Raw genomic sequence first — 288,358 nt, 5'->3', positions numbered from 1 at the left:
GAATGGGGCGTGGAGACTATAGTGTAGAAGTCACAGTCATAGCAGTATAGGCACCTGCTTTGCTGATTGGGATGAAGGGAGTTTTCTTCTTTAATTATAAATTTTCTTCAGGTTTACAAAAAATTCTTAGAAAAAGCCAGGGACGTGCAGGAACCAAGGCTTTATAATGTGAATCTGTACCTAAAAGCCCCTAGTTTAAATCTCTTCACCACTACTCAGAATTTGTTCTTTGATTATTATATATACTGGACCAGCTAGAATCAGCAAAGAATACATTGAATTCTAAAAGTTTTGAAATTTTTATTGTCAAATTCTCCTTCTCTCCCCTTACTCACCTGTGATTTCTAAGTTCGTAATTTTTTTAATAATCTATTCAACCATGCATTTTTAATCTTCCAGGGGAAAAAAGTACTCTCTTCCCACCTCTTTCTGATTTGGTTGATTTGTTTTGGTCAAAAAAAGATCAAGTTGCTTTGGCTAAAGAAGGATTTGTTAAGTGTATGGGGTTCACCCAAAATAAATTAGTACAATAAACCCTCAACCAAGTAACTTAGGACTGTGAAGTATAAGAAAATTGAGTCACAAGCACCTTTTTCCATTGGAAAAAAAATACTTTCAACCTTCTACATTAGAAGTATACATTGGACACAGTATTAGGATGAAAAAGTTTTGGTGAAAATATGATTTTATTGTAAACAAATCTAGGTGCTGTGATGAATTGTTTAAACCCTGAGGCTTATTTACCCCCCTGGGGCTAAAAGTACAGGCACAGGTAATTTAACAGTAACATTTAGAGAGTCATCTGCTGACTAAATAGGCTTCTCAATGTGGAAAGATTTCTCTTCATTTTTTTCTACTGGTACATGTTGGCTCATTCGAGAGAACCTGAATGATCAAATAAATTCTGGGGGTTTTCTCCTTATCTTGAATTTTATGATTTCATATTCTAAATAACTGGGACTTTCTCTTGAAGTGGGGAAAAAATATTTTCTATTGTCTTCAGCTGTTTTCTGAAATATTGCCTCGTGAATTAACACACTTTTGTATTAACTTTCCAATGTAGGTCCCTAAAAGTTTAACACTATCAAGTTTGGTAAGAGATTCTTTTGTCTTTCAGGTATTGAGTTTGAGCAAATGGAATGGAATGTGCTGGAACTGGTCCTTGCAGCATCCTCCTGACACCTTGGGTCTATTTGCATAGTGCAGGTGGCTGAGATGTCACTAGGCTCTTGAGAGACTTCAGGAACAAGTTGAGGGTTCTGCCTGTCATCTGAGTTTATGTACCATGTACAAGACAACCTCACACTGTTTCTAACATGAAATGTTAAAAATTGTTATATCTTTTTCAAAAGGGAGAACCCTTTCTGATTAGTAAGAAGAATCGGCCAGGCGCAGTGGCTCACACCTGTAATCCCAGCACTTTGGGAGGCCGAGGTGGGTGGATCACTTGAGGTCAGGAGTCCAAGACCAGCCTGGCTAACATGATGAAACCCCGTCTCTACTAAAAATACAAAAATTAACCGGGAGTGGTGGCAGGTGCCTGTAATCCCAGCCACTAGGGAAGATGAGGCACACGAATCTCTTGAATCCCGGAGTTGGAGATTGTAGTGAGCCAAGATCGCGCCACTGCAGTCCAGCCTGGGTCACAGAGTGAGACTCTCTCAAAAAATAAAAATAAATTTAAAAAAATAAAAAGAATCTTAATTTTTAAAGTTAGTTGAAAATGTGAATCCTTTTTAGGTTAAAATGGGCCTTGCTCTTTTGTTTACTCAGGGCAAAGTGGAAAGGAGGAGACAATCACTGGTAGGTCTCTGGTATGCGTGTTCTAGAGTGGGTACAAATGACCATTTGATGAGTTGTTTCTAGGAACTTTATACATACCATGAGAACTGATGAAAAATCTCATTAATTCCTTAGGAACATTACCTCCCTTAATGAAAGGAAAACAGCCTATTGGCTCTCTAATAGTAATCAAGTGAAGTGTGGATAATTCTAGACTTTTATTTTTAATCACCACTTATAGGAAGCTGTACTTTTTACCACTAGGGTGTAACCAGAAACTATTACAAGCAATTTAATTGCAATGTGGATCCCCCTTTTCTGTAAAGATTTCATTCTAACTTGGGATTACCTTCTTGATCAAGGAGGCTTTATCAGATAATCCTGACATCTCAGTTACAGAGCAAGCAAAACTTTGCCTCCATGCTCTTAGGTCCTCTGGTTGGGCCTGAGAATTAAATTGGCATAAAATATATTAACAGGAGAAAAATACACAGACTTTTTACATGTACATGGGAGCTGCCATAGGAAAATAAAGACCCTAAGAAGTGGTAAAAACCCAAATGCTTATATAGCAGATTGAATAAAGAGTGACAATTGTGGAAAAGTAACTAAAATGTGTGGGGAGGCTCAAGGAAGATAAGAGTTATTTTAACAAGGTCTGTTTGTACAGGTTTTTTTTTAGTCTCAACTCCTCATCTCCGGTGACAAGAATGTTTCTTCTCTTCTGGTACAGGGAGCGCATCTTTCACATGGGAGTTTTTGTCTCCTGTTTGCAGGAAGAAAAGAGGAGATTGGAATGCCCTTCTTGCATTTGCTGTTTTTCAAGGGCCTTTAGCTCAAAATAATCTTTACACCAAACTAGCATATTTTGGGGTGACATATTCTGCCACCCTTCACAGTCTGTGATGGTTAATTTTATGTGTCAGCTTCTCTAGGGTAAGGGAAGTCCATATAACTGGTAAAACATTATTTCTGGGTGTGTCTTTGAGGATGTTGCTGGAAAAGATTAGCATTTGAGTCAGTGGACTAAGTAAGAAAATCACTAACATGGGCAGGCATCGTCCTATCCATTGAGGGTCAGAATAGAACAAAAAGGCAGAGAAAGAATGAATTCTCTTTTTTTGAGCTGGGGCATCTATCTTCTCCTGACTTCAGGTATCAGAGTTTCTGGTTCTCAGGTCTTTGGACTTGGCCTGAATTTCACTGCCTGCTTTCCTGTTTCTCCAGTTTGCAGAAGGCAGATCATGAGACTGCTAACCCTCTATTAGCACATTAGTCCATTCCCATAATTGATGGGGGGTGTGTGTGTGTGTGTGTGTGTGTGTGTGTGTGTGTGTGTGTTGGGAGCTATCTCCTCTTTTGTTTTTTTTTTTCTCTGAAGAACACTAACATACAGCTTCTTATACAAATAAACTGATGTTTAAAAACTTCTATGTTCATTTAAATGATTTTAAATTATGTATTAAACCTCTATGTTCAATAAATAAACTACCACGCTTAAATTTTTACTCAATTTGAATTGTCTCCTTCTTTTTTTGTGAGAAATTTCCCCAATGTGAGTAGAAGCACTCAAGTTTGTCTACTGATCTTAAAGCTAGGTTCATATATGGAATCATTTTTTTTAAATAACAATTAATAACAATTACTGCCACATTGAAACACTGAACTCACTCCCTTCCTAACAAAATAAAACAAAACAAAACGTTTGGGTGAGGGAGCTCTAGTTAAAGAGTTTGGAGGGAAAGACATTGCTACTGAATACATTGTTTCTGTTCACCTTTATTTTTTTACTCCCTGAAATGAATCTCTTCCTAGAAAAGGAACAAGAATTTTCTGAAGGGCAGTCTGAGGTTGTGTTGTGGAACTGAGGAAGGGAGTATACCTCTCCGACAGTTTCTGCAAAATAACCCTTGGATCCTGTATTTGAATAACCAAGCCACAGTGGTTTCATTCTCACTACTCCATGGTCTCTCCAATGTCCACAATGCAGGGTTCTAAAGTTGATCTTTTATATTGGCCATCACTGGACAGAGTAAAAATGGCTAGAAAGGTTTATGTGACAGGATCACAAAACATTGAAATACAGAAAATATAAACGTAATGTGATGAATCCCTTATATCCATTGGTGCCCTAGAAAAGTTTAATGATCAGCTTTCTGAAAAAAAGCATGCATGTATATGTATAACTTTATTATAAAATGTTCTGATATAAAATATGTGTAACATACAATTTACAAATAAAATACACAGTACCCTGTATTGCACAATGAACATAACTAAATTTTTGTCGATTGTGGTTGACTTCTTATACGCAGCTAAACTAGCCTATGATGAATGAATGAGAGTCATTCTGACATGAATGTGTGTTGATATTTTTGTAATATTTGTTGAATTTCCATGCTGTAAATGGTTCACAATGGGTGATTTCAACTACCAGCTTGATGTTACTGGATGTAGAATAGGAAAAACCCATAATTATGTCATTTGCACCATACAGATACAATAGACCTAAATAGCCCCAAGAACGTAGATAACAGAAAAACGTAAAATAATTAGAAAGTGATGGATTTTGAATCTGTATTACCATTTTTATGATGTAATTCATTTAATTATAAGTTTATATCTTTTTTTAATGATGATTGTTTAGAAACTGGTTTGTAAAACTTTTCTAAATTTAACTATTGCTCTCATAAGCCTGTAGAAGCCAGTTCTAGGAGACCACTACTTCACCTTTTGAAAGCATTCACTGTCAATTTCAAACATTTCTTTTATGATAAGAATACTTGTATGGATGGATGGCCTTATGTACTAGATAACTCTCTAGTTATATTAAAAGCAATCCCAGCCTTAAAACCTTGAAAAATTATGTACAAGCATAACTTATTATATTGCACTTTGCAGATATTGAAGTTTTGGAGCAACCATGTGTAGAGAGTTTGTAGCAACTCTTGTCACTTCTATATATTTCACTTAAAATAATAAATTTTCAGGGAACTTATTGGACTTCTGCTACAACTGAAGTATCAAATATAAGATTAGATATTCTTTATTTCTACTTTCTTCATTCCACACTCAATATTGTTTCTCTTTTTTATTCCTCTCCATGTATGTTAAATAACAATAGTTACGTATTCTCCAGAAAAAACTAATAGGATATCTATAGATAAATAGAGATGTAAAAAAGGAGATGTATTATTAGAATTGACTTACGTGATTATGGAGGCCAAAGAGTCCCATGATATACAGGCTGGAGAACGAGGAAATCTGGTAGTATAATTCACTCTGAGTCTGAAGGCCTAAGAACAGAGTGGCCCACTTCTGTAAGTCCCTGGAGTCTAAAAGTTCAAGAACCAGGACTTCTGATGTGTGAGGGCAGGAGAAAATAGATGCCCCAGCTCAAGAACAGAGCAAATTTGTTGTATTTTCCCATTTGTTCACTTTGGGCCCTCAACAGATTAGATGGTTCCTATCCACATTGGTGAAGGTGACCTTCTATACTCCGTCTACCTATTTAAATGCTAATATCTTCCAGAAGCATTCTCACAGACACACCAAGAAATACAGCTAATCCTTGAACAACACTGGTTTGCACTGTGCAGGTCCATTTATACATGGATTTTTTTCAACCAAATGCAGATCAAAAACAGTGTTTGTCAGGCCCATATATGTGGGTTCTTCAGCACTGACTGTGGAACTTGAGTATATGCAAATTTTGGAATATGTAGCAGGTCCTGGAACCAATCCCTCCTATACATCTAGGAAGAACTGTAATGTTTTTCCAGTTATTTGAACATCTTTTAGTCCAATCAAGTCATCACATAAAATTAACCATCACAAGCATCGTTTTTCTTCCCAATACAAAGTTCTCAGTTTTGCAAAATGTAATCATATTGAAGTTGAGACTTGTTTTCACTCATTTCTCAAAAAACCAAAATGGGAAGTCACCTTAAATAAAATGCCAGCCTTCTTAAAACCTTGAAACACTACATATAGACATGCCTTATTGTATTGCACTTTGCTTTTTTGCACTTTGCAGATATTGCATCTTTTACAAATTGAAGGTTTCCAGCAACCCTGTTGTACAGCAAGTCTATTGGTGCCATTTTTACAATAGCATATGCTCACTTTGTGTCTCTTGTCACATTTTAGTAATTCTTGCAGTATTTCAAACATTTTTATTATTACTATTTTATCTTCCATGGTGATCTTTTATGTTACTATTATAATTGTTTTAGGGCACCATCAACTGCATCCATATAAGATAGTGTATGTAATCAATAAATATGTGTCTTCTGACTACTCCACCATCTGGCCATTCTCCCATCTCTCTTCCTCTCCTAGGGCCTCACTATTCCCCAAGACATAAAAATATTAAAATTAGGCCAATAATAATGGCCTCTAAGTGTTCAAGTGAAAGGAAGAGTCACACATCTCTCACTTTAAATAAGCTAGAAATGATTAAGCTTAGTGAAGAAATAATGTCAAAAGCTGAGATAGACTGAAAGCTAGGCTTCTTGTGCCTAAGAGTTAGCCAAGTTATGAATACAAAGGAAGAATTCTTAAAGGACATTGAAAATGCTACTTTAGTGAACACATGAATAATAAGAAAGGGACAGAGACTTACTGCTGATATGGAGGAAGTTTGAATGGTCTGGATAGATCAAGCCAGCCATGACATTCCTTTAAGTCAAAGCTTAATCCACAGGCATTACCTCTCTTCAGTTATCTGAAGGCTGAGAGAAGTGAGGAAGTTGCAGAAGAAAAGTTTAAAGCTACCAGATGCTGGTTCATGAGGTTTAATGAAAGAAGCCATCTTAAACATAAAAGTGTAATGTGAAGCAACAAGCACTGATGTAGAGGTTGCAGGAAGTTACCCAGAAGATATAGCTAAGATCATTGATAAAGATGGCTACACTAAACAACAGATTCTCAATGTAGACAAAACATCCTGCTATTGGCAGAAGATGTCATCTAGAACTTTTATAGCATGAGAGAAGTCAATGCCTGGCTTCAGAGCTTCAAAAAATAGGGTGCCTTTCTTGTGGAGAGCTAATGAAGCTGGTGAATTTAAATTGAAGCCAATGCCCATTTACCATTCTGAAAATTCTAAGGCCCTTAAGAATTTTGATGAATCTACTCTACTCATGCTCTGTAAATGGAATAACAAAGCCTGGATGACAGTACATCTGTTTACAGCATTGTTTACTGAATATTTTAAGCCCACTATTGAGACCTACAGCTCAGAAAATAAGATTTCTTGACAATATACCTGTTTACCCTAAAGGTCTGATGGAGATATCCAAGAAGATGAATGCTGTTTTTAAGCCTGCTAACACAACACCTATTCCACCCATTCTGTAGCTCATTGATCAAGGAGTAATTTTGACTTTCAAATCTTATTATTTAAGACATACATTTTGTAAGGTTCTAACTGCCAGAGACACTGATTCCTATGATGGATCTGGGTAAAGTGAATCGAAAACATTCTGGAAAGAATTCATGATTCTAGATGCCATTAAGAACATTTGGGATTCATGAGAGGAGGTCAAATTATCAACATGAACAGGAGTTTGGGGGAAGTTGACTCCAACCTTCGTGGATGACCTGGAGGAGTTTATGACTTCAGAGGAGGAAGTAACTGCAGATGTGGTCGAAGTAGAAAGAGAAATAGAACTGGAAGTGGAATCTGAAGATGTGACCAAATTGCTGCAATTGTGTGATAAAACTTAAAGAAGTAGCTTTTTACGGATGAGATGACGCCTACTCCATGTGAAGATGCTATGAACATTGCTGAAATGACAACAAAGGATTGAGAACATTACATAAACTTAGTTGATAAAGCAGTGGCAGGCCCGGCACAGGGGCTCAAGCCTGTAATCCCAGCACTTTGGGAGGCCTAGGGGGGCGGATCACAAGGTCAGGAGATTGAGACCATCCTGGCTAACATGGTGAAACCCCATCTCTACTAAAAATACAAAAAATTAGCCAGGTGTGGTGGTGGGTGCCTGTAGTCCCAGCTACTCGGGAGGCTGAGGCAGGAGAATGGCATGAACCCGGGAGGCGGAGCTTGCAGTGAGCCGAGACTGCGCCACTGCACTCCAGCATGGGCGACAGAGCAAGACTCCGTCTAAAAAAAAAAAAAAAAAAAGCAGCGGCAGGCTTTGAGAGGACTGATTCCAATTTTGAAAGAAGATCTACTGGGAGTAAACTACTATCAAACAGCATCACATGCCACAGAAAAATATTTCATGAAAGAGTCAATGAATGCAGCAGACTTCCTTGTTGTCTTATTTTAAAAAATCACCACAGCCATCCCAACCTTCGGCTACCACCACCCTAATCAGTCAGTACCATCAACTTGGAGGAAAGACCCCTCCACAACCAAAACGACTGTGACTCACTGAAGGCTCAGATGATTGTTAGTATTTTTTAGCAATAAAGTATTTTTAAATAAAGGTGTGTACATTGTTTGTTTAGACGTAACACTATAGCATACTTAATAGTATACTACATACTGTAAACACAACTTTCATATGCACTGGAAAGCTAAAAAGAAAAATGTGACTCACTTTACTGCAATATTTGCTTTACTGCAGTGGTCTGAAATTAAACCCACAATATCTCGGAGCTATGCATGTATATTTTTAATACGAATGTTTTTAAGCCACAATACATCAGGATAAAGAGTTTGTAATTTACCGTCTGTGTCCAACTGATCCTTTTTATTTTTTGTCACTATATGAATAATTTACCAAAGTAAGCATAGAGGAATAGTGAACAATGACTTTTACTACACATTTTGATAAGAATTTAAATAAAACAAAACTTACTTTTTATATCAAGTAAGTTTTGTCAAACATCATAACTGATGAAATAATATTAGAATGGATCTTTTTAGCTAAAAATGATAATTCATTCTCATTGTCCTATAGTGTTCCATTGCAGAAATACACCACAATTGATCATATGTTTGTATTATTTCACCTTGTTTGGAGGCTGTAATGAATAGACCTGCTGTGAAGGCTTTTGTACATGTCTTTGGTGCAGATATGTATACATTTTCTGAGTATACAACTAGGAGATAGAATTGCTGGGTCATTGAGAAGAATAATCACTGGACCTTAGGTATAAATATGTGCATTTTTGGGAAGCATCACCAATCAGTGGTTGTACCATTTTGACTCCCAGCAGTCAACTTTGAGAAAGATCTTTACCTTTTTAGAAGTTATCACAGGATCAAAGGGAACTATAACTACTAAACTGGAATTCTGGCACCAAAAACAGTTATGTATTGCCTCTGCCTTGTCCCTTAATGCTTTTTTTTTTTTGTATGGTTTATCTCTCCAATTCCATTTTGAGATATTAAAATAAAACAAAATACCTTTGCTTGTGTTGTCCCAAATCTCATAGATAGCCTGGAATCCTCAAATCTGTGGTACAGTACAAATTTAGAAACTTCTGGTTAGCATTGGGGGAAGGCCTCAAGTAGCTGATCCAAATTATGTTATATAGAAAAATATGGAATTCCAAATTCCAGCATTTTTCCCTTATGTGTATATTTTTACTAACATCTTGAGCCAACCAATTTACTAGAAAATTGTGTTTCAAAATCACACCTGTCTGTGATGTTCTAGATGTCTCCCAGAAATTACAACCAAAGGAACAAATTCTGACCAGGATCTTTTTCTTCCACTTGTTTGTTATTTCCAGGAGTAAGAAAGCAGGGCCAACCTATCCATTGTTGGTCTCTTGGAACAAGATGTTAATTAAAATTAACATATAAAATTTTATGTCATATAAAATTCCATCATAGGAAAAAAGATAAAAATCAGAGACATAACACTTTACATTTGGAATTCCTGCAGCACTTTTACAAGGTCTATATCATTTTGCTTACCACTTTATGATAAACCAATTTGTTTTATTGTCAAGAAAAATCTTTACTTTCTCCGGTATATTTCATTTAGTAGACATGTGTTAAGTTTGAATCTAAAGTTGCAGATTTATTGAAATATTTGAGATTACCTATTTAAACTTAAAAAATTTGCAAACAAAAGGAAACATTTTTTTCCCCATGTGAAAAAGTGAGGGCTTTAAAAACATTTCACATTGGTCTACATTCATTAGTCCTGTATTGCGTTTTATTATTCTATTTTTTCTTTTTAAATAATTGTCTAAGATTTTAAACCTTACTATTCTATATTTCCATCTTTTAACTGGACAACATGGGTGTACTTCCTTTAAAAACATAATTACCAATTACTCTGCCAACCATAGCTTTTGCTGTCTTGTGCTATAAGATAATTCAATATGTAAGCAATTGCTTTGGAGTTCTCAGGTCAACTACCTGCTATTAAAATGGCTCCATGTCAACCTATGGCGGTATAATTCACTTTAAATCTAGTGTATTAGGTTAGAGAAAGTTCCAAGTTATTGTCAAAAATGTTTCCGACTTTCAGGCAGACATATGCCATAATTTTTGAAAAGCACATTGAAAGGAAAATGAGGAGAAATGGTGCCTGGGCTTGAGTTATATCAACATAAACATTTTTTAAGCTACTCTGGCAGAGGCAATCTCATCTGAAGTCAATGCAAACCATTATAAAGTTGGGCGAAACCTTTGCTCGGCCATGAATGAAACCAGCACATGGCGTTTATATCAGGAAAGCAAAGAGTTTTGAAAGAATTGAGAGCCAAGGCTGGGCAAGATTGCATGTTGGAAAATTCAGTAATTCATGGATCGTTTTCTTTTAAGCATATGCATGTTAACGTGTCTTTAAAACTTCAGAGAAGAACTTCTACTTTTTGATGCAAGTTACATGAGGTGCAGACAAAGAGTCTTATGATTTGTACAGGCACAAGATGCACAGCATTTTGAAAATCCCAAGATAGCTTATGCACTTTTTTTTTTTCTTCACAGTAGGAGTAGAACTTGAAGTTCTGAATCAGGAGTGTAAATGCATTGCAGTGTAACAAAAATTTGAGAAATAGTAAAGGAAGTACAGATTAATTACCTAGGATTCTATTATCACATCCCACTCAAGTTACCATTAACCATTACACTGCAGGTAGTTTTTTAGGGTCTAGATACCTGCTGGTTTAGAAAACTGAAAGAGGTATAAACCATCTCAAAATGTTAGAGGGAACAATATAATGAGGTTCTATCTTTACTGAATCATTTTCAATCCAGAATCAAACGTACACAAACACAACAGAGCGTTCAGTAGTAGTAGTATCTTCTATATTTCTGGAAGCAGAGATCCAAATAGACTAATTTGATCATTCTTTTTTTCAACAAATATTGAGTATACGCTATCAAAATTCAATGCAACAATAGATGCATTTGTGAGGTGGTCCTACCAAACAGGAGATATTAAGTGTCTGGGTTAATGTCATAGTTAAGTGATTTACTAACTCTCCCAGGGCCACAGTTCATGACTCCTAACTCCTTATCATACTCTCTTTCTGCTCTACCATATGCCTTCATTTTTAGATTAGAACATGGAAGTTGTATTCTATATTGCTAGAAATTATGATTTTACTAGAATAAAACATGTCCTTTAAGGGGCACTAGCTTAATCTTACTGTGGATTACTAAACCTGACCACTCTTCATTATAAATGTCTCTAGAAGAATACTTTTGAAATTCTGGTTTTCAATACCACTAGCTAACAATGGTCTACTGGCATTATATGATGTCTTCTTTAATAAATTCAAAGAAGACAAAAGGAAAACATTTGCAATGTGTAAATATAGGTTTAGTGAAATTAGGTGTGGTGTGGCTTATGTATTCTGGAATGTATTTCAATGTTAAGTTTCATAGGAAAGAGAAAAATGTGTAAATGTAAAGGTAAAGTATATTTTAACTTCAGAACCATGCATATCATTCATATCTTAATACCATCTTATCTTTATTCTTTTATGTATAAATTTCTATTTTTAAAACCACCAAACAAAACTGTTTCAACATATTTTTCTATTGACATGGTGTTCATCAAATAAAGTTGTCAAAACAGCACTTTTCAGTTTATTACAGTTCTTAGGCCTGGGCGAATGCAGCACTAGCCCTAAATTTTAGAAGCCCCTAAGGTTTATAGACACACCACACACACACACACACACACACACACACACACACGTACACACAATTTATTAAGGAACACAGGCACATCAGCTGTTGGGGTCAAACATTCAGTACTGAGACAGCACAACTCACATCTGCTCTCCTATTAAACACATTTTAGGACCCAAAAAATGCTCTTTTGCCTTAAAAAAATATAAAAAGTAACTATCCAAATGACATGAAAGTTTGTGAGTGGTAGCTGACAGTCAAACATTCCTTCAGAATGTGGAAGGATATGAGTGACGGTTACCTAGGGTAAGAAGAAAAAATAAAGTTCTTGCATGACAAATTATTGTCTCCCAGTTGAAACAAGCATTCATTTTTTTTTTTTTTTTTTGCTTCTCTTTGTATTTTCAAATCACAAATTGAATTACAATTTCTGAAGGGACCATGAATTAGCAAATGTGGACAAATTTGCAATATTGGATAATTATTTAAAAGATAGGAGAATAGATAATACAACACTTAAGAGTTTTTAGCTTTATTTTACAGGTTTTATTTATACTCTTGCCTCACACCCCACAAGTGTTAGGGGCTTGGCTCCTTCCATTTAGATTCTATTCTGCCAAAAAAAAAAAAAGCCAATTTCCAAATCATGCCAAATATCTAGAAGAAAACAAGAAATTTCAGTGAGAAACCTTAGTCCCTTAGTCTGTCATTCAGGACATTCCATAGCATAATCCTGAATATCTTTGAAGTTTTATTCCTAGAACTGACCCCGAGAGAAGGATTTGTCAGCATGGAATGTGCTAAGGAAGAGCACAAAGAAGAATCCAGTAAAAGAGTCAGAGAGCAAGACAGGGAAGGGAAAGAATCAAAGCAAAGGTACAATATCAGGTTGTGAAAGTCTCAGTCTGATTCCAAGGGGGAGCACTAGAGTGCAAATTATACTTTGCATTTGGTGCTACTGTCAGCAAGGGAGCATAACTCTCATACTCTGGCACCAGTCAGTCATTGGTGTGAGTGTGGGGTGATGGGGATGTGTGTGTGTCGGGGGGATCTCCTTCTTTTTCTTTACTGGCAAAGCAAATCCAATCACTCAAGATCAGTTCTCCAAAGGGAAACATGGAATTGGGGTGGTTCACCAATAGTGTACCCCACTCCTAGTACTTTCCCTTACTATTTTATGCCATTGTGTGAAAGGATGAATCTTTTTTTCCTCTTAGAGTTTTGCTATACATGAGTATATCAAGTGCTCTGAGAAGGCCGCTGTAAATAAAAATGTTTAACCCCAAAGTTACATAAGCCAACATATCTAGGAAGCATTTTGCCATGTATCTGTCAGCATCCTTAGAACACAGTTTGAGAATCACTTCTGTAGGATTTTATGATTTGTTTCTCCAATGTACCACGTGTTGTCCTTCCTTTGTGACTTAATGTATGCTAGCCCTTTTGCCTAGCATCTAATTTTCTATTAGAAGGAATGCTGAAGGAAGTTGTTTCTAATTCTTTATAACGCATGTCACAAAACACAGAAGTTACTGTTGTTCTTTTTTTCTAGTTGTCTATTAATGTGTCACCTCCTTGCTTTTCTGTTCCCTAGTAACACCCATAAGTATTTAGGCTCCTAAGTACAGTGTTTAGAACTACAACAAGGCACAGAGGAAGGTAACTACTAATTACACATTAAGTTGAATCAATAAGACATTAGTTAGGATTTTATACCTAATTTTCTCCCAAATTTTTACCTGGATATCTGGGAAAGAAAATGTTGAGGTTTATGCTGTTTCCCAAGCCAAGAAGAAATGTAGTCTAACACTGCTGAGATTCTTCAGTAGGTAATATGCTAAACCAAAGTGGCAATCTAATTCTGAGGAAGTTATCAACATGGAATGTAGGACAATGGTGCCAAGGAGGTAAATGTGTAAACAGATTTCTCACTAGCTTTGAGGATTACCTATAGTACACAATGAGATAAGAACGATTTAAATAAATATTGACGCTAAAAGAACATTACATATTTTTAAAATCTGAAATGCTTTTATTTTCTAAAGGAAAAATATATAACTCGGTAATGAAAGTTCATAAAAAGCAGTGCTTTTACATGCTGAATTCTATGATGACATATATAAGCACAATTTTCAGGAGATAAAATGGAACCAAATTGCTAAGGGGAAAGTTCTACCTTCTATTTTTATTCTCTTTATCGATGTGAACTTCATTAGGAGCTGAATGCTTTTATGAAAGACTTTGTGTCACACAATGTGCAGGGATTTGCCTGAGAAATGAAAGGAGAAGTCAGCCATAGCCTGAGGAGACGGGCACATCAAGGCCTGCCAGGGAGCATTGGCCTGACTGCAGTGGGTGGGAACCAGCCACTCCTTAGCCTGGCCTACAGCTGTTGATTTCCTCCACCCCTCCTCTGGGGGTCTCATTCACTCCCTTGTTTTCACTGTCACTTAGGTTTGTGACCCTCAAATCTAAATCTCCAACTCCAAATTCACTCATCAGTACAAAACCAATACAGAATTACGATTGTCACAAGTTTTCTGCCTCAGGTCTCTCAAATTCAAGATATCTCAAACCAAACACATTAACTTCTCATACAATTCCTACATTAGCCCTTTGGGTTAATATCATTGCTACTATGGTTGCCCATGCTGTAAACCTTTTTTTTTTTTTTAATTTCTGAGTGTTTTCTTTTCCTCCAATCCCACATCCTATTAGTTACAAAGTTTCTTTACTTTCAAATTTTGTCTTTTTCTTTATTTACATAATTCCTCTAGTGCAGAATATAGTAAAACTCATTTTTCCAGACTCAATGTCTCTCCCCTCAAATTTATTTTTTTCATTACTATCAAGGTTATTTTCTCAATACCCAGATGGATTACATATGTAGCACCTTTTCTTAAAACAAACAGATGAGTATAGAAGTAAACACCCTTGTAGCTCCTCTCTGTGTCAGAATAAAATAAAAGCTCCTCACTGTTGTTTAGCCAATTTTTCTGGTTTCTCATCCACATTATCTCCCTATGTCATGTGAGAAATCACTTGCATTTTCTAAGTATTTCCAAATATGCTGTGCACTTTCACACCTTCATATTCTTATTACTGCTTTAAATGACCTTCCACATCTACTATCTCCACCTGGGGAAGCCACATTTCTTTTAAAGACACAGTCAAAATCTTGTTTTTCATATGAAAACTTTCCTGATCATTCCATCATCTTTGATCTCAAGATATTTTGCTTATATTCCTAAATAGCACTTGATCTTTATTAAAGTAAGCTGTACACACATCTTGATCTTATTAATCTTTGTGTCACTAGAGCTTAGTAGGTGCTCAAGAAATTTTTGCCAAACTAAGTTATTGAAATTAAATCAGGAAGATTCTTATTTATAGAGAATATACTTGCAGAACTGTCTGAGTTTTACAAATAGGTGAGTAAATGGTGAAGCTTATGTTTAGACTAAGGAAAAACTCAGACGATAGCTTGTATTTACCCAAGCCATAAGGTCTATTTCTGTGTTCCTACTGATGTCAATGAAACTCAGACTTTAGATTTGTCTCAGATAATTTCAACAAGCATTTATTTTTAGAGGTTACAGTTTATTGTGGTTCCACCATCCATAAAATAAAATTAATAACTCTTGTCCTCTGTACTCCAGAGGCTCTTGTTAGGGTTCTTGTTAGAGATTTAATTTCTGCAGGAAAAAAAAAAAAAAGAAGTTTCTATGTGTGCTTTGTTAAAATAGCCCTCATCTAAAATAGCTTGTATTTACATGCACAACTTTGCATATAACTCAGGAGGAAAAAACAAGCAACTAGCCAATCAAACATATGAAAACAATAACAACCACAACTACTAAAAAATCTCCCCTGCCCAATTGCCCTTTTCTGAATCACACAAATATCAGATGGAAAAGAATTCAGATGTTCCCTAAATATCTTAGATATAGTTATATCCTTCTACAGTATGTAACTCCCAATTGTGAGTACTGGATCTTTTGATGAGATAGCAGGGTCAAGCCTTTTGCCACATTTAAAAGACTGATGCAATTCTCTTTGGCAGGTTTTGACCACAATGTAAAATCTCCCCACAGTTTGACAATTGACATTCTCTAGCACAGAAGAAGCCATTACCATCTGTCATGTGACTGCTCTGAGGATAATGAGAATGCCTTGGACATGTGGGTTGGAAAGAAATGACTTTATTCCAAGTAAAATAAATCTAAATAATACAAATGCAGTGGGAGTGTTGCTAAATATTTCTGGAGACTCTTGAGGCACTTTAGAAGAAAATGAATCATTTTAGTAATCATTTTTGCTTCTCTTTCTCCTAACTCTGACAATTTAAAAATATCATACAGGCAGAACCTGTGTTTTAAACTCTGCCTGTACTTCCAGAGGGTGTCCGTAGGGCTTTGCCTGCAGGGAGGTCACCAGGAGTCAATGCAAATCAGGCCAGTTGCCTCAGGTTTCCTCCAGGACCCTTGCAGCACAGGCAGGTTTTAGAACAGCAACTGTGTAGAAAAAGGAACACTACCAATGTATTGAAACAAAACAAAAATAAGGTTGTTTATTCTCCTGTTTGACATAGGGCAAGATTTTTTTTAGGTCTTTAACCCTCTGCTCCTGCCCAACAGAGGTGATCGCTGCGCTAGCAGGCTATGTTTGCTCAGGGCTCCTCAGGTAGCTGCAATGGCTGGTGTTCAAGGGAGGATGAAGTCTCAACCCTGAAGTTCTGCCTTCTGTCAGACCTTTTAATGTAATCTTCACATTCATTCTGTTTAATAACCTTTTGTCCAATAGACATAAGTTAAGCATAGATATGTGTCTGACTGCAATGAATTAGTTTCCTAACAGGTGAAGGAATCCTTGCCAAGATTCTGCAGAGACCTGGTCAATGTAGATAATGTGGTACATTAGAGCACAGGCTGGCAGTTCATCGTTCTATGAATAGATATAGATTTAGCACTTATGAGAGCCTTTGAATAGGAGAAAACAGAGCAATGAGTAGCAGACAGTCCTTCCTGGGTTTGATTTTAGTTAGCACTTTCACATCAGGTCAATGAATCTCTTGTTAGTACTAAAAAAAAACGTGTACTCAAATATCAAAAGGTACTACGACTTTTTTTTACAAGTGAGTTTTTGCCTAAAACATTATTAATCCTATATATAAATAACTTAAAAATAATTGAAAGCCCATTTTCACCCTTTCTATTAATTTAGTTTTTCCCAGTGGAGGAAAATGTTTGCTTTGTATTTCTCCTAGTAAAGTTAAATAACCTGATTGAAAATGGGCATGGAGAAGGCGGATAGGGAGAGATTTGTTAAAGCATACAAAATTACAGCTAGATAGAAGGAATAAGTTCTAGGGTTCTATGGCACTGGATGACTATAGTTAACAATAATATACCGTTTCAAATAGCTAGAAGGAGGATATTAAATATTCCTAACACAAAGAAATAATACATGTTTCAGATGGTGGATACGCACTAGATACGAATGAAGACATCACTATGTACCCCATAAATAGGTACAATTATTATATGTCAATTAAAAATAAAATTTAAAAACGTAAAGAAATGCACTGACATTGAGACTTGTGTTCTGGTCTGGTGTAGCCACCAGCTTCCTCTACTTTGGACAAGTCACTTGATCTGTCTAGTTTATAGTTACATCCTCCGTAGTTGAAGAGCTGGAGTCCCATGACTAGAACTCTGGGCTTATGAAGAGTTGGGGTCCCATGATTCCTTTTAGCTCTTAGAATTTTATGAAAAACCATCAAGATAATGATGGTATCCTTTTCCATCTCAAATTAATTATGCAAGGTCTTCAGACCTGTTTAAATAATATTGTGGCTTATATTTATTAGAGATTCTTTTATGGTACTTGCTTTGAGTTAAGTTTTAAAAATTATTTTTGTTAAGGTTCACTTGTGTTTTCTTGTTTGAATTTAATACCTGATTTGAATTGTCCCTGTCTCCTAAGTGATTGTTCACTTTCCTCTTTTCTCTGGGTCTTCTTTTCAAGGCCACAGCTTGAATATCAGTGACACAAATGTCTGAATAGCTCCTAGAGTACTTAGGGGCAGTACACTCTACAGCTATTTGAAATGCTTAGTTCTTCCTGCTGCCCATTCTGCTCTACTATTTCCTCTTTTCGTTTCCATCTCTCTTTCTCTGCACTCTGATGCTCAAAGCCTTCCTGATTTCCAGAAGTGTTAAGAGCACTGCTCAACAGCAAAGCCAGTATTCCAGAGCAGAAGGATGCTGTCTCCTGCTCTAAAGGTAATATACGGGAAGTGCTGGAGCCAGTGCTCAGCCCAGTACTTGTCACAGAACTGGCAGTTATCAAATGGAGCTCCTTTTCCCTAAGGGTAGACATTTCCTATTCTACTGCTCTAAATCTTGTTCACTGATCATGGCTTTTCCTAGGTTTATAATAAGATTACAGGTTTAGTCAGCACTAACGAGTGGAGTGGGTGGATGAATCAGACATATCTGGGATCTGTAGTTCTTACATGTCTCTGTTACCTTGTCCTGTCCCAGAGCAGCTGACGTGGCCAGTTCTGTTTGAGCTCCAACATATTTCACAAAGACAATCTGACCATGCCCACTTACTGCCCGGGGGCTTCCTTGCTGATACTGACATATAAGACCCCAAAGGAGCTGCTGAGCATTTATGTGAGTACAATCCGGAAGTCCAGATGCAGGGAGAGGAGGAACAGAAGACTGGGAGCTAGAAATTTCCGCTCTGAAGAACAAATCTATGACCAATGGAGGCTAGATCAAGTGGGTAAATTTTTCCCCTTTCCTAGACCTAGAGAGAATTACCACTTTGGTAGTGAACATGTGGGATCTTTTTCACTTGATAAAGTGAGTTGCATTTGATACCAGCTCTGTAAAACATCCAATTATTAGTTCTTCTGTTCCTCTCTGGCTCACTCCTCTCTCTCTCACTTGTATTTGCCTGGGTTTGCACTCTAATAAAATATTCAGACTGAAGTTTTTGTTTCAGGCTCTGCTTCCTGGGGAAATCAGACTAAGATATTGGTCAATTTAGACAATATTCATGAACACATAGAATCATTTATGATCTGGTGAGTTGTAATAAAATGCAATATATTTTGCACTATGAGATATTTAAGATAGTGGAAGATTATGGAGGTCAGATGTATTAACTAGTTATCAGTTCCTGCTCTAGGCCCACCATAATTTTCTTAAATTTAATGCTCTATGGCACGGTAGAAATACATTAAGATAGAAAAAGCAGTACACATAAATTCACAAGGATTTTCTCTTTTCAGTTTTGTAGATAAGAAAGAATGTTTCCCAAATGTGAAGGGCAAAAATATTGCTGAAACCAAATCTGTTTTTTATACTTATTTTTAAAGATATGCTCACATTAAAATGCTTCTTGCTATTTCTACAGAGATAGGTAGAAAGATTTTGGAAATGTTGCTTATGAAAAATGTTTCTAAGTTAATACTGGTAAAAACAATCCAGTCTTTTGTCTATACAACAGTTTGAATTTCACATTTGCCATCCTTATCTAAACAGATTTTTAGAGAAAACAATAGATATTCATGTATTCAACAAATACTTGTTTTGTATCTGTTCTGTGCTATGAACTGCTTTATGTGCTGAAAATTCAGCAGTGAACAAGATAAGCCAGGTCCTTGCTTTCATGGAGCTTATGTTCTAGGAAAAGGAAATAGACAAAACAAAAGAGCACACAGGTAAATGAACAAGATAATTTTTAAAGGTGACAGTGCCGTGAAGACAATGAAAGAGAGGTGGTGTGTAAGAATTGAGGGAATCTGTTTTAGATTAGGTAGTCAGGAGAGATCACTGTGGATGTGATTTGAGCAGTGAATAATTCCTAGAAGCTGACTGTGCGAAGCCTGGGGTAAAGATTTCCAAATGATGGGCAAAACAAGTGCAAAGGCCCAACAAGGGAAATGAGTTGGTACAGACCAGGAGAAGAAGGAACCTGCTATGGTTTGAGGGTAGTGCTAGGAGCTACTGTGCTAATAAATGATATCAGAGAGGTTAGAAATGGCCAGAATCTCATTTTAGGTCAGATTAAGGAGTTTGAGTTTATTCAAAATGCAATGGAAATCCATTGAAGGGTGAATGACAAAGAGCCAGTTTCATAGTACTCTTGCAGCAGTTGGAATATTAAAATAAAAAAATCTGATGATTACTTTTTAAGATATCAGAATTAAGAAGTTTGATCAAGAAAGTGATATAATCTGATTTATATTTTGATCACACTCTGCTAGGGGCATTTTCCCACTTCAAGTAAAGAGTAGAAGACTTATCTGGATATAGGTCCCTTTACCCACTCTTCTTTATATCATTGTTGCTTAAATATTTCCTCTACTTACATTGAGAACCACATCAGACAATGTAATTTTTCTTGAACTGTCTCAATATAATTTAGAAAACTCAGAAGAAGAAAGATAGTTTGTTTTAGTGATCCATTTTTTGGCTCTTTTCATAGTTATTTCTTCATTCTTAATGTTACAATTTCCTTCTTAATTCATTTCATTTATGTTGGAAGAACATTCTTTTAGAGTCGGTCTGTTGATGACAAATTGTCTTAGTTTTCCTTCATCTGAAGATGTCTTGATTTTATCTTCATTCCTAAAAAAGGAATGCTGGGTGTAAACTTCAGGATTGACTGTTTTTTTGCATTTCAAAAACATTATGTCCCTTCCTTGTGGCTCCTGTAGTTCAGGATGATAAACCTACTGTCATTCAAATAATGACTCCTCTGTAAGTAATGTGTCATTTCTTTCACTGTTTTCAAGGTTCTTTTTTTTCTTTAGTTCTTTGAGGATGGTGTATGATATATCTTGGCATGGATTTCTTTGGGTTTATCCTGTTTGTGGTTTACTCTTGGATATATAAGTTTATGTCTTTCACCAAATTTGAAAATTTTTAGCCATTATTTCATCAAATACTTTTTCAGCTACACACTGCTTATTGACTTCTCAATAATATGCAAGTTAGATCTTTTTTTATTGTCCCTCAGCTTCCTGATATTTGTTTATTTCTCTTCAGTCTAATTTCTCTCTGTTTTTTGGATCCAGAAATTTCCATTATTCCACCTTTAAAGTTATTGATTCTTTTCTCTGTATATTTATTTCACTATTGAGTCAACCAATGAGTTTTAACATTTTGATTACTGTATTTTCTAGTTTTAAACTTTTCACTTCTCTTTGCATTTTCTATTTATTTGCTGAGATTTTTCTATGTTTTTCATTTGTTTTAGTTTGTATGCTATAATTAATTGAAGCATTTTTATGATACCTGCTTTAAAAATCAGCTATCATAATTACAACATTTGTATCATCTTAGCATTGCCATCAATTGATTGTCTTTTCCCATCCCAGTTGAGATTTCCTTTGTTTTAGGTTTAGTGAATGATTTGCAATTGTATCCTGGACATTTTGGGCATTATGTTTGTGAGGTTCTGAATGTTACTGAATGTTCTTTAATTCATAGGAAATCACCATGCTCAGGTGTAACATGCAGGTTCAATTGGGAGTGGAGAGTTAGCTCCCTGCTTGAGATCTGCTGTCCCAACTCTGGCATAAACAAGGTATTAATTTTCATCACCTTACTCTGCCTCATTGTGGAGGGTGGGTGTGAAAACTTTGCTGCCTGCTGGTCTCTACTGACACCTCCCTGGTGAAAGCAGAGCTTGCACTGCCTCATTGCTTCCTGCTGAGGGTGAAAGTTTTGCTCCTTGTTGAGTCCTGCTGACACTGGCAGGGCTGGGGAGAAGTGAGGTGCCAACTAATCTTGCTAGTTTCACCACATTGCTGCTGGGTGGGGTGGGAATTCAGCTCCACAGTGAGCCTGCTAACATCAGAGAAGTGATTTGTGTTTTTAAAAATCACACTGGTTCTGTGTTGAGTATGGATTGTCTTGAGACATGCAATAATGCAGGAAAATACAGGGAAAGGTGGCTGTCAGTCAAAGTGAGAGACTGGTTTCCATGTAGATCCACTTTAAACTTCTAGGAAACTAAATGCAATAATTCTTATCATTTCAAATAAGGCTCATGTCATGATGCCTTTTATGATGGGGAGCATCTTTATTTGTATTTAGATGGAGATAATTATTCGGTTTGAAGTTCATATAGTATAGAATTATTTTCTTCATTCCATGCAAGAATTAAGGGGTGTCACATTATTTTTCTGGGAACAGACTGAATCAGTGAATTAACATGTTCTGTGGCTCATTCATGGTTACATCAGATTTCACTTAAATAAAATTTACCACAAGTAAGTAAAAATATTATAAAAGATTATAGAATGACAGTTAAAAGTTTGGGCTTTGGAATATGGCATACCTGGATATAAGTCCCAGCTTCCTGATTTATAGATATGTGACTTCAGAATATGCATTTAACGTCCTTAAACCTCACATTCCACATCTGTTATATGGGTTTGAAAATACCCATTTATCATAGTGTTGTGAAGGCTAAGATGTAGAGAAAAAGGCTGTATTGTTATATTTCATTCTTGGAAGTAATTATAGAATGATTTTTTTTCTTCTGAGGACATTTTTATGATTCATGATTTAAATAATTTCCTCAAAGAGAAGAAAGATTATTCAAATCAGTAGTGCATTTGTGTAAGATGTCATACTGCCGATATATGTGTATACAAACAAATAGAAGGCACCTAATGATTTTATATTGCACTGTTTAAACTTGTAGAATTATAATTTTTGGAGAAATTAAATACATGATTTTTTTTTTAACCAAGTTCAGTGGGATTGATGCTCAAAGAATCGTGAATAGAACTAAAGGCAAACTTAACCAAGTTGGGCTAAGCTGGTCTTGGTTACACAAGACTCTTGGAGTTTATGTCTATCACTAGAATAATTCTAATTAGGCCTATGATTTCTAAAAGCCACAAAGCCTTTCTGTGTCTCTTTTTTTTCTGTCTCTGGGATGGCAGTGAGGGCAGTTATTGGTTTTCTGTTTGCCACACTTGATTAGTAAGCCAGTGTCTTGGGTTCATTTGTGTGCTGATCCTTTGCTTGTCTGTTGATGAATGGAGTTTAAAGAGGATGAATTTGATTCTCTTTCTCTTACTTGACTAAAAATAACAAATATTTAATAAATTCATGCTATAATCAAGGCACTTTAGAAGCATCCTTTAGGATAGTGAGTTATCACATAACTGTCCCTGAGACAGACTATTTGACAGTCTCTTCAAAATCTATTCCCTCCCTCTTAATATTGTCCAGATGTTCATCTTCCTCTAGGCAGCCATGTGCTCAGGAAAGGCTGGTTCTGCTCTCCTTTTGGTCAAAAAGAGGCTTTTAATTTGTCTAACCAATTTGATGCCCCCCTTCCTTTGCCAATGATGGCTTAGACATCAGCCTGTGAGACAATTTTAGTTATTAAATAGTCTGCTGCTAGGTTCCTGGGAAGGGCTTATTTATTCGTAAAAGGAGGAACAAAAAATGAATGTCCTCCCTCTTCTTCTGGACATAGTCCTGTTTAGATGTGAAGCTCACAACTATTGCAATCATCTTGTAGACATGGGAGGAGAAGGTCCAAGAACAGCCAAGAGTCTTCTGATGATGGAGCAGAGGTGAGCCACTCTCTGAACCAACCCAGCATCACACTTTGTCTAGGTTTCCTGTATTTTTTAAGTACATCTTCTTGTTGTGTAAGCCAGCTGTCAAGGTTTCCTGTTACTTCCAGCTGGAGGTAAATTGAGAAAGTCCCCACATTCAAAACGAACTAATAAACCACAGATGGAATGCAAGCAAAGTGAAAATAAAATTCCATAGTGCACTATATGAAAAGTAACATGAGGGGAAACTGAACTCAAGAAATACTTTAGGATTTTCTGCTAAAATGACATCTATTGCCTCTGTCTAAATCAAGTTTTTTTCCCCTGATGCTTTATAGCACTCTGTTTACCCTTTACCTATACCATTTACATTATCACTTATAGTATAGTTGCATGTGATTGCCTTAATTTTCTAGCATGTAACCTGGAAGGCCTATATTTTTGCTGCTTATACAAGTGTGTACTGTTGTACAAGTAGGAACTGAGGAAGCACTTTTTGAATGAATAAATAAATATTATACAGGATTATAGAACTTCAAAAGAAGGTGAGGCCAGACTTATCCAGGTGAAGAGAGCAAATTCTACTTTTTAAATACAGTTGAGTTTAATGGGAAAGGCATTTCAGAAGCATTTGAAATGTGCCTTGAAAGATTAATGAGGTTTGAATAAATAAAAAGAAAAGCCTGGGGAGGGTGTTCTAGGGGGAAAATAAAGAGACAAAAGGGATATCTAAAGCAAAGTTGTAAAATTGTCTAGTTTTTATGAGAAGTAGAAGTAAAACTGGAAAAGTAGTTCAGAGTCAAACTGGAAAGATCTTGAATTCCAGAATGAAAAGCTTGTCATTGCCCTCTAAGAATTATAGAAGAACTAAAGATTGAAACAGAAGTATTAAGTTATACAAAAGTGACGTTTTATAGAAATATTAATCTAAAATTCCTCCTTGCCTACCCTTTGCTATATGAATCTAAGGGCCTCTTTACAAATTTCCCTTATGACTGGGTACCTTCTAGTTTCATACATCAAACCATACCATGATGGGGCACATTTTCTGAATATAGAGTGTTGCTGATGAATATGCGTGATCATTGAATACAATAGAACAGAATTCAAGTAAGAATATTCTCTCTGACCCTTCTCCTCCCCTTTGCTTATTTCTTTCCTCCTTCAGATCTCTCCTCATTCCAGGCCACTTTTTACTGTTCTTGCTGGGTGAGTGAAGATATGACCCTCTGCAGTGTAAATAGAGCTAGCATTGCCATCAGATACCTGTAGTTCAACATTGGGCATGGAGATATAATATCAATGGAATGCTAATGGAAGAACGAGCAGAACTTTCAGAAAACTAAAAAAAGCAGCAATATCATAGAAGATATGGACAGTGAGAATTTTTAACGTTGCTACTAAGTTTAATATGGAATTTTGGGGAAAAAAAATCAGGACTCTGTGGAGAGTGTATCAAATGTGGACTTTTGCACAGTATAGGTCTTGTGGCATTGAATGATATTAAAACATGTTAAGTGATGGCTGGTAGGCTAAGCAATGTAGTCTGGTTACAAGCCCAAGAATACCTAGGCATAGTCCCAAGAGAAGTTTGTAATCAAATGCAGCTTGCAGAGAGAGTTTCAAATCTTACATGATTTTCATAATGAATGTTTTGGATTATCACAATATGTTTTCCTATGCTCATTTTCATCTAGATGGAGGGGGGATTTCAAGAATCCATGCCTTATACTTTTTATTTCAGTTCCTTAAGGTACTCAGAATTTCCTTGCCAGAAGGATCCATGTAAAAATTAGAATCCATCTTGAAATTCAACTAAAGACTGCATCCCTAAGTTGTTTCAAAAAATTGAGAGCTGAACATATTGTAATCCTCAGAGCTGTCCCTAGACAGACAATATTGCAGAAGTTTTTGCCCATGTGTCTTTGTTTTGCAAATGAATATGCAACATTACATTAGAGCAACAAAAAATTAATCTTGGAATCGAAGAACCTAACAAATGTTGAATTGAAAAACAAGTAAGTTAACCTTAGAGAAAAGGAAAAGAAACATTTAGTAATTTATTAATGCCTCAAATTTTATAGTGATTTTTCCGTTGACAGTCAAGGGAAAGGGGAAAGAACTAGAGACTGTGTATAGAATTAAATGCTGTTTTAAATGAATATCTACTGTTGTTCCTGTAAATACTATATAATAAAGCTAAATTATTCAGATATTACTGAGAAATGTATTCTTATAAAAAGCACCAGGCACATAGCCAATCTCATTTCAAAACAACAAGGCAAAAAATAAAATAAAATTGTACCATTTACAGAAACCATGGCTTAGAACACCTCTCATGACCAGAATTGTTAGAATTCTAGTATAAAAATGGGTGGAATTATTCTTTACAGTCTCATGGAAATATTACTATGAAAATACCTTCTTGTTTCATGTGGTATTGTGGATAATCTGGAAAACTTTATTTATTTATTTATTTTGGTGAATCTATTTTTGTCTCTTTAAACTATATTTATAACAGCATCTAGTTTTCTTCCTAATCATCTAAAATACATGGTCTACCCTTGGTTTAAATGCTAAAAACACATGACTTTGAATTTTCTACAAAGTTTAAGAGTAACAGTGTTTGAAAAGAGACTTATAAATCAAACTAAAACTTTTTTTACTTAATAATTTAGTTTAAAATGTTCACACTGTTTCTATTTGGATGGCATTACTGAGAAAGAGATCTATTAATAAATAGTTCTTTCTATGAAATATCCAAATGGAACACGGTTGATAAATTACTAGCTTTGCCTTCATAGTCTTGGAAAAGAAAACCTTTTGCATTCTGCCTTGTGATACCTGCTGGCTGATGGTAGAAATGGTTGGACTAAGAAATTACCTTCATCATTTTCCACACTCCATAAATGAGGTCAAATGGCTCTAAGGTTTGTCTCTTGCCCCTTCTCTTTATTGCCTTTTCACTGATCTAATTTCTATCACTGCCAGCCTCCTTTAGTATTACTACTTCCGGTTATGACATTGCAGGCAATGAAGCGTGCTACTGAAATTTATTCTCTTGTTTAATAGATGTTTCCTCTATAATTCCTTCAACTTTCTAAATTGATTTGACCATAACCCATTACAAATGAGAAAACTGGCATACAGAGAAGTTCAGTGTTGTAGTCCTGTATCTTTAGTGGCCAAGATATAACCAGAATTTACTTCTCTTACTTTTTTTTTTTTTTTTCCTTTTTTCTTTTTTAAGACAGGGGATCTGCTGTATTCCTGAGGCTGGAGTGCAGTGGTACAATCTCAACTCACTGCAGCTTTTGTCTCCCAGGCTCAAGTGATCTTTCCATCTCAGCCTCCCTAGTAGCTGGGATTACAGGTATGTGCCACCATGCTCAGCTAATTTTTAAAAATTTTTTGTAGAGATGCGGTCTCACTCTATCGCCCAGGCTAATTCTCTCACTTTCTAACATGGCTCTCTTCCCATAGTGCTGCTCAGCCTTCAATCAAATGAAGTAAATGGATTTTGCTGGAAACACAGTTCTTGTGAGAGGATGTCTTACATTCAGCTCTATATGCTGACCAGCATGTTCACTCTTCACTCTTTTCCTGTCGTTCCCACTACTCTTTGAGGCAAAACAGCATTTACTGTTGCACCGAAGACATATCCTGCGGACTCAAGTTTGAGGCTATTTCTCCCAGGCCTGAAAAAACCTATCACTAGCATAGGCATTGTAGAGATCCTTTCAACTTTTAACAATAATTTTCTTCTGAGTAATCAAATTCTGAGTTAAAGTTGGTAGAGAATTTCAAAGAGCAGAGAGCTGGCAGGTTATATTGTTTTAAATATTGTATTTATATATCTGATATACATATAGATAGGCTCAAGAATTGCCTGTCTCCAAATCATGTATATTATTATTGCTTATTATAGATTTAATGCAAAGGTGTTTAGTAAAACATTTTTTCGTGTTTATCTAAATTTGGAATATTAAACAGCTTTAGAATATTTTCATTTTCATTAATTTTATTGGTTATTATGGAAATAAATCTAAGTTCAGCTGAACAAACATAAGATATATTTTTTAATTCCTATTATAAACATTACTTCAAAGTTTAAAAATTTCTCATGTAATACCTATTAGCTTTTTGGGATTTCCTGAGTTGTACTTGTAAGTCTATTCGTATCTACTGTGCCTATGACTCAAAGAGAAGTCAAATAAGGAAGAAGCTCCAAAAATAAGTATGTGTTAGTGGAGGATAACACACACCATCCTAACTTTGTTTCTCCTGCATAATTTTCTGACTTTTCGGTATTTTTTCATTCTTTTAAACTTTTGATAACCTAGTTTGTTCAGTTTTGAATCACATATACATACATGGTTCTTTGTATGCTTGTGAATGATTTTTAATTCTGAAGCTCTTGGATTTAAACATGTTTTTCTTTTAAAAAATAAGGTTCATCCCCAGTTTTTATTTATTAGGTATAATATCTAGTAATTTTATTTACAAAACTTTTACTTAAAAATGTTTATTAAACTAATTATTAATTTTGGGGAATTTAAGCTTTGTTGCATTTGAGAACTTACTCTTACAGAAAGAATAGAAGATCATCTGAAACCAATTATCTATAGTGCTTATATGACCACTCCTTCGTTTACTGCTTATTTTTCTTTCTTAGCTGGCTAACATGCTAAAGATCTGTGGCAAATTGCCTTTATGAATAAAACTGTGGATTGATCTTTCTATCACCTATCTTATGAAGAGCCTGCAAATGCTAGATATTAATTGAGTCATGAAAAATAGTCTATTGCTAATGGGGTTTTCATCTTTCTAACTTTAAACACGCACAAAACACTTTGGAAAAAGTACAAATCTCATTTGGTCTGAAAATAACATGCTGTGGGTCAAAATTTTCTACTTTCTTTATCTGAGAAACTATTTGGGGGCTAGAAAACTGATTTCTCTTTAAATTCTTTATCTATATATCTTTGAATGCCAAATTGAATTTCCTGCATAGTCTACCTATCTCATTAGCTCAAAATTACCAAAAGCTGGTCTTTTACACTAGCTTCTAATTACTTTTTCCCCTTGTCATGGTCCTTGTTCAGGGTGGAAATAACTTTTTTTCCAAATAGGACTTCCATGATTATAGATTGAGAAAGTTAGATGTTGCAATAGCCATAGAGATTACTTTCCATTGCATAAATGAAATAGAAATTTTTGTCAAATATTACAGCAGATTATAATTTTCTTTAATTATTAAAAGCTTGTTTTTATTGGCTTATTAATTTTTTCCACTGAATTTTCAAATTTATCAGTGTAGTTGCTACATTATATGCTTGTTATCTTTTTCTTCATATATAAAATGGAGTTTAAATATCAGAAGCCATATGTTTTCCATCTTAAAATGCAATTAGGAACTGAGAAACACAAAGGATGTGATTATTTTGTAAATATTGATAGATGACCAAATATTATAATGTTAATTGCTAACATGAAATACAGGAAGTGTAACAAAATAATCAGAAAAAAAAACAGAGGAGAAAGAAGAACATTTTAAAAAGGAAGAAGAAATATTGTAACCATAAAACAAGAACAGGGTACTATAAAAATGGACATAAAGAAAGCCAAAAAAATAAAGCAACTAGAAATTTAAAATTTAATGAGAGAAAAAAATATGTAAAGAGATAGTTGGAAGAAGTTGAGAAAATCTTCCAGAAAATAGAGCAAAAATGTCAACAACATTGAAAACAGGAGAAAAAAAATGAGAAATTTACAGGACCAGTCTAGTAGGTCTAATACCTGAAAAATAGAAATTCTATAAAAAATAGAAAAAATGAGAAGTAAAACATTAATTATTTTCTTGTAATAAAACAATTTCTTTTTTCAGATTGAAATGGTTCCTGAGGTTTTATATAAATGTTGGAATCACCACACACCAAAACAATCATCACAAAATTTCATAATCAAGGATTCAAAGGAAGAAATAGTATATATAGTTTCAGGGAGAAGAAAGAAACAAAATAAAGCAAATCTACTAAAAGTAATCAGAATAACTCTGGACTTTTCAAGGTAACATTGAACCTAAAAGTCAATGAAGAACTATCTTCAAAAATTTTCTAAAGAAAAAGAATGCCCAATTAGAAGTCTACGTAGCCAGGTATCAATCATCGGAGACTCAAGACTATTTTCAACCATTCACATTCTCAAATAACACATTTCTTTACCTAATAAGATATTGGAGAATGTGTTCCACCAATCAAATGAATAAAACAAGAATAGTGAACACATGAGATTTGGGCAGCACGAGATCCAGCACAGAAAAGCAGTGAAAGGAAGACTCCAGACTAAAAGCTGTGCACTACTTGTACAAGGAAATTAGCTCTGAAGGGTAAATCTAGAGGCTCCTGGAAAAAAATCCTCTTTAAGCAGTTGAAACTGAATGCCTGACACATCTGAACATCTAAAGAGGAGATTTAGTAATTGATAGAGTTTGGAGCTCAATTAGTAATGAGTGTAAAAAGAACCAAGCAAATGAATAAGATATATGCAATAACTAGGGAAAACAACAGAAATATGCAATAACTAGGGAAAACTAATTGTATTAATCTGTTCTCACACTGCTATAAAGAATACTACCTGAGACTGGGTAATTACAAACGAAAGAGGTTTAATTGACTCACAGTCCTGCAGGCTTAACAGAAAGAGGTTTAATTGACTCACAGTCCTGCAGGCTTAACACGAAGAATGGCTAGGAGGCCTCAGGAAACTTACAATCAAGGCAGAAGGTGAAGGGGAAGCAGGCACCTTCCTCACAAGGCGGCAGGAGGAAGTGTGTGGGAGAATGAGTGAGTATCACACTTTAAAACCATCAGCTCTCATGAGAACTCACTCACTATCATGAGAACAGCATGGGGAAACTGCCACCATCATCCAATCACCTCCCACAGGGTTCCTTCCTCCACACATGGGAAGTATGGGGATCAAAATTTGAGATGAGATTTGGGTGCGGACACAGAGCCAAACCGTATCACTGATTATAGTCTATTACACAGCTCAGCTTAAAGAAAAAATTTATTATTGTAATAATGTATACTCTGAATATTAATCTAAAGAAGTTACAATGTAACTTCCACGGAATATGGTGAAATTGTTCTAAATATTAGGGGGTGAGCGGTTGAGAGGAGAGAATGCTAAATGCTTGTGATCTGCAGTGGAAGTATATAAACAATACTTAAAACTGAGAACTCAAACTCAAGAAGCAGCAAAAAAGATTATGTTCTTTAGAAATATGGTAAGTTATGCCAAAATAATCAGGTGAAAAGTAGAAACATGGTGATATATACCAACATAATTGGCTAAGAGAGATAAAAATTGTGGCTATGGAGGGGGAAAATTGGAAAGTAGAAGTGGGGATTTACTAATTTTCATAATAAAATTTCTGGGCCAGGTGCAGTGGCTCACACCTGTAATCCCAGCACTTTGGGAGGCCAAGGCAGGGATAACTTGAGGTCAGGAGTTTGAGACGAGCCTGGCCAAAATGGTGAAACCCTGTCTCTACTAAATACAAAAAAATTAGCCTGGTGTGGTGGTACGTGCCTGTAATCCCAGCTACTTGGGGGGCTGAGGCAGGAGAATTGCTTGAACCTGGGAGGCAGAGGGTGCAGTGAGCCAAGATTGCGCCATTGCACTCCAGCCTGGACAATAAGAACGAAACTCCGACTCAAAAAAAAAAAAAAAAATTCTGGGACTATTTGGCTCTTTTAAACTCTTTTGAATTAAAGATTTTATAAAATTAAAACTAAGGAAAAATAGAAATATGGAAACTAATCAATACAAAAATCCCAACAAACCAACCACATAAAATGCAATATTTTTAACATGTTTTATTATACTAGAGAGATGGTCACACTATGTTGTCAAGGATGGTCTTGAACTTCTAGCCTTTTAAGAACCTTCCAACTTGGCCTCCCCAAGTGCTGGGGTTACAGACATGAGCCATCAAGCCCAGCCTGGAAGATATTTTTAAGGCTCATGGTTAAAGCAAGGAAAGATAATTGGATACACGTGGATCTCTCAGCCAGTTGAAAAACTTAACATAGTGCTTATCTGTTTATTAAAAGGCTTTGTTTTGAAGTCACCTAGGGCATATTTGAATGTGGATAACAGATTACATTCTTTTAATTTTTTTTTTCTTATTTCCTACCAATGAGTAATACAAGATAAACATGTGTTCTTGTAAACCACCTTGAATTTTGGGGGCAATAAATCGGGGTATAAATGAACAGTACTGACATAAGACCTATTAAGTATTCAAAACAAAACTTGCAAATATAAAACAAATGGAGGGAAATGAGATGTCTGGTACCAACAATTACAATATGGATTTAGGAAATGAAAAAATAATTATTAGATCCAATAGCAGAGAATCTAAAATTATTTAATTAATACTTCAAATGACCATTATGTGGTAACTTTTGTGCTTTGAGTTATATCGGCACAAAATATAACATGCTCTTTTTTATGAAGGCAATTGAATTTATGTATGAGAGAATTTATTTCATTTAATAATTACAAAATACAGGACAAAAACCAAAATTGTAGAATAAATGAAAATGACAGCAGAAAGAACACTTTGTGCAGTTTGTGAAGAAAGTGAATATTTTTGGAAGAGCTATATTTGGAATGGGACTTAAGGAGGGGAGGGATTTCTGGATGAAGAGGAGGCAGAGGAATTTACAGATGAGGTGGGAAACATAGGTGAAACTCATCAAACTGGAGTAAAAGGCACACATTGGCAAGTCACGGAAAGTGATACAGTTGGGAAAAAATGATACAGGTGGGACCAGATTATTAAGGACTACAGGTTTTACTATACTAGATACCAGAAGTTATTTTAGGTTCTGTAAATGCACAATTAATAAGATTTTTAAGAAGTTAGCTTGGCAAATAGGTATAAGGAAAACAGAGAGGAGAGAGTCTGGTGGCAATAAGATCAGGTAGAGATTGTATGTATGAATTGATGCAAGTCTTCATTATAGTGGAACTGCAGAGATAAGTGTAATGAAACATTGAGAATTGGTAATACAATTTACATTTATATCTATGAAATTGGTTCAGAGAGAAAGGATTATATCATTAACTAAAATGGGTAACTTCAGATGGAGAGTTTGATGAAAGGTGTTTGTAAAGAAATTATAACTCATGTAGCCAGTTAATATCAACATATTTAGAAGACTGCTTCTCACCCTCCGTTTCTCTGGAGTGCTAAAGATATCTGATTGATCACTTTTTAAAAACATATTTAATGAGAACGACTGTATAGATAGAGGCTGGGAAGTTATACCAGGTTTTCTGTGTGAAGAGGATGATCTACAGAAAGATAAAGCTGGGGAACTGCCCTACCTATCCAGAAAAATCATATCCAGTCTCAAGCAAACGGTTACTGAAAGTATTGTCATTGTAGCATTTAACTTTAGTTGTGCAGATAGTAATGTTAGGTTGTATATCTGTTTAGCTGGCTTAGACATGGCCAGTTTTTCCATTGGTAGGGGTTTGCAAATAAATTGTACCTTTATTTAGTCTTGTTTCATCTCCATGGATTTGTGGTCACGATGATACCTATACAATTAAATGCAACCAAGCGCTTTGTATGCATATAGTTGATTGCCCTTGTTTAAAAATGTTAGGACTCTGAGATCCTTGTGATAAGCTGGACCCAGAGGTTAATTAGGTAGACAGTAATTTGATCACATTACTGCAATTGAAGTTGATGGCAAGCATGTGGCCACAATTCTATTTAAGATTTAAAATATGTATATTGCAATCAAGAAGACTAAACCCTGCTCATATCGTGCTACCTGTACTGGAAGAAGAAAGAGGTAGAGTGAAGATGATGTTGGGTTATGGGGAGGGTGAAGAAAGAGCGAGGAAAAGGCACTTCTCCACCCAGCCTCTGGGGCATCTTGTAAACTGCAAGGATAGGGAGCTTTTTTTGTCTTAGAGGTACAAAATTTTAACTTACAACATTGTGTTTCTTTTTATTTGGATGGTTTGTCTAAATTTGGTTTATTCAGTATAGCCCCAGACTATTTTGTCTCTTTGAACTAGATGAAATAATTATAGCTTTTTCCCCCCGAACAATAAATAACAAATCAAGCAAACCTGAAAGACTTGTGTTTTTCTATTTATTTCTTTTGTGTATTTCTAAAAAGTATGAAACCAACTGCTGCTTTCTTCTAGTGGTATCACATATTCATAAGATTCATATCAAAAGAGTTACTAAAGTTTGACTTGTCTTCCACTTCACATTCTAGTTTGATGAGAAATATTCCTGAAGACCATTAATCAGGGATACATGCTGCTGTGTGGTGAGTATGGAAACTTATAACACTATTTATTATGGCCCATGACGGGATGGAGCATGTTTACTTTTTGGTGTGTACAGTGGACACCCTACCAAGGAACTGTTTCTCAGCTGGGAATTTTAGCGTCCCTAACTCTGACGTGCCCTTTAGTACCAGGTCTGAGCAAACTACCTTGAGGAAGATTAATTCCATGTCTGCCTGTGATATAGACATGGAGAAACTCATTTTTCACAGCTATAAGCATCCATCCAGAGGAGTCAGAATAAGAAAAGACAAAATGGAGCTATCACTGTGGAATGAGTGCAATGGGTAGACCTGAGATAACTCTTTGAGCTCCCGTAAGCAAATACTGTCAGGAAAAAGGGTTCTGAGGCCCTGGAATTTTGCATACATTAATTTATTCCATAATTTATAGTCAATGACTATTCATCAAGTGCCCACAATATACCTTGTGATATAGCAGTGAATAAGACAAGCTTCGTCTTTAGGGAAGAAGACCAAGTGTGGGTGCTGAGTTACTGGAATGCTGGTTCTAACATTTACTTTGTTGATACGGCAGGCAGTTAGAAACAGGATATACTTTATCTACTACATATTCAAAGAAAAAAAAACCTGGAAGTAAACACAGAAAATGTTAACATTGGTTATTTTGAAATAATGGGATTATGTGTGATGTTTATTTTCTCCATTATTTCCTTCCAAATTTCTAAATTTTTTATAACATATATTATTTTTATATTCAAAAAATTGAAAGCTCCAGTAAATGTTTTCCCTTACAGTGTGGAATCCAAATGTTCGAGCTAAAGTTACCAGTAGGGCTCACAGGCCAAAGTGAGTTTAGTCTGGGACTCAGAGTTTTTCCCCAGAGTCCATCTGGGCAGAGCAAGGACAGAGGCATGGTCTCCATGTAAATCATGAATTAATGTCAAGCTGGAAAGAGTAGTGGGAGAGAGCGAGGAAGGCAGGACAATTCACAGCCTGAGTCCGGGCTGGGTCAGGGCTCAGGAAGGTGTCAACTCAAAGTTCCATCCTGAGCTTTCCCAAGCCCATGGCCCCTGATTGGCAACTCTGAAATCCAAAAGCTCTGCAACTTTTCAGAGCTTTCTTTTCATTCATTTGACAGTAAAATCTAATCTGACTTCTACTCATTTGGTGGTAAAATTTTACCTTAACTTACATCATGCTGTTTATAGGCCACTTATAATTGTGTTTAATTTTTAGATGCTGCCTCAGGCATGCTGGAGTTGTTAGATAATATGTATTTTATGTTCCATGTGACCTTTCTAAAACCTACAAACATCTGATTCTGAAACATAAATGATCCCAGGGCTTTAGAGAAGTTATTGTAGATGTACCTGTCTATTTGACATTTCTCTATATATACACTGAAGTCACTTCCAATTCACGTTTCCTAAAACAGAACTCAGCTTGCCCTTCAAACCTGCTTTTTTAGATGTTCTATCTCTGTTCATTTTGTGGCTATACTCCCAGATACAGAAACATAAAACTAATATCTTAGTGAGACACTTAACTGTTAGAAATATTTACAGCTGTTAAGTCTTCCAACAGGACGTACTATCCCCAAACTTTTATTACTCCAATATCTCATTTGCATTCCTGACAGACTGATCATCCTGAAACGTGGTTACCAAACCTTAAGTAGCATCCAGCTTTCTACCAAATTAATAAAGCACCTCACCCTGGAATTAAGGACCTCACCCCACCATATGCTCCCAACCTCACCTCTCTAATAACCCTCTAGGGGATTATTTTTTTTTCCTAGAGCATCTTAGTCTATTCTCCTTCCCTAAACATATTTAGATTTTCATATTTTAGTGACTGCTTATACCATCTCTGTCTCCTGGAGTAATCTTTAATTACATCAATTAATATCTTATATTTTCCAAGTGAAAACAGCACCTCCTCCATGAAGCCTTCTATAGTCAGCCACAAGTGACTTGCAATCCTTTGAACTCATACTATATATTAACTACCTATTCCATGTGAAAAGTATATCCAGCCTTGTTTCGTCTATATTCGCGTATTAGCGAATACCTGCTTAATCCAATAGCAGAGCATATAGTTGGCCTTCAATATGTGAATTTCCGTCTACCTAAAGATGTAGTATTGTTAATATCTAGTATCTCCATATTCCCTATAGTGCTTATAGTACATGCTCAGTGTCAAACACTGGGATGAAACTACTATAAAAGTGCAAAAAGTGGACTCCTATACCAAGAAGTAAAATCTTCCCCTAAGATGTATATGATATTCTGCATTAACTTATGAAAGCCCCACAACCACAATATGTGAGTATAATCCTTTGCCTAGAGATGTTATTTTGGTTAAGAAGTCTGGAAATTTCATGAGCTCCAAGAAGGCTTTCTGAAGAGCATTCTGTAAAGCCCCTGCAAAAGTTATCTTAGCAAAATTTCCCACACCAATTAAATGTGCAAAAATGGCTTACATGGAGATTAACCTCTGGGTTTAAGGGTAAGTTGACTTCCTCATTTTATTTAAAATAAGTTACTTCCCACTGGATTGAAAAGCCAAATAAGGTCAAAAATTGAATTCACTAGAGGCTGCATGTTAAGAAAAGTATGTGGCAAAAGCATTTATTCTGTAAAGACAAATTTAATCCAATGATATACAATCACTTAAAAATTAAAATGGGCATTTGGAAGATAAATAAAGGGCAGGAATAAATTATCAAGCATGGAGAATGAATAATGATAATTTTATAACGGATGTTTATCCTTTTTATTATTTACATTTTATTAGTGATTGTATTGAAAAATTATTGTTAAAAAATACGTTTTATCCAGCAGGTCTTCAGTGATGAGGGAAACAAGGTATTTTCCAGCAATTACTTTTGTTAGTTACCAGTTTGAAGCTTTTTATTATGTTCCATGCACAGAGAAAATGATTTCTCTAGAGGAATCTGATCCCACAGACACAGTTCAGAATACTGAAGTCTTTGGGCTTTCTATACTAGGCCATTGAGTTATGCCTCGAATCCTTTGGGAGATGCCAACAAAATGTCTAGGTTTAAAGTTCTTCTGTTCCAGCTTCCATGGGTCTGTTGATAGTACTCTTATTATGCAATAGAATTGAGCAGTTTTAATAATGTCTCTTCTTTTTTGAAATTTTATCTTCCCTTGGATTTCTGATCTTTCCATTCTTCTGGGTCTTCAACCTTTTAAGGCTGCTCTTCCACAGGGCTCTTTCTTCTCAAACCAATGAAATCCCTTCTATGTACCTACTCCTCTCCTTTGGGAAACCTCACACACTTTAATGATTCTTAAATGTGTGTCCTTAACCTTATCTCCCTTTCCTAAGAAGTCACATGACCGGTAAATGGTGAAACTGGGATTCGAACCCAGACTTGTATACACTAAAGTCCAATTTCTCAATCATAACACTAACCCTGTAGGTTATGTTTCACTATCATCATTGCTGGCATTTACTGAGTGCCATGTTTTGGTGATACTATGTGCCAGGCACTGGGTTTAGATCCTTTACATATGCTATGCTAATCTTCATAATAGGCCTTTGGTATTGTTCCAATTTCCCAGGTGAAATTTTATGCTGTGGGTGTGGTCCATCAGAATTTAAGGACTTGCCATTTGCATTTTCAGTAAGACCTCAAAGGCAGGCATAGTTATGGAGCACAGTTACATGCTGCTTTAAAACATTAACACGCAAACTCAAATGTCTACATCAATAGAGTAGGTAGCATAAATAAGCAAATCAAGCTTTAAGACAATAGGGACTAGTGAGGACTGTGGAAAATTAAGAGGTTATCCCCCACCTGAAGTCATTCAGGTTCAATTTGTAATGACACTGTGCAAGTGAGCATGTAAGCCAGCCCACAGGTGCACACACATACACACATACACACACACACACAAACACGTAGGCATGCACACTCCGATGGAGAGTTTGCAGTCCCTTCAACTATCACTTTCCCTTTTCTTTCACAAGCAAAAGTTATTAGGTAGAATACATAGATCAACAAATACATACTTCCATTTGGGGGATGAATGTGAAGTAATCGGTTCGCATGTGTTCATATTTAGACTCTTAAGACTAGTCTGATAAATGTCTGATGATCACTTTTCAGGAGTGTCTGCTTCATTTGAATTGTTTCATTTAGGTGGTAATGAAAAAACAAGCTTTAGTACTTTCTCAAAGAAGAAAAAACAGATCATGAATTTCTTTCTTCTTTTATCAGATGATCATAATACATAGCTTGAGAGCACAGCAGTTATCTCTCCACCTGAGGACTGACCCGAGGCTCCACTTTGAGAGTGCAGCCTGGTGCTCACTGCGGCATGGACAGTCAGCAGGCCAGGCAGAGCCCGCCCACCCGCACTGCAGAATGCCATGGGTGACTCCCTTGCTGCTTGGTTTTTTAGCACTGGCAGATGGGACCTCATTGTTTCAAAGTTTCGCTTTGGAAAATTCAGACATTAAGGGTTAATCTACATTTTAAAGTAGTCGTCTTTGAAGGAAATTATGCTATAAATGAGAAACCTGTGTGGAGTTCTGGGTTCTTTATGTTAGCTTTGGCAGGGCCAGGAGACTGTTTTGATGATAGAGCCAGCATTGGAAACCTGTATTTTATCTCGCAGGAAAACGAAGCAAATTTAAAACATTCCGCATTTGCCTTTTGACACCCCATAACCAAAAGATGAACTTTAATTTCTGGGAGGCCTCCCAGTGATTAATGCCTTTACGTTTATGACGTGAGAAGAATGAGCCGTATGTTACAGTTGGTCTTCTGTCCGTTTCTGAGGAGAGCCTGTGCCAGGATTTTGATGTGCACTCGCGTTCTGGCACCAGGCTGCACACTTCTCACCCAGCACAGAGCCAGCTCACAGATCCTGTTCGGCACAGCGACTCCAGACATACAGCATGAATTTGAAGGCGGCCTCCTCAAATGTGGCAGGCACAGTCTCCCTCTTCCTATTTGGAGCCTGTCTGTGGGGCTAGGACCTCTCTCAGCTGCCTGTAAAGCGGCCTTGGAGAGCTGTTTTTGCTAGCTACTTACTGCGACAGTCTCCGGGAAGGTGGGGCGTGGCCCTCCAGGGCAGCTTCACGATTGTTTTCTGTTTCCTACCTTTACTGGTAAAAGGGAACTGTTACTTTTCTCTTTTCATATGTGGAAATCGCATGTTCCGCTGTCTTGGAGGGGACAGTATTGGAGTGAAGACCTTTGGGGCCTTCTTTAATTCCTGCATCTCCTGTGGGAGACGAATGACATTCACTAAGCCCACGTGTGGTAGCTGTGAATGCTGTCTACCAAAGATTTTTGATTCTCCTTCACTTTATGGCTTCTGTTACGATGGTACTTCCTCTTTCGTGTGTAGCCACACAACTTGCTTTGTTCAATAAATATGGATCAAAAGTGGCATGTGTTACTTAGGACTGTAAACATTAAGAGCTGGTGAATAAGTTTCCACTCTCCCTTCTTGCTGCTGCCGTGACTGAAGAAGTCCCAGGTTGAGATGAGGCGTCTGTCAGCCTGGGTCCCTGTGAGAGTCTGAAGAACAGAGCATCCTTGCCCACCAGTGTCAGACAGATGCCATGAGGAAAAAATATATGTGTTTTTGTTAACCACTGCGACTTGGGGATTGTTTGCTACTGCATCATAAGTAAAGCCACTGCCCTGAAGCTCAAACAGTACAGAGACAGGCCCATCTCCTTCTTGTTTCACTCTTCCTTTTTAGGTATCAATAACATAGGTGAGTTTCTTCCATGTGGAAAAGAGACAAACAAAGTTGGCTTTAGCAGGTCCACCATCTTCCAGCTTTTCTCTCTGTGACAAGCTAGAGAGACCAAAATCTAAATCAAGAAGGGAAATAGGCAAACCTGCTATGTTCTTTAATTAGCTTTACCGTGAACACATTTACTACATTTTCATCCCCCTTGGTTCTTGTTCATTACTTCTCACTTTGGTTAGGAGTACACAGGTAGGAAAAGTGCTGACGACTGTTTTCCAAAACCTCCAACACCTTATATAGCACACCACTTAGTCCTCTATGTAGACAACAGGTATAGCATAGCATGCTATTTGTGTTGTTTCTTAAAGTCCTGAAATGACAGCAGCCTAATGGCTTATAGAAGTGGTAGGCAGGCTGGGCGCGATGGCTCACGCCTGTAATCCCAGCACTTTGGGAGGCCTAGGTGGGTGGATCACGAGGTCAGGAGTTCGCGACCAGCATGGCCAACAAGGTGAAACCCCGTCTCTACTAAAACTATAAAAATTAGCCGGGCACAGTGGCAGGCACCTGTAATCTCAGCTGCTCGGGAGGCTGAGGCAGGAGAATTGCTTGAACCTGGATGGCAGAGATTGCAGTGAGCTGAGATGGCACCACTGCACTCCAGCCTCGGTGACAGAGTGAGACTCCATCTCAAAAAAAAAGAAAAAAAAAGTAGTAGTCAGAATTCTAAGATGGGCCCTAAATTTCCAACCCAGGTGTGCATATTCTGTATATTCCCCTTCCCTTTGGTGTATGAATTAAAATATCATTTGTGAGCCGGGAGCAGTGGCTCATATCTGTAATCCCAGAACTTTGGGAAGCTGAACCCAGCAGATCACTTGAGGTCAGGAGTTCAAGATCAGCCTGGCCAACATGGCGAAACCCTGTCTCTACTAAAAATACAAAAATAGCCAGGCACGGTTGTGTGCCTGTAATCCCAGCTACTTGGGAGGCTAAGGCAGGAGAATTGCTTGAACCTAGTAGGTGGAAGTTGCAGTGAGCCAAGATCATGCCATTGCACTCCAGCCTGGGCGACTCCATCTCAAAAAAAAAAAAGAAAGAAAGAAAGAAAGAAAAAAGAAAATATCATTTGTGCACAAATACACTGTATAGCAAAGGTGAAAAGATTTTGCCAGTGTAATTATGGCCACTTATCAGTTGAGCTTGAGTTACCCAAAAAGGGATTACCCTGGTTGAGCCTAACTGAGACAGGTGAGCTTTCTTCTTTTTCTTTTTGTTTTGTTTTGTTTTGTTTTGTTTTGTTTTGTTTTGTTTCTTTGAGATGGAGTCCTGCTCTGTTGCCCAGACTGGAGTTCAGTGGCATGATCTCGCCTCACTGCAACTTCCGCTTCCTGGGCTCAAGTGATTTTCTTGCCTCAGCCTCCCGAGTAGCTGGGATTACAGGTGCCCACCACCACCCCCAGCTAATTTTTTTGTATTTTTAGTAGAGACAGGGTTTTGCCATGTTGGCCAGGCTGGTCTTGAACTCCTGATCTCAGGTGATCTGCCTGCCTTGGTCTCCCAAAGTGCTGGGTTTACAGGCGGAGCCACTGCACCTGGCCTCAGGTGAGCTTTTCAAACTGTTGAATAATAAATTTATTATTGTTTGAATCTACCAAATTGTGGTAATTTGTTATTCAGCAACAGAAAACTAATACAAAAGGAACATGATTGGACGGGTTTTTTTTTTTTTTGGTTTTTGGTTTTTGTTTTGTTTTTTTTTTTTAATATAACTGGAACTGGGGGTGTTGTCTTCTCATGTGGCCAAGAAAGAACTGGTGGTGAGGACCTCTGAGCCCCACGCTTCTCCCCTTGAACAATTCAGAAGGGTGATGGAGACAGAGCACAGTCTCTGTGACAATGGACAACCTTGTCCTTCAGCCCAGTGCTGGCTGTGAGAGGAAATGGAGATCTCCCTGAAGACTGTTGAGTTTCAGTGGTTACTAAATGTGACAGAAACTCAAGTATCCAGTATCAGTTAGGAGATCTTCTTTCTTCAAGATGACAAGTCTGAGTTCCAGCACCAGCATAAGGATGCTATACTTACTATCAACAGTAAGAATCCATGGAATGAATCCCTTAGGTCATAGTAAGAACACTGATTATTTTAAAATTTATCACCAAGAAGCTTCTCGAAGAGAGTGATGCTGTTCTGCTTGATAAAATATAAACTCAATTACATTAAATATTAAATAATATGTTTATTAGTTACAAATAGAATGTATTTGTGGGGCCTGATAATAAAAGCCTTTTCATAGATTTGTGTTCATTCACTTCAGTCTTTCTTCTGACAATGGATTGCCAGTTGTGTTTCAGGCATTTCTACCCTTGCCTCTCATCTGCAATTTTATTCTGGAGACAAGAAAAAAGATCGCTTCATCTTTCTTTCATTGCACTCTTCTGCACCTTTTGGGGCAAGTATGAATCTCAAAGAGACTGAGTCATAAATGGGGAGTCATGGCTGCAATGATTCCTCATGCCTGATGCTCTGTCCTGGAGGCAGGAGAAATGTGTTCAGCTGGGAGAATGAGTGTGTGGGGTGAATTCAGAAGCCACTGCCCTTGACCCTTTTCTACAAGTATCCAGGGAAGTCTTGGAGTGGCTGATGGTGGTGGTGGTAAAGAGGTGAAAAGGGGTAGGTAACTCATGTCCTCTGAGTCTTCAGAAGATCACATCAGTGTAGGATGAACAGGGGTAACATTCGTGTTATCTTCTGAGCACTCAGAAGACATGAGTTACCCCTGTTCATCTCTTAAAAAACAAAATGTAGCTGTTGATGTTTTTGATATCCTCAGAAATAATTTTTCTTCTCTAAGAAAGAAGAAATGAATCTAAGGGAAATTCTATTCTTCATGAACTGCTAAGGTCTTTGTGCTCTTCTACATTCAAATCAGTCAGTGATCTCTACGGTTTTATCAATAAATTCTTACTGGTTTTATCACACGAGGAATGACTATATACATTCTAAATCCAGCTCAGGTGATTTTAGGCAGATTTAATAAGTGATCACGAAACAAATATGGTAGTTTCACATTTTTACTTGTAGAATTTCCTTTAAAACATTTTAAGATTCAAAATCTTTCCGAATTTGCCCTTCCTTCTTCATATTTTCTCATTTTCCATAGAAAGATGCAATAGAAAAACCAGAAAATGTAAATGTAGGACAATAGCTAGATAAAACCCATTAAGAAAACTGACTATAAATGGTTTACGATATAGTACTATCAAAACAAACATTCCCATCACCAAACCATGTGTAAATTAAATTTTCATGACAGTAGATCTGAAGGCGTTCATCCTTCCTTGCTCCCTTTTCCAGTTTCTGCCTTTCATATGTAAATGGCCATGAGGCCCAGCAACTCTGCCATTCTTTCTCATTTGTCTCCTACCATTCAAGGCTAGGCCCTCAAGACCTCAAATGTACCCTTTTTTATTTCCTAACAAAGCATGGAACTTTCAGCTGCTTGAGCCCAGGGCTCCATTTTCAGTTTGGACTCATCTCATGACACACAATCCTCTCTGTAGGAGGCTCTGGGGCCCAGTGGCCCTGGCATCCCTCCATGCCTCACTTTCCTTTGGTAGTTGTCATCATGTAATTGTCTTAGTCTGTTTGGGCTGTTATAACAAAACACCATAAACGGAGTGGCTGATAAATAACAGACATTTATTTCCCATGGTTCTGGAAGCTGGGAAGTCTGAGATTAAATCACTGGCAGACTCAGTGTCTGGTGAGGGCCCACTTCTTGGTTCTTAAACAGCCATATTCTCACTGTGTCTTCACATGGTAGAAGGGGCAAGAAAACTTTGAAATTTCTTTCATAAGAGCACCAAAAGGCTTTGCCCTCATGACCTAATCTCCTACCAAAGGTCTCACTTTGAGTATGTGATAGTATTTGGGTATGTGATGGTATTAGGAATACCATCATATTGGATGTCAGGAATTCAACATATGAAATTTGAGTAGATGCATACATTCAGTTTATACCAGGAATATATCACAGGGGTTCTCCTCTGAGTCTTGCTGCTCAACAGCCCATATTTTTGAAAGCCTTACATTGTAAGCATATCAGACCTTTTACTTTCGGTTGTATAGTCATAGATAGGTTATAAGAACAAAAATGTTTAAAGGTGCGAAGAACCAATATAGTTGCTGTATCCTATCTGAGATGTTACCTAAAAGATATTTTTGGCTTTGTTCCTTCATGTTTATTTTAGAAGACGGGTTTTACCAATTCTATCTAGGTTTCCATATTTTACCTTAGTAAAGGCCAATTTAAAGTGAGCCTCACAAAATCTGGAAACATTTCCCTTGAGAACTGGAAAAACAGAAGGATGCCCACTCTCACCACTCCTATTCAACATAGTCCTGGAAGTCCTAGACATAGCAATCAGGCAAGAGAAATAAATAAATAAAAGACATAAAAATAGGAAAAGCAGTCAAACTATCTCTTTTAGCTGACAATATGATTCCATACCTAAAAAGCTCTAAAGACTGCCAAAACCTTCTGGAACTGGAAAATTACTTTAGGAAAGTGTCAGGATATAAAATTAATGTGCAGAAATCAGTAGCGTTTCTATACACCAATAGTATTCAAGCTGAGAATAAAATCAAGAACACAATCTCATTCACAAAAGCCCACAAAAAAAATGGAAATACCTAGGAATACAGCTCACCAAGGAGATGAAAGATATCTACAAGAAGAACTATAAAACACTGCTGAAGGAAATCAGAGATGACATAAATAAATGGGAAAATATTCTATGCTCATGGATTGAAACAATCAATGTCATTAAAATGGTCTTACTGCCCAAAGCAATTTACAGATTCACCACTATTCCTATCAAAACTACCAACATCATTTTGCACAGAATTAGAAACAACTATTCTAAAATTCAGATGGAATCAAAAAGGAGCCTGAATTGCCAAGGCAATTCTAAGCAAAAAGAACAAAGCCAGAAAAAATCACATTACCTGACTCCAAACTATACTGCAAGGCTGCAGTAACCAAATCAGCATGGTGCTGGTAGAAAAACAGGCACATAGATTAAGGGAACAGAATAGAAAACTGAGACATAAATCCTCCTATCTACAACTATCTGGTCTTCGACAAAGCGGACAAAAACAATCAATGGAGAAAGGAGTCCCTATTCAATAGATGGTGCAGGAATAACTGGTTAACCATATACAGGAGAGTAAAACTGGACCCCTTCCTTTCACCATATAAAAAGAAAAACTCAAGGTAAATTAAAGATTTAAAACTAAGACCTCAAACTATAAAAGTCCTAGACAAAAACCTAGGAAATACCCTTCTCAACATTGGCATTGGCAAAAAATTTTTGGCTAATTCTCCAAAAGCAACTGCAGCAAAAACAAAAATGAACTAGTGGGACCTAATTAAATTAAGAAACTTATGCACAGCAAAAGAAACTATCAACAGAGTAATTACTCTAATGATCAATAAGGCTAGAATAACTTTGATCCTCTGAGATCGATGGATAATAGATTCTGGAATTCCTAGAGGCTAGAGAGATGGGCAGCCAACAAAGGTACTGCCCAACTAATCAAAATGATCATCAGCAGATGAGCATAAGGTTAATGTTAGCCTCCACAATGGAAACCTTCTTAATCAGCCTATTAAAACAGAAACCCACTCTTCCTACAGAAATAGCATACCTTGCCACTCTCCTTCTTACCAATTCTAATGATGTCTCTTTATGTTTTTCACTTTTTAACACTATAATTTTCCCCATTTTTATGCTTCTGTTTTATTATCTACTGCCCCCCAGTCCCCTGCCAAGAATGTAAATTTCCCAAGAGCATTTCTGGGAGTCTATTCTGTGTATTGACATATTCCAAGCACCTAGAATAGTAACTGGGAAATAGTAGGTGCTCAATGAACTTTGGTTAATGAACAAAGTAGTCTCCCTCACTGTTAACAGATTTTTTTTTTCTAAGTAGTACCATGGTGGAGTATAAATGGTTTGTATCAAGCAATGTTTTAAGAAAAAAACTTAATGAATTTTGTGGCATTATCATGATATTGTCCATTCCTTTGTATGAAGCCTTTATGAATATTCTCAGGAAGCATTCTTGGAAGGCTGGGGGTCCAAAATAGTTAAAACATTTTTCCTTTACAATTTGTTTACACTTGTTTTGTGGACCTAGGACTTGGGTTTTGTTTTTCTGAAGCAATTTTTTCCGAAGCAATTTTTTCCCTCTTTATTATCATCCTCTTGGACATGATTCATTCTACTTCTATATTATGTGTTATCACAGTAACCAGAAATAATGTAAGGGAAAAGATGGGTTGTATTACAGAAGTATTAATTAATTATCTTTTAAAAATAAACAGTTCTCAAGGGACCTAGAGTTTGGAAGGAGTTAATGCACCATCCAACAAGCCTAATATACTCTGAAGAGGGATATGTGTACTCCAAAGACCTGAGTAATGATGCCATTAACCTTTCGTAGCCTAGTTCTATAAGGCACTTCACCATTGGTTCAAGTGACTCTTCTTCCTTTCATTGTGACTAGCTAGAATTTTTATTAAGTATCATTAATCAAAGGTGAAAAATTCTCTGAGCAGGAAAATTGTCAGTAAAACTGGCTGCTGTAGGTGGAAAAAATAAATAAAGGGGTTTGTTAATTACATATTAACTTAAACATTAATCGTCTTTTCAAATCATCACAGGTTGCAAGTCCTTTTTGATTTCAGAGGTCTAATTTTGGGGAAGATCTATTAATCTTTTTTTTCATTTCTTTGCCTTTCTTATTCAGTAATTGAACTACTCAGGTGTTATTGATTAATGCAGCTTTCTTAAATGACAGGTTGTATGGCAGCCATAACTATTTTCTCTGGTGTTCTTACTTCTGAAATGACTCACAAGATAATTTGAAATTTAGAGAAAAAATAGGAATTTCAAGTTTTCTTATAAAAATAGGTAGACTTAAGCACCACTAACGGGGGGAAACTCAGATTTTCCTTGGATCACTGGTGTTGGGGCTAACCGAAATGAACTTTAATTTGTATCAAGATTAACAGCTAGCAGATTATAAATAAAACAGATTTGGGAAGAAAATGGACCTCAGGAGCATTTTTTATCAATATGCCCCATCTGCCTTTCGCTGAAGTGACTGAAGGAAGAAATTCTATTCCAGATGTAGCATATTGAGGCTTATGCTAGTTGTAAGTAGATGAATAAAGCTCTTCGTATTTTTAATAAGCTCACATCACAGAGAGAAAAAAGAAAACAATCTTGAAAACTTGGGAAAAAGCAGGATCAATAGAAAGTAGGTATTTAGAAAGGCAGACCCCATAGGATTATCTCGTAGCCCAAGACTGCCAATATCATTTATTTTGTAGAATAAACATCTGTGCTTTGCAATATAATTGGAGGCTACAAGTGCAATGTAAGTTCTGTTTAGTTTGCAACTCTAGTTGTTTCTTATGCCACACTGTTTGTGTTAATTGCCCCTTGTGGTTGGGCTGCAAAGTCTCTAATCCTCATAGTGTGCAAGTGAATTTGTGCTGTGCTTCTCTCAAACACACCTGCAAGAAATTTTAATAGCTTTACAAAGTGAAGATGTTTCTCTAACTCTCTGTTGCATAACAGTCATGACTACCTGAGGTATCATCACAAAAGATAATTTAATAATAGCTGTGATGATGTAGGCACCTGAAATTCCATCTGGCAATATATACTGTAGTATGATATATATATACACACACAGAGTGATATATATATATATATATATATATATATATATATATATATATATATATAGAGAGAGAGAGAGAGAGAGAGAGAGAGAGAGAGAGATTTTTATAAACTTGGCTAATGTATTTCCATATATATATATGTATATATATTTCATGCTCTTGCTTGGACATCCAAAAGAAAATTTCAGCAATAGTTATAACAGTGAATCCATACTGAATTACAAGTTGGTGATGCTTTGACAAATTATGACCTGTTTCATATCACCCCCTGAAATTTTCTCTTAACGTTTAAATTTAGGTTAGAATAAAATTACATAAATATAGAATGAGAAAAATAATCTACTTCACTAGCTTAGTCTTGTTGGAGCTGTGGTTTCAGAAAAGCAAAAAAAATGCTACTTTTACTAAAATGTGCAGCAGAGTTTAAAGATTTTCTAAGCTTTCAAAATTATTTATTTAATATACCTTAAAAAATGAATAATCATTTTTTAGGGAGAGGAATAATTTAAACAGGGCTACAGTACTTTTCATGAAGAGATCAGTTCCTCTGCTGAATTAATAAATGAATGATTATATGGGTATACAAATGAATGAATTAAATGAATGTGTATTTTCACTAAGACTAAAATTTATATTTATTTATATGTTTTTTCAATTCAATCTGTGCTGAAAACACATTTTTAAGGGGGCAATATTTCAGAAAAATAAGCATCTTCCAAAAATACATGTTATTGGTTTTTGGTCATCACTACATGGCTGTACATCTTACGTGTCATTAATCAAATAGTTTGAAATTTGGACACATGAGAGTTAGAGGAACAATGTGTATACTATGGCTGTGAACCATCTGCTTTCTATCTGTTCTCTGTTCATGTTGCTCTTCACTGCCTCCAAATACACAATAAAGAACACCTCGGATTTTCCTAGCATTGGAAAGTATTTATAGAGTTAACAAGATCTCATTATGGCTGATTGGATTTCCGGTGTTGGTGCAGGAGAAGGGTGGGAAGGAGCAGAGGTTAAGTCTTGCCAATAGAAGAGTGTGTGCTAGAGAATTCTCTAGATTGTGTTCAGTTTCCTGTATTGGGTGCTCTCAGCTTACTGCTAGTTAATTAATTTTCTTTCATATTGGATACGTGTTAAAACGGTTTTAACTCTTACTACTGTAATATATTGCTTAATACATCATATCAACTTTATCAAAGGCAAAAAGGAGAAAAATGTCTACCTTCAACTTAGATGATTTTTATGCCATTGAAGTCCTACTGCTGAATGTTTGTTTGTTCTATAGTCTTCCTTCAGAATTTATATGTAACATTTTGAAAATTGGGCGTGAAACTGTAATCAAGTTCAGCTAGTCATCAAAAAGCACATATTGTCAATATTTTTCTCAAGGGAAATGATCCTAGTGAGGCTGCAAACCTCAAAAGCTACCTTGAGATGTTAAAATGTCCCAACAAAATTGAGTTTTAAAATGCCAAATAATACCTCAGGGGAAAAAAAATCTGTCTCAATTGAATTTTTAAAACTTCAAAAATGTTGATTTGTAATTTGGCTGGAATTTTAGGTATATTCAGTTATTTTTGTTTTTTAACCTGGGATTTTACCCATTTTATTGAAACACAGGGTTTTTGTCAAAGAAAGAATTAAGGGCATGAAATGCAATATATGGCATACATTGTCTTTATCACATACAATGTTTTTGGCAAACAAAATAATCTCCAAAAGGAAATAGAGTTCATTTGATTAATATAAAATAACAATACCGTACATTCTTTGCAGATTATAAATCATTATGTGTCAGACAAGAATATATTCACCTGCGAGAAACAGAAAATCCTATTAACAGTGGCCTAAACAATAATGGCATTTAATTATAGTAAACAAGAGGCAGTATGGCAATAGGAGGACAAAGCTCATGCTGCATTTCCACTCTGCCAAATAAGCTTCTGCTGCTTCTGTCTTTTCACTCTACTAGGCTCATCACCCCATTGCAAATTGATAGTTCAGACTCCAATTGTAGTGACGAGAAGAGGTAGTGCTGGTAGGATCTGTCACTCTTTCTCATTAGTGAAATGCTTTCTAAAATACACCATCCCAAGGGACTTTTAATTACATCTCATTGGCCAGAACGGCATCACCTGGCCACCTCTAGCTGCAAGGGAAGCTCAAATTCTAAGCATTTAGCTTTTTCAAGATAATGGTAAAGCAAGTATTTAGCAATTCTAGCCTATATAGTAGGATTTAGCAAGAGTAGAGGGTAGAGAATTATGTCCCTAGTGTCTACGATGATTTCCAAGCTCTATCTGATGTCCAATAGAATTCTAGCAATTTGAATATGAAGTAAATTATGTGAAAACAATGGAACAAAAATATCTTTTGAAAGATTATTGCAGAGGATCTTACTGAGGGATAAATGCCATTATTTTGTATGACTGATGTATATTATAATTTCAAACAAAAAATGTCACTAGCTGTTTTAGAAATAAGAACATCAGTTGTATTGTGTCTACCTTAAAAAAAGGGATAAAAAATAGATTTTCTTTTTAAACAGCTGTCTAATACAAGCCCTTTTGAATAACTCATGTCAGCAGACTAGTGTGATGATTAGATAAAGATTTTTTTTGGTGACGATTTAGTTAAATGAACACTAGTATCACTACTCAAATGAGTATTCATAACCACTACTTGTTTAATTCTAGAGCAGCAACAAAATGGCAGAGAGGACAGCTGCCACATCATGTACATACACACACTCCTTCCTACACACGCTATGCTTTGTACATCAGATGCAGCATAAATACCATGGCATGTGGCAGTTGCTATGGCAACACTTTTTTTTAATGAAGAGCAGATGGAATAGGCATATAAAACTTGCATAAGTTTTTAGTAATCTGTGAGTTACTGTAGACTAGTTGCTGAAGGAAACTTTAAAATTCTAGCTTTTCTAATTCTTTCATATAACATGTTCAACTAGCTCTTTTCTCCTTGCCTGGGTCAGTCCATTTTGGTGTCCAAATGGCAGTGGAAAGTTGTTAACTGGTTTTTCTGTACCACAAAAATAGTGTGTAATTGTAAATTGTAAAATTTTGTATTCTGTCTTTGCTTTTCCAAATAAATTTCTATTATAGAGTTTTAAACTTTTGTCTTTCATTGAATACATATGTATTTCCAGTGGCCCCATATTAGGCTCATTTGTTTAAATTAAATTCATACAATATACATGATGATTTTGACAATAGTTTTAATTTATAAAATATACATAATAGTTTTGAGGATAGTTCCATGTGTGAAATGGATACTACATTCTATATGGCTTGTCACACAGTACAAAGTGCTATACAACCTGTAAGTGCTATAAGGTGTATAATTAGTATTTTGGGCTAGTTTTTGTTCTGTTTTTCTAATCGTTCATTCTAAGTGGCCTTGTTCTGAAATGTGCTAATCATGTATACTTCCTAGCTACTATACAGAAATGGGCAGGGAAAAATAAAAATAAAAGAATGAGTTTTGATTATACTCTCATAACCAATGATTTTTAAAATAGTACATGGCTTTCTATATTTATTTGGAAAACCAAACAGTAAAGGAGATTGCAACATAATTCAGCTACTACTTAGTGTGCACCCAGCATAAGACAACATAGTCCAATAACACATTTGGGGGTAAGTACAAGAACCACCTTCGGGGACAACAGAATCATGGGGAAATAAGACAAACACATGTCTCTAATATGAAATAGACACTAAAGGCCATTAGGAGGGAGCTGTTTAGGATCCAAGCAGGAAGAGATCATATTTGGTAATGGCTCTCTTCAATGTCTCCTTATCATTTGGCACTATTGGTTTTATGCAAATCTTTCATAGATCTCTCCATGAATCTGTAATCTGAACTTTCCTGGTTCCTTAATCTTGTTTGATGGCAAATTCTCTATCAGAAAGACTAGAAATATTCCAGGAAAATGGATTCACATGGAAAGATAATAAAATTACATTAAATCAACTTTTATTTATTCCTTGGGCTCTTTCTTGAGAATTTCCTCAAAGATGAGTCAGGCTTGAAGTTAGCCTATGTATTTTCCATTTTATGTGAAGACAGAACTGAGTAGAGAGATTCATGATCAGTAGTTCTTTTATATTCTCAGCATGTAAAGATATTCTTTGGATTGCACCCCAGGCTGCCATTTTAGATCCTATGATGGCTTGTGCTTCTGCTTCAACTGGTAACAAGCTTCATGATATGATAGTGCATTATTTTCCAGCCAGTCTCTGATGTGCGTTTAATGAATGATGTACCTCTGCCCTTATTGCCCAGGTGCTCTCAGACATGCCTTATGGTAGAAGCTGATCAGTAGAATTCCAGAAGTGACAGATTCTTATTTTTACAGAATATTCATTACAGGCTCCACAGTTGCTACTTCTGTAGACCGATGGCTGATTGCAAAAGCTGGGCCCACAAACCTTTATTCATTAATTTGTTAGTTTATCCATTCAGCATGTATTTACTAAAAAGTACCATACAGCATGCCTATATACGACACTAGAAATACAGAGGTGGGTATGACAGATTTCTGGTGTTTATATTCTAGAGGGAGCATCAGATAATAAACATGAGCATACTTTTTTTTTAAGTAATGATTGCAAATTTTATCCTGCCATAAGCCTATGGCCTGGGTTGATGAGCCCAAGCATAACTGGAAAGGATAATGGAAATAGGGTAGTCCAAGGCAGCTTCTCCAAAAAGGAGCATTTGAGGAAAGGGTACATAGGCTTCTAAATTAAAGTTCAAATTAAACTGATAGTAATTTCTGTTGGGGACATAGGTTGTCTATGATTTGTGTGTTCTGCAGCATTTTTTAATCAGTATACATGATCCAAGATTTTAAAAAATTTTTTGGGGTGGGGAGGTTGTGTTATCAAGATAGCACTTACTGTATTATCAAGCTTGTAGCTGATTAATTACTCCATGCACTGAAATAAGCAAGGTAATAATAGCATTTAAATTTTTATTGAATTTTGTTATTATATGTATTACAGTAAGGCTAAAATAATTATATGACAGTGAGGGGAAAATAGTCGCTCCTAAGGATTAATATTCTGAATCCAAAATACATTTATTGTTTCTTAGTGATAAATTAAGACTACCTAATTTAATTATTTAAAAAGACTATTAGTTAAAGTTAAGTGTATCCACAGCATTTTAGTGCATGAGACAAAAATGTACCTTCTCAACCCCTAAGAAAATTACAAAGAGGTATACCCCTGCTGAAGTTAAAACTCAAGAAAGTTATTCCCCCTTATCAAGAACCAATATACAATAATTACAGTAATCATACTGCATTCCTTAATAAATTAACCCTTCACTCCAGGAGAAGCTAAGGGGAATTAAGCATGCTTTGAAATCCAGAGAGTTACATGTATTTTTATATTTCTAATTCATTACAAAAATAATTGTGGATTCTAATTTTGTTTGAGCTCCTTATAATTGCAAAATAGCTGTTAAACAATCGCTGCAAAGGCTTTGCTTTGTAAGACATTAATGACTGTGCAACCTCTAGTAAGACACTTAATATGGAAGGACGTGAGAGATTTATAATTGACACAATCTTCTCAACTGTTTGCTCCGAAAACAAACAGCTCGGCTTTACCTTGGCACTAGTAATTGACAATTAATTGACAGCATTATTGATGGTGCATTGGGCTATGCCTTGACACTTGTTAGAAATAGGATTTACATCCATAATATTATCACAGGTCTTGTGATATTAACCAAAACTTACTAGCAAGATACAAATATAATTGAACACTATTCTTATCAGTGTCATTAGAGAGTGTTAATCACTGCAATAGAGAAAGTTGTTTCTAGTTGTGATCATTTTATATTTCCATAAACAGTGTTAGATGAACAGATGTGGAAAAATAGAGTCCACATAAAGAAGAACATTAATGGTTAAGTTCTAGAATAGCTCTGTGAATTTTTTTTCCAAGACATTTTTATCAAATGAAAGTAGACTAATCGTCACGAATAAAAGTGGTCTAATGTTCTTATTCTTTTATATGCAAATATAGATCCAAAGCAGCAGATCGTGTAGATTTTCTCTTCACAAGCGGGGCAAAAGTTTTGTTTTCTAATATTTAGGTACACAAATGTTGTTGGTGTGTTAGTCTTGTAGACTAGTCATCACTGGAGCTGATCTTTGGAGAATTAAGAGGCAGGTTGATTGATTTTTGTGTTCCTTATTAGCACCTTCTCTGTACTCTTCTTCCCTGCCAACCCAGCCTCACATATCTGTCCCACTGCAGACAAACAAGCTCTGTATTTCAAGAGAAGACATGAGCTTGACACCTAATACTGTCGCTCGGTGTCATGGCCAATGGCAAGCTGGAAACACTCTGAGCCTCAGTTATCTTATCTATAAAATAGGTAAACTAATAATACCCACTCAACCTACCTCACGGAATTCTCCTGAAAACACAATAAAAATTTTTACATGAAGATGCTATGTGTATATAATTTGTTGATGATTCCAAAACCAGTTTCTAATTCACATTAAGATAAACAATATTGTTAGTCATTTACCATTAATCATTTCCCATCGAGTAATTATAGTCATTTCCCATTTGTGTTTTAATTTTGATAGAAGACTTAAATCAAAGTTCTTATCAGAGTGAACAGGCAACCTACAAAATGGGAGAAAATTTTTGCAACCTACTTATGTGACAAAGGGCTAATATCCAGAATGTACAATGAACTCAAAACAAATTTACAAGAAAAAAAAAAAACCCATCAAAAAGTGGACAAAGGATATGAACAGACGCTTCTCAAAAGAAGACATTTATGCAGCCAAAAGACACATGAAAAAATGCTCATCATCACTGGCCATCAGAGAAATGCAAATCAAAAGCACAATGAGATACCATCTCACACCAGTTAGAATGGCAATCATTAAAAAGTCAGGAAACAACAGGTGCTGGAGAGGATGTGGAGAAATAGGAACACTTTTACACTGTTGGTGGGACTGTAAACTAGTTCAACCATTGTGGAAATCAGTGTGGCAATTCCTCAGGGATCTAGAACTAGAAATACCATTTGACCCAGCCATCCCATTACTGGGTATATACCCAAAGGGCTATAAATCATGCTGCTATAAAGACACATGCACACGTATGTTTATTGCGGCACTATTCACAATAGCAAAGACTTGGAACCAACCCAAATGTCCAACAATGATAGACTGGATTAAGAAAATGTGGCACATATACACCACGGAATAGTATGCAGCCATAAAAAATGATGAGTTCATGTCCTTTGTAGGGACATGGATGAAATTGGAAATCATCATTCTCAGTAAACTATCACAAGGACAAAAAACCAAACACCGCATGTTCTCACTCATAGGTGGGAATTGAACAATGAGAACACATGGACACAGGAAGGGGAACATCACACTCTGGGGACTGTTGTGCAGTGGGGGGAGGGAGGAGGGATAGCATTAAGAGATATACCTAATGCTAAATGACGAGTTAATGGGTGCAGCACACCAGCATGTCACATGTATACATATGTAACTAACCGGCACATTGTGCACATGTACCCTAAAACTTAAAGTATAATAATAATTTTTTAAAAAAGTTCTTATAGTGTTATTATTGACAATGTGAACAAAAAAGTAGTGCAACAGAAAGATCAATAATTTGGAATGTAACAGATTGAATTTGATTCTTGAGTATTTTTTATCAACATGTGTATCTTCAAACAAATTACTAAACCCTGTAAGCCTCAGCTTTCTAATCTGCAAAATGGGATTTTAAAAAGCTAAGTTGCAGAGATTTTAGAAGATTAAATAAAATAGCCTAAGATTATTGTACATTGTAGGTGCTCAGTAACTGCTAATGATTGCAAATGAGAACATCTAAGAAATTTAGGACTTTGGAATATTATTTTTTCCTTGAAATTACACTTAGTAGGCTACTAACCACAGCCCTTGCTATGTTGCCCTTGCTATAACACTGACAAAAAAGAAGAAATAATAATCTTATATTGTTTTCTTGTATAAAAGACAGGTATTTCTTAGTCCATGGTTGTATTTCACGGTTGTACATTATTTCCCCAATTTATCATTTAATAATAAAAGCCAATATATTATCTACTGTGTATCTATATGATATAGGCTTACTTACTATATTAGTTTTCTATTGTTGCCAAAACAAATTACCATGAATTTAGCAGCTGAAACAACACAAATGTATTATCTCACAGTTCTGAAGGTCAGAAATCAAGGTATTGGTGAGAGCTACCATTGTTTCTGAGACTTACAGTCCACATCCTAGATCACTGGTTGTTGGCAAAATTTAGTTCCCTGCACCTGTGGAACTCAAGTCACTGCTTTCTTGTTGGCTGCCAACTGAGGATAGAAGCCACCAGCCATCCCCTGCCATGTGGCCCTCTCCACAGCTTTGCAGTTTGCCTCATCAACATCAGCAGAATTTCTCTCTTCAGTCAGCTAAGATAGAATCTTCTATAACCTGTGAAAGTTCACAGAAGTGATACTTCTATAACTCAACCTCACCAAGGAAGAAACTATTCAATTATATTCACAGGTCAAGTGAAAAGGGTTATACAGGGCATGAATCTAGAAGTGAGAATTCTGGGGAAAGAATTTTTTTTCCAAGACAATTTTTAACAAATGAAAGTAGACTAGTCTTCACAAATAAAAGTGGTCTAATATGTTTATTGTTTTATAGGCAAATATAGATCCAAAGCAGAAGGTCATGTAGATTTTTCTTCACACGCAGGGCAAAAGTTTTGTTTTCTAACATTTAGGTACATAAATGTTGTTGTTATGTTAGTCTACTAAGCTACCTAACATAGAGACAAACATTGTGACCCTCCAGTATTTTTTCTTAAATTGTTGCAATGCTGCTCATCATTTTGTTGTTTTTCAGAAAGTTTCCCTCACTTCCCCAACCACCCTCCCACCCCCATCCAGGGTCACAGCTTTTAGCTGTGAACGTAATGCAGGGAATAACTGTAGGTGACAGTATTGCTGGCAGAAATGAAGGGCATTTTGTTAGCATTTTAGATTTTCATATTTGTATATTTATTGAAACACTTTTTGGCTAAATAGAAGAAAAGAGTCTCAAGAAAGGGGTGCTTTGGAAAAAGATGTCTATGGCAGGGACTGCTGGTGCTCACCGTGCTGACCTATATTCGTGTTTCTTTCTAGAAGGCACACAAATCCATTTTCCATGCTCAGTGAAGGTAGGTATGGCTGTGTTCCAGCCAAGAGAGTGTGTGTGAAATTCAAGCATTCCACCTTAGTTTCAGGTCCCAGACATAAGCCATGTGAGGTCCTCCCTCTTTCACACACTCTCTCTCTTCCCATGTTCACTGACTGACTGAAAAAGACTCTGGGAAGCTAGAAGAGTACAGAGCCACAAACGTAAGGCGCAAAGGTCTCAGAATGATTGTGGATTACCCATCTCCCTCTCTCACTGCCCCCTATATTGGACTGTGACATGGATGAAAAATAAGCTTATATTGTCTTAAGTCACTGAGATTTCTAGATATGTTTATCACAGCAACAAATATTATTGCTGCCATAAGCACAAATTTTTAAGTTTTGTGGGACTGGCTTAACAGTAGGTAGGCAAACTGTAAGAAAACATACCAAGAGGCTATGAGGTAGGAGAGTCCTTTCTGTTGTGGTAAAACATTTGGTTAAACTGCTACCAGAGATCACCTGGAAGGCTGACCACATACCCCTAAGCCTATAACTCAAAGGAAGTGATTGGAAATTCTCAGAATGTTAGTATGGATATAACATTATTGGCTGCCTTTTGGTAAGTTGTTATAAGAGGGACGCTCAAACAATAATTGCCTAGTTTGCTAGAAGCAATGAAAGAAAATAGAAAGACTCCAGAACTTTGCAGTTTTGAATGGTTAGAAAAGATGACTGGTTCTAGACCTCAAACAATAGGAAATATGATTAAAAAGTCTTTGGGAGACAATAACTCATTAAGACTCAGCCACGAAGCAATGCTCAGACTGAACACGATGACATCAAGGGAGTCATCATTAAGTTAGGGGGAGCACAGGACTATTGGGAAGGAAGCAAAAAAAAAAAATTAATGATTATTAGGGAAGAATTTTGCATGCAGCTTCTGGCCATGATATTTACACCAGCAGAAAGTGCTGGCCTATGTTTATGGGAAAGGCAAAAAATCTCTAAAGATTCAAGAAGGGCAGTGTTGGTCAGGCCCAATTTAGATGTTATCAGACAGTGGGAAAAAAAAGACAGGGTTAGAAGTGACATAAAGCAATATATAAAGAAGTCCTTCCCGGAGAATGGAATTAGAATCCAATCAAGAAACTTATCCATCCTTGGGGTAAATCCCATCCAGTGGGATTTTAGAATTAGTATGGAGGGTGACTGATGAGTTTCACATTCTACCTTTTTCTAAGCAGATGTTTCTACTGTACTTATCCCTTTCAAGGTCCATCATAATATATTGGAGGTAGCAAGAGACAGACAACTTGTCTTTTCAGTGGGTAGGTCACCAGACAGTGAGGAATCACATCGTACCTGAAACAAAGAGTGTGCATCACCCAGAGAGGCTGAACTTTGAGTCAAATTCAGTGCCTGCTTGAGACTTGAGTTGTCTGACAAGCAGTATTTGGAGCAAACTGTGGCAGAGACTGCTATTGCTTATAAACATCCATGTTCTCCTCTTCCTCTTAGGCACACATTAAAGTACATTTTCAGCCTCTGTTGTAGTTAGTTGTGGCCATGAACAGAGGTCTAACCAATAGAATATGAGTGAGAGTGATGTGTTCACTTCTAGTCCTAGAGCAGAAACACCCCATGTGACCCCTTTCTTTATTCTCTATATGCTGGCTGAAATAAGAGAACTCTGGGAGCTTGTAAGAGGGTGGAATCATGAGACATAGAGGGAGGAGGGCTGGGTTTTTGAATGATTACATGGAGCAGAATGTCATGCAGCACCCTCTCCTCAATCCACTATTCCCCAAAATGCTACTTCACTTAGCCCCTGATGTGAGTGAGAAATAAACCTTTATTATGTTGAATCAATGAGACTGTGGAGTTACTAAAGCAGTTTGTAAATTGGTTTTGCTTTAACAGCAAAAATGCCCTACAGGTTAAGAGATGAAGAACACTATCTTTCTCTGTCTTCTCTTCACTTCTCCCTCTCCCTTCTTCCCCCCCACCTCTCTCTCTGTCACACACACACACACACACACACACACACACACACACCACAAATACTAGAAGCAGAGAAGAGCACTGAGAGAAAAAGAAAAAAAAGAAGGGAGTAATAAGTACAGATGATCCATTATTTAACTATAATTACCCAGTTGGAATACAAATATTCTCAGTATGAACAACAAGACTTACTGTTTTTGGTTTTTTGTTTTGTTTTGTTTTTTTGTTGTTTTTTTTTGTTGTTGTTGTTTGGTGAAGAAACCTTACAATCTATTTTCTGCTATATGATTAAATGAGTAAAATTGACTTTTAGGATCCCATGAACTTGTGCAATTGCTATGCAAGAATCATGTGACTGAGATGGTCTATGGAGGCTACTCCACCAAGTCTCTGTTTAAGGTTGACATGCACCAAAATGACTAGCCGATGAAAACAGATGCATTTGCACAGCAGTTCTTCATTAATCTCTTAGCAGACATGTCTGTCTTGGAATGGATGCTCGAGTTTTATTGTTGGTTTTCCAACAGTTAAGAAGGAATCCTTTCCACTGCTCAGCCCTGAAATTTCAATAAATGTGGGAGAGTGAGGAGAAATCTTTAAGAATCTGAAGTGAAATGGCAGGATTGTCGTCATTTCTGGCAACAAGACTCAATCTAGATCTGATGCTCATATACTAGGCTGACTCTACATTTACACAAAATGGGTGGACTATTTTTTCTTCTACCAGCTAGTCATTATTTTTATGTATTTATTTATTTTGTACTTTAAGTTCTAGGGTACATGTGCACAATGTGCAAGTTTATTACATAGGTATACATGTGCCATGTTGGTTTCCTGCACCCATCAACTTGTCATTTATATTAGGTATTTCTCCTAATGCTATCCCTCCCTAACCCCCACCCCCAAACAGGACCTGGTGTGTGATGTTCCCCACCCTGTGCCCATATGTTCTTATTGTTCAACTCCCACCTATGAGTGAGAACATGGGGGGTTTGGTTTTCTGTTCTTGTGATAGTTTGCTTAGAATGATGGTTTCCAGCTCGATCCATGTCCTTGCAAAGAACATGAACTCATCTTTTTTTATGGCTGCATAGTATTGCATGGTGTATATGTGCCACATTTTCTTAATTCATTCTATCATTGATGGACATTTGGGTGAGTTCCAAGTCTTTGCTATTGTGAATAGTGCCACAATAAACATATATGTGCATGTCTCTTTATAGCAGCATGATTTATAATCCTTTGGGTATATGCCCAGTAATGGGATCACTGGGTCAAATGGTATTTCTAGTTCTAGATCCTTGAGGAATCGCCACATTTTCTTCCACAATGGTTGAATTAATTTACACTCCCACCAAAAGTGTAAAAGTGTTCCTGTTTCTCCACATCCTCTCCAGCATCTGTTGTTTCCTGACTTTTTAACGATCACCATTCTAACTGGTGTGAGATGGTATCTCATTGTGGTTTTGATTGGCATTCCTCTGATGACCAGTGATGATGAGCATTTTTTCATATGCCTGTTGGCTGCATAAATGTCTTCTTTTGAGAAGTGTCTGTTCATATCTTTTGCCCACTTTTTGATGGGGTTGTTTGTCTTTTTCTTGTAAATTTGTTTAAGTTCATTGCAGATTCTGGATATTAGCCCTTTTACAGATGGAGAGATTGCAAAAATTTTCTCCCATTCTGTAGGTTGCCTGTTCACTGTAATGATAGTTTCATTTGCTGTGCAGAAGATCTTTAGTTTAATTAGACACCATTTGTCTATTTTGGCTTTTGTTGTCATTACTTTTGGTGTTTTAGTCATGAAGTCTTTGCCCAGGCCTATGTCCTGAATGGTATTGCCTAGGTTTTCTTCTAGGGTTTTTATGGTGTTAGGTCTTACATTTAAGTCTTTAATCCATCTTGAGTTAACTTTTGTGTATGATGTAAGGAAGGGATCCAGTTTTGGGTTTCTACATATGGCTAACCAGTTTTCCCAGCACCATTTATTAAACAGGGAATCCTTTCCCTCTTGCTTGTTTTTGTCCAGTTTGTCAAAGATCAGATGGTTGGAGATTTTTTTTAGGCTTCTCTTCTGTTCTATTGGTCTATATATCTGTTTTGGTACCAGTACCGTGCTGTTTTGGTTACTGTAGCATTGTAGTATAGTTTGAAGTCAGGTAGCATGATGCCTCCAGCTTTGTTCTTTTTGCTTAGGATTGTCTTGGCTATGCGGGCCCTGTTTTGGTTCCATATGAACTTTAGAGTAGTTTTTTCCAATTCTGTGAAGAAAGTCATTGGTAGCTTGATGGAAAGGGCATTGAATCTATAAGTTATCTTGGGCAGTATGACCATTTTCATGATATTGATTCTTCCTATCCATGAGATTGGAATGTTCTTCCATTTGTTTGTGTCCTCTTATTTCGTTGAGCACTGGTTTTAGCCCTCCTTGAAGAGGTTCTTCACATCCCTTGTAAGTTGGATTCCTAAGTATTTTATTCTCTTTGTAGTAATTGTGAATGGGAGTTCATTCATGATTTGGTTCTCTGTTTGTCTATTGTTTGTGTACAGGAATGCTTGTGATTTTTGCACATTGATTTTGTATCCTGAGACTTTGCTAAATGTGCTTATCAGCTTAAGGAGATATTGGGCTGAGATGATGGGGTTTTCTAAATATACAATTATGTCATCTGCAAACAGAGACAATTTGACTTCCTGTTTTCCTAAGTGAATACCCTTTATTTCTTTCTCTTTCTTGATTGCCCTAGCCAGAACTTCCAACACTATGTTGAATAGGAGTGGTGAGAGAAGACATCCTTTTCTTGTGCTGGTTTTCAAAGGAAATGCTTCCAGTTTTTGCCCATTGGTATGATATTGGCTGTGGGTTTGTCACACACAGCTCTTATTATTTTGAGATACATTCCATCAATACCTAGTTTATTGAGAGTTTTTAGCATGAAGGGCTGTTGAATTTTGTTGAAGGCCTTTTCTGCATCTATTGAGACAATCATGTAGTTTTTGTCGCTGGTTCTGTTTATGTGATGGATTATGTTTATTGATTTGTGTATGTTGAACCAGCCTTGCATCCCAGGGATGAAGCCAGCTTGATCGGGGTGGATAAGCTTTTTGATGTGCTGCCAGATTCAGTTTGCCAGTATTTTGTTGAGGATTTTTGCATCGATGTTCATCAGGGATAGTGGCCTAAAATTCTCTTTTTTTGTTGTTTCTCTGCCAGACTTTGGTATCAGGATGATGCTGGCCTCGTAAAATGAATTAGGGAGTATTCCTTCTTTTTCTATTGATTGGAATAGTTTCCGAAGGAATGGTACCAGCTCCTCTTTGTACCTCTGGTAGAATTTGTGAATCCGTCTGGTCCTGGATTTTTTTTTTTGGTTGGTAGGCTATTAATTATTGCCTCAATTTCAGAACCTGTTATTGGTCTATTCAGAGATTCAACTTCTTCCTGGTTAGGAGAAGTTGTATGGTCTTAGGAGGGTCTGGTTTGTCTTAGGAGGGTGTATGTGTCCAGGAATTTATTCATTTCTTCTAGATTTTCTAGTTTATTTGCCTAGAGGCGTTTATAGTATTGTCTGATAATAGTTTGTATTTCTGTGGGATTGGTGGTGATATTCCCTTTATCATTTTTTATTGCATCTATTTGATTCTTCTCTCTTTTCTTCTTTATTAGTCCTGCTAATGGTCTATTATGTTGATCTTTTCAAAAAAATAGCTCCTGGATTCATTGATTTTTTGAGAGTTTTTTGTGTCTCTATCCCCTTCAGTTCTGCTCTGATCTTAGTTATTTCTTGCCTTCTGCTAGCTTTTGAATTTGTTTTCTCTTGCTTCTCTAGTTCTTTTAATTGTGATGTTAGGGTGTTGATTTTAGATCTTTCTTGCTTTCTCTTGTGGGCATTTAGTGGTATAAATTTCCCCCTACACACTGCTTTAAATGTGTCCCAGAGATTCTGGTACATTGTGCCTTTGTTCTCATTGTTTTCAAAGAACATCTTTATGTCTGCCTTCATTTCATTATTTACCCAGTAGTCATTCAGGAGCACGTTGTTCAGTTTCCATGTAGTTGTCCTATTTTGAGTGAGTTTGTTAATCCTGAGTTCTAGTTTGATTGCACTGTGGTCTGAGAGACAGTTTGTTGTGATTTCTGTTCTTTTACATTTGCTGAGGAGTGTTTTACTTCCAATTATGCAGTCAATTTTGGAATAAGTGTGATGTGGTGCTGAGAAGAATGTATATTCTGTTGATTTGGGGTGTAGTGTTCTTTAGAGGTCCACTTGTTCCAGAGCTGAGTTCAAGTCCTGGATATCCTTGTTAAGCCTCTGTCTCATTGATCTGTCTAATATTGACAGTGGGGTGTTAAAGTCTCCCATTATTATTGTGTGGGAATCTAAGTCTCTTTGTAAGTCTCTCAGGACTTGCTTTATGAATCTGTGTGCTCCTGTATTGGGTGCACATATATTTAGGATAGTTACCTCTTCTTGTTGAATTGATCCCTTTACCATTATGTAGTGGCCTTCTTTGTCTCTTTTGATCTTTGTTGGATTAAAGCCTGTTTTATCAGAGTCTAGGATTGCAACCCCTGCTTTTTTTTTTTTTTTTTTTTGAGACAGTGTCTTGCTCTGTCACCCAGGCTGGAGTGCAGTGGCACCATCTTGGCTCATTGCAAGCTCCATCTCCTGGGGTCACACCATTCTCCTGCCTCAGCCTCCCGAGTAGCTGGGATTACAGGCGCCTGCCACCAAGCCTCGCTAATTTTTTGTATTTTTAGTAGAGACAGGGTTTCACCACATTAGCCAGGATGGTCTCGATCTCCTGACCTTGTGATCCTCCTGCCTCAGCCTCTCAAAGTACTGGGATTACAGGTGTGAGCCACCGCATTCGGCCAGTAGGAACACTTTTACACTGTTGGTGGGACTGTAAACTAGTTCAACCATTGTGGAAGACAGTGTGATGATTTCTCAAGGATTTAGAACTAGAAATACCATTTGACCCAGTCATTTGCTGGGTATATATCATTTGCTGGGTATATACCCAAAGGATTATAAATCATGCTGCTGTAAGGACACATGCACACATATGTTTATTGTGGCACTATTCACAATAGCAAAGACTTGGAACCAACCCAAATGTCCATCAATGATAGACTGGATTAAGAAAATGTGGCACATATACACCATGGAACACTATGCAGCCATAAGAAAGTATGAGTTCATGTCCTTTGTAGGGACATGGATGAAGCTGGAAACCATCATTCTGAGCCAACCATCACAAGGATAGAAAACCAAACACCCAGTGTTCTCACTCATAGGTGGGAATTGAACAATGAGAACACTTGGACACAGGGTGGGGAATATCACACACCTGGGCCTGTCGTGGGGTGGGGATAGGGGGGAGGGATAGCATTAGGAGACAAACCTAATGTAATGATGAGTTAATGGGTGCAGCACGCCAACATGGCACATGTATACATATGTAACAAACCTTCACGTTGTGCACATGTTCCCTAGAACTTAAAGTATAATAAAAAAGAAAAACAAATAAATTATTTTCTTTAAGAATGTTGAATATTGTCCCCCACTCTCTTCTGGCTTGTCGGGTTTCTTCCAAGAGATCCGCTGTTAGTCTGATGGGCTTCCCTTTATGAGTAACCCGACCTTTCTCTCTGGCTGCCCTTAATATTTTTTCCTTCATTTCAACTTTGGTGAATCTAACAATTTTGTGTCTTGGGGTTGGTCTTCTTGAGGAGTATCTTTGTGGTGTTCTCTACATTTCCTGAATTTGAATGTTGGCCTGCTTTGCTAGGTTAGGGAAGTTCTCCTGGATAATATCCCGAAGAGTGTTTTCTAGCTTGGTTACATTCTCCCTGTCACTTTCTGGTACACCAGTCAACTGTATGTTTGGTCTTTTCACATAGTCCCATATTTCTTGGAGGCTTTGTTTGTTTCTTGTCAGTCTTTTTTCTCTAATCTTGTCTTCTTGCTATATTTCATTAATTTGATCTTCAATCACTGATATCCTCTCTTCCACTTGATCCAATTGGGTGTTGAAGCTTGTGCATGAGTCACGAAGTTCTTGTGCTGTGGTTATCAGTTCCATCAGGTCATTTAAGATCTTCTCTACACTGTTTATTCTAGTTAACCATTCATCTAGACTTTTTTCAAGGTTTTTAGCTTCCTTGTGCCTTGGAGAAATTTGTTATTACCAACCTTCTGAAACCTACTTCTGTCAACTCGTCAAACTCATTCTCCATCCAGTTTTGTTCCATTGCTGGTGAGGAGCTGTGGTCCTTTGGGGGAGAAGAGGCTCTCAGTTTTGGAATTTTCAGCTTTTCTGCTCTGGTTTCTCCCCATCTTTGTGGTTTTATCTACCTTTGTTCTTTGATGTTGGTGACCTACAGGTGGGGTTTTGGTGTGGTGTCTTTTTTGTTGATGTTGATGCCATTTCTTTTGGTTTGTTAGTTTTCCTTCTAACAGTCAGGCCCCTCAGCTGCAGGTCTGTTGGAGTTTGCTGGAGGTCCACTCCAGACCCTGTTTGCCTGGGTATCACCAGCAGAGGCTGCAGAACAGCAAATATTGCTGCCTGATCCTTATTCTGGAAGCTTCGTCCCAGAGAGGCATCCACCTGTTTGAGGTGTTTGTTGGCCCCTACTGGAGGTGTCTCCCAGTCAGGCTACATGGGGGTCAGGGACCCGCTTGAGGAGGCAGTCTGTCCATTCTCGGAGCTCGAACATCTTGCTGAGAGAACCACTGCTCTCTTCAGAGCTGTCAGACAGGGACATTTAAGTCTGTAGAAGCTGTGTGCTGCCTTTTGTTCTGCTATGCCCTGCCCCCAGAGGTGGAATCTGGAGACGCAGTAGGCCTTGCTGAGCTGCGGTGGGCTCCACCCAGTTTACACTTTGTTTACACTATGAGGTACTCAAGCTTCAGCAATGGTGGACACTCTTCCATCCATCAAGCTGCAGCATCACAGGTTGATCTCAGACTGCTGTGCTAGCAGTGAGCAAGCCTCCATGGGCATGGGAGGGCAAGGAAGGGTATCTCCTGGTCTGCTGGTTGTGAAGACCATGGGAAAAGTGCAGATTTGGTCATGAGTGTACTGTTTCTCCAGGTACAGTCTGTCACAGCTTTCCTTGACTAGGAAAGGGAAATTCCCTGACCCTTTGGCTTCCTGGGTGAGGCAATGCCCCTGCCCTGCTTCAGCTTGCCCTCAGTGGGCTGCACCAACTGTTCCACCAGTCCCAATGAGATGAACCAGGTACCTCAGTTGAAAATGCAGAAAAAATGCTGTCTCGCTGGGAGCTGCAGACCAGAGCTGTTCCTATTTGGCCATCTTGGAAGCGCCCTCTCCAGCCAGTCATTCTTACCCTCCACCTGTCATGGAAGCTCAAAAGGCTTTATTAAAACGTATGAAAAATCCTTGATAAAGGCCATATATTTATGTAATTATGCTTTTTCACTGGTTTATCAGTTAGCTACCCCATACTTTCAGGTCTTGAGTGAGAGGAACTAAGTGTATTCCAAAGGCAAAGGTAGACAGAAATATTTAGATAATGGGGTGTTTGCCATTCAGTATGGGCATTGTAGTTATCAGCCCTGGGTGTTATGAGAAACCAGGGTGAATTGCTAGCAACACTACCAATGAGGAATGGCATGCTTTTTCATAGCCTTGAACTTTGGCTTGGAAGAGTTTTGTCCAATAAAAAAGATTTAAAAATTTATTATATTAATAATACTAGTAATTATATTATTAATATAAGTAATACTAATAATGAACAATGAAATTAATAAAGCATCCTTAGTAGCATTTTATTATCATACATTTTTAGAGTTTCCTTTCGAGTGGCAGTGCCAACAGACAGGGCGGGGCAAACAACATAGATACACAACCAGTTTATCATCTATACCACAGATGGGCAGTCATTAGGAGACATGACAGGTATGCTGTGCCTTGAGCACATGGGCCTAGCTTCACTCTTTTATATGCAGTACATAACACAAATGTTTTTCCTCAAGATCTTATCCTAATTGCATAAAACCCTCCAGATTTTCTTTGCTCAAGGTGGGATTAGTTAAACAACTCATTGCTCCATCCCTAATGTATTAACATTTTTTTATTAACAATAATATCATTTCTGTAGTAGGGGAGTTTATAGCCACGGTAACCACGGCATGTGCATGGTTTAGTTTTCTTGAATTTCTACTTCATTATAGCAAACTCCAACTGTGTTCTTTGCTCATCCCACTCTTAAGGTGGCAAGAAATCTATCATTCTATGGTTTCCTATTTTCCGTTGTTTCTCCACCAGTCTTTGTGATCAATATCCATCTCTCTGAATCCCATTGTTTAACTCTATAAAGCTGAATTTTGTGCATTTTTCTCCTTCAGTACAGTCTGTTCCTCTTCTCAGACATATTGTTCACTAAACATTTTATTTTTAAAGCCCTCTCTATAGTCCTTATAATAAGCTTTTGGGGTTGTTACTATTGTCCTGGTTTTGCGATAAGAGACCAAGGGCTAAAGAAAATAAGAGATACACTCAAGGTGACTAAACTGCAAATAGTTGAAAGACTTTTAACATTTATGTCTTCTAACCATAAGTCTAAACTTTAAAATACGCCATACTTTGCATAAATCAGCTCTATTTTGACTGAGATAAATAGTAAGTCTTGGTTCTGTAATTTTGCATTTCCTATTGTAATCTCAATTTTAAGTTAAAGATGAAAGTTTTCCAATTTATTATATTTTCTATCTTTAAGAGAAGACTAAGCATAGAAATAACATTTGAATTTTAAAATACTAAATTTAATCATTTCTTATACAAATAGGACTAGATGAAACATGAGTCCATGTGCATTTCATATTAAAGTTCCAGGTTAGTTATATTATCCAGGCCGATATTTAGTGAAACCTTCTAATATATTTAGCTCAACGTAGTTCCAAGTGGCGATGTTTGGCCTGATATATAGGGGCCTTTTTCAGTGAATATATACTTTACTTTCTCTATGATTATACATAAAATAAATATTAATTGTAGAAAAATCAGAATTACAGGGGTATTGATTTACATGCTATTTGGTTATAGGAGCCCCTGCTACTCTTTGCTATTTTCTGTGATAGGTATTAGGAAACCATGGAGATTCCTTTCTTTCCTAGTGAAGCAAATTATGAGAAGAACATAAAGAGTAGCTCATTGGACGTAAAGCAAAGGCCAGCCTTTATCAGAGCACACACATTTCATATGGACACTATTTAATACTATTTTTGTTCGATTTATTAATTTTTTCTTCCAGAGAAAATAAATAAGTGATTATTTTATTTGTTATAGTCATTAAGGGAAATTGGCTAAGATGACTAGGAACAAAGAGTAAAGTCCTATATTCCAGGATAGAACTCAGTCCTCAGTGACCCATAAGCAAAAAACTCTTTTCTTCCCACTCCAAATTCTGTACATAAAATATTAGGCAGCAACCAATCATTCAAAACATAGTTATCAAATGATTACTAACTAGTAGATGTTACACTAGGCACAGCTTTGAAGAATTAACATTTTATCACCCAACTTAGTTGTGGTCTTTTTCCCTTGTTGGGAGAATGAAAGCTGAGTAGTGAACTCAATACTCTACCTGAAGAAGTTTTGGCTCATGTACTTGAGGTATTGCAATGAAAAAAAATGTATGACCTGCCCACACTATTCATTCCTCCTCTGGACAAGCCCTTTTTTTTTAGGATGGGGCAGTGACGTCCATATCTTTGAACAGGAAACTGGTAACCATGTTGTCCCTATTTTCCCTGTCTTATGTTAGTAAATTACTAACATATTATACAAAAAATTTTCAAAATTAGAAAAATATAATTAACATTTATCTGAATAGCAAGTTTTCATACATTCCTGAGCACAAGGTGATACTAATTGATGCTAAGACAGCATCAGATTCTATTAAAATTGACAAAATTACTTTAATAGGCAACATTAGCTATCATAACACTAGCTAATAAATTACATTACCTTCAATTGTTACTTTACAATATAGCTGTTTATCTGCTATCATTACATTCTTTTGTAGCTATTACAATCATTTGCTTAAGACTACACTTATAAACAGCATAAATATGAAATAATAGTCAATATTTATGTATTTCAAACTTTAACTCATAAAGAAAAAGAACAACAAAAAAAACAAGAATGGTGAAAACTAAAAATAAATTAAACAGAGTGAAAATAATATCACCCTGGGCCTTCTACTTTGGAGAACTCAACAGTCTGAAGCAGATAATTGGCTTGCTTTCCATAGTCTTGCCACTCTCAAAACTACTATAATAATAGACTATTTTTTAGAATGGTTTTAAATTTATGAAAAAATTGCAAAGATAGCACACAGAAATTTGATATGCCCCCAAAGCCAGTTTTTCCTTTTATTAACATTTTACATTAGTATGGTACATTTGTTACAATTAATAACCAACACAGGCCAAGTGCAAGGGTTCATGCCTGTAATCCCAGCAATTTGGGAGGCTGAAGTGGGAGGATTGTGTGAGACCAGGAGTTCATGACCAGCCTGGGCAACTTAATGAGACCCCCATTACTATAAAAAGTAATTTTAAAAAAATTAGCTGAGCATGGTGGCACATGCTTGTAGTCCCAGCTACTCAGTGGGCTCAGGCAAGAGGATTGTTTGAGCCCAGGAATTTGAGGTTACAGTGAGCTATGACTGTGCCACTGCACTCCATCCTGGACAATAGAGTCTCTCTGTCTCTGAAAAAACAAACAACAACAACAACAACAACAAAACAATACTGATACATCATTGTTAATTAAATTTCATACTTGGTATTTCCTCAGTTTTGCCTAATGCCTGTCTTTGTTCCAACATCCCATCCGGGATACTACATTGCATTAACTTGTCATGTCTTGTTAGGCTCCTCTTGGCTATGGCAGTTTCACAGACTTTCCCTGTTTATGATAATTGTATTAGTCTATTTTCTGCTGCTATAATATAACACAATACCACATATTGGGTGATTTACAAAGAAAATAAGTTATTTGGCTCATAATTCTGGAGGCTGGAAAGTCCAAGAACATTGCACTAGTATCTGGTGAGAGCATTCATGCATTATCCCATGGCAGAAGGCAGAAGGAAGAAGATAGAAGGGAGCACAAGAGATAAAGAGCAAATCAGACCCAAACTCATCCTTTTTATCAAGAATGCACTCCCATTACAACTAACCTAATCCCACAATAACAGCACAAATTAATTCATGAAAGTAAAGCCCTCATGGCCTAATTACCTCTTAAAGTTCCCACCTCTTAATGCTGCTACAATGAATATTACATTTTAGTGTGAGTTTGGGAGGGTATACTCGAACCATAACTATGAGCATGACAGTTTGAGGAGTACTGGCCATGTATTTTGTAAGATACCCCTCTTTTGGAATTTGTTTGATTTTTGTTCTAATGGCTCAAATAGAGTTATTGATTTGGGAAGGAAGATCACAGAGGTAAAAGTACCATTTTTACCACATCTTATCAAGTGCACTGTATCAATTAGTGTCTGCAGAGAAACGACTTACATAATCTGTGTGAAGAGATGTATTTTAAGGAATTGGATCACACAATTGTGGGGACTTGTGAGTATCAAGTCTGAAGGACAGCTTGGCAGAATGAAAACTCAAAAAGGAGTTGACGCTGCACTCTTGAGGCATAATTTCTTCTCTGAAATACCTCAGTTTTTGCTCTTCAGACCTTCCACGGATAGGATGAGGGCCACTCATTTTATTGAGGTTAATCTCTTTTCCTTAAGGTTAACTAGTTGTAGATGTTAACCTCATCTATAAAATACCTTCACAACAATGGTTACATTAGTATTTACTTAAACAACCGGGTACTATAGCCTAGCCAAATTGACACATAAAACTAACCATTGCAACTATGTGCTATGAACATTTTATCACTGTTCATGTTGACCCTTAATACCTGGTTGAGGTCGCATTTATCAGGTTTGTAAAGTATTTGTAAAGCTTCTCATTCTTTTTTCATTATGTGTAGCCTATACTTAAGTGGTGAGGATTTATGCTTCCCCTTTTTGAGAGAAGACTATCTACATAAATTAATATTCTGCAAGGAAGATCGTTGAATGCTTTCCCAATTTATATATTTATTCAATCATTTGTTTACATCAGTATGGGCTCATGGATATTTACCTCATACTTTGGTTTATAATCCAGTATTATTTTATTTATTTCAGTTTCTCAAATTACTTCAGGTTTGGCTAGTGGGAGCTCTTTCAGTTGTCTCCTGTGTCCCTTTCCACACCTCCAATGATTTAATTATTTTCTCACAGCTTCTTTACATTATGGAACTATAAGATGCTCCAGGTTCATGTTATATATTTCCAACCTCAGCCTTAGGATCAATTATTTCTCTGTATATACAAATTGTGTATACACACACCTTTATAAGTTTTTCTTTTTCTTTTATTTTGGAATCTAAAAAAGCCAAATTTATATAAATAACGGGTAGAAAAGGGGTTATGAGAGGCTGGGGTGTGTTGGGGGGTACAGCAGACAGGGAGATGCTGTTCAAAGGGTACAAAGTTTTCATTAGGAGGAATAAAGTTTTGAGATCTATTGCACAGTATGGTGGCTATAGTAAATAATAATGTATCATATATTTCAAAATTGCTAAGCATAAATTTCAAATGTCCCACCACAAAGGTGAGCTGGATGATGGATATGTTAATCAGCTTTATTTAATCATTCTGTAATCGGGGGGTCCTTTCTCCCAGAGCTCTCAAGATGGTGGTGGGCTGCTTCCAAGATGGCAGCAGGCCACTTCCAAGATGGTGGCAAGCCTCATCTTTTCTGACCTGGGGTTCTTGGCCTCAAGGATTCCAAGGAATGTAATCTTGGGCCATGTGGTGAGTGCTATAGCTCTATTAGAAGCTGTGGGTCACAGAAGAGAGCCATGGAACCCAGTGACCAGTGTTCTGCTTGATTAGGATGAACCCGGGCACTTAGCCGTGCAGGAACAATGGCAAGCCTTTAGCCCGATTGGGAGTGGCAATGGACACCTCACTGGATCAGAAGCACAGCAGACACCCTTTTGGATCTGGAGGGATGGAAGTCAGTGGCGGGTCTGCAACAGCGGCCAACAGCAGTGGTGGATGGCAAGTGAAACTCAGCTCAAGCTGTAACAAACATGGACCAGAAGAGTGCAGTTGCAAGATTTAATAGAGTGAAAACAGAGCTCCCATACAAAGGGAGGGGACCCAAAGGGGTTGCCGTTGCTGGCTTGAATGCCTGGGTTTATATCTGATCGTTGTCCCTCCTTTGGTGCTCTCAGGCAATAGATGATTGGCTATTTCTTTACCTCCTGTTTTTGCCTAATTAGCGTTTTAGTGAGCTCTCTGATTGGTCAGATGTGAACTAAGTTGCAAGCCCCATGTTTAAAGCTGGACATGGTCACCTTCCCAGCTAGGCTTAGGGATTCTTAGTCAGCCTAGGAAATCCAGCTAGTCCTGTCTCTCAGTCCCCTCCTCAACAGGAAAACCCAAGTGCTGTTGGAGAGGTTGGCTAATGACTGCTCTAACTGCTTCCTGCTGAATTGGGGTGTAGCAGGGGTTGTGCAGTTGAGATTTCCTCAGGAGGGGTGACTTCGATGTCATCAACATCGGAGCATGGGCTAGCAGGCCGGTCCAAGGGACCACAGTAGATTTTAGTTGTGGACTGCATCTGGGGCTCCATTTGAAGAACCATTCGTAGTTTTACAGCTTTGATTCTGGAAGAGACAAATTTAATAAGGAGGTTAAAGATACAGGGATTGAAATGTACAGCCTGCAGTGCAGGGAATTGTTTGTTTGGCACACTTCACAGGCCCTGACTATCTGCTTGGCAGTTTTGAAAAGGCCTGGGCATTTATAAGTATTTCTGTATGGAACCATCAATATCAATATTAAACTTTATATGAGTTTATACTGATGTTTCCAGCTCTAACTCATTACCACATGGATAATTCTAGAGGCTCCTCCCCTTGCTTATCTGTAAATTTCTGCTGCAACAGTAAGAAATCAGGCTTCCACGATCCATGATCCATTTTATTGATTTTTCAATTCCACATACATGTGTAGCAATATGAGAATTAACCAATACCATTATGGGAAACAATTTTATCAACTACAGTAGAGTACTTATGCACAGTTCCTTTTGTCTTTAGTTGTGTAGACTCCACTCATTTTCAAAGTTACTTACGTCAAGACCTTTCAACTTATCCTCTGTAGTGAGATTATTTCACAAATTTGCAATACAGGAGGGTTTTCTAATCACAGTATGCATTCCTTCCTGAGATCCTTGACCCCCTAAATATTTTATTTTCATCATTTGTACTGTAGCATTCTATCAATTTTCATAAATACATAATACCATGTATCCACTACTACAGTAGTATAAAGAACTGTTTCACTGCCGTGAAGAAATAGCCTATGCTTTATCTAATCAAATTTCCTCACCTTGCTCCCTTGGTAACCACTGATCTTTCCACTTTCACTGTTTGTTACCTTTTCCAGGACACTTAATTGGAATCACACAGTATGCCACTGTTTCATACTGGCTTCTTTCAGTTAGCAATGTGCATTTATGGTTCAACCATGTCTTTTCATGCGGATTGATATCTCTTCTTTTATTATTAAATAATGTTCCATTGTATGGCTGTACCACAGTTGTTTTATCCTAGATTATAATTTTCAGGTAATCTGTTTCATAAAAACTGGTATGTGCTAGGTACACTTTTTGAGTTTTTGCTCATCAGAACATATTTCTGATGCTTTTCAAAAAGATACAAATTTTAATGAGTACAGGATATTTATGAACACAAACTTTCACTCTCAATGATCTGCAATAATACAAATTGATATTTACTGAGAATATTCCACCAATTTTAAAATGTACATTCTTTCATATTTGAATATCTCTGAAATTTTGATGAAACTTGTAATTAATAGCTTCACACAATCAATTTGGGGTGGCACAGTTATGACAGTTTTGTTACACATGCACAAATTTGGTCACAATTTTTTGTCATAATTTTAATTAAGTATATGCATTGATGTTATTGTATATATTGAGTTTAAATGCCATATAAAATGCCTTCTAAATAATTACACATTTCATTAGTTAAATATATAGATGTTGAAAATAAAAATGTCATAGATCAGAAGAAAGACATAATTTGATGTAAATCCAGGCACATTCATTGTTGGAAGAATGATTATACTTCTTTTGTATTTTTGGAACGATTAAACAACATGATTTATGTTATCAAAGAAAGGACAAAACCCTAGAGGACTCACGCGATTAATTATTTATTTTATAGGTACATGTGAACAAATATTGCCTATAACATTCAGAGGAATGCAATTGAAAACATAAGAAACTGCCAAAACCTTGGTGTAGGTTAAATTAATTTCAAAGCAAATGAGAAGCTGGTGTGATGGATTGTCACTCAGGATTATCATTAAGACATATGTCACTGCTTAATTGGCAGTCTTTTGTGTCTTACTAGTAGTAGATAAAATAATGGTGTGCCTTACCACCCTTGAAATCTTATATTTAATAAGACATGGTATTTATGATGTGTTGTGCTATGTGGTCTATGTATTTAGTATCATTTAAGCTACTCTTTCATCCAGTGAGGCAGGTATTAATAATTGTCCTAATTTATTGGTGATGCCACATAGAAAGAATACATAGCTCATCTGAGGTCATAAAGCTAATAACTTGTAGGATTTGGATTGAGATTTTATAGCAGAGCCCATGTTCTTACACACCACTGTAGTGCTGCTACAAAGGTTCATTTCTTTCTGAGAATTACTATTAGTGAGAAGTTTGAAATTGGCTTGGTTTTTCATTTGTTTTTATAATTCAAATATTTTAATTAACTTTCATATTATATCTCAATTCTGCCTGCCTCCTCACCATTTTCCCCAAACAGGTATCCATTAAAATAATGACTAACGTTTTAAAATTGTGGAGATAGGAAAGAATGCCTAATGTTACAAGAAATTTAGGGCAATAAATTAGAATTTGATAGGTTTTTAAAAAGTAGATATATGGGTGGGAGAGAGGATCAAACTAAATGTACCACTTAGAGTCCACTCAAAATTCACTCTTAAGAAATAGACAATAATCAGATGTTATACTCCAATATCACTAACAAGTAGCAATATTTGAAAGTTCAGAAATGCTAGGTTTGTGTGGCAAGTTTCTTAAGCAGAGAAATTTAGGGCATCAGAAACATTTGGCCGAGTGCAGTGGCACACGCCTGTAATCCCAGCACTTTGGGAGGCCAAGGTGGCAAGATCATCTGAGATCAGGAGTTTGAGACAAGCCTTGCCAACATGATGAAACCCCATCTCTACTAAAAACACAAAAATTAGCTGGGTATGGTGGCAGGCACCTGTAATCCCAGCTACTTGGGAGGCTGAGGCAAGAGAATCACTTGAATCCAGGAATTGGAGGTTGCATTGAGCTGAGATAGCACCATTACACTCCAGCCAGGTGACAAGAGTGAAACTCTGTCTCAAAAAAGAAAAAAAAAAGGAAAGAAAAAGAAACATTACTCCTAGCATGGGATTGAACAATATAAAGCTTCAAGATTTTTCAGAGAACTGAATCAGTAATGTGTGGGGAAATTTTTGAAACTCTCTAATAATATGAAAAGAAAAATAATAACATTATAGAAACAATAAAAGGGACTAAGGAAGACTTGGAAGACAAAGAATATAATGTCTGATGTAGGTTTCAAAAAAAGAAGCATCTAAAAAATCATACCAGAATAAAAGGTGATATGGTTTGGCTCTGTGCCCCACCAAAATCTCACTTGAATTGTAAAAATCCCCATGTGTCAAAGACTAAGTGGAGGTAATTTAATCATGAGGGCAGTTTCTCCTATGTTGTTCTCATGATAGTGAGTGCTTCAGCTCCAGCCATGGCTAAAAGGGGCCAAGGTACAACTCAGGCTATTACTTCAGAGGGTATAAGCCCCAAGCCTTGGTGGCTTCCACATGGTGTTGACTCTGTGGGTGCACAGAAGTCAAGAATTGAAGTTTGGGAATCTCCACCTAGGTTTCAGAGGATGTATGGAAACACCCAGATGTCCCTGCACAAGTTTGCTGCAGGGGTGGAGCCCTCATGGAGAACCTCTGCTAGGGCAGTGCAGAAGGGAAACGTAGGGTTGAAGCCCCTACATGGAGTCACCAGTAGGTCACTGCCTAGTGGTGCTGTGAGAAGATGGTCACCATCCTTCAGGCCCCAGAATGGTATATCCATGGACAGCTTGCACTATGTGCCTGGAAAAGCTGCAGGCACTCAACACCAGCTTGTGAAAGCAGCCAGGAGGCGGGCTGTACCCTGCCAAGCCACAAGGCTGGAGCTGCCCAATGCCATGGGAGACCACCTCTTGCATCAACATAACCTGGACATGAGGCATGGAGTCAAATGAGATCATTTTGGAAATGTAAGGCTTAATGACTGCCCTGTTGGATTTCAGACTTTTATCAAGCCTGTAGCCCTTTTGTTTTGGCCAATTTCTCCCATTTGGAATGGGTGTATTTACTCAATGCCTGTACCTCCACTGTATCTAGGGAGTAACTAACTTGCTTTTGATTTTACAGGCTCATAGACGAGAGGAACTAGCCTTGTCTCAGATGAGACTTTGGACTTTGACTTTTGGGTTAATGCTGGAAAGAGTTAAGACTTTGGGGGTCTGTTGGAAGGGCATGATTGTATTTTGAAATGTGAGGATATGAGATTTGGGAGGGGCCAGGGGTTGAATGATATGGTTTGGCTCTGTGTCCCCACCTAAATCTCACCTTGAATTGTAATAATCCCCATGTGTCAAGGGGGGAACCAGGTGGAAGAAATTGAATCACAGGAGCAGTTTCCCTCATGCTGTTCTTGTGATGGTGAGTGAGTTCTCATGAGATCTGATGGTTTTATAAGCCTCTGGCATTTTCACTGCTGGCACTCATTCTCTCTCCTGCTGCCCTGTAAAGAGATTCTTCCACTGTGATTGTTTCCTGAGGCCTCCCAGCCATGTGGAACTCTGAACCAATTAAACCTCTTTTCTTTATGAATTACCCAGTCTCAGGGATTTCTTCATAGCAGCATGAGAATGGACTAATACAAAAGGAGAAAACAATGATATAAATTATTTAATTCCAAGTATTTATAAATTTAGATAAAATTAATTAGAAGTTACTAATACCTAGATATAGGTTGGTGAAATGTAGAATGCTTAAAACTATCCCAAAAGCATCATGACAAGAAATAATGTTATTTATAAAGGAAGAAAATTATGGCTTGCTTAGGACTCACATTAAACATGTAGCACTGGATAATTTTCTCCACTGACTGCTTTTGTTGCAGACTATTTTTTCAAGGATGGTTGTGTAGTGAACAGCTTTGAGAGATAGAAATATTGTCTCCCTTTGGAGCAAAAGGCAGTTTGCACATTTTCCACATTAAAAGATTTTGGCTTTCTAAATTCATTGCTCTTCTCCTATAATACAATCTATTGCATATGCAAGAGTTACCTGGCCCTCTCTTCTGTGTGTTATGAGAATTTGGTCTCTGGAACAGTACAAGAAAATTATGATACTCTAATTTCTGTGAGTAATAAAGGTCTTTTTTTTTTTTTGACCCAGGGGTATTGTGTGTTTTACCAGCATTTGGGAAACTTCACCAGTCTGACTAGCCTAACTTGTCAGCTTTCAGAAAGGGTAAAATCTTAGATTCTTTATCATTCTTGACAAAACCAATTGAATTTTTTTAGTTATAACCCCCATAAAAGCCATTTTAGATGTAACATAACTCAGAAGACCTGTCACTGTTTTCCTTCCAGCAATATTTCATAAAAAACACTAAAGCTGGATGAAAGTTACAAAATAAACATTTTATGTATTGATAAGTCATAGTATACCATGATTGTTAATGAGATTGAGACTATTTAAGTATAAAGTAATTAGAAATAATACTTGTATATATGCTTAATAGAAAAATAAATTTTAGAAGAAAAACCACATAAAATAAAAAATGATTACTTAATTATGAGTCCTTAGATCAAAAATTCCAGTAGTGCTAACAGAAATTTGGAGGTGAGTAGAGGAGAAAAAAGGTGGGTAATTTTGAAAATGTCCTTATTTTTAATAAAAGATAGTTTTAACAAGTTTGCATACATTCTTAGCATCCAATCTGGTATTTTAAAACTTAAAAAATATAAACAAGAAATTGATAGAAAAAGAAATTTTAGTGGCCAAAACCTATTAGGAAAGGGGCAAACTTAGTAATAATAAGAGAAAGGCAAATACAAAATTTAAAATACAATAGTCAGATTGTAAAATAATTGTCAAAGTATTGACAGTATCCAATGCTGATTAAGATGTGGGTTCTCCAGAGAAATAGAAACAATGGCATATATATAGACATATAAGATGCGATTTATTATGCGAATTGGCTTATGCAATATGGACTCTTAGAAGTCATACAATATGCTATCTGCAAGCTGGAGAACGAGATAAGTTGATACAATAATTCAGCTTGAGTATGAAGGCCTAAGAACCAGAGCTCCCATGTCCAAGGATAGGTGAAGATGAATGTCTCAGCTCCAGGAGAGAGAGAGAATTCACCCTTCCTCCACATTTTTGTTCTATTTGGGCCCTCAATGAATTGGATGATGCTAGACTACACAGAAAGAGTGGATCTTCCTTACTCAGTCTACTGATTCAAATTATAAGCTCTTCCAGAAACAGTCTCACAGACCCACCCAGAAATAATGTTTTGGAAGGTATCTGGGTATTCCTTAGCCTAGTCAAGTTAGCATATAAAATTAACCATCACATGTGTTGAATGGTGAATCAATCAATATTAATGCCATTGTAATTAGATAAAAAATAGTTTGAGGCCAACTCAGCAGTGTCTGTGCCACTTCCAAATGCATATTTTGACCTGTTAATTACATCTCTAAATTATGTCCCAAATATATATTCATGCACATGCACTTATAAATATATAAACGAATGTGAAGATACTCATGGCCTTTCACTTAAAAGTGTTCTACTTTTCTTCTACAGTAATCAAACTGTAGACAGACACATGGCTTTCCAACTGTTTTCCCTTTCTCAACCTCCTTAATATGACTCTTTCTTACTAATTGAAAGTGAGCAGAAGTGATGAATGCTACTTCTAGAATGGAGGCTTTAAGATTGTCCTGCCACCTCCATGCTCTCTCCACCTCGTACGGCCTATTGTTGGCAGGATCTGAGGAATGGCAGCAACAGCAGCAACCATGTAAATGTTGAAAGGAGATAAAGAATCAAAAAATAATGTGGGTTCTTGATTTACCATGTGGGTCAGAAAGATATATTTTGCATGTTACATTAAAAATTACACAATTATACCTATATCTATGGATGTGTGTTGTATATATATTTATGTGTATATATATACACATATGAGTGTGTATGTGTACAAAAGATTCACTCGAAATTGTATGTGAAAGTTGGAAAGAGCAATATTTGTTTTATTTTATATATTTATATATTGTTTAAGAATGGGGTGTTTGTATTAAGCCCTAGATAAATGCTATTAATGTTGATAAACAAAATAACAAACAAACACAAAATCGCCTATTACAAGCCCAAATATCATAAAGTTATCCACTAGATTGGAATAATAGAACAAGAGAGATTATTAGCAAAACAAAAAATCACACAGAATTTTATTTTATGGCAAAATAATATCTGACAATATAAATTTTCAGAATGTAATACAAATGAAACACTGATAAGTTTTCTTCATGTATCATTCATATACCATTCACGTTTTAAGCAAAATTTGCATTATTACTATATAGCAATATACAATTCAAAGGAAAATCAAGAACATTTTATGTTAATGGAAATAGTTTATAAAAACAGGAATTATGAAAGTCTAAACATAAAATGAATATGTCAAGATATATAATACTGTCAGAAGCAAAAAAACTTGTAAAATTAGTAATGCATTACATATGAAGTAAAAAAGTAGTAATTTATGTTAACATTTCAAGTATAAAAAAGATATAATAAATTATATGTGTGTATAAATATGCATATAGAATTATCTACCATGTCAACACAGAATAAATCTTGATTTTAAACATCTATGGAACACTTTAAGAAGTGATATAACATTTAGTTGAGAAAGACATCCTCAAGAAATTACTAAAAGTCAACAATATTTATACTGCAGCCTTTTACCACAATGTAAAAAAGTTAGAATATAAGAATACATTTGATTATCAATTATAATATTGGTAACTTGTGTCTTTTTTAATTAGCTAGGCTAGAGGTTTACCACTTTTATTAATTTATTTTATTTTATTCATTTATTTTTTTTTTTTGAGACGAAGTTTTGCTCTTGTTACCCAGGCTGGAGTCCAATGGCATGATCTCGGCTCACTGCAACCTCCACCTCCCGGGTTCAAGAGATTCTCCTGCCTCAGCCTCCTAAGTAGCTGGGATTACAGCCATAAGCAACCATGTCCAGCTCATTTTTGTATTTTTAGTAGAAACGAGGTTTCACCATTTTGGTTAGGCTGGTCTTGAACTCCTGACCTCAGGTGACCTGCCCACCTCAGCCCCCCAGAGTGCTAGGATTACAGGAGTGAGCCACTGCGCCCGGTCTATTAATTTTTTTTAAACCTAGCTTTTGATTTTATTGCTTTTCTTTATATTTTCAATTTTTAATTGGTTTCTGCTTTACTTTTTATTTCTTATTTTCTTCTGCTTGCTTCAGGCTTAAATTATTCTTCTCTTTCTTAAAATGTGTACTTAAGATGGAATATTACGTTACTGATTTGAGATCTTTCTTCTTTTCTAATATATGCATTAATGCTGTAAATTTTCCCCAATTACAACATTCACTACGTCATAAATTTTGATAAGTTGAATTTCCATTTTTATTTAAGTCAAAATATTGTTAATTTCTCTTGCAACTCCCTCCTTGACTCATGTATTACTTTACAAGGGCATTGTTTAATTTTCCGGTATTTGAAGATTTTTAGCAATCGATTATTGATTTCTAGCTTCTATTACTTTCTGAAAACATACTATGTATGAATTTTATTCCTTTAAATTTTTAAGGGTGTGTTTTAATGTTCCCAGTGTAATCTATCTTGTTGAATACTCCATTTGTGCTTGAAAAAGATGTATATTCTGCTGTTGTTGTATGAAGCAATCTACAAATGTCAATTGCATAAAGTTGTTAATAGTGTTATTCCAGTCAACTACATTTTTACTGCTTTTCTGTCTGTTTGGTCTGTCAATTACTGAAGAAGAAGTGTTGAAATCTTTTACTATAATAGTGGATTTGTCTATTTCTTTTTCAATTGTCTCAGTTTTAGCCTCTGATCTTAGGTGTCCTGATACTTGGTTGACAAGTGTATACATGTTTAGAATGACTATGTCTTTGTGGAAATTGGCCCCTTTATTACTATGCAATGCTTCTATGTATTCTTCATAATTTTCTTTGTTTTGAAATCAGCTTTGTCCAAAATTAGTGATGCTACTACTGCTTTCTTTTGGTTAGTATTATTTCTCTATGCTTTTACTTTAACCTACCTCAGTCTTCGTAAAGTGGTTATCTTGTAGACAATACGTAGTTGGGCCTAGTTTTTTTTTGCTTTTTACCTACTTAGAAAATCTATATTTTAATTGGTATATTTACAGTATTAAGATATGAAGTAATTTCTCCATATTTGTATTATTATCCACAATTCTTATAACTGTTTTCCATTAACCATATTTGTTCTTTGTATATTTTTTGCCCCTCCTTTTCTGTCTTCATTGATTTTACTTGGGCATTTTATATGATTCCATTGTATCTCTTCTCTCAGGGTATCCATTATAATTCTTTCTTAAAAAATTTGGTTTTACCTAAAATTTTCAATATACATTTTAAACTAATCTAATTCCACCTTCAAATAATATTATATCACTTCATGTGCAGTGCAGGTACTTCTTAAAAAGTAGTCCCATTCCATCCCTCTGATCACTATTATATTGCTGTCATTCATTTCACTTGTCTCTGTGTGTGCTATAATCACTCAATACTTTGCCACTATTATTACCTAACCAGTTATATTTTATATCAATTAATAATACAAAAAAATTTTACTGTATTTTTATCTTTATTTCTTTTTAAAAAATAATTTCAGCTTTTATTTTAGATTCAGGGGATAAGTGTGCAAGTTTATTGTGTGATGCTGAGGTTTGGGGGATGAATGATCCCATCACATAGGTAATGAGCATAGTAGCCAATAAGTAGTTTTTCAGCCCTTGCCCCTGTCTCCACCCTCTAGTAGTCCCCAGTGTGTATTGTTGCCATCTTTATGTCCATGTGTACTCATTGCTTAGCTCCCACTTATAAGTGAGAACATGAAGTATTTGGTTTTCTGTTCCTACATTAATTCACTTAGGATAATGGCCTCCAGCTGCATCCATGTTCCCACAAAGGACATGATTTCATTCTTTTTATGGCTGTGTAGTATTTCATGGTGCATATGCAGTACCTTTTCTTTATTCAATCCACCATTAATGGGCACCTGGGTTGATTCCCTGTCTTTGCTATTGTGAATGGCGTGGTAATGAAAATATGAGTGCATGTTTCTTTTTTTTTTCATAAACTCCATGTTTTAATCTGATTTTTCTGGTTGAACAATATATCATGAATGTGTTTCCATGTCTAGAAGTATATTGAATTTTAACTACTTTTATAATATACTTTGAATATTGTGTGATTTTTTCTTTTTTAAAAATTTTAGTTTAAGTTCTGGAATACAGGTGCGGAATGTGTAGGTTTGTTTTACATGCATATACGAGTGCCTTGGTGGTTTGCTGCACCTATCAACCCATCATCTCGGTTTTAAGCCCTGAATGCATTACCTGTTTGTCCTAATGTTCTCCCTCCCCTCACCCTCTATACCCCGACTGGCCCCAGTTTGTGTTGTCCCCTGCACTGTGTCCATGTGTTCTCATACTTCAATTCCCACTTATGAGTAAGAATATGAGGTGTTTGGTTTTCTGTTTCTGTGTTAGTTTGCTGAGGATGGTGGCTTCCAGCTTCATCCATGTCACTGCAAAGGACATGATCTCATTCCTTCTTCTGGCTGCATAGTATTCTATGGTATATATGTGCCACATTTTCTTTATCAAATGTATCATTGATGGGCATTTGGGTTCATACCATGTCTTTGCTCTTGTAAACAGTGATGCAATAAATATATGTGTGCATGTTTCTTTATATTAGAATGATTTATATTCCTCTGGGTGCATACCCAGTAATAAAATTGCTGGGTCAAATAGTATTTCTGGTTCCAGATCCTACAAGAACTGCCACACTGTCTTCCACAATGGTTGAACTAATTTACATTCCCACTTACAGTGTAAAAGTGTTCTTATTTCTCAACGGGCTCACCAGCATCTATTGTTTTCTGACTTTAATAATCACCATTCTAACTAGCATGGGATGGTATCTCATTGTGGTTTTGATTTGCATTTCTCTAATGATCAGTGATGAGGTTTTTTTCATATGTTCGTTTGCCACACAAATGTCTTCTTTTGAGAAATGTCTGTTCCTATCCTTTACCCACTTTTTGATGGGGTTGTTTGTTTTTTTCTTGTAAATTTGTTTAAGTTCCTTGTAGATTCTGGATATTAGCCCTTTGTCAGATGGAGAGATTGCAAAAGTTTTTTCCCATTCGGTAGATTGCCTGTTCACTCTGATGATAGTTTCTTTTGCTGTGCAGAAGCTCTTTAGCTTAATTAGATCCCATTTGTCACTTTTGGCTTTGATTGCAATTGCTTTTGGGTTTTCATCATGAAGTCTTTGCCCATGCCTATGTCCTAAATGATATTACCTAGGTTTTCTTCTAGAGTATTTATGGTTTGAGGCTTTACATTTAAGTATTTAATCCATCTTGAGTTAATTTTGGTATAAGGTGCAAGGAAGGAATCGAGTTTCAGTTTTCTGCATATGACTAGCCCGTCTTCCTAGCACCATTTATTAAATAGGGAATCCTTTCTTCATTTCTTGTTTTTCTCCAGTTTGTCCAAGATCAGATGGTTGTAGATGTGTGGTTGTTATTTCTGAGGTCTCTGTTCTGTTCCATTGGTCTATAAGTCTGTTTTGGTACCAGTACCATGCTGTTTTGGTTACTGTAGCCTTGTAGCAGTTTGAAGTCAGGTAGCATGATTCCTCCAGCTTTGTTCTTTTTGCTTAGGATTGTCTTAGCTATACAGGCTCTTTTTTGGTTCTATATGAAATTTAAAGTAGTTTTTTTTTAAATTCTAGAAACAATGCCTATGGTAGTTTGATTGAAATAGTACTGAATCTATACATTACTTTGGTCAGTATGTCCATTTTAAAGATATTGATTCTTTGATTCTTCCTACCCATGAGGATGGAATGCTTTTGCATTTGTTTGTATCCTCTATTATTTCCTTGAAAAGCAGTTTGTAGTTCTCCTTGAAGAGGTCCTTCACATCCCTTGTTAGCTGAACTCCTAGGTATTTTATTCTCTTTGTAGTAATTATGAATAAGAGTTCATTCATGGTTTGGCTCTCTGCTTGTCTATTGTTGGTGTATAGGAATGCTTGTAATTTTTGCCCATTAATTTTGTCTCCTGAGACTTTGCTAAAGTTGCTTATCAGCTTAAGGAGTTTTTGGGCTGAGACAATGAGGTTTCCTAAATATACAATCATGTTGTTAGCAAACAGAGACAATTTGACTTCCTCTTTTCCTGTTGGAGTACCCTTTATTTCTTTCCCTTGCTTGATTGCCCTGTCCAGAACTTCCAATACTATGATGAACAGGAGTGCTGAGAGAGGGAAATCCATGTCTTGTACCAGTTTTCAAAGGGAATGCTTCTAGCTTTTGCCCATTCAGTATGATGTTGGCTGTGGGTTTGTCATAAATAGCTCTTTTTATTTTGAGATATGTTCCATCAATACCTAGTTTATTGAGAGCTTTTAACATGAAGGGATGTTGAATTTTATCAAAGGCCTTTTTCTGCATCTATTGAGATGTTCATGTGGTTTTTGTCATTGATTTGTTTATACGATGGATTAAATTTATTGATTTGTGTATGTTGAACCAGCCTTGCATCCTAGGGATAAAGCCGACTTGATCATAGTGGCTAAATTTTTTGATGTGCTGCTGGATTTGGTTTGCCAGTATTTTATTGAGAATTTTTGCATTGATATTTATCAGGGATATTGGCCTAAAGTTTTCTTTTTTTGTTGCTTCTCTGCCAGGTTTTGGTGTCAGGGTGATGCTGGCCTCATAAAATGAGTTATGGAGGAGTCCTTCCTTTTCAATTGTTTGAAATAGTTTCAGAAGGAATGGTACCAGCTCCTCTCTGTATTTCTGATAGACTTTGGCTGTGACTCTGTCTGGTTCTGGGCTTTTTTTGGTTGGTAGGCTATTAATTACTGCCTCAATTTCAGAACTTTTTATTGGTCTATTTAGGGATTCTACCTCTTCCTGGTTTAGTCTTGAGAGGGTTTATGTGTCCAGGAATTCGTCCATTTCTTCTATATATTCTAGTTTACTTGCGTAGAGGTGTTCATAGTATTCTCTGCTGGTAGTTTGTATTGTTGTGGATCAGTGTTTACATCCCCTTCATTATTTTGTATTGTGTCTATTCGATTCATCTCCCTTTTCTTCTTTATTAGTCTAGCTAATAGTTTTTGTTTTTTTGTTTTTCTGAAAAGCAGTTCCTGGATTCATTGATTTTTTTTGAAGGGTTTTTGTTTCTCTACCTCTTTTGGTTCAGCTCTGATCTTAGTGCTTTCATGTCTTCTGCTGCATTTGGATTTGTTTGCTGTTACTTCTCTAGCTCTTTTAATTGTGATGTTAGGGTGTCGATTTGAGGTCTTTCTAGCTTTTTGATGTGGGCATTTAGTGCTATAAATTCCTTCTAAACACTGCTTTAGCTGTGTCCCAGAGATTCTGGGGCATTGTCTCTTTGTTGTCATTGGTTTCAAAGAACATATTGATTTCTGCCTTAATTTTATTATTTACCCAGGAATCATGCAGGTTGTTCAATTTCCATGTAATTGTGTGGTTTTGAGTGAGTTTCTTAATCCTGAGTTCTAATTTGATTGCACTGTGGTCTGAGAGACTGTTATGATTTCAATTATTTTGCATTTGCTGAGGAGTATTTTACTTCAAATTATGTGGTCAAATTTAGTATAAGTGTCATGTGGCACTGAGAAGAATGTATATTCTGTGGATTTGGGGTGGATAGTTCTGTAGATGTCTATTAGGTCCACTTGATCCAGAGCTTCAAGTCCCGAACATCCTTGTTAATTTTCTGTCTTGTTGATCTGTCTAATATTGATAGTGGGGTATTAAAGTCTCCCACTATTATTGTGTGAGAGTCGAAGTCTCTTTGTAGGTCTCGAAGAACTTGTTTTATAAATCTGGGTGCTCCTGTATTGGGTGCATATATATTTAGGATACTTAGCTCTTCTTGTTGAATTGATCCCTTTACCATTAATGTAATGCTTTTCTGTGTCTTTTTTGATCTTTGTTGGTTTAAAGTCTGTTTTGTCAGAGACTAGGATTGCAACAACTGCTTTTTTTTTTTTTTTTTTTTTTTTTGCTTTCCATTTGCTTGGTCAATATTTCTCCATCCCTTTATTTTGAGCCTATGTGTGTCTTTGCACATGAGATTGGTGTCCTGAATACAGCACACCAATTGTTCTTGACACTTTATCCAATTTGCCAGTCTGTGCCTTTTAATTGGGACATTTAGCCCATTTACATTTAATGTTAATATTGTTATGTGTGAATTTGATCCTGTTATCATGATGCTGTCTGGTTATTTTGCACACTAGTTGAGGCATCTTCTTTATAGTGTCATTGCTGTTTATATTTTGGTTTGTTTTTGCAGTGGCTGGTACTGGATTTTCCTTTCCATATTTAGTCCTTCCTTCAGGAGCTCTTGCAAGGCAGAGCTGGTGGTGATGAAATCCTTCAATATTCGTTTGTCTGGAAAGGATTTTATTTTTCCTTCGCTTATGAAACTTAGTTTAGCTGGATATGAAATTCTGAGTTGAAAATTATTTTCTTTAAGAATGTTGAATATTGGCCTCCAATCTCTTCTGGCTTGTGTGGTTTCTATGGAGAGGTCTGCTGTTAGTCTGATGGCCTTCCCTTTGTAGGTGACTTGAGCTTTCTCTCTGCCTGCCCTTAACATTTTTTCCTTCTTTTTCACCTTGGAGAATCTGATGATTATGTGTCTTGGGGTTGATCTTCTTGTGGAGTATCTTAGTGAAGTTCTCTGTATTTCCTGAATTTGCATGTTGGCCTATCTTGGTAGGTTGGGTAAGTTCTCCTAGAATAATATCCTGAAGGTTGTTTTCCAGCTTGGCTCCATTCTCCCCGTCTCTTTCAGGTACTGCAATCAATTGTATGGTTCAGTCTTTTTACATAATCTCATATTTTTTGGATGTTTTGTTCATTCATTTTATTCTTTTTTCTCTAATCTTGTCTGCATGCCTCAATTCAGCAAAATGGTCTCCAAATTCTGATATTTTTTCTTCCGCTTGGTCGATTTGGCAATTGACACTTGTGTATGATTCAGGAAGTTCTTGTGCTGTGTTTTTCAGCTCCATTTTGTCATTTATGTTTCTCTCTAAACTGGTTATTTTAGTTAGCAGCTCCTCTAACTTTTTATCAAGATTCTTAGCTTCTTTGCATTCTGTTAGAACACACTCCTTTAGCTCAGTGTAGTTTGTTATCACCCACCTTCTGAAGCCTACTTCTGTCAATTCATCTGTGTCAACCACCATCCAGTTCTAAGCCCTTGCTGGAGGGGTGCTGTGATTATTTGGAGGGGAAATAAAGGCACTCTGCCTTTCAGTTTTCAGCGTTTTTTTTTGTTGTTGTTGTTGATTCTTTCTCATCTTTGTCAGTTTGTCTAGTATTGATCTTTGAGGCTGCTGACCCTTGGATGGGGTTTTTGTGAGGACTTTTTTTTGTTGATGCTGTTTTTCTTGCTTTCTGTTTTGTTTTGTTTTGTTTTGTTTTGTTTTGTTTGCAATGGTCAGGTCCCTCTTCTGTAGGGCTGCTGCAGTTTGCTGAGGGTTCACTTCAGGCGCTATTCATCTGGTTCACTCTTGTGCCTGGAGTTACCTCTCAAGGAGGCTGGAGAATGGTATCTGATTTTCCCTCTGGCATCTCTGACCTCGAGGAACACTGACCTGATGCCATTAGGAACCCTCCTGTACAGGGTGTCTGTCAACTCCTGTTGGAGGGTCTCACCCAGTTGAGTGCCACAGGGAGCAGGACCCATTTGACGAAACACTTTGACTGTCATTTGGTGGAGGAGTTGTGCTTCACCCCGGGGAAACCCACTCTTCTGGGCTGCCCAGATTGCTCAGAACTAGCAGGAGGAAAGACTAAGTCTGCTGGTCTGTGGAGACAGCGGCCACCTCTCCCACTAGGGGCTCAGGACCAAGGAGATCAGAGTTCCGTCCCTGAACCCCTGGCTGGAGTTGTTGGAGTTCCTGCAGGGAGGCCCTGCCGAGTGAGGCGGGATGGGTCAGGGTCAGGACTGGAGGCACTCTGTCCTCAGTCTGCCACAGCCAGTGTATTAGGCTGTGCGGGATACCTCTCGGGACCAAGCTGTCCAGCCTCCCCAACTCCAGCAGTGGAAAAGCGTGGCCCTGAGCTATAAAGATGGCCGCCACCTTTTCCCTGCCCTGGGAGCTTAGTGTGTTAGGCCGCTATCAGTCCGAGCGTTGGCTGTCGCCCCTCTCCCAAGGAGCCCAAATGGCTTAGACTGCAGGCAGCCACACGTGTGGTGCTGGTCGCCCCTCTTCCTGGAGCTCGGCAGGCTTTAGCAGATTCTAGCTTAGTGGCTGTTGAGAATCTGCGCAGCTCTGTGGTTGGGACCCTAGGCACTGGTGGCATGGGCTCACGGGTGGGGTTTTCCAATCCATGTGTTACAGGTGGAAAAAGCACGTTTTCCCAGGCTGAGTAGCATGCTCACTCACTGCCTTCCTTGACTGGGGTTTGGGGGGTCCCCTGCCCTGTGCCTCTCTCAGGTGGTCTGCTGCACCACACTATTCTTCCTTCCTCTCCCCATGGAGCTGGTCATGCCAGCTGCCTAGTCCATTCTGATGATAGAACATGGATACCTTGGTTGCAGGTGCAGGATTTGCAAGTTGTTACGGTTCTCTTTGATGGGAGCCTCTGATCACTGTTGCTTCTAGTCAGCCATCTTGACCCTGCTCCCAAAATATTTTATTTAACTTTATTTATTTTTTCTTTAATACTCTTCCATTCCTTATGTAGATCCAAGTTTCTGACTTACATAATTTTTTTTTCTGGGAAGAACTTCTTTTAACAATTCTAACAGGGAATGTCTGCTTGAGATTAATCCTTCCAGTTTTTGTTTCTCTGCAAAGACTTTCTTTTTCACTTTTGAAGAATAATTTTGCTGGATTTAGACTTCTAGGTTGGTGTATTTTATATTTCAATATTTTAAATATTTCACTCCACTCTTATGCTTACATGGCTCTCACAAGAAATCTACTGTAATTCTTATACTTGCTTCTCTATACCTGAAGTGCCCCTACCATTACCACCACTGCTTTTTTAAAGATGTTCTTTTCTCTTTGGTTTTCTGCAATTTGAATGTGTTGATTTTGTTTGTTTGTTTTGGTATTTGTCCTTCTTGGTGATCTCTGAGATTTCCGGATCTGTGGCTTAGTGTTTATCATTTATTTTGGAAAATTCTCAACCACTATTTAAATATACATACAGTTTTTTGCTTCAGTGCCTCTCTCTTATCTTAGTGGTATTCTAATTACACATATGTCATACTTTTTGAAATGTTCCCACAGTTCGTGGATATTCTGTTCTATTTATTCGACCCTTTTTTCTTCTTTACCTTGCACTTTGATCTATCTTCAAGCTCATTTATCCTTTCATTAGCCATGCTCAGTCTACTAATGAGTTCATCAAAGGCATTTTTCAGTTCTATTATAGGTTTTCTTTTTCCAGTATATGCTTTTGATTATTTCTTAAATTTTTCTATCTCTCTACATTTATTATCCGTCTGTTCTTGAATCATGTCTACTTTTTCCATGACATCCATTAAATATTAATGATAGTTATTTTAAATTCTCTGTACAATAATTGTAACATCTCTTTCACATATGTACCTGGTTCTGATGTTTCTTTTGTCTTTTTCAGATTGTGTTTTCTTACCTTCTTTTGATATGTCTTCAAATTTGTTGTTGAAAGCCAGACATATTTTATCAGGAACAGGCACTGAGATAAATAGGCCTTTAACATGAGGATTTATGTTAGTCTGAGTAGGACTTGGGCTGCGTTTCCGGTTTTCAGTAGCTGTAAATGCCAGAGGCTTCACATACGTCTAGTGTCCCATCTTGTTTTTGTTTCCCTTCTTGACTTTAACTAACTCTCTCTGTCTTCCTGTCTCTCTTTCTCTCTCTCTCATACTCCAAAGATTTTTCACTAAATATGTATTCCTGTGTTGGCAGGAATATAATTGTTACCAAAAATTGCCAGCTGTTGTCTTGGCTTTTTTTTTTAACCTCAGGAAAGCTTTTGTTTTCCACTTTATTACATCTTTGTCTGTTGCTTCTCCCAGCTCTGATTTCTTTTTCAAGAATCCTGTGATTTTTAGGAAGGATCTCTCCCTGTCTCTCTTTTCAATTTTATCTTTTTTAAAAAAATCCTTTTCCTCTGCTTTTGGGAGAGCTTCACAAGTTTGTCCTCTGCATTACTGATTTGATTTCAGCAATTTCCATCTTTTACTAATAACCTATAAAAGGATCTTAAAAAATGCTACTTTTTGCTTATCTGTTTTTTTCAATCTTTTGGTGCTCTATGTAATGTAAAATATAAAATTGAAATTAATGAAAATAAAATCTAATTGCAGTTTACTGCTTTTTTTTTTCCTATAGATTTTTCAAAATTCACCTTGTGGTTTCCTCATAGCAATATCTTCTTACATAGCACTGTGGTTACCAAGTTGTTTTTTTAAAAAAATCCTAGTTTTGTAATAGACAACTTTTTAGCTATGGTTCTCTCAAGTTTCTAGGATGATGTTTTGTTTTTATTTTATATATACTACATGTTTGTTATTATTATTTAATTATTATTAGTTTAGTATAAAATATGTTCAGATCTAGTAGTTGCAGATATTTTCTTGCCTTTTTTTTTAAATCCACCAACTGCTTGAGTACCAACTGGAATGCCCTCTTCAGCTCTGTAATTGTAAAATTTGACAGGTACAACCTAAGTGTCCAGCAGGCTCTTTTCTGGTGTGTTGGACTAAATTGAGAATCTCATTATATCTCCACAGCTTGGTTCTTGTACATTCCTGATAAACTAAATATGAACTAGACAAAAATTTCCACAGAAATGTATTTCTGGGCTCTCAACAGGTCCATACCTCTCAGAGTGCAAAAATCTACTTTCAATGCTCTGTTCTTGCCAAATTGTGTTATGGAAGTCAAATCTGCTAATAAAGACATACCCAAGACTGGATAATTTGGAAAAGCTGGATAATTTGTAAAGATAAGAGATTTAATGGATTCACAGTTTCACATGGCTGGGGAAGCCTCACAATCTTGGTGAAGGGGAAGGAGAAGCAAAGGCATGTCTTTAATGGCAGCAAGCAAGAGAACATGTTCAGGGGAACTTCCCTGATCTTCACCATCAGATCTCGTGAGACTTATTAACTATCACCAGACTAGCATGAAAAAAAGCTACCCCCATGATTCAATTACCTCCCGCTGGGTCTGTCCCTTGACATGTGGGGATTATTACAATTCAAGGTGATATTTGGGTGGGGACACATACCCAAACCATATCAAACCTCTAAAAGTAACATATATGAAGGATACTTAGACAGAGATATTGTAACTTTCTCAAGAGAAACATCTTTTAGTAGAGAAATGGATGCCTAATTTTTAGACTATAATTCACTTGAACTTTGATGTTATGAACTAGAATGTGTGGGAGGAAAGGTTTTTCCACCTTGTTTCAAAAATATCAGCAGCTAAATATATATAGCTCACTAATCTTGTTCATAAGCCATCTCCCATCCCTCTTGTTTTTCTGGAAATTCTTTCAAGATTCTAAGTAGATCTACCAGTTGAGCCAGCAATTTTACTACTAGATATTCACTCAAAGGAAAAGAAGTCATTGTATCAAAAAAAAAAAAAAAACACTTGCACTCATATGTTTATTACAGCACAATTCACAATTGCAAAGATATGGAATCAACCTGAGTGTCCATTGACCAGTGAATGAAAAAAGAAAATATAATTAGACCACAAATATATGTGTATATCACATATATGTATCTATATATCACACATATATATCACATATGTGTGTGTATATATATGTATATATGTGTGTGTGTATATATGTGTATATGTGTGTATGTATATATATATATACCATAGTATTCCATGGTGTAACACTCAATCATAAAAAGGAATAAAATAATGTCTTTTGTGGAAACTTGAATTGGACTGGAGGCCATTATCCTAAGTGAAGAAATTCAGGAATGGAAAACTAAATACCACATGTTCTACTTACAAGTGGGAGCTAAGCTATGTATATGAAAAGGCATACAGAATGGTATAATGGACATTGGACTCAGAGTCGAGGTGATTGGGAGGGGTGTTAGAGAGCAAAAACTCCCTATTGGGTACAATGCACACTATTCAGTGACAGGAACATTAAAAGCCCAAACTTCATCAGTATACAATTAATTCACATAACCAAAACCACTTGTACCCCTAAAGCTACTGAAATTTTTTAAAAATATTCTGTTAATGGATTGACTACCGGGCTTCATGTTGTGATTGTATTTTTTATGTTAAGTTTTAAAATATATTTTCATATTTATTTTTAATTCTTTTGATATTTAGGAGAACTTGCACCATGGAGTAGAGTATTAAGAGCCTTTAAAAGAGACATAGAATGTCATAAATTTAAATAATTTCTTAAGTCTTAAAATGTCACCAAAATAAGAAAATTGGAGGGAGGGATATTTTCTTTAAAGCAATTCAATTTCCATAATATTATTTTTTTTCTTTTGCCAATATAATGGCATGTTCAACATATATTTATTTTTCTTTTCTTCTTAAATATTTGATGTTTGATATTTCTGTATTTATTCTCCTATATCCTCCCTAGTCTCTTTTATCTTATCTGACAGGCCTTCCAGAAATATAGTCAGACTTTTCTTGTTAATTTTTAATAAGAATACTGATAATAGCCACTAAGCTCAGTAACAGCAAAAATCATAAGTGCCTCAACAATTTTAGGTAAAGTTTAGATTTTTTTCTTGTCCCTTTTCCTTACTTTGAATCTTCTCCCCTTTCCTCCTGTGTTCTCCCTCATTACTCTTTATCTGTCTATGTGCAAACTCAAGTTATTTGGTGTTTCCAACCATCTCATGTTAGAATTAAGACTATTTTCCTATTTCAGTTTAAAAGAACCTTTCCTAGCCACTGCATTCTTCACTGGAAAATGCTAGACACCTTTCAACCTCATGCTGGACAAAAAATAAGCAAAATTAGAATACTTGGAATATCCAGTAATCCCTTCTTCCCTTCACACACATGCACAATAGCATCCTACTTATAATGAGTTGAGAGAAAAGAGACCTGACATGAGTGCTGGTTTAGTCAAATGGGAATGATCTCAGTTTTTCTGCTTATTTTCTGCTCTCATGACCTTTAGGCCCTAACTGCCTTAAGGAATTCTATCAGTCACCACTTGTCCAACTGACAAGTTATATACCACCAGGACCTTATGCCACATTCAATAATATCCTATGGGGGGGCAGAGGTGAGATAAGTATAAGTAGGAAGGGTTAAATTCACGCAAGCAGAGCAATTTCTTTTTACTTGATGAGTCAATAGACAGATAAATCAAATAAACATAATCAGCATGTTTCTTTGCATCTCTTAATATCTATTTTATATTATCCTTCTCTTAGTGCCTCGGGGAGGGTTAATCCATACAGAGATCAATACAGAATTTACTTACTAGATGATCATATTGTAGAAAATATAAATAATACCAAACTTCTTGAGAATTAAAACCATGCAGACTAAGAATATCTATTTCTAACAGTGCAGCAGATAATGTGGTAAAAGAGAAGAGGCTTGTTTAATTTATTCTTAAAAGTTATTTTCAATTTTAAAATAAAATGCAATTTTACATTTAGTTCTGTAGGGAATTGACTTGCCACCTATAAATTATCTATGTTACAAGTCCTGAGAGGTGGTCTCACATTCACTCAGGTATATTTATTTGATGACAAAGATATATCTTAATTTCTTTTATACAACTTATAGAAATTTTGAATCCATAAATAGCAATCATAGAAAATTAATTATTTGAAAGAAACAGTTTAAAATAATGCTGAAACTCTTTTTTCAGTCCATTTTCTCCTGAATTTGCACATTTTATTTTACTGATTACAATCAGCGAACGGCACAACAAAATGCCATGTGTGTGTGCGTGTGTGTGTGTACGCATGTGGGTTATATCCAATTGTGATTCAGAAAAGTATCCTGTGCACAAACAGGCACACACACACACAAATACACACAGAGACACACACACTGCTAGGCTTCCATATATAGAAGACAATGTAGTCCATGTGTTCTAACAGTACAAAAAGACTTATTTCTTTTGGAATAATAACAGAAAAACTTGATTCACTACTTTAGCAGGGACTAACAATCATATTTAAACAAGGCTTCTTACAGCTTCTTTAAATTCTAGATATTTTTCCTCTTGATTGTCTTTGAGGAGACTGGTCTCTTAGTTTGTGCTACACAGAAGCAGAGCTTAAGAAAAGGATTCAGGCTGTACCTGGTTTACAGATGTGTCAGGGATGAGGTGTGAGAGGGAACTTCCTTGGTGAGGTAGCTCTCATGGTAATGCCAGTTGTCCAGAGAAGGAGGCAGCCATGAACCATTTGTAGCTAACACTAATGGCAGCTGGGGATGGATGCACCTGCCACTAAATTAATCTCGGTAGAGCACAAACAGTATCCACTACAATTGTATACACTCTCCATTGAAGTAATCAGATACTTTTTGGTGTAATTAATATTTTCCTTGCCTCATTAATTCTTAATTTTCTTAATATTATGATTACTTATTAATAGTTTATTAATAGATTACAAGAGGGTATCAGTGAAACTAGTCTAAGGGGATAGTTTTCACAGACAGTTCCTCCTATTTTATGACTGCTCGAAGCTTCTAGCATTATTCTCCATTCTTCACTGAAGCATTATATTGGTAACTCATAATTTTGCCAGATGGATACTATAAAGATAACATCTGATAACATTACCATTATGTCACCTGGAATTCATTTATCACTATGTCAAATTAATTAAAAATTAATATTTTGTGGAAAATATTTATATCAAAAAGTTTTAGGATGGAATGAATTTATTTCAGAAAATCTCCAAAGGGCCTTTTTATGAAACAGGCGATAAATTTACAAGCTTTTCTATGATTCATTCACTTAAGTTGCCTTAATTCTAAAGGTTATAAGATATTTTTCACTGGATGAGATCAAATATGATGTATTATTTCAATGGGTTTTGAATCTGGATTGATCCATGTACCTCTGATACCAGCATGGAGTAAATCAATATTTCTTAGAATAACTTTTTTACAAACTATTTGCTGTGGCACAGCTTCATGGTACCATACAGGAATAATTTAATTGTCATGGGTAGTGTATTTGTCCGTTCTCACACTGCTATGAAAACTCGAGAGTGGGTAATTTATAAAGGAAAGAGGTTTAATTGACTCACAGTTCCTCAGGGCTGGGGAGACCTCAAGAAACTTACATTCATGGTGGAAGGGGAAGCAAACATGTCATTCTTCATATGGCAGCAGCAAGGAGAAGTGCAGAGCAAAGTGGGGGGAAATCCCCTTATAAAACCATCAGATCTCACGAGAACTCACCCACTATCATGAGAACAGCATGGAGGTAACTGTCACCATGATTCAATTACCTGCCAGTGGGTCTCTCCCGCAACATGTAGGAAATATGGGAACCTCAATTCAAGATGAGATTTGAGTGGGGACACAGCCAAACCATATCAGGTAGGGTGGATTGTTTTAATGTTAAGAAAACGAACATTTAAAATAAATAAAAATATGGCGTTTTGCAAGAAATTCGTTTTAATAAGCACTAACAATTATCACATGCATATGGTAATAGTAAAAAATAATAATACCAAACATTTACATAGAACATATTATGTGCCAAGCAGTGTTCTGAGCCCTTTCAATATATGAACACTTTAATTCTTACAACAACCACATGAGGTTGTATGACTATTATCCCCGTTTCATAGCTGAGAAAACTGAGGTACCATGATTAAGTGACTTGCCTGGGGTCACACTGCAAGTAAGCCATAGAGACACAATGGAAACACACACAGGCTGGCTCTAGAAATCAGTGCTTGGCCACCACATGAACAGAGGTATTCCCATGAGTCATCTTCCTCTCCCTTCCCACAAGAAAGTTGACATATACATAGAAAGTAGATACTATTGCTCTCAGTCACACTAGTATACATTGCATATGATGAACAAAGTATTGTCCCTTAACTAAAACGTGACCATTAGCCTTAAAACTAGCTATGGGGTTATGATGATTATATTACTTACTTCTATTCTTCCCTCTCTCTATATACCCTCCCTCACTCTCTCCTCTGTTTTTCCTTCCCACTTTTATCTTTCTTCTTTTTCTGTATCAAATACATTGCAATATTTAAGAAGACAATTTACTAGTCAAGGGATTGAAAAAAGCCCTAAAATTCTGCAAATCAGAAAATAAGACATTTGATAACATGCTTTTGAAAATACTATTTTGTAAATATTAACTTAAGCATTATATACTCAATGTAAAAATGCCTTCTCTAGACTTTGAAGTACATCCTAAATTATCAGTAGTAGTCAATATGTGAGAGGAATCTGTTGGCCTTATTATTTTATGATCTAACTAAATTTTACTTTGGACTCTTCAGACAATTCTGTTAGGATGAGGAGAAATATGTATTTGTAATTTTCAGAATTAAAAAATGCTGGCAATTGTTTTCTCTAGTTACATGTACATATTTTCTATTCTGAGATTTTTGTTTCTTTTAAAAATGAAGAACGCCGTTTTTCAATACCCTCTTTTAGAAAGTAAAGAACCTTTTTCTGTTTAACTCTGTCTTTGGAAAGGGAAATTAGCAGCTGTAGAGCATTATTCATGCTCAGTCTGATTATATATCTAGAAAATGAAGTCTTACCTTAACTGTTTAATTAAAGATTGGAAGAAAATATTTAAGCAGGTGTTAATCAGGTATTTAAAAAAATATTGCATGCTCCAGCCTTTCCAGGTGCAGTTAAAGTTTTCTTTCCACCTACAAAATAAAACAAATAATAGATAGATAAAAGTCTATTTTGAGGCCTGGAAGTTCATTTCTTAAGGTTAAGTTCATTTCTTAAGAATCTTACGCTTATTACCAAACATATAGTGCTCGTTCTTTTTAAACAAACAATACATTTAAAATACCTTTACATCTTTATAATTAACCTTATTTATAATTGACATAAAGCACATTATTTTAAGCATATAATTTGACAAGTTTTAACATGTATACACCCATGAAACCATCACAGCAATAAAGATAATTAATACGGTATAACTTTTTACTTAAAATAAATAAACACAGAGAAAGTACACAAGATAAAGTTATACAACTCAATTATTTATCACAAAATGAACTATCAGCCATCATTTAGGTCAAGAAATAAAATAATGCCAATCCTGAAGATCCCCCTGTACCCTACCAATCACTACCTTCTATCTTACACAGGTAAACCCTAACCTAATTTTTTAGTAATTGTTTGTTTTTTTAAATAATTTTAGTAAATAATTTTGCATTTGTAAACTCTGTGGTTTAATTTTACCTGTTTTTAAATATACATAAAAGAAATTATATAGTATGTGATCTTCAATGTCTGACCCATTTTACTTCATATTATGTTTATGAGGATTGAATTTTATCAAATGATTTTTGTACATCCATGCAAATAATAATGTAATTGTTTTTTTCCTACATTTCATTAAATGGTTAAATTATACTGTTTTAATGTCAAGCCAATTTATGGAATTTATGGACTAAACCTAACTTGATTGACAGAGAGAGAGAGAGATTTAGATAGAGATATATTGTTATATTCCACTTGGTAATGTTTTGTTTAGAATTTTTATGTGACTGACCACAATATATTGGCTTCAGAAAATAAGAAATTAGAAAATATAGATGAATGGCAAAGTATAGAAGGCTTCCAGAACCAAAGATTTGAGCAAAAAGTTCCAGCAATAATTGACCAACCACTAAGATATGCTGACATAGAAGTGACCCCTCAACTGCCAGGCTTAAAAATAAAAACAATAATTACACACACACACAAAAAATCCCTGAAGAATCACTGGTAACAGTACAGCATGTGGGAGATAGACTCTAGAGGATTGCTCCAGGCAAGTCACTAAACAAAGCAAAACAAAAAACATAAACAATAAAACCTTCATGAAGTGGGAATAAGAATCCAGGATTGCTACAAAATATTATCTAAATTGTCCAGTTTCAAAAATCTTAATACAAGTGAAAAAACAGTAAAGTGATACTTATACACAAGAAACAAAAAAAAAGTCAATAAAAATTACTTATGGGGAATCCAGATGTTGGGCTTTGTTGTTGAAGACTTTAAAACAGCTATTATAAATATGTCCAGAGAAAATCATGTTAAAAAACTAAAGGAAGGTGTGACTACAATGACTCATCAAACAGAGTATCAATAAAAAGATAAAAATTATATAAAAGAGCCAAATGGAGCTTCCTTGTCTTGAGAAAGTGTATTAATCCATTCTCACACTGCTTAATAAAGACTTACCTGAGACTGAGTAATTTATAAAGGAAAGAGGTTTAATTGACTCACAGTTACACAGGGCTGGGAGGTCTCAGGAAACTTACGATCATGGCAGAAGGAGCAGCAAACACGTCCTTCACATGGTGGCAGGAAGGAGAAGTGCCAAGCAAAGAGGGAAAAGCCCCTTATAAAACCACCAGATCTTATGAGAACTCACTCACTGTTACCAGAACAGCATTGGGGACTGACCCCATGATTCAATTACCTCCCACTGGGCCCCTCCTACAACACGTGAGGATTATGGGAATTACAATACAAAATGAGATTTGGGTGGGGAAACAGGCAAACCACATAAAAAAGCACATCTAAAAAAAACCTAGCAGTAACAATGTACTTAATAATAAAAACAATAATTTTCCCCTAAGATCAGGAAGTAGGCAAAGATGTGCCCTCTCACTACATCTATCAAACATTATATTGGAGGATCTAGGCGGTACAATAGGGAAAAAGAAAAGAAAGACAAAGGAAAAATAAAATAAGTTAATTAAGGTAGAAATAAGAAGTTCTATAACTGATTTTATTTTCAGATGACATGACCCTATATGAAGAAAATATAAGGAATTCCTCCTAAAACCCATCAAAACTAATAAACAATTCCAGCAACATGTATCAATATATAAAAGTATATCAGCATATCTCAATAATATATAATTGCATCAATATAGAAAAATCAATTTTTATTTTTATACACTAACTATAGCCTATGAAATTAACTTTATAATGTAATATTCACAGAAGCATTAAAAGGAACAAAGTATTAAGGAATAATTTTTTTTAAAACTTGTAAAATTTATAAACTAAAATTTTGCAAATTTTTGTGCAGGAAAAATGAGATTTAAAAAATGAGAACACATTCCAAGTTCATGGACTGGAGTGCCCATGTTTTCAAGATGACAATTCTCCCCACATTGATCTGTAGATTCAATGCAACTTCTATCAACGTGTTAGTAAGACAGTTTTTGTGTGGATATCCACAAGATGATCCTAAAACTTACCTGGAAAAACAAAGGAGCAAGAATTAAATGCTTTTTCTAAACCAAGAACAAACTTGGAGGATTTACACACCCTGATATCAGAACATATTATCATAAAACTGGCATGAAAACAGAATGTAATGTAATGGGAAAAAAGAAAATGTAGAAATAAATCTTTATGATCAATTAATTTTTGACAAAATTGCTAAGGTGATACAATTGAAGAAGTATCTTTCAACAAATATTGTTGGGAAAATTAGTTATCTAGAAACAAAAAGATGGCATTAGACTCTGACCTCATGCCATACAAAAATACTAATGCAAAATGGATCATAGACCTAAACACAATAGCTTAAATGTTTAGAAGAAAACATAAAACCTTCATAACATTGTGTTAGAAAAAGAATTTCCAGATATAACACCAGAATGTTAGGAAAAAATAGATGAATAAGATTGATCATAATTAAAAGGTTTTGAGCTTTAATGATAGCTATGAACAAAGTGAAAAAAGCTCACACTATGGGTAGAAAATATTTGCAAATCACATATCCAACAAAGACAAATATCTAGAACATACAAAAAATTACTACAATTTAACAATTAAAAGACAAACCAATTTTTTTAAATGGGCAAAAAATTTGAAAAGAAATTTTTCTAAAGAAGATATGTAAATGGTTATTAGACAAATGAAAAGATCCTCAACATCATTATTCATTAAAAAAAATGCATATTAAACCCAGAATGAGGTCGCAGTTTATGCACACTAGTGGCTACAATAAAAGAGATAGACAATAATAAGTATTGGTGAGGATAAGGAGAAATTGAACCCTCATGCATTGCTGGTGAATTTAAAAACTAATGCAGCCACTTTGGAAAACAGTTTGAAATTTTCTCAAAATATTAAAGAAAAAGTTATAACGTAACCCAGTAATCCCACTTCTAAGTACATGCCCATGAAAATTTTTTAAAAAATATACATTTACACAAACACTATTATGCAAATGTTTATAGCAGCATTATTCATACACATTTGAGTTGTTTCCACTATTGGCTATTGTTCAACTGCTAATTGGCTATGAATAGTAGCCAATAGTGGAAACAACTCAAATATGTATCAACTGATAAATGGATAGTAAATGTGGTATATATATATACATACTGGAATATTATTCAGCTGTAAAAATGAATGAATACTGATACAAATTACCACATGGTTATGACCCTTGAATATATTATGCTAAGAGAAGGAAGCCAGATGCAAAAGATTGCATAGTGTATGGTTCCATGTATAGGAAATGTCCAAAAAGATGTATTTATAGGGACAGAAGGCATATTAGTGGTTGTCTGGGGCTGGAGGTGGGGTGAGAACATAAATTAACTGCAAAGAAAATGGACACAAGAAATTTTGGAAAGTGGCAAAACCCTCAAAATATTCTAAATTTTAATTGTGATAATTGAAGAGCTCTATGAATTTACTAAAAATGATTTAATTATGCTTTTAAAATAAGTAAATTTAAAATATATAAATTATACAATAATAAATCTGCTAGAAAACAATCTCAAAATAATTTTTGAAAGTCCTACATTAGAATTCAACATATTTCACCTCAACCACTTGTAAACATTTATTCCCTGCACCCCCATCTCAAACTGAAATGATTCCTAGTGTTGCAACGAGAAACTGTATGAAGTCATTGACTTGCATTTGAAAAAGAAATTTTTAAACACTGAAACACTGAGTTTGGTGAAATGTGAAGTTTCAAGATGCTGGGTAACTCTGAATTTGCTTCTCCCATATCACGCTTATTCCAAATTTAACTCTCTTGGAGGGAACGGCAGGTGAATTACCTCAAATTGGCAAACCATTACTTTTCTCCCATCTCCTCTTCCTTCCATCTTCCCTCCCTTCTTTCTTTATTGCCTTTCTTCTTAATTAACCTTATTCCTTTTTTTTTTTTTTTTTTTTTGCCAATCATGTATAGTAATATTTCTCTAAGTTAAGGGATTCTAATATGCCTCTACATTATATGTGTTTGTCTAGAAAACACATATATGTCTAGAAGATAACATATATCAACACCAAAATGTTTACTTGATAGTCATGTTTATTTCTACCTAGGTAGTATTTCTCTTGCTTTTTGTTTCTTTCTTTGAAAACTTCTGTTTTTTTTTTAAGATTTTTGGATCAAATATGTAGTTACTCCTGTAAGCCTTTTGGGGGGAAAATTAATAAATGCTATTTGTTAAGTGAATAATATACCTATAGTAACCAAATTAAACAAGTTAAAATAAATAAAATATATTTAGTTAACTAAAAATGCCTCAATTCAAAGATTCAAGGGAAATATTGCCACTGCATTGCACTCCAGCCTGGGTGACAGAGCAAGACTCTGTCTCAAAAAAAAAAATAGTGTTTATAAATTTTAAAATTTAATGTTATATTTGAGACAAAACATTAGAAAAGAAAATTTCATTTGTTTACATTTTTGATACACCAAGCTAGATTGTATAATATTGAATAATATGGAATCAGCTTTTCAAACATTTTTTATAAACTCTAACCAAACTGCATTATGCCAAGAACATTTTGCATTATTAATATCATGTGTCATTCAATGAAAGCTGATCCATATGTTTATGATTCATTTATAATTAAATCATCAAAATATTGATTTAAAAGCCATTTGATGTCTAAAAAGAAATGTTGGAGTTTTAAAAGCAAGTTTTGGCCGGGCGCAGTGGCTCACACCTGTAATCCCAGCACTGTGGGAGGCTGAGGCGGGTGGATCGTCTGAGGTCAGGAGTTTAAGACTAGCCTGGCCAACATAGTGAAAACCCTGTCTCTACTAAAAAATAAAAAGAAAAAAAGAAAAATTAGCTGGGCATGGCGGCGGGCACCTGTAATCTCAGCTACTTGGGAAGCTGAGGCAGGAAAATTGCTTGAACCTGGGAGACAGAGGTTGCAGTGAGCCGAGATCGCGCCACCGCACTCCCACCTGGGCAACAAGAGTGAAACTCTGTCTCAAAAAGTAAATGAATGAATGAATGAATGAATAAATAAATAAATAATAAAAGCAAATTTTTTAAATAAAAATTTTATAGAAGATTTAGGATTATTTTATAACTTTCAACAATAAATTTTTAGGCTTTTACCAAAATATTTACTATTACTTAAAAGGAGATAAATGTTTTTCTGGTTGAGTAACGTCTAATGATAATTATAAGAAAACATGAATAGAAATGTTACATTTCCTTTTTAAAAAAATTTTAGAGACAAGGTCTCACTTTATTACAAAATCTGTGGTGTACTGACATGCTCATAGCTGAACTCCTGGGTTCAAGCTATCCTCCCACCTCAACCTCTCATGTCTCTGGGATTACAGGTGTAAGCCACTGTACCCAGCCGTATTTCTACATTTGAACACTGGGCCCACATTTGTATAAGTTTTCATTTAAAAAATCTCTTTTCAGAATATTTTATACTTATAAAAAGAGATTCAGAACATTTTACACTTATTTAATTCATTAATAAATTTTGAAATTAAATCTTTAACTATTATTATCTAAATTCAGGTTTTGCACTGTTTCTTTGTTTGTTTTAATGCTCCTGGTGGTTTAAATTCCTCTCATCCCTCTCTCTCTTTTTTAAGTTACTGTGGAGATAACGCGACAATAATAATTCTCCCTGCCCCCAGATAACTTGATTCTGAATATGAGATAAAGTTGCTCTAACACTTTCATAAGCATGTGTCTATAAACACATTCATGTACTTTACGTGTTTGAAAACGTGATCACATGGGGAAATATTTGTCACAACACTTTCAATCAAAATATACCTATTCACATCTGGAAGAGCTAAAGCCTCTATAGCCTGATTCTATATAAATGTATAAATGAAGAGTCTGACTTCGTCAAAACTCTGCTGGTAAATCTTTGTAAAACTACAAAGATTATTTTGGAAGTGCCAACCATCTTAATTATGTTTTCTATCAGTTCATATCATGTCACAACACTAAAATACAAGACAAATAATAAGGTATTTTAGTGTTTGATAGTATTAATAATACTTAATACTATTAAACATGAATATTATTAAACATTATTTAAAATATACATTAGTGCTGTAAGTATGCCAGACATTGTGCTAAGGGCTTTAATGAGCCTCACAGCAATGAATGAACTTCAGAGCAATGATGAAATGCTCTCTTTGTCTCTCCTCCATTTTCTAAGTACTCAAAAAAGTCACTCTTCCAGATAACCTGATTTTTTCCATGAATACTTCCTTACAAGTCTTACATTTCTCTAATCATTAAATGTAAACTAAAGCTCAAAACTTATACTTATCATTTATACCTCATATGTATACATTATTTATTATAGCTATCTTACATTGCATCATATTCCCATAGATTTTATTTGAATAAAGTTTAGGGGCACCAGCTGTGGAGTTTAGCAGCCCTGGGTTCCTTCTTAACTTTAACACATTACTAGATGTGTCACCTTGCACAAGTTACAAAATGTTAAGTATCGATTTCTTTATGAAATAATAACTAATGGGGGGTTACTTTAAATATTAATGAGATAACTGGATAGCATAATTCCAGACACAGAGTAAGCTTTCAATAAATGGTGGTGTAGATTTATTAGATTGTGTGAGTTTATGTTATACTCCTTGTGCCTACCAAATTTTGAAGGCTTTAAAGGAATGATTATTAAGTTGGACGGGTAGATAGTGATGTTACTCTCTCATAGAGGCAGGTGAGTAATCCTAGAGGTTGTGTAAAATGCTCCTGATTCTTGTCCTGCCTCCTCTTATCCATCTCTGGATTAATTTTCTGAAAGACAATTTTCCAGTGTTGCATTTGATAACTATCCGATCATCTACATTTACTTGTTTTCTTAACTATTTTGAACAAATTTATAGTAAATTTTACTGCATAGGATAGTTTTAGTAACATTGAACTTCCCTGCAGTTTTATTTGATCAGTTCTCATTTTGTTTTCCTCACAGTATTTTTAGTACTTAATTTGTCTCCCCTTGACTACTTGTTGCTACAACTGGGTGGAACTGAGATGAAAAGTAGAGACCACACTTTGGATGCTAGGACTACTATCAGAGAACAAATCCTGGACTGGAGATTACAGTGGCAGAGAATTCAAGGGGGAGAAGGACCCAGTAAGATATTGCTCAAACCAGAATTTGCTTGAGAGGAAAAGGAATCACTAAAATAATTAACAAACATTATTTTATTTACCACAAGTGAAAAACCAGAACTGTCCTGGTCCAGAATGTCTGGTCACATTAACTAGGGACAGGTTGGAAGGGGGATTTATGGATGAGGGTTGGAGAAGAGGATATAGGGGAATTGAAAGAGGAAACTGAGATAATAAGATGTACAGAAGGAGGCAGAGCAGAGAGAACAAAAATCTGAAGGTCACAAGAATACATTCACAGAACTGTATTCAAAATATATACATAAGGATATACTCAAAGACCTATTCAACAGTATATTCTCTATGAATATATAAATACATTCTGCACAAAAATAATCTTCATGAAAATATTCTCCTCATGTATGTATATTTATGGATATATATTTCTGTTGGAGCAGAGAGAAATCAAGCATTCCTTAAGATATTGTATTGAAGAAAAATGGAAAAGTGAGAAAAACTTTACAGAAATATTAAAAAAGATAGTGAAACCATCCTATCAAATATAGATGGCTGTAATTTACTTTTTTAAGTTTAGTAAATAAAAGAATATTGGCCTTCGGGTGCAGTGGCTCACACCTGTAATCCCAGCACTTTGGGAGGCCGAGGCGGGCGAATCACAAGGTCAGGAGATTGAGACCATCCTGGCTAACACGGTGAAATCCCGTCTCTACTAAAAATACAAAAATTAGCTGGGCGTGGTGGCAGGCACCTGTAGTCCCAGCTACTTGGGAGGCTGAGGCAGGAGAATGGCATGAACCCAGGAGGTGGAGCTTGCAGTGAGCCGAGATTGCACCACTTCACTCCAGCCTGGGCAACAGAGCAAGAGTCCATCTCAAAAAAAAGAAAAAAAAAAGAATATTGGCCTTCAGTGAGTTAACTTCCAATGAATTTGCTTGTATTGAACAGACTTTCAGGGATTGGCCTAAGTTTTGTGTCTAGGTAAAAGTATTAAACATAATTCATATTAGAAATCAAAACTCATAAGAATTAAAAATGGGATTGATTTTAATTTTTGGTCATTTCCCATGAAATACTGGGATTGCTGTATTTCTTTCTCCATTGCCTACTCCAGTGGAAATCCTGCTGGGCAGGGAATTAACTAAAACAAAGGTTGGGGTGATATGGTAGAAATGTGGATAAAAGTGGGCAGGAAGCAAAAATTGGATTGGAATTCTCTACAAAGGCAGAGTAATCAGCTGCTTAACACAGAGCTGGAGAATTGTCTTCTGTGCACTGAATTTAAGTAGTTTAAATATCCTTAGGGATGGAAATATTTTCTTAGCATAAAACACAGGTGCATGTACTATACAGCCAAGGAAAAGCATTGGTAAACATTTGAACCTTCTTCCAATGGCCTAGTCCAGAGCCAAGCTTTCAATCTACATCAGTGACTTGGGCTTCTCATCATACTCAAATAGAGATGGGTTGTTTGCAATGTAATAAAAGGACGGCCTCAAAGTAATAAAAAGTCTCAGAGTAACATGAGGAATCTTTATGCAAAGGCAATGAGGGCTAAAATAATCTTCAAGGGAGTTGGCTATGTTTGTTCAGCAGCAAGAAGCTTTTAAATGGAAAATGTTCACTGGCTGTTTGTACTGGACAGTGATTTTTACATTCCAGTCATCTCACTTAGTCTCATTGGACCAGGTTCTTCCTTTTTAGGTGAAGAGGTAGTTGGCAGAATGTCTTTCCTGGCATAGAAGAGAGAAGAAACTTTTTGTTTTCATCTTTTCAGACTTTTCAAAGCTTTTATGCTTATGTCAGATTATGACAATAAAAGCAAGAAACAACAGATCACTAGTTTTTTGGGGGATAGGAAAAGTCCACTTCTGCTGAGAGTTCAGGATCTCTTTGGCCTTTTTGCCATGACAATGCATGTTCTTGTTTTTTACTTTCTTGTGCTGTTTCTCCCTGGACAGAACTGCATGTTCTTAAAACATGGGCAACATATTCTTCTTTTTCTCAATGAACAGTGGTCGTGACAGCAACCAGGGTGCCCTCTTCAAATAAGAAAAGCACTCATTTCCTATTTTGATTAATTTTACTTTTTGGAGAAACTGGTTCCTGAATCTTTCTCTCTCCCCATTAGAATGTGTGTTCCCAACAACTATGTGGTCATAAGAATCTTCACCAATATGCCTCCTTTCTTCTAGCATTCATAATATCTGCATAACAGCCAAATGACTGATTCTCTTCTCCCAATTCTGGCATTTTTGTCATCGTTATTGTTGACAGATATTTGGGGATTTATTTTTAGAACTACCTTGCCTTACTGTTTTCCTTGGTTTCTGGCTCATTTTGAACAGTTTCCTTTTGCAGTAGGGAGGGAGGGTGGGGATGTAGTGCTGTTTATATTGAGGCTGTAGCTTCTCTAATATTTGGATGAGGAGGTGGGAAGGAAGGGAAGGTTATGAGTGTTATGGAAATTAAATCATACAGAAGCATCTTTCCTTCCAAATTCTTTCTAAAAGCGTGCAATTCTGACTCCACCAACTATATATAAGAGTACTTAAAATACTGATGTTTAAAGAGTGATGATTTGACAATAAGAATGACAAATTTCAGTTAAACATAGTTGCCTTCCGGATGGGAGTGATCCACCTTTAATAGCAAGGAGGCTTTATGTCCATTTGGATTCACAATTGCAATGGACTCAGAAGAATCCCGTGTGTCCCATCATGTGATCATTTACTAACACAAATTGAAGCTTGTAAAATTTAATGAATAGCTATATTAAATCGTTCTCAAAGGAAAAATACCATTTTGCCAATGACATGTTTTGTCAAAAGTAAAAATCCACTTTAAGAAAATTTTTTCATCGAGTTAGTTTTTCCTGTAGTGGTATAATTTGAACAGAACAAGTTGACGTAATCGAGGTGCACAATAAAAGGGGAATAAAATAGTAGCACTAGCCTAAATTGGGCTGGATCTCTTCAACAAAGTAAGGATTGCAGGGTGCAAGCTGAAAAAACAACTACCCATTTTTTGCAGAACTTTAACTCCAGCATGAGGTGTGGTGGAGGTCCACAGGAAACCATTTTTTGGGGGGAAACAAACAATTATCCTGGACATGTGGTGAGGCAAAGAAATTGGAATTTGGCAGGCTTAATTGCATTAAATTTGCTCTGGGTGTAAAATATGTTAATTTGCCACTGTCTGGAAGAAATCATGGTGAGTCATTCACAGAACTACTTAGAATCTATTTCTGACATGTCTAAGTATCTATTGCTTTGGCCATTGCCTTTTCTCTTCACAAATCTACTTTTTAATAACATGTAAAAAAAGCAGGAAAAATTATTTTATCTTAGTCCACATGAAACAAATTTCAAGCAGAAATTCTTGAGTTGAACAAACAGCTGGTAAGATTTCATTTCTGTTCTGACATTATTTTGTATTTTCTGTTTGATCACAGTTTTTATGAAAAGGAGCAGGATCATTCTTTATTCTTGGTGATAATATAAATAATTTCTTCCCAATTTATTACTAAATCGGAACCATACTCTATTCATAAAATGAGCTCTCCCAATACTGAAAGATTTTATGTGTACTTTCTAAGCATTATTATTTCAGAATAATGTTAGGCAAATATCTATGTATTGAAGCAGAAGAGGATGTCTTGAAAGCGAAAAAAAATGAATCTAGTAGTTTAAAATAAGAATTCTATTTTATGATCTCAAAATATCTCCATAATTTGAAACATAACACCCCCAATACACAAATAACACAACTTCAGCAGATATCTCGAACCTTTTATCAAGAAGATCCCTTGCTGGGTCTTCAAAATTGCAGCATCTGAGCTAGTCTTTTACTAACCACACTTTATATAATTAATGCTAATCCTAAATTAAGCAATTTGAAAATAAAACATAAAAGTCTATTGGGTTTATAATCAGTCATTAAACAATTGACATTAAGCCATTAAATAAAGCAAATACAATGCTTTACTATTATGACAGAAGTAAAACAAAAATAACAGAATAAAACAGTATTTGGAAATATTGTTTAGCTATCTCTATCTTGGAAATAAAACACAGGTTCTCAAAATGCTGCCACCTTCCTACCTGTTTTCAGCTAGCAATGAACATGGAATTATAAAAATTTGCACACATAACGCTTGTCTCTTAAAATAGCACTAAACATATGTGAAGTCTCCAAATTAAAGCTTACCCCCAACCACCCCAACTCCAGAACATTGTAACCACAAACGCCTTGAGATATTGGCTGAATCATCCCCCTTTCCAAAACTGTCCATCTGTCTTTGAGAGTGGCTGTGATCCGGAGGCTCAAGTTGACTTACTCACTGAGCTGCCTGCCAGTTTAGATGCACTTTGTAGGTGGAAAATTGTTGGTCTTTGTCCCTCCCAGCTTGCAAGTAAAATGAAGCTGCCAAGAGATAAACACATTCTAAGTTTATCGTGCTATTCTTGGCCTCAAACTACAAGCCATAAGGCAACTATTGCTCAAGGTACCGTGTTTACAAGTGTTCAGTCCTCCGCTGTTTCAGAGACCCAACAAGATGGAATATCTTCCTGCCAGCCTATATTTTGTTTTTTTCTAAGCTTTCACATTTTTAAATTTCTTTTTTAAAAGGGGGAAATGGAGCAGCTTCCTTTAAAGCATTTTGAAGGTTTGAAGTCTTGTTAAAATTTTGATTATGATGTGTTTAGGTTTTTCCCACAGAAGCACAATAAGTTCCTAGTAAGACTGGACACTTCTTTCCATTATTATCAGTATTACTATATTTATTATTATTTTATTTAAAAGTCAACAATATGTGTACCAATTATTTCTATATAGGTCTTCTCAATTGTTGCCATTTACTATTTTCTTTATTCACTATTTTGACCTTTAACGCATTTATTATAATAAAACCCCTTTTTGCTTTTAATTGCTATTTTTTTTTCCTGCCTAGGTAGATATATTTAAAATAATGTGATCAGAGTTTGGTAATATTCTCAAAACCCCAAAAAAACATTTTTTTTTTTGAAAGAAGGAGTACTGAGTTACTGAGTTAACTTTTCTCACAAATGTCTTCCTGGCTGCATTGGATAACAGGATGTATTGAGTTCATACATCTTAAATATAAAAGAGGAGTATAGCTATATCACATCCTATATTGGCACAGTATATTGACATGTATTATGTATGATGTTACACTGTTTAAATTATTAGAAATCACATTAAAAGAAATTATAATAAGATAGGGCTTTTTACCAAATCTAGGATATTTGGCAAAGATATGATAATCAAGTTCAATCCTTGATTTACAAATAAGACTTTGAGCTCTCAGAGTTTTAGAACTATATTTTATACCGTGATTTCTTTGCATTTCATTAAAAGTATCATTTTCTTCAGAGTTCAGCATAGTACATAGATAATTTACCTATAGAAAAAGAGCTTAATTGGTTTTTTGGAGATGGGAGATAGTAATCCACAACCTGGAATTTTTTTAACATACTCTCACTAATCCGTTTTCATTCAATGATTTAATGCACTACAAATTAAATTCACTGACTACATGACCAGTGAAAATAATGTAATAAAAATTTACTTGTTCTAGTTTAAGTCTGAGGGTAGGGAAGGAAGATTTGCAACAATCTACCCTGGGAGATTGCAATAAAAATGTATTGTTAATTTGAAGCATTACTTAGGATCATTCAAAAAATCAAAATCAGTATGTCCACGTTAAAATGAGCAGAGAAAGCTTTAAAGATTGCCATAATTAAGAGTTAAAATGGGCTGCATAACCACCTGATGGCCTTCTGAAGATGTACAAATAATGAAGGAAAATGGATGAATATTCTATTTGAAAATTATCTGTATGTTAGTTTTAGAATTTACCTGCAGCACTCTACATCTTGAAATATTTAGGTTGCTATAACAAAGCAACAAAAACTGGGTGGCTTATTAGCAACAAATATTTACTTCTCACAATCCTGGAGGTTGGGAAGTTCAAGATCAAGACACCAGTAGACTTGGTGTCTGGTGAGAACCTACCTTCTTGCTGCCTCTTCACATGGTGGAAGGGATGAGATAGCATGCTGGGGGCTCTCTAATAAGGGCAATAACTCCAATCATGAGGGCCCTGTCTTCATGACCTAATCACCTCCCAAAGGCTCCACTTTCTATTACCATCATCTTGGAGTTAGGTTCCAACACATGAAATTTGGGTGACATAAACACTCGGTTTATTACATTCCTGTAGCAGAAAAAATGAGTAATAATCTCATCAGCGCATGTAAAAATGGTAACTACCTTTGCTCTATATGACTCAAAGTAGGTGGCAAGACTCATGTACATTCCAAAGACTATCTGGTCAGAGGCATTTGATGTCTTTGCTTTACAGATATCTTACTCTTGGTTTATTACTCTAATAAACAGTGTTTTACAGTGTTCTTATCCAGCACAGAACAGCTAATTTGATTATAAAATATGCTATGATACTTTGAAACTCATATTTAATTGTTAGAACGTGCATGAGTTCTACTTTGAAAGTCTAAGAAATTGCCTAGATTTTGAGGGGGTGAGGGACTGATTGGTCATTAGTACCTAGCATTGCTAGAATCCAGTATTCTTTGAGTTGATGAATATGACCCTTCCACAACTGGTGGAGGGGACTCTACCAGAGCATTGTTATGTTGGCATTGTAAAAGGAACAAGATAGGTTCTTAGATAAATATCTAATATGTTAGCAGTCATACTGAAAAGAAATATCTGAGTAGTAGTTTATAATCTTTTGCTATGTACACATTTATAAATTATTTATTTGTATTTAAGTCTGATTATTGGTTCAAGCCAAATGTAAGTGCACCCAAGAGTCAGAGTCATGAAGTAGGTGGGTTTCAGCATTCAAGGTCACTAGTAAGAAATTAGAATTTTACGTACTAGGAACTCTCAAATAATGAACAAATTTTTTAATGCTTTTTATTTGGAAAGATTAAGAATATTTTCAAAAGTAGAAAGTTTTCCCATTTCTGAAATACCTTTGCAATACCTGTCATCCCAGGATATTCCTTTAACTTTTCAATTTAATACTCTAAGGATTCTTTGTTTTTAAGACAATTTCTTTCCATTTTGTTGGGTGAGTGTCCTTGAGGTGATATGTATGAGGTCATGCTGTGTGTTTCAGGTAGTCCATATAATGCTGTCATAACAACACTAACCAAAGCTTAAAATCTCAGTGGATTACATAAAAGTTTATTTCTAATTTATACATGTTCAACAAGGTGAACCAAGAGTCTTCAGGTTCACTGGGGGCTCTGTTAATCATAATTGCTCCAAGATCTGACTAACGGAGTATTTAGCTCAATACACATGTTGATAACTAAGAATGCAGAAAAAAATATACAAGGTGAATTATTTTATGGCTTCTAAAGCTTTTATCTGGAGGAAAATTCATCACTTCCCACATTTCTTTAGCCTAAAGCAAGCCACATGATATTAACTAACCCACATTACACATGATATTGTCTAACCCAAAGTTTGGTAGATGAATACTTTTACCTTGTGCCTTGAAAGAAGAGAAATGGAAAATTATTGAACAGACCTCATGACTTGACTAATACAAGATAAAATGCTTACAACTATTAAAGGAAGTCATTTTTCCTAAAGCCACCAGAAGCAGAAGGCATTTCATAAAGAGCTTGTTTTCCTTCGTAGCATTAGTATAATACATTGGGGTGCCATTAGGACATTTGGGTGGCATTAGGCTTTGCTTCTATCTAAGTCTTACTTTATTGTGCCTGTCATAATTATGCCATGACAATCACTTACTTTTGGGGATATTTCAATGTTTCCACCCTTTTGCTCAGAAAGTTCACATGGAAGCATCTGTTTCTATTTGTGAACTGTAGTAGTGAATGAGCAGCAGCTGAATAAAAATAAACCTGGCTACAGACAAACTGTGTCCTCTATACAAGCACAAGTGAAATGGATAAAACAAGATTCAGCATATAATAACATGATATCATATAAAATTATCCAAATATATGCAGCAAACTCTTGGTATAAAGCATATTATTTTAGTGTTTTGAGATCACATTGAAATGGGTAATACGTACATTCATGTGATTTATGTAGCATTGTGGAGAATTTGACTCCTTAATTATAAGCATAATGCTGGAAACACTGTTAAGTCTTATCAATAATTTAACCAAAAGGAATCAATACATTTTACAGATAAATATACAATTTCAATCAACTAAAACATCTCATTAAATACTTAAAGTAAATCTTATTGCATCCTACATATTTTGGTGTCTCAGTTATGGTCTACCACTTCTCTGGCAAGAGTGCCATGATGATTATTCCAAATCTTACATTTTACATTTTTTACACAATCGATATACAAGTCAGATACCCAAGAAATGACCTAGAAAGTCTCCTTGAGGGCAATGAAGACTTACATGAGCTGTTACTGTTGCCTATTTTTGCATACTATATTCTAATAATTTTTTTCCCTCAACTGTCACTCCTGGTGTAAAAGAAGAGCTGGTTCTTTGTAAAATTCATGAGAACATGCTCAAATAAAATAAATAGTAAAGGACCAGAGGCTCTAAGTAAGCAGAGGAGGAAAGACATTAGATAATTTCTAGAGACAGAATCTAAGAAACTATGAAAGTAAGAATATGTGGAAATGAGAAAGAGAAAGAGATAACCAACACGAGCCAGGCTCTAGAGATATTTTGGTCTTTAATGGCTTCCTGATTCTGCTTACTTTTTCTTGAAGTGGTCTGAATAGTAGGCTTCCTTTCCTCACAATCAAAAGAATTCTCTAAAATAGTGGAGGTGTCTTAATTCTAGCTAGCAAAACCGAATAATGTGCCTTAAGAAAAACACTTAAATTGCAATTATTCTGACCACTTTTGGTATTTCACGTGCAATTAAGTCCAGAGATATTCTATCAATAAGTGTCTAAGTAGTTGTTTAAATGCTAATACTAAATATAGCCTTTAACCTTTATCTGAGAAAACTGTCTAGCTATTTCAGAAAATACATAGAACTTAATCTTTCTATATCACTGGCACAAACATGGATCATATTTTTATTAACCATTGATCTCTGATCTACTGAGAGGTTAAAAGATCCCAGAAAAGGCTCCAGAGTGAGAATTATAATTTGTGTGGTCACACAAAAGCCTAAAGTTTTAAGTGTTAACTATGGATTGCTTCTCCTGTAGTAAATACTATCTGACGGTGAGGCAGCTGGTGACATTTTTTTTATTAGCGACTATCATATGCAATATGCATACCTTTGTGACTAAAGGGAACACTTTTTAAAAAAACCTTATAGCATATGGGTGCAATTTGTTGACTGTTTCTATGTTTGGGGAGTTAAGACAATATATAATTATGCTTGAGAGGTCAGCTCCTTGTGATACCAATTAAGAATGGTGGTGTTGCTGTTGCATCCCATTTGTTCTCTTTTTTAATAGACCTAGATAGTTTGATGCTTTTACTCTTCTGCTTAAGAAAATAAAATTACATTTATCTTCTAAACATTTCCTTAAATTGAGGCAGCACATCACTTTGATTAAATTTCATGAATAGGGCATCATGATAAGCAAAATTGTTCAGACAGTTGAGTCAGGTTAAGATGAATAATATTATGTCATTAATTTATATTATCAACCTTTTAATTTCATGAAGTAAGTTGACAAATGATGCCAAGACTCAGGCTTCTTCTATTGAACATATAGTGACCAGAAAGTTTAACATTGACAGGTTTCAACATTTGATCCAAGTAGCATAACAAATATAGGCAAGTGGGTAGAGCACTGGAGCAGGAGTTCGAGGAACCATTCAAGTCTTTGTTCTGCCTCATTATAGATCATTGCTGGATCATCTACTGATGTCTCTTCTGCATCTTAAGTTCTTTAAGTAAAGGGACTCAAAACATTCGAATGTTTTAACTCATAGGGGTGTTATGAAACTCGAATCAAATAATACACAAGAAATATATTGTAAGTTATAACACATTGAGTAAACATAATTACCAATCAGAAGCATCTCATTTAAATTATCCATTTGAAAGTATATATTAACAAATGGTAAGATAAAGCAGATACTGAATCTATAATCAGAAGACATGAATGTTAGCAGTCTTTACATAAGCTCATGAGACCGGAAGTAGAAATTTAACCTAGTGGGATATTAATAGACTCCTAATTTACTAGGGAAAGGTTTTGACTTCCTCTCTATTCATGGGGTCATAGCAAGGATGGAATAATAGGGTCTATCCAAGATTTTTCCCCTTAGATAAATTTATTTTATAAATATCTCTAAATATACTTAATTATCTCATTAAAAGTAATATATCTGTTGGTTATGATGAAGTGATGGAATAAAATTAACCTCCCTCCTAATCTAAAAAGATTAAGTGGTTCTCTTTTTTTAAATAGACCTACATAGTCTACTGCTGCTTTTATACTTATACTTAAGCAAAAGAAATTCACACTCATCTTCAAAACAGTTCCTTAAATTGAGGCAGCACACCACTTTGATTACATTTCATGAATGGAGCATCATAGCAGGTGTAATGAGATGATTCATATTAGGAAAGTTGAGTCAAGTCAACAAAAAAAATAGAGAAAATATATGAAACAATGGCCACTGGACATCATTCAGTAAAGGACAGTGAACTCTTAGAGAAGAGAAATCAATGACCTGAGCTATATGACTGCCATAGTTTATAGCCTAGAGAGCGTTTTCATGCCCCATGCAAGGAGCTGGGACCCAAACAGAGTCCATAGCTTCCCTGATATGAGGAGGCAGGGGAAGCCACAATAACAAGAATTTGCAGAAAAGAGTGCCAGAAAGGAAAGCTGTATTAAAAAGAAGGAACTGCAAAGACAGAAAGAACTTTGGCAATCTGTGCGGGGTCCTCTTTAAGTCTTCATTTGAGTATATATAATTACATGTATATGAGAAACCTACTCAAAGCCAGGGAATCTCAGAAAATGAAGAGTCAGAACAACATCTGGTGATCACAAAAAGATAACAACAGTTTGTATTTCTACAATCCATAGTGGGGAATATTAGGTAGAATGCTCAGAATGGGATGGGTATTTCCTTGCCTTAGTGGAGCAAAGTTAGCCATAGATTAAGAATGTTCCTGCCAGGGGCAGTAGCTCACTCCTGTAATCCTAGTACTTTGGGAGCCTTGAGCTCAGGAGTTTCAGAGCAGCCTGGGCAACAAGGCAAAAACTCGTCTCTACAAAACATACAAAAGTTAGCCAGGCATGATGGCATACACTCATGGTCTTAGCTACTCAGGAGGCTGAGGTGGGAGGATCACCTGAGCCTGGGAAGGTCGAGGCTGCTGTAAGCCAAGATTGCATCATTGCACTACAGCCTGAGAGACAGAGTGAGATTCTGTCTCAAAAAAAAAAAAAAAACAAAAAAAAAAAAACCAGAAAGAAGGAATGTTTCTGGAACTACCTAACAAAACTTTAATGCAAACTTTGAAAGGATCAAATGATTTTAAAGTCACTTGCATCCTAAGCCAAAGTTCAAGAACATTTGAAGAAATTTTATATGTATATTATATACATAGAATTATATTAATTATTATTTTTTTAAAAATGTATATATATGCATATGTACATGAGAAATTTACTCAAGGCCAGGCAAAGAATCTCAGAAAATGAATAGTTACAATAAGATCTGTTATCACACCAATAATATCTGTTATCACAAAAAGATAAGAATATACATAAATATTATAAAAGAAATATATGTATATATATGATTTATACATATATTTCTTTTATAATGTTTATATATTCCTTTTATAATATATTTAATTCCTTTTCTAATATATAATATATAATATGTGTATGTACATCTATATACATATCAGCACCTCAAAAGTAAAACAAAAATAATATCTGGCATCAAATAGAAAATTACATTATATGCAAAGAATATAAACCTTGATGAAAATAAAAGCCAGTCAATGGAAATGAAACAGATGACAGAATTAGTAGAAAAGAATATTAAACAGTTATTAAGTTGGTGCAAAAGTAATTGTGGTTTTTGTAATTTTTTTAATGACAAAACCATGATTATTTTTGCACCAACCTAATATCAGTACTTTATCCATATATTTTAAAAGATAGAGAAAGATATGAGCATATTAAGTAGGTATCCTCATTTGTGAATTCTATCAAAGATTTAATGTAGAAATAATATCAAGTTTCTTCCAGAAAATTGAAAAGGAGAGAACACTTCCAAGCTCATTCTATAAGTAAGCCATGAAGCTAGCATTATCTGCAAATAGGAAGACATTATAAGAACATAAAGCAATATGTCAACTTCACTTGTGAACATAGATGCAAAAATTCTTAACAATGCTTTAGCAAATCAAATTCAACAATATATGAAAAGGATAAGACATCATGAAAAAGTGAGGTTTGTCACAAGAATGCAAGATTAGTTCAAGATTCAAAACTCAATCAATGTAATCTACAATTAGTGACTGAAAAAGAAGAAAAGCATAAGTTTATCTCAAGAGATACAGTGAAGGCATTTATCAAAAATCCAGAATCAATTCCCCACAACATTTAAAACTCACATTTAATATCATATGTAATGGTGAAAAATTGAATGTTCCCCCTAGGATTGGGAGCAAAATGAGGATTTCCACTCTCATTACTTCCATTCAAATGTACTATGGTTCTAACCAGTATATGAAGAAAAGAAAAAAATCATACACATTGGAAAAGAAAAACTAAAACTGTCTTTATTTGCAGATGATATAATATTTAGAGAAAATACACAAAATATTAGGATCTTAAATGTTTATTAAGATTTCTCAGTACAGAGTCAGTACACAAATATCAACTGTATTTCTATAAGTTGTCAATTAACAATGTTTTAAAATTATCATATAAAATAGTGGAATACTTAGGGATATATTTGACAAAATATTAGCAATATCTGTGCACTGAGGACACAAATCAATATTGCTGAGAGAAATTAAATAAGAGCTAAATAAATGAAGAGCTCTACCATGTTCTTGAACTAGAAGACTTGATATTATCAAGACATAAATTTTTCCAAAATTGATCTACAAATTTAATGCAATTCTAATAAAGTTCCATCCTAGAATTCCTGTTTGAAGATACTGGAAAACCAATCATAAATTTATGATATACCTAGATCATAAAAGACCTAGAATAGTCAAAATGACTTTGGGTTTTTCAACTTTGAAAAATATTAGAGTATTTACTCTACCTGATTTAGATATCTCAAATAAATCTCCAGCAATAAAGACAACGTGGTATAGGCAAAATTGTTAATGGAAGACAATAGAGAATCCAAAAACAGACCTACAAATGTATAGTCAATTTTTTTTTATAAAGACACCAATATAATTAAATGAGGAAATAATAATCTTTTTAATAAATGGTGTTGGAAGAATTGGATAGCTATATTCTAGGAAGGAAGGAAGGAAAGAAAGGAAAGTGAAGGAAAGGGAAGGAAGGAAAGGAAAGGAAAGGAAAGGAAAGGAACAAAGGGGAGGGAGGGATGTGGTTACAGTAGCTTATGCCTGTAATCCCAGTGCTTTGGGAGCCCAAGGCAGGAGGATTGCTTGAGGCCAGGAATTCAGCTATAGTGACCAATGATCACACCATCGCATTCCAGCCTGGACAACACAGTGAGCTCTAAAATTTAAAAAAAAATAAATAAAAAAAAAAGAAGGGAGGAACCCTCAACACTTCATATTGTGTACAAAAACTTAAATGAAAATAGATCATAGACCTAAATGAAAAAGCTAAACTATAAAAGTGCTAGAAGAAAACAAGAGGAAAATTTTTTTTTTAAATTTGGGTTAAGGGGTGGGACCAAGATGGCCAACTAAAACCAGCAGCAATTGGAGGCTCCCATTGAAAAGGATCATAATACATGTGAATCCTGCACCAGCAACCAAGGTATCCAGGTTCTCTCATCAGAACTGACTAGGCAGCTGGCATGATCCATGGAGAGGAAGGAAGATCAGTGTGATCCGCCAGACCATCTGGGAGCCACATGGGGTAGGTAAGCTCCAACAACCCAGCCAAAAGAGGTGGCGAGTGAGCAAGCTACACAACTGGGGAAACCATACTTTTCTACAGAACTGTGCAACCCACAGATAAGAAGATCCAACTCAGGAACCCACACCACCAGGGCCTAGGGTCCCAACCCCAGAGCTGCACAGATTCTCAACAGCCTTGCAACTAGAATCTGCTTAAGCCAACCAAGTTACTGGAGGGAGGGGCGACCAGCACTGCAGCTAAGGCTGCCTGCAGTCTAAGCCCTCTGAGCTCCTTGTGGGAGGGGCAGCAGCCAGCACTGGGACTCATAACTGCCTAACACTCTAAGTTCCCTGGACAGAGGAAGAGCAGCATCCATCTCTATAGCTCCAGGCTGCACTTTTCTCCTTCTGAAGCCTGCTGGACAGCTTGGTTCCAAGAAGTGTCCCCCACAGCCCAAAATACCAGCTGTGGCAGACCATGACCAGAGCACCCCTTCAGGTCTGATCTTGACCCATCCTTCCTCACTGGGCAGGGCCTCCCTGTAGGAACTCCAGCAACACCATCCAGAGGCTCAGGGACAGAACCTTGATCTCTCTGGTCCTGAGTTCCTAGGGGGAGGGGTGGCCATAGTCTCTGCAGACCAGCAGACTTAGCCTTTCCTCCTTGTAGTTCTCAGGAATCTGGGCAGCCCAGATGAATGGGTTTCCCCCCAGCAAAGCATACCCCCTCCACCAAGGGACAAAGTGCTTTGTTAAATGGGTCCTGTTCTCCATGCCACAACTGGGTGAGATCCTCCAAAAGGCATTGTCAGACACCCTATATAGGAGTGATCCTACTGGCATCAAGTTGGTGACTCTCAAGGTCAGAGATCCCAGAAACAGGTGCGGGCACCCATCTTTGCTGTTTTCCAGCCTCCTTGAGTGATAACTCCATGTGTGAGAGTGAACCAGATGAATAGGGCCTGAAGTGAACCCCCAGCAAATCACAAAAGCCCTGCAGAAGAGGGACCTGACCATTGCAAGAAAAGCAAACAAACAGAAAACAATAACAACAGCATCAACAATAAAAACAGTCCCCTTAAAAACCCCATTCAAGGGTTAGCAGCCTCAAAGATTGATACTAGACATACTCATGAAGATGAGAAAGAATCAATGAAAAAACACTGAAGACCCAAAAGGCCTGAGTGCCTCTTATCCTCCAAATCATCACAACACCTCTCCAGCAAGGGCACAGACTGGATGGAGGATGAGATGGACGATTTGGCAGAAGTAGACTTCAGAAGATGGTTAATAAAAAACTGTGCTGAGCTAAAGGAGCATGTTATAACCCAATGCCAAGAAGCTAAGAACCTTGATAAAAGGTTAGAGGAACTGCCAACTAAATAACCAGTTTAGAGAGGAACATAAATGACCCGATGGAGCCAAAAAACACAGCATGAGAACTGTGTGAAACATACACAAGTATCAATAGCTGAATCAACCAAATGGAAGAAAGGGTATCATAGTTTGAAGAAGACCTTGCTAAATAAGGCAGGCAGACAAGATTAGAGAAAAAAGAATAGAAAGGAATGAACAATGCCTCCAAGAAGTATGGGACTGTGTAAAAAGACCAAACCTACGATTAATTGAAGTACCTGAAAGAGATGGGAACAATGGAAACAAGCTGGAAAACACGTTTTAGGATATTGTGCAGGAGAACTTCCCCAACCTAGCAAGACAGGCCAACATGCAAATTCAGGAAATACAGAGAACACCACTAAGATACTCCATGAGAAGATCAACCCTAGGACACATAATCATCAGATTCTCCAAGGTGAAAATGAAGGAAAAAATGTTAAGCGCAGCCAGAGAGAAAAGCCAGGTCACCTACAAAGGAAAGGCCATCAGACCAATAGCAGACTTCTCTGCAGAAACCCTGCAAGCCAGAAGAGATTGGGGGTCAATATTCAACATTCTTAAAGAAAAGAATTTTCAACCCAGAATTTCATATCCAGCCAAACTAAGATTCATAAGCAAAGGAGAAATAAAATCCTTTCCAGATAGCCAAATGTGAGGGATTTCATCAACACCAGGCCTATTTTGCAAGAGCCCCTGAAAAAAACACTAAATATGGAGATATAAAACAAGAAACCAGCCACTGCAAAAACAAAATGAAATATAAAGAGCAATGACACTATGAAGAAACTACATCAACTAGTGTGCAAAATAACCAGATAGCATTGTGATGATAAAATTCACACATAACAATTTAACCTTAAATGTAAATGGGGTAAATGCCCCAATTAAAAGACACAGACTGGCAAATTGGATAAAGAGTCAAAATCCATTGGTGTGCTGTAATCATCAGACACATCTCACATGCAAAGACACATATAGGCTCAAAATAAAGGGATGGAGTAAAATTTACCAAGCAAATGGAAAGTAAAAAAAAGCAAGGGTTGCAATCCTAGTCTCTGACAAAACAGACTTTAAACCAACAAAGAACAAAAAAAGACAAAGAAGGACATTACATAATGGTAAAGGGATTACTATAACAAGAAGAGCTAACTATCCTAAATATATATGCTTCCAGTACAGGAGCACCCAGATTCATAAAACAAGTTCTTAGAGACCTACAAAGAGTCTTAGACTCCCACACAATAATAGTGGGAGACTTTAACACCCCAATGTCATTATTACACAGATCAACAAGACAGCAAATTAACAAGGATATTCAGGATTTGAACTCAGCTCTGGATCAAGTGGACCTAATAGACTTCTACAAAACTCTCCACCCTAAATCAACGGAATATACATTCTTCTCAGTGCCACATGGAACCACATAATTTGAAGTAAAACCCTCCTCAGCAAATGCAAAAGAATTGAAATCATAACAATCTCTCAAACCAAAGTGCAATCAAATTAGAACTTGGGATTAAGGAACTCACTCAAAACCACACAATTACATGGAAATTGAACAACCTGCTCCTGAATGACTCCTAGGTAAGTAATGAAATTAAGGCAGAAATCAAGAAGCTCTTTGAAACCAATGAAAACAAAGACACAATGTACCAGAATCTCTGGGACACAGCTAAAGCAGTGTTAAGAGGGAAATTTATAACAGTAATTGCCCACATCAGAAAGCTAGAAAGATCTCAGATTGACACCCTAACATCACATAAAAGAGCTAAGAAGCAAGAGCAAACTAATCCAAAAGCTAGCAGAAGACAAGAAATAACTAAGATCAGAGCAGAACTGAAGGAGATAGACACACACACACACACACACACACACACACACACACACACAATCCAAAAAATCAATGAATCCAGGAGATGGTTTTTTGAAAAAATTACCAGAAGAGATAGAACTCTAGCTAGACTAATAAAGAAGAAAAGAGAGAAGAATAAAATAGACACAATAAAAAATGGTGAAGGGAATATCATCACTGACCCCACAGCAATACAAACTACCATTAGAGAATACTATAACCACCTCTGTGAAAATAAACTAGAAAACCTAGAAAAAATTGATACATTCCTGGACACGTACACTCTCCCAAGATTAAACCAGGAAGAAGGAGAATCCCTGAATAGACCAATAACAAGTTCTGAAATCGAGGCAGTAATTAATAGCCTACCAAACAAAAAAAGCCCAGGGCCAGGCAGATTTATAGCCAAATTCTACCAGAGGTACAAAGAGGGGCTGATACCATTTCTTCTGAAACTATTCCAAAAAATTAAAAAGGAGGGACTCCTCCCTAACCCATTTTATGAAGTCAGCATCATCCTGATACCAAAACCTGGCAGAGACACAACAAAAAAAGAAAACTTCAGGCCAATATCTCTGATTAACATCAATGCAAAAATCCTCAATAAAATACTGACAAACCGAATTCAGCAGCATAACATAAAACTTACCCATCATGATCAAGTCGGCTTCATCCCTGGGATGTAGTGCTGGTTCAACATATGCAAATCAATAAACTTAATCCATCACATAAATAGAAAAAATGTCAAAAACCACATGATTATCTCAATAGATGCAGAAAAGGCCTTCAATAAAATTCAGCATCCCTTCATGCTAAAAACTTTCAATAAACTAGGTATTGTTGGAATGTAACTCAAAATAATAAGAGCTATTTATGACAAGCCCATGGCCAATATCATATAGAATGAGAAAAAATGGGAGCATTTCCTCTGAAACCAGTACAAGACAAGTATGTCCTCTCTTACCACTCCTATTCAACATAGTATTGGAAGGTCTGGCCAGAGCAATCAGGCAAGAGAAAAAAATAAAGTGTATTCCAATAGGAAGAGAGGAAGTCAAATTGTCTCTGTTTGCAGATACCATGATTCTATATTTAGAAAACCCCATCATCTCAGCCCCATTCTCCTTAAGCTAATAAGCAACTTCAGCAAAGTCTCAGCATACAAAATCATTGTGCAAAAATCACAAGCATTCCTATACACCAACAATAGTCAAGCAGAGAGCCAAATCATGAATGAACTGTCCTCCACAACTGCTACAAAGAGAATAAAACACCTAGGAATATAGCTAACAAAGGATGTGGAGGACCTCTTCATGGAGAACTACAAACCACTGCTCAAGGAAATAAGAAAGGACACAAACAAATGGAACAACCTTCCATACTCATGGATAGGAAGAATCAATATCATGAAAATGGACATACTACCCAAAGTAACTTATAGATTCAATGCTATTCCCATCAAACTACCATTGGCATTTTTCACAGAATTAGAAAAAAACTACTTTAAATTTCATATGGTATCAAAGAAGTCCCCATATAGCCAAGACAATCCTAAGCAAAAAGAACAAAGCTGGAAGCATCATGCTACCTGACTTCAAACTATACTACAAAGCTACAGTAACCGAAACAGCATGGTACTGGTACCAAAACAGACATATAGATCAATGAAACAGAATAGATACCTCAGAAATAACACCACACATCTACGAACATCTGATCTTCCACAAACCTGAGAAAAACAAGCAATGGGGAAAGGATCTCTTATTGAATAAATGATGCTGGGAAAACTGGGTAGTCATATGCAGAAAACTGAAACTGGACCCCTTCCTTACACCTTGTACAAAAATAAACTCAAGATGGATTAAAAACTTAAATGTAAAACCCAAAACCATGAAGACCCTAGAAGAAAATCTAGGCAATAACATTCAGGACATAGGCATGGGCAAGGACTTCATGACAAAAATGCCAAAAGCAATTGCAACAAAAGCCAAAATTGACTAATGGGATCTAATTAAACTAAAGAGCTTCTGCACAGCAAAAGAAACTATCATCAGAGTGAACAGGCAACCTACAGAATAGGAAAACAGTTTTGCAATCTACCCATCTGACAAAGGCCTAATATCCAGCATGTACAATGAACTTAAACATGTTTACAAGAAAAACAAACAAACAACCCCATCAAAAAGTGGGAAAAGGATATGAACAGACACTTCTCAAAAGAAGACATTTATGTAGCCAACAAACATATGAAAAAAATGCTCAACATCATTAATCATTAGAGAAATGCACATCAAAACCATAGCAAGATACTATCTCACATCAGTCAGAATATTGATTATTAAAAAGGCAAGAAACAATAGATGCTGGCAAGACTGCAAAGAACAAGAACACTTTTACACTGATAATGGCAATGTAAATTAGTTCAACCTTTGTGGAAGACAGTATGGCAATTCCTCAAGGATCTAGAACCTCATATAAAATTTGTTCCAGCTATCCCATTCCTGGGTATATACCCAATGGAATATGAATTATTCTACTATAAGACACATGCATATATATGTTTATTGTGCACTATTTACAATAACAAAGTCATGGAACCCACACAAATACCCATCAATGATAGACTGGATAAAGAAAAAGTGGTGCATATACACTATGGAATACTATGCAGTCATAAAAATGAATGAGATCATGTCCTTTGCAGTGACATGGATGAAGCTGGAAGTCATCATTCTCAGGAAAATAACACAAGAACAGAAAACCAAACACCATATGTTCTCACTCATAACTGGGAGTTGAACAGTGAGAACGCATGGACACAGGGAGGGCAACAACACACACTAGGGTCTGTTGGGAGGTGGTGGGCGAGGGGAGGGACCTTAAAGAATGTGTCAATAGGTGCAGCAAACCACCATGGCACTCGTTTACCTATGTAACAAGACTGCAGGTTCTGCACATGTATCCCAGAACTTAAAGTAAAAACAAACAAACAAAACCAAAAATCCCCTTTTGGTTAAAAAATATTTCTAACATATGACAAAAACACAACCCATAAATGTAAAAAATATAAATTTATATATATTTCGTTTCAGATTTTCAAAAGACACTATTAAGAAAATGAAAAGATAAGGTATAGACTTAAGCGAAAGATACCCCAAACCCATATTTCATAGAGGACTTGTTTTCAGAATACATAATGAACCCACAAAACTCAATCATATGTAAACAAACAATCTAATATTTTAAATGAGCAAAGGTTTGGACAATTTGCCAAAAAAGATATATGGATACTAAATAAGTACATGAAATCATACTCAATATTATTAGTCATTAGAAAATGCAAATTAAACTGTAATTAGATATCCCAACACACAACTCAGATGGTTAAAATTAGGTTGACTTAACACATCATCCACTCATGGTGAGGACATGGAATGACTAGAATGCGATACACTGATTTGAAATGAAATATAACCACTTTGAAAAACATTTTTAATGTATATGTGTGTTAAATGTTAAATGTGTGCCTATCATATGATACAGCCGTTCCATTTCTAGGTATTTACCCAAGAGAAATGATAGCACATGTCCACATAATTACTTGCACAGAAATATTCACAGCAGATTTATTTGTAATAGGCAAAAAAAGAAAACCAACCAAATGATGATCAAAAATTGACTAGAAAAATAAACTATATAAGCTACTACTCAGTAATAACAAGGATCATGACAAAATGGATAAATCTCAAAACAGTTATGCTAACTGTAATAAGCCAAACAGAAAAGAGTACTTATTCTATGATTCCGTTTACATAAAACCCTAGAAAATACGCACTAATCTATGTTGATAGAAAACAAGTGACTCCCTGGGGATGGCAGGTGAGAGAGAAAGAATGAAGGGTCACATAACATTGGAGCACAAGAACCATCTTGGAGGGTAATGCATATCTCCATTATCTCTATTGTGATGATGGTCTCATGGGTGTATACAGGTCAAAAATCATCAAATCCTACATCAATATGTGTAGTTTTGTACAATTATTTCTTTTGAAATCAAGAGTATATCTGCATTAAATCAATAAAGACTGTGGATAACTTCATTTGCGTATGATTGGTAATATCACTTTTTACATAAAAGAAAAGTGACCATTTGCAAGATTTGTGAAAATAATATGTACATGGGCTTTGACCATCAGACCTCTGAACATATTTACTACTGACATGTGAAACTAGAGTTGTACCTAAGACATGAATTTGAAACAGTGCTTAAGTGCCTTGCTGACTAGTCATGTGAATAAAATAACCAATTTGTCTTTGATAATCAACTCTTAGATTTAAGACAGCTGAAATGTACAATCAATGATGTACATGTGTTAGCCCTCCACAACCGTTTGTGGTCTTAATAACATTATTGGAAGAATAATGTCATTAACCAATGTGATCTCATATGCTGCCATAATGTATAGCCACCCCTTCTTATTTTCTGTTCTAAAGAACAACTTTGCGGCTTCACTTAAAGAAAGTGGTCTTTTGTTTCTCCCTGACGTTGTCATACCAACAACAATTATTTAGCTGTAATTGGTCCGTAGGAGGTTAGGATCAGCAGCCTAAAAATGCACTTTAAGGATTTCAGATTTCAGTTCAGTGGTTGAATTATAGCGTTCTTTCTCTTTATAGTAATACTCTGAAAATGCCCATTTTAGACCTTTTACTCCCCCCGCCTTATTATTCTAGAGGAAGTTTCAGTTCATTAATAAGGAATAAACTCAGGATGCTTGTGGCTTTAAAATGTGATTGTTTTGCTTCTTCCTGAATTTATCTAGCTTCACTTCTTTTGGAACTGGATGTGAAACAATGCTTCTGTATTTTCAAAAGTATGCCATGAATATGTTCATGATTCTTCACTTCATACATTTCATGTATTTTCATATCCTAAACCACCTATTTGTCTGTCATCTGGCTTTGGTTTGATCTGCTTTTTAAAATTTCACTCTGTCTCTTGACTATGACAATGTGCTGTTTGGGTAAATCTCTGTCCCTAATTATAATTTAATTGGATCGTTTGTTTCTTCTAGAGCATTTAACTCCATTTCCAATTGTTTAGATATTCTTATTCCCTTTAAAGGTTTTTCCTGATCATCCCAACATTTTGGCGGAAAATATTGAATCATAACAAATCAAATAAAAAATAGATACATTTAGAAACTTCTACTCATATTTTTATGAGAAACCACCATTACTCAGATCTAGAAAAAGAAGTTACTATTAATTTTGCTCAGAAGTTCTGGGTAAGATAGCTTTACAGAGGCTTAACCAGACAACCTTGAATTAGTTCAGTAAAAGAGCTCCTGAAGGAAGCACTAAACATGGAAAGGAACAACCGGTACCAGCCACTGCAAAATCATGCGAAATTGTAAAGACCATCGAGGCTAGGAAGAAACTGCATCAACTAACGAGCAAAATAACCAGCTAACATCATAATGACAGGATTAAATTCACACAACAATATTAACTTTAAATGTAAATGGACTAAATGCTCCAATTAAAAGACACAGACTGGCAAATTGGATGCAGAGTCAAGACCCATCAGTGTGCTGTGTTCAGGAAACCGATCTCACGTGCAGAGACACACATAGGCTCAAAATAAAAGGGTGGAGGAAGATCTACCAAGCAAATAGAAAACAAAAAAAGGCAGGGGTTGCAATCCTAGTCTCTGATAAAACAGACTTTAAACCAACAAAGATCAAAAGAGACAAAGAAGGCCATTACATAATGGTAAAGGGATCAATCCGAGAAGAAGAGCTAACTATCCTAAATATATATGCACCCAATACAGGAGCACCCAGATTCATAAAGCAAGTCCTGAGTGACCTACAAAGAGACTTGGACTCCCACATAATAATAATGGGAGACTTTAACACCCCACTGTCAACATTAGACAGATCAATGAGACAGAAAGCTAACAAGGACACCCAGGAATTGAACTCAGCTCTGCACCAAGCGGACCTAATAGACATCTACAGAACTCTCCACCCAAAATCAACAGAATATACATTTTTTCAGCACCACACCACGCCTATTCCAAAATTGACCACATAGTTGGAAGTAAAGCTCTCCTTAGCAAGTGTAAAAGAACAGAAATTATAACAAACTGTCTCTCAGACCACAGTGCAATCAAACTAGAACTCAGGATTAAGAAACTCACTCAAAACCGCTCAACTACATGGAAACTGAACAACCTGCTCCTGAATGACTACTGGGTACATAACGAAATGAAGGCAGAAATAAAGATGTTCTTTGAAACCAACGAGAACAAAGACACAACATACCAGAATCTCTGGGACACATTCAAAGCAGTGTGTAGAGGGAAATTTATAGCACTAAATGCCCACAAGGGAAAGCAGGAAAGATCCAAAATTGACACCCTAACATCACAATTAAAAGAACTAGAAAAGCAAGAGCAAACACATTCAAAAGCTAGCAGAAGGCAAGAAATAACTAAAATCAGAGCAGAACTGAAGGAAATAGAGACACAAAAAACCCTTCAAAAAATTAATGAATCCAGGAGCTGATTTTTTGAAAGGATCAACAAAATTGATAGACCACTAGCAAGACTACTAAAGAAGAAAAGAGAGAAGAATCAAATAGACACAATAAAAAATGATAAAGGGGATATCATCACTGATCCCACAGAAATACAAACTACCATCAGAGAATACTACAAACACCTCTATGCAAAAAAACTAGAAAATCTAGAAGAAATGGATAAATTCCTGGACACAGACAGCATCCCAAGACTAAAGCAGGAAGAAGTTGAATCTCTGAATAGACCAATAACAGGCTCTGAAATTATGGCAATAATCAATAGCTTACCAACCAAAAAGAGTCCAGGACCAGATGGATTCACAGCCGAATTCTACCAGAGGTACAAGGAGGAGCTGGTACCATTCCTTCTGAAACTATTCCACTCAATAGAAAAAGAGGGAATCCTCCCTAACTCATCTTATGAGGCCAGCATCATCCTGATACCAAAGCCAGCAGAGACACAACCAAAAAAGAGAATTTTAGACCAATATCCTTGATGAACATTGATGCAAAAATCCTCAATAAAATACTGGCAAACCGAATCCAGCAGCACATCAAAAATCTTATCCACCATGATCAAGTGGGCTTCATCCCTGGGATGCAAGGCTGGTTCAATTTACACAAATCAATAAATGTAATGCAGCATATAAACAGAACCAAAGACAAAAACCACATGATTATCTGAGTAGATGCAGAAAAGGCCTTTGACAAAATTCAACAACACTTCATGCTAAAAACTCTCAATAAATTAGGTAATGATGGGACGTATTTCAAAATAATAAGAGCTATCTATGACAAACCCACAGCCAATATCATACTGAATAGGCAAACCTGGAAGCATTCCCTTTGAAAAGTGGCACAAGACAGGGATGTCCTCTCTCACCACTCCTATTCAACATAGTGTTGGAAGTTCTGGCCAGGGCAATTAGGCAGGAGAAGGAAATAAAGGGTATTCAATTAGAAAAAGAGGAAGTCAAATTGTCCCTGTTTGCAGATGACATGATTATATATCTAGAAAACCCCATTGTCTCAGCCCAAAATCTCCTTAAGCTGATAGGCAACTTCAGCAAAGTCTCAGGATACAAAATCAATGTACAAAAATCACAAGCATTCTTATACACCAATAACAGACAAACAGAGAGCCAAATCATCAGTAAAAAAAGATGAGATTTTACATGACATAGTTTATCATTGCTAATAACTATATATACAGTTAAAGACTATAACTTAGCCAACTTTATGTTTCAACCTTGACTTTCTTGCTTCTTAGCTATGTGACTTGAACAAGTTCAACATTTTTAAGTGTAAGATTTCTCACCTATATAATGACAATGATACTTTCTACTTTAAAGTGTGGGTGTGAAAATTAAATGGGAGTATATATATTAAGTTCTAAACACCAAGTGAGTGCTCAATAAATCAGTAGTAGCAGTAGAATGCAAGGAGAATTAAATGGCTGGACTGATTTGAAAAGAGATTTCATAATATAATTATAAGAATGATTGAATAAAAATGAAAGAGTAAAAAGTAAGTTTGAGTCTATATCAACTTTTGATTACTTATGGTATCTTATTAGAGATACTTAAATATTTAAAAACATAACAAGAGATTTAATCCTCAAAACATTTTGTATTTGAAATTAATGTGCTATTTAAACAAATCATTTGTCACTTATTTGTTTAGCTTTCATTAGATTAAAAATATTGAAAACAGATAAAATGAAAAAATTATATTTAAACTATACATCTATATTTTATATATTTTATTTCCATAAGTGAAAAACATTTTAAAGATAAAAATTCCAATGTGCTACCAGATATTACGTGCTGTGCAGTATGTGTGTATGTGTGTGTGTGTCCTAGTCTCCTCTATTTTTATGTTTATTTATCCCTGTCCTAAAGTCGGTTTACATTTATAAAAGCACTTAACTTGATTAAGAACTGAATAATGTGAGAAAATGCAATCGGGGCCTTGGTTTTTTTTTTTTTTTTAAAAAGACAATTATTTTTTGGTAAATAATATTCGGTCCAAACAGGTCTTTTTTGGGGGGGGGCGGGGGGGAAGGGCAGGGTTTAAAAAAGACATAAGATTGCAGTTACTGTAGCTCAAGAACAGCATACATTTTTCCTGAGGAATCTCTAAACACTTAATAGGATTTGTGCTGCTGTGAGTGAAGTATATGTTTAATAAAAAATATTAACATGAATTGCATAACCCTAAAATCATTTAAGATGTGAAATGTAGAAAAAGTATTGGTGGTTGGAGCTCATACACTGGAAAATGGATGCAAGCCAAAACACTGGCACTAACACCCTGCTCTTGTTAAGAAAATGCCAAGGAATCGTTTCACAAGAGTAACTCACAGATTGCAACACAGTTACCTTAGCTGGCTCCTGATGTGCAGTATCACACCACATTTAAATTTCCATCTGTGGTGTCTGGAACTATTGTTCTCATTGTGAACTTTTTTTCCCCGAAAGTAAATCTACAGGATCTAAAAGACCACAGAATACACCTTCTTTAGTGGGATGACCACCTAGATTTAAAGAAGTTTTAAGTAAAGTTTGCAGTCTTTCTATCAGCCACGGAATAATTTCCTCTTTCAAAACAAGTAAATTGGCATTTAAATTATGCATAGAAAATGCTGAATTTTGATATGTCTGGAATCATTTATTTTTCTTGGAATGTCTTCAGTGCTCCATTGCTATATTGTGCCTGTATAAGTAGGGAAAATAAGGATACTGTGTTCCTAGTCCTTTCCTTGTGAAATTTAGTGATCAATACCCTTAGATTGAGGCCCAAACAACTGATCGTTTTAAAATAACTGAATTGGTAAAGGTAAATAACTGAATTGGTAAAGGTAACTAACAAATTATTTTGACACAATTTTATTTGCCTAGGAAATGTTTCCTTGTGTACTAGTTGAGTTGTGATGCTGAAATTTCACACACACACACACACACACACACACACCATCCAGTGTAAAAGTGGAAAATTTAACTAAAGCTCCTGAGCTAGTTACATGACTAATCTTTCTGCTTTAAGCAGAGGCAATGACTTTATGATCTTTACACTTTCTCTTTTTACTTTTTGTACAAGGGCAAACTTACAGGTACTGTATTCAATTCTCAGAGAAGTTGAAAAAGGAAATAAAGTGTTTTAAGATCTTCGAAAGAAAAGTTCACATCAATAAAGTATTCATAGATATATTTTTAAACAAAGTACATACACATTTGTTAATGTCTTCGTTATTCCTTGCCTCATGCGCCCACCTAGTAACTATATTTTTTAATTTTTTGAATAGATATAGTATATTTTTGATATATGCATATATTAAGTGTTCTCTTGAATTTATATTCAATATATAATTTTCATATTTTCTCCATTTTGTATGAGTTAACATGTATAAAACACTTAAAACTATCAGAGACCTCAAAAAATGTTAATTTAATAATAATTATTTAAATTGTTGCTATTTACATGCCTTTCTATTCAGTATATGATTATAAACATTATTCTTGACCTAAGTCAGTATTTCTGGAGAGTTGCTGGTTTTAGAAGTTGCATGATCTGCAAGGACCTTGAATGATCAGCCGAAGAAGCAACATTAAAGCAAATTCTACCTCTTTGCTCAGCAGTCCTGTTGCTAAGCAACTAACTTTGTTTATCCTCACCTATTTGGGTCAGGACTAGGGGAAATGAGCTGATGTTACATGCCAGAGAAAGGAGTTAGTGGCTAGAGATGAACTTAAAACTTCTTGGTTTTGCATTGTTTTTCCACCTAGTGACTTCCTGGCTAATTCTGGAAATGTTATTCCTCTTCTTAAGTCTGTTTATTTTAGATCATTAAATTAACAACTATACATAGGGGCCTTTAACAAAGTGCCCACATCAAGATAGTCCAAATAATATGACAAAGCAATTGGATCTCAAGACAAATATTTCAAGCCTTTCTAATAAAAGTAGCATAAAAATCACTTTTTTTTTGCTACAGAAAGTGAGACTTCTTTTGCTGATTTGTTTTCTACTTTCTTCAAGAAATGAATGGCAGAAGTGATTGACAAGGCACTATACACATTGCCAAAGCCAATTCTTATTACATAATATAGTTCTACAAATAAAAGTGACTATCAAGATGCATAAGTTATTTCTGTAGGAATAGAAGGGATGAGTTACATGCCATTTCATTTTGATAAACTTGAATCCAGTTTCTAATCAACAAGATTGCCCTATACAATAAACTACTGATTGTGACTGCTGGCGTTAACAGTAATAGGACAAGAAGATGTGTGGTACAATTTTCTCCATTCAGCTATTCGTTTTCCTACTGCTTCGAAGGAGTCTTTATATCCTTATGATCTTTCTCAAAGTTAGCCTGATCAATTGTGCTAAATGTGCCCAGTACAGCCGATGAATACATGGACAACTCTTGTTGATTGCTAAGTAGTGTCAGTTTGGCCTCAGTTCTTAATTTCTGTCAGAGTTCGCAAAATATGAATTTAATTTCAGAGTGTTTTTGCACTCTTTATAGATAATGCACTCTACTCAAAGCCCACTTCATTTTATACACACTACTAAATACATTAAATACATATATAGAAGCTGATATCCTTAGATCATATTCTCTGTCTATTTAGTCTCTTTGAACCCTTCAAATTCATTTTTTTTTCCTGCCAGTGCTAACTAGAGACTATATGATGTGTTGTATTCATTTGGAACAAAAACCTTTATAAAAACAATAATAGGATAGAAAGCATCAACAAAACCTCTACTATTTCAGTCTTTACCATCTCCAGCTCTGACATTTGGACTTGAAATTTAGAGATAATCTATTAAACTGCAGTGAGAATTGTTTATCAATTCACCAAAAGACTTTCATTCAGAGGAATCCAGGTTCCCATTTTCATAGCAAGTTTATAACTCAACATAAATGTCAAGGCTTAAAGAATATTGAAACACAGCATGGATATTTATTTGAAGAAAATCATTTGATAAATTTCAGAATGTGGAGTTTAGTTTATTTTTTAAAGAACCTGTCAAAGTATATTGTTGGGTTAACTAAATAATACAGTTTTCCTGTGGTAGGTTGCTACGTTCACCACAGTTATAATGTGCCTTTCTGTCTACCTTCATTCCATATGTATGGTAGCAGATGCTTGCATGGCTATTTGTTCATTCTTATTGATGTGCTTTTGAAAACCCAGTGAGAAAGAATGCCTTCACAGCGGATGCCCTCCTACCTACATTCAATACACATTACCCATTTCTAGCAGCTTAGCTATATCTCACTGAAACTACCCATGGTTCAAACATGCTCTTTCTCATAGCACAAACTAGTGCTTTGGCAGATGCTACCTGTATTCCTAATCACTGATGATGCCAATTGTAGAGACATAACTGGAGATCATTAACCATTTGATGTGGATTTTAAAAATCAGCTTTTCTTCAAACATTCTGTTAAAATAAAAATTGGAGTGTTTTTCCTCTTGTCATTGTTTTCTTTATTCTTTGTTAGAATATTACTAATAGTAAAAAAAACTTGTTGAATTACCGATTTATGTAAACTGTGCTAAAAGCTTTATATGTTAATTTCACTTGATCCTCAAAACAACCTTACAAAGCAGAAGACGTGCTATTTTTATGCCCTCATTACTGGTAAGAAATATAAGGCACAGAGAAGTTAAGTAACTAAGGCCAAGTAACTAGTAATATTAGAGTTGGGATTCCAATCCAGGCAGCCTCATTTCTCATCTTGCCCTGCTAACTGCTGTGCTTACACAGCATTAGACCAAGAGAGGAAGGCACCAGCACTAGACGGAATTATTTAAAGGTCTTTCTTTCTGATTTTTTTTTGGCATTGATTATAATCAATGTTAATCTAAAATTTCCCCAAATAATATAATATTATATTTTAATATTAATTAGAGAGCCAAACTACTAAGACTTACTAGTCATAGACTATTACCATGTAGAGGGACTTGTGCCATTATTCCATCCTACTACACATTATATGAACTGGGAATCTGTGATCTTTGAAGAAAAGTTATTTTTCTCAACTCCTATACCTAGTTAGAATCAGAGTCAGGGTGTTAATGAATTGGATTTCTTTCTTAGCTGTAAAAATAAGACAAATTCTAGGGCAATTTTACTATCTTTTTCCTTTAGGGGATTTTTTTTAAACCTAAGTACATTGTATTTAGCTGATGTTTACTATATGTACACATGAAAACTTAGAGTGCATACATGCATACATACATAAGTATTTAATTAAATTCCAACTACTTCCAAAAATGTTTTGAAGCAGTTAGATCACCATTGTGGGTATATGAGAAAAGATTCGCTCATAGCAAAAGTGTAAATAACTTGCTGATAGCTAAAAGATTACATTGATGAGCAATGATTTTTTTGGTAGATGGAAATCCTAAACTTTTTCTGATTCCATTGGAAAATACCAAAGAAGGAATTTCAGTAATGCATTTTGAAAATATTATTTGAGAAAATATGTATGAATTTGTTACACTGTGTGTTCTATGGGCAGAATTTTACCACTTAAATACTTCACACTTTTATGCAGAGGCCAATTCTACATCCAACAGTTTAGATCAGAAATGATTAAGAAAAAAAATTTTTCTGAGAGATTCATGAGTGTAGAAAGGAGCTGCAGATATTTTTGACAAAAGAGTTAAATTTCTTTGAGCTCTGTACAAAGAGAGAAGGAGCAATGACAAAAATGTCTTTATAGGATTTTTCAACACTCTTCGTGCCAGGTGTAGAATACTTTCAGCTGTTCCATCTACTCCTTTGATTCACTTGGAATCTGGCTATATGACATCAAAAAAAGCTTTTAATCTAGACATGTGTCCATTAGTTTTTCTCCTTATGGAACAGGAGAATTTACACTTTATTTGGCAATTACATTGAGGATTTCCAAGAAACATTTTTATGTTTCTGTTATCACATTTTAGTGTTCTTTAGGTAATCAAATATCACCTTGATCCCAGCAATTTATATTATTTTCCAAAAAACAGGCGTCGTGGGGATCCCTCATGTATCCTGCATTCGCCTCTTAGAATAGTTTTCTTCCATTTTTCAGCGTAAATGACTATTGTCTTTGTTCAGTCGTAGAACAACATATATCCCACACTATATACTCAATAAATACTCCTAAAACTAATGAGCTTTGTCTTTTTTTAAGTCAGTGTTGAATTATTTCATTTAGTCAACAATTTGCTTCATTTTGAGTGAAAATCAACAATTATTTTGATCACTCATTATGCATTTAGTCTTTGCATGTGCTCCATTCTGCATATTAATAGAAGATGATCCTCATTGTAATACTTGTTTTAATATTCTCAACTGTCATAACCATTATCATCAGAGGAGTCACAGCAATATTATTTAGAGATGTACACTAGAGGGTGGTGTTTTACCTGGACACTAGACCTCTCAATGCATTGGCTTTGAGGAAGAATGGAAATTTTTTCCAGGAAATGTTCCCCATGTTTAATGTTATATAATTCTCAGCACATATGCCCCATTAACAAAGTTGATAAACCCTAGGGAATGGAAGCAGAGTCTGAGTCACTTGGCGGCCTTGCTATCTGGTTTCTTCAACACATTCCTGTAGGTGTTTGGTTTTTCTGAGCTCCACATGCAGAGTGTCACTTGAAAACCAAAACTGATCACTAGGTGAGAATATATTTGACTCCTTCTAACTACAAGCAATTAGAAATCAAGTGAGGCAAATAGTGAACCTGAGCAAAGCTCTTAAATTAACCACTTCAATTTTAACAACCTCTGAGCCAAACATGAGTACTTCCATGCCTGACCTGAAAAGAAGAACAGAAATGATCAATGGTGGTGAGAAAAGTTATCTCAGGAAGAGCTCTTTTTTTTCTGTGTGTTTCTTCTGCTTTTTACGTAGTGCTAAAAAATAAAAATAGAAATAAAAGCTTCTAATCTAGTGCAGCCTGACATTCATAATATCTTGCAAGGGATGATCAAAATGTTGCTACACTTGTTCCCCCCTCAATAAACATTTTTATGTTAATAACAGGTTATGGCTTGGATTTAACTCATTTTGCTTCTAGCTGGTGCTCTCATTTGTGTGTTTTTCTCAATTGACTCTTACGATTTTGGTTTAATTGTTGCTCAAATCATGAGTTCTATTGTGGTTTCTTATGACAAATGTTCCAAATTTTAATTGACTTTTACCTGGACATGTGAATAACATCATGAAAGGGGGAAAATCCTCAAATTTATTGCTCTCAAATTTCCCTCCAGGAGAAAATTATTCTCCCTGCTCTGGCCAGTGGAAATTTGCTTATAATGCAAGCAAGTCTTGATCTGATGTTGCCGGTTTTCAGACCTATATTCTTTATTATTCTTCACCATCATCTGATTTGGAAAGACTGCTGGAATCAAGATCTGCTGGAATAAATTTTTAAAAACACTATTTCATATGATCAAATTAAAGTTGAATTGACTGGTTCCTATTAAAGTTAAGCCCCGTCTAATACAGTCAAACTCTCTATTGAAGCTAGGTACACGCTTTCCTTCAAATGTTCCTTAGCATTTGGCTCTGCTGTTTCTATGTTCCCCTTTCTTCAGTGATACGATAACATTGCAATAATACTTAAACGCTGACACAACAGAAAACCTTGCCAGTTTGGCTCCCAACCTTGGCAAGCTTTTTGTTATAGTTGCAACCCAGCTTACTCCTTGAATTGCACAAAACTTTCTTAGCTCCTCCACAGCATGTCGTGTACAGGGGACTAAAGAGGAAAAGTAAGAGAGATGCTAATTTTAGACAGAGAATAGTAAATAGGACAACAAATAAAAGCTCTGTTTTGGCACATTGGAACTTTCTTTTTTCCCTTTTAAATGTGTGATTCCTTTTCCCAAATGTTGCACTAGATTTATTTTTAAAGGTGTCATCTATTTCCATTCCAGTGCTATGTCATCTATAATTTAAATTTATGAGATAAATCTTGAGGTTCACCAGTGAAGCAGCTGGAAAATTCTAGCCACTTTGCCATTGAAAATGCAGATTTGCTGAAGGTTTTTGTGTCTGACAAGCCCCATTGAAAGTACCTCACTCCCTTTCCTGACAAGCATCCATCAACATGTAATATTTATTCCTCTGTTTTAGTTTCACTACAAATAATTGGCGGTCCCTCAGCAAGAAGACAGTTTCCTGCTGAGGCAGTACCACCTGTACAGCTTCACTGAGCCGAGAACAAATGCTCTGAAAAGAGAGCTTTCCTAGAACTGATGGATAAAATGAATGAGGGATATTTACTGAAATGAGGGAAAACTGAATTTGCTCCTTTAGTTATGTCATTATTGTGACTTCTGCAATCCTCCTTCTATCACCATCAGAATGGCAATGAAGCATTCATAAATACATTTTACTGCTGACAAGAAAAATATTCTTGTTGACTTATCTTCAACCCCTCTATTTCTCCACCTCTCTCTCTCTCTCTAAATCTTTAACTTCACAATGATTACCTTCGCCAGACTCAATCTAGGGTTGAGGGGGTTGGAGTCAGGGAGCAAAATATCATATGGTGATACAGTATATAATTTTCTTCCCTTCTTGAACTTGTCTTGATTTCTGCTTTTAACTCTGGGCAAACATGAAAAGCTTAAACTCCACTGTAGCTATTGTAACATCAAAATAGATGGCCAGTGTCTGTCCTATGGCTGCTGTGACTTTCAGTTTCCTTGTAACCCCCAGACATGGATTTGCCTTGTTAGGAAAGGAGGTGTTCTTAAAGAATTATGTTTCTGTAAGTGTGCATGGTTTGCACTCTTTAAAAAAAAAACGGACAAATATGACAGGTAAATGAAGAAATAAACATGTTTATACACTATTTTTAATAATGGACAAACTATAGGAACACTTCAGATATATCTTAATTTATCAGGTAGGAGTTTTCAGATGTTATGCATCCAACTAGGTATTCTATAGGCTGTGCATTGTACTTTATTACCAAAATCAGGTAGTCATTATTTTGTTCAGATTTCTAGAAAAATAATTGTTACTTGAAATATCCCAGTTTTTAGTGTTAATCTCATGATTATTTTTCAAGGTTTGGTGTCTAGTATTCCCCATAGTCTAGTGAGAACAATGAATCAACAAGAGAAGAGTATTAAAGTACAAATACACCAATGTTTGCCATAAATAGCAGCTTTTGAGGAATAAACCCCAGTGATCTCGATGATCACTTTGCATTCTATTCCTTTACTCTAAGTTTAACATTAATAAACAAAATAAAATTCCAAACACAACAGACCAACATTTATAGCGAATTATTGTGAATGAGATGGAACTGATTAATATTTTGTGAACTTTCACAAAGGATACCATGATTTCTGAGAGTTGGGCTGTCAGAGGAACTCTGAGACCTATCATCCAAGGTACTTCACTTATATTTTAATATTTTTTCAACCTAAGAAAAATAACTGGATTAAATGGAATAGATTCAGTAACAGCCCAAGAGATTATGTATTTTTGTTTATCATTTTATCGGCAGTTGCATTTTCTCTCTATATCCAGATAAAGTGATTGCAATAAATACCTGCTGATTCTCTCAGTGGTCACATGAAAAAATGTGTAGTCAAACTGAGATTAGAATCCCAAGTGTTACGTATTTTTAAAATTTCTATGAGGTATTCAAAGGATGCCAATTGTTATAGCAAGGGGTTAGAGGCAAATTTTAAAATACCTGGTATAAGATCTTCCTTCAATGTAATTATAATCTAACTAGAAGACATGACTTATTAATAATTTACTGACTGATTCATATATATTAAAGCTTGTATGATTCAGAGAAGGAAAAAGCCTAGTTTAGGGATTACATTAGAGAAGGCTGCTGATCAGCACATTTGCCATCATTGATGAATTCTTCTTCTAGACTGGTCTTGGAATTAGAAGCTCTCTGTTTCCTGATGGTTTACATTCTAGCTGTGTGTCCTTGTTGAATTTGCTATGCTTTTCTGAACCTTAATTTCTTCCTCCATTATAGACGGCTAATACTACCATGTAAGTATTTGATGAAGACTAAGTGTTGCCCCACCATTTGGCAAACCGTACATTGTTATAAATATGTAAGATATCTCTATGATCATTTCTCTGGGCCAGGCAGAGTAGGAAAAAAATCTACTTGAGGATGAAGATATTATGACAATTATAATAACTAATATTTATTAGTTATTGTACTTATTTATGGTGGGTTAAAAATATAGGTACCACATGGCATTCATCAATGCCAAATTAGGTGTTCAGAAGATAAAACTTGTGAATTCAGGGTAAGAAGAGATCATCATGAACTGTGGAGGTCAGGAATGACTTCATGGGAGAGCTTGGATGTAACGTGGACTTTTTTAAATGGAAGGACTTTGACATTCGAGGTGAACGAAGAGAGCACTCTGATCAAAGGGAACAGAAGAGCTAGGTATGTCAGGAGGAAAATCTCTTTCATAACCCAAGAAAAATACTTGTACCCCAAATGTGATTTGTATTAAAAATGACTTTCAATTTGTATGGCTACAATCAGGGCATGCTGTCAATAGTTTGCCTCTAAGCATCATCACTGACCATTGTCATATATTTAGCAGTTCTATATTTTAGTGCTATCTCCCTTGTCCTTCAAGACATTTGAGTTTGAGATCCCTTGCAAAAACAAGAGCAGATTTAAAATGGAAAAGAGGAAAGTAGAAGATCAAAGATGATCACCTCCCAAGGTTAAAAAGTAAAGTTTAGTGACTTCAGATGCAAAGCATGTTCTAATAGATATTATAATAGAAAACAAAAAGATTTTAAAATAGTCATAAAAAACCCCTTACCCTTTTGAGAGGAATAGACATTGCTGTAGATTCTTTAAGTTATTTGTGGTTGGTAGAATTAACCCCAATTTAATAGATGAGTAAACTGAGTCTCAAAGGTTGTGAGTTGTCCAGGATTATGCTGCTAACAAAAGGTAGCTTGGGATTGAAGTATTACTACTTATCTATCATGTGTCACGTATGGAAAGACACTACCATATATTTTCTACTTCAGTCTTCATAATTAGTTTGTGTGTGGGGTATTAATACTCCCAATTTTACAAAGGTTTTTGTGCTACATATTTCTCAGTTGAGGCAGGGATCTCTGGGTATCATGGCAGATGCCAAATTTCAGATCCTCAAGACTGACATTTTCGCTCCTTTATGTTAGAAGGATCAAAACATCAGAATCTAAGCCATTAGATGCCATAATAAAGCAGTTCACCAGCCCTTCATTCTGATGTGGGTTATTAATATTTCTGGTCAAAGCCATAGGTCATACTTAACCAACTTCAGTGGAAAAGCCCCAGGTGCAGCAAATACTAAGGGAAAACTCCAGACTTCCCTGAACTCTTAATGTTGTTCAACACTTTAAAAAATATCCTTTAAAGATATGTGCAAATTGCCTTCTTCAAATAGGAAAAGCAGGCAGAGGTTCTGTAATTTCACACCTGCTTCTGGCCAGGCATGGCCTTTGGGCTTTAAAAAAATGACTCAACTTTTTCTTAGGCCTGTTTTAGACCCTTGCAGCACAAACCTTCTGAATGAAATATGTCTTGGGTTGATAGCCTGCTTCAAAACTACTTGGTGCCTCAAACAGCAGGGTGTCTAGAAATACTAGTCTCTGCTACTAGAGCAGAAATCTTAAAGAGCCATGCAAATTGGATCCACCCGGTCTTTAACTTGGGCCAATTCTTCCACAGTATGTGCAGACACATTCTTAGTTGACTTGACTGCATAATAGAGATGATTATAAGCACTTACTTATCTCACAGGGGTCTACTGAAGATTAATTAGTTAATGTTGGCAGACCAAAGGTGCAATATATGTGCTAAGTATTATTATTATTACGGTGCCACTTCTCTTTAAAGAATGTTGTTTCTAAAGTCATAGTGCCTATGTGCCATCTGCTCACAGCAGCCTTTACCATCTCCCTACTCAGAGACTGAATCCGGTATCTGAATAAATAGATGTGCTCAAAAAAAAATCTATCACACCTCCATCTGTGCTTATGGAATATGAATTCAGACATAGGCAGAAATGCAAATCAATCACAAGTGGAGAGGCTTCTCCAGTGCCCAGAGTCACATTTAGAGATGTTGCTCTAATATTCTTGCTTTTCATTTTAGAATCCGCTAACTCACGATGCGATGCTTCCGTGAAATTCTGTCTCTTCTGCATCTGAAATAGGGTGTTATGTTAGAGCCCTGAACTGCCTTCTATTTTGTTCCCAGGAAGTTGAAAGAGAAAACTTCCCCCAGAACACGTTCGCTGCTGATCTTTTGCCGAAATTAGCTCCATGATTTTAATGCTTTAGATATTAGTATAATTATCAGAAGCTAATGAGTTTTTAAAGGTTTCTATATGAAATCATGATTTTGAAAATTCCCTCCTGCCAGAATTATAACTAGGTTATAGACAACATGACATGATCTATGACCCATTTTTACTAATGACTAAAGAATGAAGATTCAGCTTCTTATGAATAAGCACTCTTTCTCGAACATGACAGGGCACTGCAACTATGAAAGCTATGAAAATTAGAAAGATTAAAACCTTGAACTAAAATTATCCAAATGTTTCACAGAAGCGACTATAGTAATATAAATATCATTCCTTTCTTTTGAAAGTTATTGGTATCACAATTATCATAGATATTTAATATTCTCCCACAGTAGGTGGCTCTATGGAATTATTTCTCCCCATCAACCAACTCGCTCTTCCTCGAGTCAGCTGTTGAAAATAAATTTATCTTCTCTCTGAATTTCACCTCACTTGATCCATATACTCATGATAATTCCAGTAATTTTTTTGTTTTATTTTCCTGTGCCCAATTTGTTAACAGATTTTCTCTTTAATCCAAAGATATCCTAAGACATTTTCATGATGGCTATAGAATTAATCAAATAGGTAATAAGCTCTTGTTCATTATAGCTTCTGTGACCTGTTATATGCATAATCTGATCTCATGGAGGATGCAAGTAATATCTGAATTCAATTCATCTAATCTAAATTATGCATTTACCTTATGAGTTGGTTAGGTTTTAGGGATATAAAGAGGAATAAAGTACCATACCTGGCCTCAACTCAAGAAGATAAATCTGTAGCTAACTATATTAAAATGATAAGTTCCAAACTAGGTAATTTGAACAAGTCTTGAGAGAGCTCAAAGGGGGGAATGATTCATTCCATTGAGAGTCAGGAAAGAGAGTTTCAGAAGTCTTCAGAGAGATGATATCTGAGTTACGTGGTGGGGGATGAAAACAGCAGCACTAGGTGGAAAAAAAATACAAGGCACACAGCTATCCTAGCTCTAGACTTTCAAGCAGATTGATGCTTCCTTGAACTATGCCATTCTCTCTTATTAAAAATGAGCCTTGAACATGCTTCCCAGTTTTTGTTTTTTTTTAATTTTCTTTTTGGAAGCTTCGATTTTACTCCTCTCTCAAATCCCAGTTCCTAGATCTTGTTTCCTGTTGCTTGCCCCTGGCACTTGAAAACAGATGCATCTTTCCTAATTTTGAAGTTCCATGTGGACACAGTTAGCTTTTACCCTACTGACCAAAGCTCTAGGACCAAGAAATCACTGAGCCAATATCCGTGCAAAGTTCACATTGGTCATCTAGAGGAAACGTGAATATTTTCAGGAGAAAAAACTGCAGGGAAAAGACTTAAACAGCAAAAAGCAGGACATGTGTGACGAAAAATGAGCCTTCTGGTAGGGCCAATGCTCTTTGTGCCCTTGTGCCTCAGGACATTTGACAGAATTATGTAACCAGCCTCACAATAGCAGTGATACTGTGGAACAGCAGGGGTAATCCTATCCCAGCAATGCTTATGCCCATCCCTCAGAGAATGCTAATTATAGGTGGGGTATGCACACAAATAGGCTTAACTCCCTAAACAACCATGACATCATTTCTTCTTAGAGAAGATGGTCTAATCTGTCATCTCTTGAACCTGCTCTCTTCACAGGGTACAAATCTCTCAGCGGATAGCTCTTAAAAACATCGGGAAAATTAAATATTTTATGAGCGTCCTGATTACTAACTTGTAATCATAGAGCAAACACAAAAATATTCAGTGGCTTAAGTCTTGGGTATTTTAGAGCTCGGTTGCCTTTGCCAACCCACTCTGTTTGTATGTGATAATACCCCATAAGATAGAGATTCAATGTTTTGTTAGATTTACTGATCTTTAATGGTGCTTACATTATTGGATAGCCTAAGAGTCTGAAACCTTTGAGCCCCTCAGGAGAAAAAAAGTATGTGATGGAGTGAAGCTGGCTCAAAAGGCTTGCAGCATGACAACTTATGCAATGACTCTTTTGTAGACTAAAAAAGGGAGTCTGGACTCAGGGCTGTAAATTTGGCACTGTCCACAATTTCTAAATTGACTTTAAAATGAATGAGGTAATGGAATACTCAGACAGAAGGCTCATCCATTATAGAAATACACCTCAAATTGGTCCTTCTTTTGGTAAAGGCTAAGGAGTACTTCTAGTTAAAACTTGGCAAGTTATTTGCTTACCAGGTCTTGCTGGGATTTGAATTAACTGTCATAGTGATACAATTTTCCTAGAAACTAAATGGAAAAGCCAACATAAACAAATGTCAGGGAAAACCTTCAAAAATTTCAGAATTAACTGTTTGATCTAGTTAGCACCTCTAGTTCTGTTGGTATAGTCCATTTAAAACATCTTTCTATAAGGGGATAAAGAGTGAAATTGAAGCAAATTACACATATGGCATGGCTCTATCTATTTATGTAATGGAAGAAGAGGCAGAAAACAGAGAGAGAAGAAAATTGGAAGAAAAGAGCTCGTGCTAAGTAATAAATAAAATGCTCCTTTAGTAGACCCTAAAAATTCTCAATCGAATCATTAAAAACAACAACAAATTAAAGGGTATTTAAAAAGCATTCAAAATTCATCCAGCTGAATATAACACACACAGCTCTCTGAGCTTTCCATGTTGGTCAGGAGTTGCTTAGTGAATTGAGACTCTATTAAGTTGCATGTGGTTTCCATTCTCTTGTTTTTATAGCTTTTTGGAATTTACTTTGGATCTGCTGGGACCGCTAACCATTTTTTGGCCTGAAGATTCTGTTGTAGACAATACCACAAAGATAATCTCTTTTGGATAGTCATCCCATTATTCTAAATGTCTTGGAAACTTTGTTACACTTTAATATGTCAGAGTTTAATCTTCATGACTATACTATACAGTTGTTACCCATATCTCTATTTTGTCATTCAACAAATTGAGGCTTTTAAAGATTGAATACCTTGTCCAAATAAGTGGTACAGCCAACTTCAAGTCCAGATTATCTGCATGTAATTCTAGCACTCTGTTTTCTAAATCACACACATGATATTAAGTTCATATAGTTTCATTTAATATGCATGAATCTTTCAAAGTTGCATCATTAGGATTTAAAAAGGTTACATTTATTATAGAATGTCTCTTTGTCTTTCACTGGTCTCCAAGATTATTTTTGCCTTGAGGGGATAAATATTAAGGCGAGAAATTGTGATGTGAAATTATATTATTAATCTGTTTTAATAATTTTGTAAAAAGTATTGATTGTCAGGTTATGAAAATATGAAGTTTATAAGGACGCTAATTAATGCTGACCTTAACTTCCAGGTTTGGATTTTATTTTCCTTTTTTAAAAAAATTTAAAAAGCAATTTATGTATATGCAAAAAATTCCAAACATTAAAGTAGTTATAATGTGAAAAGTGATCCTCCCCTCCATTCTTGCCCTCCAGTCTCAATTTTCAGGGTAATGTCTTTTGCGTATATTTCTAAAACATGCACACGCACATACACACACACACATACACATGCACGCACACACACACACACACACACAATATTTCTCTCTTTTTTAACATCATATTTTGGTAATATTTTCATTACCAGCTCTATAGCTCCCCTTGCTTTTCACAGCTGCAGAGTAGTAGTATTTCATGTATGGGTGGCCTGAAATTGATTTAACTCATTTATTACACCTCACATTTAGAGATTTTGCACACTTTTGTTCTTCAAAGTATGCTGCAATGAACATTCTTGTTCTTATTTCTTTGTTTAGAGATGCATGTGTAAAATGCAAGACAAATGCCTCAAAATGACATTATTGAATCAAACGCTATGTAAGTTTACAATTGGATATATAGGGCTAAATTTGCCTATTTTGTATTTCAGTTATTATTTTAAAAATTATATATGTGCTTATGACATGTACAGAAAATCCCATTTAATGAACATTACAATTTTTTTTTCAATTTTTGAGGAGCTGGATAGAAAATATTTTTTATGTAGTCATATTTACCAATCTTTTCTAATGCTGCTCTGTATGGTTCCTCTTATTTAGAGTGTTCCCATACCAAAACTAATTTTTAATGCCAATTTTTTTAACGTTTCAAGTTTTATTTTTACATTTTAACCTTTGATACACCTGGAATTTATTGGGGTCTATTCTTAAGGCAGTAACCAGCTCCTTTTTAAAATAACTAGCTAGTTTTCCCAGTGTCATTTATTGAGAAAGTTATTTTTCTTCAGTGATTCAAGATGCCGACTTTATGATACAATAAATTTTTATATGTATTTCTATTTATTTCTTGAGTTTTTCTTCCATCCAATTGATCAGTCTGCATATCAGACCCCAGCAACAAACAATAACAGTAGTATTAAAATATATCTTACTATCTTATCGAGGTATTCTCTTTTACTACTTTTTTTTCAGAAACTTACTGCCAATTTTTTCATGTTTATTTTTACATAAGAAATTTAGAATCAGCTTGTTCAAGTTCCAAAAATAAGGCTGTTGGTATTTTATTTGGATCATGTGAAATCTGTAGATTAATTTAGTCTGAACTTACATTTTTACAATACTGAATCTTTCTGTGCAAGAATAAGTTTTGTCTCTTTCTTTTGAAGTCCCTTAAAGTATATATATATATATATATTCTTTGGTAGAATTTTAGTTTTTTTACAGAGATATTTCAAATTTGTGATTAACTTCATACCTAGATGTTTATTCTTTTTATTTTTAAGATGAGATTTTATTTCTGTATTTTTATGATTGGGTTTGATTGTGTCTAGGAAAGGAATTAATTTTCATTTATTTATTTATTTGTATTTTGCTCTTTTAGTGAATATTTGTATTGCTTTTAATTTTAATTATTTTGGGTTTCCCAGATGCATAATCATCTAAAAAAAGTTATTTTATTTTTTCCAGTATTTATATCTCTTTCTAAAAATTACATTGTTTATTTTTAAAATCTTAAAATATATTATCTAGTACTTCTAGAACAATGTTAAACAATTGAATAATAGTGATAGCAATCAGCATCCTTATTTATTGTTACTGAATTTAATGGGCATGCTTCTAATATTTCACATTGTCATGGATTTTGCTTTCAGATACATATCAAACACATTATAAAGGTGTAATAATACATTTAATTAAGAATTATAAAAATCAAGATTAGAAGTTAATTTTTACCAAACACTGTATTATTTACATAGATTATCATATGCTTTTATCTTTTCACTTTCTAATCTTTTAAAATACAATAATAAGCTTTATATGAAGATTATTTTTCTTCACATTTCATGAACAAATCTTAATTTTGTGTTATCCTTTCAATATGCTGGGGGTTTTCATTATTTCTGTTGTTTTTCACACGAAAGTAGTTTGGAGCTGTGATTTTTTTTTTCTCACTTTTCTCAAAAGGTAATTTTCTAGATTTTAGATATTAATTTTATATTGCTTCTTTAATGGATGAGTTTGGAAGCTACATGTTTCTATATTTTCTGGAATATTTATAATAGTTTTGGATTATCTCTTCCTTAAAAGTTGGTTAGAATTCAGCACTGAAACCCTTTTGTTTAGGAAGGGTTTACTTATTTAGGAATAGGGATAAAGATTTTTCTTAGTATTTCCCCAATGAAAATTTGAAAATTTTTCCTTATCTGATTTAACTTTTATGTTTCTCTAGGACCAACTTTGTAATTTCTGTTATCATAAGAAATAATTTATTCTATGCAGACTTTCAAATTTACCTTCAGAGTATATTTTCTCATTTCCACTTCATCTGTACTTACTAACATATTCTATTTTTTTCAGTTTTACTCATGATATGTGTTTCCTTATCTTATTTTTCCAAAATCAGTTTATATGTACACACATACACAAACACACTAGTAAACACATATATGTGTTTAGCTTTATATGTAGTTATATATAATATATGTGCTTTCTCCCTATATTGTTTTTAATATTAGTTACATATAAAGTAATATATGAATATATTTTTTATATTTAGTTATATATGATACATATTTATGTGCACGTGCATCAACCATTTTGTGAATTTATTTTTTTACTCTTTTTGTGTCAACTTTTATTTTAGAATCAGTGGGTACATGTGCGGTTTTGTTACAAAGGTACATTGTATGATGCTGAGATTTGGCTGAGGACTTTTTTTTTTTTAACTCTTTTCCTCCTTTTTTTATCCCATTTACTAATTTTTTGCTTTTATCACTAGCAATTTCTTTCTTTGGCATTTCTTAATTTTTGTGTTCTCATTACTTTTTAAATTGCCTTAGCAGAATATTTACTTCATCCTTCATTGTTTATACAGGTAATTATTAAAATCTAAAATTTTATTTTGATCATAATCTTAGTCAATTTGTATAGGTCTTTTTTTTTTTAGATATTTTACACTTTGGTTTGGCTTCTTCTTTTTAACTTAGGAGCTGCTGAACATAGAACTTCTGTCTTTTAACAGTTGGTATTTTGTTTTTTTCCCTTTTGTGTTATTCATTTTGTAGTGCATTTTAAGCAGAGAATTTCTCTAAATTAGTTTCTTTTCAAAAAATAAAGTAAACATCTTTATAATGTTTTGGGTATGGAGTTTGATGTATTTTATTATTATACACACTTATTTGGTCTATTTAACCATACGAGTTGAAAAATATAAGTTAAAAACAGTCTACTATTGTTTATTTTTCTATTATAGTATGCAGACTTTGCTTTTGGGATATTCATTTGATTATTTTCACTATTGTTATCATTATTGATGTTATTATTACTACTATACTATTATTACTAATATATAAATCTTGAATTTGTTTTATCTTTAGAGTGTTATATATGTATTATATACACACACATACAATGTGTCTTTACACATTATAAAGTATTAAAGTGTCAACTTTAACTCCTTTAATATTCTTTTTTTCACAATTTCAACTCTAATATCAATGTTATAAATTTTACTTTATTTTTTGTTAGCATCTTCCCAATATGTCTTTGCCTATCCATTTCTTTTATTACTTTAAAGCCACATTATTTTAAAAGTTTACTTAGATTCACTATAGAATTGGGGTTTGTTGCTAATCAAAGTATCTTTTATTCTTAATATTTTATTGTATTTACTTTTACTAATGTAAGAAATATGATTGATGTTAGAACTACAATCTTTTTATATTTCTTGTGTTCTTGTTTTCAATGTTTTGTTGAATAGTTCGTATTTTATTGTGCTTTCTTCTTTATTTTTTTTCTTGAGATTTGGAATGCTTTTTGATTTTAAAGTTATTCTTGTAAGTTTTAATATATTAAAACTGTTTCTTAATTTATTAACTTTAGGAAAACTTATTGAATCTCCACATCAAAAGATAAGCAATTAGCTCAATTAGTTACTAAGTGTACATAGTAATAATTTTTGTTAGTCTCACCTTCCAATATATCATATTAGTATTTTGGTTGATTTTATGATTACTTATAACTTTCATCTTTAAAACTGATTTGACAGAAGGAGATAGTATCATATTGAGGTCTCACCTGGAAAATGATTGTACATTCACTTCATGTGTTTCCCTTTCTCTTACTCTCTCTCCCAGTCTTCTTGTATCATATGAACTGACAAGTGATAATAATAGTACCCACATTTCTTCATCATTAGTTCTTTTACATAAATTGAATCACTGCTCACCATCATTACATTCTATTTCAAGTGCTCTATTGCTGATCTTTATTTTGATTCATCTCTATCAAGTCAGATATTGTGATTAAAGTGGTTGGATATCGTTCTCAAAAGTGTTCATAAGGATTGCATAGCCTGGGCTCTATGAAATATCTGTCTGTGACCTTAATTACTGAAAGATAATTTAAAGGGGAATAAAATATTTTGGCCACCTTTTATTTCCCTCAGCTATCCACTGTTTATTATTTTTTAATCTCTAATGGGTTATTGTGATTAGGTTTCTTTTATCCATGAAATCAAATATTTATTCAGGATAATTTATAACAACAAATTCCAAATTATAAAAAGTCAACTGTAGCGTATACTGTCAGTGACCCAGCTACATCTTTTCCCACTCACTGTTCCAGTACATGTCTCAGGTTTTCATTGCAAGTACCTGCAACTATCCTCCCAAGATCCATGCATGGGGAATGTGGGGTAGAACTGTGAGGGAGTTATGCCTGGAAGCCAGCCATAGGATTGTTTCTTTATACTCAAAGTCTAGTAACTGCTCTAGGATATATATGCTGTTGGTTGATCCATATCATTTTTTTCCTAAGACAGAATATATAATTCTAATATACAAATTCAGGTCTTTATTATTTCAGTGTTTCATATACCTTATTCACAGACTTTATGTTCTTTTCCTCAGAAATATGAGATAGATATGAATATGCACATGTATACACTCATATATGTATCTATAGAATTTAGTTTCTCTATATCTTATTTTATATCTAAACATTTATTTTTCCCCATGTAATTATTCTCTTATTTCTTTAAGTTGGACTTTCATAGCCCTAGTTGTGTTTTCTATGTTGTCCCCATTGTGTTTCTTTTCATATATCTTTTATTACAAAATGGTTTTATCTTCAACTTCCATTTCTATTTTTAGCATTATTAACTTGCTTTTAATTTTTTCCTGCCTTTTTTTTTTTTTTTTTTTTTTTTTGCTTTTTTCCTAGATGGTGTATATCTCTTCCCTGAATTCTTTAAAAAATACAGCAAAGACAGTTTTCTTCAGGCCACGATGGAGAAGGGGCTCTTCAAGACTCTCTACTCTCCTCTGTTGTTATTATAATCTGATACCTAAGCCCATGTTGGTCTCCTGATTATTATTCCCTGCTAAATGGGGGCAGCCCTCTTCAGTACAGCTATTTAGTCACAAATTATGTATAAAGGGGAAAGAGACTTGGTGAACTAGGGTGCTTCAATTTGAACATTTTCTCGTAAGTTCTGCTGTGACTTCTGACCCATTTGAATAACTCTACAGAGGGATCCAGGATTTTTCCGTTTTTTTGTTGAACAAAATATCCGCATGGTTCCTGGTAATGCTCAATACAAAATGTCTGTGTGGTAATGAGCTTGCTCATACAAAGGAAATAATCTCAGATGGAAGAAGCATGGTGTGGTGGTTACAGACACAGACTTTAGGACCAGGTAGATTTCCTGGGTTAAATCTTAACTTCATCACTACTAAGCTACATGCTATTGAACAAGTGGCTTTTCCTCTCTGAGCTTCTCATCAGTATCTACCTTACAGACTTTTTTTGTTGTTGTTGAATGTCAATAACATAATGTGATTAGAGTACTCAGTACATAGTAAGCACTCAGAGTTACCTAAGACTATTATTGTGAGACAGTGCACCGAAGTGGTGAAGATTTCAGGTTCCCTGAAGGCAGACTGCTTGGGTTCAGAGCCTACTTCTGCCACTTACTAGCTGAATGACACTGTGTGATTTACTTAATCTCTCTGAGCTGTGATTTTTTCATGTGCATGAAGAGTATAATATTAATACCTACTTCATGGAGTTTTGAGAAGGCTTGAGAACAGGATCTGGCATATAGTAGGAGTTCATTCACTTTATTGTTAATTGTTAACACTTTGCCCCATAGGAAAGCTTACTTTGACATACAGCCAAAGTATATTTTAATCTTTATCTACTCAAGAGCATAAAATAATGCCTGAACGTATATGCCTCAAGGTGTTTATGACTTGTGAGCATTTATTTAGCCCCATATTCAACATAGTAATAGCTTAGTGGATGCTTCTAAAATGAATACATGGATGAATAGAAGAAGTAATGAGACATTGGTACCAAGGCCTTCCTCTTTGTTTTTCAGTGTGGAAGAAAATATTGAGCTCAATTTAACAAGCTCTTCTATTTGTTGATCTTCACTCCTTTACCCTTTCTTTGCATTCCTTGGCTTTAGTCATCTTTTTCTTTTTATTTCAACAGTACAAGTTACCTACAAGAATATAGTATGAATTGATATAAATTTGAAGTCCTTTGAAATCCAATAGAAAGATTATCCTATCTTGCCTGAGACCAAGGCTCTAATTCAGCTTTAATACTGTTGAGGATTACTTTAATTATAGCGATCTAACTGGCCTAGATGGCTCATATGGCTCACAATGTTTATTTAAAACATTAGCTCAATATGGAGAACTTTTAGTTTTAGTTTTTCTACTTTATCTGACTCATCTTCATTTGTTTGCAGTCACTGAAAACCATGAAAGTTAATTTTCATCTATAAGTAGTAGACCTGCTTCATTTCTCCAGCTGCAATAGAATGACCAGTCTCACTGTATAATTTTTGTTTAATCAGTTTACACCAGTTATTATTTTTATTATTGTTTTTATTACTATTCACTGAGTGCTAAAAACCTATTCAATACTGTAAAGTACATAAATCAACTGTATTTCCTGCACTGGCAGCTGTTATACTTGATGCTTTTTCTGATACTGCAGAAAAAGAAAATTAAAAAATCATGTGAGAACACAATCGATGGAGGTCATCTAGGGTTAATACTGTTTCTTTTTTTTTTTTTTTTTTTTTTGACAGAGTTTCACTCTTGTTGCCCAGGCTGGAGTGCAATGGCATCCTCTTGGCTCACCACAATCTCCGCCTTCCGGGTTCAAACAATTCTCCTGCCTCAGCCTCCTGAGTAGCTGGGATTACAGGCATGCACCAGCATGCCCAGCTAATTTTGTATTTTTAATAGAGTTGGGGTTTCTCCATGTTGGTCAGGCTGGTCTCAAACTCCCAACCTCAGGTGATCCAACCTCCCTGGCCTCCCAAAATGCTGGGATTACAGGCGTGAGCCACCAAGCCCCGCCTACTATTTCATTCTTGATTCATTCATTAGTGTTATTACTAAGTTTCTTGTACTACATTAAGTTGTTTGAGAAATTTAAAAATGTAAAGGGCAGATTTCTTTCCTAGAAATATTTACAATTTAATTTAGAAGACCAAACATATGCATAAATATGACTAGGGAAAACTTACCAGGTATTATGTATTAGTCAGGAAATATGTATTGAGCTTCTACAAAATGCTAGGTATGAAGAGAGAAGCTCAGAATACAAAGATGGTTAAGAAATGGTCTCTGATTTTAAAAAGCAAAAAGTTTGATTAGGAATGAAATATCATATTGCTACCCCTAAAATCTGATTTTCATTGCAAAGTTACTATGTGTGCATTACTTTTGTACGTGCATTTCACATGTTAACAAACATAATTTTCACAATAATTCTATGGGGTACATATTAAAGTCATTATTATTTTACAGGTGATGAAACCAAGGCACAGAATGCTAAACTATCTTGCTCCAGGTCATCTAGTTGGTATATACAGACTAATGAAATCAGAGTGAAGGTGAGATATAGTGGGATAAGCACTAGGAAAACCTATTTAGAAAGAGCTAAAATTTCAGCAAAATCTCAAATGAATAAGAAAGAACTTTCAAATAGGAGAAAGGTCAGAAGTTAATGTACAGCACAGGCGTCAAGAGAAATGGAAAGTTTCAGGAATAAAGCGACAGAAGACTTGGTCCTGAACAAGATTTTATAGAAATCATGAATGAAATGCCTTTGAGAAGTCAGAAAGAAATGCTGAGTTAGACAAACTGAGTAAGATAACCTCCTCCATCCTCTGGAGTTTTCCCAGCTTATTTTGGAGAAAATTGAGTTGAATATCCCTTTAACATTTGAGAATTAACATGACACACCTAAAAGCTCTCTTGTTTTCTTAGTGTCCAATAGTGCTACAGAATCATTGTTCAGTTAGAACATTCTTTTCAGACCGTCACTCTTTATAATGTAGATAATACAAGAAAGAATACAGAATCAAGCCGTTATCTCTATTAACACTTAGTGCCCATTAACTCATTTGTGAGTTCATTGAATCACTTAAGTTATCAGATTAGTGACAGAATGCAAAGCAGGACAAGTGATTTTAATGGAAGTGAGAGCATTTTGCAGGATTCCTAAATCACGGGACACTAGAGAGGCATTGGGAACAAAAGGCCTTGAGGGTGAATCATACCAACTTTGCTAGTTTGCCTAGAACAGACCCAGACAAAGCTGTAAGGACAGATCTTTCAGTAATGCAAGTAATTAAATAATTAGTAGGGCAGAAAGTGAAAAAGGTGTATTTTCCCTCTTCAGTTTTTTTCCTTTCTTTCTTTCTCTCTTTCTTCCTTCCTTCCTTCTTTCCTTCCTTTCCTTCCTTCTCTCTTTCTTTCTCTTTCTTTGTTTCTTTGTTTCTTTCTCTCTCTCTTTCTTTCATCGTTTTGCAGTGGTATGCAGGAACAGCTAACAATTTATGAGGGCCAATAGTTAAATTTTCAAAAAATGTGAGAGCCAGTTTATAAACTCTTGTTTTATTGAAGTTTACTATGGTGAAAGTATTTACACCATGGAAATTGGCACATTTAACAAGTCAACCTTCTCCCATTCCCTTACCCCTCCACCACTACCCCCACATATACCTCCTTCATAGTAGAGTCGAAGCCCAGGAAGGAACTTTCCAAGACATGAGGTTCAACCAGCACACCATGTGCTTCAAATGAAAATCTTCCTTCATTGTGGAAAGAGAAAGTAGAGCTGCTCTATGAAGATGAAGAAAGCATATATTCCTTCCTTATCATTCCTTGGAATCAAATAAGGAAACACAAATAACTTGACTTAATATTTTTAGTTTCTTGCTTTTTTTAAGAACAAAAGATACCATGGAGCCTGTGATTTATAAAAAGAAGAATGTACGATATACAGAAAGGAGCAAAGGTGATTGGTAGTACCGTAGGAGACCAGTGGGGAGAGATTTTGAAAGTTTAGACTTTGAGGAGTGTTATTGATTCAATGGTTTATACAACAACAGTGACTGAGGCAATTTAAATTATATCTCCTTGCAAAATAGTTGCTTCTCCACTCTTCACTTTACCCCTTATTCTTCCAACTCTTATTCTTCCTTTGTTACTTTTTTTTTTTTTCTGAGATGGGGTTTCGCTCTTGTTGCCCAGGCTGGAGTGCAATGGAGCAATCTCGTCTCACAGCAACCTCTTGCCTCCCAGGTTCAAGCCATTCTCCTGTCTCAGCCTCCAGAGTAGCTGGGATTAGAAGCATGTGCCACCACCCCCCGGCTAATTTTGTATTTTTAGTAGAGACGGGGTTTCTCCATGTTGGTCAAGTGGGTCTCGAACTCCGGACCTCAGGTGATCCACCCGCCTCGGCCTCCCAAAGTGCTGGGATTACAGGCCCTAAGCCACCGCGCCCAGCCCCTCCTTTGTTACTGTTTTTTTTTTTTTTTTTTTTTTTTTTTGGAGCTGTTTTAGACTGGAGAATATCAGTGGGAAAGGAAAGGTTTATAAAAGACCTGTGAGAATAAAAGCAGAGTGTTGGCAGGGGAAAAGGTGGTGGTGGAAAAAATGCACCAAGACCTTCTAACATAGTATTAGTAAATAGCCTTGACATTTTCAACTTGAGAGGAATGAAGTCACTTAAGCAGATGGGGGGAAATAAAAGTTAGATGAAACTATAAAGTATTCCAGTTACAAAACTGAAAGAAACTATTAGTGGCACTTCTCCTCTCATTTAAACAGCATGAATAAGACTCATTCAAAAATAAATTCTTATCCTGCAAGCTGTTTGTGGAGTCAAGGAACCTATCTCATGCAGGTGTTCCATGTGTGAAATGCCAAAACAGATAATAGAAGCTCCAAACACACCATATTGGAGTTATAGGGAACCCTAAGCCCAAAGACACCATAAGAAAAATAAGAGGTTTTCTAAACAAAAGTATGTTTGTGCTTTAGTGCTGCTTAAAATGATTCCATTTGTTTTAATCAGTTATATTTTTTGTGCCATAAATTTCATATGTATACTAATTATACCAGTAAAATTTGGGTTTAACATTGCAAAGAGAGAACTTGTGGGCTCTGTGAGAAGATATAGCTTTTCCTAAAGGATACAAACTCAACTTCAGGTCATTACAAGTAAAATTTACTGTAGAAATTATTTGCAGAATAGCTTGAGGGCTTCATTTGGCATGCGCATGCATGCAGAGCTCCTGTAGAAGTTATGGAAACTTATAGCTCTATAAATGCCAGCTGTTGAAGGCAGGCTGCTCATAATCTGAGCTGAGGAGGAAAGAAAATGTAGATACAAAGGAGGAAAATAAATGTTTAGGAGCAAAGAGAAACAGCAGGCTACACACTTGGTGCACACAAGACTATGGGAAAAACAGGCTGGATATTTCTTGGGAGATAAGGGGGAAAAAGGAAGAACAGTGATTAAAAATGTCACTGCTGCCAAAGTAGGCTTGGAGGCCCAGGGAACTTCATTTGTATATTTGTCAGATCAATCTCAGTCATTGGTGGTTTTGCAACCATTGTTGTGTATATTATAAATACAATATACACATTTGTTAATACATATATATACATGTAAATAATATATGTATACAATATGTACATGTCTATGCACACAATAAATATATACCTATACACACAAGTAAATATATATGCATATATAAAATGGAACATAAATAGGATAGAAAAGACATGTAAAAACTGCCTTTGAGAAACTTGTAGTTTAATTGAGCATATAAGACATGATACACAGCGAATAATTGCACTATCATACATGTATTTCCCATTTGTTATTCAAACCACTTCAACTTTGGTCCTTCCCTACATGCCATTGAAACAGCTCTCCCTGAATTTGCAGCCAAAAATAATATACTTTTTAAAGTTCTCTTTAAAACCTTTAGCATTGCAACATTCAACTGATCTGCAACATTTAACCTTGACCCCTCTTCACATTTTGAAACTTTTCTTTTCTTAGCATTCAATTCACATTCTCTCTCGATTTCCTTTATCTCTCTGGACACATTCAGTCTCCTTCACGACCTTTTCATCCTTTGCTGGTCTGTTAAAAGGTGGTGTTCCCCCAGAAGTCTATTTCTGTAACTCTTCATCATCTGGGTGATTTCACCTGTATCCATGGTTTCACCATCACATAGATGTTGATGATTGAAATTCAGCCTAGAACTTGGTGTTTATATATAACCACCTACAAAATACCCCCTTGGCTATCTTATGCCACTTCAGGAGCATCACGTTCAAAATTGAATTTCTCATTTTTCAGAGCCTTCAATAAACATGCTCCTCTTCTTCCCTCTCTCAGTTGGTGACACCTCCATTCTCTTGAATCATACCCGACTCTATCTACTACCTTGTCATCCCCTACAACGAATCCCCAGGAAATTCTGTCAATTATAATTCCCAAATTACTTTTCCATCAAACATCTTTTCTTCATCAGGCTTCTTATTTTATAGTTTGCTTTTTCCAACAGCCTTATAAGTGATGTTCCTCTTTTCAAAATTCTCCAAATAATTTCTAGACTCATGTGTGTTAAATATGTCTGATTTTGATCCTCCTTTTGAAAATGCTTCAATTTCTTCTAATCATCTTGAGATAAAGCCCTAAATTTTTGAGTGTGGCATGATAAACCATTTTGTAACCTGTCCTCTGCCCACCTATGCAGCCCCATAACTCCACACTTCCTTTTGCCCCTTTAACAGGATAACTCTGGTTGTCTTCAGATTTTGGCTCATGTGCTACTTTTTGCAGGCAATTCTCTTTGAGGTTCTTCCAATATGTCCTCATACAGCACTTGAGGGTGGCCTCTACCACAGTGCTTGAGTCCAATGTATTATATTAATTGTTTTTTTTCTTCTTTATCTTTCCCACTGAGTTTGGGAGCATCTAGAAAACAAAGACTATTTCTCATTTGTCTTCGTGTCATTAATATGGGATAAAATCCAGTACATAGCAATGTCTAGTGAACAAATGTTTTGTTAATGACTGAATTCCTGGCTAAATGGTGCTAAGTCTGTTAGGAATTGCACTTGGATAAGGAAAATGAAATTTCCTCTTTCCCACCCCAGCAAAATCTTAGTGGATTAGACTAATATGTATTTTATTTCTCTTTCACGTAAAAGAAGTTCATGGATATTTATTATGCATTGGTGTGGCAGCCCCACAATTATCAGGTCCAGTATCTTTAGTCTTTCTCCTCCATGATTAGTACATGGTTTTCACACTCAAGGTCATTTTGTGATCCAGCATAGCTACTGGATTTCCTGCCTTCCTGTCTGTATTACAGACTAGAAGAAAGAGGAACCGGGGAGAGAGCAAAATACAGCAATGCTTATCTGTCTGAGTCAGGTCACTTTAAGGAACTCTATGAAAACTCAACATAGTCCTTATGCCTACTTCTTATTGATTGCCACTATCTGCCAGGCAAGTTGGAAAATACAATTATTTAGCTGGGCATATTTCCTCTTGGAATAAAATTAGCATCTGTTAGTACAGAAGGAAGAAAGTAGATTTTTAGTAGGTAAATTTTAATATTGACATGAGTGTCAAAATCAATTGTACCAGTGATCAATTCTATAGGAGTCCTGAAAATAACCAAATGGTTAAAGTGTCTTTGCAGAAAGGACAGGGACATGCCTGTAAATGAATTCTGAAGGATAGCAAAAAGATTTGAGTAGGCTTGAGCACAGAATTGGTTTTAGGAGCAGGAAAACACCATAAAGCTTAAAATTATAGATCAAAGATTGTAGGTTAGGGGTATTTATTTTTTGCTGTTGGTCTTTTCTCTGCCATATACTGGACTCCTTAAGAATAGAGACTGTAGCCTAATTATTTTATTTCTCCACTAGATTACTTAGCACCTGATTGATACCCAGTAAGTGCTCAGTGAATTACATTCCAGAAGTGATGTTGTGGATGGGCTAGAAAACATGTTTAAATAAATTTTTTGAACACATAGAACAAGTTGGACTTTTTTTTTCCATGCATGACTGGAGGCATTGAAAAATTTTAAGATGAATAATACAATAAAAATGATGTTTTCAGGGAACCAATTTCATGATAAAGGTGCTAGAAAGGGACATGAAGAATATTTCAGAAGTTCAGTTTGAATAAGTAAGAAATTTAAATAGAAGGGAAGCAAAAACAGGGAATGGTTCCAGAAATTATTTGATAGCAATTGTTATCCTTGTCCCCTGGTGTTACTTTTTCTCTTTCTCTGTTTTACTTTTCTGTCTATATATTATCACTTTCTCATATACTATAAAACATACTTAATTCTTAAAATACTCTGTTTTGGGGGCAATAAGATAGATTAGATACATACATACATATGAGAATTTTATTAGTTGAAAAACTGAGCTTATCTAGCCATTTTGCTATACTGCAGCTTGTAGGATGTAAGAGGAAACTGACCCAAAGTGAAATTCCTATAATGCTTCAACCAGAGTGAGAACAGCCTCAGGAATCCCATCTTTCCTAATACCTACCTCACAAAGGATGTACTCAGGAAGAGTTGGAAGCAGAGAGAAGAAAGAGAGAGTTAGGAGAAACATTCAATACAGCTACGCTTCTTCACACAGATCATCCTCAGAAGTCTACTTATTGAAAGTCAGTTGTGAATTGGTTTGTTGGATTACAATGCTGGTGAAATGTTAGAGAGTTAGAGAGACAGATCTGGAGATGAGAAATAAATTCACAGCTGGAAATACAGATTTAAAAATTATTATTGTTTATTAAAGTTGTGAAGTGGGAGCAGCTCTACAGGAAAGATAATGTACAGTGATATAAACAAAAGGCAAAACAATAGCTACTAAAGATGGGATTTCAGATGATAATGATCAATGATGTTTGCAACCATAAAACATTCTGCCTTAGGAAGAAATGTATCTTGAAGCAAAGCTTAACGTGCAGACTTTTCCTCTTCCTCTCCTCTCCTATAGTCAGAGGAAGCAGGTGCTATTAAGCCAGGACAGACTCTAGGTCTGCCTCTGTTTACATTTGACCCCAGACTCTAGTTCGGGTGTGGGAACGAGATGAGGCTTTTATTTTATTTTCAATATGTGGGTCCAAGTTGCTTTTTATATTGTGTATGTGTATTACCTTTCTTAAATGAACTAAATGTAAAACCATAGAAAAGGCAATGTTGATTATGTAGCCCTGACTACTGCCATATGAAGTTTTTAGATACCTAAAGCAGTGGGTTTTTGAGATATTACCTTGCAGCAAGCAGACTTCTGAGGATGATCTGAGTGAGGGAGCGTGGCTCTATTGAATCTGTTTCTCTTAACCCTCTTTCCTCTCTCTGCTTCTGGAACATCCTTGTTTCCCAGATTTTCCCACATTTAATTCCGATTTAAGAAAAAGTCATTCTCTCATTATCTGGTAAAGTAGCCAGGCATAGGAACTCTGAAAGCAAGTTCTGGCAGAGCTTTATTTGCTTTCTGCCTCTGTTTACATTTGACCCCAGTTTTATCTGCAGAAATTATTTATGAACCTCTTTTTTCCCCTTCTTGCTTGTGAAGCAGCTCTTGGGTCTGCAAGCCATAGAGTAGTGTGCTCATCATGCATATATTTAGCACCCTAATCTCTGCAACCAGTTTTAGCTGCTTGTTATATTTTTCTTGACATTTTCTTGTATGCTTTTTGACATCTGCTTGCAAACTTCTGCAGCCTTTTCAATCCTGATATTCACTTGTTTCATCTGATGTTGTTATCATTCTCCTTAGATATGCAGATGTGTTGCTTTCCTTCAAGTCTTGTCCCTTCAGTCTTTCTGGAAAGACTGTTCCAGAGACCTACTCACATTGCTTGCTTGTTTGTTTCTCTGCTAGTTTATTGTTATACTATTTTCTGCCTCAGACCTCTAGTATTTGACAAATGGTATCATACTCTGCCGTTGAGAATCTTATGCCTTCAGTTCACTTTTTAATACAATCTGCTTAAAAAAAGCCACCACCACAACAAAACTGTGCAATGGATAGTATTTCAAAGATGATAATATTTGACATCAGCTTTCCTAACTGTTCTGACAATATTCATTGCAAAACTCTATTTCACAAAAGAACTCAAAAGGTCTCATGAAATGAACACTTGTCAGAAATGATTTTATAAACCTAAGTAATTAGCAACCTAAGGTGCTGTCTCATCAGATGGCATCACTTTGTGTCAACAGTCATTCTTTCTGATCATCAAAGCCAAATTAATCTTTTATTTGCCTCTAATATTGTGTAGATCTACAACATTATCTGACTATTTGGTAATGAACCCTCAGTACAGGGCTTTCTTCAGATTTCTGAATATTTCAAAAGGCAGAATCTTTTGTTTCTCTGGAAATATACCACACTTGTAAAGCAATTTATATCTCTGGAAAAGATTCCTGCAGGGATGCAAGCACTCAGCACCCATGATTTCAGGTAAGCCAAAACAGGTGTTTAGATCCTGAAATTTTCCCATAGTGCCTCAAAGATCCATTAAAGTGTAGATCTAATGCTGTATTTCTAATTTCTGGAACACAACCTCGCTTGTTTCTATATTCCAATTATCAGAAGACATTTGGGTAGTAGTTAATTGGTAAAAATCTGTCAGTGTGGAAAGTGAAGCAGTAAGGAGCTCAGTTTTCATCAATTCTGAATGGTGCAATGTCTCACACATAATATTTAAGTCAAAAGCTTAACCTCCCTTGTATATTTAATGCAAGATAAATTACCAACACAGCATTTTCAAGTATTTAGGTAACTCTATATTTGGACTGAATTTGACTAGCAGCAACATATTTCTTCTAGCAACATTAATTTAAAAATTAGCTTTGTACATGAGGCTGTTTCTACTCAAGTCACTAATAATAATTAACACACAGTATTTCACAGTATTTGATTTTATATTATTAGACAGTTTATTATAGGAATTGCATTTATGAGAGATTCAAAAATTGTAAATGACTCAACTCTAAAAAAATACTCTTCTGTAACAGATAATAAAATCACTCTTAAGAAAAGTTAATAACATCTTTCTTATTCATAAGACTTTGGACGTTTTCTTTATCATCTTGGAGAAAAACACAAAGAAAAGAAAAAGCATAGCTTTCTGGAAAAAAAGTGATGCTTCCTTGGCTCTTTAAACATAGAGCTAAGTACATGAGTTATTGAGGTGAAATAAGTTGCTTTCAACAGTTGTTAATATATCATTAATAATCATACATGCAATAAATAACAACATATGAGTTATTTCCTAAGAGATATATGACTGCAAATTGCAGTAACACATCACAGCATGTGTAAAGAATGCTCATTACTCTAGTGTGTACAGAAGCTGTTTTAACAACTGTATTCTTTATGGTGAAGCTCACCCTAATTAGCCTTGCAGATTCCTTAGGGAATGTGTGGAATGTTTGACATTGTGATGCTGGAGCTAAAGTGGGGGAGGAGTATATCATTTCTGCACCAAGAAAGCACCAGGCCACAAGCCTGGCTTTCTATTCAGTCACTTGTTTTAATGTATGCATTGTGGTGAAAATAAATAGGCTTTTCAAACAAGTAGATAATAAAGGTGTTTGGAATTAAATGACTAATGAAATCAACATTAAACACGTAAGCTAGACGGCAATGTGGACTAACAATTTTTTTTTCTCGATGGTGTCCCTTCCAATATAGGAGGCATGTAAACGAATTGCACGTCTATATGTGTTTGAACACCAAGATTCGTAGCCACAAATGTAAGAGGAACACAATTTGTAGTCTCTATTGTATTCGAAAGCTAAATGGACCACATATTTTTTAATATAAAAAGAAAAAAAACAAGGATGAAGGACACAAAAAAGCAGCACTTTTTTTTTCCTTTCAATGGAACATTATATGTGGATTCTGCTGCTCTGTTAGCTTATAGCTTGTTACTAAATCAGACCTTTCCTGCAGTGAAAAAAATTGCATCTTTTCGTTGTAATCCTTGACAGCTTAAAGTTTAATGGAGGCAGTTTTTTTTTTAAAGGTATATAATGGGTTGACACCATGGAAGGCTGCTGAGAGCTCACAAACTCAGAAATAGCATGAAATGCAATAAGAACAAGTTCTTGCTGATTTTTTTTAAATCATAATTTTTCTATTCCTGATAGAGAAAGCAAGAAAAAGAAGGAGTTAGCTTTTTGTTTTCTTCAAGTAAGTTGTTTGTCTCATCCCAATGAAGTGATGTTCTTCTATTCTGGAATAGAGTCAAATGGGGATTTGTTCCAAAGGTAAGAATAAGGTGATATAGCCATTAATAGGGAGAAAATAGATATCTACCTAAAAATAACAGTATGGCCAGGCGGGGTGGCTCATGCCTGTAATCTCAGTACTTTGGGAGGCCGAGGCGGCTGGATCACGAGGTCAGAAGTTCGAGACCAGCCTGACAAACATGGTGACACCCCATTTCTACTAAAAATACAAAAAATTAGCCAGGTGTGGTGGCAGGCGCCTGTAATCCCAGCTACTTGGGAGGCTGAGGCAGGAGAATTGCTTGAACCCAAGACGGGGAGGTTGCAGTGAGCCGAGATCATGGCACTGCACTCCAGCCCGGGCAACAGAGTGAGACTCTGTCTTAAAAAAAGAAAAAAAAAAAAGTAACAGTATGCGGAACACAAGTTGCCAAGATGAGAACTCAATGAAAGGAAGAAATTTCTCCTCTTTTGGAGGGAAGAAGCAGACAAGAGTAAACCATAACTGGCTGAGACTATCACCTTATTTGACACCCAGAGGTCATGCTTAGTTATACCTCAATCTAAAGATTCTGGGATACGATCTCCAGATAACACATGTTCAGGAGTGTTGCTGAGGAGTGTTCAAAGACTATAAGATTTAAAACAACCTTGACAGTTGGCATCAAGATTCCTCTTGGGGAGAGATAAAACTTTGGCTTATCTTGATTTGTTTTTTCTTAGTTTATGGTAATACTTTGATAAATGTTTTCAAATGGTAATGTAGCCTGAGGTTTTAAGTCAAACTTTAAGGGAATGTGATTAATAGAGCTAAAAAACACAAAAAGATGGCCTATCTACCATACTAATAAGTGAATAGGAATATGAGGGGCTGAAAAAAAAGGATCATAGAGGAAGGAAAGGAGAAAGAGAATGGTTCAAAAATACAACATGCCACAAAACTTCTCTTCTTTTACTAACAAAGCTATTTACTATTTAGTTTTCTTTGGATGGTTACAATACAAAGACTGCTTCTCTACAACATTCAGTAAAATCTGCCACATTCACACAAAACACCTTGCATAGGTAGTATTTTATGGAAAATAAAGAAAGGGAAAAATGGAAGTGATCCTTCAACAAATTGACATGAAACAAAGAGAAGGAAACATCCATGGAGGTGAAGGATAATAGCATAGAGTATTAAGCAAGCAATAACTGAAGTGAGAAGTAGCTAGGAAGGTAGAGAAATATCCAGGGATGGGAAGGGATTGAGCCAATGCCTAGGTGATAGACATCATCAATACTCTCTGTTCTATGCCTACATACTGGCTCATGTCTGTAATCCCAGCACTTTGGGAGGCTGAGGCAGGAGGATCTCTTGAGTTCAGGAGTGGAGAAGAGCCTGGACAACATGGCAAGACATCGTCTCTACCCAAAATTTTTTTGAAAAATTAGCCAGGTGTGCTGGTGCATGCCTCTAATCCCAGCTACTGGGGAGGCTGAGGTGGGAGGATCATTTGAGCCTAGGAGATTCGGGTGGCAATGAACTATGATCACACCACTGCACTCCATCCTGGGTGACAGAGTGAGACCCTGTCTCTCAAAAAAAAAAAAAAGTTTCATCCACAATAAACACAAATCCCTCATAGGTCAGATTTTCTTGAGGAGACCAGATTTACATGGTCTATTTTCTTCCTAAGCCAGGATCATAGAGAAAATGGCCTTGAAGAATAATGCAGGTAGGTGGTGATATTCTGTGATTGGTAGTGGATGAATTCTAATGGAGTTTCTTCTCTGACTATATACCCAGGACCATAATGTGCTCATGTCCAGTTGAAAATTAAACTTGGCTCATTCAAACTTGGGGCCAGATTCTCAGCATTTGAGTATTTACAATGAGACAATTATTTGTAACCACAAAGGCACCATATAGATATACTTAATTACTTTTAATTAGGAACCCATTCAACCAGAAGAAATTTGTTTTCGGCGTGCTTACTTTACACTTCATTTGGAGAAAAGTAATTACTTTCTTCTGAAAGTCTTTTACATTGTTCCATTGTACTTTTTTAGATCTTTTTCAGGATCCCATTAAACTTCAGTGCACATGTGAGTCCCTATGTGGCAGGGAAATTCATGGCCATGAAATTCTGATAATATTAATTGATTTTTAATGTTGGTTTTGAGAACAAATTATAATGTTAGCTCTCAGGTTAAGTGATTGCTCCCTACAGAACAGTTTGGATTTGGCTCAATTGTTGAAATAAGCAGATTTAAAATATTATTCATTATATAATTTATTTTAAAAATAAGCTAGAAAAGGCAAATGGGAAAACTAAAATTTGTAATTGAAGGTAATCTTTGAATGTATCATCAGAAAAATTTCTAATAGTATACTTCCAGTATTTTTAAAGAATTGTAATAAATTTACTTAATAAATTATTACTAAAACTTATTGTGAAACAAACAGATCGTAGATACATAGTAGGTACCTATGGTTGTAGGTCTTTATTACCAAAAATTTGAATTTTTGAATCAAAATCATGTTTTTACTATATGTTTTCAAAGTACCTATGATGAAGTCTGGATGTGTTAAAGTTTGGGAATACCCTCCCATGTATATTTTTAAAATGTATCGGTAGATGTAAGTCAAGTGCTAAACTAAATTTTGATTTTGGATTTATGCTATTCAATGCTTTTCTGCATCTGCATTGAAGGCTGAAATTGTGCACTTAAAAATATAGCTCAGTATATCTTAAAATAATCATGAAATGAAAAAATTTTGAGAGATCCCTGGACTTCTAATTTATGATATGCAAATATAAATTGATAGATCACAAAAATGTATTGAGCACCTACAGAGTTTGAAGTAGTATTTAGTATTGAGTATGATAGAATGTTTAAAAAGGCATGGATTTCTAAGTTAAATAATTTATAGTCCCATAGAATAAATCACACAATTAAGTGTATTGTACTATAAGGCCGGAGGTAAGAGAATTAAGAGAGTAGTATATCAGGCAAGAAAGATTACTTCCAGTTCCTGTGAAGACTTCCTACAGTTGTGCTAGACCCTAAAAGATACACTTTGGCTGTGGAGAGAGGTGATAAAAGGCTTTAGTGGTATCTAGAGCAATATAGAGAAAGGCAAGCAGGTACAAATCATGGTGAATCTATAGGGAAAAGTAGGTCCTTCAAGTGCGTGAGGATGTTGAACCCTTGATGGGAAGTAATGGGCAACAACATAAGGATAATGTGTCAAGGGACAAGTGCTCAGGTGATAAATTTCAGCCATATTTGGTAGGAAATAGAGCTCCTGCAAGTTTATAAGGAGAGGAATCATTGTCCAAGTCATACCTTAGAAAGATTAATTTGGAAGTTGTGTGTAGGAAGTGGACATGAGGTGGTTTAGTTATGAAGGATTTTTTTTGTTGCACAACTAGTGGCAAAGATCCTATTCCACTTTTGTGTAATTTATTTTCATGTGATTACTTATATAGCTGTATTAGTCTATTCTCATACTGCTATGCAGAAATACCTGAGACTGGATAATTTAGAAAGAAGAGGCTTAATTTCCTTGTGGTTCTGCAGGCTGCACAGGAAGTATAGTGGCTTCTGCTTCTGGGGAGGCCTCAGGAAACTTACAGTCATAGCAGAACGTGAAGGGAAAACAGGCACATCTTACATGGCCAGAGCAGGAGGAAGAGAGGTGTGTAGGGGGGTGCCACACATTTTTAAACAACAAAATCTCATGAGAGCTCACTATCACATGGACAGTACCAAGGGGGAAATCTGCCCCGATGATTCAATCACCTCCCACCAGGCTCCACTCCAACACTCCAACACTGGTGATACAATTCAACAGGAGATTGGGGCAGGGACACAGATCCAAACTGTATCAATAGTCAAGAACTAATGTTTATTCAACCAATTTGTTACTTTTAAAAAGCACTCCCTTTTTGGTATGGGTTGCCTTCCACCAGCATGAAAACAACTGATTCGAAAGCAAGCCCCTTAAAAAAAAACTTGTTAGTACTATTTAAAGCATATCATATTTAGTGAGAGATAATAGACATGATTAAAATAAGACACTGAAGCCCCCATTTCTTGGGGGTGTGCAAGTATCAGTGATTGTGCTAAGCACATTGTGTGAATTACCATATTTACTCTTCAAAACCACCTCTGAGACAAACATGTTATTATTTCGATTTTGTGGATTTGAAATTCCAAGGTTTAGAGAGGGAAGGTAAGAGAGACCAGATTACAACTCAAAGTAGCATAGTAATAGAAATCCATGGGTATATACTAAATAGGAACCACTAATGAAATAATTAATATAGGCAAAATAATTTAAATGCAAGATGCAGGTAACAATTAATACCAATGATTTATTGAGCACCAGCTCTGCCAGTGTGGTAACTGGGCTGCAGATGTCATCTCCAGACTGTTAAATTAGACTTGAATATCATCATCACATCTGCAATATTACCATGAATAAAAAAACATAGGGCTGTTTTCAGGGGGAAATGGATAAGTAGGAAGTCTTCCACTTGGTGTTGCTTTAGTCGGGCCTTTAGTATGTTTTATTTTGAGGGCAAAATAGAAGTGGAGGATTGTGAATTTGGAGAGGGTTTTCAGAAGAGGAATCAAATGATGAAGATGGCAGGAAATATTTCCTATGAGAAGCAATAGGACTGTGAGTCAGCATTAATGTAGTCAAGTGCTGCTGTTATTACTTGTTGACTGTGTGACTGTAGGCACATTATTTATCCCTTTAAATTTCAATTTTACATCTGTAAAAGGAGGACACTCTTAGAGGTCTCTCAGATTAAATGTAAAAGTTAATGAAGGATGAGTATTGCCCTAGGCATAATTGAGGTGGGAAGGGGTTTTGTTCTTGTTGAGGGAATGACCTGTAAAAGAAATCAGAGGAAAGGGCAGATATGGAGCATTCAGGGAGCTGCAAGTACTGCAGGAGCGAGTAGTGCATGTTAGAGAGGGTTGAGAAGTGAAGATGAAGAGTTAGCACGTAAGGAAGATATTAGGAGAGGCCATATGAAATAGTGGCTGTAAGAATGTGCTCAGGAACCACATTTTCTAGATTCAAATTCTCCTTCACTCTTTATTTGTTTAGTGATGTTGGGCAAGTTACTGAATATTTATTTAACTTCATTTCTGTATTTGTAAAATGGGTACAATAACATTACTACTTCACAGCACTAGTATGATGATTAAACAAATTAGTCCTGTTGAAAGAAGAGGCCATCAGGCCACATCTAAAAAAAAAAATGAAGTTATTGCTTGGTAATCAAAGAAGAATGAGTTTTATAAAATATAGTCTCCCTGAGCAAATAATGAGGGCTTCCAGGAAGTATGGATCTCAGAGATTGGCAAATTTACAGAAGCTAGAGTGTTTGGGATGAGTGTTAGCCATGGAAGGGTGAATACTGCAGTGTGGCTTTTGATGCTTGGTTGATTCTTGGAAACATGGTCACTGAAATGACGTGGCTATATTTATTGCTTTTCATTAGCATTAGCATGGTTACTGATGTAAAATTGACAGGTTAGGATGGACTTAAAACTGACTCTAGTGGATACTTGTTATTATGACTAAAGTGCAATTAGCCTTCTTTCTTGAATATAGAAGCATTTTATACTGTACTCATTTTAAGTACTTAGAGGAGTGGCTTCACATAAATGTTAATTATTATTAATATTTCTCTTTATTATTAGACTGGATTGAGAACTTTTTTCATATAATTATTTTAAAAATTGTTTTATTCTTAAAGCAATTGATATTATCTACTAAAAAATTTTTAGTAGTGAAATGACATGTTTACATTGTCTTTAGAAAAATACTTCTAGCAATGTGAAGTTCAATGAGAAAGATATACACATAAATATTGTATTTTGTTTCTCTTGGTTTATGTGTATCAGGAGTGGTGTATTTTCCTTTGAGTCATAGTGGTAAAAAATGAGTAAAAGGAAAAGAAATAAAAGTTACTTTATATAGCCTTGTGGCAAAAACACCTCCCTCATCGATTTTTACCAATAAAAATAACTCGTTTTAGAAGTTCCAAGGGATTTTCACATTCAAGGAGTAAAAGGGAAATCAACTTAATGTTCTAGTCTAAATTAAATGAAAATTCATCATACAAATTATTGTTGAATTTGAAACAGGTGTTTCCCTCCTACTTAGGAAGGTAAGAAAAGAGAAAATTGCCACAGATTTGTTATTGATGTAAAGTGTTCTTAAAGTCAGGTAAAAGTTAATTCTCAGAGATATCCTTCTAAATTTTTATCTGAGGATGTTCTCTTTAATAAAGAGAATTTATAGAACATCAGAAGGAAAGAAACAACAAAGAAATAGATGTGTCATGTATAACATTAGAGTCTGCAAAATGATTGGGGAAATAATCAAGGAACTGAGATGCTACTGGCTCCAAAAAGAAAAAATCTTGATGTATTAGTTGGTGCCACCCAAATAATGATGTCTCTATTGTCTGTGCAATTTCGGAAATACTCAGTTCCACCCTGAAAAGAAATACAGAGATTGAAAATCCAGGACAAGTGAGGGGAGATTTCTCAGAAGCTCTCGTTCCGCTGCTTGAGAGGGGGAGCAATGAAAGAAAAATATTACACATGAATCCTTTGGTAGGAATCTGTCTTCACAAAACTCAGCTGTTTTCATACAACCGTAAGAACACTCATAAGGTTTGAATAAAAGCAGACTTTCTTCTTTTATACTGACCTCACTTAGAAGAGATTCAAGGGATTAGAGTATTCTTAAAAATCTCACATTGACCCTTATAATAACACAGTTTGAACCATAATTCTCTACAAAACAATCCTTAGCATATAACTTTATTTGCTTGCTCTATTCCACTTCCGTAAGCATGAGGATGCATGGCATCCCCAGTGTTCTCATGATAGGGCAAAGAAAGCGCAATCTGAGGAGAAGCATGGCATTGAAATGAAACACTTAAATTCCAAGTCTGACTGCAAAAACTCATGCTGGGTTCAGTAAATGAAGTTTTCAAAAGTCAAATAAATAGTGTAGTTGCTGCATAATTTCTCCCTTCCCTACACATATCATGCTTATTTACATTCATGTGCCCATTCTAAGTCCACCCTGATGTAAGTCCTAACAAAAAGCAACCATGACCTAGCTGTCTGCCAAGGAAAATAAAATTTAAATGGAATTACTGGAGTATTGGTTTGGTGTATTTTTATATTGAAACATGATAAAATTTGGGCTGGCACTGTACCTTTGAACACTAGCAATATACTCCAATAGACTCCTATGGGTCTATATTGTGGGAACAAATAGTATTGAAACTAAGAAATTATAGGTGCCTTGTTTTGAATCTTCTATAACCAACACCTTTTCATTGGGTCTAAGACAGATCTATTATTTCAAAAATTCTACTTGAGAAGATGAGTAATTTTAACATTCAGCAATGTGCTAAATGCACTGTTTGACATATAGTGAAACAGTCAATAAATATTACAGTAGCATAGCATCAGTGTAGGCAAGAGGTTAAGACAAAAGATAGAATTGAAAGTCTTTAATATGCCTCCAGGACTGACCCCTACTTATCTCTCCAGCATCCTGCATTACCAACCTCTCTCATTCAAACTTGAAATTCCAGCCATAGCGAATACTTTCCATTCCCAGAAAGAGTCTATTCAGAAGACACCCTCTCTTCTTCCCCTAGTTATCTTCTGTGCATTCCATTCATTCTCAAATTAGTTACCTTGACAAATCATTCCTGATGCACTTGCCACCATCTCCCAAAGTTACATGGCTCTCCAGTAGATTATGATGACCCTATAATTTTCTTATCATAAAGTTTATTTCACAGTTAACAGTTTCCATATTACATAACTATTTTCCCCATGAGGCCATAACCCTCTGAATAACAGGAACACTAACCTTCTCATTCACCCCTGCATGATAGGCTTTAGTCACGTGCCTGGCACACAGTAGGTACCCTAAATATTTGTGGATTGAATAAAGGCTTATACTTGAACCATATGTAAGTTGATCTAGTGTTTTACAAATGGAATCTCTGAGTTAACTATTGCCTCAATACCATGTCTATAGGTCACTTGAGTTTTGGCATTGTTTTTAGTACAATAGTTCAAGAAGACCGAGAGTGAAGAGGTTCCATTTTCCTTCTGATAATCCCAATTGGATTATTTCAGGTAAATCCTGAGGCAGCCAACTGTTTATAGTATATTCATTTTGATGTTAGATTCCCAGTTTGTCAAACTTCTTTATAATATTATTCATCATTACAACTGTAAGTTACAACTATACCTCTGGTGAAACTGTGTCCCCTGAAACCATGATCACAAACCATGAGACAGTTTTATAACCCATATTGAAATATCAGACTTGTTATTTCATGATCAGAGTAATATGAGTATTAGCACTATTTCCATCATGAGACTTTTACAGAGATCTCATATAATGAAGTTCCAAAATATCTTTCATAGGAACTAGTAAAAAAAGTTTGGTTTTCTATGATGTCTAGTCAATTAAATCTGTTAACTCACTTCATAAGTCCTATGTCACTCAGTAATGTCTCTGTACCTGGATAAAGTTTGGAAACCATAGCTTGAGACCAAAGTTTATACTTTATTTCAATTTGAGGAAATATGACCTTGTCTGGAAATACATAATTTTCAAAAGTACAAATATGGAATTGCTTTATTCACTGATATTCTGGAAGGAATAATGATTTTTTTAAAGCATGTGGGTTTTTTTTAAGTAGATGATAATGAATGTAAATCATTCTACAAAACAATGTGAGCTTATTTTCACATTTGTTTGGGATTAAACCGCATCCATAAACTGCTTCCACATGTATGCTAATTAACTCTGCAGCAGAACCAACTTCCCTACTTGGAGGATTAGAGACAAAAGCTTTATGAAATCCTACCTTTCCAGTTTAACGTTTATTAGCATATTTCTGGTCACCAAGGTTCAGTTATGAGTAAATCTACTTTGGGATTTCTTTTGGCTCAGGGCATTGGTAATAGAGATGGAATCTTTCCCTCATAGATGAAAAGATTGAATACAAACCAGCCTGATGTAGACCTATTGTTATTATTATTTGATAGCTGTCAGTAGCGGATATAAAATGAATTAATGGTTTTCTAGCAAAAAAATCTTAAGATTGATAAAAGTCACTTTTGCATCCAGGCAGCAGTGCTAGCAACTCCAGAATGCCAGAGATTGAGTGGGAATTTAACAACATACACAACCCTAGGACTGGAAATTTTAGGTCAGACATTAGCAATATCATTCTGATGACTTCAGGAGGTTGTAATGTGCCTAAGGTCCATCTGGAAGGACCTTTGTATTTGATGCTTATTAGCTGAAAAAGAGTAAAATGAAAATAACGGTGCTTTTTGTGAGTGTGTGTATGTGTGTGTATAAGAGAGATATATAGAGACCATAATTTAAATATAAGTACATTACCACAAATAATCAGAGAAATTGATTCTAATATTTATTATAAGAATGTTCTTCATTTGCTCATTATATTAGCACTTTGTTTCATTTTGTTTTGGTGTAGATACGTAAATAAAAATTTTAAGAATTTCAAGAGTACCCATTTCTACATTGATTGAAATATAAGTCAAATGCCTCTAAATAGGAGTTTCTTCCATAGTTTCCATATTTGTATAATTTTTATGATGATTTAGGTAATAGTTATGAGAAAATAATGACAGTGATAATACTAATTTATGCCTTTCAGGTTTCTCAGGCTAACATAAAATCTCAGAACTCTCATTGTTTCATTCTTTCATTTATACTTGCTGAATAAACATATAATGTTCTGAACAACAACTCTGCACCAGATACCATGCAAGTACTGGTTATACACAGGCATATGCATAAATAAAAGGGATGCGTTACTTTATCTTACAGAGCTTTCAGCATTATATATATATATTTTTTTCTTTCCATATATATGATGTGTGTGTGTAATTAAAAATTGTGAACAATTTTGTGAAAGATATTTAAAAGGGTCTATGAAAGATAATTAAGAGAGATTTACCTGATTTAGAGTAGACCAGGCAAGGCCTCTTTGAGCATTTGCACCATTGAGCTTGATTGCTTCACTATGTTAATAACATTTGCTTGGCTTAAATGAATATCTAGCCAATAAGAGGGAATAATGTTTTGTCTTCAAATGTGCACACTCTGAGTCGCTTTGGAGTGTTTCTTTCTGCAATATATTGGTCATTGGCTCCTAAAATAATTGAATCAGAGAATCCTCTGAGTGAAACAAATGAAGAAGACTAGCTGTCTAGAGCAACTAGTTTTTCATGTTGCCCCGCCCGCCCCTTACCCCAGCCATCAAACATCCCCTATATAAACACACTCTCATTAGCTTCCTCATGCTCATTAGAGACATAGAAATATTGTGAGATAATCTTCCAGTTAACCTACTAGAGCCACAGAATAATTTTAAAATGAAATTTAAGATCCAAATATATACTTCCAAGCTTCCTTTTTGTTTTGCTAAATTGATGTTAATGAGAGAAATGAGTTAATATTAGACTAGTTGATATTCTGTTCCAGTACACAATTATTCTAAAAATTATTTCTTCTTTGTGTACAAAGGAAACTACTACTTGTACATTAGAATATTTCATTGTGTCAATTATACATTTTGAAGGCAAAAAATAAATTGGAGAATTGAGCATTTATGGATTGGAATAGCCTAAAGGAAAATGATTTTTTATTTTAACTCATTTTAACTAAAATTTCTTTCCTTTTTTTTTCTTTTGTGGTGTTAAAAGAATCTTCCAGGCCAAGCGTGGTGGCTCACACCTGTAATCCCAGCACTTTGGGAGGCCAAGGTGGGTGGATCACCTGAGGTCAGGAGTTTGAGACAAGCCTTCAACAAGGCCAACATGTTGAAGCCCTGTCTCTGCTAAAAATACAATAATTAGCCAGGTGTGGTGGTGGACACCTGTAATCCCAGCTACTTGGGAGGTTGAGACAGGAGAATTGCTTGAACCCAGGAGGTGGAGGTTGCAGTGAGCCGAGATCATGCCACTGCACTCCAGCCTGGGCAACAGAGTTGGACTCTGTCAGAAACAAAAAGAAGGAAAGAAGGAAAGAAGGAAGGAAAGAAGGAAGGAAGGAAGGAGGGAGGGAGGGAGGGAAGGAAGGAAGGAAGGAAGGAAGGCAGGAGGGAAGGAAGGAAGGGAGGGAAAGAAGGAGAAAGAGGGAAAGAAGGAAAGAAGCAAGCAAGCAAACAAGCAAGAAAGAGAAAGAAAGAAAGAAAAAGAAAGAAAGACAGGAAGGAAGGAAATAATCTTCAAATTATAGCTTCATCAGTTTGCTGGGCTATTTCTTGTCTTTACACTGCAGAAAATTGGGAAGTTAGTATCTACAATATTGCTGTGTTTCGATATTTTGGATTCAGCTGAATTTAATTCTTGTGTGTTTCTCCATTATGCTAAATTATATATACCTATAAAACCAATATGATAAAAGAAAAAAATCTGAGTCATAATTGCTATCATCCACACCAGAAAGAAAAGACATTTATCTTATCTGATCATAGGATCAACTGAAATAGGTCTGAAAGGGTCTGAAGCTGCTGACAAAACCACAACACTGGTCCCAATTAACAATACCCATTTTTAATTAACAGTCGCTGACTTTTTGCCATTGAAATATTCATGCTCTAGGTGTGAAATGGCAACCCCCATTTGTCATATCTGTCAAAATTAATTTGAAATCCCATGGTCTTCCTTCCACATAGTAAAATTGAATAACTAGAACATACTTCCTACCTACCAAAGTTTAGTTCCAGGACAAGGACCAGGAAACTAGAACCTAGAAAACTGGTTGGGTCAGCTTTAATCATACAACTCATATCAATTATTTTCATAACATTTCTAATGCTACAAACTATACCAAGACTTATTCCATATTTTGGGGGAGGGGATGAGAAGCATTTGGAAGTTCTTTTCCTTAATTCCTTTTCATTTTTTTCGTTCAAAAAATTGTATTAAGCACTAACACGTGTTAAACACTAACCTTGGAATATCTTCTCAGATTATATTTAATCTTGAGAACACAAATACGAACAAGACAACGTGTTCTGGATGACATCACAATCTAATAAACAAGAGATAAACTTCCAAATTGCTCTATATGTAAATGTTAGGAATGAGTGTATGATTTCTATGAAAATTTTAAAGTATAGCACCATCAGTGATAGCATGGTTGTGAAGGAAGTTAAAATAAGAATAAAGAGAAAGCATGTTGCCTAAACCTGTGTAAGACTTTTTGCAAATGGGTCTCTTATACATAAAAAATAGGTCTCTTATACATAAAAAATGGGTTTCTTATACATAAAAACCCTTGTTTGGGTTCAGTACTAATGTTAGAATTGGAATCACTTATGTGTATTTATTGAGCATCTAATACAAAGGATTTTTTTTTTTTGCAAATAAACAGGATGTTCTAATTGCTTCATTTGATCTTTATAATCTCATGAAGTATATGGTAATATATTTTATTACAGAAATGAGAAAATTAACTCAAAGATCTAGATGACCATCTTAAAGTTATAGAGTTGAAAGTGGTAGAGCCAGTGTTAGAATGATCAATTGACACATTCATTTATGCATTCATTGGTTGAGTGATCACTCTATGCTCTGAGGAAGTGGGGATTGAAACTATAGCAATGAATAAAGCAAATGCTCTGATCACAAAGCATTTACTTTTAGCAGAGGTGAGAGATACATTACCTAAGAAATCATGATAAAGAGGAAAAAATGCAGTAAGCACATATTATATAGCTGGGTAGCACGGATGAAAGAATGAGGTTTATATTCTTTCTGTTAATTTTGGGAATAAATGCCATTTTCTTATGGATTTTATGACTTTTCTTTGCTTGCTTTCTTTGTCCATTCCCTGTAAAACACAGTTGTCCTTAGCCAAGAAGATCTAAAAGCATTGCAGATTTCCAGTGCTCAAGTATCTTATACTCTCATTAAAGAACACAACATCACTCTTGAAGTGACAGAAAAGCTGTGGAATTTTCAAGGTTGTAATCACTGCCTAGGTCTCCAGTTAAACTAAAAGGAGAATAAAAAGTGGTGTAAGGAAGCTGTCTCAATCATCTACCACTGGGGAATTTATTATTACTATAAGGAGAATTAAACTGAGTGTATTAAGGGTAAAAGCAAACTGAAGGAGGTTAAATTCAACAAAAGTTACTTGGAAATATACTGGGTTGTTTAAAGAAATATGTTTCTGGTGGGCAGGAAGATAAAAATAAAATCCTGCAAGATTTAGTTGAGATTAGAGCTACTGTTATCCAAACTCCGACAGAGCATAGATAGATACACAGAAACACTATCCACTTGGAAATTTGAGACTTTCTATGAAGAAGGCATATATTAATAATTAATTTAGCAATAACTTCCCCCCATTTTATATGTTAAGTGTTAATATATTAGGAAAAACAGGTAGGCAAATTAAGGAAAAAAATTACATGCATAATTTTTCTACTGCTAATTGGACACATGCCCATATTTTCGGGTAGTTACACTGTATATGACTTAGCACAAATTTTATCACGTTTTATTCCATTAATATGATCCAGGGTTTTATTTTTAACGGCTGCATACTGTTCATTAAATCTGTCTATCATACGTTGCTTAAGTAGTCTTTTTAAGGTACTTCCAATTTTTCACTATCATAAACAGTGTGTATTCTCATAGCCAAATATTCTGTACTTTCATGATTGTTTCCCTATGATAGATCAAAGAGTGGTAAATATTTTAACCCTTGTGATATGTATCGTCAATTCTTTCATAGAAAATATACTGATTTACCTTACTCTGGTATTGTGAAAAGTAATTTTCTCCAGATTCTGAGCCTCATTAGATGTCATTTCTAGCTTGAAAGATAATATTTATATTTCATTGTTTAAATTTGTATTTATTAATTATTGATGATGTGAAATTTTTTCCTGTGTTTCTTCTTTTGGTTAATTTTTGCTTTTCCCCACTTTGTCCAACTTGTTACTGGTGACTTTTTCTTGATTTGTGAGAAATATTTACATATTAATTATACTGATTCTTTGTCCTCATATATGTTACAAATAAGATAAGGTTTTTTATTTGGTATTTTTAATAGTGAAATGTGACAATCTTTTCCTTCATACTTTCTATTTTGGTGAGATCATACATAATTTTTTATTTCAAATAACAGAATTAACATTAATATTTATTCTAGTGTTTTTATTTAGATCTTTTATTCATCTAGAATTTTGATGTATGATATGATATAGGAATCAAATTTTATTTCCCAATGATTAAAAGTTTTCCAAATGCTCTTTAATTCTTTCTCCATGGATTTGGCATGTGATATTTATTATATCCTCAATTATTAAATATAATTTTATCTGTTTCTGGTTTTTCTCTTCTTTGCTGTTGATATAATTCTAATTTAATTTATTTAGTAATTTTTACATATGGCATAATGTTAATTTTTCAAATGTTTCACATCCTTCAAATATATCCTCCAGAAAATTATCTGAACAATTTTGTCAGATATGAAAAAACAAACTTTCTGATATATTCTTTAAGATTGCAATAAGGTCATAGATTAATTTGGGAAGCACTCATATCTTTATAATATTTCATCTTTTTATCTAGATACATGGTATCTCGTTATTCATTTAGTTGTTTTTTTTCTGTAATCCTTAGGAAATTATGAACCATTGGTTCAAGAAGAACATTTATTAAAGAAACCCTGGAATGTTATTATGAAAGACTACAAAAACTGCTATAAAATCCTTGAATGAATTACACAAAGATTAACTGAATTTTGAAAATGTTTATATCTGTTTTGGGGAGAAATAATTTGGTTGTTAAAATATAGTCAAGTTAACACTATCTAGAGACAACATTTATGGTAACTAAATGATTATTACCACTTGTAGTTTTTATCAACTTTTTGCCCTAAATAAATACGTTGTGCTGAAAAGTATGCTGTACAATTTTCTTATTAAACAACAACAACAAAAAAGAAAAACAAAAGTGCCAGAAATAAAAGCAACATTTGATACACAGAAAGACAAAATACCTCAAAATATCAACATGAGGAACCTAGGTGTATTAATTACATGTGTATGAGTGAACCAGGAACACCTGGTCACTATCAGAGGCCAGCATAATGTCAAGGAAGGTAACCAAATTAGATGCTCATCATGTGATATATACCATTAGATCAAAAATAAATCCCTGGAACAGTACACATGTATGAAGACAGGGTTCAGGAACCCAGGAATGAAGACCATGTTAGGAATGGGAGTACATAGAGAAATATTTCTGGATACATCCTAAGAAAATACGCAAGGGTAAATTCCAAGTGCTGGCATTTGAAAATGTTTTAATTGGTCCATAACGGAGAGAGGAAACTCATGAAAGTTAAAATAATAGTATTTTACAGTTTTTTCTTTTTTCATCAGCGACATTAACCTGAAATCTTATGTTCTTATCAGGGTTTGATATCATAAAGGGTATGTCTTTTTGCATCCATTTACTTTCAACTTTTCTGCATTTTTCTATGGAAGATATGTCTCATAAATAGCAGGGCTTTTCCCCAAATTTTTATTGTCTGATAACCCTTTTCCTTGTACTGGAATAGTCTATTCATATTTAATATGGGTATAATATATTTACCTTTAAGTCTATCATTTTACTTTATCTCTCTGTTTTTATCTCTTCTATATTGACTTTCTTCTCTTCACTCTTTTTTCTAGATAGATTGCATATTTTTGGTGCCATTTCCCCTTCATATCAGTTGGTTTTCATATACACAATCTTTTATTATTCTTCCATTATTTAAAGATTGATACAATCTAACATAAATTATGTTTATAATTTCCTAGACAGCATCAGGATTTTAGTATACTTTCATTTCATTTACACTTTTTCTGATTGAATGCTATTTTTTGTCCAATCAATTTATAAATATGTATTAAGCCCCAGAGACCGAACTATTATTTCAAATAGTCAGTATTAATTTAGATTTATCCACATCTTAAATCATTCAATTACTCTTTATTCTTCCTTTTTCTGGGTTTGCATCTGGAGTAATTTCACTTATGCTTCAAGAAAATATTTTTCCCTTTTTGTGCAGGACCAGTAGTATCATTTCCTCAAGGTTTGTTTTTGAATGTTTTCATTTTACCTTTATTGTTAAATAATAGAATTTTAGGTTAGCAGCTAGTATCTTTCAGAATCTTAAAGATATTATTTCTATGATCTGTTTCTTCATATCATGGTTTGGGTTCGATTACTTTGCCTCTTCACATGCCCGCATTTCTGGTTTTTTTTTTTTAACTTTATTACCAGTCATTATGACATAAATGTTAGCAATAAATTGCAATTTTGAACAGTATTATCTTTCTCTAGTAAAAAAAAAAAAATTCTGTTTGGTGTCTAGGAGCATTTGCAAACACAGATTACATTAATCCAGTCATAAATTGAGATGAGTTGAAACTCTCATCGTTACGAGATCTAACTTATTTCCTGTTTATCCTTCTTCCTGAATGTAGCCATTTGGCATACTGACAAAACACTGAGGCTTTTATCAGGGGTATCCTAGTGGCTCTAATGTCAATTTCCTCATCCCTGGCCCCACACCCAGTCCTGAAAGTCTGTTAAAAGTACTCCTCAGCATCTTGGTTTCTCAGCTCCTGCTTTCAAAATTAGCAGTATTCCTAAATAATAAGTGGCCCCAGAAGGACTTCCTTTTTCTCTTAGCTCTTGACCCACAATTTTTTCCAGCTCTGGTAATTCTCTGATGCCTACAAAGAGGATTATACACGGACACACACACACACACACACGCACAGAGCACACACCACACACACATGCACACACCACACACACACACACACACACACAAATTGAGAGAGAGAGAAAGTAAGAAAGCCAGTTAGTGGTTCTAGTTGTCATCAGTACAAGGATTGATTTGAATGACCTTGTCTGACCTTGTCTATCTTTCCTAGAGGTCATTTTATTCATTTTAAAAATTTCCCTAAGCTAGAAGGGTTGAAAATTGAATTTCAAATGGTAATGAATAGTGAGAATCTTGACTTACCTTAGTTTCTCACAAGATATTGCTAGCTTGTCACCATGGAACTAAAAATATAAACTGAAAACCAGGGAAAGAGACTGCAGCAATGAACTTACATGACAGTGTGGCTAGAAACTAACACCTATGTGTATAATAGCAACAAAACAATATCTGTAGAATTAAAAATAGAACTTGGCTGATGAATGGAGAAGATGCACATATGCTGGCGTTCTTCTGTTCTGCTGATGGATCAGATTTTATTGTATTTCATACCAAATGACTTTAGGTCAGGACTGTCTTCACCTAATTTAAAGTTCTTGATCCCCTGGGCCTTTACCTGGACAGCTTTCATCTGGGCTTAAGCACAGAAACAAATTTATGAGATAATATAAATTAATAGGTCATAAGTTTCTGTGTCAAGAGTAATAATTTAGTGGCTTTCATGTTTAGCATTACATAAACAACAATGACAATATCTAGCATTACTGAATTCAGTTGTATATTCAAGGAATAATCAGTACTGAACTTTAAACTACTCAGTATTTGCCTTTAGAATTTCTTACACTTTGAGTTTGCTGACAACAAATTCTTTTAGCTTTTGTTTGAAAATGTCTTCCTTTTGTCTTTATTTTTGAGGATACTTTCACTTGGTGTAGAAATCTAGTTGACAGCTATTTTTATTTTTATTTTTCTCTCATCACTTTAAAGTTGGCATTCTATTATCTTTTGGCTTGCATTGTTTCTGATGAGATGTCAACCATCTTTTTTGCTGTTGTTGTTCTCTTGTAAACGTAAATGTAAAGCGTCTTTTAACTCAGTTTATTTAATTAATTTATTTATTTTTGAGATGGAGTCTTGCTCTGTGACTCAGGTTGGAGTGCAATGGCACGATCTTGGCTCACTACAACCTCCACCTCCCGGGTTCAAGTGATTCCCCTGCCTCAGCTTCACAAGTAGCTGGGATTACAGGGCCCGCCACCATGACCAGCTAATTTTTGTATTTTTAGTAGAGATGGGGTTTCACCATGTTTGCCAGGCTGGTCCCAAACTCCTGACCTCAAGTGGTTTGCCAGCCTCGGCCTCCCAAAGTGCTGGGATTACAGGTGTGAGCCACTGCGCCTGGCCAACTATTTATTTTTTAAGGATATTTTTCCTTTAAACTTGTTGTTCACTAATTTGACAATGATATATCTAATGCAGTTTTATTTGTACTTATCTTACATGTATTCTTTGAGCATTTTATTTCTTTTTTAAAAATTTTTATGTTTAACTTCTGTGGATACATAGTAGGTTTGTATCTTTGTGGGGTACATGAGATGTTTTGATACAGCAGGCAATATGAAATAATCATGTCATGGAGAATGAAGTATCCATCCCCTCAAGTATTTTTCCTTGGAGTAACAAACAATCCAATTACACTCTTTAAGTTATTTTAAAATGTACAAAAAATTTATTATTGCCTATAGTCATCCTATTGTGCTATCAAATAGTAGGTCTTCTATATTCTTTCTAATTTTTTGTGCCCATTAACTATCCCCACCTCACCCACAGCACCCACACTGCACTACCCTTCCAAGCCTTCAGTAACCATCATTCTACTCTCTCTGTCCATGAGTTCAATTGTTTTGATTTTTAGATTCCACAAATAATTAAGAACATGTGCTGTTTTTCTTTCTATGCCTGGCTTATTTCAATTAACATAATGATCTCCAGTTCCATCCATGTTGTTGCAAATAACTATATGTCATTCTTTTATATGGCTGAATAGTACTCCATTGCTCCATTGTGTATACTTGCCACATTTTCTTTATCCACTAATCTGTTGATGTACCCTTATGTTGCTTCCAAATCTTAGCTATTGTAAATACAGCTGCAACAAATATAGGAGTGCAGATATCTCCTCAATATACAGATTTCCTTTCTTTTGGGTATATACCCAGCTGTGGGTTGCTGGATCATAATGGTAGCTCAACGTTTAGTCTTTTGAGGAACCTCCAAACTGTTCTCCAAAGTGACTGCGTAATTTACATTCTCACCAACAATGTACAGGGTTCCCTTTTCTCCGCATCTTTGCCAGTGTTTGTTATTGCCTGTATTTTGGATATGAGCCATTTTAACTGGGGTGAGATGACATCGCACTGATTTGCATTTTTCTGATGACCAGTGATGTTGAGCCTGTTTGCCCTTTGTGTGTCTTCTTTTGAGAAATGTCTATTCAAATCTTTTGCCAATTTTTGATCACATTATTAGTTGTTTTTTTTTTTTGTATAGTTGTTTGAGCTTCTGATATATTCTGGTTATTAATTCTTTGTCAGATGAGTAGTTTGCAATTATCTCCCATTCTGTGGGTTGTCTCTTCACTATGCTGACTGTATTTTTTGCTGTGTAGAAGCATTTCAGCTTGATGTGATCCCATTTCTCCATTTTTGCTTTGGTTGCCTGTGCTTGTGGGTTATTACTCAATAAATTTTTGCCCAGACCAATGTCCTGGAGATTTTCCTTCCATGTTTTCTTGTAGTAGTTTCACAGATTCAGGTCTTAGATTTAAGGCTTTAATATATTTTGATTTGATTTTTTATGTGGGGAGAGATAGGGCTCTAGTTTCATTCTTTGAATATGGAAATCCAGTTTTCTAACACCATTAATTAAAGAGACTGTCTTTTCCCCAGTGTGTGTTCCTGGCAGCCTTGTCAAAAATTAGTTCACTATAGATGAATTTGTTTCTGCGTCCTCTATTCTGTTCTATTGGTCTATGTGCATGTATTTTATGCTAGTTTTGATCACTGTAGTCCTGTAGTATAATTGGAAGTCAGGTAATGTGATTCCTCCAGTTGTTCTTTTTGCTTAGAATAGCTTTGGCTATTCTGGGTCTTTTGTGGTTCCATATAAATTTCAGGATTGTTCATTGTATTTCTGTGAAGAATGTTATTGGTAATTTGATGAAGATTTCATTGAATCCGTAGATTGCTTTGGGTAGTATGGACATTTTAACAGTGTTGATTCTTCCAATCCATGAACATGGAATAGTTTCTCATTTTTTGATGTCCTCTTCAATTTCTTTCATCAGTATTTTATAGTTTTCATTAAAGAAATCTTTCACTTCTTTTGTTAAGTGAATTCCTAGTACTTAATTTTGTGTGTGGCTATTGTAAATGGGATTTTTTTAATTTCCTTTTCACATTGTTTACTGTTGGTATTTAAAAAACGCTGCTGATGTACGTATGTAGATTTTGTATTCTGCAATTTGACTGAATTTGTTTATCAGTTCTAATAAGTTTCTTTTTGAGTCTTATAGTTTTTCCAAATATAAGATCATATCATCTGCAAACACAATAATTTCACTTCTTCTTTTCCAATTTGGATGCTCTTTATTTTTTTCTGTTGTCTGATAGTTGTAGCTGGGACTTCCAGTACGATGTTGAATAACAGTGGTGACAGTGGGCATCCTTGTTATGTTTCAGATCTTAGAGGAAAGCCTTTCTAATTTTCCCCATTCCGTATGATACTAGCTGTGGGTCTGTCATATATGGCTTGTATCATGTTAAGGTATCTTCCTTCTATCTCCAGTGTTTTGAATATTTTTCTCATGAAAGGATGAATGCTTTTTCAACACCAATTAAAATAATCATATGGTATTTATCCTTCATTCTGTTGGTATACCACATTGGTTTGCACATGTTGAGCCATCCTTGCATCCCAGGAATATTTTTTACTTGGTCATGATAAATGACCTTTCTAATGTATTTTTTTTTCTTTTGAGACAGAGTTTCACTGTTGTTGTCCAGGCTGGAGTGCAATGGTGCAGTCTTGGCTCACTGCAACCTCCACCTCCCAGATTCAAGCGATTCTCCTGCCTCAGCTTCCCAAGTAACTGCGATTACAGGCATGCACCACCACACCTGGCTAATTTTGAGTTTTTAGTAGAGACAGGGTTTCGCCCTGTTGGTCAGGCTGGTCTCAAACTCCTGACCTCAGGTGATCCACCTGCCTCAGCCTCCCAAAGTTCTGGGATTACAGGTGTGAGCCACCACGCTTGGCCTCTAATGTATTGTTGAATTCGGTTTGCTAGTATTTTTGTAGAAGATTTTTGAGTCAATACTCATCAGATATATTGGCCTGTATTTTTCTTTACTTGATATATCTTTGTTTCCATAACAGGGTAATACTGGTCTCATAGAATGAGTTTAAAAGTATTCTCTCATCTATTTTTTGGAATAGTTTGAATAGGTTTGGTATCAGTTCTTCTTCAAGCATTTGGTAGAATTCAGCAGTGAAGCCATCAGGTTCTGGGCTTTCTTTACTGAGAGAATATTATGGCTTTTTTTTTTTTTAAGACAGAGTCTTGCTCTATCACTCAGACTGGAGTGCAGTGGCACAGTCTCGGCACACTGCAACCTCTGCCTCCCAGGCTCAAGCAATTTTTGTGCCCTCCAGAGTAGCTGGGAATACAGGTGCATGCCACCTCACCCGGCTAATTATTGTATTTTCAGTAGAGACAGATTTTCACCATTTTGCCCAGTCTGGTCTCAAACTTCTGACCTCAACTGATCCACCCACCTTGGCCTCCCAAAATGCTAGGATGTCAGGCATGAGCCATCCTGCCCAGTCATTTTATTATGGCTTCTATCTCATTACTTGTTGTTGGTCTGTTCAGGTTTTGGATTTCTTCCTGGATCAATCTTGGTAGGTTACATGTATCTAGGAATTTGTATATTTCTTCTAAATATTCCACTTTATTGGCATATAATTGCTCATAGTAGCCACTAATGATTCTTTGATTTTCTATAGTATCAGTTGTAATATCTGCTTTCTTATTTCTGATTTTATTTTTTTGGATATTCTATCTTTGTTTCTTAGTCTGGCTAAAGGTTTCTCAATTTTGTTTAACTTTTCAAAAAATCCACTGTTTCATTGGTCTTTGGTATTTTTTAAAATTTCAATTTCATTTATTTCTGCACTGATCTTTATTATTTATTTTCTTCTGTTAATTTGGGGTTTGGTTTGCTTTTGTTTTTCTAGTTCTTTAAGATACACCATTATATTGTTTATTTGAATATTTTCCTTTTTTTAATGTAGGCACTTATAGGTATAAACTTCCCCCTTAGTACTGCTTTTGCTGTATCCCATAGGTTTTGGCATGTTGTTTCCATTATCGTTTGTTTTAAGAGAATTTTCAATTTCCTTCTTAATTTCTTCATTGACCCACTAGTCATTCAGTAGCATATTATTTAATTTCCATGTATTTGTATAGTTTCCGAAATTCCTCTTGTTATTGATTTCTAGTTTTATTCCATTGTGGTCAGACAAGATGCTTGATATTATTTCAATTTCTTTTGAATGTTTCAGGACTTGTTTTGTGTCCTAATGATATGGTGTATCCTTGAGAATGATTCATGTGCTGAGGAAAAGAATGTGTATTCTGCAGCTCTTGGATGACATGTTCTGTAAATACCTATTAGATTCATTTGGTCTGTAGTGAAGATTAAATCTGATGTTTCTTTGTGGATTTTCTGTCTGGAAGATCAGTTTAATGCTGAAAATGGGGTGTTGAAGTCTCCAGCTCTTATTGTATTAGAGCCTATTCCTCTCGTTAGCTATAATAATATTTCCTTTATGTGTCTGGGTGCTCCAGTGTTTAGTGCATATATATTTCAAATTGTTTTATCCTCTTTTGAATTGTCCATTATATCAATATATAGTGACTAACATTGTCTCTTCTTGTAGTTTTTGTCTTAAAATTTATTTTGTTTAAGTATAGCACTCCTCGTTTGTTTGTTTATTTCGATTGGCATGAAATATCTTTTTCCATCTGTTTATTTTCAGTCTATGTGTGTCTTTATAGGTGAAGTGTGTTTCTTGTAGACAACAGATGAATGGGTCTTGTTTTTTTCATCCATTCAGCAAGTCTATGTCTTGATTGGAGAGTTTATTCCATTTACATTCAATGTTATTATTGATGAGAAAAGACTTTTGCCATTTTGTTGTTTTCTGGTTGCTTTGTGATCTTCTCTTCCTTCCTTCTTTCTTTCCTTCCTATCTTCCTATAGTGAAGGTGATTTTCTCTGGTGATATAATTTAGTTTCTTGCTTTTGATTTTTTGTATACTCATCATGTTTTTTGGTTTGAGGTTACCATGAGGCTTGCAAACATAATCTTTTAACTTATTATTTTAACCTGATAACAACATAACACTATTTGCATAAACAAACAGACAAGGAAAAAGACTAATAAAAACTCTATGCCTTAACTTCATTTCCTCACTTTTTAATGTTTTTATGTTTCTATTTTTATCTTACCATATTGACTATGTCTTGAAAAGTTGTTGTAGTTATTTTTTATTGGTTCGTTGTTTAGTCTTTCTACTTAGGATAAGACTAGTTTATACATCGCAGTTACAGTGTTATAATATTCTGTGTTTTCCTGTGCACTTACTATTATCAGTGATTTCTGTACCTTCAGATAATTATTTATTGCTGCTGAATGTCTTTTTCTTTCTGTTTGAAGTACTCCCTTTAGCATTTCTAGTAGGACAGGCCTGGTACTGATGAAATACCTCTGCTTTTGTCTGGGAAATTCTTTATTTATCCTTTATGTTTGAAGGATATTTTTGCCAGATATACTATTCTAGGGTAATTTTTTTTTCTTCTGCACTTTTAATATGTCATGCCACTGTCTCCTGGCCTGTAAATTTTCCACTGAAAAGTCTGCTGCCAGACATATTGGATCTCCATTGTTTGTTATGTCTTTTCTCTTGCTGCATTTAGGATCCTTTCTTTATCTTTGATGTTTGGGAGTTTGATTATTAAATGCCTTGAGGTAGTCTTCTTTGGCTTAGATCTGCTTGGTATTCTATAACCTTCTTGTGCTTGGATATTGATATATTTCTCTAGGTTTGGGAATATCTGTTATTATCTCTTTGAATAAGCTTTCTATCCCTATCTCTTTCTCTATCTCATCTTTAAGGTCAATAACTCTTAGATTTGCCCTTTTAATGTTATTTTCTAGATCAGGTAGGCATGCTTCATTGTTTTTTATTCTTTTTCCTTTTGTCTCCTCTGACTGTGTATTTTCAAATATCCTGTCTTCAGGCTCATGGATTCTTTCTTCTTCTTGATCAATTCTGCTATTAAACAACCCTCATGCATTCTTCACTATGCCATTTGCATTTTTCAGCTCCAGAATTTCTGCTTGATGCTTTTTAATTATTCTAATCTTTTTGTTCAATTTATCTGATAGAATTTGGAATCCTTCTCTGTGTTATTTTCTTTGAATTTCTTCAACACAATTATTTTGAATTATCTGTTTGAAAGGTCACATAACTCTATCTCTCCAGGATGGGTCCGTGGTCCCTTATTTAGTTCATTTTGTGAGGTCATATTTTTCTCAATGGTGTAGATGCTAGTAGATGTTCTTTGATGTCTGGGCATTGAAAAGTTATGTATTTATTGTAGTCATCACTGTGTGGGCTTACTTGTAGTTGCCCTTCTTGGGGAGGATTTCCAGATATTTGAAAATATTTGGATGTTGTGACCTAAGCTCTATCTGCTTTAGGGGACACCCCAAGCCCAGTAATCCTGTAGTTCAAACTCACAGAGGTACCACCTTGATGGTCTTGACAAGATCCAGTGGGTTCCTAGGCAGAGACTCTTGCTCACTTCCCTTACTTTTCCCCATGCATACAGAGTCTCTGTCTCTCTTTCTGTTCTGAGCCATCTAAAGGTGTTGCATGGAGTGACACAAACATCCCTGTGGCCACCACCACTGTGACTGCACTGAGTCAGTTCTGAAGCCAACACAGCACCAGGTTTTGCCTAAGGCCTGCTGTCAGCACTCCCTGGCTACTGCTTATGTTTGCTGAAGGTCCTGGGGCTCTACAATCAGCAGGTAGCAAAGCCAGCCAGGCCTATGTCTTTCCCTTCAGGGTAGTGAGGTCCCCCAGACCCCAGGTGCATTCAGAAGTGCCATTTGGAAGTCAGGGACTACAGTCAAAAACCTTAGAAACCTACATGGTGTTCTACTGTATTGCAGTTGAGCTGTCACTCAAATCACAAGATGCAGTCCTTCCTACTCTTCCCTGCCCTTTCCAAAGTCAGAGGATCCTCACCTCATATCCACTGGCTCCCCAGGCCATGAGGAGTACTGCCAGACTACTAAAGATATTCCCTTAACAACGTCTCATGTAAGTCAACTTGTAGTGAGTGCTGCCTGGCCTGGGACTCACGCTTCAGAGCAGTGGGCTCCCTTCTGGCCCAGGGGAGGCCCTGAAATGCTGTCCAAGAGTCAAGTCCTAATTTGGGGATCCCAAGAGCCCCCTGGTTCTCTACCTTTCTGTGGCCATGGTGGTACCTAAGATGCAAGACAAGGTCCTCTTTACTTTTCCCTCTGCTGTTCTCAAGCAAAAGGAGTTTTTCCCCTTAGCCACCACATCTGGGAATCTGGAGTCTCACTAGAAGCCAGGAAGTCTCAGAGGTTCACTCAGTCCCCTCGATGTAGTGCCTGGTTGTCACTGCTGGTTAACCAAGGGTCCAATAGCTCTTCAGTTAGCAGGTGATGAATGCTGCTAGGACTGGCTTCTTTCCTTCAAGGCAACAGGTTCCCTTTTAGTCCAGCATGTGTCTACAAATGTCATCTGTGAGCTGGGGCCTGGAACAGAGATTTCAAGGAGTCAGACTGGTGCCTCTCCTACTGTGGCTGAGCTGGTGTCCTAGATACAAAACAAAGTCCTCCCCACTCTTTCTTTTTCTCTCCTCACATGGAAGAAGGGGGTCTCTTTTGGAGTCATGAGGTATGCAACCTGAGATTAGGGGAGGGGTGATGCCAACACTCCCTTGGCTGCTCCAGGTAGTGTCTCAGTAGTTCATGTGGCCTCCCAGTCCACTGTCTCTGGGCCCAGTTCAGCACTAGGACTTCCTTAGGGTATCAGTCCTTAGGGCCTAGACTGCCTTTTAAGTTTACTTGGAAACACAGAATGCTGTAGCCCTTGGTGGCATGGGTTGCAGTCACTTAAGGTCACTGGGATCAGTGATTTCCATCTGATTCCACCTCCTTCTTGGGCAGGTGTCAGCTAAGTTTGGTCTGGTTTTCTTTTCTGCTCTGATGAGACAGCGCTGAGTTCAATGTCAGCAATTACTGTGCTCCCCCTTTTTCAGTGCCCAGAGATGTGCTCTGCACCATGCTGTCACTGCTGGAGGGTCGGGGAGGGGTGGTGTCCTAAGATTCAGAACTATTTTTTTCTATCTCTTCAGTGCCTCTTTCAGCACTATGGAGTTGAAACTAGGTACTGTGAGTGCTCACCTGAGTTTTGGTTTGTATGAAAGTGTTTTTTCCTGTGTAGATAGTTATCTTGATGTCCTTTCATGGGGACTGATGGTGGAGCTTTCTTTTTCACCATCTGGCTCTGCCTCCTCTCCCTGATCATTTTAAATAGCTGGGCTGTTCAAATTTTTAAATTGTTTCTCCTTGTCTTTGGGGACTCTTGTTATACAAATGTTATATTATACTATTTGTCTCTTACAAGCTGTTCTTAGTTTTTTGGGTTTTTTTTTTTTTTAGTTTCTTTTCCCTTAATCTATGTGCTTCAATTTTGATAATTTCTATTGACCTATTTTCAAATTCCTTGATCCTTTCTGCTACCATGTGCAGTTTGCTACTAAGCTCCATATTCAAATATTTCTTAATTTCAGATTTTTAAAAATTTCAGTTATAGAATGTCAATATGTCCTTTAGATTCCATTTCTCTACTGAGAATGTATATCTGTTCTTCCAATTTTTTAACATATTGATAATTATAATTTTAAAGTCTATAATCTACTAACTCCAAATTCTAATTCATTTGTGGGTCTGCTTCTATATATTTATTGTTCTCTTCTTTTCATGTCTCATCATTTTTGACAGTAGAAAAGACTTCGTATTTAATAGCATCAAGTAATTTGGAATCATTTTCTCCAGAAAGGGCACATTCCTTGCTCTGTCAATCTGCTAGGATAAAGAGTTGACTATTTTGATCCAAATAGGAATTCAGATGAGTTGGGTCTGGTTTGCAGCCTGAGTTTCAGTTTATTACTGATTTTAAATGTCTTAAGAGTGAGATCATTCTGAATAATTTCAGACAGACACTCTCTAGAAAACATTTGGGACTGAAGCACTACAAGACTATGGAGATCACCCTCTGAGTTCCAAATCAGCCCATAGCATTCTGTGCTGCCACTCTCCACAAAAGTCCCTTGGAAGTGCCTGGCCAAAAAATCAGCTCTGAGTTTCTGAATCCTATAGATTCCAATCCAATATACCAGCCCATTAAACTATTAAAACCATGCTGCAACGGAATTCTGCCATTTGTTGCCTACTTATTCTCAACATGGCTAATGTTCACAGAAAGGGAAGTGGTGTTGCTATTTGTTGAAAATTTGTTGAAAAATGTGGTCTTTCTTCTCTGAAAACTCGTTATTTAAAATTTATTTTTCTACATTTTCTGAAGTCATGTGTGTTCATGTGTGTTTGTAATTTTACTCTGTTCTGGTTGATAATTATGATTATTTGTACTTCCTGCATGGATGTGGAACTCCCCAGAATACCAGCACTTCACTCATGCTCATTTAAAGTCTTAAGAAGTAATTGATATACTGTTGCTGATTTTATTTATGTTAAAAGATCGTGTTATATAGGTAGGTGATGGTAATCTCTCAATAGTCAGTAGAATGTCTGCGTCATGACAACAGCTATTGTTTATGGAGTTCTTACCTTGAGGCAGCTAATTTTCTAAGTGCTTTACATATATTACCTAATTTAATCCCTACAGCATCCCTATGAGTTAGGGACTATTATTAACCTTTTTATACACATGGGGAGACTGATGCATGGAGAGTTTAGGTGACCTCTCAAGGACATACACCTTGGAGTCAAGATTTAAACCCAAGTAGTCTTTTTCAGAGCCCAAACTCTTAATCACTATACGTATTATGGTATTGAGTAAACATTTAACCTGGTTATTTTCAGAATTGTTCCTCACTCCTCTCTCTGTTCATACTTTAGAAATATGTTTTTTTTTCTATTTTTTTATTTCAATAGGTTTTTAGGAAACAGGTGGTGTTTGGTTACATGAATAACTTATTTAGTGATGATTTCTGAGATTTTGGTGCACTCATCACCCGAGCAGTATACACTGTACCCAGCATGTGGTCTTTTATCCCTCACCCCGCTCCCATCCATTCCCTCAAGTCCCCAAAGACCATTGTATTATTCTTATGCCTTTGCATCTTCATAGCTTAGCTCCCACTTATGAGTGAGAACATATGATGTTTGGTTTTCCATTCCTGAGTTACTTCACTTAGAATAATGGTCTCCAATCCCATCCAGGTTGCTGCAAATGCCATTATTTCATTCTTTTTTTATGGCTGAGTAGTATCCCTTGGTACATATATGTATATATATCACAATGTCTTTATCCAGTCATTGATAGATAGACAGCAACTCAGTAATAGTGGGGGACATCAATACCCCACTGACAGCACTAGACAGTTCATCAGGACAGAAAGTCAACAAGAAAAACAATGGATTTAGAAAAATGTTTTACATAGTCCTCCAGTTATATTATTCCCTCTTATACCTCAATCTCTTTTCACATACTCTGTAGCCTACCAGGATTTACTTCTATTCCTTGTTTACATTTTTTTTTTTCGAGACAGAGTTTCACTCTTGTCACCCAGGCTGGAGTGCAATGGCGCGATCTCCACTCACTGCAACCTCTGACTCCCGGGTTCAAGCGATTCTTCTGCCTCAGCCCCAGAGTAGCTGGGATTATAGGTGCCCACCACCATGCCTGGCTCCTTCTTTACATTTATCTTTCCTTTATAATTCAGCTCAGCTATCACCTCCCTCAGAAATTTTTATTACTTACAATGAATAATACCCTGTACATATATCACATTAGCATTTAACCAATTGTATGTAACATCTTTATGTATGTATATCTCACCCACTAGTCTGTAAGATCCTGAAGAATAAGAACTAGAGCTTATCAATTTATTTATACACAATGCCTAATAATGCTTGAAATATTATAGTCACTGAATATATGTTTACTAAACTAATTTCAATCCTATTTGTTCCTAAAATTTACTCTCAATAAAAATGTAAAAGATTAGAAATCTTTGTAATGCTGTATGGGCTATCTTGTTCAAAAAATTAAAACTTAATAGTCTCAAAATGAATGTTGTCATACATTTTGGGAGATCACCTTAGCTAGAGTTAAAATAGAAAGGAAAGTGGATATTTAAAACTATGAAATTATTCACTTTAATTTTTATCTCTATTTTAATACCTAAAAACAAAATTCAAGTCTCCTATTTCAAATTAAACTACTATTCATTCTTAACTAATAATACCTTTATGTGCCTGACACTTCAGGTGGAATGATTAAATTATGCACCTGTAGAAAGATCTCAGAAAGCAATGACAGGTATTACAAACCTACTATGTTCCTGGGTACTTTTTAAAAAGTATTGTATTTAAAAATTAAGACATTGACTTCAATTCATTGTTTCTCTTGTATATGACATTCTTCTTTTTTTCTTTGGAATCACAATTTGGGCTGTGAATATTCATTTCCTTAACTTTGCTTTGCTTTTCATAGAATTTATCCCATAGAGCATTGTGCTGCTTAGCTTTGTTAGGTAGTTACTTTAAGCAAGGAAGCAGAGGTATAGAAGCGCTTGATTTTTCTCAAATGAAAAAACATTTGATACCACATTCTCTGTAAAAAACCAAAAAAAAAAAAAATAATAGGGTCAATGGTGGGCTGTACACTGAGGGATTAAGCCAGAGCACAGTCTTTAAGTCACCTCTTTCCATCCTTTGCATATGTAGAATATGTTTTGCTGAATTGCATGGGTTAAATGCATTTGCTCTATTGATTTGTAAAGTTGAAGTCCTCTCACAGCAGCTTGGGGTAAACTCCCCAAATAACTTCTTATTTAGTTCTTGCAAAGTTGTTTATGCTTGAAACCTTCTTGGATTCATTTTATGCTTTACAAGGAATGTATATAGCACCCAACTATAAAAACTGCTGAGAGTGCCAATCCTAAGAAAGAAGAAACAGAAGATTTAGTTTTGACATCTTGTGTTCTAAAATTGGAGGTTCAGGCCAGGCGCATTGGCTCACGCTCATAATCCCAGCACTTTGGGAGGCCGAGGCTAGTGGATCACTTGAGGTCAAGAGTTCGAGACCAGCCTGACCAACATGGAGAAACTACGTCTCTACTAAAAATACAAAATTAGCCAGGCATGGTGGTGCACGCATGTAATCCCAGCTACTCAGGAGGCTGAGGCAGGGGAATCACTTGAACCTGGAAGGTGGAGTTTGCAGTGAGCAGAGATCACGCCACTGCACTCCAACCTGGGCGACAGAGGGATACTCCGTCTCAAGATAAATAAATAAATAATAAAATTGATGGTTCAGTGAGTGACTCCCCTGCTATTCTTTGAATTTCTATCTTATTTCTTTCTAATCTAAGTTCTTTGTTTCTCAGATCCCTAACCAGAAAACATGTTTGTTTTGTCTTTCTAAAAGTGCTACATGTGCTTTTTCTATGGAACAAAAAAGAGCAATCATCTGACAACCACTTTCCTGGATGAAGGTGTCCGGTATGGTAGGAAAAGTTTTTCAAGTGTCTGGGGCAATACTGTCACATCTATTCACCAGAGAAGTTGCAGTATTTTATGTTAAGACAATTTATTTAATCTCCTAAAAGGGATCGTTGCATCAATGAGACTCAGGCTTGTGACAGATTTTAATGTAATAGGAAAAGATCTATGCACCAATTCATTTCCTGTGGCAGTCAATGTCCTCTCTTTTCCAGGGGGAGTGGGAGCACCAGTTCTAATAAACTGTCTTCAAGTTTGAATCTAGAAATCATTCCCCCTCCCAAATAATGTCTAAAATCAGTGTAACCTAATTGACCCTTCTTCTTACCTTCAGCCTTTATAGGTAGAATATGGGCCAAAGATATTTTCTCTTCTCTTTTGCAACCACTCATAATTACCTATACTCCTTGGTAAACTTTGATTCTCACTACAAACATAATAATTTAAAAAGTCAGAGAAAGTAGAGTTCTATTTTCCCCTCCAACTTAAACTTCTTTATATGTATCTAAAAACCATACATGAAGAATAAAATAAAGTTATATTAATATATGTGAGTGTATTTATATGCATGCACTTCTATGTTTATATATTCATACATTTATTCATATATTTAATTAGAAAATAATTTATCATTATTGCATAGTGACAAAATTTGAAGTTTGGAAACAAATCTGTTTAAAATATTATCTTATAAGCTATGTGAACTTAGGCCAATTAATTTCCATGAGATATAATTTTTATAAGAAAAATGAGGATACTAATACCTGTCTTGTAGTGTTGCAATAAGGAGCATACTGATATATTATATAAAACATTCAGCATAATTCCTGGAACATAATAGGAGTCCAACAAGTAGCAGTTATTAATATTTATTCTGCTACTTCTATACTTTCTAGTCATTGGAAAAAGTGCTCAGAGATACACAATCAAAGAAAACATAACATCTTTTCTTAAGAGCCTCAAAGTCTACTAAGAAAGACTGGAAAAAGCAGCAACAACTAAAATATAGGGTGATGACTACTATTAAAAATATTAAAGGCTTAGGTATACCTTCAAGTAAAGTGGAGTAGGGCAAGAATCTGTGAGGCAATGGTTGACAAAAACATTTGTATCTTTACTGACTTAATTGACAATAGTTACAAAGGGGCTTTTATTCTATTACTTAATTTTAATTTATTGAGTATATTTTTTATTGTTTAGTAGTTTTTATTTCTAGTTAAGATCTATTATACTATGAGCTTGAATATCAGAAAAATAGAGGGTACCATTTAACTCAGAAATGTTGGCTAGTCTTGGAATTATAAGGAAGGCTTACACCAACAAAGGATCTCTAAGAATACAGTAATGTGTGTTGGAACACACGCTTTGCTGTGGACTTCTCAATTGATGTGAAAATCAATTGGATTTGTCAAAATGAACTTTAGATGTTTAGAGATTATCAGTATTTTCCTATCATTCCTATAATACTGAAACAATTTCCCCCAATTTCAAAGTTTTAGCACATATAATAGTTTAATATATAAAGAAGAGTCTGTAAGGTGGAATGAAGTAGTTTGCAGAGAACTCTAAAAGATATAGAAGTGAGTATGGTCCAGACCACAATAAAATACAATAACCCTAAAAGTTACTGGGTGTCTGGATCAGCAGCTGGAATTAGAAGACTGATACAGCATACATAGGAACTTTGTCCATTATTCTGATGTGGATAACAGAACTTAAAATGTGTAAGTTTCACAGAATCACTCTTCTATGCTTTTTGAGAGAGAAGTTAGAAGAATTTGATATAGTATGAGCCTTTAGCTGATACAGAGAGATGAGAAATCTGAGTTGTTAATAATTAAGTGAGAGTAGCTGGCATGAATAGAAAATGAAGTACTTAGAAGGGAACACAAAATAAGAATAATGAGGAATTAAAGAAAAAATACAAAGAATTCCAGCATGGATAAGAAATAGAAATACTTAGGAATCAAAATTCAAGAAAATATGGAAGAAAATAAAACAATATATGAAACAGAAAAACTGACATTAATACAAGTTTTTAAACAAACATAAAAATTTTAGCCTAAATATTCTTATTATAGCTCCCTTTCTTGTTTCTCTCCTTCGGATTCTAGATAGTTTTTAAAAACTCACATATTTTTATCCTTATTTTCTTGCTATTTTTCATGGCTACGGAAGCGGGAAGAGAAAAATGAAAATCGCCCAAGGTGAAACGTATATCAGAAGCTGAGCTGTGACTTTGACTTAGATGTACCTGAATCCATCACACCACCTGTACTTTCTGAATTTTAATTGTATCTTTTTACAAATATGGAGAAAGTACAGCAAGTTATTTATACATATAGCTTTAAAATATTTTGTCACAAGTATTTGTAGCTCTAATCTCCTCTTTAATCTGTTTTGCCCCAAATATTCATCTCACTTTGCTGATTTTCTCTGACGTTAGAGTTCACTTAAGTTTCAATTTTAGGAAGTTGGCTTTTTAATAAGATTTCTTTAAATAGTTTCCATGTTTAGCCAACCTTGCAGTTCTTAACAGTAAATGGAAGAACAAATAGCGAGCATAAGGAAAAAAATCAGTGTGTTTAACTTCCAGATGAAACCAAAATTTGGGATTATTGACTAAGATTTGGATGTAATCCTGGCAGTCTAAATCTATCAATATCTGAACATGACACTCTTCAAAAAGGGCTTCATTTTTCTCATTATTATAATAACATTTCTTAAATTTCCAAAAATGGTTCTTTCCCTCTAAGCGCCCTTGGCAGATATCTCTTTTCTGAAGTCCACTAATTCAGGTCCTATGCCATGACTACATATTGATATTGATATATATAAGCATATATGAACACATAATGTATATGTGAACAAATACATATGAATATAAAAAGATGTCAAATATGGAAGAATTCATTTCTGACTCTTGAAAAGACAATCTGGGTTTTGCTTTTAAAAATATACTTTTCTTTAGTATACATGTGTAATGCCACCCCTCGTTTTTCTCTAATGAGTGCCTAAAATTAATGTTTCTTTTTATTTTGGTTGTTACTTGGATCCAGTGAGGTGCACAGTACTAAGTCCTGCAACTACTGATGGTGTGAAGAGGAAGGAAGGTGGATAGAAGGTGGAAGAATGGCAGGAACCATTTTATGATTTATGCAGTTTTATGAAAAAAATGTTCTCTGTACTTACTGCATAGTGTTACTATTATTATCATTTGGTGGGCATGAGGCATGGGCCACACACATCATCTGCTTAAAAATAACTCTACAGCTTGTCTGGGTGTCATTATAGTGTTTGTTTCATAACAACTGCCTATGAGTCTTCATTAAAATTCAAGTGGGCTAGGACTCAGAGCCAACAATAGGGCCCGTATATACTAACAGAGCACAGTCTTTATTTGGGAAGGCTCTGGCAGGATCAGAGTAGGGTGTGTCAAAAACTAGGCACAATGCAAAAAATGTGAGGCTCAGATACTATGAATGAGACTGGATGAAATCATTGGAATGTATTTCACCCAAATAGACCATGTGGTACTTAGTTCAGTCATGGAATGAGAGGGAATAGATGCTGAGCCAAAGAACCCGGATGAGGGGCATACCACCAGCACCTCGATGACTGACCTAGGGAAGTGAATGTTAAAGTTTTGGGGGTTTTTCTTAGGAGATTTCTAAAAGTAAAAGGCAAAAGCCCAGGATTTTCAGTAGACATGTTATAAAATTATAGAAAACTCACCTTAGGTTTAGATAGTGGTACAACAGTCTTAACAGCAACCTTTATTCCTTCATTTATTAAGATGACACCTACATTTATAACATTAAATCTTCATAAAAATCTGAGGAATATCAAATGTGAAGTTCACAGACTTAAATTATAAGTTAAATACTCATTATTTTTATAAATATTTCTTTTTCCTGAATTAAAATACTATAATAATGAGGGATAAGCAGGCTTTGGTATATGTGTTTGGGGATATGGTGGAAATAGAGGCTTGTTACTAAAAAGTTGCAGGATGAAGTAGGGGGGCAAATGATTGTTGTAGCGTAATAGAGGTAACCATATACAGCAACTTGCCTAGAAATCACACTTGCCTTCACCTTCATTTATTCTCTAACCTTTTTCCTTGTCATAGCTCCGCTATGTGAAGCTAAAATTACTTTTGATTTTGAGCAATGGAAATTCTGCTCTTTTGTAATGAAGCAGGAAATTTACCTTTATTGTGCACTGTTAAAATAAAAAAAAAAGGTAGATCTAACATATATTTGTGGATAAAAGGGTTAAAAATCCCTTCTTAAAATTTTTGTTTATGGTTCATTCAGTATGTTCAGTGTGTGGGAAAATGCTGACCATCACAGTTGGCTACCTAACACACATGTTAGTAGCAAAGACAGAAAGACAGAGAAATATGCAGTAGTGCATAATCAAAGCAGTAAATACCCAGCCTGCTGTAAGATGTTAAATAATTGATGGGGAAAAGATACTAACTTTTCTAAATTAACAAAAGTGAAATGTTACCTCTTCTTATTTATTTATTTATTGATAAGGGGGAAAGCCCTAGAGAAAGTAGTTTTGTGTCTTTTATTTTTTCTCTATTTTCTGTTGCATTTATAGGAAGCTAGATTATGGAAGAAGAGCAGTTGTGATTCTAATGTTTAGTTCCTTAGAAAAAGAAAGTAATTTAAAATATGATGCTACATGAAATTAATGTTATAGATTAGACATAGAGATAAAATGCATGCTGTAAGAGCAATAGAACAAATACTGGAGTGTAAATCGTTTCAGGAATATGTCTTATCTTTGGCACAAAAATTTTCAAAAAAGGAACTACTAACCAAAAGAATAACACATATATAAATAGATGGCGGTCAGCATTTCTAATATGTAATAAAGATATATCTCCTTCCATGTTCATTGCAGCATTATTCACAATAGCCAAGATATAAAATCAACATATGTGTCTATCAGCAAATGGATGGATAAAAAATATATGGTATATATACACAATGGAATACTATTTAGCTTATCATGAATATGAAATAAAATCTAAAAAATCCTATCATTTGAGGCAATATTGATGAACCTTGAGGGCATTATATTAAGTAAAATACAGGAAGTAAAATACAGTAAGACAAATATCCTATGGTCTCACATATGTAAAATCTAAAAAATATTAAACTTACAGAAATAAAAAGTAAAATGGTGGTTATCAGAGGCTGTTGTGGGGAGGTATTAAGAGATGTTGGGGCCCAGCATGGTGGCTCACATCTGTAATCCCAGCACTTTGGGAGGCCGAGGGTGGTGGATCATGAGGTCAAGAGGTGGAGATCATCCTGGCCAACATGGTGAAACCCCGTCTCTACTAAAAATACAAAAATTAGCTGGGTGTGGTGGCATGCGCCTGTAGACCCAGCTACTTGGGAAGCTGAGGCAGGAGAATTGCTTGAACCCAGGAGGTGGAGGTTGCAGTGAGCCGAGATTGCACTACTGCACTCCAGCCTGGCAACAGAGCGAGACTCTGTCTCAAAATAAAATAAAATAAAACAAAATAAAATAAAAAAGAGATGTTAGTCAACGGACACAAAATTGCAAATGGATAGGAAGAATAAGTTCAAGAAATCTGCTCTATATCATGGTAACTACAATGTGTAACAATAAATTGTACACTTACAAATGTAAACAGGGTAAATATTGAGTGTTCTCACCACAAAAAAATTATAAATATGTGAAGTAATGCATATGTTAAACAGCTGGATTTAGCCATTCCATAGTGTACAGACATACCAAAACATTATGTCCTTCGCCAAAAATATATATAATTTTTACTTGTCCATTAAAAAATGTGTTTCCTTATTTGAATGAGACCACTGGTTCTCAATCTGCACAATTATGTCACCTGGGGAATTTTAAAAATAATAACAATGCTCAGGCTAAGATCAATTAAATTTGGAAGAAATATGGGAATATGAGCAGTAATGTAATCATAGCATCAATGATGTTATCATTTTTAATTTTCCCAAATCCCAGTGTAAAAACTGAGTTTGTAGATAGTCACACCAAAACACACACACACACACACACACACACACACACACACACACACGAACAGCATTTACCACAAAACTAAATCACAAGATAACTCTGAGCCACAAAACACAGGTGGTGGGGGATCTCCAACAGCCATCAGAACTGCAGAGTCTCAGTGCTGGTGCATGAGGAAGCAGTGGGGAGAAAAGAGAGGGAAGCAATCAAGCATTGGATGGACTTGAAAATGCCAACCCTACATTTTAGGAGAACCCTAAAATATACTCTTCGGTACGTACCAGGAGAAAGAGTTAATTTAAGGATAACAGCTGAAACAGAGTGAGGTTTTGCTCACTTTAGTGATGAATAAGTATAAAGACACCAAAAAAAACCCTAAAATGATTGGAGCAATCAAGTCCCTGAAAAGGTTCAAAACTGGCCAAACAGAGCTTTCTTCTAAAAGAGTTTTATGCTAAGAAGAAACTGCTGGGAATAAGTCAATGTTAAGCATGAGAGAAACAATAAAATTTTAAAAAAGAAAAGGCCTACCAAAAATGTGGAAGGGGGAAAAACAGGAAATCTTAGAAAGCAAGCGGACAGATATTTTAATGCTGCAGGGAGACAGGGATGATAGAAGATAGATAGATGATAGATAGATAGATAGATAGATAGATAGATAGATAGATAGATAGATAATAGACAGATAATAGATACATATACACAAACATACACACACACATACACATGCAGAGAAAGAGAGAGAGAGAAGGAATATTGAACTTGAAAAAGATATACCACTTCCTTTTAAGAATTCAGGAATACCAATTTCACATAAAAATGACCAACAAAAAGCTATGGAGGTCAAATTTACTTAAAGTTATTTTAACAAAAAATAATAAATACCAAATTGCATCTATAGAGATAATAAAAGTATGCCAGAAAAATGACCATAAACAGATTAAAACTGTAGCATATTATTTTAATGTGATGTAGAGATATATGAAGAAAATAATATAAAACACAAAAGAGCAACATGAACCAAAGTTAGAGAAAAAGAGAAATCTGATCCCAGAGTATAGCAAAGAATTAGAAATAAGAGGAAAAAATAGTTTCAGAAAAGAAAACTAAATTAGAAGGAACACAAAAACAAATAAACCTAAAACATTATATCTTAAGATAAATGGAAATTAAGAAGGAGGAATGTGTAAAATTTAAAATGAATTGATGAAAAAGAGAAAAAAGATTGGAAAGAAATTCAGATTGAAGCTAGACAAAGAAGATCCAACATATGGGCCATAGGAGTTCCTGAAAAGGAAAATATAAGCAAAGGAGTTTTTAAAAGCCAAAAACCCCTCTTATTCAAGGATACTTTCCTGCAATAAAAATTAGGATACTTTTTTTTAAGAATATCTTTTATCGGCCAGGCACAGTGGCTTATATCTATAATCCCAGCACTTTGGGAGGCCAAGGTGGGTGGATGACGAGGTCAGGAGATCACAACCATCCTGGCTAACACAGTGAAACCCTGTCTCTACTAAAAATACAAAAAATCAGCCAGGTGTGGTGGCACGCACCTATAGTCCCAGCTTCTCTGGAGGCTGAGGCAGGAGAATCGCTTGAACCAAGGAGGCAGAAACTGCAGTGAGCCAAGATCATGCCACTGCACTCCAGCCGGGGTGACAGAGCAAGACTCCATATAAAAAAAAAAAAAAAGAAAGAAAGAAAGAAAAAAAAGAATACTTTTTATCGGGAAAAAAATTAGAACAACTTATGTAAGTAACGCAAAAGAAAATGTGGCCAAGTATTTTATATCTAGCAAAATGAACTTTTAGGTAGAGAGGATAAAGGGAATCTGTAGTCAACATGGAGGAATCAGAGAACTATGTTCCCATGAGCATGCCCTAAAGAATCTAGTAGAGAATGAACTTGATCACCAAAATGACTATGTAGACATTGACATAAGGACTTATTATCAGCAAAAGGAAACAGTTGTGGAATGAAGGTTAAATAAATGTTAAAATGAATATATGTGGTATTTAATGACTATATTCTTTGTTAATAATAATATAGTATATTTATTAAAAATATGGGAAAAGTAGATATCATATGATAAAAATAACTATCTTTCATGATCATACTTGAGTAAAAACAGTATTTTCCTGTAGTATTTGGTCTTATACGATTAAAGCAAATTAGTAACTATGGAATATTTTCATTCTATTATACCTTGTCTATAGAAATATAATTATAATACAGAAAAAGTTACATTAAATTCCTATTGGTGTGTATTGTAATTAAAAGGGTAAATATAAACTTATGAAGTGTTATATTTTTAAATAATATGTGTATTTGTTTACATATTACAGTTCTTGCCACTACTAAAAAGGCCTAGAAATAATAATAAATCTAGTAGCATCCATCATCCCCAGATTGTGACCTGGTAATATTATTTTCCACTAAAATAGACAAAGATGTCTTGAATAAATTAATGAGTCCATGTCTTTGGTAGGAAATGTGCAAGATGAGTTTGCATCATCTTTCATACTAGATAACATGAAAGCTCTCAAACACTACTACTCATATCAAAGGACCATAGAAGCTAAAATGAAGAGGCTTCCACTGACCAAATATGGTACAATTTAGCTTTATAAGAATACTAAATGCAATGGATCAAAACACATCAAGTATGTTTAAGTACATGAATTCAATGATAACATTTTAAAACTAAAAACTGGTCATTTCCAAAGATGATAAGAAATAATTACCTAGAAAACAGGTAAATACAGAAAAAGAGTCAAACATTTACGCTTTCAAATAGTAGATAGGGACAATTATTTCTTTATATAATTTGTTCCAATTCATAAGTAAAAAAGAAATTATGGAATTAAAATATCACCACTTTGCAAGCTTTAATGAATTAATACTTCTATATAGTGAGCATCAATAGATGATACCATTACAGAAAGGGAAACAAACAAATATATCCTGGTGTAAGAATGTAATACCCCCTAGAAGGTTGTTAAAGAACAAACTTGAGTGCAATCAAGCCTCTGCAACCAGCTTCCAACTTATAGGGAATGCAGAGAACAGAAGAACATGCTGAACTATACCATGGGAATGCAATCAGCAAAATCTAAACTATGAAAAACTCAACAGATCAAATGGCCTGGATCTTTAACAGATTAATTACAGATGATTTCTGACTTACTATGGTTTGACTTACGGGTTTTCAATGTTAATATGGGTTTATTGGGAGGGTATTAAATGCATTTTCAATTTATGATATTTTCAATTTATGAGAGGTTTGTAAAGGGATGTAACCCCACTGTAAGTTGAGAAACATCTGTATAAGGAAATAACGGGTTGGAGGAGAAAATTGTAGAGTAAGAGAAACTTTAAAATTGTAGATAGTAAACATTTAAAAATAGGCAAGAATGTTTAAAAATCAGTATTTCTAGGGAATTAGTATTTTTTAAATTCTGTAGATAATTCTAATCTGAGTTTAAGTTGGGAATTATAGGCTTAGAGACTTGTAAACAAGTTGAAGCAAGGCTAGTTGACCTCACCATGCTATAAAAGTATATTTTCATTAAAAACCTGAAGACACAGAAGCAAAAAGATGAGATATGTGCTGGAGTATTTCAGCATTAAAGCGAAAGGAGATGTTGACAAGCCATCACCGTTTACCATGAGAAGTGGGAGGTTTAACAACTACCCCTGAGAAGGCTAAAGAGATCATTAAAATCCTGCCAGGCAAACAGCCAGAGGTGTTTTGATGCCAAGCCATTTGGAAGGTTGAAGATAAACCGAAAGGAGTTGAGTATAAGTGATGTCAAAATAAAATATTTTTAAAGTTAAATACTAATGGAAATTTTACTTTAATATTTCTTTCTAAAATTGCTTTGTTAGGCAGATGACTAAGTAGTACGGCATGATGGGAGGAGGATAATTTAAAGGGATCTAGGTTCAAATCTTGTTATCACCACTTATGTAACTTTACTGAACTCAAGCTCCCTCCAACCTCAATTCCGTTGTATATAAAAATGACATAATAACTCAGACCTAAGAGAATTATGAATAATAAATAACATTCATGTGACAGTAACTGTTTTTCAAATATGTGTTTTAATATTTTAATGTGAACTATTTAAAACTTATAAAAGGGCAAAAATATTATAACTTGATACCATGTATCAAAAACTCAATATTTAATAACTTTCAACATTGTGCATTAAAAAGAAATAAAGTTGTACATGTAAATAAAAAGTATTTGCATCTTTTTCTACTCTCTGTTTAATCTAGCTGTGACTCCAAAGGTAGTATATATTATCCTGATGTATTTTTAAAAACTATTTTATTAAGGTATAATCCACATGCCATATAATCCACTGTTCACAGGGTATGTAACCATCACTACAATGGAATGTTAGAATGTGGTTGACTCCTGTCTTAGTCCATTTGTATTGCTATAAAAGAATACCTGAGGCTGGGTAATTTGTAAAGAAAGGAGGTTTATTTGGCTTATAATTCTGCAGGCTGAAACACTGGGTATCTGGTGAAAGCCTTGGACTACTTTCATTCATGGAGGAAGGCAAAAGGGAGCTGGCATATGCAGAGCTCACAGGGTGAGAGAGGAAAAAATAAGTGGGGAAAGGGGGAGATACTAGTCTCTTTTTAACAACCAGCTCTGATGGTAACTAGTAGTAAGAACTCACTCATTCCCAAGGGAGGGCGTTAATCTATTCATGAGGATCTGCCCCCATGACACAAATACCACCCATCAAGCCCTACTTCCAACATTGAGGATCAAATTTCAACATAAGATTTGAAGGGCTCAAACAAACCAAACTAGAGCATTCCACCCCGGTCCCCAAAATTTTCTGCCATTCTCACATGTAAAATACAATTGCCTCATGCCAATAATCCCCAAAACTCTTAACTTTTTCCAGCACCAACTCAAATATCCAAAGTCTCACCTGAGACTCAAGGTAAGTCTCTTTCAGCTATGAGCCTGTAAAATAAAAAACAAATTAGATACTTCTAAGGTACCATGGTGGTACAGGCATTGGATAAACATTCCCATCTTGAAAGCGAGAAATCAACCAAAAGAAAGTGGTAACAGGCCCCATGCAAGTCCAAAACACAACAGGGCAGATCTAAAATCTCAAAGCTTGCAAATCTCTCTTTACTCCATGTCCAGCATCCTGGGCACAATGGTGTGAGGAATGAGCTCCCAAAGCCTCAGGGACCCGTACCTTCATAGCTTTGCTGGGTACAGCCCTTGTGGCTTCTCTCATGGGTTGGAGTTAAATGCCTATAGCTTTTCTAGGCAGAGGTTGCATGCTTCCACTGGCAGTATAATTTTGGGGTCTGAACAGCAGAGATCCTGTTCCAACACCACACTAGACACTTTCCAGGTGGTTACTCTTTGTGTTGGCCCCACCCCTATGGCACATTCTTGCTTGGACACTCAGGCTTTCTAATACATCCTCTAAGCTGCTAAGCCTCCAAGGCTTTTGCATCCTGGTTGCCTGCAGACTTACCACCATATGGACACCACTAAAGATTGCTGCTTGCTCTGCCCTGAGAAACAGCCTGAGCAGTAGTACTTGGGCTCCTTGAGTCACATCTGGAGCCAGACCATCCAGGATGTGGGGAGCAATATCCTAAGACAGCACAGGGCAATGGCAACTCAGGCCCATCCCCTGAAACTATTCCGTCCTCCGAGGCCTCAGAGTCTAGATAGGAGAGGAGGAGGGGGCAGTCTTGAAGATTTCTGAAGTGTCACTGGGGACTTTTCAACATTGTTTTGACTATTAGCACTCAGCTCCCTTTAAGTCATGCTAATCTCTTTAGCAAGTGGTAACTCCTACTCCACAGTATCCTTGGATTCATCTCTTGAAAATTGTCTTTCTTCCTTTAACACATGGCCAGGCTGCAGATTTTTCCAATTTTTGTGCTCCACTGTTTTTCAATTATAAATTCCATTTCTGGGCCATTCCATTGCTGCCATATATTACCATGAGCTGTTAAATGCAGCCATTTCACTTTTTTAAAAAAAATTTTGTGCATACATAGTAGATGTATATATTTATGGGGTACATGAGATGTTTTGATACAGGTATGCAATGGGAAACAAGCACAACGTGGAGAATGGGGTATTCATCCCCTCAAGCATTTACCCTTTGTATTGCAAATAACTCAATTGCCCTCTTTATTTTAAAGTGTACAATTAAGTTATTATTGACTATAGTCATCCTATTGTGCTACCAAATAGTAGATCTTATTCATTCCTTCTAATTTTTTTTGCACCTGTTAACCAACCCTATCTCGGCCCCACTGCTAGGCTCTCACTACCCTTCCAAGCCTCCAGTAACCATCATTCTACTCTCTATGCCCATTAGTTCAATTGTTTTGATATTTAAATCCCACACATAAGTGAGAACATGGCAACATCTGTCTTACTGTGTCTGACTTATTTCAATTAACAGAATGATCTCCAGTCCTGTCCATGTTGTTGCAAAAAATTGCATCTAATTTTTTTATGGCTGAATAGTACTCCATTTTGTATATGTACCACATTTTTTTTATCCATTCATCTGTTGATGGAAACTTAGGTTGCTTCCAAATCTTAGCTGTTGCAAAGAATGCTGCAACAAATATGGGAGTGCAGTTATCTCTTCAATATAGTGATTTCCTTTCTTTTGAGCATATAGCCAGCAGTGGGATTGCTGGCTCTTTTGGTAGCTCAATGTTTAGCTTTTTGAGGAACCTCCAAACTGTTCTCCATAATGGTGTACTACTACATTTCCACTAATAGTGTACGAGGGTTTCCTTTTCTCCACGTCCACACCAGCATTTTTTATTGCCTGTGTTTTGAATATAAGCCATTTTATCTGGGCTAAGATGATCTCTCACTGTAGCTTTGATTTGCATTTCTCTGATGGTCAGTGATGTTGAGCAGCTTTTCATATGCCTGTTTGCCCTTTGTATGTCTTTTTTTGAGAAATGTCTAGTCAAATCTTAGCCCATTTTTGATTGAATTATTATATTTTTTTCTTATAGGGTTGTTTGAGTACTTGTATATTCTGGTTATAAATCCCTTGTCAGACGGGTAGTTTGCAAATATTTTCTCCCGTTCCGTGGATTGTCTCTTCACTATGCTGATTGTATCCTTTTCTGTGCAGAAGCTTTTTAAATTGATGTTATCCCATTTGTCCATTTTTGCTATGGTTGTCTGCGTTTGTGGGGTATTGTTTAATAAATTTTTGCAATTTTCTAGAGATTTTCCCCCAACGTTTTCTTGTAGTAGTTACATAGATTCAAGTCTTAGATTTAAAATTTAATCCATTTTTATTTGATTTGTGTAAATGGGGAGAGATACGGGTCTAGTTTCATTCTGTTACATACGGATATCCAGTTTTCCTAGCACATTTATTGAAGAGATTGTCATTTTTCCAGTGTATGTTCTGGAGACCTTTGTCAAAAATAAGGCTACTGTAGGTGGGTGAATTTCTTTCTAGGTTTTCTTCTAGGAAGAAGAAATAATTTAGCTTCTTCTTTTCCACATTGGATACAATTTATTTACTTCTATTGTTTGATTGCTGTAGCTAGGATTTTGAGTACTATGTTGAATAACAGTAGTGACTGTGGGCATCCTTCTCATGTTCCAAATCTTAGAAGAAAGGCTTTCAGTTTTTCCCCATTCAGTATGATACTAGCTATGAGTCTATCCTATCTGTCTTTTATTATATTGAGGTAACTTTCTTGTATCCCCAGTTTTTTGAGGGTTTTTATCATGAAGGGATGTTGAATTTTATCAAATGCTTTTTCAGCATCAATTAAAATGATCACATGGTATTTATTCTTCATTCTGTTGATGTGATGTATTACATTGATTGATTTGCATATGTTGAACCACCCTTGCATCACAGGGATAAATCCCACTTGGTCGTGATGAATAATCTTTCTAATGTATTGTTGAATTTGGTTTGCTAGTATTTTGTTGAGTATTTTTATATCAATAGTGATCAGACATATTGGCCGGTATTTTTCTCTTTTTTTGATATATCCTTTTCTGGTTTTGCATCAGGGTAATACAGGCCTTGTAGAATGAGTTTGGAAGTGTTCCCTCATCCTCTATTTTTCAGAATAGTTTGAGTAGGATTGATATTAGTTCTTCAAATGTTTGGTAGAATTCAGCAGTGAAACCATCAAGTCCCAGGCTTTTCTTTAGTGGAAGACTTTTTATAATGGCTTCTATCTCATTACTTGTTACTGGTCTGTTCAGCTTTTGGATTTTCCTGGTTCAATCTTGGTAGGTTACATGCATCTAGAAATGTACCTATTTTTTCTAGATGTTCAAATTTATTGGCATATAGTTGCCCTTAGTAGCCACTAAGGACCCTTTGAATTTCTGCTGCATCAGTTTTAATGTCTTATTGTTCATTTTTTATTTTATTGGTTTGGATCTTCTCCTTTTTTTCTCAGTCTGGCTAAAGTTTTGTCAATTTTGTTTAATTTTTCAAAAAACCAACTGTTTGTTTCATTGATCTTGTGTATTTTTTTCATTTCAATTGCATTTATTTCTGCTCTGATCTTCATTTTTTTCTTCTTCTAACTTGGAGTTTGGTTTGCTCTTGCTTTTCTTTAAGATGTATAGTTAAATTGCAAACCTGCACATTGTGCACATGTACCCTAAAACTTAAAGCATAATTAAAAAAGAAAAGAAAAAAATGCAAACTGCTACTAAAAAAAAATGGAAAGACTTCATCGTCTAAATCAAAAAAGGAAGCAAGCTAATGCTATCTTTAGTATCAGAGACATATCCAAACAACACATTAAGAAAGGCTGCAAACTTCAAAAGCAATAGTTATCCAATCAGATAAAAAGTAAGATACAAAACCATTATTAACACTTTGTGAAGCCAATGTGGAAAGTATAGCATGCTTTCTTTTGTATGACAATATACATACAAAAAAGAATGCTGGTTTCCTTCTTTCCACGTGTACTTCATTAAAACATATATTAACTTAATAAAATTTGTTTATTGATATTTTAGGGTTATTTAAAAATATTTTTTATAGTCATATAGGGTTTTCTCCTTAGGTACATCATAATAGCAAACAATAAATTACTACAGTTTATTTTTTACAGCAACTATTATTTTCAAATAAGCTTTTTACCTTCTAAGTGATGTTGGCTCTGAAGAGAGGTACAGTCCCCACATTCTTTATTTAGGTTGCTTGTCTTAATCTGGTCACTAGAAAATAAAATACACACTAAACACACACACACACACACAAAAAATAATAAAAATCTTTCATAAATGTAAAAAAAATTTTTTTCATTTGAAGTTTTCCCTTATTTTTGATATAGGTACTTATAGGTATAATATTCCCTCTTAGTACTGTTTTTGCTGTATCCCATAGGTTTTGGCATGTTGTTTCCATTACCATTTGTTTTAAGAAAATTTTCAATTTCCTTCTTAATTTCTTCATTGATCCACTGATCATTCAGAAGCATATTGTTTAATTTTCATGTATTTGTATAGCTTCCAAAATTCTTCTTGTTATTACTTTCTAGTTTTATTCCATTGTGGTCAGAGAAGATGCTTGATATTATTTCAATTTCTTTTGAATGTTTTAAGACTTGTTTTGTGTCCTAACATATGGTCTATCCTTAAGAACAATCCACATGCTGAGGAAATGAATGTGTATTCTATAGCTCTTGGACAACATGCTCTGTAAATATCTATTAGATTCATTTGGCCTGTAGTGCAGATTAAGTCCGATGTTTCTTTGTTGATTTTCTTTCTGGAAGATCAGTCCAATGCTGAAAATGGGGTGTTGAAGTCTCCAGCTATTATTGTATTGGAGCCTATCTCTCTCATTAGCTATAATAGTATTTTCGTTATGTGTCTGGGTGCTGCAGTGTTTAGTGAGTATATGTTTCAAATTGTTATATCTTCTTCTAAATTGACCCCTTTATCATTATATAGTGACTTTTTTATCTCTTCATATAGTATTTGTCTTGAAATCTATTTTGTCTGCTATAATTATAGCAGCTCCTGCTTTTTGTTTGTTTGTTTCAGTTGGCATAAAATATCTTTTTCCATCTGTTTATTTTCAGTCTGTGTGTCTTTATAGGTGAAGTGTGTTTCTTGGAGGCAACAGGTCAATGGGTCTTATTTTTTCATCCATTTAGCCAGTCTACATCTTTTGATTGGAAAGTTTATTCCATTTACATTCAATATTATTATTGATAAGAAAGAATGTACTCCTGCTATTTTTTTATTTGTTTTCTGGTATCATCTTCTTTTTTTCCATTCCTTCCAGTCTTCCTGCAGTTAAGGTTATTTTCTCTAGTGATATGATTCAGTATCTTGCTTTTTATTTTTTGTGTAATGATTGTACATTTTTTGGTTTGAGGTTACCATAAGGCTTGCAAATGCTATTTTATAAGCCATTATTTTAACAATTGAAAACTGTTTGCATTAACATTAACTAACAAACAAACAAGCAAAACATTAACTAATAAAAGTCAATGCCTTAATGTTATCTCCCAGCTTTTTAACTTTTCATTTTTCTTTATTTATATCTCATTGTATTAGCTACATATTGAAAAGTTGTTGTATTTATTAGTTTTAATTGGTTCATCATTTAATCTTTCTACATAAGATTAGAGTAGTTGACACATCACAGTTACCGTATTATAATATTCTGTGTTTTCCTGTGTACTTACAGTAAATTGTGCACCTTAGGGTGATTATTTATTGCTTATTAATGTCCTTTTCTCTCTGACTGAAGTACTTCCTTGATCATTTCTTATAGGACAGCCCTGATATCAGTGAATTCCCTCAGGTTTTGTTTGTCTGGAACGCTGTTTATTTCTTTGTGTTTCAAAAGTATTTTCATTGGATATACCATTCTAATATAAAAGATTTTTTCCTTGAGCATTTTAAATATGTCATGTCACCCTCTCCTGGCCTCCAATGTTTCCACTGAAAAGTCTCACCCAAACATGTTGGAGCTCCATTATGTGTTATTTGTTTCTCTTGTCTTGCTGCTTTTAGAATCCTTTCTTTATGCTTGACCTTTAGGGGTTTGATTATCAAATGCCTTGATGTAGTCTTTTTGGCTTAAATCTGCTTGGTGTTCTATAATCTTCTTGTACTTGGATATTGATATCTTTCTCTAGGTTTGGGAAGATCTCTGTTATTATCCCTTTGAATAAACTTTCTACTTCTATCACTTTCTCTATCTCCTTTTTAAGGCCAATAATGCATAGATTTGCCCTTTCAAGGCTATTTTATAGATCCTGTAGGCATGTTTCATTGTTTTTTATTTTTTCTTTTGTCTCCTCTGTGTATTTTTTTTTTCGTTTGTCTCCTCTGACTATGTCTTCAGGCTTACTAATTCTTTCTTCTGCTTGATCCATTATGCTATTCAAGGACTCTCATGCATTCTTCAGTATACATTCCATTTTTCAGCTCCAGAATTTCGTCTTGATTCTTTTTAATTATTTCAATCTCTTTGTTCAATGTATCTGATAAAATCCTGATTTTTTTCTATTTGCTATCTTAAATTTCTTTGAGTTTCCTCAAAACTGCTATTTAGAATTCTCTGTCTGAAAGGACACATATTTCTGTTTCTCCAGTATTGGTCCCTGGTGCCTTACTAAGTTCATATTGCAAGGTCATGCTTTCCTGGATGGTATTCATGCTAGTAGATATTATTTGGTGTCTGGGCATTGAAGAGTGAGGTATTTATTGTACTCTTCACTATCTGAGCTTATTGGTAGCAGTCCTGCTTGGGGAAGGTTTCCAGATATTTGAGAGGACTTAGGTATTGTGTTCTAAGCTCTATCTTCTTTAGAGAGAACCCCCATCCCAGCTATGCTGTGGTTCTTGCAGACTTGTAGAGGTACACTGTGTTGGTTTTGGACAAAATCCATTAGAATTCTCTGGATTACCAGGCAGAGACTCTTGTCTTCTCTTACTCTCTCTTAAACATACCAAGTCTCTCTCTCTTTCTGCTCTGAGCCATCTCAAGCTATGGTGTGGAGTGACACAAACACTGCTGTGGCCACCACCACTATGACTGTGCTGTGTTACCTGAAACCAGTACAGCACTGGGTCTCACCCAAGGCATGTTGTCTCCACTCCCTGGCTACTGCCTATGTTTGTTCAAGGCCCTGGGACTCTACAATCAACATGTGGCAAAGCCAGCCAGGCCTATGTCTCTCCCTTCAGGACAGTGAACTCTTCTAGGCCATAATCAGGTCCAGAAGTCCCATCGGAAGTCAGGGTCTAGAGTCAAAAACCTTAGAAGTCTACCTGGCGTTCTATTGTATTGCAGTTGAGCTGCCACTTAAACCACAAGAGCTGCCACTCAAATCACAAGATGTAGACCTTGCCACTTTTCTGTCCCCTTTCCAAAGGCAGAGGAGCCTCACCCCATAGCCACCATCACCCCAGGCCACCAGGAATACTGCCAGACTATCATCAATGTTCCCTTAAGGCCCAAGGTCTCTTCAGTCAGCTTGCGGTGAATGCTGCCTGGCCTAGAATTCACCATTCAGGGCAGTGGGCTCCCCTCTGGCCAGGGCAGGTCCAGAAATGCCATCCAAGAATCAAGTCCTGGAATCAGGGACCCCAAGAGCCCACTTGGTGCACTACCCACTGTGGCTGTGCTGGTACCTAAGGTGTAAGACAAAGTCCCTTTTACATTTCCCTCTGCTTTTCTCAAGCAGAAGGAGTTTTGCCCCATAGCCACCATAGCTAGGAATGTGCTGAGTCTCACCTGAAGCCATCAAGTCTCACTGACTCACCCAATGCCCTTGATGTAGTAGCCGGGTGATATGGTTTGGCTGTGTTCCCATCCAAATCTCATCTTGAATTCCCATATGTTGTGGGAGAGACCCAGTGGGAGGTAATTTAATCATGGGGGCAGGTCTTTCCCATGCTGTTCTCATGCTAGTGAATAAGTCTCATGCACAAGATCTGGTGGTTTTGAAAAATGGGAGTCTCCCTGCACAAGCTCTTTTTGCCTTGTACCATCCATGTAAGATGTGACTTGCTCCTCCTTGCCTTTCGCCATGATTGTGAGGTTTCCCCAGCCACATGGAACTGTGAGTCCAATTAAACCTCTTTCTTTTGTAAATTGCCCAGTCTTGGGTATGTCTTTATCAGCAGTGTGAAAACGGACTACTACGCTGGGTATCACTGCTGTTTATTAAGAGCCCACCGCCTCTTCAGTTAGTGGGTGATGAATGCTGCCAGGAATGGATCTTTTTTTCAAGGTAATGCATTCTCTTCTGGCCCAGGTTTTGTGTAGAAATGTCATCTGGGAGCTAGGGCCTGAAATAGGTGCCTCACAACTCTGAATGGTATCCTATCCTACTGTGGGTGAGCCAGTATTCTAGATGTAAGACAAAGTCCTCCCCACTTTTCCCTTTCCCCTCCTCAGTCAGAAGGAAGGGGCGTCTTTTGGAGTTGTGAGCTGTGCAGCCTGGAGTTAGGATAGTGGTAATTCCAGCACTCTCTCTTGGCCTCCAGACTGGTGTGTCAGCATGTCCCATGCCCTCGGCATTTTACCGTTTCTGGGCCTAGTTCAGCACTAGGACTCTCGAAAGAGTTGCAGTCCCAATGTCCTAGACTACCTTTAAGTTTACTTGGAGACAGAGAGTGCTGTAGCCCTCGGTTGTGTGACAAAGTTCGCAGGAACTCAGTTTCCGCCTGCTGGGAGTGGTAATTTTCCTTTGGCTAGGGCTGGTTTAAATGTTCCCTCCATGGACCAGCATCAGCTGAGTTTGGTCTGGTTTTCATTTCTGCTTTAACAGGGCAGTACTGAGTTCAGTGCCTCACAATTCCCGTGTTCTTCTTCCCCCAGTGCCCAGAGATGCTCTCCGCAGCACACTGCTGCTGCTTGGGAGGTGAAGGTGGTGTCAGCAATTCAGAAATGTTTTATCTATTTCTTCAGTGCTTCTTTCAGCTATATGAAGTTAAAAACAGGTACTATGAGGGCTCATCTGAATTTTGGCTCTTATTAAGGTGTTTTTTGATTGGTGGATAGTTGTTAACTTTGTGCCCTTGTTGGAGGGGATGATCAGTGGAGCTTTCTATTCTGCCATCTTCTTCCATCTCCCAGCCACTTCGCTTCTTGAAGACTTCGCTGCTTAGAAAATTTTTCCACCAGATGCCCTAGGTCATCACTTTTAAGGTTGGTCTTCCACAGAGCCCTCAGGTATGGACACAATACAGACAAGTACTTTGCCACAATGTAACAAGGATGGCCTATGCTCCACTTCCAAATAAGTTCCTCATTTCCATCTGAGACCTTGTCGGTATGGCCTTTACTGTCTACATTTGTGTCAGCATTTTGGTTACAACCATCTATTCTTCAGTCTGTAAGAAGTTCCAAACTTCCCTTGTCTTTTTGTCTCCTGAGCCCTGGAAACTCTTCCAACCTTTGCCCATTACCCAGTTCCAAAGCCATTCTCACATTTTTGGGGTATTTTTATAGCAACACCAAACTCTCAGTACTAATTTCCTGTCTTAGCCTGTTTGTGTTGCTATGAAGAAATACCCAAGACTGGGTAATTTATAAAGGAAAGAGGTTCATTTGGCTCATGATTCTGCTCATGATAGAAGGCAAAGGGGACTTGACATGTGCAAGCATGTATATGGTAAGAGAGAAAGCAAGCAAAAGGGAGGAGGTGCCAGTCTGGATTTTTTGTTGTTTTTAACAGCCTTCCCTGGTGGGAAATAATAGTGAGAACCCACTCACCCCCAAGGGAGGGCATTAATCTATTCATAAGGGATCTGCCTCCAGGATGCAAACACCTCTCTTTAAGCCCCACCTCCAAGAGGAGATTTAGAAGAGTCAAACAAACAAAACTATAGCAGCAGCACCCCCTCCCCCCAAAAGAAATCTGTGTCATTAGTGGTTACTTCCTATTCCTCTCAAACACTATCAGCCCTTGGCAACCAATAATCTATTTTCTGTCTCTATATACTTGCCTATCCTGGACATTTGATGTAAATGAAATTATACAATATGTGGTCTTTTGGGACTAACTACATTTATTTAGTATATTTACAATGTTCATTCATCTTGTAGTATTGATCAGTAATCCATTTCTTTTTATTGCCTAATAATGTTGCACTATATTGATTTGCACTATATTGATTTAATTAGTTCATCATTTAATGAACATTTCGGTTATTTCCACTTTTTGACTGTTATGAAAAATGTTGCTATGAGCATTCATTTATACATTTTTGTGTAGACATATTTTTATTTCTCTTCTGTACATACCTAGAAATGGAATTGTGACATCAAACTCTAAATTTAATATTTTGTGGAGTTATCTGTTTTACAAAGTAGCTGCACCACATTTTATTCCCCCTAGCAATACATAAGGGTTCTAATTTCTCCAAATCCTAGTGGGTGTGAAGTTTCACTGTGGTTTTGATTTGCATTTAACTCATGAGTGATGATGCTGAACATTCTTTCATGTATTTATTGGCCATTGTTTATCTTCCTTGGAGAAAGGTCTATTCAAATCCACTGCTCATTTTAAAATTTGCTTATTTGTCTTTTTGTTGAGTTACAAGTGTTCTTTATGTATTTTGGCTATGAGTCACTTATCAGATACATATCTTGTAAAAAATTTCTGCCATTCTTATCACCATGCACTTTTAAACTTACATATATGTGTGTGTGTGTTTATACACACATGTGTAATATGTGAATATGTAATACTTATGTATATCTAATGTACATAAACTATATATTTATAATATGATATATGATATAATATGTGAATCATTTTGTGTGTATCTTAATTTTTATATACATAGCATTAATACACTATATCATTTGGTACTTTCCTTGGCTTCACTCAATATTCTGTATATTGATATATTTTCTAACTGACGATCAAGTCTAGTTCCCTCTCTAGTTCATTCATGACAAATGCTGACTAGATTCTACTGCATGAATAAACCATTGTTTAATTATTATATTTTCTTCCCCCTGTATCCTGCCTTCCAGTTAAATGTATTTAAAAGATTAGATATTCCTGGTCATATTGGCTGCACTCTCATTCTTAACAACCATAGGAAAGTTTGCCGTTAAATGCTGTCAGATAAATAAACCTCCCAAAATATACAACTTTATAATATCTGAACACTATTGCTCAGCACAGTGCCCAGAAACTTGTCTTTTGTAATCACAATTTATAAAGTAATGCTTCGCTTCTGTGGACATTATTTATTTTCATTCTGTAGGTTGAGACAGAGTCATAGTGATTAAGCTTGATGGTCACATATGCTTCTGAAGTTACAAAAGTAGAAAGAAAAAAAGTTCAAAAATTAAAAACTGGGGATAATTGCATAATTTATAAAGTTAAAAAACAAGTCATAAATAAACAGTCAGTCAAGAATCAATGGCAAAAAAAAATTCTGTGAGGTGAACTTTGGAAAATAAAAGTTGTTGAGGACATTAAGGAATGATGCTGAATACTACAATGTGTCAAAGACCTTGACACTCCCTGCTACACACTGATGTAAAAGGAGGCATATCTACCTCCATCAGACATTTTGTGTCAGAAAGTCACTAGATACACATCAAAGGGAAGCAGGTGTTCTATTCACAGTAAATGCCCTGATTCTGGAAAGGCTACATGTTTGGCCTAAAACAGTAGAGAATTGAATGAGAATCTAGAAAGAGACCTTCAAATTTTATTGTTTTTACATTTTTTTATTTTCTAAATTTCTCCCACCTTTATGAAGTTTTGTTAGATTGCTCGTCAAGAGGACAATGTTTCTTTTCTATAAGTGAATTCACTTCACTAATTATTTAGCACAAAACCATGACTATTTTATGCCTACCCGTGATTCAGATTCTAAATATTGGTTTATTCTGAGATAATTATTTATCTTTTTGTTGTTCTCTGCCTTATTTTTTCTTTGAATTTTCATTATTCTTGACAGATCAATATTTTTTAAAGAAAATAAATTTTGTATTTTCCCTCCTCAGAAATAATTCAGTTTCTTACTACAGCACCAAGTAGCAGATAACAGTGTGACTTCTGAAGTCAGTTATCAAAGATGGGTTTCAAAATTATCTAGAATTGGAGATAAACAGGTGGAAGTATCAGAATACAAAGATTATATGGTGGTTTATAATGCTGTGTTTCCCCTTTATCAAAATAATTTTGACATTTTCTATAACAAAAAGTGGAAAATAAGCAGCCTAACTCTGTTATACTCTCCATCAACTTAAATATATATGTATTAATATACGCATATAAATGTATATATGTGTTTATATGTGTGTGTATATGTGTGTGTATGTGTGTATATATGTGTATATGTATACACACACATATATATAATACATATAAATATATGCATACACACACACACACACACACACACACACACACATATATATATATATATATATATATTTAGACAGAGTCTTCCTCTGCCCCCCAGGCTTGAGTGCAGCAGTGTGATCTCAGCTCACTGCAACCTCTGCCTCCCAGGTACCAGCAATTCTCATTCCTCAGTCTCCTGAGTAGCTGGGAGTACAGGCATGCACCACCACAACTGGCTACTTGTTTGAATTTTTTTTAGTAGAGACAGGGTATCACTGTGTTGGCCAGGCTGGTCTTGAACTCCTGAACTCAAGTGATCCACCCCACTCAGCCTTGCGAAGTGCTGGAATTACAGGTGTGAGCCACCATGCCCGGCCAGACTTAAATATATTTATTTTTTAACCTCATTGAGGCGAATAATAAATGTGGGGCACGCTGAGGAAATCTTGTGCCAGGTATTTAGAAATTTTTTAATTTTATAAGAGCCTAGCTAAGAAACATTTTAAGTGACTCTCAATAATCTACTGGGGGAATGTTGGTGGAGTATAAAAAGAATGTATATATTTTACATTTATCTGAAAGCATCTTCATTCTATTGGACTTCTTAGAATGAATATTCTACATACCATACTTAAACCAAATTAATTATATCTTGGTTAATTCTATAGAACTGCATTGTCCAATATAGTAGCCAGCAGCCACATGAAGCTATTTAAGTTTACATTAATTAACATCAAATAAAATTTAAAATTCAGTTTCTTCATCCCACCTACCACATTTCAAATGTTTAATAGCCATATATAGCTAGTAGCTACTATATTAAGCTTCACAGATACAGAGCATTTCAATTATAGCAGAAAGTTACATTGGATCACATTGATAATGGAATATTACCAATATTCATGGCCAGGCATTTATTTGCTCTGCCTTTGCATCAATCTATCTTAGTTGTGGTCAAAATAGAGTTTCTTCCTCAAGAGTCACATACTATCAGCCCTCTAAGAGTCAGGTGATATTTCCCATTTTTAACTAAAAAATTTTCTATTGCCTTAGGTTAGAAAATTCACAGAGACCAGAGATAACAGAAACACAAATGATGTAGTATTACTAGAATTTAAATGTAAAAAATGATGGTTGAGTGAAAGTATGAAAAAATGAGTTTGGAGTAAACAAATAAAGAGCAAACTATATTACTTTGGGAAGAAAAGCTTGTGTTTTTATGAGAACTAAAAATGGCTTGGGCAGGTACTTATTTTCTCAGAGAAATAAAAGCAACTTACTGTGATAGAAAACACCATTATTTCCTAGTAAGGCTACACCTTGTTCCACTTACTGGTTTTATTTAATACCAAAAGGAACCAAGACTGCTTTTTGCTTATTCAACCCATTGTGTGTGTATGTGCGTGTGTACACACACATACGTATATAAAATACATTACTGTATATGTAAAATTATTCACAGTTTTATTACCTAAACTTGTCAAGACACTGTATGCAGCTGCTTTTAATACCTTTTTTTTTTTTTTTTTCTGAGACAGAGTTTCACTCTTCTCGCCTAGACTGGAGTGCAATGGTCCGATCTCTGCTCACTGCGAACTCTGCCTTTCAGGTTAAAGGGATTCTCCTGCCTCAGCCTCCCGAGTAGCTGGGATTACAGGTGCCTGCCACCACGCCCAGTTAATATTTGCATTTTTAGTAGAGACGGGGTTTCACTATGTTGGCCAGGCTGGTCTTGAATTCCTGACCTCAGGTGATCCACCCACCTCGGCCTTCCAAAATGCTGGGATTACAGGCATTAGCCACCGTGCCCTGCAGAGCTGCTTTTAATATCGAAAGAAAAGAATTTCTTCCCAGTTAATGACTTCACTTTTGCAGTATTTACTTCTATACAATTATTTTCATTACCTTAAGCTGTTTAAAGAATGAAAATGCTCCATATTTATTAATTGGGGGAAGTAATATATTCAATAAGTACAAACATTTCTGATACCTAAAACAGTCCCTTTAAAGACTAATATTTGAAAACTTTTTACATTTTGATAGATACTTATGTAAAAATGTATAACCGTTCTTCGCTTTATTACATAGAATATCATGGTAACACAGTACTTTCTTGACCAGCTGGACTCACAATTCAGCTCATCACTTTTGCTAACTCTAATCCTTTGGTGCCTTGAGACCTATTGTGGTGAAGTTCGTTTCTAAAGTAAACGACTACAGGTAAATCGTGATTCTGCTGCTCATTGTGCTTTCTTTTCATTGAAATTGTCAAGTATTAGCCCTTCTTCCTGTGTTTCTAATCATATGTCCAACATCATTTGATAAAAAATGAAGGTTTCCAAGGAAACCAATAGACAAGTTTGTTAAGTGAATACATTTAACTCCACATGAATTACCAAGTCATTTGACTTGTTTGAGAATTGGAACATATCTCCCATGCAAAGCTCATGAGCTTTATGACAACCATTTTTTTCATTCTTCCAAAAGGTGCTCTTATTTTCTCCTGTGTGGCTGAAATCTGAATCTGTATATAATTGAGGTGGTGAAAATGGGTTCTTTTTATGTTTTTAAGAAAATTATGAAATTGTTTTTAGTTATGTTGATTTAAAACCAGAAAGCTTTAGAAATAAAATTACAAGGAGAACTGCTTTTAATTAAACCTAAGAACCAGTTTAAGGCTATTCTTGACAGAAACCAAGACTGATATTTTCTTAAATGCAAAAACAAGAGTGAAGTATTTAATTTATTATTTTCCCCTTGTTAAGAGTATTATACACAATATTTAATTCATCAGTTAAATAATTATTACTTTGTTTCAAAAATATTTAGTTGAATGCTGTGTGAAACCAGCTATGTAATGCTATGCAAAATAAAGTGAAGGAGGGGGGTAACTTTAAGCTCTGGGCTTCTTCATAGGACTCAAAAGATTTTCCTCATTGATAAATATTAAATTATATTTTGAAATCAAATTGCTTTGCATATAATTGAAGGTTATAAAAATAAGCAACTCAGTGTATTGAATGTGTCCATCACCCAAGTGCAATACATTTTAGTTAAGAATATTCACCCTACTCTGCTATCAAACACTACATTTATTCCATCTTGACTATTTTACATTTGCACCCTCCCTTAATCCACTTTCTTCATCCTCTTCCTTTTCCCCAACTCGCCCTCTCCATCTTTGTTATTTACTCCCATGTGACAAGATTTTATAGCCCCACACATAAGTGAGAACATGCAATATTTGTCTTTTTGTACCTGGCTTATTTCGCTTAAGAGAATTACCTCCAATTTTATCCATATTGCTACAAATAGCATGATTTCATTCTTTTTTATAGCTGAATAGTATTCCATTGTGTATATATATCACAATTGTTTCATTTGATGTACATTTAGGTTGATTCCATATTTTTGCTAATGTAAGTAGTACTGCAGTAAACCTATGAGTGCAGGTACCCCTTTTATATATTGATTTTTTTTCTCCTTTGAGTAGATACCCTACAGTGGGATTGCTGGATTGAATGGTAATTCTATTTTTAGTTTTTTTCTTTTTGAGAAATTTGCATACTGTTTTCCATAGTGGCTCTACTAGATTATGTTCCCACCAACAGTGTATAAGCATGCCTTTTTTCTGTGTCCTTCCCAATATCTGTTATTTTTCTGTCTTTTTAATGATAGCCATTCTGACTAAGATGATATCTCACTGTAATTCTGATTTGCATTTCTCTAATGAGTAGTGATGTTAAACATTTTTTCATATACCTGTTGGCTGTTTTTATACCTTCTTTTGACAAATGTCTATTCATGTTCTTTGTCTACATTGTAGTGGTTTGTTTTGTTTTGTTTTGTTTTGTTTTGTTTTCCTGTTGTGTTGCTTGAGTTCCACATATATTCTGGATATCAGTCCCCTACTGAATGCATAGTTTGCAATATTTTCTCTCATTCAAAAGGCTGTCCCTTCATCCTGTTAATTTTTTTTTTCTGCGCAGAAGCTTGTTAGGTTAAGTCCCATTCATCTATTTTTTGTTGTTGCTTATCCTTTCGAGGTCTTAGTCATAAAAGTTTTGGTTAGACCAATGTCCAGGAGAGAGTCCCCTAGGTTTTCTTCTAAAATTTTTGTGCTTTTAGTTTCCACACTTAACTCTTTATTTCATTTTTGGGTTGGTTTTTGTATAGGGTGAGAAATAGGGGCCCAGTTTCACTATTTTGCATATGGCTATCCAATTTTCCTAGCACCATTTATTAAAGAAAGTGTCCTGTTCTCAATGTAAGTTCTTGACAGCTTTGTCAATGGTAAAATTGGCTGTAAATACGTGACTTTTAATTTCTGGTTGCTCTATTCTGCTCCATTGGTTTATGTGTCTACTTTTGAACCAATACCATGTTATTTTGGTTACTGTAGCCTTTGAATATATTTTGAAATCAGGTAATATGATGCCTTCAGCTTTGTTCTCTTTGCTCCAGATTTCTTTGGGTATTCAGGCTCTTTTTCAGTTCCATATGAATTTTAGGATTTTTGTTTATAATTCTGTGAAGAATAATGTTGTTATATTGGTAGCAGTTGAATTGCATTTGCAGATTACTTTGAGAGATATGGTCATTTGAATAACACTAATTCTTCCAATCCATGAGCATGAGATGATTTTCCATTTGTTTGTATCATCTTTAATCTCCTTCAGCAGTATTTTGTAGTCTCGCTTGGCTTTCACCTCCTTGGTTATACTTATTCCTAGGTATTTTATTTTATTTTATTGTAGCTATTATAAATGGAATTGCCTTCTTGACTTATTTCTTGGGTAGATAATTATTGGTATATAGAAATGCTACAGATTTTTGTACATTGATTTTGTATCTTGCAACTTTACTGAATTCATTTATTAACTATAAAGTTTTTGTGGAGTCTTTAGGTTTTTCTATGCATAAGATCAAATAGGTAAAATTTGACTTCCTCTTTTCCAATTTGGATGTCTTTTATTTGTTTCTCTTGTCTGATTGCTCTGTCTAGGACTTCCAGTGCTATGTTGAATAGGAGTGGTAAAGTTCAGCATCTTTGTCTTGTTCCAGTTTTTAGAGGAAAGGCTTTAAAATTTTTCCCCTTTCAGCATGATGTTAACTGTGGGTTTTTTTGTTTGTTTGTTTTTTGTTTTGTTTTTGAGATGGACTCTCACTCTGTCACCCAGGCTGGAGTGCAGTGGCACGATCTCAGCTCACTGCAACCTCTGCCTCCCGAATTCAAGTGATTCTCCTGCTTCAGCCTCTCAAGTAGCTGGGATTACAGGCACCCACCACAATGTCCGGCTAATTTTTGTATTTTTAGTAGAGACAGGGTTTTGCCATGTTGGCCAGGCTGGTCTCGAACTCCTGGCCTTGGGTGATCCACCAGCCTCAGCCTGCCAAAGTGCTGGGATTACAGGAATGAGCCACCACACTCTGCCTGTGGGTTTGTTTTATATGGCTTTTATTATTTTGAGGTATGTTTCTTCTATGCCTAGTTTGTTGCGAGTTCTTATCATAAAGAGATGTTGCATTTTATCAAATGCTTTTCTATTGAGATAATAATTTTGTTTTCTTTAAAGTGATGTATTATGTTTATTGATTTGCATATGTTGAACCATCCTTGCATCCCTTTTATAAATCCCACCTGATCATGGTATGTTACCTTTTTGATATGCTGTTTTATTTGGTTTGCTAATGTTTTGCTGAGGATTGTTTTGCACCTATGTTCATTAAGAATATTGGCTTGTGGCTTTTTTTGTTGTTGTGTTCTTGTCAGGTTTGGGTGTCAGGGTGATCCTGGCCTTGTAGAATAAGTTAGGGAGAATTCCCTTCAATTCAACTTTTTGGAATAGTTTCAGGAGGATTGGTAATTTGTTCTTCTCTGTACTATTGGTAGAATTTGGCTGTTTATTCATCCAGTTGTGTCCTTTTCTTTGTTCGGGAGACTTTTATGACTGACTCAATCTTACTACTTGTTATTGATCTGTTCAAGTTTTCTATTTTTTTCCTGATTCAGTCTTGATAGGTTGTATATTTCTAGGAATTTATCCATTCCCTGTAGGTTTTCCAATTTGTCTGCACAGAGTTGTTCATAATAGTCTCTGGTGATCTTTTTTATTTCTGTGGTATCAGTTGTAATGGCTCCTTCATTCATGATTTTGCTGATTTGGATCTTCTCTCTTCTTTTCTTGGTTAGTCTATCTAGAGATGTATCAATTGTGTTTATCTTTTTGAATAACTTTTCATTTCATTGATACTTTGTATTGTTTTAATCTCTATTTTATGTAGCTTTGCTCTGATCTTTATTATTTCTTTTCTTCTAATTCTGAGTTTGGTTTGTCCTTGCTTTACTAGTTTCTTGATCTGCATTGTTATATTGTTAATTTGTAATCTTGCTGTTTGTTTGTGTCATTTATTGGTATAAAAATCCCTCTTACCACCCCTTTTGCTATATTTGACAGGTTTTTGTATGTCATTTCCATTTTCATTTGTTTCAATATTTTATTTTATTTTATTTTCATACTTATTTCTTCCTTGGCCCAATGGTCATTCAGGAGCATGTTGTTTAATTTCCATGTATTTGTATAGTTTCCAAAGTTCCTCTTGATATTGACTTCTACTTTTATTCCATGATGGTCTGAGAGGATACTCAATATTATTTTGAGTTTGTAAAACTTGTTGAGACTTATTTTGTGGCCTACCATCTCCTGTAGAATGTTCCATGTGTTGAAGAAAAGAATGCATATTCTGCAGTTGTTAGATAGAAGGTTCTGTAAGTATTGGCTAGATCTATTTGGTGTAAAGTCCAGTTTAAATCCAATGTCTTTTCTTTGAATCTCTGTCTAAATAATCTGTTTAATGCTGAGAATGACATGTTAAAGGCTCCCACTGTCATATATTGCAGTCTATCTTTCCCTTTAGACCTAGTGATGCTTGCTTTATTAATCTGAGTGCTTTACTTTTAAGTGCAAATATATTTAGAATTGTTATATCTTCCTGCTAGACTGATCCATTTATCATCATATAATGACCTTCTTTGTCTTTTTTTTTTTTTTACTGTTCTTGACTTAAAATCTGTTTTATCTGACAGAAATGTAGCTACTCCTGCTTGCTTTTGGTTTCCATTTGCATGGAATATCTTTTTCCATCCTTTGACTTTCAATCAATGTATGTCTTTAATGATAAGGTGAGTTTCTTTTAAGTAGCATATAGTAAGTTTATTTTAAAAATTCATTCAACCTATCTATATCTTTTAAGTGAGAATCTAGTCCATTTTTTCAGGTTATTATTGATATGTGAGGCTTTGTTCCTGTTATATTGTTGTTTTCTGTTTTATATATTCTTTGTTTTTTTACATTTTCTCTTATTGTTAGTTGTTGTAGTCTGGTGAAATTCTATAGTGGTGCCATTTGAGTCCTTTCTTTCTCTCCTTTGTCTGATTGCTTTACCAGTGAGTTTTATACTTTCACATGTTTTCATGATGGCAAATGCCATCCTTTTGCTTCCAAATTTAGAACTCCCTTGAGCATTTCTTGTAGGGCTAGTCTAGTGGTAACAAATTCTCTCAGCATTTGCTCATCTGGAAAAGACTATTTTCCTTCATTGATGAAAGATATTTGGGGGGGGAATATTAATAGTGTTCTTTCCAACACTTCTTTGGATATATTATCTCATTATCTTCCACACTGTAAGGTTTCTCCTGAGAAATGCACTGTTGTTCTGATGAGTTTTCCTTTATAGTTGACTAGTTGCCTTTTGCTTGCTGTTTTTAGAATTTGCTCTTTATGATTGACTTTAGATAGCCTGATTTTAACATAAGAGATGATTTTTGCATTGAGAAGTTTACATTTATTATTTTATTAAATAGATTTTCTATTCTTTTTATTATCTCTTCACCTTTGCGAATAACAATAGTTCATATAATTGGTCACTTTATGTTATCCCAAGTGTCATGAAGGCTTTGTTCATTATTTTTAAATCTTTTTCCTTTATTTTTGTCTTACTGCATTATTTCAAAAGACCTGTCATTAAGTTATGAGATTTTTTCTTTTGCCTGATTTAATCTATTGTTGAGGCTTGCAAATGTATTTTGTATTTCCCTTAATTAATTCTTCGGCTCCAGAATTTATATTTCTAAAAATATCTATGACTTTGGTAAATTTCTCATTCGTATCCTAAATTGTTTTTCTGATGTTTTGTATTGTTTTTCAGAATTCTCTTGCGTCTCACTGAGTTTCTTTAAAATCAACATTTTGAATTCTTTATCTGGAGTTTTAAAAATTTCTTTTTGATTAATATCTATTGCTGATGAATTATTGTATTCTTTTGGAGGTTTCATAATTTCTTGCTTTTCTTTATGTTTTCTGTATCCATATGTTGATATCTGTGTATCTGGTGTAATCACTTCTTCCTGTTTTTGATTTCACTTTTATAAAGGAAGGACTTTTTAAAAAGATGTATGTGTGGTGGTTTCTAAATTTATTTTTAATTTTTTGAGATAGAGCCTCACTCTGTCACCAAGGCTGGAGTGCAGTGGCACAATCTCGGCTCACTGCAGCCTCCGTCTCCCGGGTTAAAGCGATTCTCCTGCCTCAGCCTCCCAAGTATCTGGGATTATAGACATGCACTGCTATGTCAAGCAAATTTTTATATTTTTTAGTAGAGATGGGGTCTCACCATGTTGGCCAGGCTGATCTCGAACTCCTGACCTTAAATGATCTGCCTGTCTTGACCTCCCAAAGTGCTGGAATTACAGGAGTGACCCAGCATGCCCAGCCCTGGCCTTTCATTTCACTTTTGTAAGGGAAAAAACTTTTAAAAGACACATGTGTGGTGTTAGTTGGTAGAGCACGTTGGCTTTGATTCTGGGTGCATCCAGTAGTTTCATCTCTATATGGTTTCTTTGGTTGTAAGCAACATCAGTGCTTCCTGTGATTTCCTTGGCGCATTAAGGTGTAGGTATCAGTAAAGGAGGTGTAGAAGTTATACTGGGGACTTGGAAAGTGGGCCAGTCTTCAGGCTTCAGTGATGGCAGCAGTGGGCTGAGCATACTATGTTTTTATGCCCTAGGGTAGTGTACACTAGCCCCTATGTCAGTGATTAGTGGCAGTCTGATTCTTGGGCTTCCACATGGATTGCTCATCTGCAAGTAGTAGCAGCAGTGGATAGGGCAAGTGAGCAGGCTCTCGGGTCCCTGGTCAGCTGGTGTGGTATGGGCAATGGTGGTAGCTGTGGTGTGACTACCCTGTTGATCCAGTTGGTGTGGGCTGGTGTTGTTGATGACTGCCTTACAGACTCAGCTCCAAAAGTTTCAACCACGCCGTTTTCAGTCTTTCCTACTCTCTGAGGCAGCAGCACCAAAGTACCACACAGAGGGGTGAGGTGCCCCGCTTTATACACAAAAGTTCAGGCACAGAGTCCACACCATCAATGGGATTGCAGTCACCACTTACTGCTCCAGTCAGTCAGCCCTTTGGCTCACCCAACCTGGCCTCCAGTGGCAGCAAGAGAAGGTGTGCAGAGGCGGAGGAGGATTCCTGTTCTCTATGTCACAGCTCAAGCACAGATGCTGCTCTGCTAGTGGGAGGGCATTTCACTCTTCACTTACAAAACTAAGCACAGGGTTTGTTCCAATGACAGGGCCAGAGTCGCTTCTCATAGCCCCAGATAGGAAGTTCTTGGGCTTTTAAAAGTGTGTACTTATGATTCCTTTGTCCTAGGAGCTGGCCTTTTGAATGCTGTACTGCCCTTTTCCTGAGGAGTAGCACTACCTATGGGATAGAGCTGGGGACTTTGCAGCATCTTTGGGTCCAGCTAGTGCTGTGCTACTGCAGCCCTCTGAGTCTATGCAAGGGAATGTCAGCAGGAACTTCTGGGATGTAGAGATGTGGAGCCTGTTGTTCCCAGGGCAGGATGCAGTCCCACGATTGTTGCACTCCCAAAATGGAATGCTTCTGTAGCCATTCAGGTCTTGGAGGAGGTGAGTGACCCAGTGTGAGTTCTCTGTCTGATGCAATGCTTTCAGCGTCTCCATATCACTACTCACGTTAGTGTCAGCATTCATATACGTAGAAGAGCTCTTCTGCAGTCTGGATCACAGCAGCTCACAGTAGGCATATCGATCACTACATCTCTTTTACTCATCCTTTCCCTGCAATTCTGAGCTCCTCTGGGATCCTGGTTAATCTCAGCCAAGCTGGCCATTGGCTTTCTTCTTCTGTGCCTTGGGTATCTTTTATGAGTTCTTTATTAGACTTTAGTGTTTTATCCTAGATGTTCTATTTAAGCTATAATTGTCTGTTCATAATTTTGGCTTTTCTGTCTTGAGAGGGCTGGCATATGATGTCTCTAGTTAGCCATCTTGAACTGAAATCCTTAAGGACTGGTTTATAAGTAAACTTGAGTGAGCCATAGCTAAAAAGATACTTACAAAGAATGATGGAAGCATGCAGAAGGAGATATCTTTTTGAGAGAAAATCATATTTTTTTCCTTCAAAAAAAGGAAGATGGTTTTGAATTATCAACAAGGGCTTGCAATTTCAATTAAAAAGTGTTCTGAATTGGGGCTTAAAAGCTATTGGTTTATTTAATTTATGAATTGGCCATTAGGAGCATATAATAACAGAGAATTTAAAGTGATGGGAAAAGTAGTTTAAATTTTCTTTAGTAATATTAAACAATTTAAAAATACAATGTTATATTTTTATTTTAATAAGTACCAGTTTGGATTTCTGACTCCTTTGATTGCCTTACTGATAATGAGAGATTCAGTAATATTTGAGTCCCTGTGATCAGCAAGACAGTCAAAGGAGTCAAAGACCCAAACTGGTATTTGAGACAATATACCTGACCAATCAGATGGTGCTCCACACATTCAGTGAGAGGAACATCCTATCATGGAGCTCCTGGGAATGAAAATAGTTATGAACATTTTCTGTAGTGGCTAGTTTTGTCCTGTGTGAGGAGAATAAATGTATTTCTGTTTTCATTTCTCTAATCTGACTCAGTGTCAGAAACAAATTGAGATACCTAGTTTGGAGCAAACAAGAGTTCTACAGTATTCTTTCTTTATGAATGCTAACTATTTCAGGGAGATACCCATCTGTTCAGGTTTGTACTTCCCTTTGATATTAAAACACAATCATCAGTACTCTAAAATATCAATACTCTCATAGATCATATGTGTATTAAAGATATTTAGGATCCTACATTTTGAAACATTGAAACACAAGCTTCTTATTTCTTGTCCATGCTGTCACCCAGAGCCAGAGTCCACAGTATTGCAGATTGTAGACTTTAGGAACTTTATGTCTTTCATATTATTGCATACCTTAATGATATCTTCTAATATGGTAAAATGTGAAACCGCACATGGCCGTCCTAAAGAGTGCTAATGTTAAGATGACTTCTTATCAAATTACTGAACCCTACCACACTATTTAAAAAATGCATTCCTATGTTTTTAAAATAATTTCAGTTTCAATACCTAAGCAAAAAATGAAACTACCCCAAAAGGACTAGTAAAATAGTTAATAAAATAGCTTATCTTCTGTTAAGGGAGAACCAGAGACAAACTGGTAGTGTAAATGGAAAGGTATAGATAAGTGAGTTTTAAGAGAAGCAAGGCAAACATTAGTTTCCACATTCATCTTCAAAACCACAGTTTAATATTAGGGACCACACAAGGTAAGAAAAATATCACCACTTGTTGTTACTTACAACTCGAGTATCAGTTTTAGTCTCTTAGGAGTGTGCTTTGACACTTGAGTCATGAACAGTGAGATAATTGCTTCATATTATTTTATTTTCCTTAATAAAACCCTCAGTGATTGTGTCTAATACCTGTTTATAAGACTTTATTTTTTAGAGCAGTTTTAGGTTTACAGAAAACCTATAAAAAAGGTACAGAGATTTTGTATATACTCACTGCCCCAACACATGTATACCCTCTACCAGGATCAATATTGACCACAAGTACGGTACATTTGTTACAATTAATGAACCTACATTAACACATAATAATCACCCAAAGTCCACATGATAGATTAATATTGTCTCTTGGTGCTGTAAATTCTATGAATTTGAAAAAATATATAATAATATGTATCCATTATTTTAGTATCATATCAACTATTTTCACTGCCCTAAAAATCCTCTGTGTTCTGCCTATTCATGCCCCCATCTCTTACCCCAGCCTCTGGAAATCACTGATCGTTTTACTGTCCCATAGTTTTGCCTTTTCCATGATATCATATGGTTGGAATCATATAATATGTAGCTTTGTCAGATTGGCTTCTTTCACCAAGTAATATACACGTTTCTTCTTATATACTTCTCCAATATGTTAGCTTGATAACTTATTTCTTTTTATTGCTGTATAATATTCCCTTGTCTGTAGGTGCCACAATTTATTTAACCATTCACCTACTGAGGGACATCTTAGTTGCTTCCAAGTTTTGACAATTATGAATAAAGCTGCTATAAATATCTTGGATCATATGATAAGAGTTTGTAAGAAGCTATCAAACTGTCTTCCAAAGTAGTTGTATAAGAATTAGAAAAAACTGTTCTAAAATTTATATGGAATGAAGAAAGAGCCTGAATAGCCAAAGTAATCCTCAGCAAAAAGAACAAGGCCAGAATCATTACATTATTTGATTTCAAACTATACTATAAGGCTACAGTAACCAAAACACCATGGTACTGGTACCAAAACAGACACATAGACCAATGGAACAAAATAGAAAACCCAGCTCTGCCACCTTGGCACAGCCACCTGCTGACTGCTGGTTGGACACAGAGCCCAGGGTAGTCAGCTGAGCCCACAGCCCTGGGTCCCTGGTTGGGTGGCTGCTGACCCCAGGTCCCTGGTTGGGTGACTGCTGGCCCCAGAGAAGTCCGAAGGCCTCAACCTTCTTCATTACCTAAGTTTTCAACAGCTGTGCAAAAGAATGCATATACTGAAGGGTTCCAAGATGGCCAAATAGGAACAGCTCCAGTCTACAGCTCCCAGTGTGAGTGATGCAGAAGATGAGTGATTTCTGCATTTCCAACTGAGGTACCAGGTTCATCTCACTGGGGCTTGTCAAACAGGGGGTGCAGGACAGTGGGTGCAGCCCACAGACCATGAGCAGAAGCAGGGTGAGGCACTGCCTCACCCGGGAAGTGGAAGGGGTCGGGGAATTCCCTTTCCTAGCCAAGGGAAGGCATGACAGAGGGCACCTGGAAAATCAGGTCACTCCTACCCTAATACTGCGCTTTTCCAATGGTCTTAGCAAATGTCACACCAGGAGATTATATCCCACGCCTGGCTTGGAGGGTCCCATGCCCACAGAGTCTTGGTCACTGCTAGCACAGCAGTCTGAGATTGAACTGCAAGGTGGCTGCAAGGTGGGGGGAGGGGGGCCCACCATTGCTGAGACTTGAGTAGGTAAACAAAGAGGCTGGGAAGCTCAAACTGGATGGAGTTTGAGCCCCACCACAGCTCAAGGAGGCCTGCCTGCCTCTGTAGACTCCACCTCTGGGGGCAGGGCGTAGCTGAACAAAAGGCAGCAGAAAATTCTGCAGACTTAAATGTCCCTGTCTGACAGCTTTGAAGAGACTAGTGGTTCTCCCAGCACAGAGTTTGAGATCTCAGAACAGACAGATTGCCTCCTCAAGTTGGTCCCTGACCCCTGAGTAGCCTAACTGGGAGGCACCCCCCAGTAGGGTCAGACTGACACCTCTGACAGCCAGGCACCCCTCTGATACGAAGCTTCCAGAGGAATGATAAGGCAGCAACATTTGCCATTCTGCAATATTTGCGATTCTGCAGCCTCCACTGGTGATACCCAGGCAAACAGGATCTGGAGTGGACCCCCAGCAAACTCCACAGACCTGCAGCTGAGGGTTGTGACTGTTAGAAGGAAAACGAACAAACAGAAAGGACATCCACACCAAAACCCCATCTGTACATCACCATCATCAAAGACCAAACTTAGATAAAACCACAAAGATGGGGGGAAACCAGAACAGAAAAGCTGAAAATTCTAAAAATCAGAGTGCCTCTTATCTTCCAAAGGAATGCAGCTCCTCATCAGCAACAGAAAAAACCTGGACAGAGAATGACTTTGACGAGTTGAGAGAAGAAGGCTTCAGAAGATCAGTAATAACAAACTTCTCTGAGCTAAAGGAGGATGTTCGAACCCATGGCAAAGAAGCTAAAAACCTTGAAAAAAGACTGGACGAATGGCTAACTAGAATAAACAGTGTAGAGAAGACCTTAAATGACCTGATGGAGCTGAAAACCATGGCATGAGAACTACGTGATGCATGCACAAGCTTCAGTAGCCAATTCGATCAACTGGAAGAAAGGGTATCAGTGACTGAAGATCAAATGAATGAAATGAAGCAAGAAGAGAAGTTTAGAGAAAAAAGAGTAAAAAGAAATGAACAAAGCCTCCAAGAAATATGGGGCTATGTGAAAAGACCAAATCTACGTCTGATTGGTGTACCTGAAAGTGACAGGGAGAATGGAACCAAGCTGGAAAACACTCTTCAGGATATTATCCAGGAGAACTTCCTCAACCTAGCAAGGCAGGCCAACATTCAGATTCAGGAAATACAGAGAATGCCACAAAGATACTCCTCCAGAAGAGCAGCTCCAAGACGCATAGTTGTCAGATTCACTAAAGTTGAAATAAAGGAAAAAAAATGTTAAGGGCAGCCAGAAAGAAAGGTTGGTTTACCCACAAAGGGAAGCCCATCAGACTAACAGTGAATCTCTTGGCAGAAACTCTACAAGCCAGAAGAGAGTGGGGGCGAATATTCAACATTCTTAAAGAAAAGAATTTTCAACCCAGAATTTCACATCCAGCCAAACCAAGCTTCATCAGTGAAGGAGAAAAAAAATACTTTACAGACAAGCAAATGCTGAGAGATTTTGTCACCACCAGGCCTGCCTTATAAGAGCTCCTGAAGGAAGTACTAAACATGGAAAGGAACAACTGGTACCACCCACTGCAAAAACATGCCAAATTGTAAAGATCATCAATGCTAGGAAGAAACTGCATGAATTAATGGGAAAAATAACCAACCAAGTCATAATGACAGGATCAAATTCACACATAACAATATTAACCTTAAATGTAAATGGACTAAATGCTCCAATTAAAAGACACAGACTGGCAAATTGGATAAAGAGTCAAGACCCATCAGTGTGCTGTATTCAGGAGACCCATCTCACATGCAGAGACACACATAGGCTTAACATAAAGGGATGGAGGAAGATCTACCAAGCTAATGGAAAACAAAACAAAAGCAGGGGTTGCAATCCTTGTCTCTGATAAAACAGATTTTAAACCAACAAAGATCAAAAGAGACAAAGGAGGCCATTACATAATGGTAAAGGGATCAATTCAACAAGAAGAGCTGACAATCCTAAATATATATGCACCTAATACAGGGGCACCCAGATTCATAAAGCAAGTCCTTAGAAACCTACAAAGAGACTTAGACTCCCACACAATAATAATGGGGACTTTAACACCCCACTGCCAACATTAGACAGATCCATGAGACAGAAAGTTAGAAGGATATCCAGGAATTGAACTCAGCTCTGCATCAGGCAGACCTAATAGACATTTACAGAACTCTCCACCCCAAATCAACAGAATATACATTCTTCTCAGCACCACGTTTCACTTATTCCACAATTGAACACATAGTTGGAAATAAAGCACTCCTCAGCAAATGTAAAAGAATGGAAATTATAACAACCTGTCTCTCAGACCACAGTGCAATCAAATTAGAACTCAGGATTAAGAAACTCACTCAAAACCATTCAACTACATGGAAACCGAACAACCTGCTCCTGAATAACTACTGGGTACATAACGAAATGAAGGCAGAAATAGAGATGTTGTTTGAAACCAATGAGAACAAAGACACAACATATCAGAATCTCTGAGACACATTTAAAGCAGTGTGTAGAGGGAAATTTATAGCAGTAAATGCCCATAGGAGAAAGCAGAAAAGATCTAAAATTGACACCCAGACATCACAATTAAAAGAACTAGAGAAGCAAGAGCAAACACATTCAAAAGCTAGCAGAAGGCAAGAAATAACTAAGGTCAGAGCAGAACTGAAGGAGATAGAGACACAAAAAACCCTTCAAAAAATCAATGAATCCAGGAGCTGGTTTTTTGAAAGGATCCACAAAATTGATAGACCGCTAGCAAGACTAATAAAGGAGAAAAAAGAGAAGAATCAAATAGATGCAATAAAAAATGATAAAGGGGATATCACCACTGATCCCACAGAGATACAAACTGCCATCAGAGAATACTATAAACAACTCTACGCAAATAATCTAGAAAATCTAGAAGAAATGGATAAATTCCTCAACACACTCTCCCAAGACTAAAACAGGAAGAAGTGGAATCCCTGAATAGACCAATAACAGGCTCTGAAATTGAGGCAATAATTAAGAGCCTACCAACCAAAAAAAGTCCAAGACCAGATGGATTCACAGCCGAATTCTACCAGAGGTACAAAGAGGAGCTGGTACCATTCCTTCTGAAACTATTCCAATCAATAGAAAAAGAGGGAATCATCCCTAACTCATTTTATGAGGCCAGCATCATCCTGATACCAAAGCCTGACAGAGACACAGCAAAAAAAGAGAATTTTAGACCAATATCCTTGATGAACGTCAATGCAAATATCCTCAGTAAAATACTGGCAAACTGAATCCAGCAGCACATCAAAAAGCTTATCCACAATGATCAAGTGGGCTTCATCCCTGGGATGCAAGGCTGGTTCAACCTATGCAAATCAATAAACGTAATCTAGCATATAAACAGAACCAAAGACAGAAACCACATGATTATCTCAATAGATGCAGAAAAGGCCTATGACAAAATGCAATAGCCCTTCATGATAAAAACTCTCAATAAATTAGATATTGATGGGATGTATCTCAAAATAATAAGAGCTATCTGTGACAAACCCACAGCCAATATCATACTGAATGGGCAAAAACTGGAAGCATTCCCTTTGAAAACTGGCACAAGACAGGGATGCCCTCTCTCACCACTCCTATTCAACATAGTGTTGGAAGTTCTGGCCAGGGCAATTAGGCAGGAGAAGGAAAGAAAGGGTATTCAATTCGGAAAAGAGGAAGTCAAATTGTCCCTGTTTGCAGATGACATGATTGTATATTTAGAAAACCCCATCGTCACAGCCCAAAATCTTCTTAAGCTGATAGGCAACTTCAAAGTCTCAAGATACAAAATCACTGTGCAAAAATCACAAGCATTCCTATACACCAATAACAGACAAACAGAGAGCCAAATCATGAGTGAACTCCTAATCACAATTGCTTCAAAGACAATAAAATATCTAGGAATCCAACTTACAAGGGATGTGAAGGACCTCTTCAAGGAGAACTACAAACCACTGCTCAACGAAATAAAAGAGGACACAAACAAATGGAAGAACATTCCATGCTCATGGATAGGAAGAATCAATATTGTGAAAATGGCCAGACCGCCCAAGGTAATTTATAGATTCAATGCCATCCCCATCAAGCTACCAATGACTTTCTTCACAGAATTGGAAAAAACTACTTTAAAGTTCATATGGAACCAAAAAAGAGCCCACATTGCCAAGACAATCCTAAGCCAAAAGAACAAAGCTGGAGACATCACGCTACCTGACTTAAAACTATACTACAATGCTATAGTAACCAAAACAGCATGGTACCAGTACCACAACAGAGATACAGACCAATGTAACCGAACAGAACCCTCAGAAATAATACCACACATCTACAACCATCTGATCTTTGACAATCCTGAGAAAAACAAGAAATGGGGAAATGATTCCCTATTTAATAGATGATGCTGGGAAAACTGGCTAGCCATATGTAGAAAGCTGAAACTGGTTCCCTTCCTTACACCTTATACAAAAATTAATTCAAGATGGATTAAAAACTTAAACGTTAGACCTAAAACCATAAAACCCTAGAAGAAAACCTAGACAATACCATTCAGGACATAGGCATGGGCAAGGACTTCGTGTCTAAAACACCAAAAGCAATGGCAACAAAAGCCAAAATTGACAAATGGGATCTAATTAAAACAAAAAGCTTCTGCACAGCAAAAGAAACTACCATCAGATTGAACAGGCAACCTACAGAATGGGAGAAAATTTTTGCAATCTACCCATCTGACAAAGGGCTAATATCCGGAATCTACAAAGAACTTAAACAAATTTACAAGAAAAAATCAAACAACCCCATCAAAAAGTGCACAAAGGATATGAACAGACACTTCTCAAAAGAAGACATTTATGCAGCCAAAAGACACATGAAAAAATGCTCGTCATCACTGGCCATCAGAGAAATGCAAATCAAAACTACAATGAGATACCATCTCACACCAGTTAGAATGGTAATCATTAAAAAGTAAGGAAACAACAGGTGCTGGAGAGGATGTGGAGAAATAGGAACACTTTTACACTGTTGGTGGGACTGTAAACTAGTTCAACCATTGTGGAAGTCAGTATGGTGATTCCTTAAGGATCTAGAACTAGAAATACCATTTGACCCAGCCATCCCATTACTGGGTATATACCCAAAGGATTATAAATCATGCTGCTATAAAGACACATGCACACATATGTTTATTTTGGCACTATTCACAATAGCAAAGACTTGGAACCAACCCAAATGTCCATCAATGATAGACTGGATTAAGAAAATGTGGCACATATACACCATGGAATAGTATGCAGCCATAAAAAAGGATGAGTTCATGTCTTTTATAGGGACATGGATGATACTGGAAACCATCATTCTGAGCAAACTATTGCAAGGACAGAAAACCAAACACCTACCTAATGTGAATGATGAGTTAATGGGTGCAGCACACCAACATGGCACATGTATACATATGTAACAAATCTGCATGTTGTGCACATGTACCCTAGATCTTAAAGTATAATAAAGAAAATAGAAAACCCAGAAATAATACTGCACATCTACACCCATATGATCTTCAACAAAGTCAACAAGTTTAAGCAATGAAGAAAGAATTCCCTATGCAATAAATGATGCTGTTATAGCTTGTTAGCCATATGCAAGAGAATGAAAGTAGACCCCCTACTCCTAATCGGAAACAAAATTAACTCAAAATGGATTAAAGATTTAAATGTAAGACCTCAAACTATAAGAATCCTAGAAGAAAACCTAGGAAACAGCATTCTGGACATAGGCCATGGGAAATAATTTATGACTAAGTCCTCAAAAGTAATTAAAACAAAAACAGAAACTAAGTAGGACCTAATTAAATTTAAAGACTTCTACACAGAAAAAAACCAAAACAACAACAACAAAAAACTACCAACAGAATCTTTGCATCTGAAAATGATCTATCAGAATCTATAAGGAACTTAAAACAATTCAACAGTAAATAAACAAACAACAACAATAAAAACAACCCCATTAAAAAGGCGGCAAAAGACATGAACAGACACTTCTTAAAAGAAAACATACGAGTGGCCAAAAGCATATGAAAAAATTCTCAACGTCATTAATCATCAGAGAAATGCAAACCAAAACCACAATGAGATACCATCTCACACCAGTCAGAATAGCTGTTATTAAAATGTCAAAAACCAACAGATGCTGGCAAGACCATGGAGAAAAGAGAATGCTTACACTGTTGGTGAGAATTTAAATTAGTTCAGCCACTGTAGAAAGCAGTTTGGATATTTCTCAAAGAACTGAAAACAGAACTACCATTTGACCCAGCAATCCCATTGGGTAGATATCTGAAAGAAAATAAATTATTCTACTAAAAGTATACCTGAACTTTTATGTTCATCACAGTGCTATTCATGATAGCGAAGACATGGAATCAACCTGATGGTGCCCCTCAATTGTGGGTTGGATAAAGATAATGTGGTACATATATAGCTTGGAATACTATGCAGCCATAAAAAATGATGAAATCATGTTTCTTTGCAGCAACATGGATGCAGCTGGAAACCATTATCCTGGGCAAATTAATGCAGAAAGAGAAAAACCAATAATGCATGCTTTTATTTATAACTGGAAGGTAGATATTGGGTAATTACAGACATGAATATATCAAAAATAGACACTAGGGACTACTAGAAGGGGGAGGGGAAGGAGCCAGTCAAGGGTTGAAAAACTGCTGAGTGCTATGTTCACTTTCTGGGTGATGGGGTCATTCATATTTCTAACATCAGCATCACACAATATACTCACAAAACAAACCTTTACATGCATGTACCTCCTGAATCTAAAAGCTGAAATTATTTTAAAAGCCAATTAAAAAAATAAAATAACAAATTTAATTTTTATTACATTGAAACAGCAGCAGCAGCAGCAGCAAAAACAACAACAACAATAAATAACAAAGTAACTGTATCATTTTGCATTCCTACCAGCAATGAATGAGAATCCCTGTTGCTCCACATCCTCACCAGCAATTGGTGTTGTCAATGTTTTGGATTTCAGCCATTTTAATTTGTATGTGGTAGTACCTCAATGTTGTTTTTATTTGTATGTCCCTGATGATACATGAGGTAAAGCATCTTTTCATATGCATATTTGTCATCTGTATATCTTCTTTGGTCAGGTGTCTGTTAATGTCTTTGGTCCATTTTTTAATCAGGTTTTTTTCTCTTATTATTGAGTTTTAAGAGTTTTCTATATATTTTGAATAACAGTTGTATTAGTCTGCTCTTATGCTTCTGATAAGGAGATACCCAAGGCTGGGTAATTTATGAGGAAACAAAGGTTTTATGGACTCACAGTTCCACGTAGTTGGGGAGGTCTCACAGTCATGGCGGAAGGTGAAATGTGTGTCTCACATGACAGCAGACAAGAGAAGAGCGCTTGTGCAGGAAAACTCCCCTTTATAAAACCATTAGCTTTCGTGAGACTTATTCACTGTCATAAGAACAGCATGGGAAAGACCACACCAATGATTCAATTACCTTTCACCAGGTCCCTCCCACAATAGGTGAGAATTTTGGAAGCTATAGTTCATTTGGGTGGTTTGATAGCCAAACCATATCAACAGACCTTTATCAGATGCATCTTTACCAAATATTTTCTCTCAATCTGTGGCTTGTCTTTTCATTTTCTTGGCATTGTCACTCATACAGAAGAAGTTTTTACTTTTAATGAAATCAAGCTTATCTATTATTTCTTTTATAGGTCTTGCCTTTGGTATTGTGTCTAAAAAGTCATCACTATGCCAAGGTTGTCTAGTTTTGTGTTTTATATTTTCAGTTTATGATCCATTTTGAGTTAACTTTTGTCAAGAGTATAAGGTCTGTATGTACGCTCATTTTTTTTTTTATACTTTAAGTTTTAGGGTACATGTGCACAATGTACAGGTTAGTTACATATGTATACATGTGCCATGCTGGTGTGCTGCACCCATTAACTCGTCATTTAGCATTAGGTATATCTCCTAATGCTATCGCTCCCCCCTCCCCCCACCCCACAACAGTCCACAGAGTGTGATGTTCCCCTTCCTGTGTCCATGTGTTCTCATTGTTCAATTCCCATCTATGAGTGAGAACATGTGGTGTTTGGTTTTTTGTCCTTGCGATAGTTTACTGAGAATGATCATTTCCAATTTCATCCATGTCCCTACAAAGGGTATGAACCTCATCATTTTTTATGGCTGCATACTATTCCATGGTGTATATGTGCCACATTTTCTTAATCCAGTCTATCATTGTTGGACATTTGGGTTGGTTCTAAGTCTTTGCTATTGTGAATAGTGCCGCAATAAACATACGTGTGCATGTGTCTTTATAGCAGCATGATTTATAGTCCTTTGGGTATATACCCAGTAATGGGATGGCTGGGTCAAATGGTATTTCTAGTTCTAGATCCCTGAGGAATCACCACACTGACTTCCACAATGGTTGAACTAGTTTACAGTCCCACCAACAGTGTAAAAGTGTTCCTATTTCTCCACATCCTCTCCAGCACCTGTTGTTTCCTGACTTTTTAATGATTGCCATTCTAACTGGTGTGAGATGGTATCTCGTTGTGGTTTTGATTTGCATTTCTCTGATGGCCAGTGATGACGAGCATTTTTTCATGTGTCTTTTGGCTGCATAAATGTCTTCTTTTGAGAAGTGTCTGTTCATATCCTTTGACCACTTTTGGATGGGGTTGTTTGTTTTTTTTCTTGTAAATTTGTTTAAGTTCATTGTAGATTCTGGATATTAGCCCTTTGTCAGATGAGTAGGTTGTCAAAAATTTCTCCCATTTTGTAGGGTGCCTGTTCACTCTGATGGTAGTTTCTTTTGCTGTGCAGAAGCTCTTTAGTTTAATTAGATCCCATTTGTCAATTTTGGCTTTTGTTGCCATTGCTTTTGGTGTTTTAGTTATGAAGTCCTTGCCCATGCCTATGTCCTGAATGGTAATGCCTAGGTTTTCTTCTAGGGTTTTTATGGTTTTAGGTTTAACGTTTAAGTCTTTAATCCATCTTGAATTAATTTTTGTATAAGGTGTAAGGAAGGGAACCAGTTTCAGCTTTCTACATATGGCTAGCCAGTTTTCCCAGCACCATTTATTAAATAGGGAAACCTTTCCCCATTTCTTGTTTTTCTCAGGTTTGTCAAAGATCAGATGGTTGTAGATATGCCGCATTATTTCTGAGGGCTCTGTTCTGTTCCATTGATCTATATCTCTGTTTTGGTACCAGTACCATGCTGTTTTGGTTACTGTAGCCTTGTAGTATAGTTTTAAGTCAGGTAGTGTGATGCCGCCAGCTTTGTTCTTTTGGCTTAGGATTGACTTGGCGATGTGGGCTCTTTTTTGATTCCATATGAACTTTAAAGTAGTTTTTTCCAATTCTGTGAAGAAAGTCATTGGTAGCTTGATGGGGATGGCATTGAATCTATAAATTACCTTGGGCGGTCTGGCCATTTTCACAATATTGATTCTTCCTATCCATGAGCATGGAATGTTCTTCCATTTGTTTGTGTCCTCTTTTATTTCGTTGAGCAGTGGTTTGTAGTTCTCCTTGAAGAGGTCCTTCACATCCCTTGTAAGTTGGATTCCTAGATATTTTATTGTCTTTGAAGCAATTGTGATTAGGAGTTCACTCATGATTTGGCTCTCTGTTTGTCTGTTATTGGTGTATAGGAATGCTTGTGATTTTTGCACAGTGATTTTGTATCTTGAGACTTTGCTGAAGTTGCCTATCAGCTTAAGAAGATTTTGGGCTGTGACGATGGGGTTTTCTAAATATACAATCATGTCATCTGCAAACAGGGACAATATGACTTCCTCTTTTCCGAATTGAATACCCTTTCTTTCCTTCTCCTGCCTAATTGCCCTGGCCAGAACTTCCAACACTATGTTGAATAGGAGTGGTGAGAGAGGGCATCCCTGTCTTGTGCCAGTTTTCAAAGGGAATGCTTCCAGTTTTTGCCCATTCAGTATGATATTGGCTGTGGGTTTGTCATAGATAGCTCTTGTTATTTTGAGATACGTCCCATCAATACCTAATTTATTGAGAGTTTTTATCATGAAGGGCTATTGCATTTTGTCAAAGGCCTTTTCTGCATCTATTGAGATAATCATGTGGTTTTTGTCTTTGGTTCTGTTTATATGCTGCATTACATTTATTGATTTGTGTATATTGAACCAGCCTTGCATCCCAGGGATGAAGCCCACTTGATCATTGTGGATAAGCTTTTTGATGTGCTGCTGGATTCAGTTGGCCAGTATTTTATTGAGGATTTTTGCATCATTGTTCATCAAGGATGTTGGTCTAAAATTCTCCTTTTTGGTTGTGTCTCAGCCCAGCTTTGGTATCAGGATGATGCTGGCCTCATAAGATGAGTTAGGGAGGATTCCCTCTTTTTCTATTGAGTGGAATAGTTTCAGAAGGAATGGTACCAGCTCCTCTTTGTACCTCTGGTAGAATTCGGCTGTGAATCCATCTGGTCCTGGACTCTTTTTGGTTGGTAAGCTATTGATTATTGCCATAATTTCAGAGCCTGTTATTGGTCTATTCAGAGATTGAACTTCTTCCTGTTTTAGTCTTGGAAGAGTGTATGTGTCGAGGAATTTATCCATTTCTTCTAGATTTTCTAGTTTATTTGCGTAGAGGTGTTTGTAGTATTCTCTGATGGTAGTTTGTATTTCTGTGGGATCAGTGGTGATATCCCCTTTATCATTTTTTATTGCATCTATTTGATTCTTCTCTCTTTTTTTCTTTAGTAGTCTTGCTAGCGGTCTATCAATTTTGTGGATCCTTTCAAAAAACCAGCTCCTGGATTCATTAATTTTTTGAAGGGTTTTTGTGTCTCTATTTCCTTCAGTTCTGCTCTGATTTTAGTTATTTCTTGCCTTCTGCTCGCTTTTGAATGTGTTTGCTCTTGCTTCTCTAGTTCTTTTAATTGTGATGTTAGGGTGTCAATTTTGGATCTTTCCTGCTTTCTCTTGTGGGCATTTAGTGCTATAAATTTCCCTCTACACACTGCTTTGAATGTGTCCCAGAGATTCTGGTATGTTGTGTCTTTGTTCTCGTTGGTTTCAAAGAACATCTTTATTTCTGCCTTCATTTCGTTATGTACCCAGTAGTCATTCAGGAGCAGGTTGTTCAGTTTCCATGTAGTTGAGTGGTTTTGAGTGAGTTTCTTAATCCTGAGTTCTAGTTTGATTGCACTGTGGTCTGAGAGACAGTTTGTTATAATGTCTGTTCTTTTACATTTGCTGAGGAGAGGTTTACTTCCAACTATGTGGTCAATTTTGGAATAGGTGTGGTGTGGTGCTGAAAAAAATGTATATTCTGTTGATTTGTGGTGAAGAGTTCTGTAGATGTCTATTAGGTCCGCTTGGTGCAGAGCTGAGTTCAATTCCTGGGTATCCTTGTTAACTTTCTGTCTCGTTGATCTGTCTAATGTTGACAGTGGGGTGTTAAAGTCTCCCATTATTATTGTGTGGGAGTCTAAGTCTCTTTGTAGGTCACTCAGGACTTGCTTTATGAATCTGGGTGCTCCTGTATTGGGTGCATATATATTTAGGATAGTTAGCTCTTGTTGTTGAATTGATCCCTTTACCATTATGTAATGGCCTTCTTTGTCTCTTTTGATCTTTGTTGGTTTAAAGTCTGTTTTGTCAGAGACTAGGATTGCAACCCCTGCCTTTTTTTGTTTTCCATTTGCTTGGTAGATCTTCCTCCATCCTTTTATTTTGAGCCTATGTGTGTCTCTGCATGTGAGATGGGTTTCCTGAATACAGCACACTGATGGGTCTTGACTCTTTATCCAATTTGCCAGTCTGTGTCTTTTAATTGGAGCATTTAGTCCATTTACATTTAAAGTTAATATTGTTATGTGTGAATTTGATCCTTTCATTATGATGTTAGCTAGGTATTTTGCTCGTTAGTTGATGCAGTTTCTTCCTAATCTCGATGGTCTTTACATTTTGGCATGATTTTGCAGCGGCTGGTACTAGTTGTGCCTTTCCATGTTTAGTGCTTCCTTCAGGAGCTCTATTAGGGCAGGCCTGGTGGTGACAAAATCTCTCAGCATTTGCTTGTATGTAAAGTATTTTATTTCTCCTTCACTTATGAAGCTTAGTTTGGCTAGATATGAAATTCTGGGTTGAAAATTCTTTTCTTTAAGAATGTTGAATATTGGCCCCCACTCCCTTCTGGCTTGTAGAGTTTCTGCCGAGAGATCCGCTGTTAGTGTGATGGGCTTCCCTTTGTGGGTAACCCGACCTTTCTCTCTGGCTGCCCTTAACATTTTTTCCTTCTTTTCAGCTTTGGTGAATCTGACAATTATGTGTCTTGGAGTTGCTCTTCTCGAGGAGTATCTTTGTGGTGTTCTCTGTATTTCCTGAATCTGAATGTTGGCCTGCCTTGCTAGATTTGGGAAGTTCTCCTGGATAGTATCCTGCAGAGTGTTTTCCAACTTGGTTCCATTCTCCCCGTCACTTTCAGGTACACCAATCAGACACAGATTTGGTCTTTTCACATAGTCCCATATTTCTTGGAGGCTTTGTTCGTTTCTTTTTATTCTTTTTTCTCAAAACTTCCCGTCTCGCTTCATTTCATTGATTCCATCTTCCATCACTGATACCCTTTCTTCCAGTTGATTGCATCAGTTCCAGAGGCTTCTGCATTCTTCACGTAGTTCTCGAGCCTTGGTTTTCAGCTCCATCAGCTCCTTTAAGCACTTCTCTTTATTGGTTATTCTAGTTATACATTCGTCTAAATTTTTTTCAAAGTTTTCAACTTCTTTGCCTTTGGTTTGAATTTCCTCCTGTAGCTCGGAGTAGTTTGATCGTCTGAAGCCTTCTTCTCTCAACTTGTCAAAGTCATTCTCTGTCCAGCTTTGTTCTGTTGCTGGTGAGGAACTGCGTTCCTTTGGAGGAGAAGAGGCGCTCTGCTTTTTAGAGTTTCCAGTTTTTCTGCTCCGTTTATTCCCCATCTTTGTGGTTTTATCTACTTTTGGTCTTTGATGATGGTGATGTACAGATGGGTTTTTGGTGTGGATGTCCTTTCTGTTTGTTAGTTTTCCTTCTAACAGACAGGACCCTCAGCTGCAGGTCTGTTGGAGTTTGCTAGAGGTCCACTCCAGACCCTGTTTGCCTGGGTACCAGCAGCGGTGTCTGCAGAACCACGGATTTTCATGATCCACGAATACTGCTGTCTCATCATTCCTCTGGAAGTTTTGTCTCAGAGGAGTACCCAGCCGTGTGAGGTGTCAGTCTGCCCCTTCTAGGGGGTGCCTCCCAGTTAGGCTGCTAGGGTGTCAGGGGTCAGGGACCCACTTGAGGAGGCAGTCTGCCCATTCTCAGATCTCCAGCTGCCTGCTGGGAGAACCACTGCTCTCCTCAAAGCTGTCAGACAGGGACATTTAAGTCTGCAGAGGTTACTGCTGTCTTTTTGTTTGTCTGTGCCCTGCCCCCAGAGGTGGAACCTACAGAGGCAGGCAGGCCTCCTTGAGCTGTGGTGGGCTCCACCCAGTTTGAGCTTCCAGGCTGCTTTGTTTACCTAAGGGAGCCTGGGCAATGGCAGGCGCCCCTCCCCCAGCCTCGCTGCCACCTTGCAGTTTGATCTCAAACTGCTGTGCTAGCAATCAGCAAGACTCCATGGGCGTAGGACCCTCTGAGCCAGGTGCGGGATATAATCTCCTGGTGCGCCGTTTCCTAAGCCCATCGGAAAAGCACAGTATTCGGGTGGGAGTGGCCCGATTTTCCAGGTGCCATCTGTCACCCCTTTCTTTGACCAGGAAAGGGAACTCCCTGACCCCTTGTGCTTCCCAAGTGAGGCAATGCTTCAGCTGGCACACGGTGTGCTGCACCCACTGTCCTGCGCCCACTGTCTGGCACTCCCTAGTGAGATGAACCCAGTACCTCAGATGGAAATGCAGAAATCACCCATCTTCTGTGTCGCTCACACTGGGAGCTGTAGACTGGAGCTGTTCCTATTTGGCCATCTTTGTACGTTCATTTTTATCTCCCTTTGGCATGTGGATATCTAACTGTTTTAACACTATTTGTTGAAAGAATTATGTTTGTTTTGTTGTATTGTCTTTGCTCCTTTGTCAAAGATCAGTTGCCTATATTTATGTGGATCTTTTTCTGAACTCTCAATTATGTTTCATTTTTCTATCTACCATCTTTTCTTATTTTTATTTTTGAGCTGACTTTTTCAAGCAAAAGGCCACAGTTTTATTTTCTTTTGTCTTATAGCTTCAAATGTGATTTGCATGGAGAATAAAGAGTAGTGTCTCAAATGTTCTTTACATGGCAATATATTGCTACCCATGGCACAGGTAATAAGTCACACTCAAGAAGAAATCCTTTTCCTGTAACTCTGCATTAAAAATGGGCAAGTTTCAGGTAGACAGGAGAAATAAATTCTGGCACTCTTTATATGGCCTGGATGTTCTGTCCCCTCCAAATTTTATGTTGAGATGTGAGAACCAGTATTGGAGGCAGGCCTAGTGGGAGGTTTTATGAATGGTTTGGTGCTGTCCTCTGAGTAATGAGTACTCTATGAGTTCATATAAAATCTGGTTGCTTAAAAGAGCACTCCATTCTCGTGGATAGGAAGAATCAATATCATGAAAATGGCCAAACTGCCCAAAGTAATTTATAGATTCAACGCTATCCCCATCAAGCTACCACTGACTTTCTTCACAGAATTAGAAAGAAAATACTTTAAATTTCGTATGGAACCAAAAAGAGCCTGTATAGCCAAGACAATCCTAAGCAAAAATAACAAAGCTGGAGGCATCATGTTACCTGACTTCAAACTATACTACAAGGCTACGGTAACCAAAACAGCAAGGTACTGGTACCAAAATAAAGATATAGACCAATGGAACAGAACAGAGGCCTTAGAAATAACGCCACACATCTACAACCATCTGATCTTTGACAAACCTGACACAAACAAGCAATGGGGAAAGGATTCTTTGTTTAATAAATGATATTGGAAAAATGGGCTAGCCATAAGCAAAAAATGGAAACTGGACCCTTTCCTTACACTTTATACAAAAATTAACTCGAGATGGATTAAAGACTTAAATGTAAGACTTAAAACCATAAAAACCCTAGAAGAAAACCTAGGTAATACCATTCAGGACATAGGCATGGGCAAAGACTTCATGACTAAAACACCAAAAGCAATTGCAACAGAAGCCAAAATTGACAAATGGGATCTAAACTAAAGAGCTTCTGCAAAGCAAAAGAAACTGTCATCAGAGTGAATAGGCAACCTACAGAATGGGAGAAAACTTTTGCAATCTATCCATCTCACAAAGGGCTAATATCCAAAATCTACAAGGAACTTAAACAAATTTCCAAGAAAAAAAAAAACATCAAAAAGTGGGCAAAGGATATGAACAGACACTTCTCAAAAGAAGACATTTATGTGGCCAAGAAACATATGAAAAAAGCTCATCATCACTGGTCATTAGAAAAATGCAAATCAAAACCACAATGAGATACAATCTCACGCCAGTTAGAATGGCGATCGTTAAAACATCAGGAAAAAGGCCAGGTGCAGTGGCTATGCCTGTAATCCCAGCACTTTGGGAGGCTGAGGTGGTATCATGAGGTCATGAGATCGAGACCATCCTGGCCAACATGGTGAAACCCCATCTTTATTAAAAATACAAAAATTAGCTTGGCATGGTGGCATGCACCTGTAGTCTCAGCTACTTGGGAGGCTGAGGTAGGAGAATCTCTTGAAGCCGGGAGGCAGAGGTTGCAGTGAGTTGAGATTGCACCACTGCACTCCAGCCTGGCAAGACTCTGTCTCAAAAAAAAAAAAGTCAGGAAGCAATAGATGCTGGAGAGGGTGTGGAGAAATAAGAACACTTTTACACTGTTGGTGGGAGTGTAAATTAGTTCAACCATTGTGGAAGACAGTGTGGCAGTTCCTCAAGGATCTAGAATCAGAAATACCATTTGACCCAGCAATCCCATTACTGGGTATATACCCAAGTATTATAAATTATTCTACTATAAAGACACCTGCACACATATGTTTATTCCAGCAGTATTCACAATAGTAAAGACCTGGAGCCAACCCAAATGCCCATCAATGATAGACTAGATCAAGAAAATGTGGCACATATACACCATGGAATACTATGCAGCCATAGAAAAAGATAAGTTCATGCCCTTTGCAGGCACATGGATGAAGCTGGAAACCATCATTCTCAGCAAACTAACACAGGAACAGAAAACCAAACACCGCATGTTCTCACTTATAAGTGGGAGTTGAACAATGAGAACATATGGGCACAGGGAGGGGAAAATTACACACTAGGGACTGTTGGGTGGTCGGGGGCTAGGGGAGGGATAGCATTAGGAGAAATACCTAATGTAGATGACGGTTTGATGAGTGCACCAAACCATCATGGCACGTGTATGCCTATGTAACAAACCTGCATGTTCTGCACATGTATCCCAGAACTTGAAGTGGAAAAAAAAAAAAAAAAAAAAGAAGCCTGGCTCAGGGAGTGGCTCCAGTTGCCTAATGAGTAAGGCACTGTCATCCTAAAAGAGCCTCACACCTTCTTTCTCTCTCTTGTTCCTTCTCTTGCCATGTGACACACTGTTTGTCCTTCACCTTCTACAATGATTCCAAGCTTCTTAAGGCCCTCACCGGAAGTAGATGCCAGCACTGTGCTTCATCTACAGCATGCAGAACCGTGAGCCAAACAAACCTCTTTCTTTGTAAATTACCCCGCCTCAGGTATTCCTTTATTGCAATGCAAGACTGACTAATATGGATCTTTTATACAGCATAGTGAGTACAGTTAATATTATAACAGTGTACTCTATTGCATATTTTTAAATTACTAAAGAGTATTTTAAAGTTTCTAAAAAAAAGAGAAAGAATAGGTATATGAGATGCTGGGCATATTAATTAGTCTTATTTAATTATTCTATAATGTGTATATGTACGCTAACATCACATTGTACCCTATAAATATATACAAGTATTATTATCCACTAAAATAAATGAATATTAAAAAATAGCCCAAACATTAGAATCTGATAGAGAAAGTAACCTTTTTCAAACAGCTTATGTGTACAAAATAAAAGTGAAATGTGTTTAGTCTTTTCCTGTATCATGTTTAGCACTTACACTTTCATGTTTATTTGATACCTGGGTAAATATAACTTTAACTTATATGTTTGAATTTATATTTAATTAAAATTTTCTTTTGAAATATCTAAACAATAATGTAGAAAATGATATTCATATATTTAACTAAATACCAAAATGTGTTCACATATATCATAACTTCTCTTTGAGAAGCTGGGTTTGCAATAAGACTTTATAAGTATTTGGTTCTGTATAGTTTCCAATGAGCTTTGCAGAGTAATAGTAAAAAGATAGTGATAGTGTTAATTAGTGAATTAATGTTCTCAGTTTTTGATGCTGCTGAAATAAAGCCAAAATGCTTCTAAACACCAATTATGGAAGGATCTTTTGAATTCAATGAGAATGTCAGAATTCTGTTATTGTTTTGGCCAGGAATTAATAGTGGAGAGTTTTCTCCAACTTCCAGATTCAGATCATGCATTGTTAGAGTCTGCAAATCGCTATGAAGTAATGGTGGAGGTGAACACCAAATCTGAAACAAGAGATATGTGTTGTATCTTGTACAAGTGTCATGGACAAAGTATTTTTTCAACATATATGCTTTCTATTTGATCTGATTATCTTTTTTCTCTTTCTATTATTTCTTCTGAAAGCTGATATATATATATATATATATATACACACACACACAAATGTAAATCTTATATATATGTGTTTTACATATATATAAAGCTTTCTTGAATATTGTTCATTTGTGTACATACATATATAAGCTTATCCATGTATGCAAGTGGATAATATATGAAAATGGTGTATTCTCACTGCATTTGAGGATTTAGCTAACTAGACTAGGTAGACTGACTAAAACAATGGGCTTAATTTATTGAGTCTCTTGTCAAGAGGAAATCTGGTGGTATTAACATTGAACATTTTCTCTTCAAATGAGGCATAGAGTGTTGGATGACACCACAAGATCTACACTTTTGAGATGTATTGTAAAGAACTAGGATATAGTTGTGTTCCAAGGGCTAATAGAAACTGCATTCTATTTCCGAGGAGTTCTGTGAACCTTTTCATCTTGCCCTTGGGTGACTCAATTCTATAGCTGGGGTGGTATGGGACAGATATCTGAGACTAGAATGCCTTTGGAGAGTCTTCACCATTAAAATAGTCTCTATTGGTTTAACCTGTGAATAAACTCATATATTCCAGAAGTAAATAGGGATAAAGGAAAATATAAACATTTCTTTCTACACTTACTTATAATAGGGCTTATTGTTAGTAAAGAGAATTTATAATGCATTTTTTCCTTTTTAAAATGGAATAGAATAAATAGAACATTTTTGCACCTGGAAATGAATGTTCTTTGAATGCATTTCAAATGTGTTTTGCATACTTTCAATCCTATTATGTTAGCTTTCCAGCTTTCTTTTGGCAGAAGAGCATTCTGCTATACCCCTTTTTTTACCCAGTTAATCCAGTAATTTATTAATTGATATTTCAATTTACTGATCAAGTACAATTTATTTTTAAAAAACCCCATGGGTCAGGTTTGTAAAACAGGGTTATGGCATCCAAGAAAAGAATCCTCTTGCATTGTGCTTAATGTCCTATCACCTACAGATGCAATGAGAAATAGAGAAAACGTGTTTTCAAACATGGCATTCTTTCCTCGGTGCTACAATGACAGATTCTGCAAATTGCTATGAAGTAATGGTGGCAGTAATACCAAATTTGAAACTAGAGATATGTGTCACATAAACAATCTACTTTGGTCCGCACATGTGATTCACATTCAAAATATTTGCTTGGTCCCAAATTCATGGACAGATAGGTTTCATGTGATTAAAATGTTCAAAAGTGTCACTTTTAGCCTGGCAATTTATTTGTCTGATCAACATTCTTTTCTGTGCAATAAGCTGATAAATATTCCAGCCAGGTTTTTTATTAATTCTTTTTGCTTTTCTTTTGTACCTTTTGACTGACATCTATTCACTTCAAGGGTGATTTTCCTGTTGGCAAGAGGCAGAAGAGACACACCAAGCATCACCTTCAGGAACAAGCAATTTAAGTACTATAATGAGATGGGTCTTTTCAGAGCCTATAATTGGTGACAAGGTATGGCAGCTTCATATCAGACAAAGATGTACAACACAGAGCTTATTAATGAGGATGGAGCATCATACTCAAGAAAGCTTCCTGTGACTATGAGACAGGAGAATATAACAGATAGTGTAGGTTGTTACTAAGTCCAATATCTCCAATTTGCATCATAAAACCTTTATGTAAGCCAACTCAAGCTAATCCAGGATAAGATATTTTTCCCCTTTAGAATTCACTAAGGTAGCCAGCAATCCATCACGTTGGATCCCAGCCCTCACAGATAACAGCAATAATCATCTAAACTTGCAGATATGCTCAATTTAATTGGGTTAGTTTAGTAACCTTCCTTGTGTTAGAGCCAACTTGCAAAGAGACGTAATATTTTCAGAGTTATGAAGACATAGCAGCTGGCCATAGTAAGATTTGATTGTGGATCAAGAAATCAGATTTTTATCATTAAGAACTCTTCATGGAAATATATATGGAATAAATAATAAAGTAAAATGATTAACAAGGAGACCTACAGAGATACAGGCAAAGCAAAGGAAAGCTGCCTTACTGACAGTGCTGAAATCTGTTACTCAGCTCACTCTCAGTTTTTACTAATATTGGGTGGAGGACACTAATTTTAAATAAAACCAAAGGATTAAAAAGTGGATTTTGAAGTCATACACTATTTTAATATTTAGAAGCTCTATGGAACTTCAAGAGGTTCAAATTATTTTGTAAATATTAATTGATCAAGCTTTATGTGATTTTCTAAGAGAGGTACAAGTGTCTTCTTTTTAACATTCTTAAATATACTAAGAGGGTAAATAATTTTTATGCAGTCAAGTACAATTTCAGGGAGAATAAAGAGCCAACCCAGGGGTTAGATTCCTGGTGCTTTTACTGGGAAATCATCCTTTTTCTTTCATGAACAATAAAGCAGACAGAAAACAAATACCTCTTCCTAATTGTAATGCTGAGACCTCTCTTAATGAGGGTAAAGTGACCAAGATGCTGAAGAATACAACACTGTCCAATCCCTTCACCATCTGCGGTATATCAAGTGTTCATCGATGAACTGTTTATAGTATAATTACAAAGAAAAATACAGTTAAAATAAACAGAATAAAAGGTAAAGCATTGTCTAACTTAAATGTTCATTTCCTGATTATCAAGCATTCTTTTCAGAGAAAGCTGCCATCATTTCAGCAGGTACTGCTTAAAGGGAAGTCTTTCTGTTTATAATTATGGGCCCTTCATTCTATTTATTCTATTAGGTTGTAGGATTCTTCCTCAGATTGTCAGTCTATGGTAATGTTTCTAGGGAGTTCACAAATTTTCCATATAATCGGAATATTTCTTGAAGTTCAAATTTGGCCTTGTTTGATTATAAGCTGGAATTATAGTTCAATAAAACTTTTTTTTTTTTTTTTTGAGACGGAGTCTCGCTCTGTCGCCCAGGCCGGACTGCGGACTGCAGTGGCGCAATCTCGGCTCACGGCAAGCTCCGCTTCCCGGGTTCACGCCATTCTCCTGCCTCAGCCTCCCGAGTAGCTGGGACTACAGGCGCCCGCCACCGCGCCCGGCTAATTTTTTGTATTTTTAGTAGAGACGGGGTTTCACCTTGTTAGCCAGGATGGTCTCGATCTCCTGACCTCGTGATCCACCCGCCTCGGCCTCCCAAAGTGCTGGGATTACAGGCGTGAGCCACCGCGCCCGGCCTCAATAAAACTTTTAAAAGCATTTACAATTATAATTGTTTATTGATGAAAATGTCCAGAGCCACATTTTAAATTAACAGTGATTGCGTAGGTATTATTGCTAATGCATCACATATGACTAGTTATGAAAAAGCTAGAAGCATCTCCTTCTGAGCATCAAAACTAGGGGAGGCAGAGTCCTAAGTGTCAGAGACTGGCTTTTCCTGTTTGTCATGGGGACTGGTCAACGCTAATAAACCAAAATAACAGATTCTAGAGAGGTTGGAAAGGACTGCCTTATGTTACTCCCTCCATTCAAACTTTGTTCTTACCCTCAGAACTGTGTGTTTTGATTCTAACCTAGACACTGATCAAAAACCTAGAATAAGTCTACAGTCTGCCTAATTCAGCCACTACAAAGTGAGGAAGTAAAGGGCACAGAGGTGAAAATGGAGTGGCAAAAAGGAGTCATTTATTCATGAAGACCATTCAATATCTTAGGTGATATATTTATTACAGTACCACAGGATGAAATCTGACATAGACTTTTCTAATTTAGTGAGTCCACTTGTGTCTCAAATTTAAATTTCATACGCCCATTGCACTTGTTCCCCACTTTCAATTATTTTCAGGGTAGATGAACAGATAACAGAATTTTAGAAATCAAATTTTAAATATTTGGGTTGCCCTTTTTTAGTCCACTCTCCTCAGAAACAACTTTATATGCAACCAAAGCAACATGTAGCTGCAAATTATGATGAATAGACCTCGGCTGTGATATTAGTCAGTCCTGAGGTCAGATGCAGGTAAGCCCCACAGCTCAGCCACTTCTTAGTATTAGGACCTTACATAGCCATGTGCCTATCTGAGCTTCCCTTTCCTCATTTTTACGTAAAAGTAATGATATACACTCTGTAGGACTGAGTTAGTGGTTAGAAATAATATATGCACAGTGTCTATCTTGGTAACTAGAATGTAATATACAGTGGATAACATTGCCATTATTAATTCCATTGTGATTATATGAAGCAGAAGGTCTTTGGGGACAGGATACTTTTCTGGGTGGGGACAGAACTGTATGTGGGATCATTTAATGGATGGCTCTTTTTCAAATATCTTGCTCTTGTGACAAGCTATGTCTGTGCCTTTACTCCAAGTGATTCATTCACATCTTGTCTGGCCACCTGCTTAGAACCTCACCACTCTTTCACTTTCACTAAGTGCTCAATAATAAAAATAGGATGACAAAGAGTTTGCCACTTCCAAGTGTGGTGACTCAACCCTCAGTGTTGTTTGCGAAGTCACCTTTCCCTCATTTTATGCAGTAGAACATTTGGGAATTAGAATGTTACTTGATAAAACTGCTTTATTCTTACCTTAAAACTTGAAAAAAAGAAATAACCTTTCTATGAATATGTAAATTATTTTTATATCAAATTTCAAATAAATTTTCTGTCTAATAAATAAGAAGTGTCCATAAATCCATGACAATTGTAGATGTAGGTTTCTTAACAGGTATAATAAATCAAACAGACACAATTAAAAATGATAAAGGGGATATAACAACCAATCCCACGGAAATACAAACTACCATCAGAGAATATTATAAACACGCCTATGCAAATAATCTAGAAAATCTAGAAGAAATGGATAAATTCCCGGACACATACACCCTCCCAAGACTAAACCAGGAAGAAGTTGAATCCCTGAACAGGCCAGTAACAGGCTCTGAAATTGAGGCAATAATTAAGAGACTACCAAACAAAAAAAGTCCAGGACCAGACAGATTCACAGCCGAATTCTACCAGAGGTGCAAGGAGGAGCTGATACCATTCCTTCTGAAACTAGTCCAACCAACAGAAAAAGAGGGAATCCTCCCTAACTCATTTTATGAGGCCAGCATCATCCTGACACCAAAGCCTGGCAGAGACACAGCAAAAAAAGAGAATTATAGACCAATATCCTTGATGAACATCCATGCAAAAATCCTCAATAAAATACTGGCAAACTGAATCCAGCAGCACATCAAAAAGCTTATCCACCATGATCAGTGGGCTTCAACCCTGGGATGCAAGGCTGGTTCAACATATGCAAATCAATAAACTTAATGCAGCATATAAACAGAATCAAAGACAAAAACCACATGATTATCTCAATACATGCAGAAAAGGCCTTTGACAAAATTCAACAGCCCTTCATGCTAAAAACTCTCAATAAATTAGGTATTGATGGGACGTATTTCAAAATAATAAAAGCTATCTACCCACAGCCAATATCATACTGAATGGGCAAAAACTGGAAGCATTCCCTTTGAAAACTGGCACAAGACAGGGAAGCCCTCTCTCACCACTCCTATTCAACACAGTGTTGGAAGTTCTGGCCAGGGCAATCAGGCAGGAGAAAGAAATAAAGGGTATTCGATTAGGAAAAGAGGAAGTCAAATTGTTCCTGTTTGCAGATGACATGATTGTATATTTAGAAAACCCTATCATCTCAACCCAAAATCTCCTTAAACTGATAGGCAACTTCAGCAAAGTCTCAGGATACAAAATCAATGTGCAAAAATCACAAGCATTCTAGTACACCAGTAACAGACAAACAGAGAGACAAATCATGAGTGAACTCCCATTCACAACTGCTTCAAAGAGAATAAAATACCTAAGAATCAAACTTACAAGGGATATGGAGGACCTCTTCAAGGAGAATTACAAACCACTGCTCAACGAAATAAAAGAGGACACAAACAAATGGAAGAACATTCCATGCTCATGGATAGGAAGAATCAATATTGTGAAAATGGTCATACTGCCCAAGGTAATTCATAAATTCAACGCCATCCCCATTAAGCTACCAATGACTTTCTTCACAGAATTGGAAAAAACTACTTTAAAGTTCATATGGAACCAAAAAAGAGCCCACATTGCCAAGACAATCCTAAGCCAAAAGAACAAAGCTGGAGGCACCACGCTACCTGACTTCAAACTATACCACAAGGCTACAGTAACCAAAACAGCATGGTACTGGTACCACAACAGATATACAGACCAATGGAACAGAACAGAGCCCTCAGAAATAATACCACACATCTACAACCATCTGATCCTTGACAAACCTGACAAAAACAAGAAATGGGGAAAGGATTCCCTATTTAATAAATGGTGCTAGGAAAAGTGGCTAGCCATATGTGGAAAGCTGAAACTGGATCCCTTCCTTACACCTTATATAAAAATTAATTCAAGATGGATTAAAGACGTAAATGTTAGACCTAAAACCATAAAAACCCTAGAAGAAAATCTAGGCAATACTATTCAGGATATAAGCATGGGCAAGGACTTCATGTCTAAAACACCAAAAGCAATGGCAACAAAAGCCAAAATTGATAAATGGGATCTAATTAAACTAAAGAGTTTCTGCACAGCAAAAGAAACTACCATCAAATTGAACAGGCAACCTACAGAATGGGAGAAAATTTTTGCAATCTACCCATCTGACAAAGGGCTAATATCCAGAATCTACAAGGAACTTAAACATATTTACAAGAGAAAATCAAACAACCCCATCAAAAAGTGGGCGAAGAATATGAACAGACACTTCTCAAAAGAAGACATTTATGCAGACAACAGACACATGAAAAAATGCTCATCATCACTGGCCATCAGAGAAATGCAAATCAAAACCACCATGAGATACCATCTCACACCAGTTAGAATGGCGATCATTAAAAAGTCAGGAAACAACAGGTGCTGGAGAGGATGTGGAGAAACAGGAACACTTTTACACTGCTGGTGGGACTGTAAACTAGTTCAACCATTGTGGAAGACAGTGTGGGGATTCCTCAAGGATCTAGAACTAAAAATACCATTTGACCCAGCCATCCTATTACTGGGTATATACCCAAAGGATTATAAATCATGCTACTATAAAGGCACATGCACACGTGTGTTCATTGCTTTACTATTCACAATAGCAAAGACTTGGAACCAACCCAATTGTCCATCAATGATAGACTGGATTAAGAAAATGTGGCACATATTACACCATGGAATACTATGCAGCCATAAAAAATGATGAGTTCATGTCCTTTGTAGGGACATGGATGAAGCTGGAAACCATCATTCTCAGCAAACTATCGCAAAGACAAAAAAATCAAACACCGCATGTTCTCACTCATAGGTGGAAATTGAACAGTGAGAACACTTAGACAGAGGAAGGGGAATATCACACACCTGGGCCTTTCATGGGCTGGGGGGAGTGGGGAGGGATAGCATTAGGAGATATACCTAATGTAAATGACGAGTTAATGGGTGCAGCACACCAACATGGCACATGTATACATATGTAACAAACCTGCACGTTGTGCACATGTACCCTAGAACTTAAAGTATAATAAAAATAAATAAATAGGTAAATAAAAATGGTTAAAATTATTTCAGTAATGAAATGTAACACAAATTAATATGAGAAATTGGATATAAGAAGATTCTAGTTTATGGAAACTTAAGGAAAAGAAAACAAGGAAGAGATTTTTTTTTTTTTTTTTGGAAAAAACATGTTAGGAAACTAACCAAGAATTCCCCAAACGATTAATTTCATTTATATGAAAATCTCTTGTAAAATGTGTCCTGTAAAATGGATGCATAACTTATACCGTTACTTTTTCTGGCAGGTGCCATTTTTCCAGGGGAAATGTTTGAATATTATAGTGACTTTTAGAAAGTAACAGTTGATAATAATTTCTGAAGTTTGAAACTGGTGACTATCAGATGTTAGGCTGCACTGAAACTTAGTTGGTAATTGCTGATTTTTATTCTCTCTGTTCCTCTAAGCAAGCAGTATTGCAGAAAGCCCCATATCACAATATCACTGGCTGAAAATAATTTTGAAATTGGAGTTATTCAAATCTATCTATCTGTGAAGCTATTACTTGCTCAACTGCCAAGAAAAAAGAAAACTTTTAAATCTTTATCAAATATTTAGATCTTAACTTTTGCCATTTTTTTCTTTTTTTTAGGAAACTTATATTCTCTGAGTAATTCTCCAAGTTTAACATCTGTACTCATGAAGAAATATTTTAGTTCCTTGAATATCCTATGTTATATAACTCATTCCAGTGATTCCCAGTCTTTTGTTCCCAGAAATCTGGAGAATACTCCTTTTTATTCATGAGAAGGAAAAAATGTAATAAATTGCTCACTACACTTCCCAGTTTATTTGTTTTTCAAGTCAAAGGTTGCCTTCTTCCTGGGTATTTTTTTAAACAAGTGATAATTAATGTAGACAATGATGTTGTGTTCTACTTCCCATTCTTTAAAAGGGTTTAAACATTGCTGACCATGAAGAAGGTAGCAGGTATATTCCAGCACAGAAAAAGAGTAGCTGACAGCTCTTTGGTGGCAGTAGCAAGCAAATGTGTTGTCTTGATTTGTAAAGGGTTTTAATGTCATCAATAGTAATTCAGCAAAGAGAGAGTTGTAAAATGCAGCTCAAAATGTAGCAAATTGCATCATTGTTAGTGCTTTAGAATTTTAAAATATCTGCAGCAGATGGTAGAGTGCTAGGAGCAATGTCTTCCTTTAGTGTCTAGGAAAAGTTTATGTCATCATAAACCCTCGCATGATCGAGGCTTCTTTGGCCTGCTGAAAAAAGTTGTTATTTATTTTCCAGGAAATAATAGTTTTCTTTTAAAAATATTTAACAAAGTATCAAGAAATCATATTTTCTTAGAGAAATGGATCACTTTCCAAGGATATGAGAATATTATATAGTATCCTTAGAAATGGGGAAATATTTTAAAACAACTTAATAGAGGATCTTTTCTCCTAACAAATAGTTCTCTGAAATATTGTCTAATCTTGTTTTAATCTGAATAAGAAAACCATTTCCACTTAAAAAATAATTTATAATACTTTATATACTCATCAAATTTTAGCTCTGGGAGCCTCATTAAAAGTTAGCTACTCTTATCATTTATAAATGGTGGGACTGAATCTCTTAGCACTTTCTCAAGAACCCTTAGCACTTACTCAATACATCTGGAATTAGGCCACCAGGTAACTCTTCTTTTTCAACTTAGATTTTGTTTTGCATTTTTCTAATGCACTAAACTGTAGTAATAATAATAATAATAGTGAATTGTTGTTTGTGGCCAGTACAAAAACTTCCTAAATTAAAATTGATAATTGTGCAACAATTCTAGCTATCAATATTCTGAAACCTTGAAGAAACATGCAAGGGATTGCCTTATTTTTGTGAATTATGCAAAAATCAAAATAAAGAATAGGATAAATGACATACTAGTTTTAGAAGTGGGACCAAAAAATCACTTCAGAGTAGAGAATATTTCACTGCCAAATATTATGCACAATGATTTGAGGTTATATATCAAGGCAGCTGCTAGGATACACTCTGGAAACTAGGCTTGGAATGTCAGCTTTGCCACTTAATGTTGTGTGATCAAATTTAAAGTCTCTGTGTCATGGTTTTGTCATCTGGAAAATGGAGCTAAGGCCCATACTAAAGTGTTGTGAGGATTAAATGATTATTAATATAAAACACTTTAAATAGTCTCTGACAGCCAGCAAGTTTATACCAAATTTAATTGTTCTTACTATTATTATATATTAAATTTCATGCATTATAGAGTGAACTTTTTCTCAGGAAGACAGCATGGCAATGGCTGAGCCCAGCAGAAAAGTACAGGTAATTGTGAGGAAAGATAATTGGTGCCAAAGAGCTAGAAGAAAAACAGGTACCAAAGCTGGTTGCTTGAAAAGTGCTCCAAAAACTATTTTCTACTTTGTCTGTCCTATGGAAGTATCCTCAAACCAGATGGAGTTAATTGTCTTTAGTTTACTCTTCTATCTTGGTTTTCTCTATCTTTTAAACATTAGTTTCATTCTCTATCTGGATATATATATATTTTTTACAGTTAAGTATGCTGAAAAGATGATGACTCAGATTGGGGCTACTGAGAAAAGATATTCTGATAAGAAGTAAAATAAGGGCATTCACCTGGCTGGTGTTTCTATCTTGTGTTCAGCCTCCCTCGATAATACTGGAAAGAGAAAAGACAATCTTGTGGGGAAGAGAAATATTTTTATCCTGCCCACATATCATCACAAACGCTAAGGTAGAGTTCCTTTCAGTTGTTCCTCACAGTTCATCTTGATTCTTGGTACCAAGGGACCAGGCCAGCATTTTCACTAACTAATTAACTAGCTGCTACCCCGTACCCTCACCCTGCTCAGTCACTTCTTTCCTGAAGGCCACATGCCCTGTGTGATCCTTCTGCTCGTGGAAAGACAAGGGAGAAAGCAAACAAACAGCCAAAACAAAGGCAGAGATGTTGCTAGGCATGCTAGAGGAGTATTTCTAGAGATGTTTTATTCTGAGCCTCAATACTTAACTTGTTGTCTTAGCCACCAGTCTGTAGAGATTCTTTTCTCTTGATAAAACATTTTGACCTTTCTCTTACTCTCTCTATAGTTATATGTAAAGTTAGTTGTCAGGGACTAGCCTCCTCAGTCTTTATCCAGTGCTCGTTACATTGTGATCAAGGACAAAGGAATTGATGCCTCTGGCTGATGTCCCTCCCTGTGCTTGTCATTACTGACATGCACCTTTCTAACTGTCACCCTTGAGTAACAATATATCATTTTTGATGGTCATCTTCTTTCACAGATTCAGTCCTCAACGTATATGAAAAAAGGCCAATCTTTCTCCCCATCTTCACCTATCAATTCAGCATAGCTCTTGTGCCACAAGATACAAAAGAAATCTGCTAGAACACAGTTCATTCTTACGTGGGTTTACAAATGCTGCATATTAATTTAGAACTAAAAAAAAAGGGAAAATCACACAAATAAGAGACAAATATAATAAGATTCCCCTACAAACTGAATATAATTTTGTTAACCAATATTATTACACATATCGTTTCCTGAGCCAGAGAAAAATACCAAGGACAGAGCTTTTTCCAGTGACCTTGCATCGTGCGTTGATGCTCGAGTGCTTCACTATCCAAGAACATGCCTCAAATTCATTGTTTCTGTGCATGGAAAAATTGAGGTCCTTTGTGTCACCTTCTCTATAACTTAAACGTAGATGACCCCCTTGGATTGTCAATATCTACATTCTTTTTTGTTGATGCACAGTAAAAAATATTTGAATACTTTCCCTTGGAACTAATAAATTACAGGCATGTAATATACGTGAAATATATATTAGGGGAAATATAGGGGATCCTTGTTACATAAGTATTCATTTCCTGAGTTTCTTCAATTGAAAGATTGATAAGACACCCAAATTCTTACCGCACAAAAATATGTATTAATAAAACAATCACTTGTAAAATTAGTCCTTTCTCTCCACTCTTAACTTGGCATCTATTCCCTATTCATTATGTCTTCATTGTCACTTTCACTTGATGTCAGAAGACAGTGCAAAATAAAAGTAGGACAAATTTATTGTTACATGAAGCTGAATGTTTTAAAAGATGCTAGATTTTATAAAACCAGTATGCTTGGAATAATCCTACACCTTCTCCTTCCTTCTAAAGTGATCTCTGATTTTTTTCAGGATTCTACACAAATCCTCATCTCCAGATGGATTTCTAATTAGACAATCCAAGTTCCTGACAACTCCCTCTTAGCCATCATTGACTCAGTTTGAGCCTATGACTTTAATTGTCCACTTGACAAAAGAGAAAGACTTCCGTTCTAGGTTTGGGGAAGAATGGGGAAGAATTTTCTCTTTCACATGTTCTTGCTCTCTCTTCTTATGAAAATCAAAAAGGCATCCTAAAATATCTCTGGAAGCCATTGTGAAACTACAAGGGAACTAGTTTTGGATGAGGCCTAGGATATGAAAGTCAGGTTTAGAGACAAAGAGAACGTGAGTCGTTGATGGCGTCAGAAGCACCTGCCATCTGATATCTGGCGCATACTCTATATCCGGCTATGTATGCTAATAAATATCCTTGATCCTTGCTGTTAATACATTTTTGAATTGGGAATAGGTATTTCAGGCAAAATCACCATAATTTCCTACAATGAAAATGATGGAGAAGAATTGCCTAAATTATAAGCAAAAACACTGACAGATCAGCATATGGAAGAAATAGACCAGTTACCAATTGCAAAAGAGAAAATTGCCAAGAATGAGGATATTTTATATGCTCCAAAAGAGAATATTTGGATATCATAAAACCAAAAAAGACCTTGAAGAAATTGATGAATCACTAGAATATTTGTTTCAAGTATATCTCTCTTTATGATCAGGCTGTGCCATAGAAATATAAAGGTGTCCTATCCTGTCCTCAAATAATTTCACTGGAAAAATTCATCTCCTTCCAAATAAGAATCCTTTACTTATTTTGAAATTAATGCATACTATTAATTTTATTAATGTTTGAATAGATGAACCTATTTTTAAAATATTTGTTTTCATCTCTCAGCATAATTTTTCCAAAATATTTTTATTATTTAAACTGGATTTACTTTTAGTTAATTTTTTCCTGTAACATTATCATCATATACAAAAGACTTTTTGTATATAATGGATTTATAATTTCCAGTTTCAGATAGAAATGAAATTGTAAATGGAATTACTAAATATTTCTTTTTCAAAATAAATAAAGCACTATATGCCATAGGTTAATGCATATGATAAACCCAATCATACATTTTACAATATGGCATGATTCGCATATCATAGCAGATATAACATGACTAGCTTAAAAAATTATTCAAATTTTGTCCAAAAACTAATGTTTAAAAAGGACTTCCTTCATTGAATACGAGTTTTAAATATTTTTTTCTCAACAGTATAGTAAACCATAAATATTTCCAAGTCTTCAACATTGCTAGCCACTACAGATTCAATGAGATATGAGTCATAATCTTATACCTCAAAAAGATTTTTCTAGTTGTGTAGAAAAAAACCCTGGATATAACATTAAAGTAGGATAGAGCTAAGGACCAGGCCAGTGCTGGAGATAGCAAGTACTGTGGTCATTGAGAGGAAGGTGCCTTGGACAGGGCTAAGCACTGCTCAGACACCACAGATTGTAATCTACATGAATTCTTGAGTTTGCTATTCAATGCGTGTTCTTGAATCATAGGCATTAACATCACCTAGGAGCTTGTTGGAAATACAGACTGTCAGCCCTTTCCCTGGGATTTACTGAATCACAATCTCCATTTACAAAATCCCCAGGTGATTTACATGCTCACTGAGTTTGAGAAAACTGCATACAGGGTATGAAGCAAAGAAAGATTCCCAGTCTTCCTTTTTCAAAATTGTTTTTCCTGAATTAACGATATCTAAGGCTTTAACGCCCGTTTTAATGTATGCACAGATGTCTTATTCACTTTGCAAGCAATATTAATCTTCTGTGAGCTGGATCACTCTGCAAGACGCGCACTCGACCACTTCTGTGCCAAGTGTAAGGGGCTTCCACACAGAGTTCTCACTCTCAGGGATCATTCCTGGATTTCATCTTCATTATCTCCAATTTGATTGCGAGAAGCACTTGACGAGAGTCCAGTTTATAATCTCAGTTTGGGCGCTAATTAGCAGCATGATCACAGTGACATAATTATTTTAGGTAATGTTTTCTTATTTATAAAAGGAGATCAAATGATCACTAAATGTCCTTTAAGCTCTGTGAGTTAATTCAGTTTTAGATTTTCATACATTAGAAGATAAAAGGATTGAGATTAACACTACTTAGACTTCTGTGCAATCTTTCAGAACAAAGAATGCTGAAGAAATGATAGTGTGTGTAGAATATGTATGAAAGCAGGTTGTTGTTGTGGTTAAAACAAGTAAATGCTAAGATTCGACACCATGTTTTTATTTAAAGAAAATTTTTTTACTTTAAAACGTAAAACAGATTTTTTTTTTTACCTTCAATAACCAACTTTGAAACACTATATATATTTCCTATATGAGCAAAACATTGTCGGGATGACTTATAAATAAAGGAGAATACTAATGAACTCAACTTGGCCATGATATACTTATTTTCTTTTTTCTCCCTTTGACATAATTTCTTAAAATTTTCTTTTCTTATTTAGAGTTGTGCTATTTCGAAATACAGAAGGCATCTTATCAAATGCCTTACTTTCAAAAATTCATAAAGAAAATAATTATTGAATATTTTGGGAGCAAGGCAATGCTAATCTCCATGGGACATTCAGAGAAATAATACTAGCTTATGATGTTAACATTTTTAAATAACAGAGTTGTGTAATTATGATTATAAATTTAGACACAATATTTATTGCAGGACCCCTCGACCCCATGTCAGAAGTTATGTATGGTAGACATGTTCCCATACACGACCTCATATAATCCTCATGACAATGCTATAAAGTAAATATTATGATTTCTGCTTAGCAGAATATATACTGCAATATTTTTTCAAAAAGAAGAAAATCCCAGCCCCTTCCTTGGGATTTAGTGAATCACAATCTTCCTTTGCAAAATCCCCAGGTGATGTACATGCTCACTGAATTTTGAGAAAACTGAATAGAGGGTATAAAGGAAAGAAAGATTTCCAGTCCTCCTTTTTCCAAAGTTTATCTAGAATTAACTTTCTCTAAGGCTTTAATGTCAGTTTTAGTGTATACACAGATGTCTTATTTATTTTGCAAGCAATATTAATGTTCTCTGTGTTGGACCACTCTGCTTGCAAGATGGGTAAAAAAGCTACCATAGTGGTCTGGGAAATAGGTTATGAGGACTTGTATGTACCGAATTGTACGTATTGAATTCTATCTCCCCTGCCAAATACACATATGTAGAAGTCGAAACCCCCAATACCTCAGAATGGGATCTTATTTGGAAATAGGGTCACTATACATGTAATTAGTTAAGATGAAGTCACACTAAAGTAGAGTGGACCCCCTAATCCAATATAAATAATATTCTTATAAGATCGTCATGAGAACATAGACACCTGCAGGGAGAATGACAAGTGACGACAAAGGTAAAATTGGAGTTGTGCAGCTGCAAGGGAAGAAACTGCAAAGACTGTTCAGCGAACTACCGGAAGGTGGGATGGGATATGGAAAGATTTCCTTCCTGGTCTCAGAGAGGAGCATCGCCTTGCCGATACCTTGATTTCAGACTTCTAGCCTCCAGAATTGGGAGATAATAAATTTCTGTTAAGTGGCCAGTTTGTGGTACTTTGTTTAGGCAGCCCTGGGAATCCAATACACTTTACAGTAAAGAATGGGCAGAAAAACTGAGAGAAAGACATATAAACTATACTAGAAAAGACAAAAATAAAAATAAAAAGGAAATGTATACAGGGAGTCAATATATGTATAAAGGTAAGTTAAAAAAAATTCAGAAATTTTGAACTTGGGAGACCACAGAATATAAGACAGTTTGAGTATCCCTTATCTAAAATGCTTGGGACCGGAAGTGTTTAGAATTTCAAGTTTTTGGCTGGGCGCGGTGGATCACGCCTGTAATCCCAGAACGTTGGGAGGCCGAGGCAGGCGGATTACTTGAGGTCAGGAGTTCAAACCAGCCTGACCAACATGATGAAACCTCATCTCTACCAAAAACACAAAAATTCCCAGGCGCGGTGGCGCTTGCCTGTAGTCCCAGCTACTCCGGATGCTGAGACAGGGGAATCGCTGGAACTTGGGAGGCAGTGGTTGCAGTGAGCCAAGATCATACCACTACACTCCAACCTGGGCCACAGAATGAGACCCTATTTGAAAAAAAAAAAAAAAAAGGAAAATTCAGATGTTTTTGATGTTTAAATATTTGCATAATCATAATGAGATATCTTTGGGATGGGAGCTAAGTCTAAACATGAAATTCATTTATGTTTCATATACACCTGATACATATACCCTAATGGTAATTTTCTACAATATTTAAAAATTTTGTACATAAAACAATGTTTGCATACATTGAACCCTCAGAAATCAAAGGTGTCACTATCTCAGCCACCCACGTGGCATCATGGTGGTACTAAAAATGTTTCAGATTTTGGAGCATTTTGGATTTTGGATTTTCAAATTAGGGATGCTTAACCTGTAATATTATTAAAAACTGGTAGTTGAATTGTTAACTAATTTAATAATAGAATTGGGTGAAAAATGGAAATAAGGTAGAGAAAAGGGGCTGTGGATAATCATAGTAGAATAAACCTTAGGAAGAGGATAATAAAATAAATTTCATACGTTTTTAAAAAATAATAAAATTAAGACAGAAGTTATAATCAAAGAAGATTGAAATATTTGCTAAAACTATATATGATAAGAAGGATAGTACACTGAATGCTTTTATGTTCGAGGAACTTTATAGATACTATTATTCATCTTCACATCAGTACCATAAATGTATCAAAAGTGAGTAACCGTCCACCAAATTCATCCCACCTTCCAAAGAGGTGAAGCTAGGAAGTGGATGTTTGCAGACGTTTTCCAACCCCTCTCACAGGTAAGTGTTATTTTTTATAATATTGACTTGTTCTCACTAAGATAATGTGAACAAAATGATGAGTTCAATTTACAGGCTTAGCATTTATGAAGCAGATATGCTTCCTCCATACCTTCTTTTTTTTTTTTTTTTTTTTTTTTTGCTAGCTGGATGCAGATGGCCTGGAAGACCCCGCAGCTGGGATGGCAAACTATGGCCTATGGACCAGATCTGCCCTACTGCCTGTTTGTAAAGAGTTTTATTGAAACACAGCCATACACATTTGTTTGCATATTGTCCATGCCTGCTTTATGCTGCACCAGCAGAGTTGAGTTAAGTAGTCGTAACAGATACTTTATGGCTTGCAAAGCCTAAAATATTTATTATCTGGCTTTTTACAGAAAAAGTTATTAACCCCTGTCGTAGATGATAGCAAAGTCAAAATCTAAAGGGAACCTGGATTCTCAAATCACTGAGAGCTGCCACCAACCTAAACCCAACCTTGTTGGACTATTATATGAGCCCAGGAATAGACTGGTTATATTTGATACATTATATTTCAGGGCTTATTTCTAATAGCAGTTTACCCTGTGCTTACTAATGCGTCCATTTACAGATTTTTTTTTTAAAGCCAAAGAAGTTAAAGAACTTAGCCATGACTACATTAGTAAGTGAAAAAGAACACTATTCCAATGCAGCTCTAGGTCTAAAATCTGTCCTATTTCTCTCCTAGATTCAGAGTAATCATATTTGGATGTTGAGTTCATAGGTGATTTTTGTTTTCTAATCTGTGTTCTTATGTATTTTTTTCTAATAGTTTTATTGAGCTACAATTCAGATACCAAGTAATTCATCCTTTTAGAGTGTACAGTTTAATGGCTTTTAGTATGTTCACAGAGTTGTACAAACCATCACCATTATTTAATTTTAGTATACGTTAATCATTCCCAAGCCAAATCCCATTAGCAATGACTTCACATTCCCCACTGTCCCCATCACCTGGGAACCACTAATCTACCTTCTATCTCTACAAATTTACCTATTCTGAACATTTCATATAAATGGAATCATACAGTATATGGTCTTCTGTGACTGGCTTCTTTTTCTTAGCATAACATTTTCAAAGTTCATTTATAGTTCAGCATATATGAGTACTTCATTCCTTTCTACTGCTAAATAATATTTCATTTTTGGATATATCACATTTTGTTTAACCATTAATCAGTGGGCTATTTCTACTTCTTGGCTATTAAGAATAATGCTGCTACGAAAAACACAAGCTTTTGTGTAAATATACATTTTTAATTCTCTTGGGTATATACCTAGGAGTAGAATTGTTCTGTCTATGGCAACACTATGTTTAATATTACAAACATTTAAACAACTGATGAACTGTTTTCCGAAGTGGCTGCACTGTTTTATGATCTGATCGGCACTGCATGACCCTGGATTAGGCAATGGATTCCAATTTCTCCACATCCTTGCCAATGCTTGCTTTTGCCTTTTTAATTTTAGCCATTTCTGTGGGTGTATAGTGGTATCTACACACTACAGTGGGTGTATAGTGGTATCTCATTGTGGTTTTGATTTGCATTTCCCTGTGACAAATGATGTTGAGCATGTTCCATTTACTTAATGGCCATTTGTCTATCTTCTTCGGAGAAGTGTCTATTCAAATTCATTGTCTATTTTGAAATTAGGTTATTTGTCTTTTTTATTGTTGCATTGTAAGTGTTCTTTATATATTCTGGATACAAATTTCCCATAGGAAATATATTATTTGAAAATGTTTTGTCCCATTCTGTAAGCTGTCTTTTCATTTTCTCGATGAAATTCTTAGAATCACAGAAGTTTTAAATTTTGATGCAGTTTATCTATCTTTTCTTTTGTCACTTATGCTTTTGGTGTCATATCCAAGAAACAATTGCCTAATCCAAGGTCATGAAGATTTACACCTGCTTTCTTGTAAGGGTTTTATCTTATAGGTTTAGCCCTTACATTTAGGTCTATTACCAATCTTGAGTTAACTTTTGTATATGGTAATATGTAGGGATTCAACTTTTTACTTTTGCATGTGGATATCCAGTTGTCCCAGGAACATTTGTTTAAAAGATCTCATGCATTTTTCAATTCTTAATTAACTTGTATTAGTTTTGTGATTGAAAACACTAAATGTCATAAAAATGATACAAAACATTCTTCAAAATTAAATTTAAATGTATGTAGGAGGATAATGGAATGTCACAGAAATTAAAGGCAAATTTAAGGATTTTAGGAATTTGATTTAAGGAAAATTGGGAAGGCTCAGCTGTCATCTACAAAATACAAGTCAAGGAATTTAAAAAGAGAAAAAAAAGACAAACTTTGGGGAGAGTGTTTTCAAAAGATGGATTTGTCTCATTCAAGAAGTAAGAGTTTAAATGTGGAGATAAAAGCACTGAGCATTAGACTATGCTTTAAACATTTTTGGTGGTGAGAAAGAATCATTTAAAAGAAAAAAGATGGAAGGACAATTATTACAGTGTAGGGTAACAAGTTTTCGAAAGAATAGTCTTATAGTATAAAGGAACATGATTTTTTAAAGGAAAGTTATTAGAGAAAGATGGAGGATGCAGGGAAAAGAGAGACAACTTGAAAAAATGTGAGAGGAAAGTGTCTGATAGGGTACAGGCTTTGGAGCAGAGCTATGTAAGTATTTGTTGAATGTAAGAAAGCAAAAGGAGAAAGGTTGGATGGTAAGTTGGAAATCTGAAATGGGAAGAAGGGAAGGAAAAAACAGGGAGGGAAGAAGGTATGCAGTAAGAATGGATGGGTTAAGGGCAAAAGAGGACAAATTCTTTAATAAAACGAATTCTCTTTCCTTTGAGGTGGAATTCTGATGTGATAATTTAGTCCAAGTTTATAAACTCGTTAATCTGCTGTTTGCTGATTCACCTGTGTACAAAGTATAAGAAAATGAGGTTTGTCTCCAGGTATGTATTTTGGTTATGGGTCCTGAGAGTTAAACAAAACAAACAAAAAATATGACTCCTTTAAAAATCAAGACATCTGACAATCCTAAGCCTGCATCCAGAAATAGGAACAACCACTGAAAGTTTCAGGTCAGCTGGCCCCTTTAGAGAGAGAAGAGAAAATCTGTTTCACAGTTTGCCTCAGTCCTTACCACTTCTGTGAACACACAAACATACACACACACACACACACACACACAATATATATATATATATATTCTCTGCTTATTTATTAAATGTTTACCTTCACAAAGTTGAAAAGGATGAGTAACACAGGTTTATTCACTGAAATCTATAACACAGAAGGTAAAGTGAAGGTGGCCATTGCACAAACAGATCTGGCTTTACTACGCTTAGGACATTTATCCAAGAATTGTGAGGCATAAATGGGAGTGTTTGGGGGGGGGTTAATAAATAGAAAGATATTTTTAAATTAGAGCAGTTTTACTTCTTCCCACCTCCTTTGTGTAATAATGAGCAAAGGATAAAAATTACAAGACCTTTAATTCCCAGCAGGCTAACTGGTATAGATGACCGTTGCAGGTTCACATTTCTGAGAATCTTACAAAATAAATACATTTTTAATAATATTGCTTTTGAGTTACTATTCCAAAATAAGCCTGTTACAAGGTTATGAGTGATAATTTTTAAGCATTGCAAGTAATGGATGTCTCTAATATTTATAAATTTAAAACTATATTTATAAGATATTTGAACAATTCCCTAAAACTATTTATCTGTGAGCCCGAATGAAACATTGCTACTTTTCACCTCTATTTCATATTCTTCATTTCTGAAGTCCTTACAAGGTCTTCTTTCCCTTTTAGTTGTGTGTCAGCATTCTAACTACTAGAAAGAATGAATTGGGACTTTTCTGCTTTTATTTTTATAATCCTTATGAAATCTAAAAAATAAAAAATATTTGATGTATTTGCACATTTAGATCTTCTCAGGTACAATGGATGTTGCCTGCATAGTTTTCTTTACAAAAGTGCACACATATGAGAAACTATTCTACACCCGCTTTACCCATACTGCAGAAGTAGTCTCATAAACATAATGAAATACTCAGGAGGAGGGGAGATCAGAAAGTTGCCAGATTTTTTTCTTTCTCATTGCTTTACTATCACAGTCTGGCTTTTCTGGTGTTTTGTGGTCTAGCTCTGCTATTTTGCTGTACTCTATGGGACCACCCACAAGTTGTCTAGTTTTGTTTTTATATCTCCAATGTCTCCTTTCTTTTATAATCTCCAATCTGATCAATTTTGGGGAAGTTTAAAAAGACATTGGAAGCCAGCAAGCCTCAATTTCAAAGTATATCTAATTTAGAACCTATATAACATTGACACGTGGACCCAGGTATTCTGTATTTTCACATTGCTTTTTAGTCACTTATCCCCATCAAGATTGAATAGACCCACATTTTCTAATCCTGCTCTCCAAAAACATAAAAATAGTGTTTCTTTACATGTATCTTTACAAAACAACATCAATAACAACAAAGGAAAGACAAAAACCACTCTAGTATTAAAGACATTGTTTTACAGGTTTATTCTAGTTAGTGCCAAAGATGAACAGTAAGAAGGAAGTTTTAAATACACACATACACAAGCAAAAATTTGTTTACAGCCTTCCTCCCCACCCACCATTTCCCACAGTGAGGAGGGAGGAAGAAGAGCATAAAACAACAGATTTAATAATGTTTGGTGTTTGCAGCAGCTAGTATTGTGGAACTGTCATCATTTCTGTTAATAATTTCTATTGTGGTACTGTTTATTTGTATGTGCACCCCAGAATATAATTGGATACTTGAATATATTCATGTTGTTATTGAGGGTTTTATGTGTGATGAGTGATATAATGTCACTTAATTACTAGATTTTAAAAATAGGGTTACAGTTGTCTATCAACTTCAAATCAGTAGATATCACAAAGATTTCAATCAGCTAGTGGTGATGATTATGATAAATAAAGGGAAATGGTTAAGAATTTCTAAGAAGCCACGTATAACGTTAAAGCTAAATTTCACGTGAGAGCATTTTGAAGATTTAAGCATGAAAACGCTGAAGATCATGGCTTGCTTCTAAAATAATTTCTTTTTTCATGGTTGAAATCTGATATTTTAGAAATTAAAATTTCAATTCTCCAAATTCCTTGCTCTCTTCTTTGCTTTCTTCCTTCCTTCGCTACTCTCTTCCTGACTTCTTTCTTACTAACTTGGATCGGTATTAGAGTGATAGAATCCACTATTTAATTGAGTATTACTAAATTAACACATGAAGCACTTGCTACCAGTTTTTAAACAGCAATACAACTGTTTTTGAAATTTTAAAATAAATTAAAGGGATTATGAAGAAAAGTTAAGTCTGAAATCTGGAAGCATTTGTTATCTCCCAAAATACATAGTAAAAATTATTATTTCCAATTTCCAACCAAATCTCAGTATGCCTCACTGTAGGAATTACATTTGAATGACTGTATTCCAAATATTTTAATGTGTTTGAACAATAGATTTTTGGCTTAGTAAAGTGAATCACTATCACCATGGCCTTAGATCAAGAAGGGCATTTTGTGTCATTTGATTATTAGAATTAGTTGCTGCTTATGCCACCAGTGTTATTGACTTTCAGTAACTTAGCACCATAGAAAGGTTCTGTATTCTTGGTTCCCTTGGGTAACAAGACAATCAAAGGCATAATCCTAAATTGACTTTTATATTGCAAAAAATTTACTGATCTAAAAATTTACTAGGAGGGAGACCAGCACATCTGCCCCATAGGAAATGATTTTTGCATAGTAAGTGTTGATCTGCATAACCATATGATCATCGCAAGTGCTGATTACCAAAACTGAATCATCATTACTTAGCAAAGTTCTATAAATACACATGGCACCATGTAATATATTCAGCTGTGCTAAATTAATGACAAAGTCCTTACCCCAAGGAGCCTGGGGGGTCTAAAAACAAAGAATGACACAAAAGACAATTATGTAGAACACACACTGAGTTGGGGGAAATTTTCAGTGAAATAACTTTAGTGAGGAATTTTTATGGTTTGTGGCAAAGGAAGAATTAAGGTTTCATACAAAGTTTGCCTTTCAGATTTGTTTTAATGCAAGTTGAGTACCGGCAAAAGATCAACATTTTAATCTCTTGACCCCTTGATAGTTTCATATATATAAAAATTTATATATATATATATATATTCCACATATATAAATATATATTTTTTTCTCAGTGTAGTTTTAAAATATCCTTATATTAGTATATTTAAATAACATAAAATCAATAAATTCAAAATTAAAATCATTACCTCTCTCCTTTTCTCACCCTTTAAATTAGCTCCTGCCTTGGTTAAAGGCATTACCTTCTCCCAGTGATTACTGAAGAAATTTCAGAGGTACTTTCTCACCATTCTCTCTCACCTACCACCAAATCCTGTAGATTACCAAATTGGTGGTATATTTTCTATTTTCACCTCCTCAGTCCTAATTTAGGCCTTCATATTTTACTTTAGATAATTACCGTAATTTCCTGTCTCCTCTTTAATCTATCACTTGAAGTAACTCTTTTAAGACAGATTACTTAGCAACTTCTCATCTGTCAGTTTGGCTCCTTAGTGTAAAGGTAGCTTCTGATGCTTCTGATGGCATTTCTGGCCCTTTACAATTCAACTCATACATTTCTTTCCATTCTTATTTTATATCAATTCCTACTCACCACACCCTAGGACTGTGATCTCTTTTAGGAGTCTTTGTGTTGATTTATGATATTTCATTGTACACAGCTATGTATTTTCTTTCTATGTTTTCTATTATTTCAGACCTAGAAAAGATGTTTTGTTTCGTTTTGTTTTGTTTCATGAAACTTTCTCAAATAGCTCAGGAGGAATGAAGTTTGTCTTCTATATATGTACCAACATAATACGGTAGAATTTGTTCTTATCTAGTAGATATTGGCTGGCTGCCTCCCCAGCAATATGCCATTTATTACATTAAGAGCCTTCATCTTTCCTTTCCAAGGTTAATCCCTTTCCTCATCTCAGTTTAGGAGCATTATTCCTCCTTATGCTCCAGAGGTGAATTTTTCTGCTACTCTAGACCACTGATTATTTTAAAAGTGAGCATTTAACGCATGTAAACCCATTATTTGTTAACCTCAGATATTTTGCTGAGAAACTTATAGTCTCTTTCTCATTTGGTTGCAGCTAAAATACCTAACATTGCTTTATCTATATTTTTTTACATTATGAGGAGACTAAGCCTATGGTTAGAGCCAACCTTGAGAAAGGAGAGACCAGATATTCATTGTAGTGTTATATTTTGAGTTCTCTGTCAAGCTGCTTTTAAATTTAGACCCATCCATGGACTACTCTATTATGTAAGTTGATTACTTTTACTTTAGCTTACTCTAGTGAGAGTTGAGTTTTCTGACACATGCATAATAAATAATCCTATTTCTATCTATTTAGATCTTCAAATAAGTATTTAGTTGCAAATATTTTCTCTGGGTAAATTATAAGTTCTATGAAGATAGAAAATGGTTTATATATTTTGTATCTTTTATTGTGCCTATTCTGGTATATTGGGTAATCAGTAATTTAAGCAGAGACCACATAATCATGTATCAAGAATGATTCTGAAAGAAAGAGTTTCGGGATGGGAGATTGGACTACACGATCCAAAGTGCCCCTTCCATCTCTTGGAATTTTTCATTACTCGATTAAGTTTACAAATTTATAAATAGAGTATTTATAAAATTATAAATTTATAATTTATAAATAGAGTATTTATAAATTATAAATTTATAAATACTCTATTAAGAGTAGTTCATGATGCAAGGCTGACTGTGATGGCAACCACAGTAAAAAACACATATATATTCATTTACTGGAGCTGTCATAGGAAAGTGCCACAAACTGGGTTGATTAAAACAACAAAAATGTATTATCTCACAGTTCTGGCAGCTAACAGTCCAAAATCAAGGTGTCATTAGAACCATGCTTCCCCTGAACAATCTAGGAAAGAATTTGTTTCATTCCTTTTTCTTAGTTTCTTGTTATGATCTGAACATTTGTGTTCCCCCAAAATTCATACGTTGAAACCTAATCCCCAGTCTGATAGTATTAGAAAGTGGGCACTTTGGGAGGAGATTAGGTCATGAGGGCACAATCCTCATAAAAAGAATTAGTGGCCTTATAAAAGGGACTCCAGAGAGCTAGCTAGCTCCTTCCACCATGTGCGGACACAGTATGAAGGCAGCATCTATCAACCAGAAAGCAATCCCTCATCAGAAATCAAATCTGCTAAGGCATTAGGTTTAGACTTCCCAGTCTCCAGAAGTGTGATAAATAAAGTTATATTGTTTAAAAGTTACCCAGTCTAAGATATTTTGTTATGGAAACATGAAAGGACTAAGATAGCCAAGACACTTATAGTAGTTTTCTGGCGATCTTTGTCATTCCTTGGTTTGCAGCTGGATATCTCCAGTCATTACCTTTTCACATGGGATTTCCCCTGTATCTTCACATAATAATCTTCTCATAAAGACACCAATCATATTGGATTAGGAGCCTACCTTACTCCAGTATGGCTTCACCTCAACTTTACTGGGGCTCCTTGCTCTGCAGAGGGAAATAGGATAATTATGCTAGTAGCTTTCCAATAAGGCAGGTAGGTGATTAGAACTGTAATCTAAATGATTTAAGGGAAGCAAAGAAAGTAGGCCTTTCTGAGGGTGGAAGACGGAAGGAGGGAGAGGATGAGGAAAAATAACTGATGGATATTAGGCTTAATAGTGATCGGTGGTGAAATAATCTTTGCAACTAACCCCCATGACACAAGTTTACCTATGTAACAAACCTGCACTTGTACCTCTAAACTTAAAATAAAAGTTAAAAAAAAAGAAGAACGTTTTGGTGTATTAGTCCATTTTCATGCTACTGACAAAGACATATCTGAGACTGGGAAGAAAAAAAGGGTTAATTGGACTTACAGTTCCACATGGCTGGGGAGGCCTCAGAATCATGGTGGGAGGTGAAAGGCATTTCTTACATGGTGGTGGCAAGAAAAAATGAGGAAGATGCAAAAGCAGAAACATGTGATGAAACCTTCAGATCTCATAAGACTTATTCACTACCATGAGAACAGTATGGGAGAAACCACCCACATGATTCAAATTATCTCCCACTGGGTCCCTTCCACAAAACGTGGGAATTATGAGAGTACAATTCAAGATGAGATTTGGGTGAGGACATGGAACCAAACCATATCATTCCACCCCGCCTGCTCCGAATCTCATGTCTTCATATTTAAAAATCAATCATGCCTTCCCAACAGTCCCCTGAAGTCTTAACTCATTTCAGCATTAACCCAAAAGACCACAATCCAAAGTCTCAACTGAGACAAGGCAAGTCCCTTCCACTTATGACCGTATAAAATCAAAAACAAGCTAGTTACTTCCTGGATACAATGAGGGTACAGGTATTGGGCAAATACAGCCATTCCAAATGGGAGAAATTGGCCAAAACAGAGGGGTTACAGGGCCTATGCAAGTCCAGAATCCAGCTGGGCAGTCAAATTAAAGCTCCAAAATGATCTCCTTTGACTCTAGGTCTCACATCCAGGTCATGCTGATGCAAGAGGTAGGTTCCCATAGTCTTGGGCAGCCCTGTGGCTTTGTGCAGTGTAGCCCCCCATCTTGGCTGCTTTCATGGGCTGGCATTGAGTGTCTGCAGCTTTTCCAGATGCACAGTCAAAGCTGTTGGATCTACCATTCTGGGGTCTGGAGGACATGGCCTTCTTCTCAAGATCCACTAGGTGATGCCCCAGTAGGGACTCTGTTTGGGGGCTCTGACCCCACACTTGCCTTCTGCACCACCCTAGCAGAGGTTCTCTATGAGGGCCCCACCCCTGCAGCAATCATTTGCCTTGACATCCAGGCATTTCCATACATCTTCTGAAATCTAGGTGGGGGTTCCCAAACCTCAATTCTTGGCTTCTGCACACATGTAGGCTCAACATCACATGGAAGCTGCCAAGGTTTGGGGCTTGCATCCTCTGAAACCATGGGCCTAGCTGTACCTTGACCCCTTTTAGCAATGGCTGGAGCAGCTGGAGCACAGGACATAAAGTCCTAGGCTGCACACAGCATGGAGTCCCTGGGCCTGGTCCACAAAACCATTTATTCCTCCTAGGCTTCTGTCTTTGTGATGGGAAGGGCTGCCATGAAGACCTATGACATGCCCTGGAGACATTTTTCCCATTGTCTTAGGGATTAACATTTGGTAATTTGTTACTTATGCAAATTTCTGCAGCCAGCTTGAATTTCTCTTCAAAAAATGGGATTTTCTTTTCTACTGTATCGTCAGGCTGCAAATTTTCCTTTTATGTTCTTTTTCCCTTTTAAAACAGAATGCTTTTAACAGCACCCAAGTCACCTCTTGAGTGCTTTGCTGCTTAGAAATTTCTTCTGCCAGATACTTAAAGGACTAAATCATCTCTCTCAAGTTCAAAGTTCCACAAATCTCTAGGGAAGGGGCAAAATGCCACCAGTCTCTTTGCTAAAACATAACAAGAGTCAGCCAGGCACGGTGGCTCATGCCTGTAATCCCAGCACATTGGGAGGCTGAGGCGGGCAGATCACGAGGTCAGGAGATCGAGACCATCCTGCCTAAAGTGGTGAAACCCCGTCTCTACTAAAAATACAAAAAATTAGCCGGGCGCGGTGGCGGGCGTCTGTAGTCCCAGCTACTCAGGAGGCTGAGGCAGGAGAATGGCATGAACCTGGGAGGCAGAGCTTGCAGTGAGCGGAGACAGCGCCACTGCACTCCAGCCTGGGTGACAGAGCGAGACTCCGTCTCAAAAAACAAACAAACAAACAAAAAAAAAAACCAAACATAACAAGAGTCACCTTTTCTCCAGTTCCAAACAAGTTCCTCATCTCTTTCTGAGACCTTCTCAGCCTGGACCTTATTGTTCATATCACTATCAGCATTTTTTTCAAAGACATTCAACAGATCTCTAGGAGGTTCCAAACTTTCCCACATTTTCCTGTCTTCTTCTGAGCCCTCCAACCTGTTCCAACCTCTGCCTGTTACTCAGTTCCAAAGTTGCTTGCACATTTTCGGGTAACTTTTCAGCAACATCCCACTCTATTGGTACCAATTTACTGTATTAGTCTGTTTTCATACTGCTGATAAAGACATATCTGAGACTAAGAAGAAAAAGAGATTTAATTGGACGTACACTTCTATATGGCTGGGGAGGCCTCAGAATCATGGCAGGAGGCAAAAGGCACTTCTTACATGATGGTGGCAAGAGAAAATTGAGGAAGATGCAAAAGTGAAAACCGCAGATAAAACCATCAGATCTCATGAGACTTATTCACTACCATGAGAACAGTATGGAGGAAACTGCCCCATGATTCAAATTATCTCCCACCAGGTCCCTTCCACAACATGTGGGAATTATGGGAGTACAATTCAAGATGAGATTTGGGTGGGGACACAGAGCCAAACCATATCGGTTGGTATTACCCATAAATAGAACTCAGATGCTGGTAACCATTTTTTTTTTAACAAATAATGTTTCCTTCATGATTGACACTTGCATATGAAACAAAACATAATCCCAAGGGACACTATCTAGCTCCATCAAGCAAAAAGTGATTCACGTAAACAACATTACCTTACTGGTGAGGAGGTGGTTTTATTCATTTTTGTTCATGAATAAATTAGCTCCTTAAAAAATTCATAGGAGAAAAATACTGTGTGAATTTGTTTTCACTTTTGTGGAGGTTATCTGTATATCAAGATGAGGGTATTATGTAATTTTAATGAATGAAATGTCACAATATATTCTTTGGTTTCATAACAAGATTAAAATTGATTCTGAACATAATATGGAGCTTCCTCTGAAAGGCAAATCAAAAGCCCTTTTGGCTTCATGAAGGCGTTGTCATAGAACAGACCTACTTAGAACACAAGTTTAGAGTCTGCTATGTCTTGTTTCAAATCTCACTTCCACTACTATAATTGCTGTGTGACCTTGGACAAGTTACTCAACTTCCCCAAATCTCAGTTTTCCTAAATTATACTCTCAAAATATTTTCATGATATTTAAATTATGTAAATGCATGTAGGGCAATATTTTGTCTGGCATATAGCACTTAATACAATTTTCATCATTACACTCATTATGATACAGGGTAAAAGAATTTCTATTCAGAAACTTTTGAGGGAGAAATAAAAGAGAAAAATCTAAAATATAAAGTATTCAGTAAATATCAGTTGGGTGGGCTTCTTTTTGCAATTATTCAGTTATCTATTTAGTTATATAATCACATAGGTGAACTAGAATTCAGTTTCCTTTTGGAAAACAATGGAGACGTTCATCTTTCTACTATTATGAGAGGAAGGATTCATTCAAGTCACTCTTTCTCTATACCTCTGTCCCTGATACCCAGTATTGAAGGGAGAGTTATTTGGGTGGTTCATATCAAAGGGGATAGGTACCAGTTCACCTAGAAACAATATGGTTTTGCATCATAGTAACCTTGATTGACTTTCTACAGTGATCCAAACAACCAGATAATGATTAGTCTGCCATGCAGCAAATGTTCTCTTCTGGTCTTCCTCTTACATTACTTGCCACTTCACAATTTTCACTAAATCGTTCTTATCATTGATATGTGGTATTTCTCAAAATTTTTAAACATCTTTTTTCTTTTGTTCAACATTTTCTGTGGATGATCTCACCCTCTCCTGTGGTGTCAAATATCACCCATGAACTGTTAATTACCAAACTTCTGTAGTGAGCCACTTGCCTCTAGATCATTCCACCTAGTTATGGAAATCAATTGAATGTGAGCTACAGGGGTTTATCTATATTGTTTAACACTATGCCCAGTGTTTATCACAATGCCAAGTGCTATGGACTGAATGTTTGTGTTCCCACAGAATTTATATGTTGAAACTTAACTGCCAGTGTGCAGATATTTGGGAGTTAAGCCTTTGGGAGGTGATAAGGTCATGAGGGTGGAGTTCTAAATAGGACTACTGCTTCTATAAAGGAGGCCCCGGAGAGCTCACTTTCCTCTTCTGCCATGTGAAGACATGCAAAAAGACAGCCATATGAGAATTAGGAAGAGAGTCCTCACCAGATATTAAATCTGCCTACGCTTTGATTTTGCACTGCCCAGCCTCCAGAACTGTTAAATAAATTGTTGTTGCTTATAAGCCTCCCAGTCTATGATATTATAACAGCCCAAACTGAAAAAGACAGAAAATGGGTACCAAGAGTGAGGTGCTGGTATAAAAAGTACCTAAACATGTGGAAGCCATGTTAGGACTTGGTAGTGGGTTGAGGCTAAAAGATTTTGAGGTGCATGCTAGAAAAAGCTTACGTGGCCATGAGCAGACTGTTGAAGGCAATTCTGGTGAGGCCTCAGGAAGAAAACAGAAGAGATATAGAGAAAGCCTGAGTTCTCTAAGTGGATACCTAAGTAATCCTGAATAGACTGTTGGTATGGTATCATGATGAAATCATAGACAGAAATGAGGAACATGTTCTTGAACATGCAGGAAAGGCCATTCTTGTTATAAAGTGGGGAAGAATTTTATAACAAAACTTTAAGAGTGCTAAAATTGGATATTTGGCTGAGGAAATATCTAAGCAAAGTGCAGAAAGAAAAGTCTGATTTCTCTTGACTGATTATAGCAATATTTGGGAAGAGAGAAATGATTTAAAGGTGGAATTGTAAATCAAAAGGGAAGAAGGACTTAAAGAATTGGAAAATTATTAGCCTGCCAATACTGAAAAGAATGAGAAACTGCTCGGGAGACAATGCTAAGGGTGTGGTCAAGTGACTGTGTGATAAGATTAGTAAGGATGGGCCATCTCAACAGAAACCAGGTGCTATTCATTAAGAAAATAAAGACACTGGTCAGCTATTTGTATAGAGCTAGGAGCTATTATTGTTCACCGCAATGGAAAAATGACCCCCTCTCGCCTCTCCCAAGGTGATTCAGGTGTCATCAGGGTTGCCACTTCCATCACAGGCTCAGAGAGCAAGGGTCCCAGGGTCCCAGGGACAAGGCAGTTTCAAGAGAGGGCACTAGAGCCTGTGGGACCTCAGGACTCACTGCTGGTGCTGGTGTTGCCTCACAGTGCAGGCTCCACTTCCCACACTCTAGTGCCGTGGTCCTAAAGTACCCCAAGTGTGGCTCCAGAGGGTCCTGGTCTGGAGTGCATGACAGCCATCAGAGCCATGATGAATGGCTACCTCCACTTAGATTTTAAAGGATACCAGGAAAGCCACAGGCATAGGATGCCTATGGAGTTGGGAATCAGGAAGCTAATGGCCATGGGTGCAGGATCACTGCAGAGAGCCCTAGTGAGGCTTCTGCCAACCTCAAAAAGCCCTCACTATGGAAATTCCCAGTGGAGCCATTGGGGTGGTGCCTCCAAAAGCCATGGGGACAGACCCACCCACAGCTTTGTGAGCCTAACTCTTGCCCAGCAAAGCTGAGGGGATTGGACTGCCACCCCAGTGGGTTCAGGAGGTGGGATCCCTGCCCCAATGTGCCTGGAAGACAGGACTTCTGTCCCAGTGGGCCTGGAGGCTAGAACATGGAGTTTAAGATTATTCATAAGCCTTTAGATTTAACATTGATTGCTCTGTTGGAGTTTGGGGTTACTTGGAACCTGTTGCCCCTTTCTTCTTTTTATATTTCTCTTTTGGTATGGGAATATCTATCATATGCCTGTCATGCCATTATATTTTGGAAACATGTAACTTGTTTGATTTCACAGGTTCATAGCTGGAGAAAAATTTGCCTCAAAATGACTCATATCTTGAGTTTCACCCATTTGATTTAGATGATAATTACATAAGACTTTGAACTTTAGACCTTTAAGTTGATGCTGGAATTAATTAAGACTTATGGGGTTATTGGGATGAAATGAATATATTTACATTTGAGAAGACATAAATGTTGGGGGCCCAAGGTTGATATCTTATGGAGTAAATGTTTGTATCTTACCCCAATTTATATGTTGAAAGCTAACACCCGAGGTAATGATATTTGGTTGGGCTACCGGGGATTGATTAGGTCATAAGATTGGATTCCTCATGAATGGGATTAGTGCTTCTGTGAAAGGAGCCATAGAAAGCTCTTCTACCCGTTCTGCCATTGTGAGGACACAGCAAAAAGATGGCCATCTGTGAACCAGGAAGTGGGTCTCACTAAACACTAAGTTTGCCAGTGCCTTGATCTTGGACTTTCCAGCCTCCAGAACTGTGAGATAAATACATTTATGTTATTTAAACTACTCAGATTTTGGTATTTTGTTATAGTAGCCTGATGGATTACAATATCAAGCACAAGTAGGGCTTCAGTAAGGATTGTTTAAATAAATTAAATAAAATAGTATTCAACATATGCCACTGTCTTTCCTCCAGCCTGCTCCTGGTTCTTAGTTAATGACACCTTGATTTACAAGTTGCCTAATTCAGAATCCTCAGGAACATATTCAGTTTTTTCTCTCCTCCACTTTCCGCATTCAATCCAATCAATATTACCTCTTTAAAACGTGTCAAAATGGTCCACATTATGCTTTTGTTCAGGATGCTATAAACCTACATTACTATGTTAACTCTTACCTGGTCTTCCTACTATGTCTTCTTACTATGTCTAGTTGACAATATGCTCACAGTCAACTAGAGTAATTTTTCTAAAAACAAAAGACAATGCTGAATATCACTCCCATTCTTAAAGCTCTTTAAAAGCTGTATTTGCTCCAGAAAAAAAGCTCCTCTTCATTGTGCACACACTCGCTTGAGAACTTTTCCAACCTCATTTTTCAACACCCCTTGATTCCCATTCTGTGGTTCAATCATGGTACATGGCTTCCTGTACTGAGCTTAGTTTGATCTTCACTACATTATATATACTTAGCCCTTTTCTCAGGAGGCTCTTCCTGCCAACTCCTTGCCTAACTCTTGGCCCTTGATCTGAGCTTGGACACTGTCTTCTTTAGGAAACTTATCTTAATTTCCCTTAGTCAAGACAAGCATAGATGTTGCCCCTTCTCCAGAATCCAGAACAAACACTTATGTCATTTAGCATTTACCCTGCGTTTCAGGTGCTTCTCTCCCCAGGAGACACTATAAGTATATTGCATACTGGGACTGTGTTTTATTCATTGATATATTCCCAGTGCCTTGGATGGTATCTAGAGAGTAATCAACACTTAATAAATATTTGTCGAATAAGTGTTATGTAGACATAGTGCAAAGTAGCCTTTGGTCAAAGCAATGATTACAGTATTAGCAAATCTGTGCTACTTTTTAAAATTCAGAACAGTTCACTTTGATTTATCTTGAAATGTTATGCAAGCTGTAACTAAAAACAACTGTGGTTGACACCAACTATAAAAATACCACTGGACAGACTGTGTTTTTAAAAACCAATATTGCAGTTCAAATCATTTATAGTGGTGTCCATATTAAATGCTCTCTACCTACATTCACTAAGTGTTGAAAGATTTGTTTACATTTTTCCTACAGATTTCTCCCCCAGCTGCTTCCATTATAGACTCCCTTACGTTGTCCACACTGCTGCTAAGTGCAAACAAATTAAACTGTGTCATAGAATCCGTCTGATTCCAGGAGTAAGCAGTCGTCCTATGAATCATCCATTGAATCATTCAGCATACCCAGCTATTAATCTAACGTGGCATTTAAAGGTACATGTTGAGGCTGGTTTGACCTATGGAGTGCTGCCTAAACTTTCTACACTTTAGAATGTTAAAATTTGAAGGTATTAGTGTAAGATAGTGCATGCCCCATCATTGTTTCTTCCTCAAACCTGTATGGAATAGATTCTAACTTCCTGATACTTCTTAACATGTGAAATTAGTTATTGTATCAGCTAGAATCAATTTTATTTTCAGATTCATTATTTTTCTCTTAGTCCAAGATATTATAGTGGACCAGACCCCAAGTGTGTAGTTATCAAATGTGTAAATTATTGAATATTTAAAATTCTTATACTTCAAAGATTGGTTATTAATCTTTATAAATGTATCCATCATCACATTTTATGTATTTCTTTTCCCATGAAAAATGCCAACAACAGAACTTGTTTTTACAGTACTCTGAGAAAAGCATCATGACTAACAACATGGGTGAGACCAGAAATGAGAAAGCTTGGTATTATTAACTGAAAGTGTGTTTCTCCCAGATCCAAATATTGAAGCCCTAAACTGCAATGTGACCTTATTTGGAGACAGAGCTTTTAAAAAGATAACTGAGGTTAAATAAGGTCATAATGGTAGGGTCCTAATTCAGTCTGACTGGTGTCCTTAAGAGAAAAGGAAGGGACAGGAGGGATACATGTGCACAAAGAAAAGACCATGTGAGGACACAGCAGGAAGGTGTCCATCTTCAAGCCAATGAGAGAGGCCATGGGAGAAACTAGCCCTGCTGTCACCTTGATCTTGGACTTTCAGCCTACAGAACTGTGAGAAAATACATATCTGTTGTTTAAGCCACCCAGTCTGTCATATTTTATTACAGCAGCCCCAGGAAACTAGTCCTGACTTTAACAATTACAGCTCCATGCTGATAAGGGAGACATCTAGGTCCTGAATTTCAGCCTCATTTATGAGAAGAGGGTAACTAGAAATGACACATTCATAGGTCCATTGTCAGATAAAGTCACAAATTATGGTGCTAGTCCTTTGTGGCTTTTTAAAGTGTTATATAATTATTCTCAGTTATCTTTATCATACTGATAGTTACTAAGATGAAAATGTGTATTACTCTTTCCTTAAATTCAAATACTTTTTCAGTGATATCAAATTTTACTTCATTTTAGGACACTAGTCAGAATAGAGGAAAGAGCCTGCATGTTGGAGTCTCACAAAAACAAAACCCAACTTTGCCAGATACTACCTTGCTGTCTGATAGCAAGTCACTAAACTTTTCAGAGTTTCAGTTTCTTTCTGTATAAAATAGATCTTAAAACTGCTATAGCACATGGGATCATAGGACTTGATGAGACCATTTAGGCCCTGGCACATGGTTGCATCTAACAAGAATGTGTTGGTAGAAAGCATATGTGTTCAGCAATGTCTAGGTCTCTTTTTGCCAAGCACGTGGCAAGCTCTATCTAGATATTCTTGTGTTACCACTTTTATTTCTTAGAGAACAAAATAACAGCAGCACAGCAGCTAAGAATTAATGATGACTCACCATTTGCCATGCACCATAACCATAATGCTTCAACCAGATTAATCTTCACAACTCCCCTATTATTACATTCATCATACACTTAGGAAAACTGAGGCCCAAAGTAGGGTTGAGATTGAGAGTGACCAAATATGACATGGGATATACCTTTACTAAAAAATATTCATTGTTTATTTAAAATTCAAATTTAACTTAGTATCCTATATTTTATTCTCACAGTTGTAGCCCAGAGAGATTAAGTAACTAGCTTAAAGTTACACAAGAGACAGGCTTCAAACTTGCTCACAGCCCACAAAGCCCTAAATCTTATTCTTATGTTTTACTGATTACATATGATTTTAAAGAAAGACCATTTGTCTAGGAGAGAAGATATTAAGATAGCAATCAACCTAGCTGATATTTGGAATATGTTCATAGATTGGGCTGATTGTAAATGAGGTCAAAGTAAAGGCTTCAGGAAAGCTCAGGGCTCTGACCAAGAACTTAGGAACCTAATTAGTCGGGAAAGCGGCTTTGACATCAGGAACAGAACAAAGTTTAAAAGCAAGGTTTCTTTTTTCAGAGTTGTTAAAAATATGTCTATTTTTTTTCCCTTGCATTGGAAAACATTTCCTGAATTGGAAATAATGCTGCAGCTGAAATAGCTGCAAGCAAGTTAGAAAATGGCTATTAGGCATGCTTCTTTGTAGAAGATTATACTCTATGATTGCTTTGTAAGTAAGTTCTAGTGGATTGAAGCCGGAGCTATTCCTGTATGTGGACAGGTCATTAAGTATCTAAACTTGTTCCTCCAGCCCTTACAGTGAAATAGGAGACTTCATGCTGCAAAGTAACCTAGAGATTTGTTAATTACACCAGTTAGGAGGTGTGAACAGTATTTACACCTTTCTGTTCCCCTTCCAGGCAGCAAAGAATGTAGCCACAAAGTAGGCAGAAAATCCAGTAAAAGACATTTTGTAGGAGGAAAATATTGGATTTAATTAATTAATACAATATATTTTTCCATCACATAAGAGCTATTTATTTCTTTTTAGGAGGACCAGAGGTGGCTTGACAAATATAGTCACCTCCCTGCTGAGCATATTTACATTTGAATAAATGAAAGGAATAACAGAAGAGCTAAATAAAGCTTCAAATAAATTATAAATAAAAACAATTTGTGATCGAGAAGTCCAAGCTAAAAGTGGGATTGAAAACCATCCGTAATTGATTCTTTGGATAATAGAAGATCATAGGTTCTAAAAACTAGAAACACCTAAAGTAACTATTAACTTCACCAGTAAAAGTATTGAAAAGTGTTGATACCAAGTAACTTAACTATAAATATGCTTAGAATTTTTGTGGCAGTCCCCAACTTTACAGAATGTGTTCCTAGAGTCTTTTTTCCTTAGTTGTTTAGGTTTTTGGAATGTATGTTATTATAAAAACACAATGAGAAATTATGGTGACTTCCCCAGGCTAGCCCTCGAAAGCCTCCTGGATTCTTAATGTTCTTGAACTGATACACTGACCCAAGAAAACAAAACTGTTTTGTGTTCTGACCTTAGTTCGCAGTGGGCCCATTCATATCTGCTCTTGTCCTCTTCATGTCCATTCTCTTGAAGAGCAGCTGCATTAATGTAGCTGTGGATTTTAGAATAAAATCCAAAATGCTTACATTAATTTAGGAAGACCCTACGATCTAGCTCCTCCTCACTCTGCAGCCTCACCTCTTCCTCTCTCCTGTTTCACTTCTTTATCAGCCCTACTGACCCTGAAGTGGTTCATCATTAGCATCAGGTTCTTCCCTGCTCAGGCCATTTGCATTTGTTTTTCTCTCTTTGTTTCCTATCATCCTGAGGCCAGTCCTTAATGCTCTCTATAAAACTGTAATCCCTCCATTATTTTTACACTCTAAATGATTTGTTACCCTCAGAAGTCTTATCCACTTATCTCTTATCTACTTAGCACCTAACACTAATTCATCATCTTTTTCAATTAGACTGGGAACTTTGTGTAGGCCAACCCCAGGACCCTATTACCTCTGAACTCCCAAGTCCTAATATAATCTGTGCCAAGTAGTGGGTACTAAATAGATATTTTTTGGATGAATGAATGAATGAATGAATTTGTGTGTGTTCCCTGCTAACCAAAACAATAGCAGCTAAAGGAGGACACTGCATTCCCTTGGCCATGTGCCTTCCCTAGGTACTTGTGCCAGTGTTTTGAGGGGATTCCAAACATTGGAGAGCTTTAGAGTTTCTTCAAGCATAGAAGACATTTCTGAATGGGTCTCCATTTATGCTGGCTGACAGAAGGTAGGTCAGGAGTTCAGTGGTAACAGGGCTTAATTTAGTTAAAATGGAAACAGCTGAAACAATGTTCGCTGTTCAAAATTAAGTAGGGCTGGGTGCAGTGGCTCATGCCTATAGTCCCAGCACTTTGGGAGGCTGATCACTTGAGGTCAGGAGTTTGAGACCAGCCTGGACAACAAAGAGAGAACCCCCACCTCCACCTCTACAAAAATAGAAAGAATTAGCTTGGTGTAGTGGTGCATGCCTGTAGTCCTAGCTACTCAGGAGTCTGAAGTGAGAGAATCACTCAAGCCAAGGAGTTTGATGTTACAGTGAGCTATGACTGTGCCATTGCACTACAGCCTGGGTGCCAGAGCCAGACTCTGTCTCTAAAAAAGGTAATTAATTAATTTAAAATAAATTAAAAATGAACTGGGCTGGATGGAGTGTTTATATTTCAAGAGATCAGTTAGAAGTCTACTATAGAGTCCTGGTTAGGGTTGGTAGCATTTTGACTACACAGATGGCAATAGGGATTGAGAAAAGTTAACAAATTCCAGAGTTTCTTAAAAGGTTAATTCAGTAGTTCTCAAACTTTAGTAGGCTTTACAGATTGTTGGGCCCTAAAGTCAGTTTCTGTTTTAGAAAACCTAGGGTGATCCCTGAAAATCTACATTTCTAACAAGTTTCCAGATGATGCTGATGCTACTGGTCAGGAGACAATACTTTGAGAACCACTGTTTTCAGTTGTGGGATTTGTGATAGATGGAACGCTGGGAATATAGAGAACGTAGTAAAAAGAATAACTTCTAGGTTTCTATCTTGAATCACGTTTGTGTCATTTACTGGAATAGGGGGCACTGAAATGTTAGAGGAGGAATTAATGAGTCTTTGGTTTATATGTTGAATTTGAGGTTTCATTTAAGACCAGCAAGAACAAAACGTTGAAAAGGTTGATGTAGGTACACGCCTGTAATTCATAAGAGTACTCTGAAATAAAGATACTTACTTCGTGGTTTTTAATATACTGATAGTAATTAACATTGTGGATGGAGACAAGTTTGCTGAACATGAGAGAATATAAAGGGAGAAGGGGACCTAGGGCTCAGCCTGGAAACTCCAAGATTAAGTGGATGTATGGAGGAGAATTAATTTTCAGAAGGAACTAGAAAAGAGTATTGAGAAAGTATAAGGAAGCAAGAACTGAGTCTGGATCCCAGAATCCAAGGTTATAGAGTGTTTCAAAAAGTAGAGCAGGACTATAGTGCCGAGATGTTAACAGAGATATGATCTGAAATATGTCTAATTGAATTGGGTGCTCAGGCAATCATTAGGGACCATAGCCAAGGCTGTTGTGTTGTAGTGACTGAAGTGGAAGTTAGATGGAGTGGACTAAGGAACAAATGAAAGTTTGTGGAGGTATAACTTGAGAGAACAGGAATAAACAATCATTCCCCTCTAAATTCTCCTTTACAGAAGAAAAACATATTTTAAGAACTTTTCTCTTATTTTTAAATAGATAAAACATTCATGCACATGATTCAAAAGGCAAAGTGACCTAAAAATATATTCATTGAGAAGTTTTAATCTTTCTTTATTCACTCAGTTTTTGACTCACTCCTCCCAACTCCTGAAGGTAATCTCTTTTATTAGTTCCCTGCATATTTTTCGAGATTCCGTAGAAGTAATTTTTGAAGGCAAGAGTAACATCTCTCTCATGCAAGTGCCCCTGTATACATTTTTAAATGCACAGTAATACATGTGCCCATGTTTTCATGTGTATACATATGATCTTCAATATCTAAGTGATAGCTGACAGCGTCACAGCAAAGAGCAGGTTCCACTCAATTGGTGCTTGGATTTTTTATCACATCTCACTTTTATTTCATTTTCTTACATACCTATCCCCCTTACACACATGAAGAGTACTTGTTCCCAATCACACTTGGCAAACTCCCTCAGTAACTTTGTCCATTTTCTCATTTTAGGGTAACCTCAATGCCAGAATGACAATTATTCTCTTTTTATGAATGCCTGGGGCAATTTATCCTGAGATCTTACATGAGAAATCCATCTTTCTTCTGATCACCTGTGGTTTGTCTTCGGCTCCACGGTCAGTTGTATCCAGGACCTCAAATGCCATGAGGCCACTCTCTGTGTCTCTCTCTCTGTTTCTGTCTGTCCATGTCTCTCTCCATGATCACATGAAAGAGAATAAGGTCCCTGGCAGCTGGGGGCTGAAATATTCATTGAATCATGACCAAAGAGGAAACAAAAAAGATAACTTCTCTTCTTCACTATAAACGCATGCTGAAAAAGGCCTGTGATTGGGTAGACTTGGGTCATGGACTCTTCCTGCACCAATTGCTGTAACTGGGAGCTTGGGCTACCCCAACTCACCTAGCTGGCATAATCTTTCCAACTCCGTGAGTTGGAAAGTGTGGATTTGCAAGCCTTTCCAGAAATCTAAGTTTAGAGTGGAATAGATGTTTTCCAAAGGAAGAGGGTTACTGTTAACATTACCCAAATGGAGAAATGAATTCAGGGAAAAAAAAATACTAGCAGATGTCCACCTTAAACTTGTTAGCTTTTATTTCTCACAGCACCCTGTGGTAAGTGATAGCACTCACTATTTGTAGTTTTATATTTATTTCAGAGTTTGTTTAATATGTGAATTCCATATCCAG

General features: G+C 36.0%; 2 long non-coding RNA genes across 3 annotated transcripts, besides 4 other annotated features; one reads left to right on the top strand and one right to left on the bottom strand.

The window, feature by feature from the left end:
- Positions 1-18,532: 18,532 nt before the first annotated feature.
- On the top strand, positions 18,533-39,233 carry LOC124901184 (uncharacterized). The gene is made up of 4 exons (XR_007059135.1): positions 18,533-18,642; positions 26,707-26,829; positions 33,770-33,823; positions 38,055-39,233. It is a non-coding gene; the product is annotated as an uncharacterized LOC124901184 (long non-coding RNA).
- Positions 39,234-72,037: 32,804 nt separating this feature from the next.
- On the bottom strand, positions 72,038-285,100 carry LINC02161 (long intergenic non-protein coding RNA 2161). 2 transcript variants are annotated; one of them, XR_948556.3, is made up of 3 exons: positions 284,941-285,100; positions 96,949-97,062; positions 72,038-72,297 (listed from the first exon to the last, which is right to left on the bottom strand). It is a non-coding gene; the product is annotated as a long intergenic non-protein coding RNA 2161 (long non-coding RNA). The 2 variants fall into 2 exon arrangements; XR_948557.3 differs by lacking the exon at positions 284,941-285,100 and adding an exon at positions 180,249-180,318.
- Positions 107,838-108,038: a silencer, noted in NCBI's record as "peak5344 fragment used in MPRA reporter construct". NCBI's record gives its function as "represses an SCP1 promoter by STARR-seq MPRAs in K562 erythroleukemia cells {active_cell/tissue: K562}" and the evidence as "EXISTENCE:reporter gene assay evidence [ECO:0000049][PMID:32103011]".
- Positions 109,048-109,248: a silencer, noted in NCBI's record as "peak5343 fragment used in MPRA reporter construct". NCBI's record gives its function as "represses an SCP1 promoter by STARR-seq MPRAs in K562 erythroleukemia cells {active_cell/tissue: K562}" and the evidence as "EXISTENCE:reporter gene assay evidence [ECO:0000049][PMID:32103011]".
- Positions 158,209-158,268: a silencer, noted in NCBI's record as "silent region_16166". NCBI's record gives its function as "represses an Ori minimal core promoter by ATAC-STARR-seq in GM12878 lymphoblastoid cells {active_cell/tissue: GM12878}" and the evidence as "EXISTENCE:reporter gene assay evidence [ECO:0000049][PMID:35858748]".
- Positions 162,946-163,896: an enhancer, noted in NCBI's record as "NANOG-H3K27ac-H3K4me1 hESC enhancer chr5:88998238-88999188 (GRCh37/hg19 assembly coordinates)". NCBI's record gives its function as "activates a minimal SCP1, AML or CMV promoter by ChIP-STARR-seq in naive H9 embryonic stem cells {active_cell/tissue: H9 hESC(naive)}" and the evidence as "EXISTENCE:reporter gene assay evidence [ECO:0000049][PMID:30033119]".
- Positions 285,101-288,358: the final 3,258 nt, after the last annotated feature.

The sequence above is a fragment of the Homo sapiens genome, chromosome 5 (assembly GCF_000001405.40).
Source record: "Homo sapiens chromosome 5, GRCh38.p14 Primary Assembly".
NCBI classification, from domain to species: Eukaryota; Metazoa; Chordata; class Mammalia; order Primates; family Hominidae; genus Homo; species Homo sapiens.
The sequence above is the reverse complement of the archived record's forward strand: the minus strand, read 5'-3'. Positions and strand labels throughout refer to the sequence as shown.